Raw genomic sequence first — 280,952 nt, 5'->3', positions numbered from 1 at the left:
TTTACGGAGTAATTTTTTTTAACTCATGGTATTATTTCATACTACTATTTCTTTACAATTTTATTGCTGAATGGAGAAAATATACATGGAATATAATGTTCAACAACTCGTCGTAAGATGTGATTGTTTTGGTCGACATCAGTACTCACTACTCGCACGTAAAGCTCAGTCTTTAAGTTTGGATTTTTCAATATTGAATAACCTTTTTAATGATTATTCTTCCCTTTCTCGAAGGCAAAAATTAATAGGGTTTGACATACAATGAATATGGGACTATCTTTATACGAGGGGAGTGATCAATTGCTAACTTTCTAGTTGTTAACTATAACTAATTTAAGACCATAGGATTTTAGAAATTTAGTGGTCTAAAATTTGCCACGTGTAATTTTCATTTTTATTAATTAAATTGAAAAAGATAAAAAAAATTATCAAATTAGGGTTTTTGATTAAAATGTCAATATAGTGTTTTGAAAATATCAACACAATGCTTTGAGAATGTCAACACATTGCTTTAAGAATGACATACTACATGTATTATATTGACATATTTTACATACTATGTTGACATTTGTTGCTGAACGAAAAAATTGATTTTTTTTAAAAAAATTTCAAATATTGACATCGGAACATATGCAAGTGGGATCTCGTTAGAATCCTTATGAAATTATCTTTAATTTGATATATGTTGTGCGAAAAAATAATTTAAATCAAGAAAGTTATATGCGTTTTAAAGTTATGTGATATTTTTTAAAAGTTAGTTATAACTAATTTATTATAAATTGACGTTAATACCCTTATTAACGTTTCTTTTTTATCGTATTGACATTTCAGGCTCATGATTTAGGCATTTGATTTGAATATCTAAGGATTATTATTTAATTGTAGTTAGTAATTAAGTATTGAGTCTCCCCTATTATATATGTAATGTTTGTATAACTAATTTTTCTCCTATATTATAATATAATTAAATGTATATTTGGACTTTTGTAAAGTAATTTCGAAAGGGATATCTGCATGCAAATTCCTAAGCTTTCATAAAATTCAAATTTTGAATATTAATTTTGAAATTCGCTTATAAATTATTGAACTATTGATTTGGTCTGATTTTTCAACTAATCAAGATTTAGCCCGTTTAGTATAAATCATAATTCAATAAATAAAATTACTTAATTTATTACACGGTTGTTGGCCTGCCTAAAACGTGATGTTATTTTAATTGACATCTGATAGTGTCATATAAGTCATCAAACTATATTAGCATTGAAACATTGATTGGTTGTAAAATCAAAACTAATCAACAATTTAAATTAATTTATAGATGGATTTTAAAATTGGTATGTACAACCATAATTTGGCTAAAATTTAGAAGCTTGCAGGTAAATTATCCATTATAAAAAAATGCATGTTAGTATAACGAATTGAATCGTTATAGTATTTCATAAATAAAAGTGCAAATATGCAACTAAAATAATCTAAATATGTTTTATCTATCCAAGTTCAAAGCATAATATATATGAATCAGAATTTTGCTTTCAAATTATCTTTATTAATTGTATATAATTAATTAGGTGATCCATAGTTTAATTATATATCTATAAAATCATGTGTGCACGTTAAAATTATTTATTTAGTTTTTCAAATTTAGCAAAGTATCGAGAATTTAACTGGTGGAGTTTTTGGGTTGACTAGAACGCGTGGACGCTCAATTTCGACTTTTCGACGCTTCAAATTATAAACACATATATAAGTCATAATCACATAAAAAGAAATTTAAGTTACATACATCAATTTACGCCACTAAATAATCTTATGTGGTCCATAACGTGACCGACCCAATCTTCTATTCGTTTGGAGAAAAAAATTGCAGACTTGCATTCATATTATTAATTTTGTATACTGAGATGAGAACTAATAATTTGTACTCCATGTGAAGCAAGACACATAATTACTTTTATTAGTATAAAATAATCGTGTTGTAGCAAGTCAACGTTAATTTGACTAAGCTTGATCATAACAGAAGTAATAAATGTTGGAAAAAATGTGTAAAACATGGAGGATTTTGGAGGCTTCTTACATGGCCTAGACCTATGGCCTTTCAACTTGTGTAACCTCTAATTTCTTTATGTTGTATCTTGAATGTCAAGCTTTTCAAGTTCCATCATCTATCCTATAAATAGGTGGATTTGAGGGATATGAAATACACCAACAACAAACATTCTCTCTTCTCTCAATGTCTCTACATCATAGTGTGCATCTTAGGAGCATTGTCTAGCTCGATTCTCGGAACTCCATCAAGTTCGCCGGTGCCTAGCGGGTTTGAGGTGCTTCTACACGCTAGGAGGAAGTCATTTTATCTTTGGGGGCAATACGCCATTCCGTGAGCACTAGCCGGGGCGTAATTTGTCTTGCGGAAAGAGGGCTTTCCTCAACTAGACTTATAAATTGGTTTGCTTTATTTCCGTTGTAATTTTCATTCCTCTTTTGTTGCAAGTTTCCTTTCGATTGTAATAATTAGAGTACCGCCTGTACACGGCTTGGGAATTTCTTCCCACTATTTCTACCAATCGCATGACAAATTAGTGTACTCTTCTAAGACAGGATTATACCAATCGAAGTTGAAGGAAACATGAGCTCCAAAGCTGGAATGAAGAAACGAACAGTCGCAATGTTCATTGGCTACGAAATGATTAATTCCCTGAGATCAATCCTTTTGAGAATTGTGTTTATCGTTTGTCAGTTGACAAACAAGACCAATTTAGACTTGGTAGTGGTAATTAGGATGCATGGGTTTTTTTTAATATACCAATGCACATATGTTTCAATATAATTGTGTACTTATTGTTGGAGACAATATTATGCAAATTATTTGAACGTGTTGTTATAAACAACAAAGAACACGAGGTGGTCGCAATGGTCTCCGACGTGGACCATGGTAATAATCCAAATGAATGGTTTGTTGATACTGGTGCCACATGTCATGTGTGCTCCGAGAGAAGCGTTTTTTCTACTTACAAATCTGTTGGGAGTAGAAAAGTACGCATGGGAAACCAAGTCTCTTCTGAGGTGTGGTTGGTGTGGGTAATGTGTTCCTAAAATTAGGATCTGGAAAAGTTCTTACCCTTAAGGATGTACTGCATGTCCCAGACATCCGAAATAATTTGGTGTCGGGCTCACTTCTAGTAAATCATGGATTTTCACTAGAATTTGAGTGTGAAAAGGTTTTATTGACCAAGTATGGAAAGTTCTTAGGTGAAGGCTGCCTAGTGAATGGACTTTTTGAGCTGAATGTTACGATCATTCACCATGGAAAATGAATAAGCAATAAGGAAGATGGCGCGTCCTCTTATTTGCTTGAGAGCTCTGATTTATGGCATAATAGATTGGGACATGTAAATCTAAATGCTATAAAAAGATTAGTGAATCTTGATTTACTAAAAATTCACGAGTTTAACTCACAAAAGAAATGTGAAGTCTGTGTTGAAGCAAAAATGACCAAGCTACCGTTTCGCTCGGTAGAACGGAGCACAAAACCTCTAGAGTTAATCCATACAGACGTATGTGATTTAAAATTGTGCAAACTAGAGGTGGTAAAAAGTACTTCATTACATTTATAGATGATTGCACAAGGTATTGTTACCTTTACTTATTAAGAAGTAAAGATGAGGCAATTGAAGCGTTTAAAGACTTCAAAAATAAAGCCGAAAATCAACTTAATTGTCGAATTAAGTGTGTTCGAAGTAATAGAGGTGGTGAGTATGTAGCCTCGTTTGCAGAATTATGTCATGCAAGTGGTATAATTCACCAAACAACGACGCCATATTCTCCCCAGTCAAATGGAGTAGCTGAACGAAAAAATCGAACACTTAAAGAGATGATGAACGCTCTGTTGATTAATTTTGGTTTGTCCCAGAACATGTGGGGGTAGGCTGTGTTAACAGCGAATCATATCCTGAACAAAATTCCACAAAAAATAGGGATGTGACTCCTTATGAGTTGTGGAAAGGCAAGAAACCTTCGTATTCATACCTCAAAGTGTGGGGGTGCTTAGCGAAGGTAGAAGTGCCTCCTCCGAAACAAGTTGCAATAGGCCATAAAACAGTCGATTGCATCTTTATTGGCCATGCACTTACTAGTAGTGCATATCGTTTCCTAATCTATAGATCAGCTGTGTCTGGCGTGGCTGAGGAACAACAATTGAGTCAAGAAATGCTATATTCTTTGAGAATGTGTATCCTTGCAAGAAGCAGGAGGATCGTTCTAGTGAAAGAATGATGGATGAATCCACTAGTTCTAATCCTCCAAAAAGGACAAGTTCAAGTCCTGAGGATATAGAACCAAGACGTGGTAAAAGAGTTAAAATTGCTAAGACTTTTGGTCCAGGCTTCATAACTTTCATGTTGGATGGTGAACCAAAGTCATTGGTGGAAGCTTTGTCTGGCCCAGACGCAGCGTGGTGGCAAGAAGGTATCAATAGTGAAATTGAATCCATCATGAGAAATAACACTTGGGTGTTAGTAGACTTGCCTGGAGGCTGTAAGGCTTTAGGGTCCAAGTGGATTCTGAAAAGGAAATATAAGCCCGATGGTACTATGAAAAGTACAAAGCTCGCCTAGTTGTCCAAGGCTTTAAGCAGAAAGAAGGGTATGACTTTTTTGATACCTATTCACCTGTTACGAGAATCACTTCCATTCGGGGGCTTCTTGCGATTGCTGCTTTGCACAATCTTGAGATTCACCAAATGGATGTGAAAACTGCGTTTTTGAATGGTGATCTGGAAGAAGAAATATATATGGAACAACCCGAAGGGTTTGTTGTGCCTGGGCAAGAGCGTAAAGTATGCAAACTGGTAAAATCATTATATGGGTTGAAGCAAGCGCCGTTACAATGGCACTTGAAGTTTGACAATGTGATGTTGTCAAACGAGTTCACTATCAATGAGTGTGATAAGTGTGTTTACATTAAGAACACAGATAACGGTTTTGTTATTGGTTGTAGCACCCCGGAAAATTGTGACTTTTTATTTTTTTATTTTTATTTGATGGTTTTTTTTTATTAATGTGGATGTTGAATAAGAATTTCTTTTGTGGAAATTGAGTCTCTATGTGTTTGAGTTAATTATGTAAAATTAGTTGTTGTGGGTTATGTGAGTTAATATGATTAAGCTTCCAATGTGTGAATTAAATTAAGTGGGATCATGCATATATTTCTAGCCATATTATTTGGAATTTTCGGCCCTCCTATCCATTGGAAATAATACTTTCTTTCTTGGATTTAATTAATTGCTTTGGGATATTTATCTAAATTAAATCCAAACCAAATTATCCCTATGCTATTCTACATAATTGTTGCCCATATGCCTTTCAATTACTTGTGGGATTAATTTATTTGTTACCTATTTTGTGGGAGTCTTTTCCTACAAGAAATTACCAATTTAAATCATATTCCTATTTAATTGAGGATTTAAATATATATTTTTTAAAATACTCCCCTAGTACACGTCCCTTTTCCATATTTTCACTCCACAATTTGTTTTATTTTTTATTTTTGTTTATTTAAGTGGAGAATTAATCCTAGAATATAAAAAGGGAGAAACCCAAACCCTAGCCCCATTATTTCAACGCCTTTTTCTCTCCCTCTCCTCTCTCTCACACGTTTTTTCCTCTCTTCCTCTCCTTCTCCACCAATTCTTCACCAATCCTTTGTTCTTGCATCAATTTGGAATTGGAAATTCAAGATTCATCGAAGAATCGCATCAATTATCTTTCCTACCGATTGTTTTTGAACAAGAAAGGTATATTTGAATTCTCTTTCTCATCGTTTCCATTGAATCCTTGTTCTTGATTCCCTCATGCATATAGTGAGTGTAGGAATCATAGATCGCATAATTAATCGGTGAGAATTTGTGTTTTGTATGAGGAGATTTGTGAATATGCGATTTTGAATGAATATGTGTGAAGTTTGAATGATTCATTGGTGAATGATGTGTGATTATATGAGAACATGATTATGAGAACCTTTTTAAGCATGATTGTGTGTTATAAGCATGAAAAATTGTATTTGGATGATTGAGGAAGAAACCCTAATTTCGAATTTGTGAAGCATGAAAACTGTGGTGTTCAAACAGTAGATTCCGACGTGTGTTTGACCGACCAAACAATCTTATTTTGGCACGAATTTTAAATGAGTAAAATTTGAGATGTTTTCTGTGTTATGTATAAATTTTAGCCTCTTTTGACGAAAGATGAATTTTTAATGAATTTTTGAAGTTAACTGCGCAGTTCTGTCAGAATTTGTATTCTCGTCAAGTGAGTTTCGTTTTTGATTTTACCGACCTAAACATGTGATTTTGATGTGAAATTGTAACTGAATGATCTTTGATGTGTCTACCGTGTTGTGGTAAAATTTCAGCCCCATCGGAGGTCGGATGGATTTTTAATGATTTTTACAAAACGACTGCGCAGTTCTGCCAGATTTCTGTCATGTTAAAATAATACCTGTTGTCAAGTTTGAATGAATTACATGATGCATGCGTGATTAAGGAACGTATCTTATGGAGTGGTTATGTGTTATACGTTGAGGTATACTATGGGGTGTTTTCTTATGTTGGTGAACGTTTGGGATGTGCAATTTAAGAAAACGGTGAAAGGAACGATAGGACATGCATGATAAATTGTATTGATGGAAGGCTGATTGTGTTGTATTACGTGGTTATGATGTTGATAAGGGTTGTTGTGCGTACGTGGGTACGAAGAGCAAGGATTTCAATAAAGTTGTTAATCGGGTTTGTAAGCAATCGAGGTGGGCTTTCTTTAACTAAACTCTTTTATTTTTCCAAAGTATGATTGTGGAGCTATAAGGGTGGTTTAAAGTGTTATGTCATGCCGTGATTGTTTTGATGTTGAGATTGTTGTCTGATGCCTAGTTCGTTTGAGCTTGCTCCGTTAGGCTATAGGGCTATGTTGAGATTGTGCTTGATGCCTAGTTTGTGAGTTCGCTCCATTAGGCTATAGGGCTATGATAAACGAATTCGGGTCTGAGTAGGGCCGCAAACCCTATCAGGCTGTGTACACAGGTGGGATCGGGAGCCGTCCTTGCAAGTCGGCCGGTCTCGTGGGCGAATAGTGTGGCCACACTTTCGTCGCACTATGGTAAGAGGATGTGATTGTTTGATTGATTGATGAGAAAGTGAGGAGATTGTTTTGTCTGGCCAGACTATGAAAATGTTTTTGTGTTCTCGATGATATTTCTTAACTACATGTAAAATCGAGTTCAATGGTTTGGATGACATAACTGTTATAAAATATTTTCGGCATGAACCCATTGAGTACAACAAATACTCAGCCCTGCATATGTTTTCCCTATGTGCAGGTTGAGCGGGATGTTGCAGCGGATGTTGAGTGAGCTTTAGGAATTTCCGGATGCGTCGTGTCTTCATACATGGGCGTCACCCTATGACTCTCATCTGGTACTTATTTTTCCGCTGCCGTGTTTCGAATCGTTCTTGTTAAAGTCTTTCATTTCCTCCCCCCCCACGACGTTATGACATTATTTACCTTGAGACATTAATCTGTTGTTTAACTATTCGATAGACCAAAATATTTCTTTTTGAAGTTAATTGGGTTTTCATATTAAATGTCGTCCTTTATTGTTGTCTTTCATTGCTTTCCCCTTCTTCTTCCCTGCTCCTTAGTCCCTCCCCTCGTCACGTTTTCCCCGTCTTCACTATCCTTAGTAAGGGCGGTCGTGACATTTATGTAGATGATATGTTGATTATGGGCAGCAATAGTGCCATTATCAACGAAACCAAAAATATGTTGAAGAGAAATTTTGACATGAAAGATATGGGTTTAGCTGATGTGATTCTCGGAATCAAAATTAAAAGGAATCATGAGGGAATTGCTCTGACACAATCTCATTATATTGAGAAAGTGCTAAAGAAATTTCACTCGTTCGATTGTGAGCCAGCTAAGACTCCATTGGAACCAAACGTGCATTTGAGTAAGCACACGGGTGAGCCTGTAGCTCAAGAAGAATATGCAAGGATCATAGGGAGTTTGATGTTTATCACAAACTGCACCCGACCAGATCTTGCGTGTAAGCTGAGCCGATTTACGAACAACTCAAGCAAGGAACATTGGAAAGCTCTGCGTAGGGTTTTGAGATACTTGAAGTATACTCTTAACTTTGAGCTGCAGTACACAAGATATCCCCAAGTACTTGAAGGGTACTGTGATGCAAATTGGATCTCTGATTCAAAAGACTCATTTTCGACAAGTGGGTATGTGTTCACTGTGGGGGGTGGTGTTGTCTCGTGGAAATCAACGAAACAGACATGTATTGTTCGTTCCACCATGGAATCCGAGTTTATCGCATTGGATAAAGCAGGGGAAGAAGCCGAGTGGCTCAGAAATTTCCTAGAATGTATTCCATGTTAGAAGAAGCCAGTGCCGACAGTAGTGATATACTGTGATAGCCAAGCAGCTATAGGGAGAGCACATAGTGGCTTATACAACGGTAAGTCTCGACATATTCGTCGGCGACATAATACCGTCAGACAATTGATCACAAGTGGTGTTATCACAGTTGACTATGTAAGGTCAGTTGATAACTTAGCGGATCCGTTAACAAAAGGTTTAAACCGTGACCAAATGCATAAATTGCTAAAAGGAATGGGACTGAAAACCACATCTTAAAAAGATGATTATAGTGGTAACCCAACCATACGATTGGAGATCCCATGGGCTTGGTTCAATGGGAAAACGAAGCTATATGAATCTAGTTGTAACACTCGGAAGAATTTTAATCTTCGTCCATTCTTTAGAAAGCATTGAGTGTTGTAACCTGCATGTGGTAGGAGGCTAAGTTTTGACTTTTAATGATTCTTGGAAACCTTGAGGGGGTGGATATTGCAGGATACCTGGAAAAGAATCACCTATGTAAGTGAAGAAGTGTGGGCTGCTTCAACATGTGAATCACTTATGAGTCCAAAGTGGTGTTCCATGGCCAGTAAAGGACGCAAACGTGAGAACTGATGAGTTTGTAAATAATATTGTGTCAATATTATTGTCTCGGTATACACTAAGGAGGAATGGTTCAAGGCATCACGTCCACCAGGCTGCCGGTATGCCCGATAGTGTTGACTATGGAAAGTTCAAAGCCCCGAGTTACTATTCCAAATGCAATATTGTTTCTCGAGAATTGAGCAAAGAGTCTGCATGCATACATGTCTTATGTTGGTTTGAGCTGGCAGCGCTCTAACCAATGTGGGGGATTGTTGGAAAAAACGTGTAAAACATGGAGGATTTTGGAGGCTTCTCACATGGCCTTTCAACTTGTGTAACCTCTAATTTCTTTATGTTGTATCTTGATTGCCAAGCTTTTCAAGTTCCATCCTCTATCCTATAAATAGGTGGATTTGAGGGATATGAAATACACCAACAACAAACATTCTCTCTTCTCTCAAGGTCTCTACATCATAGTGTACATCTTAGGAGCATTGTCTAGCTCGATTCTCGGAACTCCATCAAGTTCGCCGGTGCCTAGCGGGTTTGAGGTGCTTCTACACGCTAGGAGGAAGTCGTTTTATCTTTGGGGGCAATACGCCGTTCCGTGAGCACTAGCCGGGGCGTAATTTGTCTTGCGGAAATAGGGCTTTCCTCGACTCGACTTATAAATTTGGTTTGCTTTATTTCCGTTGTAATTTTCATTCCTCTTTTGTTGCAAGTTTCCTTTCAATTGTAATAATTAGAGTACCGCCTATACACGGCTTGAGAATTTCTTCCCACTATTTCTAACAAGTCATAAATCAATTTGGATGCATATAGTAAGTACTACGTCAATGAAGTAAGATTGCAAAAGCTCAATTGGGTGGCTAGTTTACTTGATTTAGATTCATCCTTAGACTGAGTTATTAATAACTTACTATATTCACAATTTTGTGTGATTATTAATGCAGTTTATAGCATCATGTTCCAATTGAGCCAAAAATATGGACCATATAGTCATTTAATTTAATATAATTATAACATATAACAAAGTTTAAGAATGGAATTGAGTCAATTATTACAACATATTGTGAAGTTAACGTATGTACTAAATTATCAAGTGAAAATACAAAATCCAACATCATGGAAATGTATACATGCTTTTTGTGAGCTTCATTTGTAGCATGCACTATTCATGTTAAGTCCACATTAGCATTTTTTATTTTATAATGCTTTGATCCTATTACTTTCAGAAGTGATTATTAATGTTATAAAGTTTATCAATTTCATAAAATCAAAGTTCAGTTTTCTCTTTAGTTATTTCATTTATGTGATGATAGTAAAAATAAACCAATCGAGCTACAACTTATTGTAATTTGTAAAATTAGTAATGCCAATATTAAATTTTAAGGTATAAAATCTCTTCTTATATAAAGATGTACTCTAGTACATATTTACACTCGTATATGCACCAACTGCACATTTGCACTTTGATAATGTTAAGTTGTATTGATGTTGTACTCCGTAGTACTAAAAATCGAAACTCATTTATCTCTATTTTATTTACTTTCTCTTACTTTATTCTCTCCATCTAACATACTATTACTATAAAAAATCGCTATTTAGTGGCGGATAAATAGCGATTTTTCCGCCACTAAAGGAGCTAGTGGCGGAACGAAGCCACGGCAATATAATCGCCGCTAAAATATTAGTGGCGGACTAGCCACGGAAAATAGTCTGCCAAAGGAATTCCGCCACTAAAAATTTAAAATAGTGGCAGAATTTTAGTGGCGGAACTTGTTCAGCCACTGAAATTCCGCCACTACATATAATGCTATTTAGTGGCAGAATCCATCCGCCACTAAACTTTTGTACAGCTTTTGATTATATTTATTTTATTATTTATCCACTCTATTAAGATAATTTTTCAACAAATCAATGCATTTATAGTAAAAATAACAATAGATACACCAAAACACTCATATATTACTCAAAACATCAGCGTTTAATAATATTGATATTAGTGCAAATTCTAAAACTTACTTACTAACAAAATAGCCGAGCATGTAGCTTCTCAGTCTGCAAAATAGTGGTGGGATCGTTTTTGGTAAATTTATCATCTACAATCTTGTTCCTTCCTAGTCTCATGAACGTTGTCTCTTTCCTTTCCAAATCTTGGATCAAAATTATCTATTCATCTTTGAGCCACCTCCTGAAGCCCCACACATATACATTAGCATTAAAACTAGTGTTTGCCAACAGGTGAAGTACTTGAATGGAGATGAGATTTTGTTTGAGAGATTGAGCTCAGCTGGTTCAAGAAGAGCTGATGAAGTTACAGCAAGTTTGTTGGAATTAGGGTAGAGTGATAGGATTGGTTTTACTGGAACAACATCTTATTACTCCCTATTATTCAAGTTCCATAGGGGCTATGTCTACCACTTCTTTTGGCTCTGGTAGATGAAAACACAATTCCTAGTATAGGTTGTCATATCTGATCATATTGGTATATTTATTCCAAAGTGTAATTTATATTCTTGACCATTATAGAATGATGCATTGATTTGATTCGCTACTTTGTACTTCTTGCTTACTTCAATGAGAAAGAAATTAATAATGGCAGAACTTGAATCCCACTTCACCAATGAAGTCAACCACTCAACCCCAGAAAATATGTGCCAATTTTAGTTTTACTTGGGTTAATTTTAAAAAGCAAAACAAAAACAAATGCCCCACACACAAGATCTCAAAGACGTGGGGATATTAAGTTTGCTTTTACCCAAATATGAGGAATTTTTAAGACAAATTACCAAGAAAATACAGCTCTTGTCTTCTTATAAGCACATTATCAATATCAATATCTCCAATCTCACAGCATGTGAATGAATAATTTTATACACATTATATAAAGTCATATTAGCAAAACTAGAAAATGAAATCTTTTCGCTCTTGGAAAATGTTGCAGTATGATTTCAAGCCAAATGCAGAGAGAGAGAGAGACAGAGTTGTGATTAATAAGGCACTAATCAAAGTCAAGACAAGAACATGTATGGATGCACAACACATTTCCTTGAAAGTTTTTAAGGAAAAGTTAAAATTATAATCCACGCCACAGGAAAGCAAAATACGAACTCTTAAATGACTTTCACCTTTCCATAAAAATAGTAGTAACTGGAATAACAGGTCACCGCAATGTTGTGTACATAATGCATACCAGACTCAAAAATTTGGCATATAACCAGCCGATGAATGAAAGAATTTCAACGTTTTAGTCCCTTCATCCACCATAGACAAGACTCGATTAAACATGACTCAATCTTATGAGGACACTGAAAATATGGCCTTGCCAAAACAAACAAAAAAGAGCGCACATTTGCATGAGAAACAGTAGCAGTGGAGGAAAATGCTTAGCTACTATCCGAAAATGCTCGCCTTATCATCTCCTGGGCCCATATAGCTGTTGATTTCAGTTGTTCGTCATCTGTCTCGAGGCACTCGGATAACAGATTTGAGCAATACTTGGTATCTTTGAACAGCATTTTTATGTTCGAACCAAGTGCATCTGCTAGATCACCCTGAACTGCCACTGCTGCCTTAGTCACATTTGTATCCCTGAGCAGCAGAGTCACAGAAGAACACATCATAAGAATATACAGGATGGGAGAACAAGCAGACAATTAACAAAGAGTATGTAAACTGATCAAATACCTCTGTTCATCTTGTGCAACCAATTCAATGAACTGCAGGAGATGAGGGGCATGAGGGAGCATGAGTTCAGCTTTGGCATTTTTGAAACCTTGAAGAATTCCAGAATAAGCCTCAAAAATACTGCGCCTAAGCTGGTTGCCATAGTCTATCATCTCCTCATCGTCATAGTCCATCTGTGCACATATTTCTGATGCACTTTGCATCATAGGCAAAGCAAAATTGATATACTTCTCAAAGTGTTCACCAATTGCAAGAGCAATGTCACCAAAGCAGGAGAATATGGGAGGTTTAACCGATCGGTTGAGTTCAGCGCTAGACAAATCCTTGAGGAGGTGTGTCATGATCCCATCACAATATGGTAAGATCTTGTCATCCAAAGCACGACAAATGTCACCAACCACCCCAACTGAAATAGCACAAACCTGATGCTCCTCAAAATTTTGTAAACCCATCTCTAGGTACTTGTAGAATTCTTTCATATACACTTCAAAACGTGGTCCAGTGGCATAGGCAAGAGCACCAATAGCCAACATTGCTTCTTCATGCACAGTAGTACTACGACAAGCAAAAACACTTAGGAAAAGTACCATGATCTGGTCAGCTGCCTGCATAATTATAGGCTTAGTTTCCTCAGCACTGCTTAGTGTTTGAATAATAACCTGAAGAACGCCACAAAGAGAGGCTTGTAAATCTCCTTGCTGTTCTCTGTCATCAGATGACACAATCTGAAGACGTAAAGTTTGTTCCAACTTCGTCATGATAGCAGGGAGAAGTTTGACGATTATCTCAGATGTTTCTGAAAGGTTTGAACACCGAACAACCTCATTCAAGGTTTCATAAGCAGAAGATCTGAGTTTAGAGTCACTGCCGTCTGTTCGCTCAGCAGTGGCAATTAAACTGCTCAAGATATCTGGAAGGAAAGGTGTGAGCATTGAAGAGCTTGGCCCTGCATCCTCGTATCCCTGAGCAAGGAAATAGATAGCTCCACAAACCTTTTCTGAGACATGAGGAGCATCTTTTAAACTAGCCAATAAGACTGCCAAAATCTTCTGGAGGTTTGCTGGAGTAATGACAGAGAAACCAGTAGCTGGTGAATGTAGCAATTCAAAGATACGACCAAGGGTCCATGCCGTGGTATCTTTTACATGGCTATTCTCATCATTCATTGAATTGAGCAGAAAATCTAAACCAGCATTAACCATTGGAGATAGCTTCTCAATGCTTGGCCCTTCAAGGATTGAACCAAACGCATACGTAGCTGCCTCACGGGACCGCCAATCAGGCTTGGATATGTTGGCCTCTACGAAAGGCATCACCAGAGTAACAACAGCATCCCCAACAGTCTTAGCAACAAGACCAAGACATGTGCCACCAGCCATAGCTAGATTCCAAGTTCCATCTTCCTGATCTTGGTCCTCATCCTGCTTAAGAAGGGTCTCAAGCAGAAGAGGAACTAAAGTCTGAAGAGCCTTTTCAATAAAGCGTGAGTGCTCCACACTTGAATCCCCAATTTCAGGGACCTCATAGTCTTGAAGCTCCATTTCTTCATCACAAATAGAGCTCCAAAACTCTACTGCTTGAAGGGCAATGGCCTCCTCATCTCCTTTGACTGCATTAGATGTAAGCTCAAAGATCCTTTGCATGTAAGGTTCAAGCACCTCATAGTATGTAGACGCAATGGAAACAAGACACTCAAAAGCAGCCTGTCTGATCTCTGCCTCTTTAGCCAAGGCAGCATCACAGATAACCTTCATTATATAGTTCCTCTCCATTTCATTGTTAAAATTTGTGCGAGCAAATTCAAGGGCATTATACAAAGCTTTAGTGGCAGCCAGTCGAACTTCAGGGTTCGGCTCAGTTGTATTCATTCCTTGAACAACAGCTGTCAGAATAGCATTCACTTCATTTTGCACAAGATTTTCATCAGAAATAACCTCACATACATAACCAAGTGTTTCAAGAGTAGCTTGTCTCAAGGATGGGGATCCATCTTGTCTAGTCATGTTGGCAAGTAGTGAACCAACAAGTTCGGGCCACTCCTTTCGGGGTATTTCAATTGAAGCCACCTCAGCAACAACCTGCGCAGCAGTATGACTGGCCTCACGAAAAGTGGACCCGAGGGTGCTCAAGAGAGAGTTCTTTATTTGGGCTCTAAAAGAAATATCAATCTGAACCCATAGTTGCACAGGCTGTTCCTTTGTTGAAGAATCTTTAGCACCCAAGTCGTTCTTAAGGACAATACCAGCAAGTCTACGAGACTCGATAGGCTTTCCATCATTAGAGAGCTCAACGGACAATGACAAAAGATATTGTGGCAAGTTTTCCTCCCGAAACTTACAGAGTATAGCCTCTGCATCCTTCCGCACTTTGGCATCTGGTGATTGTGCAGCCAAGAGATACTGGGTAATATCAAATGACATTTTTCCTATAAAAGAAAAGTAATATGCTGGGTAAACATTCAATAATTTTTTGAATAAATGTGGGAATCAAAACCCTACAGTGTAGAACAAGAATTAGACATAAGTATGAACATTTTAAATGAACAGGTCATAAAAAACAAAGTTAAAAATCATTAAGATGATATAGGGGTAAAAAATGGCCATCACTACACAATAAGCATGTAATATTTCCAGACTCAACAGACCACCCCAGCAGCTCTATTTACCCAAAATCAAATTAATCAACGATTTTAACTATTTAACCACTAACATCATACACCAAAAATCAACAAACAACGATGTCTCATTAAATAATCAGAAAATACACTGTAGCTTTCTTAATTTTTGCTAACAATTCATATGTTCGACCACAGCTTAAAACCTTTCACTTTCACTTTCACTTCAAACAAACAGATCCTAAGCCTAGATTCCACTGGAAAACTTCTAAAGCATAAAACCACAATTTAAATCGAAAAAAATAACAAAATGCCAGAGGAACAAACTAAGAAGATACATTCGTCAGATCCTACAGCCTATTACCTAAGCGAAAAATAAACTCAACGGGAAACATAAATTAAAATAAAAGGAAACAAAGGAGAAGATAAATTACCTTAATTATAACTAGGAGATGAAGTGGCAGCAGCTAGGTTTTTCCCTTCTGAACTGAAATCCGCGGAGTTCAACTCTAAACTTCTTCCCTTATGCTTCCACAGTTGTATTGATGGAAACAATTATACAGATTAGAGTGAGTGAAACACCAAAAGTATGTAATTGAGTATGAGAGAGAAAGAAGAAGCTGATTTCGAATGGAATATATAAGCGGGAGCAAGGGTTAGGGGAATAGGAGTTGAATATAAGTGAGTTAACTGGCAGCAACTCGGAGCTGCCCGTGTTGCCCGCACGGCTCACATCCAAAACCCTAAAATCTTTTTTTTCCTTTCTATTTTTTTGGGACTCGGAGCTGCCCGTGTTGCTCGCAGAGTCGCACATATTTATTATTGTGTTAATAATTGAATCTATTTTTTAATATTTTTCTCCTAATTTATTATATATATGTAACAAAATTTACTGGTTGGGCCAATCTTTAATTATTAATTAATTGAATAAAGGCGGGCGTATATATTTGTTTACTGGCCCATTGGGCCCATTGAGTTTTATAGTTGAATTATGTGATCATCCATTTATTAGATAGAGTTGAGAAGATATTATTACAATTTTCTCGGTATAATAGTCATTAAATTATGAATTTGGTTTAAATTCGAGTCAGTTTCATTTGAAAATAAAATATTAAATTCTAAATTTTAATTTTTGTACATTGTCTCGTTCAGGTATAAAATGATATATTTGGTGATGCTCGTCAAAATGCGTTGTTTTGTACTATTATGATTGGACAATTGAAAAAATCAAATTTGTGATTTTATATTTTGTTTCCAAATTTTATGAGATTTGACTAAATTTTGATTAAACTTCATAATTTAATGAACTATTATCCATATTTTCTATGTGTATTTTATCAAGGTTATTGACTATCATCCTTGTTTTCTAGTATGTGTATTTTCTCTAATCTAATATCTCACATAACGAATTCACTGTGTATTGTTCATTTTTGTGTCATGGTGAGGCCTAGCTCGTAAATATGAGTAGAAGGCAAAGTTACAGTTAAAAAATAGATAAAATATTAGGAAACAAATGATCTCTTATGTCAATTTACAAAACATCTTAGTACCTCAGTGTATTGTACACACGAATTTATATACAACGAACATCTTTTATACAAAAACTGTTATCATAGCTAAAATAAACAAACAGAAGACAAAGGGGCAATCTGATTTGATCACGACCGTTTATGCTTCAAATTAGGACCAATTATAGTGTCACAAACCGGAGTTTTGATTTTGCAAGATTTTGGTTGCATTTTCCAGGGCAAGAAACTAGCTAAGCCACACCCCTTCAATCTCCCTATGCTAACGGCTCGAGAATCCGAGTACGGAAGTTTCTTGTCCATAACGGATTCCTCAGCTAGGGCTTGCGCGTCCGGCAAGAATCTCTCTATGATGAAATTCGGCGAACACCAATCGTCTCCTTCGGCCAACAGAATAGACGAGCTTCTCTCCTCTGTCGCTTTGCAGTACCCTTCCACGTCATCCACCGACTCCGCTAATGAAAATATGTCGATACCATCGTTGTTTTCTTCACTCCCGTCAAGATTGAGATCGAGATCATCAACCCTAACCGAGGGCCGCCACCGGGCGGGCGGTGGTTTCGGGGGCGGCGGCACGTCATCGCCGCTCGAGTTCCCCCGGTCCTTGGGCTCGCCCGGGATCCTTTCCCACGAGAAGGGCACCATGTTGGCCGGGTCAAGCCTCGAACCAGAGATAGCGGTGGAACCGGAGACGCGCCTGGTCAGTAGAGGCGGCACGTTCAAGTTCAGCTTCCCGTGCACGATCTCATTCTTGGCTTCCTTCATGAATGCACCAGAAACCAATTTGTGCACCAAATGCTTTAAAATGATGCTGTAAAAGCCATAAATACTTGGGCAGTTGGGGCTGCGGGTGTCTCGTGTGCTGCTAATTAAAGTTTTCACTTTAGATAGAAACAAGGGGAGAAACCACAGCCATCGACGCCGTTTTGTTGGTGCTGTTAGAATCCCACAATTCGTAAATGTACACAAATTTGACACAAGGCATGTAATATTATAAAATTCTATAAAGTAAACACTTTTTTTTTCTTTTTCTTTCAGCCAATTTCATTAACACAGAAACTTGGTAAGTAATAAAGTAGGAACAGTTCTGCTGAATCCTACAAAAAATGGATGAAAAGAAAACAGAAGAGGAAAAAGATGAAAACAACTTCTTTTTCTATTTCCTTCTCTTCTGTGTTTTTTTCTGCTTTTCAATATACAATTTGCTCCTATTTTTGGCAAGATTAAGTCATGACGATACAAGCATAATCACCCTACCGAAAAAAGGCTCAAAGGAGAGAGATCAAACAGATTCCCCAAGAGTTTAGAGTTGTGATATGGAAACTATATTGGCATAGTTACTGTCTTTCCATCGTACTCTTATTGCTCCTCAGCCCGTTTTTGTGCTTTCCGATACAGCTCAAGCGTGTCTGAATGGTTGGGGTCGAGACAGAGGGCTGCCTCACAGTCTCGGATAGTGGAGACATAATCGCCAATTGAGTCGAGGAATGCTGAACGGAGATGAAGCAGCTGAAGGTCGGGCTTAAAAGCTAGGGCTCTCGTGAGCTCATTTATGGCCTCAGCTTCCTTGTGGTCATCCATCAAAACTGGAGGCATATAATTAAAAGATCAATAATATAAGTCCCTATGAAATCATTATAGTCAAAAGTTCAGCACAGAGAATTTCTATACTATTTGGAGAGCCTCAATCAAGAAACTACATTCCAGTTTCAATCAAAAAAAGTTTTGCTTAATCATAATCCTCATATGAGTCCTACAAATATAGGATCCGGCATCAAGTAGTGAAAACGATGTAACGTTCAAATTAAACCACAGTACCACAGCTTCGGAAATTGTTTGAAAGAAGTGGCAAAACAAACACATTCTATTTAGAACAGTCAATTCTGTCAATCCAATCTATCTAATCATGGTTGTTCAAATTTTCATGATCATAATAACAACAACATAATATAAACAGGACTATAGCTTCCAATCAAAAACAGTTACTGCAGGAATAATAAGAGTTGATGGGAAGCTAAAACTCACCAGCAGCCCGATATCGATATGGATATGTCCTCAGAGGGTCCAGTCGGGTTGCCATGCTCAGGTCACTTTTGGCCATTTCACGGTCACAATATTCTGAGCGCTTCTCGTAAGCTGATGCATTATCTCTAGCCTTTTCAATCAACTTCGTCATCTCTTCATATGCAGTTTTCCGAAGACTTTTTAGATGATATACACGGGCCAGGCCCTGATGTGCTCTTGTATGCTTAATGGTCAGGGCATTCGTGTAGTTGTCAACTGCATGGTCTAGTTTATTCACGTCTACGTAGATACTTGCTAGATTGCTCAAGGCCTGCATAACAACATAGGTCAGAACTATTTGGGATGCAAATGGGAAATAACATCTAGTAGAAGAATTGACTCACCTGTCCTTTCCTAAGGCCATCAGAAGGGCACCTGAGAGCTTCCTCAAGAAGCTTGATAACATAGAACGAAGATGCATGATCTGTTGTTGTTTCAGAAAGAACATAGGCTTTCAGAAAAAAGGCTTCGAATGATCTCTGAAGTGAAATGGATTTTTCAGCTTTGGCTATAGCAGCTTCACGATAACCAGTATCATATAAAATCCAGCCCTCGTAGATAAGTCTTTCATGATCAGAGGCAGCATGGTTTCGAGCCATTCTCAGGCTTCTCATCGCAGCCTTGTGGCAATTTAATCTGCGGTAATGAAAATAGCTGAGACTCCTGGAAAAGCATTAAATCCCAAATACAGAACACTAAGAGAAGATAATATAATACAAACAGCAAATTTCACATTCCCCTGGACGGAAAATATATAAAAAACATAAGAACATAGTAGTATGATCATATACATTCTGCAAAATACGTGTCTATAGCTGGGGACATAGGTATTTGCCTACTTACCGAAGTAGGAGGAGAGACTGCCTAAACCGTAACAGGCTTTTCCCGGGATCAATAGCCAGCATATGGTGTACAACAGCTAGAGAGCCAATATCATCTACTGAGGACCACCTATCATAGAGTTGCATCCAGCAATCCGCTTGATCACGCTGTTCGACAAGATTACATAGAAGCTCTACCAACTGCTCCCCGGGCATCTGGCCATGAAACATCATATACTGAGGGTCTAAAGTTAGGAGTGCACGGACATCTGTTAGGGCTCCTTCATAGTCCCCCAGGGAAATCAAGAACCAAGCACGGAGCTCAAGGCAGTCGGGGGAAACCTTGAAACCAATTATCTTGTTGATTTCAGATATGGCAACACCAATTTTGTCCTCCTCCATCATGGAGACAGCTCTGTACTTGTACGGATAGGAAAGAGTTGGGTCCATTTCAGTAGCTGTATTCAAATCCATCATTTTTTCTCTACCACTGCTATATAGAGATCGTTCTTGATACATCCAGCCACAGGGATTGCAGTCAGAAAAGAGGGAGTTCGTCAACTTGAATGCCTTATACTTTTGCCCACGCTTGTCTTTTCCTCTTGCAACACCAATTAAGGAATACACATGACCAGCTTGAAAAGCTGCCTCGAACCATTTCTGAGCATCCTTATATTCTCTTCTTTCGAGCATCACACAACCCAACTGGTGGAATGCTAGCTGCTTCTGCCAGCTCTTGGTAGCACAATCTCCCATTCTCTCCAAAAGCATTACTGTTGCATTTGATTTCATGTTTTCTTCCATGGCTATTAGGCTCAAAAAATTGTAAAGCAAAAAGGACGCATGCCCAACTGCTGCTAGCCGTTGCAAAGCTTCTGGAGTACAGAAGTGTCTCAACACGTTTGGCTGCACTGAACATGAGGGCTCCCTCAGAATCACCTGCAAGCAAGCCGCCACCAGCAGGTGTGCAGTCTCCTCTAACCCATAATCAATGAGTTGAAGAGCCATTTCAATATCACCAACAAGAGATGCTAGAAATACATCACAAGCAGATTTTAGTTCATCACAGCAGAACCTATTCGCAAATGATAGGAGTTCAAGAACAACATGCGGATCAAAAGAATCCACACTCCTTATCCTACTGAAAACCTCAACAGCTCTGATTGCCTTGGCAGAGATCCCATTCTGAGCGAAATATATTCTCTCCTTCTTCGCCTCAACAAAGTTACCATACAACATTGATTTAAAAGGTCTAGAGAGCGAAGCAATCTTAAACCTATTGCATCTGACCTCATCCTCCCCAACGCAAAACCACATATCATAATCATCATCATCAACAACATCATCAACCTCACCACCATAGCTAAGTGAGGTGGAGCACTCCTCATCAGATTCCAGACCTCCCTCCTCTTCCCCGCTACGAAAACACAAACAATTATCATTTACAGACTCAGGGTTGTACCCTGATACCAAAGAACCCTTTGGGCACTCCATACTCCGACCACTACAATCCATTGCAGAAACCCCCAACAGCTCATCCTCCCGCCTCTCGTATCTCAACCAAGCCGAGAGTACAACCTTCGAATGCACATCCACAGCATGCTGCCTAGCAGAACGAAGACATCTCCTGAACAATTTCGGATCGGGCATACCCCTGAAGATCGCACATTGCTCCATATACATCTCTGATTTCTCTAACTCGGGGCAATTCTCAAGTCTCCTATACACATCAGCTAAAACCCCCACAAAATCAACAAATTTGAGAAACGGATCGATTCGGGGCTCGATCAGATCCGCCTTCGGAAGCCCATAGGCTGCAAGAGCCTCCGCTACAGTAGTAGAATTCCCATTGCTAGTCTGAGAAACATTCTGACAGCGCTGATGAGATCTCGACCTCACTGAATTAACCCTCAAGTGTTCTTGCAATTGCTGCAGGAAACCCTCTTTTCCGCCGCCGCCAGCCGCTCCACCGCCGGCCATCTGATTAAGGGAATAAACCTGGGCACTTTTGCACCCATCAATCATATTCAAACCACGCATTGCGTTGAATATGTGTTGCTGCATCTTCCCTCAATCAAATTACCATCCTATAAATTATTGAAAAATAAAAATGCAACGGGCTTCACCTATATTTTTTTTTTGCAAGAAAGGGAGATCAAATCATTACCTGCAAACACCACCGTTGACCGAGAAAGCCGAAAACTTTCCGAATCAAGCAACGTTGCCGCCAGGAATTCCTCTCTTTCCCGGCGAATAATTTAAGAATTAAAGCAATCAATAAGCCCCTTCCACAATCTTGGCTTCGGAAAATCTTAAAATTTGGTTGGGGTAGGAAGTGAGAGGTGGTGGCCGTTAATCCGCATGGCCACTCTCTCTCTCTCTCTCTATCTCTATCTCTCTCTCTGTTTCTCTCTAAATATAGATTATATAACTACAATCTTCCATACGCAGATCAACCGATTCATTTCTGTAATTGCCTTTAATTTTTTTATTTGGTATTTTCTGACATACAAAATGTGCCCAGATTTTTTTTAATCAAAAATGGGGGAAAAGGGAAAAAACTGCAATACCCGTTAGAAATGGATAGCCGCAGAAATTAATAAAAATAAAAGAAAATTATGGAAGTCGAGCTCTAGTTTTCAGCAATTCCACGGGGAAGAGACTGAATCCACGCGCTACAATATGCGCGTGCGCGTGCGCGTAGTCCGCTTCATGGATAATGTTGATTGGTTGTTGTGTGGGGTTTTGCATAGGGCTGAGAAAAAATACCGAAATGTCGAAATACCGACCTTATCGTATCGAAAAATATTAAAAATATCGAATTTTTGGTATACCGTGATTTTCGGTACAGTATGATACCTTGCTGAAATATTTCGGTAAGGTAAAGGTATGAATTTTTATATACAACGGCATACCGAAATTCGGTATATACCGTAATTTAAGGTATATACCGTAAAATATGAATATAATAATATATAAAGTATTTTATATATTTTTAAATTATAAAATTTATTGTGAAATATAATATAATATGAATAAAATATACTAGTATTTAATACCCCGTATATTATTTAAATTACTATAAAATATAAATAGTATTCTAAAAACTCAAATATTCAATTTTCATTGATATTGAAAGTAAGGTATACCGCAAAAGAATGGTATACCAAACTTTGGTACGGCATACCAAAAATGAGGTACGATATCGGTATGAAAATTCTTCTTACCGAAAATAAGGTATACCGAAAATTTTGATAAGATAAAAGTATGATTTTTTCGTATACCGAATTTACAGTAAGGTATACGGTATGGTGATTTCTGTAACGTATACCGTAGCTACACATCCCTAGTTTTGTACAAAAAAAAAAGCAACCTCAAATGATGAAATGGATAACTAAGTCGTCAATGGACTTCTTTTATTATTAGCATTATTAATTATATATCGACCTTTTGTAGTTGGGCCTAAGCCCACTGTGGTAAACTCCCAGTTCAGCAAAAGTAATCAAAACCAACAAAGAAATCGAAAATTTTAAAACAAATGTCAATTGGAATGATCATTCAAAGAACTTCAAAATTAATAGAATGAGTACTGATTCAATTAATTTCAAACTTCGTGTAAAATTGACATAAAAAATGAGATAATTACCATTTAAATTATAATTTTTCATTGATTTATGATCAATCCTATAATGTTTAAAATTGGAATGCACACCTTTTCAGTTTTTTAAGTTGTCCCAAAATAATTAAAATTAGAATTTGTATATAAATTGTAAAAAAAAATAGAATTTGTATTACAAAACGACAGACATACTTATTCTAAAATGATGCTATAGAATCTAGATCCGGATTAATAGGCAGACAGTGCACGTATTACTATGGACCCTTGATTGGATCACAGCTGACTAATTAATTCAGACAATGGTTGTTTATTTAAGTCATCCAACACAAATATTATAACGGTGCATGGATTCACTTTTCTTATTCATCAATCATCATTCACTCATTGTCGATTAACTTTTTGACGAAAAAAACTAAAATACTGTACAAAATCTACATACATATACTCTTATTAAATTTTTAATCCGACTGAACAGGTTTTATTTATTTAAACCAATTTTATTTATTAAGTTACCCCTATTATATTTTAAATTCTAAAAGAAAATTTAATCTTGATATATAAATATCTCATTAATCAAATATACATATCTAGTACTATAAATTACAACTTCTGTAGTATATATATATATATATATATATAAAGGGGTGCATTATAATGATAAGCTCAATTTCCGTAATAACTAATAACCCTATAACCAAATCTGGGCCACACATTTTTAAAATCACGCGGTTGATATTCAAACTTAGATTTACTTCATAAAAAAAAGCGCGGGGGTAAATATGTCATTTCGCTCATAATAAAATTTACGTATCCAAATTTTGCTCATTTAATTTCAGAATTTCACTCATTTTATCATTTTATCAGTCAGTCAAAAGTATCATTTTATCAACTCAGAGTATCATTCTATCCGGGAAAACTATCATTCTATGCAATAAACCTAACATATATCATTTTATCATTTTATCAGTCAGTCAAAAGTATCATTTTATCAACTCAGAGTATCATTCTATCCGGCAAAACTATCATTTTATCAGTTTTATATCACTTTGTCACGTTAAAGTATCATTTTATCAGCTTATATACAATTTCTTCAGCTAAACTATCATTTTTATAAAGTTACTGTCATTTTATCCGCTTAGATTATCATTTTATCAGGTAAAAGTATCATTTTATTAAACAAAAACGTCATTTTATACACCAAAAATACCTATCATTCTATCGGCTGAAAGTATCATTCTATCCGGAAAACTATCATTTTATCAGTTTTATGTCATTTTGTCACATTAAAGTATCATTTTATCAGCTTATATGCAATTTCTTCAGCTAAACTATCATTTTTATAAGGTTACTGTCATTTTATCCGCTTAGATTATCATTTTATCAGGTAAAAGTATCATTTTATTAAACAAAAATGTCATTTTATACACCAAAAATACCTATCATTCTATCGGCTGAAAGTATCATTCTATCCGGCAAAACTATCATTTTATGCAGTAAACCTAACATTTATAAGCTAAAAGTATCATTTTATCAACTCAGAGTATCATTCTATCCGGAAAAACTATCATTTTTATAAGGTTTCTGTAATTTTATCCGCTTAGATTATCATTTTATCAGGTAAAAGTATCATTTTATTAAACAAAAATGTCATTTTATACACCAAAAATACCTATCATTCTATCGGCTGAAAGTATCATTCTACCCGGCAAAACTATCATTCTATCGGCTGAAAGTATCAGTCTATCCGGCAAAACTATCATTTTATGCAGTAAACCTAACATTTATAAGCTAAAAGTATCATTTTATCAACTCAGAGTATCATTCTATCCGGCAAAACTATCATTCTATGCAATAAACCTATCATTTTATCATTTTATCAGTTAGTCTAAAGTATCATTTTATCAACTCAGAGTATCATTCTATCCGGTAAAACTATCATTCTATGCAATAAACCTATCATTTTATCATTTTATCATTTTAATATTTTATTAGTCAGTTAAAAGTATCATTTTATCAACTCAGAGTATCATTATATCCTGCAAAACTATCATTCTATGCAATAAACCTATCATTTTATCATTTTATCGTTTTACGTGATATTTGGCGAAATTCAGAAATTAAATGAGGGAAATGACAGTTTTACCCCCGCGCTTTTTTATGAAGTAAATCTAAGTTTGAATCTCAAAACTATCATTCTATGCAATAAACCTATCATTTTATCATTTTATCATTTTATGTGATATTTGGCAAAATTCAGAAATTAAATGAGCGAAATGACAGTTTTACCCCCCCGCGCGCTTTTTTTTTATGAAGTAAATCTAAGTTTGAATCTCAACCGCATGATTAGAAATATTTGTGGTCCAGATTTGGTTATAGGGTTATTACGATATTTAGGGGTTATCATATGATCACGACTCTATATATATATATATATATATATATATATATATATATATTTATATATATTGCATGATACTCTGAGTTGATAAAATGATACTTTTAGCTTATAAAAGTTAGGTTTACTGCATAAAATGATAGTTTTGTCGGATTGAATGATACTTTCAGCCGATAGAATGATAGTTTTGTCGGGTAGAATGACACTTTCACCCGATAGAATGATAGGTATTTTTGGTGTATAAAATGACATTTTTGTTTAATAAAATGATACTTTTACCTGATAAAATGATAATCTAAGCGGATAAAATGACAGTAACCTAATAAAAATGATAGTTTAGCTGAAGAAATTGCATATAAGATGATAAAATGATACTTTAACGTGACAAAATGACATAAAACTGATAAAATGATAGTTTTGCCAGATAGAATGATACTTTCAGCCGATAGAATGATAGTTTTGCCGGGTAGAATGATACTTTCAGCCGATAGAATGATATGTATTTTTGGTGTATAAAATGACATTTTTGTTTAATAAAATGATACTTTTACCTGATAAAATGATAATCTAAGCGGATAAAATGACAGTAACCTTATAAAAATGATACTCTGAGTTGATAAAACGATACGTTTACTGCTTTGTAGGTTTGTATATTATGTATTGTGCCGATTATATTAGGTTTATTGCATAGAATAATAGTTTTGCCGGATAGAATGATACTCCGAGTTGATAAAATGATACTTTTGACTGACTAATAAAATGATAAAATGATAGGCTTATTGCATAGAATGATAGTTTTGCCGGATAGAATGATACTCTGAGTTGATAAAATGATACTTTTGACTGACTGATAAAATTATAAAATGATAAAATGATAGGTTTATTGCATAGAATGATAGTTTTGCCGGATAGAATGATACTCTGAGTTGATAAAATGATACTTTTGACTGACTGATAAAATGAGCGAAATTCAGAAATTAAATGAGCGAAATTTGGATACGTAAATTTTATCATGAGCGAAATGACATATTTACCCCCGCGCTTTTTTTTATGAAGTAAATCTAAGTTTGAATCTAGACCACGTGATTTTAAAAATGTGTGGTCCAGATTTTTTATAGGGTTATTACGGAAATTGGGGTTATCATTATAATGCATCCATATATATATATATATATATATATATATATATATATATATATATATATATATGGGAGCGTTATTCTCCTTTTCACATCTTAGATCTTTTTTCCTTCTTAATATTACGCGTTAGATCTAAGGCATCAACGGATCAGATTGATTCTATAAAACTGGTTACGTGTTGCATTATAGAAGGTGGTTGTATGCATTACAGGGTTATTATTGACATTTGGCGGAAAAGTAACTGACACATTTTGGTATCTGCGAATAATGCACCACATGGTCACGAGTAATGCATATAATTGACTATATAATGCACAATATGTGAACTGCAATGCATACGAATAAGATGTACCATGTTATGATGTTTGGACACACGTTTCTTGTTTCCCCTAAGGGTTTATTAAGCTTAGGGGCTAGGGTATAGTACGTAGACACGTATGTAATCTTCACATGGTAACGAGTAATGGATATAATTGACTATATAATGCACAATTTGTGAACTGCAATGCATACGAACAAGATGTGCTGTGTTATGATGTTTGACACACGTTTCTTGTTTCCCCTAAGGGTTTAATAAGCTTAGGGGCTAGGGTATAGTACGTACGCATTAATAACAAATTATAAAACGATACGAATAATTCACCAAATTGTCACGAGTAATGGATGTTATTAACTATATAATGCACAATATGTGAACTGCAATGCATACGAATAAGATGTACCATGTTATGATGTTTGACACACGTTTCTTGTTTCCCCTAAGGGTTTAATAAGCTTAGGGGCTAGGGTATAGTACGTAGACAAGAAACAAGAAACGTGTGTACTATACCCTAGCCCCTAAGCTTATTAACCCTTAGGGGAAACAAGAAACGTGTGTCAAACATCATAACATGGTACATCTTATTCGTATGCATTGCAGTTCACATATTGTGCATTATATAGTTAATAACACCCATTACTCGTGACAATTTGGTGAATTATTCATATCGTTTTATAATTTGTTATTAATGCGTACGTACTATACCCTAGCCCCTAAGCTTATTAAACCCTTAGGGGAAACAAGAAACGTGTGTCAAACATCATAACACAGCACATCTTGTTCGTATGCATTGCAGTTCACATATTGTGCATTATATAGGCAATTATATGCATTACTCGTGACCATGTGGTGCATTATTCGTAGCGGTTTCCAGCCATTATTAGATTACTATTGTACCCTCATAATGCACAAAATAGGACAAATAATGCAACACGGGATTAATTACCCAATGTTGATCTTGACCGTCCATTTCTCTAATCTAATGGCTGATATTAAGAAGGAAAAAGGAGGAAATATAGGAAAAGGAAATGAATACATCCTATATATATATATATATATGAATCAAATCACAGATGTACTAAATTGTGAAATCTATATAATTATTGTGATTTAACAAATCAATAATTATAATCTTCTAACAAAATCTTGAAGCAATGGAATTACAAGGACATATCCTCTAATTAATAAAATATAAAAATCTTTAGTTATATAGTGTATCATGTATGTGCATTAAAATCTTCAATGGAATCAAACTAAATTTGCAGTCTAAATTAAGTTAAAGACAGTAGGAATTTGAGCAATGTCCACGACTAACATTATTTTAGTTTGTGGTTTAAGTTCCTAGATTAAGTTGAATTTATGGTTTAAGTTAATTTCTAGATTTTTATTTAGTTTCGCAAGAAAACATAATTTTCAGTTGAATATGTTAATGTAATTTCTTTATTTTATTATTATTTCAGTTTTCTATTATTAAGTTATAAGCAATACTATCTACGTCAATGAGAAATAGTCATGTTTTTCAATTTTGAGTTATCCACAAAAATTAATCTCTATCTATTTATAGTAGTACATTTTTCTCTCTAATGAGGTTAGATCAATTTTTTTTATCACTATTATTTTTACTAACAATATTTTAACCACTTTTTAATTTTATCTCTTTTATATTATTAATTTTATATTAAAATATTTGACTTCCACAACTAAAGACTATTTTTAATGGATAAAACATTTGACATCCACAACTAAAGACTATTTTTAGTGGAATGCTGTACTAGTAGTAGTACTACTACAATTTACTACTAGCATTAATTCACATTTGTACCATTTGTCCATCCGCATCCTAGATCCAACGCTCCAAATCTACTTGATGTTATATATATATAGAGAGAGACGGTTCAATAATGTCTTTTGATTATATTATTATATACTAGCACTTATGGCAAGCATAAATTTTTTAACCAAATTTGTTGTTAAAATACAGTATAAAAATTATTACAAATCTATAAGTGGAATCATTATCGAAACATCTTAAAATTTTCAGTTGGAATTTCAAACAAGTGTCCAACATAATTTCAATAGGGATCCAGTTTTTTTTAACTGATTTTCTTTCATTAACGGAGTGTATGTTGTAGGGATCAGACTCGTCTGGATTCACTAATTACCGAGACCTCTTAGTTCTTCTTACAAGAGAGTTCAGCCAAACTCTCAACCACGCGACTGATTTTAATCAAGATTTACAAGTTGGTTTACAAGTAATATATCCTAGCTATTACAACCCTTGGTTGAAGCCCTAGCTAGCTCCTTGATCAAGTTCAGCCTGCACACTTAATACACACGTCAGTAATAACAAGTAAGATCCTACTGGATCTAAGATATTACGCACAAGAAGAACAAGAAAACACGAGGAAACAGAATAGTATTAGAAACATGTGGAAAATATGGGAAACCTTTGATGTGGCCAAGACCTATGGCTTTTCATCTTAGGTAACCCCCAAATGCATAATGAGGTGCCTTAATGCCGAGACCTCTCGTGTGGTCACTCCTATCCTATAAATAGGTGTGAGTTTGAGAGATGAAGGACACACCACAACAAGCATTATCTCTTCTCTAGCTCTCTACATCCTAGTTTACATATAGGAGCATTGTCTAGCTCGATTCTCGGAACTCAATCAAGTTCGCCGGTGCCTAGCGGGTTTGAGGTGCTTCTACACGCTAGGAGGAAGTCGTTTTATCTTTGGGGGCAATACGTCATTCCGTGAGCACTAGCCGGGGCGTAATTTGTCTTGCGGAAAGAGGGTTTTCCTCGACTCGACTTATAAATTTGGTTTGCTTTATTTTCGTTGTAATTTTCATTCCTTTTTTTGTTGCAAGCTTTCTTTCGATTGTATTAGTTAGAGTACCGCCTGTACACGGCTTGGGAATTTCTTCCCTTTATTTCTAACAATCGCAAGACAAATTAGTGTACTCTTCTAAGACAGGGTTATATCAATCGAAGTTAGAGAAAACATGAACTTCAAAGCTGGAATGAAGAAACGAGCCGTTGCAATGTTCATGGGCTACGAAGTGGTTAATTCCTTGAGATCCATTCTCTCGAGAATTGTGTTTATCGTTTGTCATTTGATATGCAAGACCAATTTAGACTTGGTAGTTGTAATTGGGATGCATGGGTTTTTTAATATACCAATGCACATATGTTTCAATATAATTGTGTACTTATTGTTGGAGACAATATTGTGCAAATTATTTGAACGTGTTGTTATAAACAACAAAGATCACGAGGTGGTCGCAATGGTCTCCGACGTGGACCATGGTAATAATCCAAATGAATGGTTTGTTGATACTGGTGCCACATGTCATGTGTGCTCCAAGAGAAGTGTTTTTTCTACTTACAAATCTATTGAAGGTAGAAAAGTACGCATGGGAAACCAAGCCTCTTCTAAGGTGGTTGGTGTGGGTAATGTGTTCCTAAAATTAGGATCTGGAAAGGTTCTTACCCTCAAGGATGTGCTGCATGTCCCAGACATCCGAAATAATTTGGTGTCAGGCTCACTTCTAGTAAATCATGGATTTTCACTAGAATTTGAATTCGAAAAGGTTATATTGACCAAGAATGGAAAATTCATAGGTGAAGGTCACCTAGTGAATGGGCTTTTTGAGCTGAATGTTACGGTCATTCACCGTGGAAAAGGAATAAGCAATAAGGAAGATGACACATCCTCTTATTTGCTTGAAGGCTCTGACTTATGTCATAATAGATTGGGACATGTAAATCTAAATGCTATAAAAAGATTAGTAAATCTTAATTTACTTAAAGTAGATAAGTTTAACTCACAAGAAAGATGTGAAGTGTGTGTTGAAGCCAAAATGGCTAAACTGCCGTTCCATTCGGTAGAGCGAAGCACAAAACCTCTTGAATTGATCCATACAGACGTATGTGATTTGAAATTTGTGCAAACAAGAGGTGGTAAAAAGTACTTCATCACATTTATAGATGATTGCACAAGGTATTGTTACATTTACTTATTAAGAAGTAAAGATGAGGCAATTGAAGCGTTTAAAGACTTCAAAAATGAAGCTGAAAATCAACTTAATTGTCGAATTAAGTGTGTTCGAAGTGATAGAGGTGGTGAGTATGTAGCTCCGTTTGCAGAATTATGTCATGCAAGTGGTATAATTCACCAAACCACAGCTCCATATTCTCCTCAATCAAATGGTGTTGCTGAACGCAAAAATCAAACACTAAAAGAGATGATGAATGCCTTGTTGATTAATTCAGGATTACCCCAAAATATGTGGGGGGGCTGTGTTGACAGCGAATCATATCCTGAGCAAAATTCCACTAAAAAATAGGGATGTGACTCCTTATGAGTTGTGGAAAGGGAAGAAACATTCGTATTCATACCTCAAAGTGTGGGGTGTTTAGCGAAGGTAGAAGTGCCTCCTCCGAAACAAGTTGCAATAGGCCCTAAAACAGTCGATTGCATCTTTATTGGCCATGCACTTAATAGTAGTGCCTATCGTTTCCTAGTCCATAGATCAGTTGTGCCTGGCGTGGCTGAAGGAACAACGATTGAGTCAAGGAATGCTATATTCTTTGAGAATGTTTACCCTTGCAAGAGGCAAGAGGATAGTTCTAGTGAAAGAATGATGGATGAATCCACTAGTTCTAATCCTCCAAAAAGGACGAGGTCAAGTCCTGATGATGTTGAACCAAGACGTGGTAAAAAAATTAAAGTTGCTAAAACATTTGGTCCCGACTTCATAACTTTTATGTTGGATAACGAACCAAAGTCATTGGTGGAAGCTCTTTCTGGCTCAGATGCAGCGTGGTGGCAAGAAACTATCAACAGTGAAATTGAATCCATCATGAGAAATAATACTTGGGTGTTAGTAGACTTGCCTGAAGGATGTAAGGCTTTAGGGTGCAAGTGGATTCTGAAAAGGAAATATAAGCCCGATGGTACTATAGATAAGTACAAAGCTCGCCTAGTTGTCCAAGGCTTTAAGCAGAAAGAAGGGTATGACTTTTTTGATACCTATTCACCTGTTACGAGAATCACTTCCATTCGGGTGCTTCTTGCGATTGCTGCTTTGCACAATCTCGATATTCACCAAATGGATGTGAAAACTGCATTTCTGAATGGTGATCTGGAAGAAGAAATATATATGGAACAACCCGAAGGGTTTGTTGTGCCTGGGCAAGAGCGTAAAGTATGCAAACTGGTAAAGTCATTATATGGGTTGAAGCAAGCACCATTACAATGGCATTTAAAATTTGACAACGTGATGTTGGCAAATGGATTCACTATCAATGAGTGCGATAAGTGTGTTTACATTAAGAACACAAATAACGGTTTTGTTATTGTGTGTCTTTATGTAGATGATATGTTGATTACGGGCAGCAATAGTGCCATTATCAACGAAACTAAAAATATGTTGAAGAGAAATTTCGACATGAAAGATATGGGTTTAGCTGATGTGATTCTCGGAATCAAAATTAAAAGGAATCATGAGGGAATTGCTCTGACACAATCTCATTATATTGAGAAAGTGCTAAAGAAATTTCACTCATTCGATTGTGAGCCAGCTAAGACTCCATTGGAACCCAACGTGCATTTGAGTAAGCACACGGGTGAGCATATAGCTCAAGAAGAATATGCAAAGATCATAGGGAGTTTGATGTTTATCACAAACTGCACCCGACCAGATCTTGCGTGTACTGTGAATAAGCTGAGCCGATTTACGAGCAACCCAAGCAAGGAACATTGGAAAGCTCTGCGTAGGGTTTTGAGATACTTGAAGTATACTCTTAACTTTGAGCTGCAGTACACAAGATATCCCCAAGTACTTGAAGGGTACTGTGATGCAAATTGGATCTCTGATTCAAAAGACTCGTTCTCGACGAGTGGTTATGTGTTCGTTGTGGGGGGTGGTGCTGTTTCGTGGAAGTCGACGAAACAAACGTGTATAGCTCGATCCACCATGGAATCTGAGTTTATCGCATTGGATAAAGCAGGGGAAGAAGCCGAGTGGCTCAGAAATTTCCTAGAATGTATTCCATGTTGGAAGAAGCCAGTGCCGACAGTAGTGATATACTGTGATAGCCAAGCAGCTATAGGGAGAGCACATAGTGGCTTATACAACGGTAAGTCTCGACATATTCGTCGAAGACATAATACCGTCAGACAATTGATCACAAGTGGTGTTATCACAGTTGACTATGTAAGGTCAGTTGATAACTTAGCGGATCCGTTAACGAAAGGTTTAAACCGTGATCAATTGCATAAATTGCTAAAAGGAATGGGACTGAAAACCACATCTTAAAAGATGATTATAGTGGTAACCCAACCATACGATTGGAGATCCCATGGGCTTGGTTCAATGGGAAAACGAAGCTATATGAATTTAGTTGTAACACTCGGAAGATTTTTTATCTTCGCCCATTCTTTAGAAATCATTGAGTATTGTAACCTGCTTGTGGTAAGAGGCTAAGTTTTGACTTTTAATGATTCCTAGAAACCTCGAGGAGGTGGGTATTGCATGATACCTGGAAAAGAATCACCTATGTAAGTGAAGAAGTGTGGGCCGCTTCAACATGTGAATCACTTATGAATCCAAAGTGGTGTTCTATGGCCAGTAAAGGACACAAACGTGAGAACTGATGAGTTTGTAAATAATATTGTGTCAATATTATTGTCTCGGTATACACCAAGGAGGAATGGTTCAAGGCATCACGTCCACCAGGCCGTCGGTATGCCCGATAGTGTTGACTATGGAAAGTTCAAAGCCCCAAGCTACTATTCCAAATGCAATATTGTTTCTCGAGAATTGAGCATAGAGTCTGCATGCATGCATTTGTGTCTGGTGTTGGTTTGATCTTGCAGCGCTCTAACCAATGTGGGGGATTATTAGAAACATGTGGAAAATGTGGGAAACCTTTGATGTGACCAAGACCTATGGCCTTTCATCTTAGGTAACCCCCAAATGCATAATGAGGTACCTTAATGTCGAGACCTCTCGTGTGGTCACTCATATCCTATAAATAGGTGTGAGTTTGAGAGATGAAGGACACACCACAACAAGCATTCTCTCTTCTCTAGCTCTCTACATCCTAGTTCACATATATGAGCATTGTCTAGCTCGATTCTCGGAACTCAATCAAGTTCGCCGGTGCTTAGCGGGTTTGAGGTGCTTCTACACGCTAGGAGGAAGTCGTTTTATCTTTGGGGGCAATACGCCATTCCGTGAGCACTAGCCGGGGCGTAATTTGTCTTGCGGAAAGAGGGTTTTCCTCGACTAGACTTATAAATTTGGTTTGCTTTATTTCCGTTGTAATTTTCATTCCTCTTTTTTGTTGCAAGTTTTCTTTCGATTGTATTAGTTAGAGTACCGTCTGTACACGGCTTGGGAATTTCTTCCCTTTATTTCTAACAAATAGATCACAGAATATGGCTCAGCCACCCGCCGACAGTTCAGATCTATTCAACCAGAAACTAGATCCAAGGGAGCACCGTCGAATCCGACCAGAGATTCACCTATCATTGTCGATATCAACACCACACAACTCTTTCGCACCAGATCTAGAACCATATAACACAATCTCACACCTGGTCTCTCAAGCACTAAACCCTAGGTTTCACAAACACACCAGCAACCGAAGTAGTTACCTTCGCCAGCTACACCACCGGTCAATCACATAGAGAAACAGTGATAGACTCAAGAGAAACCACTGGAGAAGTTATAGGAGAAGAAGAGAGAAATGAGAGAGAAGAGAGAAGTCACTGAATCTAGTGAGTAAAGAGAGAGAAGTGTATAGAATGAATATACAAACCGTCATACTCCTCACACATAACAAACACAGCTGCCAATCCAACGGTGCAGGTTCAAGATCCAAGTGAAGGCACGACGTGGCAGCCATCAGACGGTGGAGAGCAAAGGTCGTCGGGCTAACAGGCTCAGCAACTTGGGCTTAGCCCAATAATTCGGCATTAGGCCATAATTAATTCATAGCCCAGATAAATGTCCACCAATAATATTCAACATAAGCAATCCGGAAAAAGGACTAAAAATAAACTAAAATAAAAACACGCACTTAAATCTTGATTATAGTTTTTGAAGTAAAAGAATCTCTCTTGGTATTGAAGGGATTCCATTTCATAAACTGTGCAACATTTGGATGGTCCAAAAAAACTGGGCTAGTTCGAGTAACAAAGAGACAAGAACATATAGATTTCAAAAGTTTAACTTTAAATGCATTTGGACTTCGATTTCTGAGCTTAATTTGCCCTTATCTAAATCAAAACAAAACATTTCTGAATAAATTTTGGAGTCTGTGAAAACTGCGAATTTGAAGGTATAATTTCCACATATATATTATTAAGAACAACCATGAGCCAGTGTCTTGTTAGGGGCACATGCTGCATGAGAGGGTTCGATTTTTGTTTTAGTATAAATTGAAAATATTTGATTTTATATGTCGCATGCACAATATACCTATAAAGTATAAACAATGAATTTTTATCCACCTAAATATTTTATGATATATCTCCACAAAAGTTTACGGTGTAACAGTCAAGAACGACTATTATAAACATGTAAATGGAAGAATTTTTTTTGACCTTTTTGGCAAGTGGGACATTGTGATCTGGATTCACATGAGTGCTAGTCACAATTATAAATTTATAATTGTCAAAACTTGATTAATATATGCAATATATGCATATATAATATTACTAAGCCAAATGATTTCCATTAAATTATGAGAGAGAGAATACTTCATCTCCCTCTTAGGGTTTCCTTCTATGTAGAAACATACACAAAAAAATTTCAACTCTAAGAGACCTACAACTTTTCACTCTTGAGGTTCTAGGGTTTGTTTAATGATCATCCCATTTTCCTTTGCAATTTCACTATGGAAGGAAGTGGTGTAACAGAATGTTCTAGAACAAGCCCTTCTTCTGAGGAACACGCCGACGAAGAGGAGGTGGAGACTCATGGAGAGACGGAGAAGAAGCCGCCGATGATTAGGCCTTACAACCGATCAAAGACTCCACGGCTGCGCTGGACTCCCGATCTTCATCGCCACTTTGTTCAAGCTGTTGAAAGACTTGGAGAACTAGAGAGTGAGATTCAGATTTTTTTTTCTTGCAAGAATTATAATTTTTTGAATATTTTTGTCTTTTTGGAAGAAATTAAAGCTTTTGATAAGGGGATTTGAGTTTTTTCAGACTTTATTTCTGCCTTATAAAATAATTAAATTAAAAAGGTTGTATTTGCAGGAGCCACACCAAAATTAGTACTTCAATTGATGAATATGAGAGGGCTAAATATTGCTCATGTCAAGAGCCATTTACAGGTTAGACAAAGATCAATATCAATCATATAATTATTTACTCTTTTATAAATTGGAGTTTTGTTTTCTGGTGGTTTCACAGATGTACAGAAGCAAGCAGATTGATGAGCACGATTATCAAGGTCGAGATATTAATAATTCCAACAATAAAAGAAATTAACTATAAATTTATAGGGTTTCAAATATGGTGATCAATTTTTATTTTTTTAAAGTATTATTTTCTCCATTACAGGGATGTCTGATAATGGCTTCTTTATAAGAGCAATGGAACACCAGAATATGTTCAATCTAAGACAGCTCCCACTTCTTCCTACCTTTCACCAAAGACATTCCCACTTTAGGTACTATTAATTGCTATATTGTTTCAAATCCAAATCTTTATAACTTGGATTGTTCATTTTGAACATCCTATGTATAAATCTATCTACTTTTTTGGGATGCAGCCAAAACCACAGGTCACCAATTAATCAAGATTTTCGCCCTAGGCGAAAAGAAGCCGATATGATGAAAAATGAATTTGGGTTATTGCATAAGCAAAACTATAGCAATTATGATGATCATGTTTATTTAATGGCATCTTCAAAAGGAGAGAGTGGTGGGATCAAAAGGAAGGCCTCAATGGTGGAGCTAGATTTGAGTCTATCCCTTGGCCAAGAATCAAGAATTGATGTGAAGAAAAATAGTGTTTCATCTGTGTTGATTTATAAGAAGATGAATGCAAGAGGAGAGAGTACTCTTGATCTGACTCTATGAATTGGATTTTGGCAATTCTAAGTGAGATTTTGAGGTACTTATTTCTATGTATTCACAATGTAATTTGTCATTGTCATGTATCACACTAAGATAAGGCAAATAAGAGTTTTTTGTGGCTTCATTAATTTGGATGGCCTTTGTTGTACTCTTCATTTTATGGGATGCTGAAAAGATATAGATATGTCGTTAGCTTAATCGTGTTATGATTCATTTCAATAGTATGTATGTCACATTTATTTACTGCGACACCGACAAAATGCGCTTGGTTAGCTAAATGTATATTTCTATATTTTGGAAAACATGCATACCCTACGTTCCTGCCCCTTGCTCTGCACCTTTTGTGTTTATATATTTTAGTATCATTCATTTCTTATACTTGGAGGATCTTTGGACATTCACTACCATTACGAAAAATGAGATTTACTGACAGATTTTTCGTTGGTAAACCCCAAAAAGCAGTCAGTAATTATGATAACAAACGGATCAACAGCGTTGGTAACATGTCGGTAAAATTTATAGACAGAAAATGTCCGTCGATAAATTTGACCGACAATGGCGTTCTCCAGAAACTCTATGTCCGGTGCATGGAAATTAATGACAGAATTTTCCGTCTTGGTAAACTTCATTTTTTTTTTGTAATTACCAAGGTTATCCACCGGCGGGCCCAGTGACTATTTCTGCGTTGATTTGTAGGCAACTCAATGGACGAGACAACTGACCTAAGGATTTAAAGTTGCTCCATACCCAAAGACAATGATCGATCATCTAACCATTTGGTTAAGGATGGACGACGTGTAACACCCCGACTTTTTCTACCCTTTTTATTTGTTCTCGTAGTGACATCGTTTGTGCATCTGAAAATTTTTCGCCTTTATTTATTTGTCGAGAGAAGTATTTCACTTTTTGGGCCATACAATTATTCTTTTACTATCAATTAGGAATTTAGGAACCCGCATGTTATGAGTCCAATTTTTTTTTTAATTCTTTCTTTTTTGAGGTCAAAATTATCACTCTTCAATTTCAAATCTACAGTAGTTATCTCAAATCTCTCCAACAAATCAAATCCAATCTTTATAGATACACACACCCATAGTGATATATATTCCACCGATTCTGTAAATTAAATCATTCTCTCAAAATCTCAAAGAAAATACTAATTTTCTCTAATTCTGAAATCTCCCACGTTTCGTTTCAAGGCATAGCTTCATGTTTCACATAACACATAACACAGTATGTTCAAATTCCAATCTTTAATGATGTAGAAGTTTTGTAACCCACGAAATCCTCGAGAAACTCTGAAATCAAATGGTTTAGTTGAAAAAATGTTTGAATTAAAGATTAGAGAGGGGTAGGGGAACGTTCCTGTTGTGTTGGAGTGCGACGGCTGGATAGACGGAGAGAATTAACGGTGGTGGTGCTGAGTTTTTGCCGGCAGTGAGCAAGAAGAGAGAGAGAGAAATTGGTGTTGCCGATTTGAGTTAGGGGAGTGAGGCGTGAGGAGAAGAGAGAGAGAATATGTTTTGGTCGAAATACAGAGAGAGATGGAATGATTCATTTTTTCTTGTAGTGCATCATGTAGCAAGTTAAATCCAATTGCATAAATTGATACTCACAGTTGCAAAAGATCCAATTCGTCCCTTTATTCCATATTTTTTTTCCCTTCTTCTACTTGGACGATATATAATGACCAAATTTGGTTCCATAATTTATAGAATGCTATCAGAAATCAGATAACATGAAGAAATATGATAACTTGATAAGCTAATTAGAAACAGAAGAAAAAAGAAAGAAAGAAAAAAGAAAGAAAGAAAAAAAAAGAGAGAAGGAAAAAAGAGTTAAACAGTAGTGGTATGTAACTTAACCTGCATAAGTTACTGACTTTTTAAGATGCGAGATGGATTTAATTGGTTAAAACAATAATAACTGAAATGTGAGTAGTATTTGCAGGGAGTCTGTTAGCTCTAAAATTTGAAGTTACATTAATTACTATGGCGTGCCATGTTAATGTTATAGTGATTTTCCGAAAAACCATAATAATTTTCGAAAATAATAGTAGTAATATTTACTTTTCTGTATTATTGAAAACTTCATTTTTCGTTAGGTAGATCCAATACATCCTTGTCGTTGTTTCTGTTTTTTTGTATAATATATTCCCATATACTAGTACAAATATAATACAAATGAGCAGACAGAGAGAGAAAGAGAGTATTGAAAGATGTTGACATCTATCTTGGTAAAATATCTACTTAGCATAAGGTAATTAATTCTAAATAAACCTGAATTTAATAACCACAATAGTCAATAAATCAAATAATCAATATAGAAATGATGCAATATCTTCTCTAGATTATCTTAATCTTACCCAAAATACAGCAATAAACGGGCACATGTGCAGTTATTTTTCCATTTCCTTTTCTTCTACTTCCAGCGTTAGTTAATTTGGATACTACTTCTCGAAACAGCAAAAACCACTCTAAATCAAAAATCAAAAATAAAAAATTCAAATAATCCCGGATACTATATAGGCTGTATGTAATTGTGGCTAATGCAGATTCTTTCAGTGGTAAAAACAACAGTTCTGAATACTGTACAAATTGTGAAATACTAAGGAATATTTAGCGACAAATTAACTAAATAAACATACGCTTCTCCGGCGGCGGCGCTTCTTGCTTGGGCGAGCAGAAACGACGGCGTATGCACTGAAAGAAGAGGGCGACGACGAGAAAGGCGGCCAAAAGCGTGATTAGCACAAGCATCGTAACTTTACCACCCGCAGCAAAGTCGCTCCTTTCCTTTGCCGACAACAACGGTATTTCCGGCGACAGCAACGGCGAAAAATTCATGCTACTAAATCAACGGCGCTTTGAGCAAGAGACCTCTCCCTCACTCTCCGTCGTATTTATTGGACATTTTTAACTATGCATATCAAGTTGCACCGCATCGGTACAATGCTGTTTGTCTGTATATATGTGTGTATAATTACATTAGACCATCTACAATAGCGCCCAGCCGACCGCCCAGCCGAGCGCCGGCGCTGGGCAGTTCGCTGGGCGGTCTATTGCAGTCGCCCAGCGGACGAATGGAGAGAGAAACACCGCAGTACTGGGCGGTTTCGTGACGCTGGGCGATCCGCTCGGCGCTATTGCAGCGCCCGAATCGCCCAACGCACAGCCTAGCGCGAAATTTAAATTTTTTTTTCCGAAACACTATATATACGCGCTTTGCTCGTCATTTTCATTCGCACCACTTGTTTTAACGAGTACTCTCTCTATCTTAATTTCTGTACAAGGAGTGAATTGACACTCCTTTTTATTATTGTATTTTTTTTAAATTAATGTATTTTTTAAATTATTGTACTTTTTTAAATTTTAATAGTATTATTAAATTTTTCCCGTATATGTGTCGTAAATTAAATTTCGTATATTGTGTGATTGTTAATTATTTCATTTTGTATATATTTGTTAATAGTGATGTGGATATTATGTGGCTAGGCTATGGCTGGGATAGCTGGGCTATTTGCTTGTTTTGATGATGTGGCATGAGGATTTTTAATGCTGATGATGTGGCAGTGGCTAGGCTATGACTGGGCTATTCCTATTGTGGATGGTCTTATTGGATTTAAAGGTCCACGAAACCTATTCATACACGTGACAATATGTTAGTATAATTAAATTTAATAGAAAATGATAAATATGTCATTTCTGTAATTTTCAGGAAAAATCTAAAAATTACATTATTCAAATTCTTTCATTATAAAATTTTCTTAATTATATTCGGTTATCTTAGTTTCGCTCATTTTATTGTTAGTATTACTACTATTTTCACTTTCGAATTCTCTCATTACATAATTATAGTTTTCTCATTATATTATTCAAATTTTCTTATCATAGAATCATAATTTTCTCATCACATTATTTGAATTCAATCGTTATAGAATCAAAATAGTTTTCTCATTATATTATTTGAAGATTTACGGCCAAAATTTTCAAACATACCATGCCCCCTAAATTTGCAGACTTTCCATTAAAATGCGTGTCCTCGTTTTATCACTTACCCTAATAATGAGAATTTTATGCATTTATAATAAATATGGAATGAAGATAGAAATAGAACCGTGTTTAGTCTAGAGTCTAGAGAGGGGTTGAGTCCCTTCCAAAGCTAAAAAAGTTATTAAAATTTGTGTAACATGTTTAAATTTTTATGTAAGTTGTAGTGCAAAAGCCCCTATAATTACAATAGAATATAAAAAAATATCGTGTATTGAGTGATAAATTAGGTGAAGATAAAAAGGAATATTGGCCCATAAATATTTTGTTTGTATTTGTGTTTCGCGTTATCAGAATTAGGGACGTAAAATATTGATATCTAGCGTGTTTGTCACACCAAAAATATTCTACATTAGTGAATATATACTTAGGAAAAATGGTTTAAATTTTAATACTATACTACTAATTTTTTATAGCATGTAACTGAAACATAATTATGTGGAGTACTTAATTCTAAGTTTATTTATTTATATTACAAACTTTTTCTAGATTCAGATTTAAATATTTTAGCTGAGCTAGGCGATTTATGGGCCAGCCTATTTATATTGGGCTAGATTACAGTGTTTGCGGTAAACTAATATATGAAGTCCATTTTCATTGTAATATCTAGCAATGATTTAAAATTGATTTCTTCATCTTCAAAATTTCCTTTCAATGTTTTTGATTCTTTATAAAATTGAGACGAATTGGTTTTAAATACAATAACTTGTTTCCAAATTTAATTTATATTTCATCCCGATTCCCGACTTGATATTTTGATTAAAAGTTATTAAACTCACACATTAATACTACTATACTATTATAAATAAATAGTTCAATCAAAGTGGCTTGTTTGACTGAAATAGATGGAATTAGAGAATTACTATTAACGACAAAAGAAGCTTCATAGTTGTGTTGATGGACTTAATTTAGACAAAGAAAGAATTATGGGTGACTATTTTGATAGTATAACAATAATATAATGGTGATTTATGTTTAGAGATAGGACTATACAATCCAATGTATAGAAACCGTCATAACTCATAGTACACTGGATTGTATAGAAAACGTCATAACTCATAGTACAATAGTAATTTTCGATTTCCTATATAAAATAATACCAAGATATAATCTAGGATTGTGTTGTGATATTAATTTAGTTATATGAGGTTAATTATGACTAATTATCCCATGATTATTCATTTATGATTGAATTATCTCATAAACTAAATACACTATATATTTAATCTCGGGATACAATCTTGCAAACCAAACACTCTCTATATTGTAGTGAAAATTTAGTAGAAGTGAAAATATTGTACACTATCTTACCAATATTTTCTTTATGATTAATTTTAATACTAATACTCTGCCGCAAATCACATCATCATATCAAAAATTCAATTTTTTTTCCGGTCCATATTTATATTACAGTACCTTCTAAAAAATATCATGTACTAATTTATAACTTCTGATTTGATACGACAAGCGATAGAGGTCGTATACTTCTAGATGACATGTAACATTTGAATGAAAAAAAATGAAAAGGTTATTACAACTAATATAAGCATTTACCTTTCTTCCTCGAACATTCCATATATTTTCGTCCGACATTCTTGCCCTTTTTATTTAATATCTAGTACACATTCTTGCCCTTATCACATTAGAGCATCCACAGGCTCCCTAAGGCACGTCCTATGTCGCGCCACATGAGCAGTTTTATCCCCATATCCTCCCACCTGCAATGGGCTATGATGCATCCTACACATTTTATTTTATTTTGAATATTTAAATAACAAAAAATTAGGAAAAAACTTCATTTCATATATAAAAATAAATACATTACAATACGAATTTAAAAAATACGCAAACTCAACGACGGCGATTACGGGCCCACACTTCTTCAATCATGTCGTTCATGAGTTGCGCATGGTCTTGTTGGTTGCGCATTGAGGCCCGTCTAGCTAGAACCTCGTCGAAGCCCGACGGCAATCCTCTAGCGGGGGGCTCAGTCGCCGTGCTGGACGAGCTAGATGCACCGTCATCATCGTTCCACTCGGTGATGCTCCCACCTTCTTGCTCGACTATCATGTTGTGCATGATAATGTACACATACATGACGTCGGCGATGATTTCCTTGAACTAGAGACGAGCCGGCCCTTTCACAATTGCCCACCGTGCTTGGAGCACACCAAATGCCCGCTCGACATCCTTCCGTCTGCTGACCCTTTCACAATTGCCTCCTGCTTTTGCGCAAATAAAACCCTCTGCTCACCCATTGGGTAGCTGACCGTCTTCAGAAAAACAGGGCACCGTGGGTATATGTCATCGGCCAAGTAGTACCCCATGTGGTATCGGCGCCTGTTGACAGTGAACTCGATGGCCGGGCCGTTGCCGTTGCATTGCTCGGCGAAGAGGGTGGAGGAGTTGAGGACGTTGATGTCGTTGTTCGACCTGGCTACGCCGAAGTACGCATGCCAGATCCAGAGCCGATGGTCAGCGACGGCTTCGAGGATCAAAGTCGGGTGGCTGCCCTTGTATCCACTAGTGAATTGGTCTCTCCACGCCTTCGGACAATTCTTCCACTCCCAGTGCATACAGTCGATGCTCCCTAGCATCCCAGGAAAGTTGTGCGCAGTCTCGTGCATCTTCATCAGGCCCAGGCAATCAGCGGTAGTCGGCTTGCGCAAATATGTGTCGCCGTAGGCCTCCACAACTCCCCTACAAAATCTCTTCAAGCACTCCCGGCCTGTTGTCTCCCCGACATGGAGGTACTCGTCGAAAATATCCGCCGTGGTGCCGTAGGTCAACTGACGGAGTGCAGCCGTGCACTTTTGCAACTGTTTAAGGCTGGATCTGCCGATGCCGTCTTCCCGATACGTGAAGTATTCATCACGTGACGACAACGTCCGGACAATGCTGAGAAATAGGTAACGCAGCATTCTAACCGCCGGCGGAAAACAATCGGTCCCCACCGTGGTTGATCGGCAAAATAGTCTTCAACCAGACGTTGGTGAGCTGCCGCGTGGTCGCGTCGGACAGACGTCCGACGTCGAATAGGCCTGCGGATCTGCTCCGCCTCCGCCTCCTCGCGCTGCAGTTCGAGTAAGCATTCCGCCATGGTCTCTTCAACGGCTGCATCTAAGGCTGCTGCCAAGGTCTCCGAGTGCGAACTACCCGACTCCGAGGAGCTAGAACTAGTAGTGTCATCGTCGTGGTTCATTTTGGTATGTGAGATAGGTAGAAATATGAGAGAGGAGCGAAACGAGAGAGGCGAGATGTTCGTATGAACAAGTGAATGAGAAACGAGGTTTAAATAGAAAAAAATAAAAAACGCGTGGCATCGTCCGCGACCATCGTCCGCCGATCCCACAATGGAGCGCCCGATGACGCGGACGATGGCCTATCGTCCTCGTCCATCGTCCGCCGAGCCCACAATGGGGACGATGGTGCGGACGATAGGCCATCGTCCGCGCTTCAACCGCGGACGATGCGTCGGGCGTGGGCGTAGGGCGCGGACGATAGCGGGCACCCACAATGGAGCGGATGATGGCTCTCGCGGACGATGACACGCATCGGGCGTGCCATTGTGGATCCTCTTATAGTACGAACAAAATTCTAAGAATAATTTTTCTAAGAGTACGAACAAAATTCTAAGAATATTTTTTTAAGTTCTAATTAATGGAGAGTAGTTGTTTTCATTTACGTACATAGCGCATTATCCATTGTTTTTTACATATATACTAGTAATATTTTTTTTGTCTTTGTCGATTACTAATAATATTAATTGGTCAAGACAATAAATCATGACTAGCAGCCTCAAATCATAAGATTCCACGCGAAGCTTTTTCCAGTATTTACCACATTACAAAAAGACTTTGACTCTTACTTCCATACCAAACTTTCTGTAGAGTTGGAATAATTTTCTTAATTACGACGGATTAAGAACTTCGTGGTGTTTTTTTTCGGTTTAGGATTCTCTTTCCCAAAATAAATTGGCCTTAAAAACAGAAAGTATCATCATAGAGTTTAACTGCAATTAATTACTACTCCTACTATCTAATTTCAGATTAAGAATTGATCAATTATAACAATAAAATATCAACTGATTAACAAAGGACCCCAAATGATTTTGAAGAGTTGATGACCACCACAGTAAACTAAGTCATAAATGATTTTAATATGTATTTTAAATTAAAAACAGTAACTATCACTATAAAAATCAACAATCAATTATTAGACGCTAATCAAGATTTGTCACCTCATATTCTAATGTTGAACTTGTAATATTTTTCAAACTCCACCATTTTTCGAACTTGTTAAAATTACGACCTTCTTTTCTTCTCTCCACACATTTCCCCCTCAATAAATAATCAAAAGCAATAGAGAGATCCGATCACACAAAAAAAAACAATCCGACACGACAATAACCATGAACGAAGCCTACCAGACGCACAACGCGGCCGTGCCGGGATGGCTGAACAAAGGCGACAACGCGTGGCAGATGACGGCCGCGACGCTGGTGGGCCTCCAGTCGATGCCGGGCCTCGTGGTCCTCTACGCCAGCATCGTGAAGAAGAAGTGGGCCGTCAACTCCGCCTTCATGGCCCTCTACGCCTTCGCCGCCGTCCTAATCTGCTGGGTCGTCGTCGCCTTCCGCCTCGCCTTCGGCAAAGAGCTCCTCCCCTTCTGGGGCAGAGGCGGCCCTGCCCTCGACCAACAGTAATTAATCCTCCCACATATCTCTTAGCTCACCACTAAAAAAACGCGCATTTTTTTCCCAATTCACACGCGCCTCAATTATTTCTCACATGTCAGGTTCCTAACCGGACGCGCCGCCGTGCGTGAGAGCGAGCACAACTACGCGGACGGAAGAGTGGAGACGCCGATGAACCAGCCCCTTTTCCCGATGGCGGCGCTGGTGTACTTCCAGTTCACGTTCGCGGCAATCACGACGATCTTGCTGGCCGGATCGGTGCTGGGGCGGATGAACATCAAGGCGTGGATGGCGTTTGTGCCACTCTGGCTCGTCTTCTGCTACACCGTCGGCGCCTACAGCCTATGGGGCGGCGGATTCCTCTTCCACTGGGGCGTCATCGACTACTCCGGCGGCTACGTCATCCACCTCGCCTCCGGCATCTCCGGCTTCACCGCTGCTTATTGGGTACTCCACAAATATCTTGATATACAAATTTATTTTATCTTAAAATTAGTTGATGATAAAAGGAGTGGACCCATGAGAATGAGACTTGTAGAAATTCAGTTTTTTTACATATATATTTAGTACTCCTATTTTGTTTTATTTTTCAATATAAAGGTAGGGCCGCGACTGAAGGCGGACCGGGAGAGGTACGTGCCGAATAACATACTGCTGATGATCGCCGGAGCAGGGCTGGTGTGGATGGGTTGGTCGGGGTTCAACGGCGGCGCTCCATACGCGGCTAATATAGTGTCGTCGGTGGCGATTTTGAATACGAATATATCGGCGGCAACGAGCCTCCTAGTTTGGACATCCCTTGATGTTTTCTATTTCGGGAAACCTTCTGTCATCGGAGCTGTGCAGGGAATGATCACCGGCCTCGCCTGCATTACACCTGGTGCAGGTAATTTTTCCCACCACTCATTTGCATTTTTACATTAATATCTTAACAATGTGTGGGGTTGGGATAATTAGACTTCAATTACATTGATATTAGGGGTTAATTGTTTGAAAAATCACGGAGATTGATTAAACTCGGCACTCTTTAAATTTCGAATAATAAATCACGAAATTTTGTATGCTAAGTTAGCACACATTAAATTTAAGCCTAAGAAAATAAAAATTAAAACAGAATAAATTAGGTCAAAATCACAATAAATCCTTTTTATGTAATTCGCGTAACATGAGATAGTTAAAATTATGATAATTGGTGTGTAACGTTGAAAAGTAAGAGGAATTTTGTAATGAACAGGAGTTGTGCAATCGTGGGCGGCTATTGTTTATGGAATGCTTTCTGGTAGCATACCATGGTTTTCGATGATGATACTCCACAAAAAGTCCACTTTGCTACAAAAGGTTCGATTTTTAAATGTTTATGTCACTCAACTTTCAAAGCTACTTGGCCTCTGAGAATATTACTTTAATTAAATACCATGTGATAATACAGGTGGATGACACACTAGCTGTGTTCTACACCCATGCGGTGGCCGGAATCCTCGGCGGCCTCCTGACGGGGCTGTTTGCGCACCCAACCCTCTGCGGCATGATTTTGCCGGTGAAGGGCACCAAGGGCGCCTTCTACGGCGGCGGAGCCTTATTCGGGAAGCAATTGGTGGCGGCACTGTTTATCATCGGGTGGAACTTCGTGGCGACTACAATGATTCTTCTATTGATCCGACTAGTGATTCCACTGCGGATGCCGGAGGAACATCTCATGATCGGAGATGATGCCGTGCATGGTGAGGAAGCCTATGCCCTGTGGGGCGATGGGGAGAAATATGACTCGGCAAAACACGGCTGGCACCACCAGGGTCATCCGGAGGAGATGGCCCAAGCCGGGCACTTTAGTGGAGCCAGGGGAGTTACTATAGAGTTATGAGTGATTTTCATTCATTTTTTCTCAGCCTCCTTGTAGATATGATTTGTTTTGTACACATTAGATTTGTGTGGTACATACATATCTTGATTGTATCTATACCCTCCAACTGCATACAAGTCATATTCATAGAAAGCAATTTTTATTGTTCTAAAGAGCATCGAGGAGCTAGATCAAGAATTTTGGTACAAGGATAAAACTGTGGGGTTAATTCAAGAATGTAGCTCAAATATCACTACACCAAATGATGAATGCACATGATGTAATTAAAATACAACCATGGTTAGCCGAAGTGTTCCCAGTTCTCTGTTACCCTGGTAGAAGATGGCATGGAGAAAGGATTAGAAGGTGGCGCATTGGGCTGGGCATGATAGGGAGCAGGGGCAGCCGCAGACGGGGCAGAAGAAGGGGGTAAATATGTCATTTGAGAAGGGTCATAATATTGGGAAGGATCATAATATTGGGAAGGGCCATAATGTTGTGAAGGGTCATAATGTTGGTAAGGGTGAGGGTGAGGGTGAGGGTGAGGGTAAGGGTAATGATAAGGTGTAGCATATGGCATGGTGGAAGGGGCTGAATATTGCATTGGAGAAGGGGCGGCGTAAGGATTGCCCGAAAAGTTGTGGGATGGAAAAGTAGAAGGGGTCAAATGTGGGCCGGTGGCAAAGTTAGGAGACGCCATGTTGGAAGGCGGAGGATATGGCTCTGGGTACATTGAAGGACTTGGCATAGGGGAAGGGGGAAATGGTTGCATGACGGGAAGGGCAGAAGATGGGGTTGGGGTAGGAGAAGTTGATGGCACAACGGATGGGGCCAGAGATGCTGAAGGGGTGGGGGAAGAGGAAGTTTCCACAACAGGTGGAGCTGAAGATGATGAAGAATCAAAGGCTGTCCACTCAGTGGACGCAGTCACATTTTCTTGAGTATGGTTAGAGGAATTCAAGTTTCTTGACTTCAAGGCATCTAGAGACTCTACAATTTTCTGGACCCGACGTACCTGAAGATTAACACGTTCAAGTCAACAAAAACCTAGGGCCAAGAAATGAAAAGTATAAATTTAGTGAAAGCTACACTCTTTCTTAGGACTGTAGGAGTAAATAGGGAAGAACAACAAGAAGCAATCATTGAGCTCATAAGGTTCCCTAATTTTTCAGCAGAGAGTGATGCTAGTTATAGTCATAATTAAATCGTCGAGAGAAGAGATATGCATGTGCAGAATAACACGAGCAGGAGGTTTGTGCATTTTCATCATTTAAAATGGCCAAGATTGAAGGTTGGGAGCAATTATAACCTAACTTACTTTTTCGAAGTAAAATCTAACAAAGAAAACTGACCTCGGCCTTCCTCTGAACTCTTCCTTCTCCTTCAGCATCGATACCATCCAGTTTAAGCAACTGCCTCATGAGCATCTCAGTCAAATACGTAATCTCCTTATCATCAACCTCCTTCCCCCTGTCGATAACAGCTTGCAACGCAGAAACCTAGATTCAGACGATGAAAAGCCACTTCATACGACGGACAGACCAGAGATAGCCAAGGATTAATAAAAAGAATAAAGCAGACGAGTGAAATAGTACAGAAGTAGATCAAATCAACCTGCTGCTCAAGATTGTTGATCTCTTTCCTGGCTTCGGCAACAGCTTCCTCCCCTTTTGAAGCTACCGGGGTCTCTTGAACTTCTTCGGAGACTGGCTGCCCAGATACAGATTCCACAAGCAACACTTCAGAGTTGTCCTTCAAACCAGCTTGTTGAAGACTCTCTCCATCTTGTTTTTCTATACCTCCAAAATATAATTTGCATGTCTCGGGATTCAAATCGAGGCTTTTAGAAATGACACTTTTGAGATAACCTGAATACGGCAAAAAAAAAAATCAACCAAAACAACCTACAGTATGTACATTTAATTTTTAGAAAAACTGTATAGTCATCTCCACAAAATCAGATGATTCAACATCCCACGCCATTTCTATTTCACGACATGCAGATACTAGCAAACATCGCAATATTTCTTCCTGTAAACATGACAAAACCAAGATCAGGGGAGGTTTCATCAAGTTCAATTTTTAGAACACATCACAATCAAATTCAACTCTTCAAAACACTTAAGATCCTCAACGACAAATGGTAAGCGCACAATCACATCCAATAGTGAGAAATGCACAGACAAGATATACTAAGACAGTAAGGCTCGTTTTTACTTTCATAGCATTGGTAAGCCTGGGCATACTTCCCACTTGATCCAACGTATATTTGTAAAATGAGACTATCCTCAAAATTATTAATCCAAAGTAATAAAATCTTTTAATCCTGGTATTAAAAAACGAAACGAACAGTATATGTGACATATAGTACATGATTTCACCAAACCTAAAAATATAGCAAAAAAACAGACTTTATTCAATCAAATAAATGAGTCACGCAATGCTGCAGCTTAGAACCATTTCCACCCAAATTTCCAATAGCTGAAAAATACACTGAACTCAACAAATTCAATAATTAAAATCAAGTAAATGAATATCCGCCACATATCTGAACGATCCAAACAAAACTTCTAAATAACACAACAAAGAAAATACTAACAGCTACACCTATAAAGCAATCAAAAACGGATTCACAAACAAAATTGAAACTAAATTGTTAGGCACAGCGTAAGAACTAAACAAATCCAATCGATCACAGAGTGTAAAATAAAAATTCAGTACCAAAATTGGAGTTTGACGGCACGGCAACTTCATATTGGTTGTGCCCATGAGAGACCTTTAAGCTGGTAACAGCGGACCCATGCCCTGGGATCAAACCGAGCCCGATTACTCCACTCCTCCTGGAGTTTTCCGGGCTTGGATTCAAACTCTTCATCGGCGAAATCAGCAGAGAATTTCGCGACAAAATAGTTCCCGACTTTCTCCACCGGTTGCAAAATCTTCTATTGTAGTCGTAGACAATAAGATCCCGACCAGCGCTCTCTCCCGTTACAATCACGCAATTTCCTACGGTTCTTGCGTAAAATCGCGGTGTCCCTCTTCGATTTTCATGAAATCGACATTCCTCCCGCTTTTCAACCCAAATTAAAAGGATATTTGGGCCTAATGCTGGGCCGGAGCCCAATGATAATTTGAAGTTTAAAATTTTTAATTGCTTGGGCTGGATGAAGTGGACTTACTAGATTTTCTACACTGAAAATTATAATCATAATTCGTGTATCATCAATACTTTATAATCATAATCTAAAGCCATAATATTTTTTAAGTACTCCATCATTTTTATTTTACCCCATATTAACCTTTATTTTTTCAGAACAAACCATTGTCACATTATATATACACTGTTTTTTTCAAAAAGTTGAGTAATGGCCTATCTCGATTTTCTCACTCTCACTTTAGCAAGCTCATCTCATACCATATCTCCCTGCAATGAGAGTTCATTCCTGAGTCTATCTCAGAGCTCATCTCCTTTTTCATATCAGCACTATTTTATGATCAATGTCTAAATAATTAAATTAAGTTAAAATACTAATTCTTCGATGTATTACAGTATTGGAAACATGAATATAATGAGAAGCAAATTTTAATAAAATTACAATAAAACATCATTGCAGGCGTCGGAATTAGAAGAGGAATTGAAAGACTTTTCTAGTGAGAGAAAAATGTGAGTAGAGAATGATGAGGGTGTGTCAAGTGAATAAGATTGTGAGGTATTTATAATAAAGGAAAAATTTAGTTAAAAAAAATTAAAAAATGAAATCGCCGCGGCGCCTTGCAATGGAAGCCGATGGGGTCAATGCAGAGCCGATCGCACATCGGGTGAGGCAATGGGTAGTGTCCATTGGCTCCCTCTCCACAATGGGAGCCGATGGGGTGCCGATTGCTCCATTGCTAATGCTCTAAGTATTTAAATATATCATTTAAATCAAAAAACAAAAAGCTAAATATTCATGCGGGATTTATGAGAAACTGAATAATCATAATCAAAATCAGGTCCATCAATGCCAACCAACTTCTCTCACCGTCAGGCAAAATGAAATGATTTATTTGAACGCAGATATCAAGAACTCTGTGAAACCACTGTTTGTTTGTCATAGTTTTATCTTCTTTTGATATGTGTTTAATTAAACTGTCTAATCATACAAATTCATTCAGATCATCATAATCGATCATCATCATGTTTTTCCAACTATCCGTCCAATCGCATGTTATAAATTTCGGATGTTAATAAGATAAAATTCAAAAAAAAGTTTTTGATATTAATTTTGCTGCCATATGGGAAATATACCATTTATTATAAAATAAATCGATTAATTTAGCTCCTTTGATATTTTTCATGCATATAAAGAATAAAGAAAGACCTAGTGTGTGAATTGATTTGATGGTAATTTTCGGAGTTAGGATTGGTGATTAGACAGTTAAATTAAAGCAGGTAAAGAAATTGCATAGAACAAGTTATACAATAATTAGGGTTTCACCAACTCACTCAACTACTCATTATGCTGCTTTTTCACTCCCACATCTTTTTCCCATTTTTAATTCTCAAATTATGTTGAATTCTTTTGTTTTCTTATCGTATATACTAGTATGACGTGACGTACTGTGTATATATATATTTACTGGAAAAATAGAATCACAAACACATAAAATAGAACAATCGCTCAAAATCAATAAACTGGAAATAAACTAATTATAGTAATGTGAGTAGCTATTATTTTTCGCATTCGATGAGATTCGAGTTAAGAGATGCATCCATTTTTTTTCATTGTATTGTTGTTATAGAGATTGATACACTCCAAAAATTGCTTTTCTGAAAGTAGGTTAGAAATTTATAATTCATGATGTATATACGATTTGACAGCCTAAGATGTCGAACTTTAAAAGGGATATATTAAAATAAGTAATGACTAAAATATTTCTACATTATTTGACAGCCTCCACTGTTTCTGATGTTGTTTGATGCTGCGAATTTATAAATTAATTAATTTCATTTGTGTAAGAGATCATATAACAAGTCGAGATTTTTTGCTATAAAGCTACTACAATATATAGGCATTCATTGACGTGGGGTCGAGATACTTTTATATATATAAAGCACGTATATATTCATATAAATCTGAGTTAATTTTAATTATTTAATTTTAGTCGAGTATGATATAAAAATCACATTCGAGTTTTCACATGTACATAGTTAGTAAATAAATTAAGAGCAAAGATAAATTTACAAAAATTGTATACACAAAATGCCCTTTAAATTTAAAAATGGATAATACTAATTTATTTTGATTAGATAGCATCATTAATTACATACTTTTGTGACTAATTTGACCTTATTTATAATTTTTTTCATTACTCGTTTATATTGCTGCACAAATACTATGTAATTGAATTTATACTCACCCTTATTAAAACATAAAATTTTAGATAGAATAATCATCCATAGTATTTTAATGGAACAACTTTATATTCCTTTTTTTAAACTATCACAATAATATGAACATAAAAAAATTGTTCTTTTTTTACAAAGTATAAATTAGGAAAACACTCTTTTGGTTAGAAATTCTCATGTATTATTTTTTAAATCATTGATATTTTATTGTTAATTTCTAATGATTAATAATTTGTTACTATATTTTTATAGTGCATCAAATAATACATAAAAGGTAGTTCGATGATGGAAGGTCGTCACACTCACGTCCACCTAGGCATGTGAAACATTCTTCAAGTGTAGTACTACTAGTTATATATTCAAAATATATAATTATGTCTTCATTCACGTACTTTCGATAATGATATTAAATGGCCATGTATTGACCATTCTTTGCATATTTCTCCATGTGCTATAATATACTGAAAATATATAAAATTACAAGCTTCAAATTATATTCCAAATCACAAAAATTAAAGTAGTTGAAAGAAATGAATTAAAATCCAATGTACGTGAGAGATCCAAATGAAAAATGATATAAATCTATTAGTTTTTAGAATAAAAGGATAAGTTGAATAAATTTCTGAAAAATAAGTTTATACTAAATTGTTTTATAGATAAAAAACGGTAATTCAGGTATAATGTACTAGCAAAATTAATCTACAAATAATTTATATTATAATTTATCACTATTATATTTTGTTTAATTTGATTTAATAAATTTAATTTAATTATTAGTATTTTCGCTCTTTTTATTTTGTTCTTTGTACTTCTTTCAACTTGTTTCAGATTTTTTTGTTAATACTAGAAAAAACATGATGTAAAATTTTTGTCTAAATATAATAAAAAAAATTTGTTAAAATTATATAAGCATTTTCTTTTTGAATTCTAATTGAAAGTATTATTTTTCATTCTTTAATCAACATAAGGGGTTATAATGTAAAATTAATGCTATGACTAAAATTGGTAAATTCCTTAATTGTTGCATATGATAGAAAATGACAAAAATACCCTAATTTTGTATATACAATTTTGTTAATTTATCACTACTCATAAATTAATTTAGAATCTAAGTGACTAATAGAGTTAATTTCTTCCATGACTATGCACAAATAATACTTAAATGGATTTATTTACATAAAATTATAGTATTTCGTTGAAGTGGGGACATTTCTACATTAATTACAATAGAGAGCAATCTGCGTCTGCAGATGCCGGGAGCTATAAATGCACACCATCCACAACGGGACTCGCCGGCGTCTCGCGTCTCGTCTCAGCGAGACGAGACCCCGGCGAGACGCGTTGCAGCCTCCATCTCGTCCCGTCTCGTCGCGCGTCTCGTCGCGCGACTCGTCTCGCCGAGCCAGGAGACGAGCTGGCTCGCCACGCGCCTCGGCGACGTGGCGCAGCCCGGCGTCGTGCGTGACGCCCACTCGCCGGCCCGCGAGTGGGCGTCGTCACGTGCTGACGCAATAAATATTTTTTTTAAAAAAAAAATCGAATTTAAATAAAAAAAAAATTTTTTGTAACGGTATTATTACCGTTTTTTTGTTTTTTTTTTATATTTTTTTTGTTTTTTATTAAATTTTTTACTCTATAAATACTCCTAAACCCATCCTCATTTACACACAACTACACATCTATTCTTCATATCATCTAAATTTTCTCTCAAATTTTCGCTGAAATTTTCATAACCCAACTCAAGATGTCCGGCGACGGCGAGGGCAACTATGGCGGCTCCGGCTCCGGCGGGTGGGATCTCAACTCATTCGGCGATTGGGAGAACATGATCAACACATTGGGCGGTGGAGGTTCGTCAACGCCGGGGACCCAGGGTTCGGCGACGCCGGGGGGGTACCAACCACCCAATTTTGACCTTGATGCATATGTTCGTCCCAACGTCCCGCGGTTTTCGCAGGGATTATCCCAGATCCGGGAGGATTTTCCAGTTGATCCCACGCCGGGAGTAGGCCGAGGCGGTGGAGGTGGCCGAGGCGGTGGAGGTGGCCGAGGCAGTGTACAACCCCAGACGGGCGAGGACGAGGAGGAAGAAGAGGAAGAGGATCTTGGCCGACATCCGTACAACAACCTCGAAACGATGGCGGTGTACAACGCCTGGATCACGGTCTCGTACGATCCCATCGTCGGGAATCAACAAACCCGGAAGTGTTTCTGGGAAAAGGTTGTCGAGGTCTACCACCAAATAAAGCCGAACCGCTCCCGCAAGCGCACAGTTAAAATGATCCGCTGTCACTTTGACCGAGTCGACCGACAGGTCAAAAAATTCTGCGGCATCTACTCGGCGGAAGAGGCGCGCTACCAAAGCGGCGCCACGGCCACCGACATTTTGACGTCCGCTTTGCGCGCCTACTACCAGGACGAGGGACATCAATTCAGATTTGTTGATGTTTGGCGCGCCGTCAAGGACGAGGAACGATGGGCCGGCGGTTTCCGCTCCAGCTCGGGCTCAAACTCGAAGCGCACGAAGCATACGGCGAGTGGCCAATACTCGTCTAGTGCTGGTGCGTCTGGTGGTGACACTGCTGAAGGCATCAGCCAACATGATGCTGAATCCCAGGAGTTTGCGGGTACGGTCGGCGATGCAGGAGGATCCGCGAGTACGCGCCGTCGGCCGCAAGGGACGAAGGCGGCGAAAGCGGCTAGAGCAAGGAAGGGCCGAGGCGAATCAAGCCAGCCGGCCTCAGGATCGGGCTCGCGAGGAGGCTCGGACACACTTATGGTGGCGTACATGACCGCCACAATGGCGGACACTTCCCGCTTCTCGCACTCCCAATACGCGGCCTGGTGGAACGGAATTGTGCATATGGCAGCACAACTTGGCCTTCCGACTCCCCCTCAACCTCGACCGCCTCCGGAGGATGATTAGCCCTTCCGATTAATTTTTTTTTATTTTGTGTGTTTTTTTATTTTGTGTGTTTTTTTATTTTGTGTGTTTTTTAATTTTGTTTTAATTTTAATAAAGTGTGTTTGTTTAAATTGAATTGGGTTTTAAAAAAATTATAAATTAAATTGAATGAATAGTAATTAAGAGACGGTATAGAGACGGTTAAGAGACGGAGCGTTGCAGCCTCCGTCTCTTAGTTAAGAGATGGAGGAAAAAAGGACAGTGGGGCCCTCAAATAGTGCTCAAATAGTAGTTAAGAGACGGTTTAAGAGACGGTATAGAGACAGCGTTGTGGATGGCCTAAAAAATCTAGATGAAACGACCAGAATTGTTTTTTGAAAAATGAAAAAGAAAATATTTGGTCAAACAATAATCAAGATGGAAAAATGTAAAAAATTAATAAGATTGTAATAAATCTTATTTTTTTTAAATTCTATTGATTCAGTAATTTAAAACTTGATGATTAAGTTGTAAATTCTATTGATTCAGTATTTTAAAACTTGATGATTAAGTTGATATGAGCGATTCATATGCACAATATTGTTATTTTTTTTGTATGAATCGAATTGGATCTTAGTTATTCGACTTTTATATAAGGAAAACAAATGTGTAATTAATGAAGACTACTATAATTAATGCTAGTCCATAAATGAGCACATTTGTTTTACGAGAGAGTCGTCGACTATGATGTAACGGTAACATGCATTGGACCCAAATTTCAACCTTATAAGTACAAAACACATGGGAGTGTTGGAAAATATAAAACTATATCTGTGTGTGTGTACATAAGATGCTAGTTTGTTTGTTAATTAGGTGATTCGTTATAGATTACATTTTCATAAATATTTTATGGTCCACTAAAAATTTGTGAATAACCAATTTGTGAGTTTATCAGATTGTGGTTAGGAGTGTGTCTTATACTTTAGCATTATATAGTGTGACAAGAACCGTGTTAAAAACAGAAAATACAGCGTTATAAATTTATATTTTCATTAACATTTAAGAGAAATATTTTCACATTGGCCTATTTATCTTTTACACTGTAATAACGAGTATTCTCTTTGTCTCAATCGAACACAAAATACAGCGTTATAAATTTATATTTTCATTAACATTTAAGAGAAATATTTTCACATTGGCCTATTTATCTTTTACACTGTAATAACGAGTATTCTCTTTGTCTCAATCGAAATGTTTCACTCCTTTTTGAGTGGTTTTATTTGAAGAGATCCATTTCATTTTAGAAAATAATAAGAACTTCTAGTCATGTCGTAGTTAGTTTTGTAGTAGTTCTCTTTATATTACTTCTTTTAAAAATATACACACACGAATGATGAGTCCATACTCTTTAGAGCATTCACAACCGTGCTCTTGCCAGCGAGCACGGTTGTGGGCCCGGAACCACTATTCCTACCTGCTCTCTGGCAAGAGCACAACACCCACAGTTGTGCTCTTCCGCAAGGACGAGCACAATTCAATTTAAAATTCAATTAAACAAAAACATTTCCATAATATTAATATTCATTAAAAAACCACAATAAATATTAAAAATTACTAATAAAATAAAAAAGACATAATTAAAATCATAAAAATTAAAAATTATATAATTAAACTCCTAAAAATTAAAAATTACATAATTAAAAGATAAAAATACCCCCGTGGACGACTACTCTCGTTGTGCTCGACTGTTCCCGGCGGCCGGTTTTCATTGTACCGGCGAGCGATGCGCCACCAAAAGTGATCACCGGATTGGTTCGTGCCAACCACCGGATCTTCGGAGATTTCCAAGTACGCCTTGAACAATTTATCCATCTCCGCCGGAGTGTACGGTGTGCGGACACCGCGAGTAGGAGGAGTCAGAGTTTGGGAGGGGGCGGTCGGCCTAGGCTCCGGTGTCCACCCGTATCGCCCTTCGGGGGCACCTTGGCCGTCGATTGGGTATGGCCGGTAGTCACCCGGAATGGCCGAACTTTGGGTTTGAGGAGGGGCCGAGTATTCCGTTTCCGGACTAGGAAACGGTGGTGAACCAAACCATTCGGGGTTCCAACCGGAGCCCGGGGGGTTATCTCCGTGGCCGGACATTGTTATGGTGTACTGGTGTAGGAGTGGAAGAAAGATTGATAATGGATATGAGAGAATGAAGATGAGAATGGATATGGGAGAATGAAGATGAGAATTGTGTAGTTTGGTGTGAATTTTTGGGTGTGAAAGTTGGGGTATTTATAGATGAAAATGTGTATTTTTGGGGGAAAAAATAAGAAAAAATAAGAAAAAAATAAAAAGTGGTAAAAATCGGTAATAAACGGATATATTTTTTTTTGGGAAGTGAAATTTTTTTTATCGTTTTTTTAATTACAAACTGATTTTTAATAAAAAAAAATCAAAGCCAACGGCTATGCCGTTGCCCAATCGCGTGCCGCCACGTCGCCTGCTCACTGGCACGGACGTGCTCTTCGCAGCGAGCAGCGCCGTGCCAGCGTCGCGAGCTCAGCGGCAGTGGAGCTTGTCCGTGCCAGCGGCATGGACGGACGAACGCCGTCCGTCCACCGCTGCGTATGCTCTTATGCTCTGATCGCATTTTCCTTATAGTGTGTATCCAAAAGGAGAGATATTTCGAATGAAACGAAGAGTGTTTTAGTATAATTTATTTATGTATAGTTAAATATTTGTCCATGTTAGGTTTAGTACACTGAAAAGCATGTTTCGAGTGAGTTCGCACGAATAGAATCGAGTTCGCACGAATAGAATCTTGCTTCTATACATAAAAACTCTACAATCCACTTTTAACCCGATTCAGTATCATTCGAGCAGTTTGCACGAATAGAATCAATATATTATTACATTGTGCTGCGCATGCTCTTATGCTCTGATCGCATTTTCCTTATAGTGTGTATCCAAAATGAGAGATATTTCGAATGAAACGAAGAGTGTTTTAGTATAATTTATTTATGTATAGTTAAATACTTGTCCATGTTAGGTTTAGTACACTGAAAAGCATGTTTCGAGTGAGTTCGCACGAATAGAATAGAGTTCGCACGAATAGAATCTTGCTTCTGTACATAAAAACTCTACAATCCACTTTTAACCCGATTCAGTATCATTCGAGCAGTTTGCACGAATAGAATCAATATATTATTACATTGTGTTTGCTTGTGCGTTTATAAGATGTTTATAAATATTTAAATGCATAAGAAGTAAACAAAGCCTAAGTCTTTTGCATAGTAGACTGGCCGTGGGCTGCGCCCAGTTTAAGGTACTACAGTCGGTTCTAAGCAATGCTTTGCAAAAGAAAAGAAGAATTTCACAACCTAGATAGGCTTTGGCTACCTATCGTGAAAGGTTGCAATGTTAGTCCGATTATTTCTAAGCCTTATTGAAATAAGATGACGTTAGTGTGGTATAACACTGAATGGATCTAACAGCAAGACGAGTCTTTATGCTATCTACTGAAAGACGAGGTCTTGATAGTTAATTTCTTAATCTACATACGTTAGCATTGAGCATACGACATTGAGTATCTACTACTTTGACTTACCAAAGGTGCGGGTTTTTCGTCACCCAACGATCCAAGTATATTGGGTGGTGGTGATCATTATCTAGCGGTGCTAGGATTGCTATTATGTTGAATCGTGCACGAGGTGAGTCTCGTTTGATAATGTCCTCAAGAGGAGCTTGAACAAGGTTTTATTATTCGGAAACTGGCTAGTTGTGGTTTTATTACTCTATGAATAATAAATAAGTGTTTCTTGCTAAATCTACTCTTGGAATTAATAAGATGTTAATTAATTAAGTCCATAGTAGACTTTAATTAATTAATGGGCATTTATATCTTAAGCGCGGGAAATAAATAATAAACAAAATGGAAATCCGAAATACTTATAATTTCGGATTTGGATGAGGAGTTCAATATTACTTCTGTAGTGGCTGCTCGTAATATTCCAATATAAGCTTGTATTAAATTGTGGGTTCAATTTATTAGTAAAAAGCTAATTGGGGGAGCTCATATCCAAAACCTTCCATAGATCCCTGACTGGGCCCAATATGAACTATTATAAATAGGAGAATAAAAGAGACAGAAAATAGAATTTTTTGATGAAGAAAATTTCGTCCCTCTCTCTACAGTGTAGGGGACAAAAATTTCTCTCAGCTCCTCCTCCGTGAGACAGTTCTGTCTTCTTTATTCGAGTCCTAGTGTTTCGATAAGATCAGCCCACCCTGATGTCGGAATACAGTTCGGGACACCAGTCAGAAGATCTGTGGTCTAATATTGAAGATCATCGTGGAGAAGGCGCGAGCAATCGACGATTCTTTGGAGAATCAAATCGGTAACTCTAAACCGTAGAATTCATGATTTAGGATTTATATTCTTTAACCATGAATTATTTGCGTTCTAGCATGCAATTCTGTGTTAACATGTGAATTGATTAATCTCATAATCTGTCAAATAGATCTTACGTCTGATTTATTTGTTTTGTACAAGTCTTCCGATGTGCAAGAGGCACCAAAACCCCAACAGTCCAAAGCCTACAAGTACTTGTTTTTGTTGGCAAAACCGAAACCAAGCTATTAAACTAATCCTTTGCTCAACTCTCTTTCCCATTATCCTTTGCTCAACTCTCTATATAAGTGGCGAAGCATCTTTGTTTCTACCTTTTACACACAAATACAGTACAAAAATTACTAAAAGGATATAACCACGATGCTTATAAGAAACCTAATATATAGTATGTTTAAATTAACAAATAAAACAACTTCTATTAAAATTAATTAAAGGCGGAAAATCACTTAAGTTGATAAACAGTTCCAATATATCGAAGGCTCCCAAAAGTTTGAAAAGGAAAGGCAAAAAAATCAATTTCAAAGCTCTTTAAAAGAAGCGATATTAGGGTTTCACTTTACTCTTTAGTCTTTAGCGAGAATGCAATTAATTATTTATTAAGTGAGAATGTAGAGCAAAGGCTCTTAATCACTCCAATGTTACTATTGGACTATTTCCTTAGAAAAGCAATTGAAATTTTATAATTAGAAGACTCAAAACGATCAAATCTATCATTTAAATCGAAATATTTTGTTGTTTTCGCAAATTATAATTAATTTGATATTTAACATTACCATGAAACCATAACTATAGTATATAGTTCATGCCCCCCGCCCTCTTTCGTCGTTACCATTTAATTTTGCTCAAAATTACATTCAAATTACGACAAATCAATCAAAAATTTATCTCTCAAAATGTACACACTAAAATTCAAAAAGAGGAGAGAGAGGGACAGCATGGATCATAGGGATCTAAAGACAAAGACGAAACAATATGTCGATCGTCAAATGTCCTACATTGAAAGCACACAAGGCCCCCCCTCTCTTTTCTCTTTGTGATCATTATAATTTCATTGGGATTTGATCCTTTCTTTTCTAATCACACACTGAAATAGTACACCAGCAATCCTCCTAATCTTTCCCTTTTGCTCAGCTACAATCTACTTGCAAATCAAAGAGTAGGCAAAGAGTGTACTTATAAATATAACTATAATCCAAATTGAAAAATAACATCATACATTTAATTTGACCATTCACTTGCATCAAGTACGTTTATGTCAAATAGCCACTCCCACACACACAACTTGACTTCAACAATGATTGCTAAAAAAACCACTTGAACTCGAGTACCACTCACTACTAAAAAGGTGTTCTTGTTTAAATTGTGGAGTATTCTAGTAGTATAACTCATAAGAAGTGAATTCTATAAATATCGAACCAATCTTCCAAAGCTAGTTAATCAATAAAATTGTCAGCCGCATCCCTTTTTTTAGCACAACAAGCTATATTAGAAATACTAGTAACTTTTTGTTTCCCTTTTAATTTTGTTTAGAATATTATTTGATGGTACTCCCATTTAGAACAAAATGTGGAGCACTCTTGGTATAAAAATATGCATATATAGAGCTTTGACTACTTTTACTGTCTTAGGCCCTAGATATAGGTGATCACACAAATCCGAGCCAGAGATCGGTTGCGTTTCAATGAAATGTGTCACTGTGCACATATATGAATACACAGTGCCACTTATTAATTGTAACAAAAAATACTACTACCATGTTTATTTTTTCCTTTAAGAAAACAAGATCAATTTTTATATAACGTTAAAAATATTATAATTACTAAAAATTATGCTTTGTTCTTTTGTTATTTGATCATCATCATTTTTAGTTAATTTAATCCTTTATGCATCCTAAACAAACGTTAATATATATCTATGTATTTATTCTGTTTGAAAATAAAAACTTTCTTATGGAGTAATAAATATTGCACTATTTCCGAATAAGTGAGGTATAAAAAGATATTGTTGTGTTATTACATCAACAACTAATGCAAACACTCCACATAAATTAATGAACTGTAAAGATATCAGAAAGCTCTGGTTTCATGAAATTGAAATATATTAACAATATTAAAAAATGACTTCAGAACAATGAAACACTTTTTATAAGTAGTTTGGAAACTCTATCTAGTTACTGAAAATATAATAAAACCCTAAACACAATAAACCGATGCTTTCCAACAACATTAACATTTTAGTGCATCAACAATAGTCGAGCACGTGAGGGTCATTCGGTAGATATATATACCCTAAAGTCTAAACCCTACTCTACGATATACTATATATATATATATATATATATGATGGCAATCACATTTTAAAATATTCACAACACCATATACAAATCTCTACTTTCCATGACCATCCATCAAACACTCTAGCAACACACATGGATCACTCCTCCTTTTCAAACCCTAGTTCGTGCAGCTCCTCTTCAGCGGCGAAGAATAAGAAGAGGAGGGCCGCCCCCGCCGTGAAGCTCTCAACCGACCCCCAGAGCGTGGCGGCGAGGCAGCGGCGGCACCGCATCAGCGACAGGTTCAAGATTCTGCAGAGCCTGGTCCCGGGCGGGTCGAGGATGGACACGGTGTCGATGCTTGAGCAAGCGATTCAGTATGTCAAGTTTCTCAAGAATCAGATTTGGCTGCACCAGGCCATGATCGATTTGGTTGATAACGCAGCTTCTGATCCCGTTGTTTCGACGCTTCAACCGAATCATTCCACGCTTAATTATGATGATCGGGCGTGCGAAGATTGCTACGCCGTGGATCGGATGCTGGCGGAGGGCGGGGAGTTGCCGGAATCTTGGTTTTCCGGTGAATATATTTGGGGTTCTGATGCCTCTATGCAGAACTGATTTCCTCTACGTCTCTCTAGATAGGTTAATTGGAAACAAAGAATTGCTGAATATGTGCTTTTTAGTTACTATATGCTAGCTATATGGATATGTGCTTAATTTTTGTAGTGTTTCCGATGTTTGTAAAAATTATGATGTGAAGGGAAATCAAATGATTATTATGATTATGATTACAGTTCATTTATTAGAAAGTATAGTTTTTACGGTTTGTAGAAACAATATATACTACTCCACTATATATACTAGCTTAAATATAGTCAGAATAAAAAGTAAAGAATATTGTTGAGCTTAATATAGTCAAAATCAGGTACTGCCATTGATCAAATTCCTTGAAGTAAATTTAATTTGAATGACCAATTATCTACAAAAAAAACAGTAGTTGAAAGCTATAATTAAGTTCTCGAATCATGATTTCCAGACACACACAGAATTTGAGATAATCAATAATCATATAAAGAAATTAGGACAAACTAGACCATGCATATTATATATTCACAACTCATGTATATAAGTAGATGGATCGAACCATGACCAGCTTTTCTTTAATCATTAAGCAGTGTCTCTTTTTCCACTTCAATTACGCTAGGCATCACATCGACAAAATGAATAAATTAAGTCTCTGTGAAGTGATTAGTGGGGTACATAACATCAGCAGGTGTGGAAATTAGTACAATTATTTCAAAAGTACATCAATTTTTTTTTGTAATGTAAGCTCTTATTATCTCCTTAATTAATTAATTAATGCTACTTTCAGCACTCTCGTCGGACCCCCCAAGAGCTTGTCAATCCCAATCCTGCACTAGGAAAATATGACTAACTAATTAAACAAATATGAACACACCAACATATAGTACGTATTAAAGTAAAAATATAGGACTTCTTGCTGAAAGGGGAGGATTAATTAAAATCGAATACACTAAATTATTAAACCTTTTAACATGCAATTAATGAGATGCAACCGTGCGAGAACTTAATTATCAAATCAAGTCAATTTTCTTTTCAATTGTTGAGCTGTATTATAATCCTGTTGATGTATTCTCCATAATGAACACGAATTTGACCAATGATTTATGTAAGGAATTGTTGATATCTAACTATTGTTTAAATTAAGTATATAGATATAACTTTATCATCATCGGGCCCTAGCTCAGTTGGTTAAAGCGTTGCTCTTATATGCCGAAGGTCGCCGGTTCGAGCTCCGCTGGGACCAATTTAAAATGTCTTCATATATAAATCTGTATTTTTTTCCTTAATTTAATTCATTGTATTATTATTATTGTTTGAATTTTAAACACAAATTCATACTCCTATATAAGAAGAAGGGTTAATCCTCGTATGAAAACAGTTCCATTAAATAATTGGCTTTGTTGTTATTTTAATTTGACCTATTACATTTGATATTTCAAATGATCATAATCCCACCACTTCATCTGATTAAGTGTTAATTATTATTTACATATAATAAAATATACTATTAGTAAGTAATTCAATTATTATCTCAAACTCAAAGGCTAAATTTACTTTTGAACATTAAATATCATCTGGTCCTAAGTTTTAAATATGACATATGAATGTCATCTTTTATGTTTTTGGATGCGTGGAAAAGAGAGAATATTTATTTGTGGGTAATGAGACTGTAACTTTACACGATGATGACTTTATTTGATGTATTATACTTACTAAACTATAAAACCTCTCCTTAAACTTGACATATATCAACAAAAAACTACATAAAATGCAAAAGTAGTATGCCAAGTAGTAAAGTAGGATATCTAACACCCAAATTTACACTCATCTTTACATAGATTTCCACCTCCACTTTACACACAACACACACTACTACACTAGTTGATCTTGATGCATGGCTTCCCAAAATTTCGAACCGATCCATTTCGATTTCAAAGACAACAAGATCAACGCCAAAAACCCACTCCTCGGCTCCCTCCTCCTCTTCTTCGTCTTCTTCATCACCTTCCTCTTCCTCTACTTCATCTACGCCTGCGCCCGCCGCCGCCACGACGCCGTCTCAACCGCGCTGCCGGAGGCGGGTCTCGACCCCGCCGCCATCAGCTCCCTCCCCGTCTCCTCCTTCGCCAAGAAGCCGAGCCACGGCGGCGCCGAGTGCGCCATTTGCCTGAGCATTTTCCAGGAGGGGGAGAGGGTGAAGGTCCTGCCGCTCTGCCGCCACGGCTTCCACTCGGACTGCGTCGACGAGTGGCTCAGGACTCGCTCGAGTTGCCCCCTCTGCAGAGGCTGCGTGCACCGGGTTGACTCGCTGAGTCGGGAGCTCGAGGCGGGGATGTGGGTGATGCCTTTGTCTTGAATTGATGTGGCTGTTTGCGCCAGCGCAGAATAGCACTATTCTTCTTTTCATTGTTAAAAGATGCATGTTCGTAGCAAATATAGCAATCAGGCTTTGATGAATTTTAATTTTGGTGAATTTTAAAATTTTGGGGTTGTATTAGTTTAGTCGCACGTAATTATCAATTATTGGAACTTTTGCATCAGAGTGGATTTTTAAGTGTGTGGTGTAAATCGATGTCGAACACGTATTCATATAAATTAATTGGTTTTGATATTTATCTAATCGATCGAATCATTCACTTCTAAAGTGTCTTCATTGATTTGAGAATTTAAAATTTTTAAAGATCTAATCAGGGGATTGTAATATGTTTTGTAATAAGTGGCGGGTGATTCGACTCAATATTACTTGTAAGCGCTACAAATGAGATATAAAACAGACATATGGCATTCAAAATTTTAAAACATTTTAAAATCTAATAAGGGTTTTGCAATAGGTTTAGTAACCACACATATAACAAAGCTGACACGAATCAAGTAACATTCAAGTTTATTATCGATCTATAAAAATTACTACTCCATTTTACTAGATTGGCTAAACTAGATATTACTAAAGTCAGAAGGTTGAAATTGAATACTTTTACTTTTAGTTTAATTACGTTGACAACTTGACAGTGATATTAATTAATCATCTTTTAGAAAACATTACTAATTTTAGTAGTATTTCTTTTTAGGCGACTCAAATTCTCGACTTCAAAATACTAGAAAACATTACTAAAATCATAAACTACTACATTCGTCTTTAAAAAATCGTTGCTATCTTGATTCTGTATAGATTTTAAAAAATGTAATAATAAGTAAGTTGAAAAAATTAATAAAATGTGGATTCTATTTTTATAGTAATTTTATAAATAATAAAATATAAGTGATAATGAGTTAGTAGAATATGAGTTTATTATCGAAAGGGATAAAAGTGAAAGGCGATAATTTTTTGAGACATATGAAAATGAAAACATGTGATAAATTTTTAATAAGATAAGGGAGTATACTTTTTTTGGTAATAATTTATATAATAGTAGTATATTTATTGAAATAATGTAATCTTTCACATTTGCGAATACGGAGTTGGAGTAGTTTCTTTTTTTGTTATGATGGGATGGTGGGTTGGCAAATGGACGTTAACAAGCCCAATTAAAAGAGCAATTTTAAGACCATCCACAACGCTGCTGTTATACCGTTCCTAAACTACTATTTGCGGACCTCACTGTACTTTTTTACTCCATTCCTTAACTAAGGAACGAAACCTGCAACCCTCCGTTCCTTAACCGTTCCTTAATTTACTATTCATTCAATTTCATTTTTTATTTTTATTTCCAACCCAATTCAATTAAAACAAACACACTTCATTAAAATTAAAATAACATTACAACTTAATATTCAAAAAAATAGAAAAAGACATAATTAAAATTCTAAAAAAATAAAAATGACATAATTTAAAAAAATAGAAAAAGACATAATTAAAATCTCACATCGAAAGTGGAACATAAAACATTCAAGGATGTCTCTATAAAAGAGAAACAACCAAGAATGAGTTTGTCCCACATCGAAAGTGGAACATAAAACATTCAAGGATGTCTCTATAAAATTGAAACAACCAAGAGTGAGTTTGTCCCACATCGAAAGTGGAATATAAAACATTCAAGGATGTCTCTATAAAAGAGAAACAACCAAGAATGAGTTTGTCCCACATTGAAAGTGGAATATAAAACATTTAAGGATGTCTTTATAAAAGAGAAACAACCAAGAATGAGTTTGTCTCACATCGAAAGTGGAACATAAAACATTCAAGGATGTCTCGATAAAAGAGAAACAACCAAGAACGAGTTTCATAAATTCGCAAGCCCATCAAATATATATGGGCTATTACGAATTTCTTGTATTCATTTATTTGTAAAAAATGTTTTTAAATATAAAATTCAATTTTTATAAATAAAAAATATTTTTTTTAAATTTTTTTTTAAAAATGAATTACTGCGTCAGCGGTGACGACGCCCACCCGCGGGCGCGAGTGGGCGTCATGCATGGCGCAGGGGTGCGCCATGGCGCGTGGCGAGACAGCCCGTCCCTTGTCTCGCAGGGACGGAGGACGAGATGGAAACGGTTCCGGGGCAGGAGGGTGTGCCGCAACGCGTCTCGCGGGCGTTCCGTGCCTCTGGCACGGAAAGCGGGACGGTTCCGCGACGCGAGGCACGGAACGCAGGACTGTTCCGCGCCGCGTCGCCGATGCTCTTATATGCCCAAAATTATATGTGGAATATAGTTTGGTAAAATGGTTCAAGCCCAAAAATAAATTGTGTTATCCATCTGTGGATCATCCCCTCCTTTATTTGGAGAGTAAAACGAAGTAGGAGTAGCAATTTTTAAAAGATGCATTAGAATATTCATTAATCACCCTACTACTAATTTAGATCAACACACGTATATTTTGACAAGTGCAAATGTGCAAGCCAAAGTACATGGAAAATATTTAGGGATAATTAAATTTTATAATATCGCTTTTAGCAAATCTTTATTGATAGCTTAGTTATAAATTTTTATATAATCTGAATTTTGAGAAATTGTGTAATCATAATAATCACATGCTTGCGATCATGCCAAATAGTTTATGGGATTGTTATTCTACAAAATTAAACATTAAATTATGATAAATAGCAATGAAATCAAATAGGTATTCAATACTTAAAAGGTTTCTAACTACATTTGCTAGCTTAGAGCATTTACAATTAAAATAATGATATACAAAGTTGCCCTTCCTCAATTTCCTCGACATGTTAGCATTTTATCTTTCATCCCCAATATCTGCAATAACACCTTAAATTTTGTCATATAAAGTCGCCCATCCACATTTTCCACGTTAACACTGCTTTCTTTTAATTTTTGTTTATCAAATAAAATAAAACGTCAAAATAAATAAATGAAAGACAAAACCAAAACATATTTAATTTCACAAAAAAAATCTACAACACAAAAAAATAGTAAAATAAAATGAAAAATAGTGTATTTATAGAATAAACTAGTAGAAAAATGGGATTATAGTACCCTATAGAATTGAAAAAGTGAATTTCTTTTAAAAAAAAGTCGGAAGGGATCGACAGAATTATAGCTTATGGGCATGCAATAGCGCCAATCGGTGCACCCTATCACTGGGGGTGTTGATGAAGGGCGATGAGATTGGTGGTTGGCTTGCAATAGTGGATGATAGAACCACCGATCAATCTGCGGTTTCATCGTCCAATATTTAGAGTGCTTTTATCATCATTGGATGTATAGGTTTAATCAGAATTGCACATGAACTTCTAGTGGTATTCCGAGTATTCAACAACATCGATTTGATGGCGACGAACCACCTACTATTGAAAATTCTCTTTAGTACTCTAGTTTCGTGGTGATTAGTCATCATTTCATATCTAATTTTCGCAAAGAACCATGGGTGTTGCATCATGAATTTGATTATAACATTAATTAAATAATTTCTTGAAGTTAAGGTTATAAAAAAAGTTTAAAATTATAGCTCTAAACTGATATTTTCTGAAATTTCAAATACAAATAATTTCAAAAATCAAGATACTAGGAAATTTGTTGCTCATATAATGTCCGAAAACAAAACTCGACCTCGTACGCTATCCAATCAGTTGTGCCTGCTGGATAATGCTCCAACGAGGTTCACTTCTCGACTTTGTTCAAATTTATGCTTATGTTGTGTTCTTGTTTATATGCTTTAAAATCTCCATATTTTCGTTTGTAAATTGGGCGACACTTACCTATTTGGAGTTGAGCACATAATATATTCGACGAAATTACTCTGTGATATCAAATAAAATGACAGAAGGTTTCTTTTCTTCAGAATGACAAAGTGAGTAACAATTGCTTCATAAACAAATTCTCCAAAAAATGCTGTATCATGAATCCATTTGCAGGAAAATGCACCTAACCGATCTATGTATGATGTATCTATACAGAATGAAGAACCAAGCCAAAAAAAAAGGAAAAAGAGAAGATTCAAAAGCTTGAGCGATATATGACTAGTATGCTAGATGATGATGATGATGATGTGGGCGTGGAAGAGATTCTGGGAGGCGACAAATGACATGTACAGTTGGGATTATGCATGACTATTTTGATCTGAGTGTCAAGTTTCGTGCAAAAAATGCAGAACCTTCCGCTTTGTATTATGCTTCCTGCGTCTTCATCATCTTCATCATCATCGTCTTCATCATCATCTGTTATCTCATGATCTTCATACTTTTTTATCACCTCAACCTTGTCATCATATCTGACGTAACTGAATCCATATCTCGGATAGAGCAGCTTCAAAAATTGATTCATTTGCTCTTCACATTTTTCCCTCCACTCCTTGGAGAATGCAAGAGGTGCAAGAATCAATGATACTCCGGCTCCATATCCCAAGCCGATAAATATGAATTGCCAGTTGAAATCTATGTTTTTCCATCTCGGTGTTGGCAATGCTTTAATAGATGAACAACTTTTGTTCGAAGGAAATCCGCACAGCCCAAAATTTCCTTCGAAGCTTTCCGCTGAAAAGGTTTGAAGTTGGCTACCTGTTGGGATCATTCCATACAAGTTATTGTAAGATAAGTTCAAGACCGAGAGAAAGTTCAGTCTCGAAAGCTCTTGTGGTATTTTCCCTGTCAGCTGATTGTCTGAAAGGTCCAGTGATCCAAGCTGTTTCAGATTTCCAATGGAGCTTGGAATTGCACCTGAGAATGAATTGTGTGATAAGTTGAGAACATAAAGTGAGCTGAGATCTCCAACTGTATGGGGTATGTCCCCGCTGAAATTATTGCAAGAGACATCGATAGAAGTGAAGACTGTCAAAATCTTGACAAGCTCCAGCTCTAGGCCTTTGACAGTAACTGTTACTGCATCCTGGTAGTAATAGTTACTCAGAAAATCAAAGCGTATGTGGTCTCCCCTCAACTCTGTGCCATTCTCTAGCATCATTCCTTTCCAACTTGCAATACACCCCGGAATTATTGCACCACTGAAGTTATTGTAAGCTATATCAATGATTTGAAGATTTGGCCAGCTCCCCTTGACCTCAAAACAACTGATGTTGCCATAAAATTTGTTGCTACGCAGAACAAGAACGTGCAAGCTGGAAGAATGTTTCAGATTGCATGGGAATGTATCGTCAATCTTGTTGCTTCCAACATTCAAGACTTCTAAAGATGCACAGTTAGCCATGGAGCGTGGGAGTTTTCCTCCAAGATTGTTTTGACTGAGGTCTAACGTTTTTAAAGCACAGCGGGAAGAAAACAAATCTGGTATCTCACCACTGATTTGATTTCCCCTCAGATTCAGCACTCCGAGAGTATAAATCTTTACTAGGCAATTTGGTATACTACCATTCAAGTTGTTATCAGACAAATCAAGAACTTGAAGGTAAGTTGCATTGCAAAGATATTCAGGAATTGTTCCACTAAGGATATTTTTTGCTAGAGAAAAGAAAAGTGTGAATGAAACAAAGTCACCTATGCTAACTGGATTGGCCTGCTGAAAGTTATTGCTCGAGTAGTCTACATAGATAGCTGATGCTGGCGGCACTGGGAATTCACCTCTGAGGCTGTTTGAGTGCAAGTCTATTACTCCAAGAAAAGGAGGGATTTTGACAGGCTTTTGGAGATCTATCAGGAAATTACTTGAAAGATTCAAATGAGCGAGAGATCCATTTCCAAGGGTCCAAATCCAACTAGGTACTTCTCCCTTGATACTATTCTTTGAGAGGTCCAGAAATATCAGCTTAGATTGATTTCTGAGATCAGGGAAGTTGTACAAGTTGCAAGAAGCTAGATTTAACCGGCTTAGCTGGGGATACTGGGATGAACTTGAATTGCTGCTGCTTGTATCAACAGACAAGTTGTTGTATCCAAGCTCCAGTCTTGTGAGGTTTGGAAACCTTTGAATCTTTTCCAGATTAAAGGTGCCATTGAAGAGGTTTGAAGAAAGTGATAGTACACTCAACCCCTCAAGTTTGAAGAAAGACTCTGGAATGGAACCTTTGAGCCGGTTCCAACTTAAATCTACTGTATCCAGATTAGAGGGATTCGGAATGGGAAATTCCTCAATCTTGCCATTAAATGTGTTGTTGGAAAGAATAAGTCCCTGAAGTGAAGGGAGACTAAACAAGGAAGGAGGGATGCTCCCATTCAATGAATTAGAACCTAAGTTGATGTATACAAGACTTGAGAGGCCTTCAAAATGGTTGGGAGAAAGTGAACCGGTTAGAGAATTGCGACTAAGGTCCAGGTAAGTCAATTTACTGGACATCCTAAAAGGTGGTATTGAACCAAGGAAAGTGTTGAAAGAGAAATCCATGTACACTAGCTCTGTTAGATTAGAGATGGTGGTCGGAATCAATCCGGTAAAGTTGCAACTAAAAAGGTCTATCCTTGACAACATTCTTAGATTGCCAATGGAGTCTGACAACTCACCTGACATATTAGTGTGGCTAAGCACCACAGTCCTTAAAGAACTGTTCAGTGGAAGCTTTGGAATGGTTCCACTGAGATTCTTATTGTTGGACAAATCAAGAATCCGTAGAGTGGGTACCTGAAAGACGGCGTCTGGAAAGATACCTTGCAGAAAGCAATTTCCCAGATTCAAGGCTGTCAAACTTGAAAATTTTGCCATGAACTCCGGCACCGTTGTCTGCAGATTGTTACCATCAAGACGTAGAACCGACAGAGAATGAAGCCCTGCGAGAGAAGCATCAAGAGTGCCTGATAGACCACAGCTGCGCAAGCTCAGCGTCGTTAAGTTGGGTAGAGAAGAAGACAATGCTTGGCACCAGTCACTTTTCTGAGCAGAAATGTTGACATTGTCAAGATAAAGTTCTCTCAGGCTAGGAAGATTCTGAACAAGCCTCCGCAGATTTGGATTCTCAAGTATTAGAGCTCCTCCAAACAAGGTGGACAGATCAAGAGTAAGCAGGCTTCTCAACTCTGCAAGTTCAATCGGAACCTGTCCTCCAAAACCAGCATTTGACAAATTAAGGTATGACAAATTGGTCAGATTTTGAAGCCCCTTTGGAATCTGCGCACGCTTGAACAAGTTGAAAGCCAGATTTAGGCTTTCAAGAGATTGAAGACTGAAAAGAGCAGTTGAGTTGTCGATCCCTCCAGAAATGGCCTCGTTCTCCAAGTTCAAGCTGGTCACATGTCCCGCGCCATCACAGCCTACTCCTTCCCATCTGCAGCAGTCATCACTTTGGTTCCATTTCACCAACTTGGTGGAATAAGTGGAATTATACTCAAGGGTGCTCCTCAGCAGCAGCAACGTCGATCTTTGATCGCCGTTGCATTGGCCGGAAACAAGAAGTGGAATCAAGATTTGGAACAGGGATAAGAAAAGAAGGCATGGAAGAAAGTGTGGAGTTCTAATCATTGGTTTGAGTTGCAAGAAGATCCCATAAACATGCCTAGTGATGGAGTTGTATGGATATAGTCCATCGGTTACACCTTTCGACGAAATCAAAGCAAATAACTTTCGGTTTTGGCGTGGCGACGACTTGTTTGAGAGAGAAGCAAAGGAGAAAAGGGTTGGCAGAAATGCATGAGGAAGGAATAGATTGAATGGTCAGAGATGGAGTTTCCTTTTTTTCAAGGTAAAAAATGGTTAACTACGTGTTTTGTGTTTGATGGTACATCTATTATTCAACGCATTTAATGTCGGCCCATCCATTTAGGTTATTGGTTTGGTCTGACTTTGGATCCTTCTTATTAAGTGAGGTTTTACCAAAACGAAGACTTAGCCATAGTCACTAGTGGAATACTTATTATTTACGAGGAATGCTATTTTATACCTTTGGGACTAGTTGTGTTCCTATTATTTGCTCATGACTAGACGCAATGTTTATTTTTATATTTTGTTCGATTGCACTTTCTATAAAAAAAACTTAGCCCTTGATAATTATGTCGCCCCCAATCCTAGACAAAGTTTATTTTAGGTTCTTTCATAGGGTTAATAGCAAAAAATTTCATCTAACTTTTGCCCAATTCAGATTTTTATCACGAACTTTAAATGTGATAGAAAATATACACATGTGAATTAAAGTTTGTGTTTTTATAAGTTCTTCCTACAAACTACGTCTTTTACGGAAACCGGCGGCCAGATGATGTGAACATTCCGGTGCGCCACATAGGATTAAATTTGGGCGAAAATGAATTTTATGGGAAATTTAATATGCAAGTTAAAAGTAAACGTAATTTTCTACTATACTTAAAGTTTCTGGTAAAAATTTAAATTGACCAAAGGTATATTTTTTGGAGCATATCTTATCGTGTAACGTATCTAAAGCCGTCTTGAGAGAACAAGTTTTTTTTTTGTTCGATAGTGCTAAGTGGGTTTGGCCCATTTTCTCTACTCTTCAATCCCATCGACCAAACTGTCCTTGGTTTTGTTAAAAAGATTAAAAGGAGACGAAAGTTCAACGTTTCCAATTGTGTTTTTTGAATTCATTTATTTGTCTTGTTGATTGATATGATATGTTTTTAGTTTAAAAAAAAGGTGAGGTTTGTAGTTGTCAAGCTTTTCATGGAGATACTAATTAAATCAAGAGAACACTTGTAGTGATTAATTAACTGATTAAAATGAATATGACAGCTTCGCGTTGTATTGGGTGGCTAATAACTTAATATGATTATAAAAATTTGATAAAATTACCTAACATAGAGGTTGACTTCATGTATAAGTATAATTTAATCATAGCTCGGTGCAATTATATGTGCAGTACTCACGTTTGGAAGCATAAGGAAACTTCATTTACTTTTAATTGAGACAAATTATTGTCTCCAATTATAACAAATTTAATTCACGATTCATGTGTAATATATGCATTTTTTATTGTATTTAATATCTCTTTGTTTTATTAGCTTCAGACTAAATATACATAGGCTGAAAGTTGAAACAACTTTAGGTTCATAGTATAATACATAAACATTAAAAATAGTTTGTGCTATGCAATTCTTGCACAATAAATTCTATGTCAATAGTCATTTGTGGTGGTGGGATTTGAATTTTTTAAATTTTTTAGTGGCAAATAAAATAGTGAATACAAATAGGAAATAATTTTATTTGAGTAGAAAGAAAGCGACGAGAGTGAATGATAACGAGTTGGTAGCACAACATTTTAGACTTTTAAGATTCTTTTTCTAGTAACAGTGAATTTATGCCCACCAATCTTTCCTACTTATCCTTTGCAAATTTCCCATAGTTTTGTGAATAATGAAGGTGCAAAAGTAGGAGTTGTTTGGTTGCTATAATTACTCGTGATTGTGATTGTGTCTAATTTTATTTATTGTTCGGATGCTTTTTTATGATGTATCTTAACCCATCTATAAATATTAAGATTATATTGTTTCTAACGATTATCCATTCAGCAAAAAAAAAGGCGATTCCGTCGCCTTGGCGGCCCCCACACTCCGGCTCGACATCATGTGAGGGGGTTCAATCAGGGTATGCAATAGCCCGTTAAGGGGGAGGCCCTAACCCACTGGCTGCCAGAAGCCCATCTCCCAAGGTCTCACACTTGTGCCTGAGAGATGGAAGCAACTACACGACAGCAGTGGGATTCGAACCCAGGCTCATTGCAGCAAGATCTGCCCCTCCGTTGCCAACTGCTCTACGCCCCTGCATGCCCATTCTACATTCATTCTTCTGATTAATTTAAGTAAGACATTGTCTTACCTTGGATTATCCTATATTGTAGGAGTATCTCACTATATACTATCCTGTCAACGAAATAGTATTAATGTTACTCTCTCCATTCTGCGGTAGTGGAGGCGTTTCTTTTCGACACGCGAAATGAAAAATGTAGAGAGACGAAGAGAGTAAAGTAAGTGATAAGAAATATGTTGATTTTTTTACGACTTTTAGTAAAGAAGGAAAATGACTCTACTACTATGAAACGTACCAAAATGGCAAGATGACTCTACTATTATTGAACGGAAGGGAGTACGACATTAAGAAATTTTAATAATGATAAAGAACCTTATTAGTTAAATAGTCAAATCACGGGGTATATAACGATTTCTCCTCTGTATCATATTCTCAGTTTTATTTTAGTACTATAGTTTCACACTAACATAGTACTACTACACGAGCAACAAATCCAAAAAAGTACTACATGGGCAATTTAACTATTTCCATTTGTACATAACAATTGTGGAATTAGATGAGAAGAAATGCCAGGGTAATTAAGTTAAACATAATAGTCTACTTGAGCATCCACAACGGTGCTCTTGGCAAGAGCACCGTCCGTGCCATCGGCAAGAGCACGTCTGTGTCCGCCGCTGTGCTCTTGCTTACGGCACGGCCCTGCTCTATGCATAGAGCACGTCCGTGCCAACGGCAAGAGCACGAGCAGCCGACGTGTCATGCTCTGGTTGGCCGTTGGTTTATCATTTTTATTATTTTTTAAAAAAAACCAAAAAAATCGGAAAAATTCAGATTTAATAAAAAAAATATTTTCCCACTTCCTAATAAAATATATCCATTTTTTCCACACTTTTAATTTATTTTTCATTATTTTTACCCTAAAATTCATACTTTCATCGATAAATACTTTAATTTCAAACTCAAAAAATGGCCCTATACCAAACAACTCTCTCAATCTCAATTTTTAGGATTTTAATTATGTTATTTTTAATTTTTAGGATTTTAATTATGTAATTTTTAATTTTTTAGTAATTTGTAATGGTATCGGATATTTTTAATGCATTTTAATATTGTGGAAATATTTTTAGTAATTGAAGTATTTAAATTGAATAATGGAATAGTGAGATCCTTGAGCATGCTCTTGCGAAAGGGTATGAATATTGGTGTTGTGCTCTTGGGGAAGAACGTAAAAAATTAATAAAAGTGGGTCTGGGCCCACATCCTGCTCTTGCCAATAATAAGAACATGGAGGTGGATGCTCTATAATTAACCAAAAGTAACAATAACAGAAATCAAAAGCGACTGCCAACGTAAATTCGGATTAGTGACAGACTGTTCTGTCACCAATTAGTGACTGGCGTCACTAATTCATGAAATTTCCACTCCCGTCACTAATTCCGTCATTAATTTGCATTTTTTTGTACTGAAAATTATGAATTTTATGAATAATTATTAAATTGAGTGAAAATGGTGTATTTATAGATCAATAATCCTATAAAAACATAGAATTCTGAAAAAAAAATTCATCACTTTTCTCTTTTACTCTCATATTTTAATTACCTATTTTCTATATATTTTTTATATTTTATCAGTTACATAGTATTAAAATCCGTGTTCCACAAACAAGACTATATTTTCGTGAACATGGTATATAAGTAATTATTGTGAATTTAATTTGAGTTGTATATGGATTTTTATTAAAATTTTAATAATATTTTTAAGTTGAAGAGCTATAGTGAAAAGCTACAAATAAAACAAACTTATAGTAAGCAAAACTATAGGATGCATATAGTACTATGAAATTGGGGTTCGGAATAAAAATTAGAGTATTCAATCTCAAATTCACCGCTCGGTATCACAAAACTGTTTTGATCCTTTCAATTTTATAATTTGAATTTATAGGTAAAAAAAATATTAAAATTCTAAAATGTTATAAAATTCAATACTTCACAAACACACATTGCACACACAATATACATAGAAAACATTGCACACAAAACAAATGGCACACAACATTATACATGCAATGCATACTACACAAGTCGCAACAAACATATACTCACAATCCACAATATACATACACAGCCTGCACACAAAATAAACACCACTTTCTTGTCTTCTTCCTGCTTGACAAAATGCCCAGCTGAAGTAATAAAACATTCTCACCATTATTTTTTATTTTTAATATCCGGAACCCAAATTTAACCGCTAAATTACTAGTATGAATACTGAATAAAATGCTCCTCACCATGTTTCAGTGAATCCATATCTAGGAAAGAAGCAGGATGAATCATTCCTTGTAAATCATCTCATTTTAATGTGAATGAATCCTCTCCGGTGATTATCTTCATATCTCTAAGTCATCAGTGTGTGTTCTTCATGCAGATTTCAATCTCTATCACTCACGTCTGCTTTCTTGAAAAAAACTTCCCCCTCTTATCTCTTGTTAGTGTTCGATTTGATTGTGTATCGCGATATCGATGGTTTGATTTCCGTACAGATCACTGCTACGGTGTGTTGGAGATCTTTCAAACATATTATTTTGTTTATGAGCACCGCAGGTTATTCTTCTTAACAACCAATAACATGTTAATTCATACTCACTAATCACAAATCCATTGCTATTACAAAACAAATGGTAAACATAGAGCATTCCTTTTAAAATGAACTATTTCATTGACTGCAATTTCTTATTTCGTCCCATCTATATAAGCAGCTGCAGCAACCTGAAACTGACACACCAGAGGTACTTAAATTGGCTATGGCGACAATCCCGCGACTATACCTGGCACAAGTTTGGATCCCTTGTAACAACCAATGTCTTAACATCTCCTCCAGCATATGCTGCATGAAGATGGTATCTTTCATACATTCAATTCGTGGGATGACATTTATGATGATATGCATGACTATCTTCAAGCTTGTGAGTTTCACAAGCTTCAAGTGGAGTTTCCATTCAGCTTTATGTGCTCTCACTATTTCTAAGAATCCATTGGCTCACTATGCCCAGATGTCCCATTGCATTACAGTTTCTCATCAAAGCAAAAGCAACCACTTGTACGTCATCCAATGTTTTCTTCGACCAAAGCATATACAAAATGATCATTCTCTACACTTGCTGTTAAGAATTCTGGAAATCAATCTCAAGAGTGTAAGTGCAATGTTTGTATATGGGAAACAGCTTCTAGAGGAATGTGCAAGGCGTGATGCAATAGAATGCGAGTCAATTGATAGTTTAAGCTTGATGATGTCTTACAAGCAAAACTTTTTAGAGTTAGACTCGACAACATACTTGAAGACAGTCGCCTCATGTTGCCTAAAACCTCCCTCTCCATGCAGGCAGCAAAACTGTGCTCGATTCACATGGACTTCCACCTAAGATTCTTAGCAAATGAACATGTCAATGTATGCTTTACTACAATTATAGATTCGTAATTCTGTCACAAATCATTCGAATTGTGCTATTTGGATCAGATTGTCAATTGCAGGGAAAAGGCTTAGACAGAAATCCGCAATTTCCTTTTCATAATCAAAGTCATTCCCAACTTCCATATGGAAAATGTTTGGGTCCCCGTTGGTGAATGTGTTGGTACATATAATACTAATAGGAGGTGCATGGAGCGGACATTCTCTACTGGTCGTTACTGGAATCTAAGGCTACAGATCCAGTTCAGCGGATTCATGTTGAAGCCAGAAAAGGGATGTTTGGGATGGTATTGGCATCTGTTCTAAGGTGGCCAAACAGCAAAAAACACAAGAAAAATCCATCCATTTTTGAAGAAGAAAGGGCGGCAGATTCAGTGTAAGACATGTTGTCATCAACCGACAACGTTCTTTCAATGGAGAATGTAAACACAAGAAGTGTAGAAAAGGTGATTGTAAAAGTGAAGTATGATGAGGATAGTATAAGATTTGAGTTGTCTCTGTCATTAGTAGGATTGGCAAAGATTACTGAAGAAGTGGCTTCGAGTCTAAATCTAGAGATGAAGATGGTGAGGAGATGTTATTAACCAGAGATGTTGATTTGCAACTTTGTCCAAAGACTCCAACGGCAACAGGCCAGCCACTCATCCGACTGTTGGTTCGATGACAAGATTATAAGCTCCACTTTTCACCTTCATTTCATTTCTAAACAAACGCCTTTGCAATTTCTTAAGTTTATGAACTGAATTGGGAGGCTCTGTATGGTTTGTATCTTTCTTTTTGTCTTGGATTTTGGTGTGAAAGGTTCTTTATTGTACTGCATAAGAGTTTGCAAAATTCAAATCGATTTAATTCCTGGAATTGTTATTACAATTACTTTGTGTGGACTCTTTTATTTTTTGTTTGAAATCACTTAAAGAAAAATAGTTAATGAGCAAATAGCAAAAAATGGTTTTCGCTACCAACTTCAAATATGGTGAATTATACGTGAACTTTCGGTATGTAACTAATTTATCACGATTAAGTATTATGACAAAATTAAATCATATGTGATGTGCATAATGACGATTATGAATGATGTGAGTGGGACTCATTTATCACTAACAATATTTTAATAACTTTTTCTCTCTACCTCTCTCTTACTTTATTAATTTTTCATTAAAACTCGTGTCGAACCCAAAATGCATATTCTTTGGGAACAGAGGGAGTAGTATTAAAATGGCAAGTCAAGACATCAAAATGACCTCGTTCAGACATTTCGACATGCCACTTATCCCCTAGTTAAGACATTTCAAGAAACAACGTCATTTTGGTCTAGTTAGACATTTCAACATGCCACATTATACAAAGACGACATCATTTTAGACCGTCGGCATCCCACCCTAGATTTAATTTGGTTGAAATTCGAACATATATAGTCGCAGCTTCCAACAATATCGTTCACTTTTTCAGATGATCTTATAACGCATCAGCCAGTGGATACACTACTTTAACAGACGAACGTTGTTTATTCGTTTTGGTGAACGTAATGGTCCGCCCAGCTTTCATTAAAATCATTTGACTGAAAGACCATCGCAGAGTTACTTATAATTCTTCAAAATAATTCAATTGTATTTGTAGATTAAAATCATTTTCTTCTATCCAAGCCTTCTGCACATAAAACTTTCCTAATCAAGCAGCCAATTTGCCTAACAAGTTCCATTATTATCCGATGGGCTTAACTAATTTCAGCACACTTCCTGTTACTTGAACATATCAGAAAAACTTTGAAACTCAGCACGTAACATATCAAATGCAAATTACTTGAACATACCAAATGAGACAAATAAAATATACAAGTGCTTAATAGTAGTATCTAAGAAATTGTGAATGGGGTCACAAACGGTCAATCTTTTGAAGCACAAAACCGACCATGGTGAACAAATTCAGCAATTGTTTGATATAATTCCTAGCACACACTGCTCATAGGCAACTAAAATTTGATCGAGATCATATGATGATTTCATCACCAACACCATTCGCACAAACTAAATTAGCTGCCAATGCAAAGCCTATGACCATGTAAATATAACCCGATTAAAAATAAATCAAAGCAAACTCTGATTTTAACGAAAATCGCAATTGATTAAATAGTAGATCCAAAAACATGGAGTACCTCAGAAGCATCATAACCCTAATACATAACAAAATTCGAGAAGCAAATGACATAAACGAAATTGAAACCCTAGAAACGACGCGCTGCGAATTCGGTAGGCTACTTAGATCTCTGCCTCATCTTTCGGCGCTTCCTCTTCAACCTCCTCATGCGCTTCTTCTTCCACTGTTAAACATAATTAAATCAGAGTCAAATTCTGTAACAAGAATATTATTGATAATGAATGGACAATCTGAAGCAAAATATTTACTTTAGCTCTCATGGTTGAAGGAGAAACTCTAGTTGAGGAATCGCCTCTTCGAACGCAAGGTTGAAATTGGATGTGGCAATAGAAATAAACCCTAGGGTTTGAGTTGAATATATAGCAGCCATGTCTGGTTTTAAATGGGCCTTACACTGGGTTTGGGCTTTATGGTTTTGTAAATGGCTACCCATGATATAATTCTTTTTAAACAATAATTATGCTGTAGGGATTTATCGAATTTTGAAATGAATATTATTCTTTCTAGTGTTTTTATTAAGCTATTATTTGTTCATTCAATCTAAGTGAAATTGTTTTATTCTAAAAAATCAAGGAAAAAAAAAGAAACAAACACGTATTTGTTCATTCAATCAATGGTACGGATTTTGTTCAAGGATATGATGTGCTCGATGAAGTGTTTTGCTTTCGGGAACGATGCATTATACGAGCTCAAAATAGCTCGGTAGAGTTGTTTAGCTCACTATGATGCATTATTACCGAGTACTGAGGTGCTCGTCGTTGTACCGAGCACTCTTGTACTTGGTAATCTCTCGAACCGCCAAAACAATCCGACTCAATATTACTTGGTGATTACTCAAAAGCTACTCGCTAATCGGAGAGAACTTGTGTTGCTCGACAAATTGTAGTACTCAGATATTATTTCATCATTATTTTTGTTGTGAATTATGTTTATACATATTTTGTACACACAAGAAAAAATTATAGTACTACAATAAAAAAACATTAATAACAGTTAGATATAAAGCTTTGTTTTTCTATTCTGCTGATTATGAAATGTTAGGGGTGGAATCTTCTGGTGCCTATAATTCCTTGCTTAACAATTAATTTGAACGTTTCTGAAGGAGTAGGAAAATCTCACGTTAACTAATAAATATCACATGTTGATTGAAAATTCAAATAGAGGAAGTTGTAGGTTTATTTCTTCATTACTACGCTCGTAAAGAGTAGGACAAGGTCAGGCCACCTTAAGAAAGGACTTCAAAATAGGGAAAGGCCTAAGAAACCTTCCCAATACCGGAGCGGATTACATACCCCACTTAATAAGTCTTCCACTTATTGATATTTCCAAGTCAATACAAATCATCCAAGTCTTTCTATTCAAAAATGTATATTGTGAACAACACTAATGCGGGTTATATACCCAAGCTGAGAGTAATATTTGGTTCGGCGATCAAAGCTCGACGTTGCTGCAGCTGAGGAGCACCCTTGAGTATAATTCCACTTATTCCACCAAGTTGATGAAATGGAACCTGATGGTTGGGCGAATTTTTGATGGTAGTAAATGCAGGTAATGAATATAGATCACGACACAAGGAATTACGTGGTTCGATTTACTGAGGTAAATCTACGTCCACGGGAAGAAAGGAGGGCAAGATTGTATTGCTTGATCTGGTTTACCAGCTTACAAATACAGACTTGCTATATGATATTTTTTGTCTAGCTTTTCTATCTGATCTAAGTTCTATTTATACATTGAACTAAGATCGTGGCTTGCATCACCACTAACTAGGTCGTGGCTTGCATCACCACTAACTAGGTAGTGGATGTCGTGGAGGTCATGAGATCCTGCATGGGTCCACTATCTCTTTGTTTGGTCCGCTATCCTGTATGAGATCCTGCATGAGTTGACACCACTAAATAGATCGTGTAGTGGAGGTCGTGGAGGTTCTGCATGAGTCCACTATCTCCCAGTTCGGTCGAATACTGAGACCGAACTTCTGAACTATGACCGAGCAGCTTTTGCCGATCTGAGAGTAGAGCTTGATTGGTCGGCTTTTACCGAGCTGTAGGCTGGGGCCGAACTCTTTGGTAATGCCGAACTGATTGGTCGGCTTTTACCGAGCTGTAGGCTGGGGCCGAACTCTTTGGTAATGCCGAACTGATACTCTTCCTTGGGCTTTGGGCTGATGGGTCGTCACTGCTATTGGGCTTGTTTAGTACGTACTCCATCACTACCCCCCCCGAAAAGCGAAGTGAATCACTTCGGCGAAGCGAGTCACTTCGGCATTCTGGATAAAGGTACGGGGGAGGCTGACGTCAGGGGACGTGCCTTGCGCGTGACTGCATTAAATGCGACAGTAAAATCCGGCCGTTGAATCCTGAAAAGGTGGGATTCGAAACGGTGCGATGATTTTGAAATCTTCTCCGAATCTGATAAATACGTCCTTTCTTCATCATTTGAACACTTTTGCTATTGCTTCTTCTGCCTTCTCTCTCTTTTGCGCAAAAATTTCCTTCCACTTTCAAGAATTTCTTCAGAATTTCTTCAGACTTTCAAAGAGTAAGAACCATGTCTTCTTCTTCTTCTTCTTCTGAGTCAGGTAGCGGTAGGAAAGGGGGTAAGGGGTCTTCTAGCCGGAAAGAATCCGGGGAGAAGACCGTAGAGTATTTTCACAGCATCTTGAGTAAGGATACTGTGATATCCTTACACGAAAAATATTTTTTTCCTGGGGGGAAGGTTGCGATTCCCGACGACCTTCATAGGGCTGACTCGCCGCCGGAGGGTTACGCCACCGTTTATGAAGCCGGCTTGGAATGCGGGCTTCGTTTCCCTCTTCCCCCTGCCTTTGTAGAGCTGCTAGATTTTTTTCAACTCCCTTTAGGTCAGGTGACTCCGAATTCTTGGAGGCACTTATCGGCCTTTGCTGCCGAACTGCGTAGGCTAGATAAGGATCTGTCTCTGAGGGCAATCCTTAATTTTTTCCAGTTTAAGAGGAAGGGATCTTGGTTTTACTTGATCCCTTTACAGCCTTTTAGGGCCTTCTGCAAAACCAAGTGGCCAAAGTGGCAGCATCGCTTCTTTTTTTATAATAGGACAGCGGCTCCGGGCTTTCCCTGGAGAGGGCCGAAGTCCGTGATTCCTCATCCTCGGTTAGAACCGTTGGACGAGCTCGAGGGCGAGCTCAATAAGATTCCTATGATTAGGAAGCAGTACCTGGAGTCTGAGCTCGTCAAGGGCGACTTCGTGTTCGACTCCTCGTCTTCGGACGAAGAGACTGAGGGTGAGGAATTCTTTTTTATGCATTACTGCCTTGACGACGAAAACTAACCTTGTTTTCTTGCTTTTTGGCAGTGAACTTGCTGAACAAGATTAGCCGCAAATCCTCCGAATCTAAGGAACCGGAGAGGCCGAAAACCACCAGCTCGGCGTCTGATGCCGAGAAGAATCCGAAGAGGCAAAAGACCTCTTCGGATCCAAAAAAGCCGGAGTCCACTTCGGCAAAGGGGAAGGGGAAGACCCAGAAGCCCCCAAGAGCGCCAGAGAAAGACGTGGTCTTGGCGCCTCCTTCGGAACATATCTGTGAGCCCTTTTTATGGCCCACGGACTTCGCCGAGGTGAATTCTCTTCTTGATTTTCTGGCCTTGCTTTTTTCCTGTATTTTTTGTGGCCCCTCGGTTGACTTTTTCCTTTTTCCATTTTCAGAGGAACGATATGCTCTCCAAGCTCGTCGCCGTTGAACTCTCCAAAGCGTCCAACGATTATGCTGAGATGCAGAGGAAGTTGGCGGCAGCTCGTCACCAGGCCGAACAGGCTAAGGCCGACTTTGAGAAGGCCAGAGCTGCTAGGATCTCGGCCCAGGATGAAGCCCAGTTTGCCAAAAACCAGCTCGTCATCCAGCGAGAGCAGACGAAACGGAGGGATGCTGCCGCCGTGGTTGCCCAAGGGGAGGTTCTCCGTGCTTTCGCGGAGAAACTCTTTCTGAGCAATCAATTTTCGGCCTTTGTCGGTGATCTGCTGAAACTGATGACCGATAATGCCGAGCAGGGGCCCGAAGTCGTTCTGCCGCTGTACGGCCGAGAGATAGCAGCTCGTCTCCAGAGTCTGCCGCTCCTTGAGGAACTTACTTCGTCCTCGGTCCTGCTTTCTGCTGACCGAGTTCGTAGTTGCCGAGCTGACCGGGACGAGAATATGGAGGCTATCTTTGCCTCCTTAGGGCCAGTTTCACCCGCTCCAATTTTCCACGGAGAGGGTGAGACCGAGCAGCCTGATCAGCAGACCGGAGACAGGCAGGCCGAGCAAGAGGTGCTGCTGATCGGTGATGGGGGCACCGAGCAGGCTGGGAGGAGCAGGGAGGCCGAGGCTGAAGCTGAGGCAGACAAGGAGAAGGAAGCTGAACCTCACCGAGGAGCCGGAGACGAAGCTGGCGGAGTATGATTTCGTCTCCCTTCTCTTAGTTTAGTTTCTTCCTTGTTGTAAAATGGCTTTGAAGCCCTCCTTGTGTAAAAATTTTTTTCTTATGAATGAAAAAATTCTTCTTTCTGCACTTGTGTCTTCGTATAGCTTTCGTACTCTCTTTTACTCCTGTTGTGGTTTACTACCTGCTCAGTAAACTGAAATGCCGAACTGACATAGCTGCTTTGTATTCTTAACTCTTAAGGAGCTGGAGGTACTTCACTGGAAGCGGCTGTACTCTTCCGCTTTAGACGAAGCTGAGAAAAAAGCCATAGCTGACCAGATGAAGAATGACGAACTCTTGGCTTGTTTAATGAAGCTGGAGGCCGACAATAAGGACTTAGAGTCCGTAAAGAAAGATCTGGAGGCCGAGCTGAACACTGCCGTCACTGAGAGGACTGCGTATGAGGATTTCATCTGCAGGCGCGGGGGAATGACCATCTCTGAAGTTCAGGAACGAGTTGACGAACTGTGGGAGGAATATCATGTACTCCGGAGGAACAATGCGCTGGAGAGCTCGGCTTGCCAACAAGTCGTGAAATCATTGCGGCGCTGGGCTTCTCGGTACGACATCATTCTTTCCCGGCGTCCCTCAATCGAGAGATTCCTTAGGCATTTCCCGCCAACAGATGGTCACACTCCAGCTCAAACCCCTGATTCACTTGCTCAAAATCCTACTCCAAGTCAGCAACGAACTCAGGAACAGCCGGAAACGTCAAGACGAGAACGGACTCAGGAGCAACCGGAAACGTCAAGACAAGGACGGACTGAAGTTCGTAGAGGAGCTGTGATTATGAGTGAGCAAGATCAACAAATGCTTCGTGAAGAGACTCTTCGCCGCCGAGGTGCTAGAGCTTCCCGGGCTCAGGGAAGAGGCGGTAGGTCGATTAGAGCATCTCGTCGACCTGCTTATTCTTCAGCTGCCGAGAACGCCCGAACTCGGCTTCACGAGGATTTTGTGAATAGATGGCTCAACTTTAGCAACCAGGGACAGTAGAATAGTCCTTTGTAATGGCGTAACGCCTTCTCGTAGGGCAGCAGAATTGTATGCCGAACAAGTTTTAATAAATGAAATCTTCATTTCGCTTCTATCACTGCGTATTTACAGCTCAGCGAAAAAAATTTCATCGTGCTCGTCCTCGGTCTTATGAAGTAAACTTCTTTGACCGGACTCGTCCTCGGTCTTATGAAGTAAGCTTCTTTGACCGGACTCGTCTTTGGTCTTATGAAGTAAACTTCTTTGACCGGACTTAGTCCTCGGTCTTATGAAATAAACTTCTTTGACCGGACTCGTCTTTGGTCTTATGAAGTAAACTTCTTTGACCGGACTCGTCTTTGGTCTTATAAAGTAAATTTCTTTGACCGGACTAAGCTTGTGTCCTAATTTGGCGAGTTTTATCGCTCGGATCGGACTTTCCCTTGTCCTAATTTGGGGATCGGACTTTCCCTTGTCCTAATTCGGCGAGTTTTATCGCGTGGATCGGACTTTCCCTTTGTTGCAGTTCGTTTCAGACGGACTGCTTGTTTCTTAAGCTGAATTGTGGTCTTGTATCCTCCTTAGAAGCTTGGACTCACAATCGTTGGCTTATATATGTTCTAAAAAAGGGGATCAGCCTTCGAAGAACAAGATACCTCAGTAACATTTGTAAGAGACGACACGCACATAGACGAACAAAACGCACATAGACAAACATGAAAAACAAGTAAAAAACAAAGAAAGCACATACCCCTAGGACCGAACTAGACACAAGACTGACGGACCGGACTGTCTCTTACAAATGGAACTTCTTGAGGTTGGAAATATACCATGTTCGGGGTGCTTGTTCTCCTGACATGTGAGTCAATTTATAAGACCCTTTGCCGAGGACTTCTGGCACCCGATATGGACCTTCCCATGTGGGTTCGAGTTTGCCCAGCTTTTCTGCTCGGCTTACTTCGTTGTTTCTCAAGACGAGATCTCCCACTTGAAATTGCAGCTTTTTCACCCTTTGGTTATAATACCGGGCTACTTGCTCCTTGTACTTGGCTGCTTTTATGCAGGCCAATTCTCTTCTTTCTTCGGCCAGATCTAGTTCGGCTCTCAGTCCGTCATCATTCATTTCTGAGGAGAAATTAAGAGTTCGGGGACTGGGTACGCCGATCTCAACCGGAATCACGGCGGGCGGGCGGCTTCTCAGGATTGAGACGTGGCCCCAATCGGTCTTGCACCGGAGTCCTTTGAATCCTTTCAAAAGGAGTTCGGCGAGGATGTCCCTGATCGCCAAAAGGAGTTCGGCGAGGATGTCCCTGATCGCTATGATCGGGCTTCCTCCCATCTCCTCGGGATGAGCTGTCTAAAGACCGTTTGCGACGGTCTGCCTCATCGGCACGGGAGAACTGGTCCGCAATGTCCCACATCTCTTGAGCTGTTTGCGGACTGCATTCCACGAGCTTTCTGTAGAGAGCTCCGGGCAGGATTCCATTTTGGAATGCCGAAATGACAAGTAGATCATTGACTTGTAGGCATTCCTTGTGGAACCTCGTCATAAAGTCGCTGATCTTTTCATCGCGACCTTGACGTGTAGAAAGCAGCTGAGCCGAAGTGATTCGGGCTTCCGCTTTCTGAAAGAACCTCCTGTGGAAAGCATCCATTAGATCTCGGTAAGATCTAATGCTGCCTTGGGGGAGGCTATCGAACCACCTTCTTGCGTTCCCGATAAGCAGCTCGGGAAACAGCTTGCACATATGGACCTCATTGAGACCCTGGTTCACCATGTTATACTGATAGCGTCCCAGGAAGTCATGAGGATTCACTAACCCGTTATAAGTCATCGACGGAGTTCGGTAGTTCTGTGGCAAGGGGGTTCGGGTGATATCGTCCGAGAACGGAGTCTTCAATGCTCCGTACATGGCGAACCCGACATCTCTTCGGTATGGAGGAGATGGAGTTCTCCTGTGATTCCGGTACCGAGGAGGAACAGGAACATGTCGGGGTTGAGGATTCTTCTTCCTGGAAGACACGGCACTACTGCGGTAGTGACTTTCATGTCTGGATAAGGAGGGAGAATCCACCGTTTTCGTCTCCGGCTTTTGGCCCTTTTGCAGGAAAATTAAGAACTCTTCCTGCTTCTCGGCCAAAAACAACTTGACAGCCTCGTTCAAATTGGGCTGCTGGGAAGACTCGATGCGATGAGTCTTTGAGCGGCTTGTTCCTTCTCCGTGAGAACTGGAAGTAGATTTCTCCCGAGGCTGTTTTCCAGACCTGCGGGCTGGACTAGCTTCCTCATGGTTATCACGAACGGTATTATGGGTGTTACGTGATCTGGTATGCATTTTTTTGGTGGAAGAGGATCAAAAACTCGCTTTATCACAAATTTGGTTCTCTGTTTCCCACAGACGGCGCCAGTGATGGTTGGGCGAATTTTTGATGGTAGTAAATGCAGGTAATGAATATAGATCACGACACAAGGAATTACGTGGTTCGATTTACTGAGGTAAATCTACGTCCACGGGAAGAAAGGAGGGCAAGATTGTATTGCTTGATCTGGTTTACCAGCTTACAAATACAGACTTGCTATATGATATTTTTTGTCTAGCTTTTCTATCTGATCTAAGTTCTATTTATACATTGAACTAAGATCGTGGCTTGCATCACCACTAACTAGGTCGTGGCTTGCATCACCACTAACTAGGTAGTGGATGTCGTGGAGGTCATGAGATCCTGCATGGGTCCACTATCTCTTTGTTTGGTCCGCTATCCTGTATGAGATCCTGCATGAGTTGACACCACTAAATAGATCGTGTAGTGGAGGTCGTGGAGGTTCTGCATGAGTCCACTATCTCCCAGTTCGGTCGAATACTGAGACCGAACTTCTGAACTATGACCGAGCAGCTTTTGCCGATCTGAGAGTAGAGCTTGATTGGTCGGCTTTTACCGAGCTGTAGGCTGGGGCCGAACTCTTTGGTAATGCCGAACTGATTGGTCGGCTTTTACCGAGCTGTAGGCTGGGGCCGAACTCTTTGGTAATGCCGAACTGATACTCTTCCTTGGGCTTTGGGCTGATGGGCCGTCACTGCTATTGGGCTTGTTTAGTACGTACTCCATCAGAACCAAAGTGATGACTGCTGCAGATGGGAAGGAGTAGGCTGTGATGGCGCGGGACATGTGACCAGCTTGAACTTGGAGAACGAGGCCATTTCTGGAGGGATCGACAACTCAACTGCTCTTTTCAGTCTTCAATCTCTTGAAAGCCTAAATCTGGCTTTCAACTTGTTCAAGCGTGCGCAGATTCCAAAGGGGCTTCAAAATCTGACCAATTTGTCATACCTTAATTTGTCAAATGCTGGTTTTGGCGGACAGGTTCTGATTGAATTTGCAGAGTTGAGAAGCCTGCTTGCTCTTGATCTGTCCAGTGTCCACCTTGTTTGGAGGAGCTCTAATACTTGAGAATCCAAATCTGCGGAGGCTTGTTCAGAATCTTCCAAGCCTGAGAGAACTTTATCTTGACAATGTCAACATTTCTGCTCAGAAAAGTGACTGGTGCCAAGCATTGTCTTCTTCTCTACCCAACTTAACGACGCTGAGCTTGCGCTGCTGTGGTCTATCAGGCCCTCTTGATGCTTCTCTCGCAGGGCTTCATTCTCTGTCGGTTCTACGTCTTGATGGTAACAATCTGCAGACAACGGTGCCGGAGTTCATGGCAAAATTTTCAAGTTTGACAGCCTTGAATCTGGGAAATTGCTTTCTGCAAGGTATCTTTCCAGACGCCGTCTTTCAGGTACCCACTCTACGGATTCTTGATTTGTCCAACAATAAGAATCTCAGTGGAACCATTCCAAAGCTTCCACTGAACAGTTCTTTAAGGACTGTGGTGCTTAGCCACACTAATATGTCAGGTGAGTTGTCAGACTCCATTGGCAATCTAAGAATGTTGTCAAGGATAGACCTTTTTAGTTGCAACTTTACCGGATTGATTCCGACCACCATCTCTAATCTAACAGAGCTAGTATACATGGATTTCTCTTTCAACACTTTCCTTGGTACAACACCTCCTTTTAGGATGTCCAGTAAATTGACTTACCTGGACCTTAGTCGCAATTCTCTAACCGGTTCACTTTCTCCCAACCATTTTGAAGGCCTCTCAAGTCTTGTATACATCAACTTAGGTTCTAATTCATTGAATGGGAGCATCCCTCCTTCCTTGTTTAGTCTCCCTTCACTTCAGGGACTTATTCTCTCCAACAACACATTTAATGGCAAGATTGAGGAATTTCCCATTCCGAATCCCTCTAATCTGGATACAGTAGATTTAAGTTGGAACCGGCTTAAAGGTTCTATTCCAGAGTCTTTCTTCAAACTTGAGGGGTTGAGTGTACTATCACTTTCTTCAAACCTCTTCAATGGCACCTTTAATCTGGAAAAGATTCAAAGGTTTCCAAACCTCACAAGACTGGAGCTTGGATACAACAACTTGTCTGTTGATACAAGCAGCAGCAATTCAAGTTCATCCCAGTATCCCCAGCTAAGCCGGTTAAATCTAGCTTCTTGCAACTTGTACAACTTCCCTGATTTCAGAAATCAATCTAAGCTGATATTTCTGGACCTCTCAACGAATAGTATCAAGGGAGAAGTACCTAGTTGGATTTGGACCCTTGGAAATGGATCTCTCGCTCATTTGAATCTTTCAAGTAATTTCCTGATAGATCTCCAAAAGCCTGTCAAAATCCCTCCTTTTCTTAGAGTAATAGACTTGCACTCAAACAGCCTCAGAGGTGAATTCCCAGTGCCGCCAGCATCAGCTATCTATGTAGACTACTCGAGCAATAACTTTCAGCAGGCCAATCCAGTTAGCATAGGTGACTTTGTTTCATTCACACTTTTCTTTTCTCTAGCAAAAAATATCCTTAGTGGAACAATTCCTGAATATCTTTGCAATGCAACTTACCTTCAAGTTCTTGATTTGTCTGATAACAACTTGAATGGTAGTATACCAAATTGCCTAGTAAAGATTTATACTCTCGGAGTGCTGAATCTGAGGGGAAATCAAATCAGTGGTGAGATACCAGATTTGTTTTCTTCCGTCTGTGCTTTAAAAACGTTAGACCTCAGTCAAAACAATCTTGGAGGAAAACTCCCACTCTCCATGGCTAACTGTGCATCTTTAGAAGTCTTGAATGTTGGAAGCAACAAGATTGACGATACATTCCCATGCAATCTGAAACATTCTTCCAGCTTGCACGTTCTTGTTCTGCGTAGCAACAAATTTTATGGCAACATCAGTTGTTTTGAGGTCAAGGGGAGCTGGCCAAATCTTCAAATCATTGATATAGCTTACAATAACTTCAGTGGTGCAATAAATCCGGGGTGTATTGCAAGTTGGAAAGGAATGATGCTAGAGAATGGCACAGAGTTGAGGGGAGATCACATACGCTTTGATTTTCTGAGTAACTATTACTACCAGGATGCAGTAACAGTTACTGTCAAAGGCCTAGAGCTGGAGCTTGTCAAGATTTTGACAATCTTTACATCTATTGACTTTTCCAGCAATAATTTCATTGGAGACATTCCCCATACAGTTGGAGATCTCAGCTCACTTCATCTGCTCAACTTATCACACAATTCATTCTCAAGTGAAATTCCAAGCTCCATTGGAAATCTGAAACAGCTTGAATCACTGGACCTTTCTGCCAACCAGCTCTCAGGAAGAATACCACAAGACCTTTCAAGTCTGAACTTCCTCTCTTTCTTGAATCTGTCCTACAACAACTTGTGCGGAATGATCCCAACAGGTAGACAATTTCAAACTTTTGAGGCGGAAATCTACGATGGGAATTCAGGACTCTGCGGATTTCCTTTGAATACGATCTGCGTCCCAGAGTCACCGGAGGCAACTTCACCTGCAAGCTTCAAAGAGAGAGAATACGATTGGCAATTGATAATGACCGGTTTGGGTTATGGAGTTGGATTGATATTAGTATTTGTTCCAGTTGCACTGTGCAAGAAATGGAGGGAATACTACAGCAAGCAACTCGATGTATTCCTATCACTCATATTTCCCACACTCGGATTCACTAAGTCAAGGTATTGTGCAACTTTTTCGTGATAAAATTGTTACAACTTCTCAGTTTACATTCCGTTTCCGATTTTACGTTGCAGTGCTGGAACACGAGGACAGAGACAGGACGTTGAATTATAAGATGCTAAGAAAGAGGCAGAGATCTAAATAGTCTCTCATGTACTCAGTGTGCATTTATAGCTTTAACATTTTCTTCTTCTTTGCTCTTACCATTGCCATGCATTATCTTTATTATTTGGGTCAATCTTATTTTCGTTTGTGGGTGGGTGCACACGGATCTTTCCGACCCGTATTTGACAGGTGTTCGGCCCATTTGACTGGTGTGTATCAGTCAGTGTATACTCCCTCCGTCCCTAAAGAGTATGCACTATTTCCTTTTTCGTCCGTTCCCAAAGAGTAAGAACATTCCTTAAAAAACTTTCTCTATCTCTCTCTTACTTTACCAATAATGCATTAAAACTCGTGCCGAACCCAAAGTTCATACTTAAGAAAGATACTAGAATAGTGAAGAAAGATACAAACAATGTCTTGACAGAGCAGAATATGTAAGCCAACTCAGTCAAGAAACTTAAGATATCACAAAGGCGTTTGATTAAAAATGAAATGGACGAGAAGAGTGGAGCTAGTTTTCTCATCGAACCAACAGTTGGATGAGTGCCTCACCTGTAGTTGTTCGAGTCTTTGGACAAAGCTGCAAATCAGCATCTCTGGTTAATAAGATCTCATCACCATCTTCATCCATGTATTTCAACTTGAAATTACCCATCTCCAGATTTAGACTCGTCGTCACTTCTTCAATAAGCTTTGCCAATCCTACTAATGATAGAGACAACTCAAATTCTGTGAAATCCTCGTTATACTTCACCTTTACAATCACCTTGTCTGCGCGCTACTTTTGTTTATTTGTGTCACGTTCTCCAATGGATGAACGTTGCCGGTTGATGGCAACATGTCTTGCTCTGAATCTACAGCACTTTCTTCTTCAAAAGGGATACATTTTTTTGTGTTCATTCCTGTTTGGCCACCTTCGAATGCCATGTTCCCTGCATGCACGCTTTAGTGTTGATCTTCCAACTGTAAGAACAAATAAATACTCATTCATGTCAGTAGATAACAAACATTTAGCTTTTGAGAAGATTGAACCATGGTTTATACTAACTACCAAGCTCTTTTGCAACATCTTTTAGCTTCTTCCCAAAATCTGAGGCAGCAGCTGTGCATTCTTCTCTGTATTGTTCTGATGAGCATTCTTCTGTGTGTTGTTCTTCTTCGGTGTGATAATACTCCTTTTGATTGTACTGCACACTTTTAAGTATGATTGGATACAAATAAGCAGGCTCTAATTCACAGGAATCAAGTTTGTATGCATCAGAAAACTCAATTAACTTCAACCACCAATTCCTCTCCTAGTTGCTTCCCACATGCCATCTTAAATGATTTTAATTCATGCTCTATTATTGGCAATAGAAGGCTCAAGAAGGACCCAACATATTTATATGTTGCGGGACCTTGGTAGAGAAAGAACTCCACAACATAAACAAGGTTACCAGTGTGTGAACTTTGCAAACAAAGAGCAAAACAAGCATCAAGTCGATCACTCATGTCTTAGTGTGACAAGGGTTGGTCAACTATGCTAAATTCACTTAAATTTTGACAAAAAAATGATTTGTTTTCGGATGCCAATACCATCCCAACAATCCCTTTTCTTTCTTGGACATGAATGCAGTGAACTGAATGTGTAGGCATAAAGTCCAAGTAATACTTTGTAGACAATGCCAGCTCCATGCAGCTTCTATTAATATTAGTACTATTAGGTGGTGTTCGGTTTGCAAGATAAAATAATACCAAGATACAATCTAGGATAGAGTTGTGAGAGTATTTTAGTCATATGGGGTTAGCTATGACTAATTATCTCATGATTATCCATCTAGGATTGAGTTGTGGGATTGAATCTCATGAACCAAACACACTACAAATTTAATCCCGGATACAATCTCGCAAACCGAACACCCCCTTAACACATTCTCCATTGGGAACCCAGAGATTCATCGTATGGACTTGGGGAAGGTTCTTATTGATTATGCTAAGGACATTGCGGATTTCTCTCAAAGTGCTTTCCCTGCAACTTACAATCTGATTCAAATAGCACAAATTAATTCGAATAAAGACATACACACATGTTGATGACAGAATTGGCAATCTAAAATTGTGTTAAAGCATACATTGGCAGGTTTAGTTGCTAAGAATCTCGGGTGGAAGTCTATGTGACTCGAGCACAGTTTTGTTGCCTGCATGAAAGTGGACATTGTTTTCACAACAATTGTATATAATAAAAAGTCAAAAATTGCAAGAGATAGTACCTCCATTAGATTTCTGATGATTGGAAGGTCAGAATAATAAAATCCTAGGAACTCCAGCACACCCACTAGCTTGTGATCTCCTAAGCCTTCATCATCAAATACGGGCAAAGCCATGTATCCACGATTACAACAAAGCATTGCAAAGTTTCTTATTGAAAATTCTTCTCTAGTGTAGTAGATGAGGTCAGGGCTGAATTCAGGGTGGTGTTCAAATCTGAATACACGTCCGGGGGGGGGGGGGGGTCCATGTTCGTCTTGTTTGGCTTGGTTGTCGACAAAATAGTAATGTACTAATGTGACGTACATTGTTTTCAAAATGAAGCTATACTTTTTGCAAGATAACCAACAGCATAAGGTTGATCAGAACTTTCTAGATAGCACCTACTCTTCATCATTTTGGGCGACCAAAATTGAACAATCCATTTATTGCATTTCCAGGATATGAATGTTATTTCCTTCATGAAACCTTCTATCTTCTCCTTGATCAACACCGAGTTACTTTTAACATGGTTTGCACATATGCTTTGTTTAGCTGGCAAGCTGAAAACCCATCCTTTGTCCATTCTAGCACAGGAAGGTTTTAGGCAACACGAGTCAACCGTCCTCAAGTATGTTGTCATGTTCAACTCCAATAAGTTTTGCTTGTAAGACTTCAGCTAACTGAGACTATCAATTGACTCACATTCTATTGCATCACGCCTTAGATATTCCTCTACAAGTTGTATCCCAGATACAAACATTACACTCTTGAGGTTGATCTCCAGTATCCTTGAGAGCAAGTGTACTGAATAATAATCTTTTATATAATTCGGTCGAAGAAAAAATTGGATGATGTACAAGTGGTTGCTTTTGCTTTGATGAGACACTGCAATGCAATGGGTCATCCTAGCTCTCTGGGCATAGTGGGCTAGTGGACTCTCATATATAGTGAGATCACATAAATTTGAATTGCAACTGTGAAGATCTATTTGAAGCTTGTGAAATTCACAAGCTTGAAGATAGTCATGCAAATTATTATCAATATAACCCCACGAGTTGAATATCTTACTTTGTAAATCTATGAAAGATACCATCTCCATACAAGATGAGTTGGTGGTGATGTGAAAACAATTCTTGTTACAAGGGATCCAAACCTGTGCCAAATATAGTCGCGGGATTGTCGCCACGGCCAATTCAAGTACCTCTGTTATTTCACTTTCAAGTTGTTGCTGTTTATATTGAGGGGAAGAAATAAGAAACTGTAGTCACAAATAATTCATACTAGAAAGGAATGCTATGTTTACCATTTCTTTTGTCAGGTCGGTAATAGCAATGGAATCGTGACTGGACCTCAACCCTGCCATCTGAATATAACGATATTAGAAGCAATATTGTAATAATGAATAATTTAATTTATCAAACAGGGGTATTTGATTTACAGATTGAGTCTGTTGATTAATAAATCAGGTAGAAGAATAACCTGTAGTGCTCCATCCAGCAGAGATAGTAAACGATACCAGACATGATAAAAAGAATATCCTTGAAAGAGCTCTAACACACCATAGTATTGATAGGTATGCGAATCAAATACAGGCAGTGCCATGTAAGCTTTGAAACCGCAGCGAGCAGCTTCATCCCGCATTGGAAACTCATTGGTGGAGTAGAGTCTCAGATCAGGTGTGGATTCGGGTAGCTTGTTCTGGTACACCCGTCCCACTCCTCCAAGCTGCAGCTCGTCATCAACAACATACTCATGATTGATAGAAATCCATGGGTTCCATGAACCTTGGAGGGTTTGAGGGAGGGTGTTGGCAATTGAAACTAAAAATATAACATATAACTGTCCCACATCGGTGTCAAGAGAAAACTGAAACTAGTATATAAGTCTCATGGGCCCCTCCTCCTATCACCCATTATTGGCATTTCGTACAGAGAGAGCAGCGGAAATATGCATTAATGGTGAAAACTTATTATGCGTGGGAATATGCATGCTAGAGGAGTAAAAATCAGATTTTTTAAGACTTCTGGGGGTTATTCTGCAATTCTCTAAATCTGGGGGTTCGCATTTGGGATTATGAATATGGGTAGGACTTAATTGCATGTTATCTATTTCTGGGGAACTCAATTGCAATAAATCAGAAAATCTAGGGTTTGGTCTAAGACCAAACCCGATACCTCCTGAAGCGGCGCCCCCATTCCATTTTTGTGCTCCCGTCCTCTCTACAAAGTTTCCGACCCGAACCCCGCCGTTTCCGCCGCCACCGCCATTGTCGCCGGCGTATTCTCGCTGGGTTCCTTGATTTGGGCCTTCTGTCGGTCCTTCTCTGGGCTGATTTTGCGGGTTCCCCTGTCTCAGCCTCATCTCACTAACTCCGAAGGCGGCGAGCTTCATCTGGGCTCGGGCTTTCTGCTTTCTCGTCCCACCACTCCGGGAATCCCACCCTGAGAAAGCACATATCCCTTGTGTGCTTGTTCTTCCCGCAATGAGAACACCAAAGTTTGGATTTGTCGATCCTTCCTCCGGCTTGGTGACTGGAACCGGTAGGTGGCGGTCTCGGTGGGCCTCGGTTGGTTGGACGGTCTTTCTGTGCTCCGAACCCACACCCGATTTCTCCCGATGATGCATCGGCGCTACCAACGCCGTGGTCTTCGGAGGCTTTGGAGGACGCCGGTGGCATGATTTTCAATCGAGCTGCCTCCTTCTGGACTCTCCCGTAGGCCTCTTCGACTGAGGGATAGGGCTCCTCTTTTAGGATGTCCTTGCGAATCGTGTCATATTCCGGATTGAGCCCGGTGAGGAATTTGAATAATCGGGTGGTGTTCGAGAATTCTCGGAATTGCTTGACCCCCTTGTCGCAGCAATCGACCGGCTGTTTTCGACATCGATCCACATTGATCCACAATCCGTGGATTCGTCGGTAGTAGGTCTCGAGATCTAGATTTCCTTGGCGGAGCGCAATAGCTTTGTCCTCCAGATCGTATATGAGATACGAGTCCTTCTTGCCTTCGAACGTCACGGCGAGATTGTCCCATATCGCCTTCGCTGTTTGGTGGTGAGCGAAGTCGGCTATTATGTCGGTTTCGACGTTGTCGATGATCCACGAGAACACGACAAGATCCGTTTCCTCCCACTCGGCATACCCGGGATCCTCCGGTCCTGGGGGCAGATCTCTGATATGAGAATATCCTCCTCGGCTTCCTATCGCGACTTTCATTAGTCGAGCCCACAAAGGATAGTTCTTTCCATTCAATTTGAATGCAACAGTAACATGTTTGCTTGTTTTCATCCGTGACGTCTTGACTTTGGGTTTGTTGTCTCCCTCTGAGTCTGAATCTGACATTTTTGTGTGTAGGGAATTGCTATGGATTGGTATTCCTTTTGGTTGGCTATGGATCGAATTCAGCCTTTCTGGCCGAGATTGGTATGTTTTTGGCTATGATGAAGCTTTTCTGAGCCAGATTTTACTCTGCTCTGATGCCATGAAGAAATAATAGGGAGAAGATTTTTGGTTTATTTACTGAATGATAATTACAACGTTTGATACAATATTTGTAGGCATAGAATATATTCCTATATGGTAATCCTTGATTATAGGGATCCCATCTACCTTAAGTAACAAATTACAATCAAATCATAGCAAATTATTCTCCCAATCTTCTGCCCAAATCTTCGGTATCTTCTAACAATGATTGCTACATAACTTCCTGTACGAACATGACCCCTTGCTGAGACTGTTAAAAAAAAAAGAGTGGTGTGAGGAAGAGAGGTAGTGATGGCTCCCCTCCACTTTCACCACTCCCCAACATTGTATCAGAGTGTGGAAGTGCATCCAACTTTGCGATGCAAAGTGTTTTAGCAGAGCTATGATTTTGTGTTGGTCTAATATTTCCTCATACAAAACCCATCCGCTTTCCAATTTCTCATGTGCCAAAGCTTCTTCGTCCAAATTCTGCTTGAAATCTGTTATTGAAGAATACGAATCCAAAGATTCCTCTCCTCCTCTTATGATTGACAACACACCTTCATGATCCATCACACACTGTATGATTGAGGAAAAGTGTTTTGCTGCAATTAACTTCTAGCCAAGGAAGGTGACTGGGGATTGCTAGTCTTTGCAACATCAATAAATAATGCAGACTATAAAGTGGAGTAATAAAATAACGGTATTGGTTTATTAAGATTCGAGCAATACTCATACATTATTTTCAACTTCGTGTCTCATTTGTATGTCTTATACTATTAAAGCGTCACATGTCAGTATTGACTACACCCCAATACAATTTGAATTTAGTGGAAGTTTTGGAATTTAATACTAAAGTTTCTATTATCAATTCTCCTCATTTATAAACTATTTTGTTTTCCACTATGATTTCGTGTGATAATGAAAGTTACATTTTAGTAATAAATTCTTTTTAATAATATATGTGTGCAAAAGTGAAGTCTACAAAGAATTGTTATTATAAGTAGTAAGTATGGAGTACAATATTTGAATCGTGATGAGCACTGATTATGGTTAAATGTCATACTTCTCTATCTTTAATAGGATGTATAATTATTGTTCACTAGTTACTTTCAGCTTTCACTATAAAGACAAGCAATTTACAACACTGAAAAATAAAATATCCATACTAGCTATGTCAATCCATCATAGATGAGCATAACCATCGATATCACGACACATGGTCGAATCAAACAACCAATTCAACACTACTAAGGGTGGAATTATTTTTCAAAAAGCACAAATCTCACCTGAAGTTCAATGTACCTATCAGTCTCAGCAGCATGTCTCTGCAACTCGCGGTAAAGAGCATCTTCGACCAGCCCCAGCAAAGCTGATTTCTCCTGATGATGTCCATCGGGGATTTCCAACGACAGCAGACTTGAGTGATAGAGATTGAAATCTGTATGAAGAACACACTGATGATTTAGAGATGTACACAAATACTACATAAGATAAAACCAAGCTCTCACTGAAGACATTAAAATCAGATGATTTGCAAGGAATGGTTACAAGCTCTTTTACTTCCTACTTCTTTCCTTTATTGAAACATGATGATGAGCATTTATTCATAATATTTAGCGGTTGCATTTTGGTACTGGATAGTATTAAAATTAATCATGAGAATGTTTCATTACTTCAGCTGGGCATTTTGTCGAGCAGGAAGAGGACAAGAGAGTTGTGTTCACGTCAAATACTGCATCATGACGCTAACATTTTAAATTGGTAGCTATTTTTTTCCCACCGATTGCAAACATTTGACTCGCGCATAATAAACTCTAAATTGGTTATTTTGCTGAAAATTCATTTGAATACAGCTACACTCAAAATACTGAATAATTAAACGGTCGACATCGTCATATTTTTGTTTCAAAATGTAGTTATTACAAGTAAAATGGTGTAGTTTTGAAATTAAAATCATGTTTTTCGTTTTGTTAATTGGGCTTGAACATAAAGCCCAAACCCATAAATATATATACTAGGCCATTATTTTGCTATAAATATAGCAAGTTAATATTCTTTCGCTATAAAAGTACTTACCATATTTAATGAAATTGAAATTTTGCTGTAATCGCATTTTATGAAATTAATTTAAAAATTATTGTAATTTAATATAACTTCTATGATAAAATTAAGTAACTAAAAGAAATTGTATTTCCTCTATCACATTAGAGTTGAGACAATTTTTTGGGCGCATAGATTAAGAAATAATAGTAATGAGTTAAGTGAGGTGAAAATAAAATAGAAAAAATAATAATAGAGGGATGAGAATAAATGAAAGAGCAAAACAAGGTAAAAACAAAGTAAAAAGAGATTAAGTGTTGGATTTTGAAAAAAAAAATGATTCACATGTAATGAGACGATTCAAAAAGTAATACTATGACTCAATATTAATGGGATGAAGAAAATATTTTGATTTAATTCAATATTTTTTAAAATATGAGTGCATTATATTGCTAACTATTTAAGTTGTTAACTCTGTTAACTCATCAATGCAATGTATTAAAAATGTCAACACATAATATCAATCCAGTATATTAAAGTTCAACAAAATTATGTGTTGACATTTTAATGTCACCGTGTTAACATTTTTAATACACTGCATTGATGAGTTAGCAGAGTTAGCAATTGATTAAATCCCTTTTAAAATATGTATATGCATACTACACTATTATGATTTAATTTTTTTTGAAAATATTTATATGCATACTACACTAATATTTATATGCATACTACACTATTATGATTTAATATTTATATGTATACTACAATATATGATTTTATATTATTTTTGTACATTGAGTTGTGTGTGCAAGTGTATGTATTGTATGTATGCAGTATTTGTTGTGTGAATGGTGTGTAGATGTGTAAGTTATAGTATTAAAATTATAGTCGGAATACAGCTATAATTGAGCTAAAGCAATACATTTCGATAGGGATGAATTAATCAAAGCTTAAATAGAATACAAAAATAAATGAACACTAAAGAATGTAAAGTTCGCGTACAAGATAATTCCTATTAAGTTTTACCACTTTCAGGGATTAAATTATAAATACCTACTTTTTTAATTAATTCAATTGATACAGTATTGTAATTTATTAATTTATTAATCATACTCTTTAACATTGTTGAACTGTAGCTGTACCTTGTTGAACACTTAACAAATACTAGTAATTCTTGTTCAGTCGATTACAAATCCTACAGAAGCATAATAGTAATCATTCATCTACATGCTAAACATCAACAATTATATGATCTTCTCATGGAATAGAATTGTTGAAAGTTCAAACTGTCGGACATTTCATTTCTCATTATGAAGTATTTTGCTCAAGTAAAATTGATTCCAATCACAAAATAAAAGTGACCATACAAAGTATTATTAGCAATTCTAGGGTCGAAATTTGCAGTAAGCCAATTTTCAGTCCAGAATTTCAAGCAATTGCAAAGGCGTTTGTCTAGAAATCAATTGAACGAAAAAAGTGGAGCTAATCTTGTCATCGAACCAACAGTCGGATGAGTCGCTCGCCTGTTGCTGTTCGAGTCTTTGGACAAAGTTGCAGATCAGCTTCTCTGGTTAATAAGATCTCATCACCATCTTCATCCATGTATTTCAACTTGATTTAGACTCGTCGCCAATCCTAGTAATGGTAGAGACAACTCAAATTTTATGAAATCTTCGTTATACTTCACCTTTACAATCACCTTGTCTGCACTTCCTGTGTTTATTTGTGTCACAATATCCAATGGATGAAGGTTGTCGGTTGATTGCAACATATCATGCTCTGAATTTGCAGCACTTTCTTCTTCAAAAATGGATGGATTATTCTTGTGTTCTTTTCTGTTTGGCCACCTTCGAATGCCATGTTCCCTGCATGTACGCTTTATTGTTGACCTTCCAACTACAAGAAAAAGTTAATTCTCATTCATGTCAGTACATAATATACATTTCATTTAAGACATAATTGAACCATAGTGTACACTCACCACAGAGCTCTTTTGCAACATCCTTTAGCTTCTTCCCAAAATGTGATTCGAGAACCTCAGCAGTAAGATTAAGGGAGTTTTTTCTCCTCTCTCTTTCTCATGTATTGGAATGTATAGCAGCAACAGTGCATTCTTCTGCGTGTTGTTCTCCTTTGGAATGATGGTACACCATTTGTTGTTCTTCTTCATTGCATTCATCTGCGTGTTGTTCTTCTTCTTTATGATGATACTCATTTTGCTGTTGTACTTCAATGTGATGGGACTCCTTTTGATTGTACTGCACACTTTTAAATATGACTGGATACCCAGATGGAGGCTCTGAATCAAGTTTGTTTGCATCAGAAAATTCAATAACTTCGACCACCAATTCCTCTCCTATTTGCTTCCCGCATGCCATCTTAAATGACCTTAATTGATGCTCTAGTATTGCCAATAGAAGAAGGCTCAAGAAGGATCCAACATACTTATATATTGTAGGACCTTGGTAGAGAAAGAGCTCCACAACATAAACAAGGTTACCAGTATGTGAACTTTGCAAACAAATTGCAAAACAAGAATCATGTCGATCGCTCATGTCATAGTGTGACAGAGGTTGGTCGACTATGCTAAATTCACTTAAATTTGAACAAAAACATGATTTGTCTTCCGATGCCAATACCATCCCAATAATCCCTTTTCGGGCTTGAACATGAATCCAGTAATACTTTGTAGACAATGCCAGCTCCATGCAACACCTGTTAGCATTAGTAGTACTAACACATTCTCCGGTAGGGATCCAAAATGGGGAATTTTTTAAATTAATTTAAGGGCATTGCGGATTTCTTTCAAAGCTTTTTTCCTGCAATTGACAATCTGTGGAAAATAGAACATAGTAATTTATTGATACAATTATGAATCTAAAATTGTGTCAAAAGCATACATTGACAGGTTCATTTGCTAAGAATCTTGGGTGGAAGTCTACGTGAGGTGAGCCCAGTGTTGCTGCCTGCAATGAAGTTGACACTGTTTTTTTACAACAATGTTTTATAGAGTGACAAGTCAAAAGTGGCAAGAGGTAGTACGTACCTTCAGTTGTTTTCCAAAGCTTCGAAGGCCAGGATAAGAAAATCCTAGGAAATCTAGAACACTCACTAGCTTCTGACTTCCTGTGTCTTCTTCATCATCAAATACAGGTAAAACCAAGTATCCACGATTACAACAAAGCATTGCAAAGTTTTTTTACTGAAAATTCTTCTATGGCATAGTACAAGAGGTCAGGGCTGATTTCAGGGTGTTCGAATATAAAGACACGTCCGGGGGGTCCGAGCTCATCTTGTTTGGCTTGGTCGTCCACAAAATAGTAATGTGTTGAACATTGTTTTCTAAAAGCAGTTATACCCTTTGCAAGACAACCAATAGCATAAGGTTGATATGAAGTTTCTAAATAGCACCTATTTTGCCCCAAAATTGGACTATCCATTTATTGTGTTTCCAATTTTTTGTTGCTATTTTCTTCATGAAACTTTCCATCTTCTCCTTGATCAATGATGAGTTACTTTTCACGTGTTTTTCACATACACTTTGTCTAGCTGGGAAGCGAAAAACCCATCCTTTGTCCGCACCCATGGAATAAGGTTTTAGGCAACACGAGTCAACCGTCTTCAAATATGTTGTCATGTCCAACTCCAAAACGTTTTGCTTGGAAGACATCATCATCAAGCTTAAACTATCAATTGAATCGCATTCTATTGCATCACGCCTTGCATATTCCTCTACAAGTTGTTTCCCAGATACAAACATCACACTTACACTCTTGAGATTTATCTCCAATATCCTCAAGAGCAAGTGTAGAGAATCATCATCTCGTGTATACTTTGGTCGAAGAAAAAATTGAATGACATAGCACAAGTTATTGCTATTGCTTTGATGAGCAAGTGCAATGCAATGGGACAACATAGCCCTCCGGACATAGTGTGCTAACGAATTTTCAGATATAGTTAGACCACATAAAGTTGAATGCCAACTAATAAGATCTATTTGAGGCTTGTGAAATTCACAAAATTGAAGATAGTGATGCGTACCATCATCAAAATCACGCCATGAATTGATGGCCCCCTCCACTTTCACTACTCCCCAAAACTGTATCTAATGATAACCAACTCGACGGCGATACGAAGTGTTTGAGAAGAGTTGTGATTTTGTGTTGGCCTAATGATTCCTCATACAAAACCCATCCCTTTTCTAATTCCACATATGCCAAAGCTGCTTCACCCAAATCCTGTTATTGAAGAATACGAGTCCAACCCATTTCCACCTCTTTGGACTGACGGCATACCTTCACGTTCTTCGTACTCTTCATCCATCAAACACTGAATAATAGAGAGTAGTAAGTGCTGCAATTAACTTCTATTGCTAAGGAAGCTGACTTTGGGGATTGTTAGTCTTTGCAACATCAATAATGCAGACTATAAAATTACAGAATACTTTGTCAACATAGTAGGACTAATATATATATATATATATGGGTACGTGCATCTTTTAAAGTAACATCATACCACCATTCCTAGCCAATTATTTATACATGTGAACGAATAATCAGTTGCCATGTGGCAATAAAAAAAAATATTCGAGGGTAAATTTCTCGGCCAGCAATATCCAAAACGCTAGCCAGCAATTTTTTCTCGACCAACAATATCGTTTATACTATTGCAGTGTATCGTTTATAATATTGCAGGATACGTGGTGTCACAGTGTCATTTAAGAGGTGTTGTCATTTTAACACAAACATATATATATTTTTTTATTTTCATTATTGTTTGCTCTATTTATTTCAACTTGCTGTTGTGTCTTCATGGGATAAATTAAAAAAATTGAAACTTCATGACTATTTACTCTAATAATTACTCCTACTATATAACAATACATAGCTACTCTCATTCCTATTAAACTCACAAGCTAAATTGCCAGCCTATCCCCCTGTACTTACAATAGTTGAGTACTCCTAATTAAATAAGCGCAAGCCAATTAAAGAGACTTAAAAAGGTCTAACAGCTACTTACTGCTATTTATACAAGTCTTTTTTGTGGAATACATTATGAATTCTCCTCATTTATATCCGTTTTATGTTTTCCCCCACATAATTATAATTTCAATAAGAAAATTAAAGTTAATTTTGGTAAGAATTCTTTTTATTCATGTCTCAGAAATGTAGAAAGACTTGTAGTATTATTATGGAGTAAATAGGATGGAGCAAGACATTTCAATCGTGATGAGCAATAATAGTTGTTCCTCTTTTTCAACCTTGCTAATTAATGGTACTCCATAATTATTTTCACTAAACAAAAATATTATCAGAGTTGGTCGAAGATTAAGATGGACTGAAACTTTGGTTTTCCAAAACGTTTGACAATGTCTATAATTTGAGCTATAACATGCTCGACTTATATCCCATTAAAAATGATATTTGTCATAAAAGTGAAAATGGAATAAAATTAAGAAGAAAAAAAATAGATGATACCAAGGAATGAGACATAAATGACAATTCTTAATTCAAACAAATTTCACAAATGAACATGTATAAAAATAGTTATAAGCGAAAATACAAAAAACATAAGAACGAATTGTGACTACCTCCTTCCACAATTAAATAGCAAAAGTTGGCTCAAGTTTTTAAGAATTACTGAATTTGGAAAAATGCAAGACACGGTTACTTTCAATCTCAGCGACGGCAATAAAAAAGAAGCACAATGTCAGAAATTTATTTGACAATATAATGCTTTGAGTTACTAGGTACTTACACAACGTAAAAATTTACTGTAGTATATTTCAACAATCTGTCAAATTTTTGGAAACATGTCAAATAAGAGAAGAAATGGAAGGAAAGCAGCCGTTTACCATCTACTTTATCCAGAACAATAGTTGGTATATATATAACCACAAAATCAAGAAGACTCAACCAATATTAACTAAAAGGCAGATAAAAATAAAACAAAATTGACACGAAGGGCATATTGCAAGATTACACTGTTCAAGTAAGCATGATGATTTCACTGATATCTTTTTTTATTTATTCAGACAAACTAATCAGCCACTTTAATTAAGGAAGCTAACGGAATCGAAATAGTGATTAAATCAAAGAGAAAAAAGGATTACCAAATAAAACAAAAACAACACTAATTAAAAAACGAAACCCTCAACTGATTAAAAAGTAGATCCAAAAAAACATGTAGTTTAGAAGAGTCATACTCCACTACATAACAAAATTCGAAAAAACAGATGGCGATGAAACCCTAGAAACGACGCGTCGGATGCCTCTACTTGGATCTCTGCCTCATCTTTCGGCGCTTCCTCTTCAATCTCCTCATACGCTTCTTCTTCCACTGTTAAACATAATTAAATCAGAGATAGATTTCCACATTCAATCTTATAGATAATGAATGAAATATCTGAAACACAAAACTTACCTTAGCTCTCATGGTTGAAGGAGAAACTCAAGTTGTAGAATCGCCTCTTTGAACGCGAGGAGGAAATTGGGTAGTGCAGTGGAAATAAACTCTAGGGTTTGTGTGTATATATAGCAGCCTGTCTGGATTTAAATGGGCCTTCCACTGTTTTTGGGTTGAGTCTACTAATTTAAAATTTTAAATCCCATTAACTTCGAAGATTTGCACCATAACTAATTTACAAAAAGACTAGTAAATGAAATTGGACAAATGGTCGGAAATATTATTAAGTTTGATTCAAATTTGGTATGTCCTACAAGTTTAAAAATTAGCAATAAAAGTTACTTTCTTTTTCTTAAAATAGAAATTTTGTCTTATTTTGGTTTATTTCTTAAAACTAGATTTTATTTTTTTTAGAAAACTTTTTCCTTTATGTGAGGTGGGATCTATTTTTCACTAATACAAAGATACACTTTTTCTTTCTATCTCTCTTACGTTATCTGTTTTTTACTATAAAAACTCATGTCATTTTAAAAATTCCTATTTTTAGAAACGAATGGAATATATTTTTAAAGACAATCTTAACATATTATCTGATAGAAATTCATGGGTTCCATCCTAAAACCAATTGGTTTTAGGATGGAACCCATGGATTTCTATCATGGTATCAGAGCGGGTCGCCGACTGTGGGTCAAATTTAACTGACCCAGCAGTATATCTGGGCCGAAACCGAAAAAATGACTGACCCAGCAGTATATCTGGACTTAAAAATTTGGGCCAAGTGGTCCAACTGATCGAAAAAAAATTGGGCCTGAAACTAAAAATATAACATATTTCTCTCAACCGAAAAAATGATAAAACAGGTTTCTGGGAAAGGTTTATTTCTCTCATTCACTTAATTAATCGATACACAATTTACATGCCCCTTTATAGGCTTGGAGATACATTCTTATGGTAAGTCTATTCCTCTAAACCTAATCTTCTATACAAGGTAAGAATCAAATTAAATCAATCACTAATTCCCCTACTTATTGTGATCGCAGGAAATCGGCAATTGATTCCTCGAGATCTTTTCTTCCAACACTCCCCCTCAAGTTAAGTAATGGGATCACCAATGCTTAACTTGTCCAATACACTTCGAAACGAGTGCGAACTCACAGCTTTTGTTAAGATATCCGCCAGTTGATCATCTGACTTGACATAGGGTAATTCTACCACCTTTGCATTGATTGTGTCTTTTATGAAGTGTCGATCCACCTCCACGTGCTTGGTTCGGTCATGTTGAACCGGATTCTCTGAGATACTAATAGCAGCTTTGTTATCACACAGCAATCGGCATGGTTGGGTAGACTTGAGATCCAGTTCAGTCATGAGTTTCCTAAGCCACAGTACTTCAGTTAATCCACTCTTTATGCCTCAAAATTCAGCCTCAGCACTCGATAAGGTTACCACCTTTTGCTTCTTACTCCTCCACGTCACCAAGTTACCTCCCACAAAGGTGAAGTATCCCGCGGTTGATTTCCTGTTGTTTGGATTTCCTGCCCAATCTGCATCTGTGTAACCATGTATCTCTAGATGTACGTGATTCTTGAACAGTACTTCATGTCCTGGTGTGCCCTTCAAGTATCGTACTATCCTCAATACTGTCTCCCAGTGTTCTTCTTGTGGTGCATGCATAAACTGACTCACAACTCCGACGGCATAGGCCAAGTCTGGCCTGGTGTGGGACAAATAGATGAGTTTCCCAACCAATCGTTGATACTTTCCTCGGTCAGCGAGTTTGGCTCCCTCCCGAATCTGTAGTCCATGATTTTGAATCATTGGAGTGTCAGCTGGTTTACAATCTATCATCCCAGTTTCAGCTAGGATATCTAGCACATATTTTCTCTGGTTGATAAAGATCCTCTGTTTTGATCTGAACACCTCTATTCCTAAGAAGTATTTCAAGCTGCCAAGATCCTTCATCTCAAACTCCTTGGATAGGTTCTTCTTCAGCTGGCTTATCTCTTTCTCATCATTACCCGTGATAATCATATCATCAACATAAATAATAAGGCATGTAATCTTACCTTCCCGCTTCTTTAGGAACAAGATGTGATCTAAGTTGCTTTGATGGTAATCATACTTCTTCATCACGTCAGTAAACCTTCCGAACCACGCCCTAGGAGACTGTTTGAGGCCGTATAACGTCTTTTTGAGCTTGCAGACGTCTCCATCCTAGAAGTCTCCGGAAAAACCTGGTGGGGGAACCATATAGACAGGTTTGGATAGTTCTCCATGTAAGAACGCATTAGTCACGTCAAACTGGTGTAGAGGCCATTCACGAGTAGCTGCTATCGAGAATAACACCCTTACGGTGTTGATCTTGGCAACTGGTGAAAAAGTTTATGCATAGTCGACACCGTAAGTCTGGGTATACCCTTTAGCCACCAGTCTTGCCTTATACCGGTCAATAGATCCATCTGGTCTTCTTTTGATCGTAAACACCCACCTGCACCCTACAGTAGACGCTCCTTTTGGCAGTTCACTGACTTCCCAAGTCTTGTTCTTTAGTAGTGCATTCATTTCCACCATCATCGCGTCTCTCCAATGTTTTACCTGCATTGCCTCCTCGGCTGTATAGGGAATCTCCTCTTCCTCCTAGAGAGCGGCTTCAAATGCTCTAGCCATCTTGGTCAGATTTCCTTTCACAAAGTTTGCCACCGCATACTAGCTTTTCTTTCCAATCTTTTCTGGTGAGTACCGTTTTGGTGGTATTCCACGAGTACTTCGTGGTGGGAGTATGTATCGGCCTGTGCTTTCATCCAGGGCTGAATCTTCTATTTATGCATCAGTAGGATCAGCGGTAGGAATATTTTCTTGAGGTGAGTCGGGAATTACCTCATTTGCCTCAGATATCGGTTGAAGAGAGACACTTAGAGGTGGTTGAGAGGACTCTGGTGTGGTTGAGATATGCTCGACGACAGTGCTAACCTCCTCTGTTGGGTCCTCATTAGAAAGATTTGACCCGGGCACACACCAGCTTAGGTAGTCTATCTTATTGTATGACTCACTCTCCCCCTGACTACTAAGATGGGTGTGGTAATAAAACTCTGTTTCCAAAAAATTACAATTCATTGTGGTAACTACCCGTTTTGTAGTTGGGTCAAAGCATCTATATCCCTTTTGGTTAATCCTGTACCCCACAAAGACGCATTTAGTAGCACAAGGTGATAGCTTGGTTCTTTCATGTTTTGGGACATGGACATAAACGGTACATCCAAATACTTTGGGTTGGAGGTTAAGGTGTTCGGGTATCTTGGCTAGTTTGGAGAGGGTATCGAGAGGGGTTTTTTTGTTCAGAATTTTTGTGGGAAGTCGGTTTATTAGGTAAATAGAGGTAGCTACAGCTTCGGGCCAGAAGTGGTTAGGAACTTTAGATTCAAGCATAAAGGCTCGAGTTATTTCGAGAATGGTTCGGTTTTTTCGTTCTGCTACCCCATTTTGTTCTGGGGTGTAAGGGCATGAGGTCTGATGGATTAGGCCTTTCTGGGTAAATAAGTCTGTCATTTTTTGGTTCACAAATTCTCTCCCATTGTCGGATCGAAGGGTTTTGATTGTGGTCTGGAATTGGGTTTGGATAAGGTTAAAGAAGAGAATGAATTTGTCAACTACTTCGGATTTGTGTTTCAGAAAGTATATCCATGTCATCCTAGTACAATCATCTACAAATATCACAAAATATCTAAAAACGTTCCCCCCAATAATCGGTGCAGGCCCCCAAACATCAGCATGGACAAAGGAAAAAATAGAATTCATACGAGTATTTGTAGATTTAAATGATTGTCTGTGGCTCTTGGCCAAAACACAAGTTTCACATGAAAAGTCTTTTGGAATAGAGAGTTTAGGAAAAACCAATCTAAAATAACCAGGGGAGGGGTGTCCCAGCCGTTGGTGCCAAAGCCAAATTTCTCGTTTTGTGGACCCGTAACGTACTGCCTTGTTGAGCTATCTCGTCCACATAGTATAGTCCTTGGCTCTCAGTGCCACGCCCAAGTATCTTCCTCGTCCGAATATCCTGCAAAATATAGAAGTCGGGGTGCATTAGCAAAGTGCAATTCAATTTCTTCTTTACATGGCTTATAGACATCAATCTCTGGGATAGAGTAGGAACATAAAGGCAATTTGACAATCTCAAGGTTGGGGATATTTCAATAGTGCCCGCCCCAGCCACAGTAATTAATTCCCCACTCGCAGTCTGTATATAGGTCTTAGTAATATTACTAAAACTAACAAAATCATCTTTATTGGGAGTCATGGTGTCGGTGGCTCCACAATCAAATATCCAACCCTTTCTGTCACCCTCATTCCCCCTTTTTACAGTAAATGCAGCGGAAATATGGTCCAAAGGCTCAAACTGATTTCTAAGTGTAATAGGACTAAACTGCTCAATTTTCAGACAATCTGGGGGTTTTTCACAATAATTCATAATCTGGGGATCATACTGTAATTTATCACAAGTGTAAAGGCCATCATGCAATTTTCGGGGGTTATGCGGGAATTTCGGAGGAACTGGGGGTTTATTTTGCAAATAAGAAAAGGAATTGGGTATGTTAGGAAAATTAGGGTTAGGGCATGCATTCCCTAACCCTTTACCTCCTTGTCTCGCGCCGTCTCCCCCATTCCGATTCCATGTTTTTCCGGCGAAATTGCCGGCGCCAATCACCCCGTTCCCGCCTCCGCTGGGGACCTCCGTCTCTTCCTTCTGTTTTCCTCGACCGATTATCGTGTCCTGATTTCCGGTCGTTGTTCTGGTCGCCTCGTTTCCGACTGATATGCCGGCTGCCATTTTGGCTTTCGCTACTTGCCGTTCCTCCCACCATTTGGGATATCCGTGCAATTGGAAGCACGTTTCTTGAGTATATTTTTGCATCCCACAGTGGGAGCACCAAAGCTTCGACTTATCCATCGGTTTGTTCCCCGGGCGGTGAGCGGTGGTGGTATGGCGCGGTGTTCCGCTCCGGTAGCCTTGTCGCTGCCCTTGCGCCGCTAATCCGTGTCCGATTCCCTGTGGGTCTCCTCCGCCTTGAGTGTTGGTTTTTGGGGATTCTGGTGGCCCCAATCGCCGTCGGGCCGCCTCCCTTTTAACCCACCCGTAGGCAGTTTCCAGTGGGGGAGGGGATACCTCCTTGAGGATGTCTCGCCGGACTCCCTCGTGTTCCTCATTAAGTCCCGCTAGAAATCGGAGCAAGCGCCTGGTATTGGAGTAGACTCGGAACTGATTGACTCCCTTCTCGCAACAATCGATCGGTTGTTTCTGACACCGGTCGATATTGGTCCACATCCCGTGGATCTTGCGGTAGTAAGTCTCCAGATCCATAGTACCTTGTTTAATTGTGTTTGCTTGATCTTCCAGGTCGTATATGAGGTAGAGATCGGCCTCGCTCTCGTATGTGGTGGCTAGGCTATCCCATATAGCCTTGGCCGATTGGTGGTGGGCGAAGTCTGCAATAATATCGTTTTCGATATTATCTACTATCCATGAGAAGACGATCAGATTCGTCTCCTCCCAATCGTCTTACTCTTTGCTTCCCGGAATTGGTGGAGCCGGTTTGCCGGTTATGTGGGAGTAGCCTCCTCTGCTCCCTATTGCAACCTTCATTAGCCTCAACCAAAGTGAGTAATTCCCTCCATTGAGTTTGAACGCAACAGTTGCGTTCTTACTCGCTCGTATTTTGCTACTTGCTGATTCTAGTTCTGTCGGTTTAATTGGTTTCTCTCCGTCTGACATATTAGGTATTGATTCGAATTTGGTTTGCTCACTGGTTTTTTTTGTTGATTGGCCGAGATTGGTATCAATGGACAGTGATGAATGAACAATCTGAGCCCTAATATAAATCTTGCTCTGAAGCCATGATAAAACAGGTTTCTGGGAAAGGTTTATTTCTCTCATTCACTGAATTAATCGATACACAATTTACATGCCCCTTTATAGGCTTGAGGATACATTCTTATGGTAAGTCTATTCCTCTAAACCTAATCTTCTATACAAGGTAAGAATCAAATTAAATCAATCACTAATTCCCCTACTTATTGTGATCGCAGGAAATCGGTAATTGATTCCTCGAGATCTTTTCTTCCAACATTATCGATTAGGCATACACGTGTTTAAAATTGATAGCATTGTTGAATTATTTGTCGAAGTGTGTTGAGAAAACTCTACAAGTGATCTTGGTCTTGTGTAATTTTTGGATGGCACCATGGATACAATTTCATCCAAATTAAACTTCATGAAAAATGAAACAAATATTTATCTAAAATATTTAAGATCAATTTTATACATACCCCACATTAAATTCAACACTCACCACTGATAGTTTAAAAATAGTTACTAACCTAACTTTTATATATACCTTACTGGGATGTTCGGTTTGCAAGATTGTATCTCGCGATTAAATATGTATTGTGTTTGGTTCATGAGAATCAATCTTATAATTCAATCCTAGATGGATAATCATGAGATAATTAGTCATAGCTAACTCCCATATAACTAAAATAATCTCATAACTTTATCTTAAATTATATTTTGGTATTATTTTATCTAGTAAACCAAATGCAACCTACGTACGTGATACGTGAACACTACCTGAGAGTATATTCTCGTTTAGTTAACATTCTCATTGTTTTTATTATAAATATAATTTGATTGACAATACAAATTATTATTGGCAACATTATTTGGGAATCATTTGGAGCTTAGGGTATGTTTGGTGGGCGACTATTAGCTGCTGAACAAATGGTACCCATTTGCAGAAGTTCTCTGCTGGTATCATCCTTGTGAACCATCACCTCAATGAAACACAAGCAATCTTTATTAGCTCCCATGGCACCGTCAATGACTTCAATCAGTTCTTCCTCGCATCCAACTTTAGTAGTCCAGCATTTGCCTCGGCCGTTGCATATTGCATCAACCAAACCTGTATAGTTCCAGTTCTTGATCACATTATACGGCCCTTCGTGAATTACTGCTTCAATGGTGTAGCCGCCGTTGTTTATCAAGAAGATTATGAGCATCGTTGACACCTCCTGCGCCGTCATCTATACATATAGCATCTCAATTTATTCCGTCTTCAAATCTCGTTAAGTTGAGGCTAATAGATAGTACTAGTATTTATTTAAATCGCAAACAAACAAATCCAATCTAAATTTCATGCCCTACTCACCTACATCCAGGTGGCAATTTCAGTTTCTGACAATTAAACCAAGAATCCCCTGTTTCAGCAACGACAGCCATCTCTCCACACAACATCTTCTGAATATGCTGAAACAGAACATTCACCCTCAACGCCTCATTCGCCTCGCTTCTCCGCGGATATCCATCCCCAACGTACATCCTAGAGTGATTCTCAAAGCCAGTTTCGTTACGCCTCACCACTCCCGCAAGAGCAGACAAGAAGTCCTTCATCTGGACACAGTCATATGTCGAGCCATCATCGCCTATGACCACGCGATCGGGCTCCACTAGTATTGTATTGACCTTCTTGAGATGCAGAGAGTGGGATAATGTGTTTGTGTCGTCGAAGATGGGTCCGACAAAGAGGTATGCGTCGGCACAGAACGGCGTGCTCGCTGCGCCCCAGTAGGTGCCTATGAAATGAGGGTGGTGCTCGGGGATTAGAGCATAAATAACCCCGTCCCCATTTCCGGCCCCAAGTCCCCTCCACGTCATCATTCATCTACAGTTGTGGCTCAGGCCCCAACTGCTGTAACCCTGCAGGCCGCAACTAGGGCCGCAACTAATAAATGACACTATTCACAACTCCAGTCTATTTAACTCGAAAACGCAATTCGTTGAACAATTGAAACCGGGAAAATGCATTGTTCATTCGAAATTAACATTACATTACTAGACGAAGCAAATTTAAAATACAAGAAACCCGGGCCACGACTACTACTTCTTCATTTGGGCGCGAAGGTAGGCGATCATCTCACGGTGCAACTCGAGCTCCTCGTCCGACATCTTCGATGTATCCCTCGCTGTCAACTCCGTCAGCTGGCTCATCCGCCATGTAATATTCATCTCCGACAAAGTGTCGGACATCTTATCCAGAGACGGATTGGTCGGTGTTGAACCAATCCATTTACACCGACACAAAGGGTATAATTGTTCGAGTTAATAGAGGATTGAAATGTAACGTAGGATTGAAATTGAATGCACATAAGATTTATGCACAACAAAGGCTCGTATTTATAGACATCGAATTAAAAAAAATTGATTTGCGGCCCTGCCCGTCACCGTGCAACGCTGGGCCGGGACTCGCGCCTTGCGGCCCGTCACCGTGCAACGCCGTCCCGGGCCGGGACGCGGGACGCTAGCCAGGCCGGGAACGCGGCCCCGGGAGCTGCCTGGGCCGTGACTCTCCTCCGTGCAACGCTCGGGACGGGCCGGGACTCGCGAGATGCTGCCCGGCCCCTTGCGTTACGCATGCTCTTAGGCCTTTGGCAGAAGGCACCACGGAGATGGGATAGCCGCAAGCGTCTGCCAGTTTTAGGAAGGCGTTGCTTGAGTTTGCGGCTCGCATTTTCGGACCTCCCACCATTACTGGTTTAGCTGCCTTGTTCAAGAATGAGACTGCGGCGTCGACTGCTGCTTCTAGACTCGTTTTGTTGCTCTCTCTTTTGTTGTAAAGTTATCGTATCAAAACAGGGGATGACAAATTTTTATGACATTTAAATATGTTTTTCATTTTGTTTAGAGATAAAATGTAAATTGTAAAATACACATTGTAAGATAAGGTATGATTTTTTTCTAAATAAAGCGTTGCTGAGACAATTACAAAAATGTCAAAGTCGTGATAACAGAAGTTAGTTTTGAATTTTTTTTTTAGATTTTTCAAAAATGAAATTAATGACATTAGTACACATTTGCACTACAGTTTCAAACTTACAAATACTAGAATTTGATTGGACCTTATTTTTTTCACAAAATATTTGCTTTTTTTATTTTATTGTTCTTTTTATATAAAAATGAGTATGTGTTTTTATATTGGCGAGTATAATTTATTATTATATTAAAGTCTGAAGTCCAAATTTGGTCCTTTTTTCGTTAAATTTAACTGTGAATTGTTTTTAGTGACTTAATTATGAATCTAATTAGTCAAATTAACCTAATTAATTTAATAGTATTAAAATTTATAAAATATTTTTACCTATAATAAAAATTAAATTAAATTAAATTAAACTAAAATTGATGAAATATTTTACAGATATTTTTTACCTATAATAAAATTTAGATTTGTGAAGGTTTTATAAATTTCAATTCAATTTTATTTTTATTACAAGTAAAAAATACATTTTATAAATTTAAATATTGAATTAGTTAGGTTCATCTAGTTAATTTGAGTAATTAGATTTGTAATTAAGACACTAAATACGCTTTGACAGTTAAATTTAACGATAAATATTAATTATGGACCAAAACATATTGTTTGGAACTAAAGGTGACGTATAATTAAATTAGAAATTTACTGCTGACCTCTCTTTAATCTCATGTTCTACAAAATAGATTAAAAAATGGGAAAGAAATACTTTGTGATCGATAATATTATAGTGAATTTAATTACTCCAATCAAATTAGTGGTTACATTTCTTTTGAATACATAAGGGGGTAGACAATGGCAGAGGATCAAGAGTGAATGACGGGTGTGAAATGTCGGACAAGTTGCAGCTGACACTTATATACACCGGTTTACTCTACTTGAGCGCGCTTGATATCGCCGTGTCTATCAACTCATGCGCATCCTCCAAACTATTCACCACAGCCTATTCAATCACTACCCAATTAGTAGTAGCAATTACTAGCAACCCTTCTCTCTCATGACTCAATATACACACAACATAAGACCCTATGCAATACCTGATAGCAGGTAACTGTTTGGAAGCAACGCAGCTCCTGGCTGAAATCCGGCAACCCGATCGTGTGATGCACAATCCGATTCGATCCGTAATCGTTCGAGCTCGGATCTCCCACGATGCATGATGGAGTACGTACTAAACAAGCCCAACAGCAGTAAAGCCCATCAGCCTAAAGCCCAAGAAAGAGTATCAGTTCGGCATGACTAAAGAGTATCAGTCCGGCATGACTAAAGAGTTCAGTTCGGCATAACCAAAGAGTTCGGCCCCAGCCTACAGCTCGGTAAAAGCCAACCAATCAAACTCTGCTCTCAGATCGGCATCAAGCTCTACTCTCAGATCGGCAAAAGCTGCTCGGCAATAATTCAGCAGTTCGGTCTCAGTATTCGACCGAACTAGGAGATAGTGGACTCATGCAGGATTTCCACCTCCACTACACCCACGATCTATTTAGTGGTGTCAAGCAGTCTTTAACTCATGCAGGATAGTGGACCCATGCAAGATCGCCACGATCTCCACGACATCCACTGCCTAGTAAATAGTGCTGCATGCCACGATCTTGGTTCATTGTATAAATAGAACCTAGATCAGATAGATAGGGTTAATTTCGGTTAAGTTCAAAAAGCTCTCGAGAGATAAAAGAAAATAGCTAGTCTGTATTGTAAGCTGTAGAAAACAGATCAAGCAATACAACTCTGCCCTCTTTTCTTCCCGTGGACGTAGATTTACCTCAGTAAATCGAACCACGTAAATTCTCTGTGTCGTGATCTGCATTTTCCTGCATTAATCAAACACCGTCAAAAATTCGCGGATTCATCACTGGCGCCGTCTGTGGGAAACAGAGAACCAAATTTGTGATAAAGCGAATTTTTGACCCTTTTTCCACCCCAAAAAAATGCATACCAGATCACATAACACCCATAATACCGTTCGTGATAACCGTGAGGAAGCTAGTCCAGCTCGCAGGTCTGAAAAACGGCCTCGGGAGACATCTACCTCCGGTTCTCACGAAGAAGGAACAAGCCACTCCAGGAGTCATCGCACCGAGTCTTCCCAGCAGCCCGATTTAAATGAAGCTGTCAAGCTGTTCTTGGCCGAGAAGCAGGAGGAGTTCTTAACCTTCCTGCAGAAGAGCCAACAGCCGGAGAAGACAACGACGGATTCTCCCTCCTCATCTAGACATGAAAGTCACTACCGCAGTAGTGACGTGTCTTCCAGGAGAAAGAATCCTCAACCCCGACATGTTCCTGTTCCTCCTCGGTACCGGAACCACAGGAGAACTCCATCTCCTCCGTACCGAAGAGATGTCGGGTTCGCCATGTACGGAGCATTAAGGACTCCGTTCTCGGACGATATCACCCGAACTCCTTTGCCGCGGAACTACCGGACACCGTCAATGACTTATGACGGGCTAGTGGATCCTCATGACTTCCTGGGACGCTATCAGTATAACATGGCGAACCAGGGTCTCAATGAGGTCCATATGTGCAAGCTGTTCCCCGAGCTGCTCATCGGGAACGCCAGAAGGTGGTTCGACAGCCTTCCTCAAGGCAGCATTAGATCTTACCGAGATCTAATGGATGCTTTCCACAGGAGGTTCTTTCAGAAAGCGGAAGCCCGGATCACTTCGGCTCAGCTGCTTTCCATTCGTCAAGGTCGCGACGAAAAAATCAGCGACTTTATGACAAGATTCCACAAGGAATGCCTGCAAGTAGACGATCTCAACGATCTGCTTGTCATCTCGGCATTCCAAAATGGAATCCTGCCCGGAGCTCTCTACAGGAAGCTCGTTGAGTGCGGTCCGCAGACAGCTCAGGAAATGTGGGACATTGTGGACCAGTACTCCCGGGCCGATGAGGCAGACCGTCGCAAACGGTCGTTAGACAGCTCATCGTCCCGAGGAGACAGAAGGAAGCCCGATCATAGCGATCAGGGGCATCCTCGCCGGACTCCATTTGAAAGAATTCAAAGGGCTCCGGTGCAAGACAGATTGGGACCCCGTCTCAATCCCGAGAAGCCGCCCGCTCAGTTCGTACCGCTGAACAAGTCAAGAGCGGAAATTTTCGAACTACATTCCGATATGTTCGAAAGACCAAAGCGGATGACGAAATCAGCCGCGCGGCGACCTCAGGATCAATATTGCTCCTTCCATCAAACCCACGGTCACGATACCGAGGAGTGCCGAAATTTGGCTGCAGGTATTGATGTTCTTGTGAAAACAGGAACGTTAAAAAAATACCAAAGCAAGCAGCCGAAAAAGAACAAAAGGCAGAGAGGTGCGAACTGCAATCCTCAGGATCCGAAAAGGCATGAGGATCCCGAAGACGACGACGAGCCGTAATATGATGGAGTAATCCAGACTATTGATGCTCTCCCTGCCGGGAAGACTAAGTCGTCCCTAAAAGCAGAACGCAGAGGTTCCAATCAAGAGGAGCCAACACATAAAAGGCTGAAGAAAGACGAAGTGATTACATTTTCAGATGCCGATCCCGTCCCAGCCATCTCTCCTCACCAAGACGCTATTGTCATTCAAGCCGGAGTGGCAAACAAACTGATCCACAGAGTATTTGTGGATACAGGAGCGTCAGTCAGCATTCTTTTTAAAGAATGTTTCGATAAAATGGAAGTGGATCCAGCTCGGCTCAGTCCGGCTCCACTTCCTCTGAAAAGTTTCGCCCAGGAGGACACCCGCCCAGAAGGTATTATCAGCCTTCCGATCACGGTGGGAAAAGCGCCTACAAGCTCCAATACGATGATCGAGTTCTTTGTGGTGAAAGCTCGGTCCCCGTACAACATCATCCTGGGGAGAGACTGGCTCAACACAGTTCGGGCCGTTTGCTCTACTTATCACCTCACCATCAAGATCCCCACTAAAGGTGGGATAGCGGTCATCCGAGGTGATCAAAAGAGAGCAAAGGAATGTCTGCAGATTGCGCTTAAAAGTGCCGAGCAATCAGTTCGGCACCATCAAGCATAGCAATCACAGCAACCGAAGTCAGAGGCAAGCGAGATGACCGAAGTCACTTCAGAGCCGAACTCAATGACCATTCAGTTATACGAAGATGATCCATCCAGAACGGTCAAGATCGGCTTCGCAGGAACGCCTCTACTCCGGGAAAAGACCATTCAGCTCCTCAAGGAGTACAAAGATGTCTTTGCATGGTCTCCGTTGGACATGACCGGAGTGCCCCCCGAGGTAATCACTCATCGGTTAAATATTGATCCTTCAATCCGGCCAGTAAAACAGAAGCAAAGACTCTTTGCGGCAGAAAGAAGCCAAGTCATCCATGACGAAGTCCGCCAATTACTAAAAGCGGATGTACTATTCGAGGTGAAATATCCTTCTTGGGTGGCCAATCCTGTGATGATCAAGAAAAAAGAAGGAGGATGGCGGATGTGCATAGATTTTACCGATCTAAACAAGCACTGTCCTAAAGATTGCTATCCCCTTCCGAATATAGATAAAAAAGTAGAAGCTTTGATCGGCTTCGAAATTTTCTGTTTTCTTGATTTATACAAAGGATATCACCAAGTATTGATGGATGAGAGTGACGCTCCGAAAACAGCTTTCATTACCGATTTCGGCATTTTCGCTTATAAAAAGATGCCATTCGGTTTAAAGAATGCCGGAGCCACTTATCAAAGGATGGTAGACAAGCTTTTTCGGCACCTGATTGGAAAGGAGGTCGAAGTGTATGTTGACGATATAGTCATCAAAAGCAAAAGCACTTCGGAGTACGAGCACAACCTCAAGTCCACTCTCAACATGCTCAAGAAAGCCAACCTCAAACTTAATCCCCAAAAGTGTACCTTTTTGGTAGATTCGGGAAAGTTTCTGGGTTGTTGGGTTTCAAAGGACGGACTCAAGGCAAACCCCTCAAAAGTTCAAGTCGTTCAGAACATGGCAATGCCGAAGTCCATACATGACGTGCAAAGGCTAACCGGATGTCTAGCCGCACTGAATCGATTCCTTTCCCAAGCAGCTGAAAAGCAACTGCCGTTCTTCAAAGTGTTGAAAAAGGCACCAAAGTTCGAGTGGGGAGCCGAGCAAAAAAAGGCCTTTGACGAGCTCAAAAGTTATCTAGCCGAGCTTCCTATTCTCTCTGCTCCAACCGAAGCCGAAGTAATTTTCTTATACTTAGCGGCATCCGATCAAACCATTAGCGCGGTGCTTGTACGAGAAGAAGGCCTAAAGCAGTTTCCCATCTACTTTACAAGCCGAGCATTAAGAGGTCCAGAAACAAGGTATCAACCTCTGGAGAAAATTGCTCTGGCGTTAGTAAATGCAGCAAGGAGACTGCGGCCATACTTCTATGCTCACAAGGTATGCGTCTTAACCGATCTGCCTCTTCGGCAAGTTTTGACCAAGCCAGAAGCATCAGGCAGAATCGCCAAATGGGCCATAGAGCTGGGAGAACACTCAATCGAGTACCTACCTCGAAAAGCCATCAAGGGACAAGCCTTGGCAGATTTTCTTGCAGAGGCTAAGTTCGATCAAGCAATCCCTGTCATTGCCGAACAGAAAAATTCTGCCAATGCCGAACTAGCACAGCCCTTGGAATCCGAAGAAGAGCCGCCGGACTGCTGGAACGGATTCGTAGATGGAGCTTCAAACAAGATGGGAAGTGGAGCTGGTATTTTACTTGTCGCTCCCGACGGACACGAGGTAACCTACTCACTTCGGTTCCTATTCCCCACTACTAATAATGAAGCCGAGTACGAAGCCCTCCTGGCCGGACTCCAGTTAGCGCAAAGTCTGCTCGTCAAATCTCTCAAAGTCCATTGTGATTCACAAGTCATAGTAAATCACATGTTGGGTACAAGTGAAGCTCGTGACGAGAGAATGAAGAAGTATTTGGACAAAGCGCAAAGCATCAGCCGAAGTTTCTCCTATTTTCGGATAATCCGCGTTCCCAGAGCGGAAAATAGCCGAGCAGATACCTTAAGTAAGTTGGCCTCAGATCCGAGCTCAAAGGCGGAAGAATTAATGCATCGAAGCATTGATGAAGCCGAGGTACATTCAGTATCCAGCTCGCCGAACTGGATGACGCCGATCTTGCAGTATCTGGATCAAGGACAATTGCCCGAGGATAAGAGAGAAGCTCGGAAGATCACGTGCCGAGCACTTCGGTACGAACTTCATGAAGGAGTCCTCTTTAGAAAGTCTTACCTCCAGCCGTTATTGCGGTGCGTAGGACCAGAAGAAACGGACTACATCCTCAGTGAAGTTCATGAAGGATCGTGCGGCAGCCACATCGGAGCTAGAGCTTTAGCTAAAAAAGTTCTAAGATGGGGATATTATTGGCCAACCTTGGTACGAGAAGCAGTGCAGCTCGTCAAGACATGCCCGAAGTGCCAAATCCATGCAAATATCCCAAGGATGCCGCAGACCGATCTATCCACTATGCAAAGCCCTTGGCCTTTTATGCAATGGGGTATAGACATAGTAGGACCACTACCACAAGCTCCTCGGCAAATGAAATTCCTTATCGTTGCCGTGGACTACTTCACGAAGTGGGTGGAAGCTGAACCATTAGCTACGATAACGAGCTCGAAGGCATTGGATTTCGTCTGGAAGAACATAGTGTGCCGATTTGGCATACCCCACATCCTCATCTCGGATAACGGGACTCAGTTCACCGACAAGACGTTCAAGAATTGGTGCCAAGAGCTGAATATTCAACAGCGGTTCACTTCGGTCTCTCATCCACAAGCAAACGGACAAACGGAGGTAACAAATCGTATCCTGGTGAAAGGGTTAAAAGCTCGGTTAGAACAAGCCAAAGGACAATGGGTAGAAAATCTCCCTCAAGTCCTATGGTCCTACCGAACTACACCCACAACCTCCAACGGTGAAACTCCGTACAGTCTTGTGTACGGCACTGAAGCCGTGATTCCGGTGGAGATCGGCATACCCAGTCCCCGAACTCTAAATTTCTCAGCAGAAATGAATGATGACGGACTGAGAGCCGAGCTAGATCTTGCTGAAGAAAGAAGAGAATTGGCATGCATAAAAGCAGCCAAGTACAAAGAGCAAGTAGCCCGGTATTACAACCAAAGGGTGAAGAAGCTGCAATTTCAAGTGGGAGATCTCGTTTTGAGAAACAACGAAGTAAGCCGAGCAGAAAAGCTGGGCAAGCTCGAACCCACATGGGAAGGTCCGTATCGGGTGTCAGAAGTCCTCGGCAAAGGGTCTTACAAATTGGCTCACATGTCAGGAGGACAGGTACCCCGAACATGGCACATTTCCAACCTCAAAAAGTTCCATTTGTAAGAGAGTCCGGTCAGTCAGTCTTGAGTCCTGTTCGGTCAATGTGCTTTATTTGGTTTGCTTGGTCTTTGTTTGTCTCTATGTGCTTTTTATTTGTCTATATGCGTTTTGTCTGTCTATGTGCGTGTCGTCTCTTACAAATGTTACTGAGGTATCTTGTTCTTCGAAGGCTGATCCCCTTCTTAGAACATATACAAGCCAACGATTGTGAAGTCAAAGCTTCTACAGAAGATACAAGACCACAATTCAGCTTAAACAAGCAGTTCGTCTGAAACGAGCTGCAACAAGCCAACGATTGTGAGTCAAAGCTTCTACAGAAGATACAAGACCACAATTCAGCTTAAACAAGCAGTTCGTCTGAAACGAGCTGCAACAAGCCAACGATTGTGAGTCAAAGCTTCTACAGAAGATACAAGACCACAATTCAGCTTAAACAAGCAGTTCGTCTGAAACGAGCTGCAACAAGCCAACGATTGTGAGTCAAAGCTTCTACAGAAGATACAAGACCACAATTCAGCTTAAACAAGCAGTTCGTCTGAAACGAGCTGCAACAAGCCAACGATTGTGAGTCAAAGCTTCTACAGAAGATACAAGACCACAATTCAGCATAAACAAGCAGTTCGTCTGAAACGAGCTGCAATAAGCCAACGATGGTGAAGTCCAAGCTTCTAAAGAGGATACAAGACCACAATTCGGCTTAAAAATCAAGCACTTCGTCTGAAACGAACTGCAACAAAAGTCCGATTCACGCGATAAAACTTGCCTGAATTAGGACAAGGGAAAGTCCGATCCACGCGATAAAACTCGCCGAATTAGGACAAGGGAAAGTCCGATCCCCAAATTAGGACAACGGAAAGTCCGATCCGAGCGATAAAACTCGCCAAATTAGGACACAAGCTTAGTCCGGTCAAAGATGTTTATTTCATCAGACCAAAGACGAGTCCGGTCAAAGATGTTTATTTCATCAGACCAAAGACGAGTCCGGTCAAAGATGTTTATTTCATCAGACCAAAGACGAGTCCGGTCAAAGAAGAGTTCACTTCATAAGACCAAGGACAAACATCGACTTACCCCGTACCTTTATCCAGAATGCCGAAGTAATTCACTTCGCTTTCCGGGGGGGGTAGTGATGGAGTACGTACTAAACAAGCCCAACAGCAGTAAAGCCCATCAGCCTAAAGCCCAAGAAAGAGTATCAGTTCGGCATGACTAAAGAGTATCAGTCCGGCATGACTAAAGAGTTCAGTTCGGCATAACCAAAGAGTTCGGCCCCAGCCTACAGCTCGGTAAAAGCCAACCAATCAAACTCTGCTCTCAGATCGGCATCAAGCTCTACTCTCAGATCGGCAAAAGCTGCTCGGCAATAATTCAGCAGTTCGGTCTCAGTATTCGACCGAACTAGGAGATAGTGGACTCATGCAGGATTTCCACCTCCACTACACCCACGATCTATTTAGTGGTGTCAAGCAGTCTTTAACTCATGCAGGATAGTGGACCCATGCAAGATCGCCACGATCTCCACGACATCCACTGCCTAGTAAATAGTGCTGCATGCCACGATCTTGGTTCATTGTATAAATAGAACCTAGATCAGATAGATAGGGTTAATTTCGGTTAAGTTCAAAAAGCTCTCGAGAGATAAAAGAAAATAGCTAGTCTGTATTGTAAGCTGTAGAAAACAGATCAAGCAATACAACTCTGCCCTCTTTTCTTCCCGTGGACGTAGATTTACCTCAGTAAATCGAACCACGTAAATTCTCTGTGTCGTGATCTGCATTTTCCTGCATTAATCAAACACCGTCAAAAATTCGCGGATTCATCAATGCATATCACCGGGAGATACCCGCTGTACGCGCCCGCGATCGCGTTCTGAATACTCAACCCTCCGACTGTGAACGTGACCGCGCACGCCGCGGGCCCGGGCGTATCCGTCGGCGGCGTAGCCCGCATTGAGCTCGTTGCAGCAGCCGATCAAGTTGAGCCCCGGCTCGGCTACGAGGTAATCGAGCAGCGCCATATTGTAATCTCCGGGGACTGAAAACACGTCGCTCACGCCGATCTGCACGAGCCGCCGCGCTAGGTGGTGGCCGAGAGTACTCGTCTCGGCTGGAAGGACGCCGTTGCATGAATTTGATGGGACCGTTTTTGTTTCCATTTCCGTATGTTTGGTATTTGCGCTTGATTGAGTATTTTATTTGAGAGCCAAAATTGGCAGAGTATATATTAGACACTACAGAAAATTACTATTCCATAATTTTGCCTAGTTATTAAGAGTGTCCACTATGGGACCGCCGCGCCTATAGCCCCGGCGGGGGCGGTCCCGTGGCGGTCTATAGTGCAGGTGACGTCCGCCCCCGGGGCGGTAGGCGGCGGACGGGCATTTGGCGAAACGAGGGAGAGGACGCGCCGGGCGTCCTTTCGCTGCGGCTATAGGCGCGCCGGCGGTCCTCGGTGGATTTTTTAATTTTTTAATTACCTCTATAAATACCACTCTTCACCACCCATTTTTCCATCATTTCACACAATTCCTTCATTCACTATCTACACTTTCACTCTCTAAAAATGCACGGTGGAGACGACGAATCACCCGGCTCGCAGGAATCGGGCTATGGCGGCAATCCTTCACAGCCGTCGGCCGGCTATCCTTCACAGCCATCAGGATATGGCGGCAATCCTTCTCAGCCGTCGGGATATGGCGGCTATTCTTTTCAGCCGTCGGGATATGGCGGCTATTCTTTTCAGCCGTCGGGATATGGCTGGGCTCCGTCCCAGCCGTGGAGTTGGAGTCAATCGCCCCCGCCGTGGGCATCGAGTCCAAACCTTCCTCCATCTTAGTCGTGGAGGTCTTCTCCAATGCCCCCATCTTATCAGCGGAATCTGAGTCGCTCCGCATTTGGAGATTACAGACCCAACCTCGACGCGCTTAACAAGTCGCGTCCGGAGTCCCCTTTCCAATCCAGCCAATCTCATTTCACCGAAGCAGGTCAAGACGCACGGAGCAATCTCTACACCAAAGCGGAGTCCATTGCCGTGGCGAGGGCGTGGGATGCCATCACATCGGGCCCCGTAGTGGGCACCGATCAGACCGAGGGGAGCTTTTGGAGGCGCGTCATGATGGCGTACGACGAGTTCAAACCCGACGGCGCCGAAAAGCGCGACCCAGAACAGATCCGCAAAAAGTGGGGTAGGATTCTGCTGGGTACCAAGCGGTTCGCGTGCATAAACCAAAACAACCTTCTCCACGCTGAGAGTGGCCGAAGCGAAACAGACGTGAGGGCCCTGTCGCTGGGCCAATACAACACGGAGGGCTGGCCGAAGTTCACAATGTGGGAGGAGTATTGAGTCCTCACGGATTGTCCGAAATTCAAGGCCATCTGCGCGCAAGAGGTCAATATAGCTCCTTGGCCGAAGCGTACAAGGCACAACCTTTTCGGGGGACTACTGCAGCGGAAGCGGCTCGCACGAGTTCGAGCAGTCCGATGAGCAAGTCGAAGAGCCATCCGCTACACACACTAGGCGAGGACGGCCCCCGGGACAACAGGCCTCTATCCGCAGCGCCAGAGGGGCTAGAAGGGCCTCCCGCCTATCGTCGGCCGCGTCTGGATCTCGCATCCCCCAGCCAGCCCCAATCCCACAGCACATGGTGCAAGGTCCCCACGAGGTCTTGAGGGATAACATAGATGTGCAGTTGATGCAACAACTGCAGGACGTATGCAGCAAATACGTAGCCACCGATGACCCGTACGTCAGGAACATCTACAAGAAGCTCATCACTCGGATTGAGCGTCGGCTAGGGTTGGCTGATGATGCTCCTGGGGAAACCGCGGCCGGCAGCAGCCAGGGAGAAGAAGAAGAAGAAGAAGAAGAAGAAGAAGAAGAAGAAGAAGAAGAAGAAGAAGAAGAAGAAGAAGAAGAAGAAGAAGAAGAAGCCGACTCCGACACCGAGTAGACGGTGGCCGAGTTTTTAGTTGTATTTTATTTTAAATATTCGTTGTATAATTTTACCCTTTTGCAATACAACGAATATTCGGCCCCAATTACCTCGTTTTCTAATTATTTACATTGCGATGATTTTAATTATACTTGATTGACGCTAAAAACATTTTAAAATGAAATTTGATTATAAAATTTGGGGGCTATTGGAAGTGTCCACCATAGTGGCGGAAACAAAATTTTGGGGCTATGGACAAAAAAACTGGGGCGAGGCTAGTGGACACTCTAAGGTCCACTAGGTGTGGCAAATAGTGTTCATGTACCTTGAAATAGCATCGACACTCGTACTCCCTCCGTCCCTGAAAGTTTTTTCTATTTTTCCATTTTCGTCCGTCCCACAAAATTTGTCCCATTTAACTTTTTACTATTTTTAGTAGTAAACCTCATATTCCACTAACTCATTCATATTCACATTTTACTAGTATAAAATTAATATATAAAAGTTGCAGCTGACGCTTATATACACCGGCTTACTCTCCTTGAGCGCGCTGTGTCTATCAACTCATGCGCATCCTCCAAATTATTCACCACAGCCTATTCAATCACTACCCAATTAGTAGTAGCAATTACTAGCAACCCTTCTCTCTCATGACTCAATATACACACAGCATAAGACCCTATGCAATACCTGATAGCAGGTAACTGTTTGGAAGCAACGCAGCTCCTGCCTGAAATCCGGCAACCCGATCGTGCGATGCACAATCCGATTCGATCCGTAATCGTTCGAGCTCTGACCTCCCACGATGCATATCACCGGGAGATACCCGCTGTACGCGCCCGCGATCGCGTTCTGAATACTCAACCCTCCGACTGTGAACGTGACCGCGCACGCCGCGGGCCCGGGCGTATCCGTCGGCGTCGTAGCCCGCATTGAGCTCGCTGCAGCAGCCGATCAAGTTGAGCCCCGGCTCGGCTACGAGGAAATCGAGCAGCGCCATATTGTAATCTACGGGGACTGAAAACACGTCGCTCACGCCGATCTGCACGAGCCGCCGCGCTAGGTGGTGGCCGAGAGTACTCGCCTCGGCTGGAACGACGCCGTTGCATGAATTTGATGGAACCGTTTTTGTTTCCATTTCCGTATGTTTGGTATTTGCGCTTGATTGAGTATTTTATTTGAGAGCCAATATTGGCAGAGTATATATTAGACACTACAGAAATTACTATTCCATAATTTTGCCTAGTTATTAAGGTCCACTAGGTGTGGCAAATAGAGTTCCTGTACCTTGAAATAGTATAGACACGTGACTCATACTCTCCCCGTCCCTCTGAAAGTTTGTTCTATTTTTCCATTTTCGTCCGTCCCACAAAATTTATCCCATTTAACTTTTTATCATTTTTAGTAGTGAACCTCATATTCCACTAACTCATTCATATTCACATTTTACTAGCAGGGCCGGCTCTGGGGGCAGGCAACCCAGGCCACGGCCAGGGGCCCAGGATGGACAGGGGCCCAAAATTTTTTTGCGCTATATAACACACACAATCACTCTGGACCTCATGACCGTCGCGGGAGAGGCCCTCCAGACCAACATCACCACCCTCGGGCCTCTCGTCCTCCCCATGTCCGAGCAGCTCCTCTTCCTGGCAACACTCATCGCGAAAAAGCTCCAAAAGATGAAGGTCAAGCCCTACGTGCCCGACTTCAAGCTCGCGTTCGAGCACTTTTGCATCCACACGGGCAGGCGGGGCGTGCTTGATGAGCTCGAGAAGAATCTGAATTTAAGCAAGTGGGACATGGAGCCTTCTAGAATGACGTTGTATAGGTTCGGGAACACGTCGAGCAGCTCGCTGTGGTACGTGTTGGGCCAGTATGGGGCCTTGACATCCAGCTTGGCCAAGGGCCCTTCAAAACACAGAGCCGGCGCTGTTTACTAGTATAAAACTAATATATAAAACTATAAAAGTAGAACTCACATTCTACTAACTTTATCAACTCAATTTTCATTATATTTCTTAAAACCCGTGTCGGATAAAAATGGGACAATATTTGGGGGACGGAGGGAGTATATAGTTTTAACTCGGGTCTCGTTCTTCACTAACAATGCTTCAAATATTTTTCAAAATTGGTATATTTTTAAAAGATGAGGGAAGTATTTGTTTCATAAAACACTAATTCTCTAAAAATATCGACACAGCGGAACATCGCCCCATCTTCCCAATGGAAGACTATAGTTCATTTCTTAATGGTGCACTTTTTTTCTTTTTAATATAGATGGGCTTCATGAATTGGCTTCTCACTAACTATAAGAAAAGTTATTTAAATTCATCCAAGTTATCTAAATTACTTTTAAAACAATAATTTTTTTAACTTACTGTTTCTCTTATCATTAATTTTGTTCCTTAATATTAATCTTTGTTTGTGTTTTGTAAGGTGATTTTTTTGCTTTTTTTCTCAACTAATTATATTTTTATTTTATTAGATTTTGAAGCTCTAAGTCGTTATAATTATTTGGCTTATCTCTGAACAAAATTTCTAGATACACTAACGAACCAGGCTATGATTTATTACTCATTTTTGTTTTTGAGATGTTAATATTGATTTCTCACTCGCATTGTTGCATTTTAAAATGATACGTATTGAAGTTGGTAGAAAAATATGTCTTCTAATTCGTTAAACAGAATAAAGGTGGGTACATCACCCAAAATATCATAATTTATACTCTCTCATCATCCCTTAGAAATATAAATTCTTTTCCTTTTATTTGTCTCCTAAAAAAAATTTTAAAAAATTATTTTTCTCTAATGAGATGTGACTAATTTTCCACTTACACAATTTTCTTTCTATCCATCTCTTATTTTATCAATTTTGAATTAAAAATCTGTGACGTTCAAAAATTCATATTTCTATAGACGAATGGAGTAGGAATATTACCTATTTCCGTAAAATTAGGTACTGGGTCGGATACGAGTAAACTCAATATCCAATATCCAATATCCATATTCTTATATTCACATCTGTATTTAAGGTTTAAGTAGTTTCTTAGAGACTTAAGTGGCCTAGCTAGGATATCTCGAAGTCAATAACCTAGATTTTAGAGTATGTGTCTAGGGAAACCACTATTTAAATTTATAACTAGAAAACACGAATTTAGTTCACTAAAAGAGATTTAGTTCACTACACGAATGAGTGAACCAAAACACCATTACAGTGAACTAAATCCTTCACGGAGTAATTACTTCACTATAATGGTGTTTGGGTTCACTCCTTGTTTTCAAATTCATATTGTGAACTATTTAAATGTATAACTAGAAAACACTAATTTAGTTCACTATAAGAGTGATTTAGTTCCTTACACGAATGAGTGAACCAAAACACCATTACAGTGAACTAAATCCTTCACGGAGTAAATACTTCACTATAATGGTGTTTGGGTTCACTCCTTGTTTTCAAATTCATACTGTGAACTAAAACGCTCATATACTTACAGGTAAAATTATCATTTTAGGCTGGGACGTTCCAAGCTAATTCTGTATTTTCTTTCTAAATTATTCTCTTTTTTTATTTTATTTTCTATTTTCCTCTCGTATGTTATTTATTATTCTATGTGAGTATAATTTAAGTATTTAACTTACTAAACATCACTTATTAAATTCTTGTGCCAAACTAAAAACTATTACTCTATCCATCCCACAATAATACTTTTGATTATTTTGGTCCACCCTATAATAAAAGTCCACTTGTTCTTTTATTATAAATTGAAGTAGACCTCACATTATTTTATTAACTTATGCAACTCACATTTTTTTATTATAAAACTAATACTCCAGTCTCCATGTATGAGATTCATATTTCACTAATTATTTCCATCATTTATTTTTTCCATTTCTTAAAATCCATTAGAGTCAAATGTGGACTTTGTTGTAGTAAGGAAGGAATACCTTTGTATCGATTATGCCATAGATTCATAACTATACGCAAAATCATAGAATTCATCCTTAGATGAGTTAGCTACCCTACCAAACATACGACAACTTTCATAAACATTTTAGATTTCAATCAATGCATCAATAATACTCAGCAATATTTGCCAGCAGCAAGAGAATTGATCCACTAAAGCACTAAAATATGAAAGCAAATAACCAAACTAAACATAAACATGTTTAAAGCTGAACAATGAAAAAAGAAAATAATTTGAAATGATATGCAGCATCCAACGAGTCTACTGAGGGTTTGGTGAGCGGCCATTAGCAGTAGAGACCCTCGATCCCCATTCTAGAAGTTCTTTGCTCGTATCATCCTTGTGAACAATCACCTCAATGAAACACAAGCAGTCTTGTTTCTCCCCTGTCGCCGCGTCAATCGCTTCGATAAGTTCATCCTCACATCGAACCTAGATAGATAGATATATAGATAGAATGTCAAAGAGCTAATTTGATCCACAAGAGCTCAATAGTACAGCATAACTTCAACCACAAACTCACCTTAGTAGTCCAGCACTTCCCTTCGTCGTTGCATATGGCATCAACCAAACCGGTGTAGTTCCAGTTCTTGATCACGTTGTAAGGCCCGTCGTGGATCTCCACTTCAATGGTGTACCCGCCGTTGTTTATCAAGAAGATTATGCTATTCTGCCCACACCGAAGCATCGTTGACACATCCTGCGCCGTCACCTGCAAATATTTTCACAAAAAATGGCCGGACATGTTAAAATGGGTTTTAATCTTAATAGTAGACGACGAAATATTGTTAGAGGAAAACGGGACTCAGCTATAATAGTCCTAATCTTGAAAATGGCAAATCAATATAAATCATTCAAATCTTGAAAAATACCTGAAAGCTACCATCGCCGATGCAGGCAATCACACGCTTCTCCGGCACAGCTTGAGCATAGCCAAGAGTTGCACCAACTGACCAACCAATTGATCCATATTGCATCTGGAACTCATATCTGAAAAACGAAATTCTCCATGTAAAACAACAGTATCTAATAACAACTTTTGCTAGTAGAAAAGAGAGAGGGGGGGAGAAGTACTCACCCACATCCTGCTGGTAGTTTGAGCTTCTGGCAGTTAAACCAAGAATCCCCTGTTTCAGCAATGACAGCCGTCTTCCCAGACAGTATCTTCTGAATATGCTGAAACAGAACATTAACCCTCAACGCCTCTTTAGGCTCACATTTCAGAGGATGTCCTTCACCAACATAAATCCTATAGTAGTTCTCATAAGCAGTTTTATTATGTGTGACACGTTTGGCAAGGGCCGTCAAGAAATCCTTCATCAGAATACACCCAAACGTAGGCCCATTACCGATGACCACGCGATCAGGCTGCACTATGATCGCCTTCTCCTTCTTGAGAAGCAGAGAGTAGCCTACTGAACTGTAATCGTTGAAGATGGGTCCAACAAAGATGTAAGCATCAGCTGATTCAACAATCTCCGCACAGAACGCTGTGCTCACTGCGCCCCAGTATGTACCGATGAAATGAGGGTGGTTCTCCGGCACTAGCCCTTTCGCTGATGGCATTGCTGCAACAGGATAGCCACAAGCATCCGCCAATTCCACAAAAGCATCGCAAGATTTCGCGAAACGCATTTTTGGACCTCCCACCAACACCGGTTTCACCGCCTTGTTTACGAACTCCACTGCCGCTTCTACAGCTGCTTCCAGACCCATTTTATTGCTCAACCATCAAAAACAGAGCAAAATTCACTCGATCATCATTCAAGTTCCAGCAACATTCGCAATTCCGCATTACAAATCATAATGTGCTAAATGATAACTGATAAGCCACAGATAAATCTAGCAAAATTAAACCAAATAAGAAGAAAGTATTCGAGCTTACTTAGGGGTATGTGAAAATGGTACTGGTTCACGGCTAAACGTTGGATGCGGAATCGCCGATAAATTGCAGCTGATGCTTATATACACCGGCTTACTCTCCTTGAGCGCGGTTGATATCGCCGTGTCTATCAACTCATGCGCATCCTCCAAATTATTCACCACAGCCTAAAATCAACACCAAATTGAGTAACTAAATTGACGAAATTGCAACTATAATGTCAAATTACTGCAGTATTTTGCATTCAGAGGATCAAATCAAGCGTAGATTTAATGCAATTTGGAAATAAATGAACCTGATAGCAGGTTACGGTTTGGAAGCAACGCATCTCCTGGCTAAAATCCGGCAACCCGATCGTGTGATGCAGGATCCGGTTCGTGCCGTAATCGTTCGAGTTCGGACCTCCGACCATGCAAATCACCGGGAGATTCTCGCTGTACGCGCCAGCGATCGCGTTGAGAATACTCAGCCCTCCGACGGTGAACGTCACCGCGCACGCGCCGACGCCGCGAGCCCGGGCGTATCCGTCGGCGGCGTACCCTGCATTGAGCTCGTTGCAGCAGCCGACCACGTTGAGCCCCGGCTCAGCAATGAGGTCGTCCAGAAGCGTCAGGTTGAAGTCTCCGGGGACGGAAAACACGTCGCTGACGCCGATCTGCACCAGCCGCCGCGCAATGTGGCGGCCGAGCGTCGCCTCCGCCGAGTTGAAAGCGACGGAGGAAGGCTTGATAGACGAGACGACGCCGTTGGAAGGGAGGCAGCCGACGTCGTTGGAGCTTGCCGAGTTGCATGAATTCAATGAAGCGATTTTCGTCTCCATTTGGATTTTTGCTGATTGATTGTTGAGACTTGAGAGTGAAAACGAAGTAAAAGAGGGGAACTGAGAGTTTGTTTGGAGAGAGAAAACGCAGATGTTTTTGAGTTGTGATTTGGTGTGAGAGAGGGAAAACTGAGTGGCCTATTTATAGGTGGCGAATTGGGAGCAAAATTGGAAGATGCTTAAACGGGGGGCGGTGTTAACAGTAAGAGAGAAGGTAAGGTGGTAAGCAAAAATAATTATTTTCATTTCAAAGAATAGAGAAAGTAATTTGTTTTCTCAATTTATCATTTAGTATCATTTCTTGTCCACAAAGTAATTACAAAATAAATTGCTTTACAATATATGACATCATAATTAATATTTATTTGAAAAAAATATCTTATCAACTTCAATAATCAATTTTTAACTAATAAAAATGAAAATAAAGTTTTAAAAAATACAGTATTTATGTATTCTCATTTGGATGCAAGAAACTCTCTATATTTTGTAGAGAAGTGTAATTAAAAAATGAAACGTTGAGAGGAAAAATGGTTTATTGAATCTCATTGTGGTATGCTCCAAAAAATATCTTAAATTCTTAATTACTTTGCTTGCTAGACAATTAAGCTCAATGCTATGTTCGTATATGGTCATGAAGAGTATTATGTTTATGTTAATTTTGTAATGAAAAATAATAAATGAGATCGGGTTTTAATGTAATGGAAGATATTGTATCATAATTATTATAGAATTTAATTAATTACTTTAGTGTGAAATTTAATAAGAAACTTGCAGCAAGGGTAAACCTCATGATTTGAATCGTAATGTAAAAGTTCAGACAAAATTAGACATACATATACGATAGATGTATGGAAATGGCAGTTTGTGCATTATAAATACTCAATCGTCACATGAATGGACATAACAAAAATCAGTAATATGTTTAATTAAATGAAATTAAACATAATACTAGTATTACTAATTAGTTTCACGTGGACTCTGATAATTGTGGAGTAATACAATATTTATATTTTTAAAAATATATTTAGTCGGTGATTAAACTATTACGTTGTTATCAACAAATCAACAATGATTAGGATATTATGTATTTTAATTGTACTGATTTAAAATATAACATGCTTTTGATTAAGAGGTTATGATATTTCCTTTATTTATATAGGTGTATATATTTATTGGTAGGTGATGCAAATATTTGAAAGTCGCTTAAGTAATTTAAATCAGCTATGATTGGGATTTGTTATTATACGGTTTGTCAGAAAAAAATAAATTTGATTAAAGATGTTTATATCAGCAATAAATGGGAGTATATTTGTATGACGTTCTTGTTCTAAAGATCTCTGTATGTAACTTATTACTGCTGAGAGCTTGTTTATAAGTTAAACTCATTGTTCAGTAGAGCTTCTTTATACTTCTCATGTGTCCAAATACATTTGCAAGGCAGACATTTTCTGAGGAGGAAAGGACATCGGTAATGATAAGAAGTTATGGACTAATAGCTGCAAAATGCATTAGTACAGTTTAGTAGATGAAATATGGATTATACCCTTTTTAGCTCTCTTCTTTGACTATTATTCTAGAACTCTAAATCATGTTGTCCCTGGCTTTATAAGGAAATGAATTGGTTTAGAAAAAGAATTTCCTGTATTTGAGGGGAAAAAACATACAATGAAGATCTTCAACAGTATCACTCCTATAAAAGCAAAGACAAGTTCACAGAAGAAAAACATTTGCTTCTCCCGAATTCATTTGAAAAGACAAATTCGTAGTATTCACAAAGATATCACGCAGAAATATGAGTTTAACAGACCACCATCCCCTGTAAACTAAATAAACTTGATAGCAGAGTTGGTCTTTTCTAGTTTCATGCTTTGATTTGATAAATAAACTCTTTTGTACTATTGATTATTTGTTGCTACTAATCATTAACTTTAATTATGTTGGCAGAATTGTGGAGTTTATCTATTGTGATTCTCATTTTGTTGGTCATTTTTTATTGGTTATTGATTTAATTATATAGCTAAAAACATGATTTTGTGTACAGGCATGATGAAAAGTGAAATGGTGTTGTATAATATTTATGTATTATTACCAACGGTCAACTGCCGTTGGTAATTCTCTGAACCATAATCATCAATTACCAACGGACAAGTGCAATTGGAAATTCCCTAAACCCTAACCAAGATTTACCCAGGGATTTGCAGTTGGGAATTTTTCTAACGACAAGTATCCCTTGGTAAAAAAAATTTTGCGACGTGCCTTTTACCATGGTGGTGTCCCTTGGTAATCCCTTAATATCACAGTTTTCCAACGGATAATTTGATTTTACCTACGGATTTTGCCGTTGGTAATTAGCGTGTTTTTTGTAGTTTACGTTTTTACCTAAATAAAAAGAGTCACCACGTAATTTTGTTAATGCATAATGCGGCTTTACTTTAATTGATACCATGAGACTGAGACTACGTTAAGAAATGGAGTATAAAATCAAACTGGCTCAAAATAAAATAATTCATTGATTAGAACTTTCCACCCTTATTTTTGCAGTATATCTAAATTATCATCCAAAAAAATTATATATTCCCACCATGTAAAATAAATAGTATAAAAAGGTTGTTACATTAGGATGAGATTTCTACTACACATTATGAGGTGTTGAACAAAGATAAAATCCACACTACAAATATAGCTTGCTTACTCAAAATCCCAAGTCAATTAGTTGTATGTTAACACACATATACAATGAAATAGTAATTTTGTATTTTTTTGGTTAATTTATCAACGTAGTCATTTTCATATCCTAAAAAAAACAAATAACCACAAAATTAACAATAGCTATTTTTTGGTATACAGTATATTTGCCTTAAATTCACAAATCTAAGACTAAATTCACGATCAAACAAATTATTGCCTAAAGAGAAATTTACAACTAAAAATATATTAATTTGGTTGTGAATTGAATCAATTGACAATTTAAAGCGCAATTCACAATTAACCTTATGTTTCGTTACGATTAAAATCTATTCTTGGTGGCGAATTAAGGGACGAATAATATTATTACTATTTCCATATTAGAGTTAATCTTAATCTTTACTTTGTAGAAATGATTTTTAGTCCAGTCTTTATATATTCACAAAATAAAATGGAGTTATTTCACCTAGAAAATCTGTGTTTTTCATTCCTCATTGTTTTATTTATAATATATTTTTCTTATGAAGCTAGAGTTAAATAAAATACATCATTCGTCCAACAAGAATATGCACTTTTTAAATTTAAAAATTCTTTTTTTTCTCTAATAAGGTGGGATCAATTCTCCACTAAAAAATAGTACTTTAATTACCCTTTCTTTCTACTTCTCTCTTACTTTATTAATTATGCATTAAAATTTGTGCTTAACCAAAAGTGCATATTTTATAGGACGGAGGAGGAGACAATCGTGTAATGAAATATAATTTCTAGCTTATATACTGCATTGAAATTGTTGGAAATGTAATCAAGTCATAAGAAGATTGGCATAATTATATATGGGATCCACCCAGGATTGGAATCCAATGCCTCTCCTCCCTTAATAATATTTTATCACAACATTTTTTCTATCGACTGACTATAAACTAGGAGTAGAGACCACTTCCGCATGTTACCCGATTCATATAATTAATCATCAAAATAAATTAATGACTCTGTAAAATGAGTAATTTAGTAATCTCAATTAATATGGTTGTAGAATAATTTTAGCATGCATGAATGTATAAAATGGAAATGAATTAGGATGGGTTATTATTGTTGGCGTAGGCAAAAAGAAAACGGTGAGCTGCTCACTTGGTTTGTAGGCTGCAGGCGTTGGGTGACACGTGTGTGAGATGGTTGCATTGCATGGTCTCACTATTCACCAATTGATATAAACTTGGGACATGGACCCTAATTCATACCTTCTGTCTACTCCAACTGAATCTCTTGACTATCATGCTCTAGTCCATTCTTACAAACCTCCAAACTCCAAATATAATCAGCATATTTTTCCATTTTATTTTACCCCCAATTCCCATAAAAATAGGGACTTTAAATGCGGCACAAGTTTTAATACGAAATTTGATAAAGTATGAGAGATATAGAAAGAATAATTAATTGAAGGTTTGTTAGTAGAGGATAAGACTCATCTTATCCGAGATTAAAGAAAAATAACTTTTCAAAAATAGAAAGAAGCTAATTTTGTGGATGAACCAAAGTGAAAGAAGACGATTTTTATGGGATGCGGGGAGTAATGAACTAACTCCAAGTGAATCTTATGACCATCTAGTCTTGCCATGGCCACCCCTTGCTACCGGATGGCATTCGTGACTGCGTTTGTGAGTAGAAGAAACATGGAGATAAATGGAGCTGTGGGGAAAATCAGCCCATCTCGCGTGTTATTCAATTATTAGGGTTTAGTATTATATCTATAGCACCGTGTGAATTTCAAGTAATCATGCGAATTTGAAATCATTCTGACACAAAACGTTTTCTGTCCAATTCAGCGTCTAATGTAGGAACTGCATTACATAATTCAAAACCTAATTATATCAGTATAAATTAATAGTACATAGTACATCTACACACTAAAATCTACTAAGATCTACGAAATAAAACAATTATTGTCTTTTTCAACTATTTTTATTGACATCATATTTATCATTGCGTTATTTTGAGAATGCAATTATGCAAATATTATAAAGATATTATAATTAAGATTAAAATTTTAATAATATAATTATTAATTTATTTTTTAAAGATCGGCTTACTTTAGTTTCTAGTTTCGTCCCTAAATATTTGTGTAATCTTTAACTGCGCACATCATAAATGTTTATTTATCTTCATTCCAAAAGAATATGCACTTTGAGTTCACCACGGATTTTAATATAAAATTGATAAAGTAATAGAGAGGTAGAGAGAAAATGTAATTAAAGTATTGTTAGTGTATAGTGAGTCTCACTTCACATAGAAAAGAGTTTTCAAAATGCGAATAGAAAAAATTATTTAATTGTGGCATTTTGTATTTTGCGTGAAGAAAATTCAGTGGGTCGTCGGATTGATATTAGAAATTGGTAAAGAACAATATCTAATAGAGCCAACGACTCCGTGCATTATTAGAAGAGGATTTCTTTTCTAAATAAATAACACACGTGATACAAAACAAATTTTAATGATGAATTATTGCCACAAAAGTAAACTAAACCACGGGAATCGTAGTCCATTTAATTTTGAAGATATTCATAACCACCACATTACCTAATTTACATATGACCTGAACATGTTCCACAGCAACCACAACATATGGATTTGCAATCATGCCTCATGCCAAATGTGGGATACTTAAATTTATGTGTTTTCATGTGCCTCTCACATGTTATTCCATAGTAGTGCTAGAAATTTTATATATGAAGCACGCCAAATACGAGCCTAATTATTTAATAAGTATTTTGTTTTTATATTAATAGGTCAACTTAAATCAGTTAACTACTAGTAAAGTAGTAATAAACAAAATTTCATGTGGAGAAAAATAAGTGATTATCAAATTATATAAGATCATTACAATCAAAATGATTTTGACGTATTGGAAATTGAATTTTTATAGTCAAACATCTCAAATACATATAGCCGAAAGAAGAGAACAATCAAGTACGTCGTACTTTATAAGACATTTTTTCCAAGTAATAACGCCAAACTTTCAATGTAGGAGGAGTAATGAACTGATCATTTTTACATAAGAAAATAGCATACAAAAACTCATTGATTTGTAATTTTAATCTTCATAGTTAATAGTAAGACACTTTTTCCATCTAATAAGCCGAGAGTTTCAATGTCAAAAGGAATAATGTGAAACTATTATTGATAATTTTAAGAAACAAACAAGCGTAAAAAATCATTGATATGTAATTCTAATCTTCATTTGAGACCTATGAATAATGTTTTTTATACCAAAAACAAGAAAATGAATACAGTAAAAAAGGTCGAGAAGCTGTGTGCAAATAAAGTCACATTTCAAAGCATCTCAAGTAGATTTTTCACATTCATGACTAAAAGAGGCCAAAATTTCGTTCCATGGCTAAGATAGATAAATGAAAACAAGACCTTTCTCCTCTTTCTTCTCATGGAGCTGAGTGTCATTGTTACTGCATCCAATGGCTCAGCAACAACTCTATCTTGGGATGTATCATATGTCTTGAAAGCTTAGGCAGCTGCACCATTGGTTGTCTCATCCATAGGCACAGCAGCATCAGTTGTTTCTTCAGTTTTATCTCCTTTCTTGCCTGCAAAATATAACACTTTAACAAATTAACATACATAAAATAAATAATGGAGAAGATTCAGTCAAGATTTTGAAATCAATCTTAACCTTTCTTCTTCTTGCCACCACCCTTCTTCTTTGTCTTGGTCCCCAATGCAAGCCAGGCTTTGATATCAGGATCATCCACTGTTTTAGTGGGCTGCAGCTCCTGCAGTGGATGAGACGTGACCCGATCGGACCCATTTGGCATTAGCAAAACCGTGAACTTGATGTGAGCAACCAGATCACCTGTAAAAAGTAGAAGAAAATAAGCTTTGATAGAAGCTAGTACACCACATATGGCATTATAAAAGGATCCAATCAATCCATACCAGGCTTCTCATGAAGTACGGGATATGGCTGTAAGAGGTCATGATTCGTACATTCTACTAGACCCAAACGAGCACGCTTCTCATCCAAAGCCCTGTCACAGAATCATCCTACACTTTAGAACTGAAAGTAGCATGCAAGTACAACATAAGCTAAAGATCACATACCTAGCAGAAAATGGCATGATGGGGAACTTCTGACTAATCTCACCAAAGATGAACCGAGAAGCTTTCATTTTTAGGTGATAATTTTTGTCAACTGCTCTCTTATATATCGTTGTCTCCCTCTCGTCCAACAATCTTGGCTGCAAAATTAATACAATATCCCACGTCTCATCTCAAGGTGATGAATAGAATGATTTGAGGACAAGGTGAAGAATAGAATGATTTGAGGACAAGGTGAAGAAAATGGAAAGCATCCAAGGAAAAATAATTACCTTGCCTTCACCAGTACTTGTTACAATGTCAATGGCATACACCTCATTCTCCTCGAATTCTGCATCATCAACTCTTGTATCAAGGCCTGGGACATTTAAAACTACCTTGTTCGCATCAATAACATATTGCTTCATTTGATGACTCAAAACTCCTTCAACAATCTTGCAGTCATAAGCAGCAGCAACTTTCTGAATGGCATCCGATACATCTTTGTTCTACCAGCAATGAGAAAACGTAAATTCGTTAGAAACCATATAATGTAGGCAAATAAAAAAAAGTCAAATAGTCAAACCACATTGTCAACAACAAATTGAATTAGAAGCCATATAATTTAAGAAAATACATACTGAACTATCAAAACTTTAGACAAAAGCACTCAGTCACAAAATGTATCTATAATTGTTAATTATTTTGGCTACATAACATTACAAGACTGCATAAATATCAATCTCAACAAATTATATGTAGCGTACATAAATATTGGCAACAGGGAAAAGAGGAAATCAATATAAAATTGATCACATGGCAAAGTTGCCATTACCATACCCAACTAAATAATTATCTGAAGTCATTTAGAACCATTTCCAACTAAGACTAAGAAGCAGAAATTAAACAGTAATAAATAATTTTTTTAATTATTATAAGTATGATATTATAGGCATTCACAACTTGATTTTTGAAATTTGGCTGAACAAGATTTCAAGACTAACAAGAAGCATGTCAATCTCAATTAATGATATGCAGCCTAACACAATATTGGAAACAGGGAAAAGAGTAAATCAATATCAAAACTGATCACCTGGCAAAGTTGCCCTTTCGATCCATTTTAGTATTGGAAAAGAAACATAGGTAAAAGTAGCAGTTATACTATGACTACAGAGAACATCATAGCAAAGGCCCTTCCCCAATGCTCAGGTGAAGCTGGAACCTTCAAGATATGAAAAGGCTTTTAAAAGAAAGCACGACATCCTATCAGTGTAACTATGACTACAGAGAACTTCATTGGACGAAAAATCCATCACTCAAGAATATTATCATCATGTAGTAAGTCATGCTTTCGATCTAGAATACTAATTCAAAATTATTGAATTTAATCCAACTCAATAGATTGGCATTATATTTAATACCACAAGATTATGTAGTTAAAACCCAGTAATTAAAAGTCCATTGGCTCAACATAGAGGGTTAGCACCTTATACACAGTACCATCAATAATAATGATGTTAAGCCTATATCACTATAGGCAACAGGGAAAAAGAGGAGATTCACAAGATCTCAATCACCTCGGCAAAGTTGCCCCATTCATAAAAATATTAATGCTTAATTACACCTTTAACAGAAGTCCAATATTGGCTCACCATAGAGGGTTAGCACCTTATACACAATATCATCCAATATATTGATGTTAAGCCTGTATCACTATAGGCAACAGGGAAAAAGAGGAGATTCACAAGATCTCAATCACCTCGGCAAAGTTGCCCCATTCATAAAAATATTAATGCTTAATTACACCTTTAACAGAAGTCCAATATTGGCTCACCATAGAGGGTTAGCACCTTATACACAGTACCATCCAATATATTGATGTTAAGCCTGTATCACTATAGGCAACAGGGAAAAAGAGGAGATTCACAAGGTCTCAATCACCTCGGCAAAGTTGCGCCACTCATAATAATATTAATACTTAATTACACCTTTAACAGAAGTCCAATATTGGCTCACCATAGAGGGTTAGCACATTATACACAGTACCATCCATAATATTGATGTTAAGCCAATATCACTATAGGCAACAGGGAAAAAGAGGAGATTCACAAGGTCTCAATCACCTCGGCAAAGTTGCCCCACTCATAAAGTAATACTTATTTTCACCTTTAACAGAAGTGTAAGGTTAAGTTCTGAACTCTACAAAAAACTTGTACAAATTATACACAGTATATAAGAATGAAATCAAAAAATGACACCTATCAGAGTAACTATGACAATATAGCATCATATGGATATAAACCCATAGCTCATTCAGAGTATTCATCATGTAGGCAGGCACATCAATATACATATAAGGTGAAGATCTGAAACAAATATAATCTCAAAAATACATATACATATTATACATATACTGTATCTGTATGAAAATAAAAATTGACACCTATCAGAGTAACTATGACAATATAGCCTCATCTGGATATAAATCCATGGCTCATTCAGAGTGTTCATCATATAGGCGCACAAACAAACATATAGCTCACTCAGAGTATACATCATTTAGACACATCAATAAACGTATAAGGTGAGGATCTGAAACAGGTATAGTCTTAAAAATACATATACAAATTATATGTGTAATGTATCTGGATGAAAATAAACAATGGCACCTATCAGAGTAACTATGACAATATAGCATCATCTGGATATAAAACCATAGCTCATTCAGAGTGTTCATCATATAGGCGCACCAATAAACATACAAGTTAAAGATCAAAATACACTAGTGTCGAGAGTAAATATTCAAATTATACTAGTGTCGAGATGCCTCTCTTGAGGAATGAGGATATAGCGTAATGAACCAAATTACAGAACGATTAGTCAATGATCAAATCTCTAATAGAGTTCATAACATCTCAAATGTTGATATAGCATAGAATAGCAAAGATCAAACACAAAAGTGCATGCATTTACGGGCAAAGAAAAACACTATGAGGGACTGGATAAACAAAATGGGTGTTCAATAAAGCAAAAATAAAAGCTAAAAGTACCTTTTTCCCTGGCCTCATAAGCCTCAGCGCAACTTCTGCAGCAGTATTAGCAGCAGCAATTACATCAGCTGCCCTGCCGGTAACAGGTCCCTCCTGAAGTACATGGGTGTGCGCAACTACAGCGATAAAGCCATCAATGTGACATCCCATATCGCTGCAAATAAACAATCATATCAATACACAATCAGCATTTGTAGTCTCCAAATATACCAACAAGCTAAATAAATATGCATACAGATACTTACATTTTTAAGATATCTCCTCCTTCCAAAACAGACTCATTGCTGGCCAACGGCGAGAAATGGCAAACTGTATTGTTCACTGATATGCAGGTTGGGAACCCGATGCCCTTTTCAATCTTCCTTTTCACATTTTTGTAGATGTTGGCAGTTTGTCTATCATAATAAACAAGAGTGAAAACTCAGGTCGTTTAACCACACATATCATCAAACTATCAATTTCAATATCTGAAATTTTCTCAAATATACAACATAAGGCAAACGAGACTACTCACTCTCTGATGAAAGTATCTCCTTTCTCACAAAGGTCAACAATCTTAGCCTTCGGTTTGCATTCAGACAACACTAATTGCAGGGCCTCTGCATATAACAACAAACTTTTCAGTGACGCAAATTATCAACAAATTCTAAATAAAAATCATCAGCACCTAACTTTACACACATGATGACACAAATACACAACAAAACATACTGAACCACGTAAGTGCATAAATATACAAGCAAACATAATGAACCGTGTATGTGCAATACGAAATGAAGATGAAAACCTACTGTTAACAATTTCAGCGGCGGATTTGTATTTGGTGACGACTTCAGGAGAGGTGAGATCCAGCTCCTTCTCCTCCCGCTCCTCATCAGACATCGTTTAAACCTAGAGAAATACACAATAGAAATAAATACATAAATCAATAAACTATTCTTAAGCTGAGAAGACGGTTAACAAGTTGCGAAAAAAGAAAGTAATCGAATTACGCGCAAAACATACGAATGAAGATTGATGTGCAGAAGTTGGGGGAGAAATGAATATAACTAGGGTTTATGGGTGAGGGAAGGATGGTTGAAGGAAAGAGCTCTTGAGGTCGGCTGTGTTGCAAATTTGTAATAGTAGTGTGCTTTATATAATGTGGTTTCTGTCTGCGAATTGATTAGGGTAGGGTTTTGGAGTGTTGCCCCGGCCCCACCACCCCCAAAATAAGAAACTGTACTGTCTGTATTCCTAAATTTTCTTAATTCACAAAAATGTCACCACAAATATGCATATGTTTTAGCAGTATTAATTCATACGTGAAAATTGAAATGATGAAAATATGGTCTACTTTTGTATCTTGAATTTTTATTGCTCCGTATTATAGTGGAGTTCGTATTTATAATCACGATAATTTATAGCTATTATTTATACTCCCTGTTAGAAATTTGGGTAGTTTGTGTATGTGAGCTGAAGTAAAAAACGAGAGAGACAAGAATTGCGAAGAAAGAATCTTTATTGCATCGAAGAAAGAATTGAAACTGAGCTACAGCGAAAGGAATGAAAAACTAACTCTTTAACTAACTCAACTACTATTTAAGCTAAAGATCTAACGGCTAGTTAAATCGGACGGTTGGGACTTAATCTCCAAATTAACTCTGCATCGGACGGCTGCTGAACACTTGAAGCTTGAGATTAGCTTCAACGATCTCATTCTTCCTTTCTCAAGTTTGATCTTCATGCTAGAGTGTTAGTGTAGCTGAGTTATCATCTCCACAAATCTCCACCTTGATCACTCAACTCACTAATGCTCCATTCTGCACAAATGAACAAGCTTCATGCATAACTCTAACTTGCTCTTAAGCAGTGGCTTAGTTAGCATATCAGCCGGATTCTCAGCCGTGTCCACCTTGAACACCTTCACTTCACCCTCTTCAATCTTCTCTCGGATGAAGTGTAAACGCACATCAATGTGCTTACTCCTTTCATGGTACACTTGATGTTTAGCCAATTGGATTGCACTTGTGTTGTCACAACCAATAGCTACTGCTTCTTGAGTTACTCTAAAATCATTCAGTACCCCCCCCCCAAAGCCAAAAGCTCTCCTTTACTGCAGCAGCTAGAGCCATAAATTGGGCATCAGTTGTTGACAATGCAACAACTGCTTGGAGACTGCTCTTCCAACTTATTGCAGAACCATAAAGAGTGAAGATGTAGCCTGATTGAGATCTTCGAGTATCTAGGTTACCTGCATAGTCTGAATCTGACCAGCCCACCAAAGCCTCTTCTGTTGACTCTTTTTCACCATCAAACAGAATCCCAATATTGCTAGCCCCTTTCAAGTACCTCATTAACCACCTCAAAGCTGACCAATGCTCCTTCCCATGATTTGACATGTATCTGGAAGTTGCAGATACAGCTTGAGCTATGTCAGGCCGGGTGCTAATCATAGCATACATTGCACTCCCAATCATACTCGCATATGGGATCCTCTGCATCTCAGCCACTTTTTCATTAGACTTTGGCTTCTGCTCCATTGAGAGCTTGTAATGTTGGCCCATAGGAACTGACACTTCTTTCACATTATCTAGTCCAAACTTTCTGAGTACTCTCAAGACATAATCAGACTGAGTTAACCATATCTTCTTCCCCTTTATATCTCTGATAATGGTCATCCCCAGAATTCTTTTAGCTGATCCCAAGTCCTTCATTTCAAAGGCTGACTTCAGATCATCCTTGACTTTCTGAATCTCTTGTTTACATGCCCCAGCTAACAGCATGTCATTAACATAAAGTAGTAGGTAAGCCACCACAACTCCACCTTCATGTTTAATGTAAACACATTTATCAAATTTGGAGCTCACAAAACCAGTTCTGAGCATGTGTTCATCAAACTTCCTATGCCATTGTCTGGAGGCCTGTTTTAAACCATATATGCTCTTTTTCAATAGGCAAACCTTTCCTTTATTCTCTGGTCTGATAAAGCCCTCAGGTTGCTGCATATAAATTATCTCTCTGAGATCTCCATGCAAGAAGGCCGTTTTCACATCGAGCTGTTCTAATTCCCAGTCCCTTCTTGCCACAACAGCCAGCAATATCCTTATTGAAGCATATTTCACCACAAGACTGAAGACCTCATCAAAATCAATACACTGCTCTTGTGTGAACCCCCTAGCCACCAGCCTAGCTTTAAACCTTATCCCGTCCTCTGGAGCAGCTTCAATTTTCTTTTTAAAGATCCATTTACATCTAACAATCCTCCTTCCATCCGGTATTTCCACCAACACCCAAGTGCCATTTTTTAACAAGGATTCTATTTCATCAATCATTGCTTGCATCCACCTCTCCCATTCTTTGCTCTGCATAGCTTCATAATAAGTACATGGTTCTGAGTATTCAACTTATTCTGCTGCCAATAGAGCATAGAAAAGACACTCTGAATCTTAATATTTAGCTGGCAACTTGGTGGATCTCCTTGATCTATCTCTGGCAAGTTTCCAATCCATCAGATTCTCTGGTTCAGGTTGATGTTGGTGAGACATCTGATCATTTAGATTTTGATCACTAGCTTCATCAGGCTGGAATTCAGGCTCCACCTCAGTTACAGAAGTGGGCTTCACCTCAATTGCAGAAGCGGACTTTAGGCCATGGGGATGAACTGCGGCATTATCTGCAGGCTTCTTAAATAGTAGTTCTTCTTCCCATAAAACCACATCCTTACTCACAACAATCTTTGCACTACCAAGATCCACACACCAAAGCCTGTAACCTTTAACCCCTGGCTGATATCCCAACATGACACATCTAAGAGCTCTAGGCTCCAATTTTCTTTGCTTCACATGAGCAAAGGCCTTACATCCAAAAGTTCTTAGCTCAGAATAACTACCATAGTTAAACCACCTTAAATCTGGTGTATCACCATTAATGGAAGATGATGGGCATTTGTTCATGAGTTTAACTATTGTGGATGCTGCTTCTGCCCAGAATCTCTTTTCCATCCCCGCAGCCAGAAGCATGCATCTCACTCTCTCCAATATGGTTTTGTTGGCTCTCTCTGCCACCCCATATTGTTGGGGATTCATTGGCACGGTTCTGTGTCTTTTGATGCCTTTCAACCTGCAATACTCATCAAATTCCTTGGACAAGTATTCCAGCCCATTATCAGTTCTAAAACACTTCAAACACACTCCCTTTTCTGCCTTAACCTCAGCACACCAATCTTTAAATCTCATGAAAGCCTCATACTTCTCCTTTAATATGTACAACCATATCTTTCTAGAATAGTCATCAATTATGCTCATATAGTATTTGCCTCCCCCAATGGATTTTTCTTGTGCAGACCCCCACAAGTCACTGTGTGCATAGTCTAAAGGCTTAGAAGAAGTGTGATTACCTTTTGGATAATGTAGCTTCTTGGCCTTGCCCAGGATACATTCCTCACATGGAGTTGATGCTTCATCATTGTCACTGCAGTGTGAGATTCATTTCTTAATTAGCTCCCTCACACTGCCGGTTGATGGATGTCCAAGTCTGGTGTGCCACTAGCTGAGAGTGCTAGATATAATGAGATGAAGTTCTGCACATCCCTTGCTGCAAATAAGTGCATTCAGGTAGTACAGACTCCCCTTTTCTCTCTGCCTTCATAATCAGTTTCCCAACCTTGCGCACTTCCATTTTTCCATCTTCACAAGAAAAAGAGCACCCCCTTCTCTCCAGAAATCCTAATGAGATCAGATTCCTTTTTACATCTGGAATGTATCTGACTCCACTTAGGACTATTACTGCTCCTTTTTCCCCCATCAACTTGACTGATTCAACACCCTTCACAGCACACACTTGATTGTTACCAAGAATAACTGATCCAGTGGCGCCCTCAATGTCATCAAACCATTCAAGATTGGGGCATATGTGGAAGCTACAGCCAGAGTCCATGATCCAGGTCCCAGAGACATCACCATCTAGAACATTCAGCACCTCATTAACTTCTTCATTCCCCACTTCCTCTGTCGAGTTGACACATTTCCCCTCGCTTTCTAACTTCCTTTTCCAGGCAAAACAATCCTTCTTCAAATGGCCAGGTTTCTTGCACCAATGACAAGATCGTGTCTCATTCTGCCTAGATGAAACATTCTTGAAGGGTTCCTGAGGCTTCTTGAACAATTTCTTGCCTTTAAATTTCTTGACGTTGAGGCTTTCTGCACTTGAATCAGCAGCCTTCATCTCACCCTTCTGAAGTTCTTTGGCCCTTAATGCAGTTTGAACCTCCAAAAGGGTGATGGTCCTATCACCACCATATAGAAAAACATCACGAAACTGATCAAATGTTGGCGGCATGGCATTTAGCAGTAGAATGGCCTTGTCTTCATCTCCAATTGAGACATCAATATTCTCAAGATCATCCACCGCCTTATTGAAATCTTCCAACTGCTCCAAGACTCCTCTTCCTTCCAAGAATTTATAAGAGTAGAGATGCCTCTTCATGAATAGCCTGTTTGCGAGGGACTTCGTCAAGTAGAGATCCTCAAGCTTTATCAAGATGTCAGCTGCAGTCTTCTCCTTCGCAACCTCGCGAAGCACCTTATCACCGAGGCTAAGCACAATCGCACTATGCGCCTTAGCCTCTATCTCAGCTTTCTTGGCGGTTGCCTTCTCATCCAAGACCTCCTTACCCTTTCCATCCTTCTCCTCGACCACAAGCGCCGATGCCAACCCTTGCTGGATCAGCATCGCCTTCATTTTCATTCTCCAGAGGGAAAAATCATTCTTGCCCGTGAATTTCTCCGCCTCAAACCTTGAAGCCATGACTCCTCGCAGATTCGCTTCCCTTCTTGAATTCAAAACCAACTCAAGAACTTCCACTACGTCTCCTTCCCACAGACGACGCCAATTGTTAGAAATTTGGGTAGTTTGTGTATGTGAGCTGAAGTAAAAAAAAGAGAGAGAGAAGAATTGCGAAGAAAGAAACTTTATTGCGTCGAACAAAGAATTGAAACTGAGCTACAACGAAAGGAATGAAAAACTAACTCTTTACCTAACTCAACTACTATTTAAGCTAAAGATCTAACGACTAGTTAAATCGAACGGTTGGGACTTAATCTCCAAATTAACTCTGCATCGGACGGCTGCTGAACACTTGAAGCTTGAGATTAGCTTCAACGATCTCATTCTTCCTTTCTCAAGTTTGATCATCATGCTGGAGTGTTAGTGTAGCTAAGTTATCATCTCCACTCTCCGTATTTGAAGTTTTGAATATCATGCTCTATATTAATGAAGAAATAAATAGAATTTTTTTCAAAACCTTTTTTTCTAAAGAATTAATCACTTTATCACTATCTCAGCTGCATATGCACGCATAAATGTACTCTTGTGTGTGCTAGTCATAATATTCATCTATTAAAAAGAGTTAAACTTTTATAATTTGGACATCTCACAGCATTTATTTATAATTACGATGATGTAACTTTTTAAATTAAATATCTGAAGCTCGATCACAAATGTGTACTCTTGTAGTCTTGTGTGCACTCATGCACACTACGTTACCTAATTTTTACTTTTTATAATAATAATACTCTTTGTGTTATTTAAAATTATAGTGCATTTTATTTTATATTTGAAATGTACCATACATTTCTAAAGATGGGAGCATTAATTTCTTTATTTTATTTTTTCTAATACATAGAAATATATTGCACGAAATTGAGTAGCGTTTTTTTTAAAGAATCAATAATGGTTCTTATTCACTCTGTAGGACTCAAACTCTTTAATTTATTGGCTAGAGAGAAAATGTTATAAGCTGTAATTCATCATCATAAAATTGGGTGGTGTTTGATGTGAAATGCATTGCTCCAATTCCAAACTAATTCAGCCCAACTTAAATTAACCCAATCCAACCGGGTTAAATGGGCTTTGGGCCTATAGTTAAAATTGGGGATTAAGGTGCTCGATTTGGATATAAGGAGTATAAATTAGACCCAAAACTTTTTTCTGAGTATATAAAAAGCCTAATAAAAAATAAATTATTTACATCGACTTGGAAGAAAATATTAAAAATATAATATAAGCAAGCATGTAGTAGTAACTAGTGTGCGAGTGCAACCCATACAAATTCAACGGGTAATCGCTTTGTTTTGTGATTATATTATTTTAATAAATTTAATTTAATTGATAGTGTATTTTTAACTATATGAATCTCATAGACGTTCACCAATTAAATGTTTATTTTTTTGTTGGGAAAATTGACATACGTTTTTAAAGGAAGTTGATGTTGATGAGAGTTTCAAACGTCAATATCTAGTTGGAATAATATTTCAATGAACTAATGCAACTAAATGTATCATCTACTTACATTGCAAACCAACCAATAAGAAAGCAAAATATAGTCAGCAGCGCCGCGAAGCCGGACTGCCAGAGCAAATGCGGAAACATAACAGTCCCATATCCCTTCGGCATCGGCTTGAAGTCCGGCTGCTCAATAAGCCCCTGGTTCGCCCTCAACTGCAACTCCTCCTTCGACCCCCCAAAGCCATTCATCTCCGACAGCAACATCGAGATCGTCGACATGTCCAACAACGACCTCCGCGTCAAGAACTGGCTGGCCTCCGCCTGCTTCGACCGCTTTGGATCAGCCTCAGAGCGGCGTCCCCCTACACCTTCTCCGACAAGAACAGGTGATACTAACAAATGCAGAAAATAAAAGATAGGACTACAAAAAAACTTTACACTGCATTCTACTACTATTGACTTGAATTTCAACTTCATTACTACATTCTAAGTCTTTATACAGAGTTATATTATATTCCACGTTACCAAGGAAAGTAAATACTTGCACGGGTAGCTCAGCAAGCCTTCAAAGAGGTAATTGAATAGTAAGGTCTTAGGTTCGAATCTCGTGTTCTTGAGGAACAAACTGAAATTTACCGTGCTTGATGATCCCTCATTACTGTGAGGGGGTTTGAGAATATGGAATTAAATAGGTGACATTTCAGTTTTTTTGGGACTAAATTGGATGGTCTTTCAGAATATGGAACCGGGGCAGTGGCATGCAAATTTTTATTTTAGGGGAATATTGCATTTTTCTCTTATTTCCTCTCTTTTTTCTTATTATTATTCCCACAAAATACAAGAATTAATTGATCAAACTATATATCGAACAAAAGACTAATACGAGAGTTCGGAGGAGTCCGTAACATTATCGATTTGTTACTTCAGTATTCCTACTTTCTTTTGAAAATTTGCTTTAGTGTGTAGAGTAATTTAAACAGATCTTGTTACTTGTTATCTATATATAGTGAACAATTTGTTTCCAGATTATGATTCAATATTTATTTATTTGTGCTCAATATGTTAGTCTCTTGGCAAATTTCCTTCTTTTTGTTTTTTTGCTAAATCATGTAATTCTTATTCCGATTTAAAGTTTTAGTTTCTGACTTTCTGATGCCTGATAATATAAGTCACTGGGCACTAGTTTTCCTAGCAAATTCATATTATGGATCTATCAACATCGTTGACATTAAACATTATATAAAAAGGAAACCGTTGATATAATATTGGAATATCAAACAATATCTACTTGACTAATTTAATAAATTACAGTCAATTTTGGTATAAAGAAAACATAAATACTTAATTAACGTGATACACTTGTAGAGAATAGTCCATATTCATATCAGATAAATTTTGGTTAATATACTAGTCAAATTGGCCTCATTGGCCTCATTTGCTTTAAGAAAATTTCATCTGACTTTTTAAAAAACAAATTATTAATATAGTTAATTTATATTTTCAGTCTATACCAAATTTAAGTGAAAATTGAAAATTAACAGGTGATTATTAACCATGCAAAAAGGAAAAAAAAGTAATCATGCATCTGTGGCACCAAAGTCAGGCATGAGAGGCCGAGTAAGCAACTGCGTGTCGGCAAGGGCCACCCTCTCTCACATGCTTCCGCCACGTCTGCACCTGATGTCCACGTGGCCGCTTCTCCTAAACTTCCATCTTCATTTCGCAGGGTCGGCACTATATATGATTCTCAATCGCCGCCGCCTTTGCTTGCTTATTACTACAAATTAATAACATCTGTTTGAGAGAGAGAGATGGCTTCGGAGCAAGAGCGACAGGAACTCGACGCCAGGGCCAGACAAGGCGAGACGGTGATCCCCGGCGGCACCGGCGGCAAGAGCCTCGAGGCCCAGGAGCACCTCGCCCAAGGTTCATGAAATTCTGTGTATAATATTTCTATTTTGAATCTTATTGACTGTCCATAATTTAATTAAATGTCGTAATTTAAATATTTTTATGTTTATAAAAGTGGAGTACTCTTATTAAGCAAGGATAGTAGTATCTATCTACGATTGAATTAATTGAACAAAGAATGTTACTTATAGAGTAAATGCAAAAAAATGATTGTTGTTGAACATTTACGAAAGGGAGAAGCCGGGGTGGGCAGACTCGTCGCGAGCAGCTAGGGACGGAAGGGTACCAGGAAATGGGGAGCCGAGGTGGGCAGACGCGGAAGGAGCAGCTGGGCAGAGAAGGCTATCAGGAGATGGGGAGGAAGGGCGGCCTCACCACCGTTGACAAATCCGGCGGTGAGCGTGCTGCCGAGGAAGGAATCGGCATTGATGAGTCCAAGTTCAGGACTTCATCCGCATAAATATGTTGTCAATGCTATTACATAACATACTCCTATGATGCATGCATATATGTTGCTGTGTATTTGATTTTATAGTTTAGACTTTGTTTGTTGCGTTTCTACAAGCAGCTGTACTGCTTTGTCTATAGATTACTACATTATATTATATTATATGGTGATCTCTATATATGTGAATAAAAGGTTTTTCCTTTAGCTTATTTCTTCCAAGTTCCTTGCTTCTCGATTGTTTATCAAAATATCATCATATTTGAGGTTGGAGTAATTTATGACAAACAATTAATTTCTTAGATTAAATTAGTATTTGTTTGACGAAGTAGCTAAAGTGCTACTATTAGTTTTAAATCTAAAATTAATAGAAGAGAAGAGTCATGTTATTCGCATGTGAATAATTAACACCCAAATAAAAAGCAGTGGCGCTGAATTTTCAAAAATACCTCCTGCCACGTCATACGGACTTCCCACTGCACTGCCACGTCATACGGACTTCCCACTGCACAGTGGCGGATATCCCCAAGGACAAAACACCTCCTGCCACGTCATAAGGACTTCCCACTGCACTGCCACGTCATAAGGACTTCCCACTGCACAATGGCGGATATCTCCAAGGACAAAACACCTCCTGCCATGTCATACGGACTTCTTACTGCACTGCCACGTCATAAGGACTTCCCACTGCACAGTGGCGGATATCCCCAAAGACTTTTCGAAGGACTCCCTACAATTAAATGCAATAAATGAGAATTCCGTGCGGACGTCCGTGAGAGTCAACGCAGTGGCGGGCGCACGTCCGTCGCGGCACCCGTTGCCGCGGGACTTCCTACAATTAAATGCAATAAATGAGAATTCCGTGCGGACGTCCGTGAGAGTCAACGCAGTGGCGGACGTCTGTGAGAGTCAACGCAGTGGCGGGCGCACGACGGACGTCCGCACGCCCGTCGCGACGGACGTCCTCGTAACGCCGCGAAACTACGGTGTCCTCGGCAGAATTCCGTATTCGTGCATGCCATGCACAATGGGGAATTCCGCGCGGCGGACGTTCGCTGGGACGGGTGCCATTTCTGATGCTCTTAGTTAAAGTTGGAACAGTTTTTGTGGAAGAACCAAAAAGAAGAATGGAAATGAGCACAAAAGGTAAGAAAAACATAGATTATTAGTTGTTATACACACAGATTATTAGTTGTTATACTAACTTTATCAATCAAAACAGAAAATAGAGAAATATATAGTTATTTGCTGACGGATGGAAGTATACACTTCCAAATGAATCACAAGAATAAAAAAGAATAGATTTCTATTTGTGAACTGATTTTATTCCCAAACAAAAACATGTGTGCAGAGTATAGGCCCAGACTGGCGGCCCAAGGGAATAAACGGGTGGGCTGATTTTTGTGATAAACCACTATAAACCAGTTTAGTTCCAAATAATTAGAAAAAAAACTCATAATTTCAATAAATAACACAATAAATTAGTAAAATAAACCAAAAATATTAGACAGAAAATAAAACACAACCATAATATTAACTGATTTCATGTTCGATTTCAGCATTGCCATGCTTTCAAATGATTTGATTTATAGAATATTTAATGATCTTATAATTTACACTTCTAGCAACTGAGCAAGTAAGAGCGATTCTTTCGAATGGAATTGGATACTAGTTCCCAAAATATCTTATAAAAACAATAGATTCCTAAAACCTACAAATAGTATGCGAATATTGCCCATTAAAAGTTTGGCAAGCACGACTAATTAAATCATATTCAAAAGTATACTTTTTTCTTAGTGGATTCAAAGGCACAACTTAAATCTTTGTCTTATACTCCATATGTAATTAATCCAAGTTTGTGAACAATTTATGTGAATACTACGTACATTCGTATCGTGGTGATGGTGGTGCTGTGAAGGCAAAGGAATGGAGCCTAACATATAAAAATGAGAAAATAAAATACTCCATAAGCTCTAATAATGTTGTGACATAATAGAGCAATTGTGTAATCGAGACAAACAGAAACGTAAAGAGACACAAAATTTATGTGGTTCATCAATGTTGTGTTGGCTACATCCACGGGCAAGAAATGGAGAACAGATTAGTTTCATATTACATAGTTAATTATATGCCCTACTTCTATATAAAAAGGCACACAGATGACGAGCTAGCGGCAAACTATATAAAGCATACTAACAAATAATGTGATATAAACATAAGGAATGAAAATAATTATATAAAGGTATGAACACAATAAGAATTGATACCAAAATATATAAATCTGTGCATGTTCGTATGTTGATAAAAATTATCATCCCTAATTATGGTTAGACTAAATATAAACTAGCAACTCAAACCTAAAAATGCGATATTATTATGCAAGCCTCACATCAAAGCATAACACATGTCACATTTTGTTTTTGTTTGGGTATGAGTCATGTATTATATATATGTCACTTGTTTCCTTTGGAATCTTTTAAATTCGACAACTCTTTATGCAATGTCATCTTTGATTTTAGAAAAAAAAATCAGAATATTCAACGGATATATTAAATGTTTTTTCTAATATGTACACATATTACTATCGTTAAACGTTAAATAGTAACTACTCATCTCTCCTTTTTACTTTTTTTCTCATTAGAGCACAAGGACGGACGCAGAAATAAACATTAGTAAGGGCTATATTTTCAAAATATAGTTTAAAAATGTTTTTCTAAGTAATTTATGTGATTAATGAGGGCTTTAATATAAATATAGGTATAAAATAGGAATAAATTATAAAAATTTATTAAAAAAATGTCAAAAAAAAATAATTCATTAAGGGCTAAAGCCCCACCCTTTGTCTATGTGGGTCCGCCCATGTTAGAGCATATCCAAGAGAAAAGATAAATGGAGAAGTAAAAGATATTCACCTTTTTTTCATAAAATTTTATGTTTCAGTGAAAAGGATATTTAAAATTTATTATATCTTTTTTTCTTTTTAAAAAGGTATTTTTATCTCTTCTTGATACAAAATTTTTATTTATCTTTTTAATTTACCTTATTTCCTTGTAGTCCATTACTTTATAAAAAGATATAATTATGTTTTGAAGATGTATCTTTAATTTTTGAAATGATAAATAAAAATATACTTTCTCAACTTACCTCAACCCTTGAAGATACTTGTAATATTTTCTCATCACTAATAAAGATAATTTAAGCAATTAATTATTTTATTATATAAAGCTGGGAGAGATACTTGTAATATTTTCTCATCACTAATTAAGATAATTTAAGCAATTAATTATCTTATTATATAAAGCAACGCATACAAGTGGTATATATTGCTATTTTATAATGATTCACTTTAATAGAACACCAATGAAAGAACCTACGCAGTCGAAATTCACGTGAAAAAACAGTAAAGGCACATTTGTCTTGACCTACTTTAACCATAATCCATCACCCTGGAAGCATGAAAGAATAATTTACTATAGAAAATAATTGATGTGAAAAGATAAGTGGATAAATTGGGACCATAATTTTTGTTGTCTTCTTTGCCTTTTTTCAAACTCAATCCTTTATCGGAATATATAAATGCAATTATAAAGATAATCAGAATAACAGCTATGTTTATAGTTTTCAATCATAATCAAATAATTAAGTGGGAAACACCTCACGCTTTCACTATTTTTATATACCGAGTGAAAGTGATAGAGGGATTTATTAAAATACACGAAAGATACAAACATCATAGTAAAAATTCGTATTAATAATCAATACGTCTTAAACATGAAAATTATCAATATTTGTGAAATTATTATATCTAAAAGTTACATAAAATCTCCTGTCACTTTACGCTCAAATAAAACGTCGATTCTTATTTAAAGTAACAAGTACTCCATTATAGATAAAAAAAAAATATTTAAATAAGGTTGCATATTGAGGGAGAGCACACATTAGTGCCACACAAACTGTTAAATTTAAAAAAGTTCAAACACCAAAACGTAAAAATCATAACTTTAACTAAAACCTAATCAATTTATCAATGTTTGTAATGTAAACTACAAGAAACTCCACAAAATATTTTAATCAACAATTTTGGTCTAAAAAGTGGAACACTTGTGTTTGCATAGCATGCCATAAATGCGGCATTTATTTATTTTTTGTGGTTCCAAATAATTGAAGAATGGGATAAAACAATTCAACTTTGCCCCCACGATTAGATAGGGACTGAAATGGGGCATCCCATGATTAGACTCCTTATCATCAATATACCACACTATAACTATGTAACACGTGTCATTTTCATATCTAAATTTTATTTTAATGGTTTTATGATTATCCCATGGATCATCTTATAATAATTTAATTTGGGGGTATACAATTAACTTGGACATTGACTACAAAATTACTAATTACTAGTATGATTTTTTATTGTTGAAAGTCCCCTAGTCATCGAGTCAAAATCAGCATAGTAGTATTTCATTTTATGTATATTGACTCCTATCACGATTAAACAGTCGCATACATATATTTTGTGTACGTAATTTATTCTTTATATACGCATTGTTCTTATTGTTTTCCCCACTAGACATTTTCCTATAGAAATGGTATGAATAATTACTCAATAAAAAAGAAAGGCTAAAAATTCCAATTATAGCAAGATGTACCCAGATAATTGAAGTGAAGCACCACCAGCCAAAGCAGGTTTGGGCGTTTGGCACTATTGGTGAAATTTGCCTCTATATTATAGTACTCACAGCTGTATAGCTTTTGTCTTCTTGGGTAGTTATGATATTTTTGGATTAAGATATTTTTTGCAATTTTTTGCAATTAAATTATTGAGTATCTGAGATGATGGGAATGGGATTTGGATCCCCTACGGTGCACAGCACTGTGCACCTCACACCCCAATAAAAAAAATAATTTTTTTTTATTATTAAAAAATTCTTTTGTGAGGTGCACAGCAGTGCTGTGCACCGTAGGGGATCCAAATCCATGGGAATGAGAAGTCTTGACGGCATCCGTCCGAACAAATACCAAGATACCAAAATATGTTTTTTCTCAATTTTTCAGTTGGATTTGAACTTACAACACAAAAGTTTTTCAACATCGAAAAATACTATTACTCTCTCCGTCCCTGAAATTTTATCATATTTTTCCATTTCCGTTAGTCTTACAAAATTTGTCACATTTCATTTTTTTTTATACTATTTTTAGCAATTGACCACACATTCCACTAACTTATTCTTACTCACATTTTATTATAAAACTAATACTTTAAAAGTAGAACCCATATCCTACTAACTTTTTCAATCCACTTTCCGTTACATTTTTTAAAACTCGTGCCCGATCAAACTGTGATAAAATTTGAGAGACGGAGGGAGTACAAATTCATCATCACGAATCAATAAAAAATTAAATCACATGACTAACAATTAAGCAAAGGGGTCTTATTTTAAAAGGTCGTAAATAGCCACAACACACAAAAATGATATTGTTGTTGTTTTGCTAATCTTCAATATCTGCAAGTTAAAAAACACTAAAGTATTGATCATAAACTATTCCTTTTAACTAACCACGAAAATTAGTAAAAGATAATCCAGAAAGCCTTTTTATGTACTCTAAATATTAACAAAGTTATCAAAGGCAAATTACTGATGGTGTAAAAATGAATCCACCTTAATTCTACTTTTCATAAATCAGGGGATAATTAAATCGCTAAAATAACATATTACACTTTGTTCATTAATTTAAATCGAGGACGAGTTAAAATCGTTAAAATTGAAATTCCCCCAATACATAATATTCCAACCTATGTTGGGTATCACACTTTAGGTAAATGACATTGCATAACTTATTAAATTATCAAATACAGTAAACGGAACTCTCATCCAAATTAATTATATAACAAATTAATACAAAACAACAAGGCAACAATTACCCAAAGTCCCAAACACTACAAATACAAAAGTAAATCGCTGAAAATGTCAATCTGTTCCATAACTTAAAATAGAGTATATAAAAACAGTAGTACTATAAAATTTAGATTCATTCATAATTAGTTAACAGACACAAAAATTTAGTCATATAAATGTCATTTTCTCTTACCTATGTAAAATTATGTAAAAAACCTTTTGCAATGAAAAGATATAGATTAAATATTGATGACTCGATGTCATTTGTTCATGAATAAATAATTACATAGTTCAACTTATCGATGGAATGCTCCCATGTAAATTTTCAACTAACATACTACTCCAATTTTATAAATATATATGTATAATATAACAATTTACGCAATTAAGTTCAATATATTGTACGCCAGATTGTAATACATCAACATTATATTACATACAGGCAATAAATTTCCTTTTAAATTAGGCAGAAATTTAGCCAATATAAAATTAATATATTTGAGCTTATTCACAAATATTTTATAATATATCTGTTGGCGTACACTATCTATTGAACTTAATAGCGTAGATTGTTATATTATACATATAACTTCATAATAAAATTTTATGGTAGGTAGGAGTACTAATTATAAAATAATTGGGAATAATTTCAACTTTTCAGCCCAATTGAAAAAGGAAATTTGATCAACTCGTAATAAAAGGTGACAAATGTAAAATACCTCTCTCTCTCTCTCTCTCTCTCTCCCTCCTTGCCTATAAATACTGCCACCTCTACCCTATACGCACTTCTCTCCTAACGAAAATAATTCCCCAACTATTTTCAGTTCGTAGGGTTTCTTCGATTCTCTCTCTGTTACACACACTGATTCTGTGTACACACAGTCAAATCCCTACGCTATACAGAGTCGTATTCTCCTTACCGAAACGGAGGAATGGACTCTTATTCGCTGCATCTCGCAATGGCGGCACTCTTCGGCGCCTCCTTCGTCGCCGTATCCGCCTACTATATGCACAGGAAAACCCTAAACCAACTGCTGGAGTTCGCCAAGTCGATAGAGAGGGAGAGAGACAACTTCGCGGCGGAGGACGGTGCCGCCGACGACGCCGCGGACCAGCTCAAGCACTACCCCTCGCGGAGGCGCAGGAAGGCCAACGGCGGCTACAACCGCCGCTCCTCTACGTCGTTGCCGGACGTGACGACGTTTTCCGGCGGCGCTGGTGAGGGGGATGAGAAGAGGAACGGTCCCGTGTGTGTGGACTCGATTCCGGCGGGGTTGCCGAGACTTCACACGCTTCCTGAAGGTATGCCAATGTAGGACTTGTTTGTGTTTAATTTGATCATCCTTCGAGAATGTAATCTGGACTCTGCGATATGCAAAAGGAGGTGGTGAAAGTTAATGAGACTGAATTGATTTAATCAATTTATAGCTAGTGGATTGATGTGTGAAAGAGTACTGGCGTGCAGTTGTGTCAGTGTCGTTGGTTAATTGATGGCATCGTTGCCTGTACGGTTGCAATTCAATTGTTGTCTTCTGGTTTAGAGGATGAGTTTCCCCTCCCTGCATCCATTTCATGTCAACTGCATCTGACACTCAATAGTGTTATTATCTATAGATTGAGTTTGATAATACTTCTTATTCCTTCACTTTGTAACAGGTAAAAGAGGAAACATAATATTATCTGAGTTTTGATAGGCTGTTGTGTTGTGTGTATCACTCACGATTCTGATGCTTCCTAGATAATACTTAGTAACTGAGAAAAGTTACCAAATTCAAATTTGTGGACATCGGACAAACAATAACCATGTTTTTTAGAAGCATCGGTGTTTTGTTTTCTTGTTACTAAGCTTTTTCAGCTATATTAAGCAAAGTGGACAGCTTTCTAAATTTTTTTATTTAATGAAATAGGCACAGGATATACTTGCCCTATTCACTATCCATGTCAAGTAATATGGATATGAATTACAACGCTAACATCTTTTATCTACTGAATGTTATCCTCCCAAAGATTATTTATTTGATCCTCACGTGTTTTTGTGAATACCTATTTCTTTTCTTTAAGGAAACCTGCTAATTTCAGTGTAACTTTTTGAGCAGGTCATCTTATTCGGCCTACTACTCCTAAATCACCCGTAGCTAGCGCAAGTGCATTTGAAAGTGTAGAAGGCTCAGATGATGAAGATTTAACTGATGCTTCTAAGCTAGATGCTACATATATTCTTACTAATGGAGATGCGGTGAGTAGAATGACATATAAAATACTTACTTAGGTTCATTTCCTATCTATCCCTCATTCTCTTACTTGCATAATATACACAAACATGTACATATGTCATCAGTGTTCAAAACGACGTTGCAGTTTTTCCTTCTCTTGAGGAAAACATTCTAAATTTAGTCGCTTGTGCGGTTTATAGATTATACCTAATTGTGATTTTTTTTTTCAGAATCTACCTAGTGTTAATGGGGAACAAATGCCTGTGGCACCAAGTATGATTCGCTCACACAGTGTATCTGGTGACTTACATGGCGTCCAACCTGATCCTGTAGCTGCTGATATCCTAAGGAAAGAGCCAGAACATGCGACTTTTGTGCGATTGAGAATCTCCCCCACTGGTATTATTCTCATTACCTATGTCTGATGCAGGACATATCTGAATTTGGTTCAGTCTTGAAACCGTTCTGTGCGAGTTGGTTTGTCCTCCTTTGTTCTGATATCCTTTTACCTATGTTCCCATTATTGCTGTCAGAAATACCATCTGTTGACGAAATGGAGGTTTACCGAGCAATACAAGATTGCCTTGAATTGCGGAAAAGTTATATTTTTAGAGAAGTTGTTGCTCCATGGGAAAAAGAAGTTATATCTGATCCTAGTACTCCAAAACCAATAAAGAATCCATTTAATTATACTCTACAAGGGAAATCTGATGTAAGTCTCATCAGTAATTGTTATCTTCAACTTCTGTACATGGCCTTTCTATCCAAAATTGTTATCTCATTTTTATTATGAAACATTAGAATGTGCTGTTTGCTATCAGTTTTTTAATAATTTTATTTCGAAACCCTTGCAGCACTATTTTCAGATGGAAGATGGAGTAGTTCATGTCTATGCCAATAAAGATTGTAAGATATTTCCCCTTAAATTGGGTACTTCTTGATTTGCACTGTTTTCTTTCTAACTGTACTTCATTTTCTTTTTTCCCAGCAAAAGAGAAACTTTTTCCAGTAGCTGATGCTACAACTTTTTTCACTGACCTGCACCACATCCTTAAGGTCATCGCAGCTGGGAATATTCGAACTCTATGCCACCACCGGCTAGTTCTTCTAGAACAGGTTGGTACCCCCTCTATTCTAAGTACTGCATTTGCGCATTTGTTTATTTTCAAATAATTAGTGACTGGGTACGTGCTGGTGTTTGTTTGGCTCCAGAAATTCAACCTTCATCTGATGCTTAATGCGGACAGGGAGTTTTTAGCTCAAAAAAGTGCGCCACATCGAGATTTTTATAACGTTAGGAAAGTTGACACCCACGTTCATCACTCAGCTTGCATGAATCAGAAACATCTTTTAAGGTTCATAAAATCAAAGTTGAGAAAGGAACCAGATGAGGTATAGCTTTCTTTTATTTGTTTGATGTTTACACTTGACATTTCTGTTCTTGCACAATTAACAAGAATGCTTCCTTCGAATTTATTCAGATGGGGGACTACAAATCGTTGATCCACACATAAATTCTGATGTAATTGACTTTTTTTTTCTGCTGATTGTCAGGTTGTTATTTTTCGAGATGGAACATATCTGACCTTGAAAGAGGTGTTTGAGAGTTTGGATTTGACTGGGTAAAGTTAATAGCTTATGAGGGCTGTTGTACTTCTGTAAAAAACAATGAAATATTGGGAATACTGTCCTTTTGCACTGCCTGATTATTTAGATTGTATACTTGCAATTCCACCATACTTCCCATAATAAGTCCAGTGCTTAAAATATTATGCTCATTCTGTGATATTTGGTTAAAAAATAACAGGTATGATCTGAATGTTGACCTGCTGGATGTTCATGCTGACAAAAGCACTTTCCACCGTTTTGACAAATTTAATTTGAAGTATAATCCCTGTGGTCAGAGTAGATTGAGAGAGATCTTTTTGAAGCAGGACAATCTTATTCAGGGTATGCTCTATATATCATCATTTATGTGACAGATTTTAGCAGTATTTTAATACAAAGATTTATTAGATCGCCCCTTGGTTATCTCTATTCTAATGTTTGCTTATTTACTTAATCTGATGGCATTTTCTCTGTTGATTGATGCTTAGTTTAACTTCGTCATGTTTCCAACAGGCCGTTTCCTTGCTGAATTGACTATGCAAGTTTTTTCAGACCTGTCTGCAAGTAAATATCAGGTGAGTACCTACTTGCTAGCATTTCAGATACAATTTGTATTCTAATATCTTCAGATTTGGTTTATTGAGTTGTTCTCTTGTTTTTGTGCAGATGGCTGAATACCGAATATCAATTTATGGCAGAAAGATGAGTGAGTGGGACCAGCTTGCAAGTTGGATAGTTAATAACGACTTGTACAGTGAGAATGTTGTGTGGCTGATTCAGGTAAAAGAAAATGATATTTCATCCACTATGATATAAATATGTAAATATGATCTGGTTTTTAGAGGCAACATGCCTATGTGATAATTGTACTTTCTTGAATGAGTGGGCACTTCATTTTCCCTTTTTCTTTCTGTTTTTTTCCACATGTAATGGTGTAACATTGAGCACACTCCTTTGGCTTGAATTTTAATATTATTATTATAATAGAACAGTAATGAATTTTCTCTTGCTACTTTAATACAAACAACTCCACCTAATATCCCTTGCCATTCCAAGAAAGTGGCCATCTTGGGATGCTAGGAATATTTCTGGAGAGTAATGGCTTGTAGGTTTAGAAGCCCGTCTCTCTTGCTTAAGAAATACTCACTTTTTGCGCTGTAAACACTATTTGGTATATGTAGTGCTGATTTTTCAAGTATGTTGAATGCAACATAACATTAACATCCTGTGAACCTTGTATCTTAGCTGTTTTATTTAATTAGATTGGTATATTTTTGCTAGAACATGCACGTGCTACATTTTTCCCTATTGAACTCCAAACTTGTTTTATGTTAATAAAATGTGGTTTATTTGTATATCTGAAATCTAAATGATCTTAATATGTAATTCTTTCATCTAGCTTCCAAGGCTCTACAATGTGTACAAGGAGATGGGGATTGTAACCTCATTCCAGAACATCCTTGATAACATCTTCCTGCCTTTATTTGAGGTCACTGTCGATCCAGACTCACACCCGCAGTTGCATGTTTTCTTAAAGCAGGTTTGTCTCCGTAATATATGCTCATTCAATCTTTTGATCGGCATAGGAGTCCAAATTTTGTTAATTTTGGAGGCATATCATAGTTTAAACTCAACCTCCAATCACAAATATCTAATGTTCAAATTTAGTGAATCCTTTTGTTTCTGAATATCTCTCTTTGGTCTTGATAGGTTGTTGGGCTGGATCTTGTGGATGATGAGAGCAAGCCTGAAAGGCGGCCTACTAAACACATGCCCACACCATCTCAGTGGACCAATATCTTTAATCCTGCATTTTCCTACTATGCATACTATTGTTATGCTAACCTGTACACTCTGAACAAGGTATGCATCCTCTTGTTTCATTCATAAAAAAGATGAAATCTCTCTTTGTGAATTGAGGTCAAATGTTATCTAATTGACATCTAGATGTCATAGTTGTTTCTTTTCTTTGTCGGTTTGTCCTTTTGGGAACTGCATCAAATTGGGAATAGAGATATTGGTCATTAGTTAACTTCCATATAACCATGAATGTGTTAAACTTGATAGTACTAGATTAATTTCAGTTATACTTCAATTAACTATCTAGTGTTCACTTAAAGTGGAATAAACTGCAGTTTGGTTTTTGCTATAAGTATAAACCCGGAACATCAATACTTTATGATCCTTTTTCATGAGTAGACCTGAGCGGAACTGTGAATATGAACTGAACAAGTTTGCAAGTGTATCCTGTATATCTCACAAACATTATTCATCTTCTAATTTTCAGCTTCGTGAATCGAAAGGCATGACGACCATCAAGTTCCGACCCCACTCTGGAGAGGTCAGCACTTATCTGGACACAAAATTCTATTCACTGGCCTCAGTAATGTTTACATTTCTGATTTTTCTTTTTTCTGGACATGATTAGGCTGGTGACATAGACCATCTTGCAGCAACATTTCTCACAGCTCATAATATTGCACACGGAATCAATCTTAGAAAGTCACCTGTTCTTCAGTATTTATATTATCTATCCCAGGCAAGTCTCTAAAAAATGAAATTAGATTTTGTCTGGTGAATACTTCAGTCTCCAATAAATGAAATGGGTTTTGAATTCAGATTGGTCTAGCTATGTCTCCATTGAGCAACAACTCTTTATTCTTGGATTACCACCGCAATCCTTTTCCTATGTTTTTCTTGAGAGGCCTCAATGTATCTCTCTCGACTGATGATCCGTTACAAATTCACTTGACAAAAGAGCCGCTGGTGGAAGAATACAGTATAGCTGCTTCAGTGAGTTTGCATGATTTGTTTGTTCACCAATTGAAACTCATAGAGTTTCCTTACTCATTGTTTGACCATTGTTACAGGTGTGGAAATTAAGTTCATGTGATTTATGTGAGATTGCTCGTAATTCAGTGTATCAATCTGGTTTCTCTCATGCCTTAAAGGTACTCACCATTTCTATCACCCTGTTATGAATGTTATCCATCTGCATGTTCAAACCACCAATGCTTCTGCATCCATGAAAGTTCATTGCATAATTGTACAAGTCAGTTGATCGTTTGAATGTAGGGTAGTTCTGATTTAGGCATATTCATCATCATGAAGTTCATCTTGGGGAACTAATTTTGTTCTTGTATTCTGTGCTTTTGTATAAAGACACATAAACTATCTTCTCTCCATTTCACTCTTCACTGCTTTCTAACAAGTTTCACTGCATCTTCTACGCTCGGATAATTCTTCTGTAGTCTCACTGGATTGGCAAGGAATACTTCAAGCGAGGACCAGATGGCAACGACATTCACAGGACTAATGTACCTCATATAAGGCTCGAGTTTCGTGAAATGGTATGTGCCCAAGTTAGATCCATTGAATTCACCACTTTCTAGTCAAGCATTTCAAATCATGAATTTTCACGAGCTGATTTTTATGTTGATGTAGATATGGAAAGAGGAAATGCAACAGGTTTATCTTGGGAAGGCAAACTTCCCCAAATATGTCTATCCGTGACATGCTTGGCTTGAGCAACGAACGCTCCGAGCATCGACAATTACTTGACCCTTAGGTAATTATATACATATTTACAACTTCACTTAGCAAAGAACGCCAACAGCATACAATGTTGACTTATTTAACTAGTAGAGACAGCCTATAACCTCTTTACAGAAAAAAAACATTTATTTCTTGTTGATTGCATATATTACTAGCCTACGTCTCAAGTCTGATAGGGGGTCGTGATTTTGCAAGATCGTGGGCAAGATGTCGATATCTGAGAAGTGGATACCATGGCATTGAAGAATAGAGCACCTGAAATCCAATCACACGATTCAGATGAGAATCACAGCTGAAGATAACCTTCGTTTCAGTGGCATGCATACTTGGTGTAATATATAGAGTTTTATGGTGTGTATTACTAATCAGCTGGAGATTCTTACAAAGAAGCTAATGCTTATGTAAGACTGTTATTACATGTGATACCTTATAACTTGCCTAATAAAATGAGGGGAAGAACGTTGGGTTACTATTTATTAGCTATATTTATCAAAGTAACGCACTTCGATGTTCCTTTTTTGTGTCGACTAGTTTGAGTTTTTGGAAGAGTGTTGAGAATGTTATTAAAATAACTTTAACATCATGTTAAATGAGCCATTCAAAACAGGGTGAGTTAGTCTATAGTCAAAAACAGGGTGAGTTAGTATATAGTTTATTTTAGCTGATTCTTGATGGAATGAGAAGCTGACTTATGGAAAAAGATTCGAGTACAATGAGAGGCTTACCGAAACAAATTTTACATTTATCAATATCCAATTGAAGTAACAACTCATTCTTCAGATAGACGTTGCCATCCATTATAATACTACTATCCAATTTATTCCTCAAAAATTGTCAGACTATCTATCACAGGATGTCTCTAGGTACTACTTTTGTGGCTGAGAGTTGCGACCATGCTTCTATGCTTTAACTTTCTTGTGTTGCTTTATCTCCTGAATAACTCCATCAGCAAGTGAAGCGTCGTCAAAGTTCTTCCCAAAAAACTTCACAAATTCCATATTTGGATCCATCAGATACCTGTAATAAAATAGTTAGTTATTAGGGAAATGAATACATCAATCTTGGCCTCACTAAAAGTAGGGAGTGTACTTACATGACTATAGAGTGGTCAACTAGATAGTCTGATCCTTCTTCTTCAGTCTTCATATAGTACACTCGATAAGCACGTGCAGTCTTCTTGACCTCTTCCGGTGAACCGGTGAGGCCAATCAACTTTGGGTGGAATTCTGCACAGTGAAATCCGGTTGCAGTTGCAGTTGCAGTTTTTGTTCAGGAAGAAACTAAAGTATCAACTTATGTTAAAATTTACCTTTGACATACTCCCGTACTTGTTCAACAGTATCTCTTTCCGGATCAACTGATATAAACACTGGCACTACTTCCAATCCAGATTTTGCCTCTGCGAATATTTCAAGTGTTAACATAATGCCGCTCTCATCTTGATTTTGGATCCCACCAGAAAAATATTGATTTGCTTACTCATTTTATCAATTGCTGAAGCCAACTTTATTAGCTCATCTGGGCATATATCAGGACAATGAGTGAATCCAAAATAAAACAAGTTCCACTTTCCCAAAAAATCCTTCTCAGTGACTGCTTTGCCGTTATGGTCAATGAGGTTAAATGGGCCTCCGATAGCTGCTTTCCCTACTGAAGGTCCCTGTTTTACTGCAGTCGAAGCCTTATTTAAGCCTGCAAACCATCACAAATCAGACATCACAAATAAATAGAAGAAAACCATATCTCAAATCAAACTCCACAAATAAGAAAATAAAATTGAAAAAGAGAATAGAGGAAAACAAATAGCGCACAGATACGTGATAATACGTATCTGTTGCTAATTAGCAGTAGATGATTGATGTCCGCTGCCAATATTCAATCTACATGTGAGATAGTAAAGAGTTTTGTAACAGTAAACGATATCAAATGAATGATCACCCCTAATTTATATCCATATATTATTACCACAAGGGCCTAACTATGCAGATATAACCTAACATCTCTGAGCCTACAAAAACTAAGTCTTGATAGTAATATATTCACTCGGAAATCACTCCGCAACTCACCATAGATATCTAACCTTCAATATGTCGCTTCTTTTCCCTGTCGTAGTAGTACACCAATCCCACTCCAGTACAGAAAAGCAAAAAGAAACTCATCCATGAAACAGGCTGCCCAAAAAAATTCACATCCTTTTTATCAATACCACACTCGTACCAATTAAGCGAAAGAAAGACGACATGCAACAAGTTGGGAAAACAAAACAAAAGAGCCTTCAGAAATTATACTCCAAAACTAATAATACATGCAAAATTTGCAATTTAGCTCGAATAATCCAGAGAATGAATCCAGACAGGAAATAACAAACAAAAGAAATAAAATAAACGAACGATATGACTGAGGCATACCCCTCCTCGGATAGACTTCCCTTGCTGCTGAGTGTTTTCCGATCCACCTGAACTCTGCCCTCCATCATTCTTATTTTCGGAACCGCCCTGAGCCGAGGCACCAGGCTGCACCGCAGCATTGACATTCGATCCCGGCGATTGAGAAACTCCTGGATTGGGCGTGTTCGTGCACAAAAATCGACTGTTCGCGGAAAAAGCACGCAGTAGTTCGTACGGACTGGTGGAAGGAGGCGTATTCTGCAGAGATTTTTCAGGAAGAGAGTGAAATCTGGAGGAGAGAGATCGAGAATTGAAGGAGTAGCAGATTTGACGGAGGCTCGAATTTCGCAGAAATGCTGAAGCCATTGCAAACTGTGATGGGATTTGGGGATCAATAAAAACCCTATGGCCGGGGTTTAGAGCATCTCCAGTGGGCGGACATCCCACTCGGACATCCACTAGGACATCCCAAAAACACCTCCTGCCACGTCACTAGGACATCCCACCCCACTGCCACATCACTAGGACATCCCATGCATATCCGCCCTTCCCATCGCCCTTCCCACTAGGACATCCCGCAATAAAAAAAATCATAAATTCACAAATAAAACAATTTACGTTTACGGAAATAAAATTTGACCGAGAATACGAACGGGAAAAATTAACAACTTTATCGGAAAAAACATACATGATTCGAAAAAAAAATTACACACTAATAAAAAAAAATTAATACATTATCACGTCAACCCCTCCGAGAGAAACTTGTTATTAACGCAAGTGGTGCGAATGAAATAAAATTCAACGAGCCGTATATATAGAGTTTCAAAACAAAAAAAATAATAATAAAAACGGGACGTCCGACCGGACGTCCGAGTTGAAGCCACAGTGGCGGACGTCCGCCCGCCCGTCGCCGGGACGTCCGAGGACACCCGACGTCCTCACGGGACGTCCGTATCCGACCTCCGACCTCCCAACGGCGGACGTCCCGTCGCCCTTCCCGGTGTCCGACCGGACGTCCTACCGGAGGGGCGCCATAGGAGATGCTCTTATGTATGGTTATATGAACACTGTTTAATTATTATAACAGGGATTATTAGTATTAAAGGAAAATGATTTTTTTTACATTATAGCATTGCCGTAAGGGGTCTAATAAGTAATTTACCTTTTATTTAAAATTAAATTTATATTTTATATATGTACCTTATTACCCTTTTATATAATCATGATTTGAAGAATTGCAGTATATAGGGAGTATTAATTACTCAACGTCTTAACTCTTAAACAAGGATGACTTTTATTATGGAAAATTATATGGGAAAGATATGGAAGGTTAGAGAGGCGTCCCACATTTGACCCACACATTTATGATTTATCACTATATTTCCGTAATCCACATAAATTTTTTTTTGTTATGTGCTTCAAAAATAGTAAAAGAATGAAAAGTAAAAGAAAAGGTTTAATATTAATTTATTTTTAAAATGAAAAAAGAATAAAACCATACAATTTAAAACACTAAAAGTTCTAATGCTTTAATAAATTTATAGAAATATACTTTATTTGTCCCTAAAAAATAGACAACATTTGAAACGACACGGATTTGTTCGACAAGATTGTACCTCATGAGATATAAAAATTTCAAACATAATAATCCAATATTTGTTCTTTTAGTTCATAAATAAATAAACAAACCACCAAATAATGATAAATGCTAGTACTCCATATTGGATTGCAGAGGTAAAGGTTACATACTCATCGCCAACACAAATAGGCTACACCGTCAAAAGTGCCAATCGATTATTATCCACTACTATTAAATATTCAACAACAAGATTCATCATCAACCTTCATCTTCTTATTTAGATGAAGAAATGAACAATCACCACTCACCTACAATTTCCTCACCAAGACCTAAAGCACTATACAACAACTCCCACACCGTTTCAGCAGATCGATCTTCAACCATCACTGGTCCTTGGGCTGCAAGCAAGTAAAGTTTCGTTGTTTAAACAAATCATACATAAATGAGTTGCAAAATTCAATATCAATCGTTTTTTATGACCCACCCCAAAGTTCTTAGATGCATCCTTCACTTGCTCAGCCAACTCTTTCTTCTTCTGAGCAGCTGCATGGAGCACAAACGGTTTAATATGGAGCGATTATGATAACCAAAAAGCAACACAGAACGTAAAACAAAAGAATACCAATCTCAGATATTTCATTCATCTTCCTTGATGTTCTCACTGCAAATCTCTGGAAACTCAGGCTGGACAACATGATATATACATACATTAAAAGACAATGCACTCGTGACAATACATCTTCTACATTATAATTATGTTATACATAGCACAACTCCTATTGAAAGAACAATGCAATTATAAAAGTGGCATGCACATGGAGAGAATAGAGATAAACAACCATCAAATGGAAACAGTAAATTGCCATTCCCATCCAAATGTTTCTCAAAATCTCATAAACCGAGCTAGCTAGCCTCAGAAGATCCTCTTGTTATAGAAACTGCTACAGTTGTTACTAGCCAACAGAAGTCATCAGGATCTCATATTTTCATCTTTTTTAAAATTACAAAATATGCACATTGCTTCTATAAAAGTGGTCAAGTATTTGGATGCCAACAAACAGATAGTCCTCAAACAGGAAACATCACAATTGCCCTTTTGGTTTTATAGATTTGGAAAGAGAGAAAAGATAAAGAAAATTAAAGAAAGAAAGAAAGAAAGAAAGAAAGAAAAAACTAAAAAACACAGCAGTAACTACTGCTATCATGTCAGAAATCATCAGGAGCCTAAGAAAGTCATACTAAGCTTCTATTGTTATCTTAGTGAAAAAACGATACTAGCCCACTACAACAAGACCAACAAGAATCATGGTGATTATGTTCTGAGTTGATCACACAATCTACCAAATGGGGGTAGTTACAAATAACCTAAATAAAATCAATTGTTCCGGTTAAAAGTATAGCATAAAAAAAGGTTAGATAGCCAGATATAAGACTTCACGGCTCATGTGCTGATTCTGCTGAAAAGTGAAAAGTAGCAAAATTAACAGAATCTAACAACGTTCAGTCTTCAATAGACGTTCAGACAGATCAAATTTGCTACTAAAATATAGTCACAAGCCTATGGAAGTCATCAGAGGCTCCTATTTTCATTTTTAAAAACATAAAACAATCTCACTTCAACCAAACCATCAACAATCAAGCCTTATTACTTCTTTCTTCACCATATCTTCGTCACCAGCAATAAAAATAACAATAAATATGCAATAAGCTGAAAGAATCAACCAGGAAAATATTTTATGCAAACCTTGATCAATGACATTGACAACATTTTAACATCTCAGTCGTAACAAAATGAATAGAACCTAACAAAAGAATCTGACAATTTTCAATCGACAGAATTAGCCTCAGACCGATAAATTTTGATTAAAAAAATCGCGATCATATTTGCAATCGTAACAAACCTATCGCAATCGCAAAATTCGTTTACCTAATTCGATAACAGCGTGATACTCATCATCTTTCGACAACAAATCTAATATATCTAACGGAGATATTGAATCAAATTCATAATGAAAAGAAAATTACTTGTTGGCAAGTCCATTTACAATGAGCTCGTTAGCGACATAAGAAAGCACTCTGTGAATGAAATTTCCGCCCCCAGCCATTCTTCAAATCACAGAAAAAAAAAAGGTTCCGATTAATTGTAGTGAAATATGGAAATATTGATTTTGTGGTCGGAACCAGATATCAACTACCTGAAAGAGATCCAAGAATCGAAACCCTAATTATAGATGTATAAGAATTAAGAATAAGCTAATTTGTTTCGTGTTTCCTCTATAATATGCTAGGCTTGTCGTGTTCATATCTAACCCTCTCACTATAATAGTAAATAATTTGTTTGATGGGCCGGGCTTCCTTGAAATTATTTGCTGGGCCCGTTTTTTTTGGGTCGATAAATTGAAATTACAAAATTACTTTTCCTTAATAATTTAGTCTAAAATAACTAAAATCAGAACAAAATAGACATTTTAACTTTTTATTTAGTACTAATATAGACATTAATCCTTTTTCACCAATGCCCAAACCAGATTTTTCTCATTATTACTCTATAAAACCTTTCCATTAATAAAACTTCAGGAAGTAGGACTGTATTTTTTTAATAATCTAAAATATTGCATCTATGATTTATCCCAAAATAAATTATTTTTAAAACATACCAAACAAATTAATCAGTTAATTTTTTTAAGAAAATAAACCTTTTTAATTTGTCCTCTTCCAACTTATTCTGTTTTTAACTTGGAAGATGTTACTACTACTCCATTTGTTTTGAGATTAATATAAAAGAGACTTTAAAAAATAAAAGAATTTTAGTGTAAAAGAAAATGTGTTGATGAGATGAATTTGTGTATTACACATACTACTTGTCACAACACTAAGTAAATCATGTATATCATTCAACCTGATGCCTGAATAACTCATTGGAAATTTTACAATTAAATTTGCGACGAAACACTCGTCTCTCTACACGTAGAGCAAATGCGCGTAGAGAATCCGATTCCAGGTGTCGGGGACTCCCGGTAAACACCAATGTATGCAATCCGCGTGGTGCAATGGATCCTTCTTCTCTTCATCGGTCAACAATCTTCCCCCCGATTCAGTGTAGATTGAGGAGTGAGCATCGATTCTGTACTCCGACAGCTGAGTGACGTTCAGCATCGTGACCGGAGTCTTCATCTTTCCGACGACGTCGACGACGGCGCTCATGATCCGCCGATCGGAGCCGGTTCCCCAGTGCCATTTGTTTCTTATCGGCTTCGTCTCGTTGAAGCATTTGATGCCTTTCTCGTTGCCCCAGTCTACGCTCCTGATGTTCGATGAAATGCGGAGGTGAGGTAACAAATATCCTCTTTCATAATGGAGTAATAGTTAAATTAATTGAAAAATATGTAGAACTAATATATTTGGTGGAATAAAACCTAGTTGATGATTATAAAATAAAATAAAATTAAATAATCGTGCAAAATTAAATTATGGAGTACAGAATAAAAAAATACTGAAAGTGTGACAGCAAACCTATTATACTGGATTAAAGTGGCTAAAATTTGATATCTACACTTTTAGCTGTGTTAAATGATGTTATTGCGTTAATCTTTAGGTTTCTGAGGCTTTTTTATTACCCTTACTTTGATTTTGATGTGTGTAAAAATGGGATCTTTTTTGCTTCACTGAAACACAAGATCAAATCCTGACGTGAATAAGATAGTTTTGGTGAATAAACATAAAATTGGGGTGTTTTTTGGTCAAAAAAGACTCTAGAGCCTAAATATGCTTCTGCCAAAAAAGGAAAGAGGGATGACGCTTTCTAGATTTTAAGGTTAAAGTCTTCCGTTCGGTGTGATCTTGGTGAAGATGTGTTAACAGATGAAGTTGTAATTGTGGAATAATGATGAGATTGATTGTAAGCCATTAACCTTCATCTATTTGTACTTTTTTTCCCCTTTTTTCCATAAATGTTAGTGTTTTCTATATAAGTTGGTAAACGTCATGTTTATGCATTTGAGTCGATCATTTCATAATTATCTACTCCATTCTCCATATAAGTATTTACAATAATAACCCAGTTGAGAAGAAATGGTTTTAATTGGCATCTTTTATTTGCTTTTTTTTTTCTTTTTCTATCATAATTCGCCAGTATGAATAAATGGAAAGACTGACCTTTGATGGGTAGGAGACATTGTGGTGAAAAACACCTTTGTTTTATTGGGATTAATATTTGAATCCACCCAATTTGCCCATGTCTTGAGTCCTAATGTGTAGGAAACAGAGGCATCAAGTTCCTGAAATCCTTCTTCACCATTTGCAAATGAACCCCACCTGCATTAAGCTGCAGATGTAAGAATACCAGCTGTTTCAACGCACATAACTTAGTAATAAAGTTGAGAGGTTTTTACAGTGACTTAATCTTCAGACCACTCATCCACCAAACATATGTGTTGAATACCAGGATATCTACATTTGTCCAGTGCTCTGCATGCTTTGCTACTGAATCGACTCTCAGAATCCTCTTCTTTGGGTCTGCTATTATGTGAAGATCCGAGTTTGATTCCACGAGAAACGGAGCCCAGTAGAACTCGATGCTTGTGTTGTATTGCTACACAATCAAGAAACATGAAACTGTGATTTCTTGATAGTTCACACAATCTCAATTTGTGACCAAAGTTTGTTGCTGTTTATATGCACCTTGGCTTTGAACACATTATGCATACGCCCTCGTTTCATTGATTTCTCCCCTTGTGGTATCACAGATTCAACTAGGCAGACGAGGGACTGCCACTGCCCTCTCTGTAGTGAGTCCCCAACGAACATGATCCTCTTCCCTTGCAGCTTCAGCAGTGCAGTTTTCGGATCAAACCTGCACGAGCAAACGAGGTTAGTCAAGAAACACAAACACTAGCACAACCCTACTCATTTGAAGCCTCTTTAGGCGCGATTTTCTGATCAAAGCTCAGTTTCACGGCTTGTGTAATCTGGCATTCCTGACCTAGGCAATATGCAGTCATCAGGCCTCCATTCCCATTTCTGGTAATCAAGATCGCGCTTCCCATTCTTGACACAGGAGACCTGCCTGTCCAGATACGGGCATGATGTGTCCGTATACAGAGGCTTATTAGTACGGTTGAACACCCATTTCCCTTGATTGAGAGAGCATTCTTTCGGATCAAACTCAAACCGGTCATCTGTTGCACGTCTCAATGCTGCATCAACTTTTCTTTTCTCTATCATAGATGAAAAAAGAAAGGATCAAGATCATCATAAACTCCATGACTGAGACGACGTGAGACTAATTACCTGTGGCAGCTTTGTTGGCAGCATACCTCTTGGCACAGGGCTTGAGCTTAAACATGGAGGTGGGAGAGAAGAAGGTGATGCTCTCCGTGTAGAGCAGCACGAGGAAGGCCGACACGCAGATTGTGATGGCAAGAATCGACAGAGGCAGCTTTCCTCTTGGGGGCTTTGGCATCCCCATTGGAGGAAAGCCAGATAAGGGAAACTGGAGGTTGATGAGAAAAATGGAGGAGGTAAGTACTAATGAATGCAGAATTATTATTACAAACCTTGAGCAAAACAATGTCTGGTGGAGTTTATATCATGGGGTTTTGAGTAGGAGTGAAGCCAAAGTAATGTTTGATTTTGCCATGCTTTCTCTTCTTTATTGCAACTTAATTGGCATAACGAGCTCCCCTCATCCTCCCCTTTCCCATCTCTAATGAGTTGTGTGGTGCGGAGATGACCGATCATTGACTTTGGGTACGTAGCAACTTTAAATTGTCCTACCATTGCATACAAATCAGTAAGGGGACTAGTTACTGGATCTTCAGTAGATGCTTTGGTGTTAGACACACAAAAAAAAAATTGCTCGAAAGAGTATATCGGAATAATTGTATCATATTGATATGGTCATTAAGTTGAACCTCATGTGAATAGGGTTGCCCATCTTTGAATCACATGAATATTCTACTATCGAAATGTCACTCTATCCCATTTTCTGTGAGAGGAATCATTAGGTATGAAAGGTTAATTTATTAAAATAAAGTCAACGTCGCTCCTCTTTTGCTCTTACATTTTTTTTATATGATTACTCGAAATAGATTGATCATTCTAGTTAAATCAAGCAGTCCCAAGATTAGCAAAAAATAGTTGCTTCATTTAGTCGTAGCCATATTATATTACCTATATACTAGTAGGAGTATTTAACAAGCTTATACTCATAAATTATGTGGAGTTTAATATATGTGATACACCTAAAATTTATACGGTAAAGCACGTCCTTTTTATCATAATTTTGAATAATTTTCATAAACAAACGATCCATACCATAAGAAATAAAATCCAATCATTTTATTAAAAATTGATAAACTATCCTTATAAATTAAAATAAGAAAGGGTGATAATAATATAGATATATATCAAGGGGTTATATGAATATACACTTTTTCCAAGATTGATACTAGAAAAGATCAATGAATTATATAGAGCTTCATACGTATATAAATATTCAAGGTACTTCGGAAATTTATATTTCTAACAATTTGTCTGAGCTAATAAATTAACAATATCTACTCGTAAATTTAACTCTATGTCATTTTATAAAATATTTCAAACTTATGGTACCTAAAAATGTAACTATTCATTAACCTATGAATGATTTAGTTTGCAATAATCAAAGATGTAATTATGTATCATGAATGGACATCCCAACTTCTACAGTGAATTTTTGCTGTTGGATTTGATTAGTGGAAATAAGCTCAAAAGTCACTTGTCATCATGTGGAATAAGACTGCAGTGTGTTTGAAGCTTAATTAACTTAGGCATTATGGGGCACAAGTTTGTTACCAAAATTATTAATAAATTTAATATTGTTGGTGCTTTTTCAAAAAAAATCGACTTCTAAACGAAATATAATTTCCTATAACAGAAGCAACATCGAAAATGGTCCACAGATTTAGGGCATTAACCACGTTTGGAAATATGAAAACTCTCATATTTCAAAATTTTAAAAACATAATCTTCTTCACATTTTATTTTTATTTGAAACTTTTCTGAAACTTCTTATTGAAAATGAACTACGAAGTCGTAGGTATATACTTACATTACAAATTGAGAATACAATGCTGCATTATTAGATTGAAAGTATAAATTTTCAAGTAAATTCAGTGCTTGAGCTTATTATTTGAAAAGATAATTCAAAATCCATTCAACAAATTTATAGTAAGATATACACACCAACTTTAATTATTTTGTGTTGGGCTGTGAACAAATATGGCCCATTTGAATGCAACCCATGTAAAGCAAAGTGGTGCCAATACCCGAAGCCCGATACCCATACCACCCAGAATCCTGATCCCTTTGTTCCAACCCGCACCCTTTGATTTATCGCATGAGTGATAGCTCATTTAGTTATTTCATTTACTTTCTTCTTTTATACACTCTTTTTGGTGGAACAATTACTCTTTGTGCCTTCTTCATCATTGGTCTATTTTATCACTATCAGACTACATGTGAAGCTTTTTATGGTGAAATCGATTTGAATTTAACTTGGACCTCGGCCTTTGTTTGAGAAGATTTGAAGGGTTTGAGAGTCTCGAGTGCGATAAACGAGGTTTTAAGTAGCGTGGCGCTTGTTTTGTGTGAACTTGATTGGTTGTTGGTCACAGTGGCAGACGCAGCAATGAACATAATTAGCGACTAAATATTTAAAGTTATACTACTTAAAAATAAATTTTTAGGTACTTTAGATTATTAAAAGGAGCTTTTATATAATTATATGTATAAAAATGAATAAATTTTAAAAGTTTATAATAGGAAGAAGTTTAAAAAATCAATTTATTAAGGGCTAAAGCCCTCCCCGATACATGTAGATCCGCCAATGGTTGGTCATGTGATGAGATTAGAGTTTCTGATGTGTTCACGAGAAGACTTTGGTTTATTATGTTTTTATATTAAGATCCTTAATAAAAGTTGGTGGTTTTAATAGAGGAGTATATGATTATATTGTGTTAAGAGTCTTAAAATATGTACTCGTTTTGTGTAGTAACTTTTAAATCTATTGTATCTTTTGTACTTTTGAAATCTTACATTTATTGTGTGTAATTGATCACCTAAGCAGGGGCGTAGCTAGCCTATGTCTAGATGGGGCAATTGCCCCTCCTCACCCCACTCATCCTTCTATATTTTAGTACAAATTTTCAAATATATATCAACTTCTTCACTAAATGCCCCTTTATTAAAATTCATAAAATTACACTGGATATAATTTTGCCCCATATAGCATGATTTTCTGGCTACGCCCCTGCACCTAAGGCTAACATATAAAAAAGGCCTTAGACATAATCCTACTTATCATACTTGACTCTCTTTTTTTATCTCCAATGAATTGATCTATCTGGTTTCAAAATTTACTCATATTTCTTTAAGAAAGTACTAGTATTATATGCGTAATATTGAAATGGAGTATCATGGAGTACTACTACTAAGTGCTAGATCATTAAACAAAATTATAAATTTGAGTAGAGTTGTCAACTGGGCCGGGCTGGCCCAGCCCAGCTCGGCCCAGGCCAGGCTCGTCAGAGAAATGGAACGGGCTTGGGCTGGGCTTGTTGAGTGTAACGAGCTCCATTTACGCCTATTTGTAAACCCAGGACCGACTCTGCACCAGGCTCGCTAGCAGCCCAGCCCCAGCCCCAGCCCAAGCCCGGCTCAGGCCCAGCTCAGCCCAGCTTCAACCCACTCACTTAATTAAATATGGTTAGGTTTAGGATTTAATTAAAACTAATATATTAAATGGCAATGCACCATTAATAAATTGCTAGTTTCTAAGTAATAAAAGTGGCGTGCCAGCCGCTTAATTAAAAAGAGATTGGTGATTGGTAAATAAAATAGGCGTTCCAAATCCAACCTCCATTCTCAATTTTCATTCCATGGGTCTTCTTCTCTCTCTTTTCTTTAATATTATACCTCTCTCTACACCAGTAACAATTCAGGAATAATTATATCTCAATCGATCCTTCTTCCCAAAATTCTCATTTAATCAGTTATGGAGGGGAGAGGAGTTAACTTTCACTATTTTCGATTCTCCAAGTCCAAGTTTTCAACGGTATAATCTTAATTGTTCTTCTCTAATTCTCCTATAAATACATGTAATTGTATTCTCCATTCCATCTTCATCCCTACTCCAATTCTCTTACTCTTATTCTCTGCATCCTCAATCATTGTTGTCGAGAATCATCCATCTTCATCCAACTGTTCATCTGGTGGATTTGGTGTTGTCGAGAATCATCCAATCAAAGTATCATTTGTCTGATTTAGTATTGCTAAACTGCCAATAATCACATGGTTTGTTTTAATTTTTGATTTATATAATTGTTCTAGTTTAATATTTGTTACTGTTGATTTTTTATATAGCTAATTTTGCTCCAGTTGTGATTTATTTGTTTAATTTTGTTATAGCTTCATTGCCTGTTTATTTCTTGGCTATTTTATATCTTAAAAATGAAAAGATTTATGGGAATGTATCCTAGTTCATCTTCTAGAACACCACAAAATGAGTATGTTCCTCTTTTTTCAGAATCTGCATCACAGCCACAACATGTAAACTTATAGGAGGACCAAACCACTTTTGTTGAAACCCAAACTTCTATTGGAGTTAAAAAAACCACCAGTTAGATCTAAGACTAGTAAAGTGTGGAATTATTTTACCTTGAATGATGAAAAAGCAGCTTGTAAGCTCTGTAAGGTCAAATTTGCTTTTAAAGTTAATTATGGCATTGGTACTTTAACTAGACATTTGAATAATCATCACAATAATTGTGAAGATAATGACTTGTTAGATGATAGTAGACAACAAAATTTAGATATTTCATCTAGTGGTACTGTTATAAATTGTGCATATAAACAAGATGAAGTGAGAATTGAACTTGCTAAACTTGTTATAGGAGCTGAACTTCCTTTTAATTTAGTGGAAACTCAATATTTTGCAAATTTTATGAAAAAAATGCAACCTCGTTTTAAAAGTGTTTCACGAAACACTTTTTTACAAAGATGGTTACAAAATATATGAATTTGAAATTATTGCTTTGAAAACATTGTTTTCTAAAATTTCTTTAACTACCGACTTATGGCTTGGTAGAAAAGGTTTGCATTATTTATGTGTTACAACCCATTGGATAAATGAAAATTTCATGTTGGAAAAAAGAATAATTGATTTTTTATTGCTTGAGCATCCACATGATGGTATATCTATATATCAAGCTGTTATGTCTTGTTTGAATTATTGGGAAATAAGTGATAAAATTATGTCTATTACATTAGACAATGCAACAAATAATGGCAAAGCTATAGAGTATTTTATTGAATTTTTGAAGCCAAATTTTGATGCAAATTTTTTTCACATTCGTTGTGTTTGTCATGTCCTATGTGTATGTGATGGACTGCAAAGTATTAGACCTCATATTGATCTTATACGAGATTTTTTACTATTCATTACATCATCTTCGGTTAGGTTGCAAAAGTATAGGAGGATGGTTAAAAGTGTGAAAATGAAATTTAAAATTCCGTATATTGATGTAAAAACGAGGTGGTCTTCAACTTATAGAATGTTAATGGAAGCTAAACCCTATTCTTCAATAATAATAATACGCTATATGAAAGAAAAAAATTCTAGCATTAGTGCTATTAGTGAGAAGAATTGGGAGATTGTTAACATATTAATACCTCTTTTACAAACGTTTAGTGATATGACTAATGTTATGTCCGATAGTTGTTATCCTACTTCCAATATTATGTTGCGTGAATTGGTTAACATTGTTAAAATTTTTGATGAGCATAGATATATGGAAAATGTGAAAGACATTATTGGAAAGATGGAGATTAAATGGAAAAAGTATTATCAAAATGTTCCTTTTTGTGCTATTTTTTCTTATATTTTTTATCCAAGATGCAAAAAAGGATGGTTGTGAGGTTTATCTTGAAGAATATTACTCGTGTTTTTGTATTGAAAATCCTATAACAAATGATCAATTGGGGGATTGTTTGAATTTGTTAGTTGGTTCATATACCTCTTGTTTTAAAAATACATTGACAACTGCTATTCCATCTTCTTCCAACAAAAACAGCAGTGATTGTTCATCTAGTTGTGCACTTCTAGGTAAAATAAAAAAGAGGAAAAGTGATTCTGGTACTAGATCAACAAATGAGCTTAAACATTATTTAAGCTTAGATTTAGTGGAAAATTCTGAGGATTTTGATATTCTACATTGGTGGAAAATGGAACAAAAAAATTATCCTATTTTATCTATGATTGCACGTGATCTACTAACATGTCAATGTCTAGTGTAGCATCCGAAAGTGCTTTTAGTGCAGGTGCAAGAACAGTGACAGATAGAATAACTCGATTGATGCCAAAATCTATCAAATTTTGAATGCTTTTGAAGAATTGGATGGATGAAGAATTTCGATTGAACAAGTTGAAGAGGCTCGAAAGATATAGAATGTCAGAAATGAAAGAAGAAGGTCAAGAAGATGAAGATGGCGAACCAGATTCGGTAATTAATGCACCAGAAGATCAAGAGCCGGATATCGAGAGATTTTATTTTCCAATAACGGATTATTACTATTCAAGTACTAATGATCCAACTTTACTTTTGATTGGAAAAATTATCCGGATTAACTCTTCGAACCTGTAATATTTTTTGTAATTTTCAATTGAAGTATTTACATTTAAGAAATTTTTTGTTTATGTTGAGTATTATTACATTGTCAAAGCCCGACCCAGTTCAGCCCCGCCCAGCTCGGCCCACTGACCAAGTGGGTCTGGGCTGGGTTGAGATATATGAAAATAAGCCCGGCCCGGCACAGCTCGTTTCAAACCCTGGTCCTGGGCCGAGCTGGGCCAGTTGACAACTCTAAATTTGAGCTCATAAAAACACATTTCTCCCACAATCCGCTACGCACATCTAACGGTGAAATCTCCTACGCAGGACCCATAATCAACGGTCGACGAACTCTTATCATTAAACGCGGACCCTCATCTCTAGCCGTCCAAAAACAATCTAATCCAACGGTACATAATTCCCCAACAACCAAATATATTCAATCCCCACTCCTCCCTCTAAAAATCATTCCACATTTCAAAACAAATTCATCCCCAATTTTCACAGCCGGAGCTCCAGCCAAAGATGTCGGGAAGAGGAAAAGGCGGAAAAGGATTGGGGAAGGGCGGCGCTAAGCGCCACCGCAAGGTGCTGAGGGACAACATCCAGGGTATCACCAAGCCGGCGATCCGCCGTCTGGCGCGTCGTGGCGGCGTCAAGCGTATCAGCGGCCTCATCTACGAGGAGACCCGCGGCGTGCTCAAGATCTTCCTCGAGAACGTCATCCGTGACGCTGTGACCTACACCGAGCACGCTCGCCGGAAAACCGTGACGGCGATGGACGTCGTATACGCCCTCAAGAGGCAGGGCCGCACTCTCTACGGATTTGGCGGCTGAGCTGCTAGGGTTGGCAATTGCGTCAGATGTTAATTAGGGTTTATTTTACTGAGTTTAAATCCAGTGTTGCTAGACTATTCTCTAGATTGTTGTATGCTCTTTTGCTTGGATTTTAGTGGAAACTTGGAATATATATTTCGTTTGTGTGGCCATTTCGATTACAATTCAACTTTTAATTGCCAAATTGCTACTACTTTGCAAATTCTCAGTTTTGCAAACACTTTCTTGTCACAAATAATCTCGTAATGTTCACAAAGCGAAATTACGCACAAAAATTGCTTCGACCTTTTATTTCCATCAAGTTATTGGAAATTTTTGTAATGCCCACCACTGAAATTTCGCCCAAAATAATTTTTTTTAAGTTTTACCGTTAATGTAGCAAATTCTTAAGTTTTAATTATTTTACCACTATGAAGAGAATTATTTGCAGTGGAGTGAAAAAAATACAATTTGTGCTGCCGCATACTTTGCCATTGTTGGATTTTAAATTGAATTTGGTTTTGGATTTTTTTATTTAGTGCTGCTGATTTCATGAGTCTAGTTTGTTTGGTTGAGTAGCAAAATTAGTTATATTGAGTAGTTGTAACTAATAATAAAATACTATCAGAATTTTTTTCGTCCTCGTGTACTGTTGGATTCAAATTTGAACAAGTACTAGAAAAATTTATCGCAACCTCTATCATAAATTCGTAGTATTATAAGTTGATACGGTTTTTTATGGATGCAAAATATAAGATAATTGTGTTTAGTGAATTAAATGAAAATATAGTAAAATAGATTAATGAAGAGAATAAAGTATTGCTTTTAAATTTTTAATCCATAAGCCCAGCTTAGGCCCATTGGCTTAATTCATACTTTTGGGCCGATGGGATTTGTTATAGTTTTGGAAGTAGAAAATGTTATTTTGAATTATTGAGTGGTTAAACTGTAAATATATAAAGTTTCACTTGAAAAGGGAAATTAGAAATCGAACGCAGTAACCTCATTTTTGGGATTTCAATTCGCACTCTTCGCCGCCGCAGGTTCATCTCTGCTCTCCTTCTATCTCCTTTTTTGGATTTCATTTCGCACTCTTTTGCCGCCGCAGGTTCATCCCTTCTCTCTCTATTTATGTTCGATCTGCTGCCAGACACAATTGAACAATCTTTCAGCAGGGGATACCCCGCCCTAGTTCATTTATTCAGTGTGTTAATCTCTTTGCAAAAATGAGGTTTTAGCTTTTAGTATTCTTTCTTGGTTCTATGATTTTGATGTTCATATGTTTTTATTTTGATTGTGATGAATTGAGCTGTCAAGGCTAGCTTTGCATGATTTCCAGTTATCAATAGTCCATAGAGACTGAAAGTAGAGTGATGATAGTCATGGAATCTAAATAGAAAAAAGTTAGAATGTTTACCACTGATTATGCAAGTGATTGATTTTCCATTAGTTGTTATTTTGGAGCTTTCCGTTCCAGTTATGAGCTTCTATTAGTTTGTCTAATTTGGTTAACATTTTATGCAAAAATGAGGCGAACACTAATTTATTTTCCTTTTAGCATTTAGTTTTCGTTTTTGATTTTGCGAGTATGATGTTTATAAGTATTTATTTTGATTCTGATAAATTTGGTTGCCAAGGCTAGCTTTGCATGATTTCCAGTTATCAATAGTCAATAGACACTGAAAGTAGATATCTGATATTCGTGGAAGCTAAACGGGAATAAGGGGAAGTAATATCATTGACGATGTAAATCATGGATTTTCCTTCAGTTGTTATGTGGGAGCTCTCTCTGTTCCCAGTTTCGAGCTGCTAATTTGGTCAGTTTATAGTTTTGTCCTCTTAGATAGTCTCTGTAAATGGTTATTGAGGTAAATAAAGTTGATGCTGATGTTTTATGAAAGCCTGTTTCAGATATGGTATTTGGGATTTTGATTTCTGGATGGCTGAATTTCAATTCACCAAGTGTATCTGTCAATTGTGATTAGGGTTTTATGCTTAACGAAGGAAATTAATTTGTTTGCTGTTTTATATGAAATGATACATAGTTATAAGTCTGTTAATATGTGCAGAGGATAGTGATCAAAGGGTTGAAGAAGTATGGCTAAACATCATCCTGACTTGATCATGTGTCGTAAGCAACCGGGCATTGCCATTGGAAGGCTGTGTGAGAAAGATGATGGCAAGTGTGTGATATGCGACTCCTATGTTCGCCCTTGCACCCTTGTGAGGATATGTGATGAGTGCAACTATGGGTCTTTCCAAGGCCGGTGCGTTATCTGTGGTGGGGTGGGGATCTCTGATGCCTACTACTGCAAGGAATGCACTCAGCTGGAGAAGGACAGGGATGGGTGCCCCAAGATAGTGAATCTGGGTAGTGCTAAAACGGATCTATTCTATGAGCGCAAGAAGTATGGCTTCAAAAAGAGGTGATGATGATGATCATCATCATGACTGATGACTGCTGATAGTAGTTTCTGAGTTCCTTAGTTATTGTGAACTCATTTATGTCTGAATCATTCTAAATGTCAGTGAATTTCTGCTGGGGGATGGCATTTTGATAATGCTAACTTGCACCCATGCAATTACTACTGATAATCTATCTACTTGCTTTTGTGGTTGAAAAATGTACTGTATGAAATTTGAAGTGATAAACTAGTATTTCACGATTTCCTCTTCATTACTCCCTCTCGTTCTTTGGATCCTCAGTTTACTCTTGTTAAGATACTCTTTCCGTGGGCAGATGCATGAGTTTGTCTTGTTGCTTAGGCAATGAGCTGAGCTGCTTTGCTTGGGACCTCTCGATTGAGTCTCAAATCTCAGACGAACCTTGTAAGCTTGGCATACCCATCATCTAACTAAGAAAACAGGTAAATTCTTGTTTTAGTTTTTCTATTTAGATTGATTTTTGTGGTGCAAATGACATTTTTTGAAATTTGTATTTTACGTTGTTGAATGAAGTGGCCTCCTCATATATCCTTGTTTTTAACATAGCTATCTTATTCTCCAACTCATCAGATTTCTTACTAGTACATTGTTGGTGTTTTATTTAAGCACACAATTTTCTTATTATGTATAAAAGGTGTTAAATATGAACTTTTGGAATTCAAACCAAAACACACTCCATGAGCATCTACAAAAATCTAGAAGCAAAAAAAGTAATGAAATTTGAAAATTAGAGGACAAAAATATGGATTGATCGGCTCAAGCTCAACCTGATCTCAATTGGACTCGTGCTATATTTGTGACACAGACTCTATAAAGTTGGGTTATTTGAATTGAAATTTTAGTGCTAGAGATATTCCATCACATTTTTTTTGGTGTATTAATGCCAGTCCTTGAATAATATCCCTAAAACTGATATCAATACATACTCCATCTGCGACCTGTCTAAAATTATTGGATCATATTTCGTTTCGGGATATTTTAAACAAAATGAGTCATTTTCATCTCTTTTATTTTATTTTTCTTAATTTCTTTTTCTTTTCAATTACTACTACTATTTATTTTGTATTTTCTTTTCTTTTCTTTTCACTTATCTATTTTATTCCCTTCTTCACTTAATTCAGTAAATACTACTGGTACTTTTTCAAATTGTTTTGTAAAAAAGAAACCAATCGATTAAATTAAAAGATTATTCCCTTTCTCACCTCACTTTTTAGAATATTACACTTTTAGTAAGATAATGTTTCTCATAATAATATACTAGAGTATCACTTTGAGTATTTTTTAGTATTTTATAGTATATCACTCTTCACAAATGAAGAAAGCTGAGTTTATTTGAAAAAAGTTTATTTACAAAAATATTGAGAATAATTTGTCTCTCACTATTACAAAAGCATCAGAGCCGTTTCCGTACACCGCAAATTACAGAGTGAAAAAAACCCCTTTCCCTTTTCACACACACAAATCTTGCCATTTCTGTGTGAAAAGTACACGCATTATCGCTGCGAAGCTCTACTTCACTCCCAGTGACGCTAGGGTTTCACTCCCCAGCCATGTGAGAGCCTTGCTACGGTGGCTTTGAGTTAGGGTTTTCGCTTAATTTTAAGGTTGCCGCTCTCCAATCCCGATTTAGATGGGGAATTGCTGCAGATCTCCGGCAGCCGTCGCCAGAGAAGACGTCAAATCTTCCAACTTCTCCGGCCACGATCACGGCCGGAAGGATAAATCGTCGGGAAATGTGAAAAAAGCAATCACAGTTCTGACAGATGTGAAGAAGGATAACATTGACGATAAGTATCTAATCGACAGGGAGCTCGGCCGCGGCGAGTTCGGAGTCACTTATCTCTGCATTGATCGGGAGACGAGGGAGCTGCTGGCCTGCAAGTCGATATCGAAGCGGAAGCTACGGACGGCGGTGGATATCGAGGATGTGCGGCGGGAGGTGGCGATAATGAAGCATCTCCCGAGGAACTCGAGCATTGTCAGCTTCAAGGAGGCCTGCGAGGACGAGAATGCGGTGCATTTGGTGATGGAGCTCTGCGAGGGCGGGGAGCTGTTCGACAGGATCGTGGCGCGTGGACATTACACGGAGCGGGCCGCGGCTGCGGTGATGCGGACGATTGTAGAGGTCGTGCAGCTCTGCCACAAGCACGGCGTGATCCATCGGGATTTGAAGCCCGAGAATTTCCTGTTCGCGAATAAGAAGGAAAATTCGCCGCTTAAAGCTATCGATTTTGGCTTGTCGATCTTCTTCAAGCCTGGTAACTAGACATTTTATTTGTGTGATTCGCTCACTTGTTTGATTAATTGCAATCTATTTGCATCAATTTTGGTGTTTGACTACATTAATTCTATGGACAAAATATAAAATAATGCCCCAAAAATTGAGCCCCGTTGGAGAGGTTGACTTGATATATGATGTTATACAAATCCGCATTTATAATAAATTAAATAGCTTCAGTTCCTTTGAGGTTAAACAACTGTTTGATCAAAGGCGTTAATATTGGTTATATAGTTTTCATCCTAGCGTCAAATACATTTTCATGTTCACCAAAACACATTGCTGACACCACATAAATTCATTTTGTCATAATGAGCAACAATGAAGATTACTCTGTAATAACACCTCCTGAAATCTCTCTTTTTTGCTATTGGTAGTTGTTTTATTGTCTGTAGCAGGGAGGCAATTGTGAGGCTTTTTTCTTGCGCTCTTTAATTCATGATGCCTGAACCTGGATGCTCTGAATTACACTCATTATAGATATATTTAATGGTTATCATGCAGAGGTTTTGATTCTTTTTATTTATGGTCTCTAGGTGAAAGGTTTTCTGAAATTGTGGGGAGCCCTTACTATATGGCTCCAGAGGTTCTAAAGCGAAGCTACGGCCCAGAGATAGATATATGGAGTGCTGGCGTGATTCTCTATATATTGTTGTGTGGAGTTCCTCCTTTCTGGGCTGGTAATCTGGCTTTTTAAGATATTGTTGGTTTGGTTTAATGAAGTACATCAAGAGTATGAAATACTTATGAGTAACTTATGCAACTTTTTTTGCACAGAATCTGAACAAGGCGTTGCCCAGGCCATCATACGTGGGAAAATAGACTTTGAGCGCGAACCATGGCCAAGTATTTCAGATAGCGCCAAGAGCCTTGTAAGACTGATGCTAGAACCTGATCCGAAGATTCGGCTGACTGCAAAGCAAGTTCTTGGTAAGTTACATAGATCCTTGAAAAATGACTTGTTGAATGCACTCAATAACAATTTTTTTAAATCCTCAAATCACTTTTCTATATACTTCTATGTTTATATTTTACTATTATTTTTGGTGATCATGTCATTGACTAATAAATTCCATATATGCATATTAATTTGGCATCCCTGTCACATCTTTTGGGTGGAAATGATTTTGGTGTGCAAGTTGGAAGTTGTACATAAGTACATGTTAAATGGCTGAAACTTGCACTAACTGAATAGTTCTTAATTTGTTTAATTTTCTCATAAAACATGAGTATAATAAAATTATGCGTGGAACTTATGCACGTTTTTTAGGCAACGGCATATATGCTGTTATTCTGCAGTGTATGTGAAAAACTTTCTCTGTGTAACATATGCAAAACGTCGTTTGTTCCCCTTCTCTTAATATTTGGAATTTGCAGAACACACTTGGCTTCAGAATGCAAAGAAGGCTCCAAATGTTCCCCTTGGGGATGTAGTCAAGTCACGACTGAAGCAATTTTCATTGATGAATAGATTCAAGAGGAAGGCTCTTAGGGTTTGTTGATGCTTATGTGTTTAGTCACTGTATATTCACTACTTATAGCTTGCTGAGTATATGCCCTTGTCTTTGCTCAGGTGATTGCTGATTTCTTGTCTAATGAAGAAGTAGAAGGTATCAGAGAGATATTTGCTAAGATAGATACAGATAATGATGGTAAAGTTTCAATTGAAGAACTGAAGGCTGGGTTATTGAAATTCAATGGGCAAATGGATGCATCTGAAGTGCAGATGCTCATTGAAGCTGTAAGTTAACTACATACAATAAGCCCATAGAAAAAGCTTAGGCAATTTTTCACAGCAATTAGTTTGACCCGTTTGCTCTATTAGCCAAACTTGGTATAGTAATAATGCAGTCTATCTATGAGCTTCTTTTGTTTTGGTTTTCGTTTGGTAACTTTAATATTGGTGGGAGGTTGAAAGCCTTTCATGCTTGGGATTGCAATCTTGTTGTTTAGCATTCCTAAATAAACTGTTCTAAATATGCCTGCTGTGGCATATGCTGATTTCTTTATTGCCAATAGGTGGATACAAATGGTAAAGGAACCTTGGACTATGGTGAATTCCTTGCAATTTCACTCCATCTGCAGAAAATGGCCAATGATGAACATCTCCACAAGGCTTTCTCATACTTTGACAAAGATGGGAATGGTTACATTGAGCATGATGAGCTTCGAGATGCCTTGATGGAAGACGGTGTTGATGACTGTACAGATGTGGCAAATGATATTTTCCAGGAGGTTGACACAGACAAGGTGAAATTGGAATACAAGTTCTCTGGTATTGGTATGATGCGCTATCTAGTCTTTTGCTCATTGTATTTCGTCTTAAATGCAGGATGGGCGTATCAGCTATGATGAATTCGTTGCCATGATGAAAACTGGGACAGACTGGAGAAAGGCTTCTCGACATTACTCAAGAGGAAGATTCAATAGTTTGAGCATAAAGTTGATGAAGGATGGTTCTATAAACTTGGGTGAGTAAATATGCATTGGTTGTCAGTTTCTTTTCCACAAGTCCATCGATCTTGTCTTCGTTATCATTACTTTTGAGGCCTGCTTTGTATTAATTGGGGTTTTTATTGGTTGCTGGGCATCATGGTTGAGGCAAATTCATCTTATTAAGCCCTCCTTGGCTTGACCAAAACCAGCCCAGCTCCGCCAAAGCCCCATCCGACCATTTGTGTGTTCATTTTCTCTCCTCTATCAGCGCTCAGGTATTCTTGTGGACAATGTAGTAAATATTTGGTTGGAGAGTTGTCTTTTAATGCATATCAAGTTTGTGCATATGAATTTTCTTACTGTGTTTCTTCTACATTGGAACATGTATGTTTTCATGATTGGTATTCAATGTGAAAACAACCTTGGTTTGCTCTCCAATTTTTTAACTTTTGATCCCTATTTGATGTGTGTGTGTGTGTGTGTGTGTGTGTGTGTGTGTGAGAGAGAGAGAGAGAGAGAGAGAGAGGATATCTACCATCAAGTACATCTCTCAAACGATGGCAATTCTAGCCATTATTCATTACATCATTATACGCTGACCATCAATTTCAGTCCCCACCAACACATAAACCTTATTTTACTGCACAAACAAGACACCCTTCTATTATTTCTCACCGATTCAGATGGCTGTACATGCCTGGCGACGGCGAGAAGGTGTCGCTGCCCCATGGCATGAAGCCCATCTCTTGCTCTGCATACAGATTCTTGCTGATCCCATCAAGAGGGAACATATTCAAGTTTTGTGAATCAAGATTGAACGATATTGGCATTTGTGGAACAACATTTTCCTGAACAATCTTGATCCTCTTTGGAGGCCGGAGCTCTTCTTTATATGATATCTCACTAATGCCTTCCAAGTCCGAGTCGAATTCCTTGTCATTCGACTGCTCCGATTCATCACTGAGAGACGGCAGTGAGAGAATCGGAGAGTATGACTTGGTGGTTCCCGGCTGCCGGTTCTTGTACTCCTCCATGATTTTGTCTAGAAATCTTCCCTGTGCTTCGATTTTCATCTTCAAGCTTTTCTGGACCTGCAAGCACGCATGCGTTTGTTTTAACCAAACCTTCTCTCTCGATAGTGAATTGCAGCATAGTTGGTAAGACGTTTTCCCTTTAATCAATAGGTCGGAGGTTCAATTCATCATATTAATTCTCAAAAAGGAAAAAAACTACACTCTTTATCTCTCACCTCAAGCTGATCGCTCAGTCTTCTCTGGGCATCCATTTGAATCTGCAATGCCTCGTTTAGTTGTGCACCCCTGCATTATTTAGTGATGGTCTGAAAAAGAAATCATGGGAAACTCTATATATTGGGATAACATATGTCAAATTAAATTTGTATTGCTATTTTTAGGTGACTCGTTTACGTGATGAACTCAAATTTAAGTTATGGGTATTAATATTATTATGACTTTAAAGTTTGTTGAGTGACCAAGTTGAAAATATAGTAACCTATTATAAGTATCGTTTTGTTTCCAAGCAAAGTTACAACTCTCTAAGTTGCGGAAGGAAACTGATTGTTTTGAAGGCCAAACCAACTTTCACACAAAGTTAATTGGAGATTTAGATACGTTTTCGCATTTAAAATTATCATGTTGTATAGCTCGGATTATCATAGTAGAGAGGAGCTTACTGTTATAATTAGGAAAATTGAGCATTACTAGATTTAGCATGAAAACAAACCGGATAGACTCACGAGATAGCACTGAAGTTGGGCAGCATCTCCGATACGCTTCGTCTATCAAGCTTCCCTTCTGCATGTTACAAGAGATCATGTTCGGGCATACACAAAAATAAATCATCGATGGAAGGTCGAGTTATAATTTCCGAGTTTGATATTTTGATTAGCTACTATCCGCTATTCAATTTGATAACATGGTGTAGTTTATTTACTCGTGTAGTCTTCTTCTCGAGTAAATACTGACATCCTGTATTTCTGAAAAGACAAACAAAACCAATTTTAGAAAGTGACTAATTCATCCACCCTAATTAAATATCTGAATTGTGATTAATAAATCCTACTCCACTATTTAGGGATTAATGAAGCGCAATTAGAGTGGATGCACCATACATCCGGATGCACACGAGTAGAGAGAGAGAGAGAGAGAGAGAGAGAGAAACCTGTAAGTGACTCTTGACATGAAAGATAGTCAGCCCAGGAATATCCATAGCCTTGAGAATACCTTTAGGAGTTGCCCCTAACAAAACGAAGCAACCCCAGAAAATAATTAACCAAACACACATACATAGCTTTGAATGATTATTAAAGTAATGAATTAATGATCAACCAACCAACCCTCACTTACTGTCTGGACCTCCAATCTGATTGACTGCCTTCTCGAACAAGTCGTGCAGATCTTTCGTCCACTTGAGCCTCTCCTTGGACAAGTTGTTCGACCGGTGGGAGCCCATGTTGCTGCTGTGGCCGGGCGACCTTGCAACACTGCTAGGCAATGGTGTTTGAGCAAGTAATAGTCAGTTAAAAAGGGGTGCTAAAATAGAAAAACATTGCTACAGGCGATCTCAACTAAGACAAACATGATGTGGATGCGTAATAAGATGCCTAAAAATGGCTGCAATCCAATTAAAAGATAAAAAAGAGTTGCAAACTCAACATCACAAGCTCCCTTGTTTGTGTCACCTTGGTGAAGAAACCTAAAAATAGTACAACAACCAGCTAATGAAAGACAACTAGAAAACAAAGATTTACTGTTACAAAATAATTTACTATACATACCAAAACAAGGAGTTTGGATTTAGTAGCTAAACATCTAAGAATTTCAGTGTTATATATTGGTTTTTAGAGTAAGATATTCATGAGCTGCCCAGTGACAGAAAGAAAGACCATATAAAAGTTCAGATATGAAATCATGAAAATATTTTTAATTAATAATACATCAGAAACATCAAAACATATGATATTGTAGCATTAAAATAAAAGACATCAACTCCTACATAAAACATGACATTGCGATGGACGACCACCTAGTAGACAACGAGATGGACTTTACCCCATTCAGAATAAAATGTCGAAACACATATTGCTAAACTACTTTGTCAGGGACTGAGTGAAAACTATGAATCTTCAGTTTGATCCTGACAGCTACTGCCTAGTGCGCTTCATGCAGGACGGGCATTTGTATTGCTTGATGTTCTCCGCTTTAGCAGGCGTTATCTTCACGCATTTCCCATGGTACCATCGCTCACAGATGTCACAACCAATCCAGAACTCATCTGCACTGTAGTTTCCGCCACAGCTTCCACACAATGTTTCAGTATGTTCATCTTCCTCTTCTTCGAAACTTTCATCAGCCAGCTTAGGGTTGCTTTTGACTTGGCCATCACTGGATCTCTGCATAATTGACAAGATATCTAAGCCACAGTTTCTCTTTATACCAAAATTTTGAGCACTGTACTAATCCAACATCTGTTTGTGGAGACAGTGAAGAAAATTGAAAGGAAAAGTGCATTCGTACCATGTAAAAAAAATTGAAACTGAAATTCATGGATAACTAACAATCATTTTAAATTCAAGGTTCTCATACCTTTGTGCCAACACGAGGTTTGCTTCCACTATCTGAATTGGGTTTATCTTTTACAGGCTTTCTTTCTGTCACCACTTCAAAAGCTGTCGGTAATTCATTGATCAAGCTGAAGAGGCGCTTCCTGCAAGTTGAGATACCATATGATGTTCAATCAGAAAAGTCCCCCTCATTAAATATTGTTTATGAGCTCTGTAAATTATACGAAGCTAATCTATGCAACCCAAATGTGGGTTTGAAGAATAATGGTGTGATTCATACCTCTCATTACGATTAAGCCTAGCTCCAAGGTAAAAAGCGACAGAGAGCAACCAACAATCACTGTGCACAGCAATTAAAGAAAGCCAATCTCTTCGGTTCATCCCATCCCTAGCAAAGTTGATACCAAGGGCAGGTTCAGGGAGCTCCGGTGGAACCTCCTCAGCTGGGAGAGTTACTTCCCAAGTTTCATCCGAGTGTCCATATAGACACAAATTTTCCTTCTCTAATAAGTAAAATTGAGAAACCAAACATGATCAACGAGAGAAACAAAAAAAATATTCAAGAAGTTGATTAGCATAAGGCGGACAAAGAACTGGCATGGCAATTTCACACCACAAGTAAGTTGCTTTCTTCAATGGTTCTTTGTCACCAAGAAGGCGATACATTGTCACAATTATTTTGTATAAGTAGCATATGGCAGCAACAAGAAGCTAATTAATCAACAAGAAACTGATTTCTCTTCGACTAAAAGGCTACAAAATCACAATTAGCCGAAACAAAAAACTCTAAATCACGCTGAAATCCTGCAACAACAGTCAAAACATAGCAACAGCGGCAACAAAATACCTAATTAACTGCCTTTTTGAAAGGAAAAAACATAATCAAAGCAGAGAAATCAACTAGTTGCTATCGACGTCAGCCCTAATTACACAGTATAAGAGCAAGTTAGACCTTCAATCAAGCAAAAACCTATATTGATAAAAAAAAACAGCAATATAATAAAATTCCTCAAAATGCCTACATTGCATCAATCAATTTACAACACCAGAACCAAGTCAAAACACCCAGCTTCAATTCAACCAAAACTCAAACTTAAAAATGAAGTAAGAACAGATTACCTGGATCGCACAGCCCGTAAAATTCATCCACATCTGAAAAGGTAAAAAGAGCCCAAAAGGTATCACACACGTTCGTTTACAGTAGAATGGAAAGAATTGTTCGAAAAAAGGTCTTTTGTGCAAAACCTAATTGCAAAGTAGAGTAGTACCGCTAGTTAAAGCACGAACGATTCCGGCGCGACGAGCACTGTAATCTTTGAAGATCTCCTCTACAGTTCGAGGACTTGAGGAAACTGATGCCATTTGTGCGCCCAAAAAACTACGAGATCTGAACTCTAATGAGCAAAACAATCACAATTTAAAATTTACATGAAGAAATTGAAAGAATTGGAAGAAATTGAGGAGAGGGAGAGAAGAGCTTTGAGTATGCATGAAATTCTTCAATTAGTATAGAGATGTAGACGAAATTCTAAAAGGGCTAGACTTTAACACGACGTCGTTGCTGGCTGCTATTGATGGATACTTATTCCCTCTTTATTCAATCTCTTTTATTTCCACATATTTTTGGACTACTGCTTATTCAGTCTCTTTTATTCCAAAAGCCAGGTTTTCTTTTTTTTTTTTAACTTAATTGAATCTCTTTTACTCCAAAATCCCTATTTTTTGGACTACGAAATTCTTTATAATTGATGTGATTTTCGTGACATGAATACTTTAACGACACTAAAAAGTCGACTTCTCGTAATATAAAAAAAAAGTCAGTTAAGATTTAGGGATTCTTCCATGTGTAGCAACTTTTGTTATTTCACATAGTCATTTACCTAAATTATCAAATTGAATTGGATCTCCTTGTTTATGACAAAATTTCACATGTAATGTTAGTTTGTGAATGAGATATTCTTGATTGAAATAGTATTCCACTAGTAAACACTGAAATTGATCAAGATTCATATTATATGTCATATTTATGGTCTATTTACAATTACAAATACCGATATAATGATGCCATGAAACTTCGATCAGAACTTTGTATAGTCTTATAGTGAGATAACAGAGTACAAATTTATACTATGAAATTATAAAATCATATCTACATTTTGTTGTACCTAGGTGATTTAACTCTTAGTAAAGAATGATATGAGGAAGAGTGATACATTTGTGGACTCATCGGACATGTAAATTACAATAAGATTTCATCAAAATTACAAATTAAGTTAAAATTGAAACATAGTAATTTATTAGTTCTATTTCTATCTTTGGTTAATGAGAGATAGAGATCTATACTTAGGAACTATTGATTAATTGACTTTTACGTGTCAAGTAAGTCTTTGTGTGGCATAAGCAAATTAACTAACTATTGCCAGAGTTCAATTCATCGCTACCAATAGGAGTTGGGAAATGCATAAATTGCATTACACGCAACATGCACTTATATATGAAATAAATATGATCATTCCCATAGTTTTATCCATAGCCAATAGTTCTATTTTTTTATTTATTTTTTTTTTCCATTTTGTGGGCGTCTATCAAAACTACTATAACCACATTTTATCCATCACCTACTCTATTAATTTTGCGTTAAAATAGTTCAAGCATTCTAATTTGTAACAATTGACATGAAATAAACTATGATTGGTCGGATCTAAGTACCAATAGTCTATTCATCATTCATGAAACAAATATTGTTAAAGACAAAGAAATTGTTTTTCATCAACTACAACCAAACTTAATTACTTTTCAACTACTGCCAATATTATAAACATAAATGCTTGGTACTAGAAAAAATGTTAAAAACACAATCACAATTTTAGTTGAATCCATATAAAAGTTTAGATATGAAATCATGAAAATATTTTTAATTAATGATACATCAGAAACATCAAAACCATATGATATTGTAGCATTAAAATAAAAGACATCAAATCCTATTTAAAACATATGACAATGCGATAGACGACCACCTAGTAGACAACGAGATGGACTTAATCCCGTCAGAATAAAATGTCGAAACACATATTGCTAAACTACTTTGTCAGGGACTGAGTGAAAACTATGAATCTTCAGTTTGATCCTGACAGCTACTGCCTAGTGCGCTTCATGCAGGACGGGCATTTGTATTGCTTGATGTTCTCCGCTTTAGCAGGCGTTATCTTCACGCATTTCCCATGGTACCATCGCTCACAGATGTCACAACCAATCCAGAACTCATCTGCACTGTAGTTTCCGCCACAGCTTCCACACAATGTTTCAGTATGTTCGTCTTCCTCTTCTTCGAAACTTTCATCAGCCAGCTTAGGGTTGCTTTTGACTTGGCCATCACTGGATCTCTGCATAATTGACAAGATATCTAAAGCCACAGTTGCTCTTTATGCTCAAATTTTGAGTATTGTACTAATCCAACATTCGTGTGTGGAGACAGAAGAAATTTGAAAGGAAAAGTGCATTAGTACATGTAAGGAAACTTGAAACAAAAATTCATGGACATACTAACAATCATTTCAAATTCAAGGATCTCGTACCTTTGTGCCAACACGAGGTTTGCTTCCACTATCTGAATTGGGTTTATCTTTTACAGGCTTTCTTTCTGTTACCACTTCAAAAGATGTCGGCAATTCATTGATCAAGCTGAAGAGGCGCTTCCTGCAAGTTGAGATACCATATGATGTTCAATCAGAAAAGTTTCCACATAAAATATTGTTTATCAGCTCTGTAAATTATACGAAGCTAATCTATGCAACCCAAATGTGGTTTTGAAGAATAATGGCGTGATTCATACCTCTCATTACGATTAAGCCTAGCACCAAGGTAAAAAGCGACAGAGAGCAACCAACAATCACTGTGCACAGCAATTAAAGAAAGCCAATCTCTTCGGTTCATCCCATCCCTAGCAAAGTTGATACCAAGGGCAGGTTCAGGGAGCTCCGGTGGAACCTCCTCAGCTGGGAGAGTTACTTCCCAAGTTTCATCCGAGTGTCCATATAGACACAAATTTTCCTTCTCTAATAAGTAAAATTGAGAAACCAAACATGATCAACGAGAGAAACAAAAAAAATATTCAAGAAGTTGATTAGCATAAGGCGGACAAAGAACTGGCATGGCAATTTCACACCGCAGGTAAATTGCTTTCTTCAAAGGTTCTTTGTCAACAAGAAGGTGATACATTGTCACAGTTGTTTTGTACAAGTAGCATATGACAGCAACAAGAAGCTAATTAATCAACCAGGTCTCCAAATAAGACATCAAGAAACTGATTACTCTTCGACTAAAAGGCTACAAAATCACAATCAGCCGAAACAAAAAAATCTCTGAATCAAGCTGAAATCCTGCAACAACCGTCAAAGCATAGCAACAGCAACAACAAAATACCTAATTAACTGCCTTTTTGAAAGGAAAAAACATAATCAAAGCAGAGAAATCAACTAGTTGCTATCGACGTCAGCCCTAATTACACAATATAGGAGCAAATTAGACCTTCAATCAAGCAAAAACCTATATTGATAAAAAAAACAACAATATAATAAAATTCCTCAAAATGCCTTTATTTCATCAATCAAATTACAACACCAGAACCAAGTCAAAACACCCAGCTTCAATTCAACCAAAACTCAAACTTATAAATGAAGTCAGAACAGATTACCTGGATCGCACAGCCCGTAAAATTCATCCACATCTGAAAAGGTAAGAAGAGCCCAAAAGGTATCACACTCGTTCGTTTACAGTAGAATGCAAAGAATTGTTCGAAAAAATCGGTCTTTTGTGCAAAACCTAATTGCAAAGTAGAGTAGTACCGCTAGTTAAAGCACGAACGATTCCGGCGCGACGAGCACTGTAATCTTTGAAGATCTCCTCAACAGTTCGAGGACTCGAGGAAACTGATGCCATTTATGCGCCCAAAAAACTATGAGATCTAAACTTTATTGAGCAAAACAATCACAATTTACAATTTACATGAAGAAATTGAAGCAATTGGAAGAAATTGAGGAGTGGGAGAGAAGAGCTTTGAGTATGCATGTTCTTCAATCAGAAAACAGATGGAGACGAAATTCTAAAAGGGCTAGACTTTAACACGACGTCGTTGCTGCTGATGTAGGTGAATCCTTTAATCCCTCTTTCCATTTCTTTTTGTTTTTTTCTTTATTCAATCTCTTTATCCAAAATCCTATTTTTATGGACTATTGAGTTTTTTTTTCTCTTTTTTCCTTATTCAGTCTCTATTATTCCAAAATTCCTATTTTCTAGTATTATTTTCATCCAAAAAAAATAGTTTAATTTATGGACGACATGAGTTTGAATAAGAAATTAGTAAACTAAGAGAGAAAAGGAGAAAAAAGTAGGTAAAGTAAGAGCGAGAAATTGTGGCAAAATGAGATTATTTTTTGTGGACAGAGGGGGTATTTTTTTTTAACTTTATTGAATCTCTTTTATTCCAAAATTCCAATTTTTGTGGACTACTTCTCATAATAAAAAAAACAAATCAATTAGTAATATTTAGGGATTCTTCTATGCGTTGGTACTTGTGTTGTTTAACATGGTCATTTATCTAGACTTACTAAACAGAATTAGATCTATTTGCTTATGATAAAATTTCACATGTAACTTTAGCTTGTGAATGAGATAATCTTGATTGAAATAGTATTCAATTGTTGGTCTAGTGAGACCGTTTAATTTTTAACATTGAAATTGATCAAGATTTGAATTATTATTCATATTTAATAGTCTATTTATAATTACAAATATAAGTATAATGATGACTATGAAATTTGGATCCGAATTTTGAATGATCTTAATTATAGTGAGATAACATCGTACATTATACAATCTTAACCACATTTTGTTGTACATAGGTGATTTAACTCATACTACTCCCTCCGTTTTCTCATAGCTATAGCTTTTTTTAAACATTCGTTTAAGGAAAATCTTAATAAATAGGTAAAGTGTTGAAACTTAAAAATAGGTAAATGTGTAGCCAGTGACAGAACCAGAAAATTCGGGGCTAACTTTTTAAAAAAAATTATAATAGTAAATATTTAATTTTACACGTAATGTATGTACAATTTTTATTATACACCATACGATAGCTAGTTTCGACGAATCGCCATGTCTATCACTGAAGAATATTCTCATTCAAATTATTTTTGAATCATTCATTAGTGTTTTGAGAAAATATCGATGCATAACTGTAACTAAAAACAATGAGATTCCTTAAATAGTATATATTCCTATACTAATAAATTTATTAACTGCACAATACAAATAATTTTGTAAGTAGTACAGGTATAATGTATGGTCTCAAATTGCTAGTTTGCTAAGAAAGTAGTACTAAAATAATTTTATAATTAATTTCATTATTATGTTTTCTTAATGTAATACGAGAAAAGACTTACTCCAGTGGTCCAATTTAAATGTATTCTAATTCTATCAACTATCCAGTGGTCCAATTTAAATGAAAAGGCATTGAGGGAACAAAAAAAAAGCATTTGTGCTAATTGCTTCAAGGACTTCACTAATTTATTATATCAAACAATCTAAAAGTAAAAGAGAGCCCAAAAATCAAATAAGGGGAACCTAAACAAGTGTTTCCAAAAGAACTCATCCTTCAAATTTTCAAGGCATGATAAGACAGCACGAAAAGAAGAAAGGCAAGCTTAAAAGAGTATGATGGACAGCTCCACCTGGCAGCATTCATGAGGATGTCAATAGCCGCTTGATGCCTGTTTTCTGCTCAGGAGTAAGCCGGCTTGGGAATTTGATGTTGAATTTGATCCGTAAGTTTCCCTTTCTGCCAGGCTCTTTTGGGATCGGCATCCCTTCTCCTTTCACAACCTCCTCATAGGTTGGACTAACGATGCTGTTGATAGGTATGGTTAGATTCCTGCCATCGAGGGTAGTCACTTGGGCGGTATGGCCGGTCAAAGCTTCAACTAGGGAGATCTTCTGGGTAACTACAAGATCATTCCCATCCCTTTTGAACACACTATGGGGCTTTTCATCGATAATGAATACCAAGTCGGATGGTATGACACCTCGTTGTTCATTTCCTTTTTCTGGAAATGTTATTTTAGTTCCCTTCTTCCACCCGGGCTTGATTTCGATTGCAAGAATTTCCTCCATAGCAGAGGGTTTCCTGCCAAAAGGGAGTAGAAAACATGGAGTCATAAGTAGTGTTTCAAGTTGGGTAATCAAGAAAGCATAAATTATAAGACACACATTAACTAATCATCGAATGAAAGAGATGGATAGCTCAATCTTAGAATCGAGGGTATTTACTACAAGGGATCCCAAATTTGAGAGGTAGATACTTGAAAAAGGACACTCTATTATAACAAAGTCGGCAATGATAAACCATAATGCTCATGTCCCTTTTATACATATTAATCATGTTCAAGCTGTTCTCGTGCAATGATGCATCAATATTTATGTTGATGTTCATAGTAGTTACTTTAGATGCACTAATTGTAAGAAGAGTCTAAATTAAGTAGTTTTCAGCTACATCGAGAATTTCCATCCTACTGACAAAGAGAAGAAAAAAGGGGATAATGCTCATAAGTTCAAAACTGAACATGCAGACAGTTGCCTTTACTTAATCACAACGAAAATAGAGGCAAGCAATATTATGCAGACCATATTCAGTAACTAACCAGATTTCCCCTTAGTCTTTCTCTAGGCCAGACACACACATAGAGTTCCAAAAAGGATCTAGTAACTAACCAGATTTTGCAAAGTTATTATGTACTTAATAAGAGTATAAATGCACTCTTGCTGTTAAAATAACATATAGTGGACTTATCTTTCAATTTATAATATAGGCACATAGATTCCAATTCAAGAATTGATGTTGTTGTCACAAGGCACATGAAGACAGATGATGAACCATAAAAGCTTTGGATGCCACCGGCTAATATAAAGCTGGAACTTCTGAGTGTTGAATAACAAGCAAAAAGGGCGTAACTTAGGTGGGAAGTGTTTTAATTATAGGTTCAGTAAATGCTATTATGCTAGTGTATCCTTTGATATATGCATGGATTCATGATCACGTACGTCACCCTGGTCATTTAGTTATATATTGGTGCAGATCCTCCACCTAAGAGGAATAAGGCTAAAAGAAGTCATAAATTAGGCGATGATGGACTAACATGCTAGGGCATTGCCGCACAAGCTTGACACTTGTAAAAGTGTGAAAAGTAGCATCTTGAACTTAAGTGAGACTGACCACTTACAGGGTACAATTCACCAATCAAGTCCATTGTATCTCAAAAACCAAAATATTAAAATTTGTTGCTGATGTCAATTTTCAGTGAACAATTCATTATGAAGTTAATAAAGTATGAAGGTTTCATTGCCATTCGGTATTATCGGAATTGGGGTGATCCATCTAAAGAAACAGAAAAGTTACTCAAACATAGAGATTTCAATTCACACGAGCATTGCATGAAAAGATAGGTCACCGGTAGACTAAGATCGACACGTGCCAGGAGATGTTACCAACATCATGCACCTAAAATCACACGCGTATCAATGATTCCCGGTAACAGATAATCTATCTAAAGAAACAGAAAAGTTACCCATCAGAGAGATTCTATTCTGATGACAAACATACGACAAGCTAGGTCATCACGAACAAATCCACACGTGTTGAGAATTGAGATACGCCAAATTAGCATCTTACACCAAAACCGCACCTGTTGATAGGCTTCAACAGTAGTATTATCTTGCACAAAGTCAAGATCAATAACTAACAAGACACAACTCAACCAATCAAAAAACACTCAAACACATTTCCAAATTAGCAACTAATACAATTATGTACTTAATTCCAATAAAAAACAACCTAATAAATGAAACCAAAGATGGAATCTTTACCCACTGGAGTCAATCACATCCCGTGAAATCTTCATCTTTTTAGTAGTCCCCTTGTACAGATCCTCCAAACCACAGGGCAGCATCCGCTCAATTGCGGGCGCCTTCCTGGGCATTCCATGTCCACCAGAGCCGCCTTCCCCACCAGAAGACGCATTCCTAAGCGACGTATATACATCATCCCCAAACATCGACCTTGAAAACGCAGAGCCACCTGCCCTAGAACCCCCTCCTATATCCCCCATTCCCCCAAAGGGGCTGGTGAAGCCGAAAAACTCAGAGAATATATCATCAGCATTACGCGGATTGAACCGGAACGAGGCCCCACTGCCACCGCCGTCCCTCATGCCAGAAAATCCGCCGGCATCAGGCGGAGGCATCTGCCCCTTCAAACCCTCCTCGCCGTACTGATCATATACCGCTCTCTTCTGCGGATCACTCAACACCTGCATTAATTAAACAGTTACAGAACAGAACAGACAATCAGAATCTCCACAATCAATTCATCATCCTATTTCGCTGACCTAAAATAAAAAGGAGAGGAGCAATTACGTCGTAGGCCTCTGAGATTGTCTTGAATTTGGCTTCGGCGTCTTTCTTATTGTTAGGGTTTTTGTCGGGATGCCATTTCATGGCGAGCTTGCGGTAGGCTTTTTTGAGGTCGTCTTCTTTGGCGGAGCGGTCCACCTGAAGTATCTTGTAGTAGTCCACCCCCATGCTTTCTCTCTTCCGCCTCCACTTTCACTATATCTCTCTCCTTCCTCAATTCCCTTCTCTGTTTCAGTGATCTAGATTTTAGGTTACTTGTTAGTTACTACTACTCTCAAATCAATAAAACAACCTCTCTTTTAATAAATTAAGTTTCCATTAATTTATTTTTGTGGGCCTTCATTTTTATTTTTTTGTGTAAGTTTTGGGCATAACTTGTGTAGTTCTTTTTAATATTGATAGAAAATTTCTTTTTATTGTTATATTAGTACTTATTGTGTGCCAAGTTAATCCATACGACAAGTTAAATTGGAAAATAATAAAATTACTAGTAAATAAATAAACTGGGTAAAAGTATAAAGTTGATATCCGAATAAAGAAGGGGAGAGATTAACATAACAAAATTTAAAATGATTATTTTTAGCAAAAAAAAAAGAAAAAGACTTATTTAATTTTGATGTCTTAAAAAGAATATAACTTGAAACATAGACAGTGGAGTATATTATAATTATAAAATGTATTTGGCTGATGGAAATTCCATAACTCAAAATGAGTAAGAAGTAGATTGATAATAAGCTCACACTCTGTGAGCTATCAAAGCTTATACTTATTGAACACACTTTAATACTCCTTGTCTCCATAGCAATCATGTGTGGAACATAAATTCTGAAACACATCAATAACCTTACAAACTTATACTACTACTTGTCTCCATTACTTACAATCAATCATGTGTGGAAGCACAGCTCTGAATCACTGCCTCAAAATCCATTTCCATGAACAATGAACACCAAAAATCACTTTAATTTAAACGAACTCGAACTTCATAAGTAACCTCACGGACTTATACTGGTCTCCTTTGCGATCGTGTAGGGGCACGGCTCGAATCCCGGTCTTCAGCTCCCAAACGGGAAGGCATGTTTGGCCTGCAAAATCATCTTTATCAGGTATGTCAAATTCATGCACCTCAATTCTCAACAACGCCAACTCCGGAACCGTCAACGGGAACCCGAAATCTTCGTTCCAAACTGGCGTCCAATTATCTTCAATTATCCTTGTCTTTTTCATACTTGAATCACATGGGACTCCAGCAATTCCAATCTGCATTTCAAAATATAGCGCTATTATCTTTCACATGATCAATATTTTCTTGATACGATACGACCCAACCCGAGTTACCTTGACATAGAAGTCAGGAGGCGAAAAGAAATCAAAATGCGTGCGATGAAAATCGATGTTCCATCCTTCTCCCAGGTACACTTTCACCTGTTACAAAGTTCAAAATTAGTGAACTGTTAAATTTTTTCCCACTTTGACATGAACGAAGGCCATTTACTTACCTTGAGCGTTTTCTTCACAGGGAGACGCTTATTCGGGTCGAACACTTCCCCACTAGGTCCGTTGTTGAGAAGGAAATCGGGCTTTGTGACGTAGCCACACCCTCCATTTGCTCTAAACATCCCTTGCATCAACCAAAGCGACCTCCCGTGACCCTTAGAAACGCGACAAAGGAAAATAGTTAGTTAGGAATCTGAACTAACGGACTCGGGTTTCGCTTTCTTTAAGTTTCTAACCTGCATATTGAATGCAACCATCTGGACTCCATGCATCCATCCTATCAAGGGATTGTAGTTTGATGAGTCCAGCCTCATTGCCTTTGGATACACTCTCATCAAATTCCTCTGATTGAATCTTTAACAACAAATCAAACAGCACAATTCACAACCACAGTTGCATCAGATAATTAACTAATTAATGACAAAACCACTCTGTTTAACTAGTGCTACAACATTGAGATTACAAGACACACACAAAAAGAAGCATGTTTCACTAGCAACATTAGAAAAGGCAAAACACACACACACACACACAAAAGAAAAGAGTTGCATAAGCCTTAGAACTCACCTAACTATCTCAGTTCCATGAGTTAGGACAGCGTTCTCGAGCTTCTCTTCGTTCAAGCTAACGCGATGAGCCTTCTGAGAGCCGACTCTGAGCCAAGCCTTGATGCCTCCCTTCATCTTCTCTGCCCTGATTGCAATCAAGCTCTTATACTCAGGAGGCGCGCTCTGCTGCACAGCCTGCCCCGGATCCTCCTTCTCGTCCTCGCACTCGCCATCATCCTCTCTCTTTAGCTTCACTGCCAAGTCCGAGATCTCTTTCCCCCACCCCACCTCCTCGGACGACTTATACACCCTCACACTGCCATCCTCCCCTTCCTTCGCCTCTAGATACTCCTTTGGTGGCTTGGTCGATATCACAACACGCCCCTTCAACGACTGAGGCGAGGGGAAGTCTTGAAAAGTATCTGATGAGGAACACACTAGCACATCTTGGAATGTCTCATGCACCATCTGAAACACAACATGTTGTTAATTATGAGGCCTTTTTTAGATCAAAAGAGGTGCAACTGCAAACCACACGGGAGAGGCGAAAGAGATGTACTTTTGCTACTACGGCCTGAAGTTCTTGATTGAGGTGGTCTTCTAGTGTGATGATCACAGGGTAGTCTGAGGCAGCAAAGGCGTGCTCCCGGATTGCCTTCAAGCATTTGATGAGCTTCACCGGGCTTGTGAGGGTCCCTCCGTGCATTATATGGATGTCGTCTTTGGTGGAATTTGGCCACATGTCCAGCTCAATCACGCGAACGCCTCGTTTGAGGGCTTCAATGATTGGCTCTTCGCTCGAATCGCTGCTGATTTGATTCCCAGTTAAGTAGGAGTTGTGGCCAGTGTAGATGAAGTAATGTGATAAAGGGCAGTTCATATCTTGATGTACCTAACAAAATCACCATATTTAGGCATAGGATTTTGATGAAATTTTTGACAGAAACTTAGGCAAAAACAAAAGCCATGATCTTGCAAGAGCTAAAACATATACTACATCTTAATTTTTCAGAAACAACTTAAAAAATCTTGCAGAAACATAGTACAAAACAAGATAAGATCTTGCAAAAAATGGGGAAACATCAGCCAACAGCAACTTAAAAATCTGTTTGACTAAACTTTCAATCTCATCTAACTTTGGCTAAATAGTTGGCCTACATTCGGTCGAATTCAAGTCTCTTAGCAAAATCAGATCAAATCAACATTTTAAAAGTTCCGCCTTAAAAGTAAGCTAAATAAAATATGATCTTGCATAAATGAGCTAAAAAGCTCAAGAATCTTGCCGAAACATGTTGTGTGTGTGTGTGTGTGTGTGTTTTGTCCTTAACAGATGAAACAGACTACCTTAGGAGGAAGAGGGAGAGGAGCATTGATCCCACTAAGCAGAAACCGAAAGAACTCTTTGAGGTTAAGACTTCTACGCTGGGAAACGCTGTGGTGTTTGTTTTCACTAAGGAAAGACACCATTAAAGCTTGAGCTTCTTCCTTAGTGAGCTTCTCTCCTTGAACTTCCAGCAAGAATCTGTGGAGATGGTCCACACTCATCGATCCATTATCTGAATAGCTCGTGAAAAGCTGTGTTACATCGCTGGGAACTTCGGCCTCTTTGATCCGAAATCGCCTCTTGAAACATAAACACACTCTGTATGTTTGCTTAGACATATCTTTTTCTCTCTTTTCTTGCAACTTTTGCTCATAAAAGAGATGCTTTATGGGAGTAGTTTATATAGCTTAGATAAGGCTTGTTACTTATTATTACAGCTTGTTTACACTACCGACGTGTTGTGATCCTATGAATCTATGATTATTTTAAACATTAATTTTGATCAAGTCAAAATTTATGATTATGATTAAATGATCTCAGTAGCATAAATAAAAGGGCAGTTTACTACTTGATTCAACCAATGGAAAAACACAATCTTTATCAAAGTTGACTTTTGCAAACGGAATATTGGGATAATTTGTGGAGCTCCCAGGTGTTCGATTTGAAGATCATGGTACGTAACTAATAGAATATGTGTTTGTGAACTGTGATTATTATTGGAAAATTTTAATAATGTTTTTTAATGAATATTGAAGTCAAATGCATGGCAAGAACTAAGATGCTACATCTCCTTGTAGTTGTATGTCTTTGCTTTTGATAGGAAATAAAATCAGACTATTTATATGGCTAAATGCCACATTAATTATAATTTACAATCAATTTAACCAATTTAATTAATTGTCGATATTTTTCGTTTCTTTGATTGATTTTCCATGATTTCTCTCTATAGTCTTTGCATTTATTATTGGAAGATTTCAATAATTTTTATACGGATAGTGAAGTCAAATGGCAAATGCTGCGTCTCCTTGTATATCTCGGGTTGATTTCTTCTTAATTTATTTCTTCATATCAACATTTTCATTCAAATTGAGTGTCAGACATTTTGTTACTTAATTTCCAACAATTTTATATTTGAGTAAGAATCTTTGATCCAACATTTTTACTTACGGTACACAATGAAATAATACTCCCCCTGTCACATGAGAAAATATTCAGTGGTCTAGACACACCATGTGGCATGATGACGTGGTATGCCCCACTAATTATAAGTTGACAAGTGGAAATAATTGAAGTATAGAAATTAGAATAAGGTATCTAGTTCTTATAAATAGAATAACATTTGAAATTTAAAAACTTTACAAATTACAACAATATAAACTATTAAGACATATATAAAGTACATATATTTTTTTTATAATGGTAAAACAAAATTATATAAATATTTTCAATTTCATGTCTATAGTACTAATACGATTAACTATGATTTACTTAGTTTATTATTGTATTTTTATTTGTAATATTTTCATAAATAAATATAAAATGAAAAAATACTACTAAATTTCGGTTAATCTATTGGGATTATTTGAGATACATACAATATTTATAAATTTTTTTATTTAGTGTAATAGTAAAATAAATTATATAAACAGTTTTAATTTCGTGCTTAGAGCATCTCCAGTGGGCGGATGTCCCACTCGGACATCCACTAGGACATCCCAAAAACACCTCCTGCCACGTCACTAGGACATCCCACCCCATTGCCACATCACTAGGACATCCCCTGCATAATCCGCCCTTCCCATCGCCCTTCCCACTAGGACATCCCGCAATAAAAAAAATCACAATAATTTAATTTTAATATAAACAAAAAGTACGGGAAAGCAAAATACGGGAAAAATTACGGGAAACCAAAAAACGGGCAAAAGTACATAGTCATAAAACATAAAAAAAAGAGAATTTAGAAAAAAAGTAAAATACATAGTCATGAAAAAAAGAAAAATACATAGTCCAACATCCCCGGCTCACTCCGCGCTGTCCTCGTCGCTCGTGCCGCCTCCGCTACCATTCCACCCATCCTCCCACACATTCCACCCATCCCCGACATTCCCGGAACCGTTGACGCACTTCCTCTAGCGTTTCCCTCCAAATCGATGGGAAACGCCGGAGTCTGCGACTCACTCGTGGCCGGGGAGTTCCTATCGTTCTCCATTAGGTAGAAATGAAATTTGTAGTAAAAGAAGAGAGAAACTTGTTAACACAAGTGGTGCAAATGAAATGAAGTTCAACGAGCAGTATATATAGAATTTAAAAAAAATAAATAAATAATTATCGGACGTCCGACCGGGACGTCCGACCCTCGCCACAGTGGCGGACGTTCGCCCGCCCGTCGCCGGGACGTCCGAGGACACCCGACGTCCTCACTGGACGTCCGTATCCGACCTTCGACTCCCCAACGGCGGACGTCCCGGTAGCCCTTCCGCGTGTCCGACCGGACGTCCTACCGGAAGGCCGTCACTAGAGATGCTCTTATAGTACTAACATGATTAATTATAATTTACTTTATCATTATATTTTAAATTTTTTTCATGTATAAATACCAAATGAAAAATAGTTAATTTATGTTAACGTATTGTGATTTTGAGATACATATTATACATATAATATATAATACGTTCATATATATATATATATACTCCATAATTTTTTTTTAAAAAAGAGAGAGAATAGTTTAATCAAATTTTAAATAAATTACCTAGAATGATGTGAATAGATAATGAAAAAAGATGAAATATAATATTATATATGTGTATTAATAGTTTACATTGTAATTTGTAAAGTTTTTAAATTTCAAATGTTATTCAATTTATAAAAACTAGATACATAGTGTAATTCCTATACTTCAATTACTTCCATTTGTCAACTTCTAATTAGTGGGGCATACCACGTCATCATGCCACGTGGTGTGTCTAGACCACTAAACATTTTCTCTCGTCCCATAAAAAGAGTCACATTTTACCATTTCGGTTCGTATCATAATAAAAGTCACATTTCACTTTTATCATAAATGGTAAGTAGGTTCGCATTCGGTTAACTCATTTCATAACATGTTATTATAAAACCAATATAAAAAAGTGAGTTACATATATTCCACTAATTTTTTCAACTTACTATTCATTATAGAGTACTTCTTAAAACCCGTGCCACACACCAAATGGAACTAGTGGATAAACACTTCATTTTTTTCAAAAAAATTGCATATTAGTACTTTTTAATATTCCCCATGCTAATTATGAATAAAATAAGTAACTTTGTATGCACTTTTTTAATCAGCCAAGTACACTTATCTGAGATCTGATTAGAGTAATACATATGAAGGCCAACTATTTGGAATTATGTTTGTTGTAAGAGCATCTCCAATGCCGGCGTCAAAATTGCGACGCCGATTTTTCGCCGACGCCGGTTCTGACGCCGAACCATTGGAACCGGCGTCGGCGAAATCGGCGTCAAAATCGGCGTCGCCATGCCGATTCGCTCGATGACGCCGGTTCCGACGCCGATCCTCACGACGCCATTGTGGGTCCCGGATCGGCGTCAAACCGGCGTCAGATTTTATTTTTTATTTTTTTTTTCTTTTGAAAACACTATATATACGCGCTTTGAACGTCATTTTCATTCGCACCACTTGTTTTAACGAGTACTCTCTCTCTACCTTACTTTCTGTACAAGATCAATTTAAGAAATGAGTAATGCCGGTGGTAGTGGTGGGGATGCGGATGAGTACGAGCATATGCTGAACGAAGAGCTAGATTTAGTTGAAGAGTTGTGGGCGCTGAGGATTGCAAGACGTTAGTTTTTATGTAAATTTATGTAATTTTTTTAAATGTAATTTTTTTAAATGTATTTTTTTAAATTATTGTACTTTTTGAAATTTTAATAGTATTATTCAATTTAAATGAATTTGTCTCGTAAATTAAATTCCGTATGTTGATACGATTGTAAATTAAATTATATAATTGTTATTAGTGATGTGGATATGTAGTGTGAAGGCTATGTGAGGGCTATTTGATGTCCAGTTGATGTGGATATGTAGTGTGAAGGCTATGTGAGGGCAGTGTGAAGGCTATGTGAGGGCTATGTGAAGTCCAGGCTTACTAGAGATGCTCTAGTTAGTGGGTTTTAGTAACTCATGAGTCACGTTGCATTAATTAGTCAAAAGTAACAAATCATTTATTTCTAGTGGTTTCGTTGCTTTATTTCATAAAGATGACAAGGTGCATGTCTAATCACAAGATATACTATATAGTCATACTATACCCCATCCAAGAAAATCGAAATTTATTTTTGTCTATTTTAATATAGACTAAAAATTAATTACATTGTTCGAGAACATTTTATAAAACAAGGCACTACTTGGAAAAATGAAAATCGTAGAAGTAATAATTGTGAAAATGAAAACAACCTTTCAATCAGATTAAGAGAAAAGAAGCCATTGTTGGACCTTCAAAACTTGTTTAGTCAAAATTTTCTCTTGCACTCACATTTAACGGTTAGATTTTTCTTCATCATAAAAAACAAATATAGAAAATAAAGGCGTTATTTGGTGGTAATATTATTATATGATTAATTTCATGGGCCATGACCAACATGAACGATTTTGTTTTATTTCGCGTGACAGAAAATAAATAGGCCAAATAAAATTAAATGCGAATAGATTGAATAAAATTGGTTAAGAGTCCCCTACCAATTAAAAGGAGTTGTTGCAATTCATTAGCTGTCATGTCAGCTTATGTACAAATGAATGTTATGTCACATTTTCTTTGTGTAGTATTCATGGGGTATAATTTGTGACAAAATTAAATTAATTAGACTCGTGGAGAACAATTAAATTCGGAAGTAATTAGGGTTTATTGTTAAGATTTTTACTAAACTCGTGTTAAGAGTTTAGTCATTGAATAGGTAGCTGGGTTTCAATTTTGATTTTATATCATAAACTGAATTTTTTATTTATTTAATGTGATCTAATATTGGTGATGTTATAAACGATTCGAGTGAAAAGTAAACATATTACACCCACTTTATTCTAAAGGAGCACAAACTTTCTTCGAACTAGTCCCTTTTCTAAGTGGCATTTGCTTTCTAGTATTCCTCCAAAACTTGAAAATGATATATACCACATACAATTATTCAACAACAAAAAATCATTTTATTAAAATGTATATAAATGCACTATATACACTAGTATATCATTGGCGATATATGTATAAAGTTTGATTTGATAGGAGTATATGGAATAACAGAAAGTAAAAAGATTAATGTTTTTAGTTTGGATTATTGGGCATCTCCAGTGGCTTTAGCCCAACAATAGTCCAACCACAAACTCCTCCTGCCACATCATCAGCACTAAAAATCCTCCTGCCACATCATCAGGACAAGCAAATAGCCCAGCAATAGTCTAGCCACATCACCCCTAATTATATAAAACAAATAATTGACAATCACACAAAATACGGAATTAAATGTACGACACAGATACGAGAAAATTCAATAATATTATTTAAATTTAAAAAAAGTACAATAAAAAATACATTAATTTTTTAAAAAATTACATTAAAAAAATACATTAATTTAAAAAGAAATTTAAATTTGTAGAAATCATGGTATTAAATATGCCCGGTCAGTGGATTTTGACCAAATAATAAATGTGACGAGACATTTAATTTTGTGAAATTAAATGACATAGCGTCGATCTACATTTTACGTAGATAAATGTAGTATATTCACTTTCTCAAATCCGATTTCCGGTGAGTGAGAAATAGTGGATTAAAGTTTGGAGTTGGAGCTTAGGGAATAATTAACTAGTGTTAATTATCCCACATTGGAGGATTAACACATCTTTTAATGTGTATAAATTAAGTGACTTTATGTTACTTAATAATTATAGTGGACCAAGATGGGTAAAAGAGCCCACACGCGCGCGCACGCGCGCGCCGCCGCCGCCGCCCGCCCGAGCCCGTGCTCGCGGTTGCGGGCCGCGGGCCCTATCCCGATCCCGATCCCGATCTCGATCTTGGACTTGGATCTTGGCAATTGGCAATTGGTCTTTGGGTGGTCTTTGGGCTTGAGGCTTGGCCCAAACTATTCTTTTTGGACCACCGCCGAGTCAGCAATCCAAGTGGCTTGACACGTCGTCAAGCGAGGCACAGTCACGGCTGCCACGTGAGAAATCCACACGCTCCACACACGGATGGCACACTCCTGCCACACGCTCGTAACCGTCGGCGGTTACAAATCTGCCATGATGAGCCTTCATGGCTGTTGACCCAAAGCAGTGGACTGAGTCTATAAATAGGCTAGCCACTCCATGCATTAAAAAAAAAAAGATCATTCACAAGCATTACAGCATAAGCTCTCTCCCTCTCTGCATTGTCTTTCTGTCGAAGCTCTGCCCTCTCCTACATCCAGTTCGCCGGAGCTCTACTGATTGCGGTGCTGCATCAATAGAGACGTAGCCGTTTTACCTTTGGGGACGACACGCCAAACCGAAGAGCACTACCGGGGCGTATCTCGTCTTGCGGGAAGAGGCCTCCTCGACTCGGCTCAAACATTATTCACGGTTACTGTTTCGTTTTTACATTTGTAATCTCATTCTAGTTCAGTTTCCTCTTTTGTATTCCTTCTTTTGGGTTGTATTACGCCCGGCTTTTATCTCTTGTAATCCCCAGAAACCAACAAAATTCGCTCGCCGAACGCTTGTCGGTCCTGAGCCTGCAATGGCGGCGAGCGCTAGCCGATTTTTTGCCGAAATGGCGCTCGCCGGTTCCAATGGTTCGGCGAGCGGATCGGCGAGCGCCGGAAATCGGCTAGCCGGCCCGCTCGCCGCCATTGGAGATGCTCAACCACAAGTTTTGAGAGTAACACTCTTTAATGCGAACGAGATCAAATGGTCACATTTTCAGAATTTATTATTATAAAAATTGATTATTATAGTTGATAAATTAAAATTTCATTTTTTCAAATATCTATTCAGTATGATATTTATATTAGTTTTTTTATTCATAAGAATAATTATTATAATAGTTAATTTTAAGTGGAACACAATAAATAAATTGTTGGATTTCATCAAACTTTAATGAGACATTGCTTTTAGCTAAAATTATAACTTCATGGTGTAACACTGTACTATTAATTTATATTCATTCAACTCAAAGCAATATGGTGTCCCTTCGGGGACATCCGATAAAATTGGAACGATACAGAGAAGATTAGCATGGCCCCTGCGCAAGGATGACACGCATAAATCGAGAAATGGTCCAAATTTTATATATAAAAAAAAAACTCAAAGCAATATGGTATTTTCTAGAAAATCGATGTCGTTTAAATTGGAAGGACGACCTTGCCACGATGTCGTTTAAATTGGTCGGATGACCTTGCCACGATGTCGTTTTAATTGGTCGAACGATTTAAATTCAATTAAATTTAAAAATTAAGGATATTACTCCCTCCGTCCCTGAAAATTTGTCCCAAATTACCATTTCAGTCCGTCCCTGAAAATTTGTCCCAAATTACCATTTCAGTCCGTCCCTGAAAATATGTCCCACTTCAAACTTACTAAAAATGGACATATCTATTTACTCCTTCACATTATTGTTATTTGCATTTTGGCCCTCCCTCCCTCACAATCGGGTGAATGCATTTTGCATTCCACCCTTTCCTCTCCCTCATTACTCTACCCCTCCCTTCTCTGTACACAATCACCCCCACTGCCTCCTTCATCAATGTACAACCACCCCCACCTCCTCCTTCATCAATTCACAACCACCCCACCGCCTCCTTCTTCAATGCTTCACAACCACCCTCCATCGCCTCCATCATTTAAATCTTCGACATCCCCTAATCGAAAACCCTAATTTTCGATTCAACTTCCCCTCCGTCCAAATGTCTCACGAAAACCCTAATTATGGTGATGGGGCTGGAGATCCCGACTCCTGGGCTGGTTTGTCGGCCGACGAGCTGGACGACCTCGTCGTCCCAGACACGCCAGAGCATCTGTGGCCTTCATACCCCCCCATTGTCGCCCCCTATCGCTCCTACTCCTATACCGACACCGTTGTTCCCGAAACGGAATCGGAGAACCTCCCCCCACCCAACCCCTGCTACGGTCGACCCCCCCAAGCCTCCCCCTACCCCGGTCCACCTCCCCCAGCCACCCCATACTACGGTCCACCCCCCCAGCCACCCCCTACTACGGTCCACCCCCTACTACGGTCCATCACCCCCATCCAACTCTGACAAATTACCTCAAGTTTCCCCCATCGTGTATTCGGCCGTTGAGAGAGAAATGTTTGCGATCTTGCTTCCTAGGTTTTTGGATCTAATCTAAGTATGTTGTCCCTCAAATTCCTATATTTCGGCCCATGATTTGTGTTTGGATGATGTGGGTATGGCCGATGGGTTGGAGACTGGGGTTGGGATGGATTTAGGGTTTGGAGGCTGGGTGTTTAGAGGGGTTTGGATACTGGGTTACACATGGGTTTGGAGGCTGGATGTTGGGGGTGTTGATGGGTTCGGAGGCTGGGGTTCAGATGGGTTTGGAGGCTGGATGTTGGGGGTGTTGATGGGTTTGGAGGATGTGGGTATGGAGGCTGGGCATTGTCTTTATATTGGAGGCTGTGGGGTTGGATGCTATGGTTAATGTTTGCACTAGAGGCTGTGGGGTTGGATGCTGCTGTAGTGATTGTGATGAATGGTTTTGCTGCTTGTATTGGGCATACTGAAACTTTGGGCATGGTTTTGCTGCTTGTGTGGCTGTTTTTTGTGTCTGATGTGTTATGATGATGTATGATTTGCTGATGCTTAAAATGTCCCTGTGATGATTTTTTTGTGTTACTTATCTGAGTTGTTCTTATTAATAAGCCACCCCAGTACTATGGTTAGGAGGCTTATTTGTCCATGATTTACACATGTTATCTGAGGGATTAAGCTTAAAAAACCATACAAATTCATGATAACCACACCTGCACATTACAAGCCACCCATGTACATGGTTAGGAGGCTGATGAGTGTTATAGGGACCCTTTGAAGCCACCCCTATACAGGTTAGGAGGCTGCCCTATGATGAAAGATTTCTGAGGGATTAGGATTTTAGAAGCCACCCCTAAATTGGTTTGGAGGCTTTACAAAATGCCAAAAACAGTTGAATAGCATAAGCCACACCTAAATCTGAGGCTTACTCAACCAACTGACAAAAAGTGTGATACCTACATGATTAACTAGAAGCCCACAACTTCTGTCACACCTGAGATGTCATAATTTGTACTCACATCATGCTCCGGCTGTTGTAGATATGCCAAAGCAGCCTTAACAACTCCTTCTTCAACTTCTAATGCTTGTGGCAGTGACCCCATCCTTGTTAACCTCTCTTTATTCATGTGTGGAGTCTTGTATCCATTGCATCCTTGCACCTTAAGAATCTCAGTTAGACATGCTTGAAGAGTGAGGAAAACATTATTGAGTGTGTATGGGCTAAGTTCATCAAAGGAACTATGCACATTCCTCAACAACTCATCAACTCCCTTAGCCACCTTATCATCCTGTAGAGACTGGATTGCTCTAAAATATCCCAAATCCAACACATTGCAATCTGGGGATTGTGGTGGTTGGCACCTGATGTGAAAGTTGAACCCATCTGTGGAGGCAACAGCCTGAAACTCAGCATCATTGTGGTTTATATGAGGCTTGGCATTGTCTTGTTGAATGAAAATCTCCTTGCTCATATTGTCTGGCCATTTTGCCTTGATTGCTGGTATGATCTACACATGTGATGATCTGTTAATATGTGATTGTATATTTAAGCAAGTTCAGAAAGTGTACCTTATGAAGTAGGCATGCTCTCATCACTTCCTTGTTAACTGAGTGAATTGGTTTTGTCTCCATAGTGCCTGGTGGTCTGTTCTTGGACTTCCTCTTTGCTGGCTCCATAGTTGTGAATGGAAATATTCCTATTTTTCCATCAAAAATAACTTCTCCATTTTCTGCAAACTGTGGCCTACACACAGCACACATGAACATAACCTTTGTGATGAACCTCTTTGACTTACATGCTCTGTATGGCTCTGTTTCACCTGGCAGCAGGTAGTACCTTTCTGAAGTCTTAGTCATGTAAAACCATTTTTCATCTATGTGCACCACATTGTGCATTGGGTGATATTTTAGCATTCCATTGGCTATGAGTGGTTGAATATGGCTTAGACTCCATCTCATTCTGGCAACTTTGTTTGAAGCAGTAAGTATAGGCTTTATGGCATTTGTGTGAGGCCTTAGTTGGTGTTCTTTCACAAACCTAGCAACTGTGCTCTTGCTTACTTCAAGTTTATAAGCAATCTTACGGATATTAGATCTCTCAAGTACTGACAGTTCTCTTACCTTTGCAACATCAAGCTGGAATTTGTCTTTGTGCTCATATCCCTTAATTCTGCCTCTTATGTTGACAGGTGCTCCACACTGAATTTGGAGTTTTGCTTCTGCCCAAATTCTCTGGGTTGTCTTCCTGCTAACACCAAACTGTGTTGCTGCCTTTTGAATAGCTCCATGTGGTACTTCTCCTGCCTTACTCCATTGCAGCAGTGTCTGTGCTAGCAGATTTTTTTTGCTGGTTGGTATTATGCGTGAGGCTATTCTAGCAGGCACCTCCTCCATAGCCCAGTGATGAAATTTTTCTGAGGGCACTAGTTCTAAAAATCTGAAGTTGTAGTTGTAGTAGTCTTCTTATAGCTATGTTTAGCTTGAATTTCCCTCCATTTTTGTGTGTTGTTAATTGTGTTCCCTCCATTAGTTTGAATGTTTTCCCTCTTTGGAGTAGGTAGTTGAGGTATATATGGCCTCTCAACATGTATGGAATAGGGTGCTAGCCCTATCATTTTGTAATGCAGAGACATGGTTGTATGTATGTGATCCATATTTGTGTGTTTTTGATGAATTGTCACTGCAATGGACACATTTGCAAAGTGATATCCCCAATAATTTTTCATGCGTTGTTAATCAATCATAGATTTGTTAACCACATTAAGTACATTCATTAATTAATCACAACAGTAATTACTCACACTAATTAGTTAACCACGTTAATTACTCCATTTAATCGCTACATTAATTACTCACAAATGTAAGTAATCACAACTGTAATTAATCACATTACTTCAGTCACCACATTATTTTCGAAATACACCTTTTACTTACAGAATTTTTTAATCACTTTACATGTGTAATGTGATTGTTAATTAATCAGATTAATTATTTTACCAAATTCATGTTGAATTAATTATTTAAACACCTAAATTATTTAATCACTTTATTTATTTAATCACACCTCATTTCAACAACAATATAAAAAAGCATCCATGGGACCCACACTCCACTACACTCCTTCATTTAATACAAAGTCAACACAACTCCTTAAAACCCGTGCCCGATCAACTTGGGACCAATTTTCGTGGACGGAGGGAGTATGTACTAGCTATATACAATTTGTGTACATTTATCATTATTCTTCTAGAAAATCGATGTCACAAAAACTATATACTACAACTTATGTACATTTATCTTTATTCTTCTAGAAAATCGATGTCACAAAAACTATATACTACAACTTATGTACATTTATCTTTATTCTTCTAGAAAATCGATGTCACAAAAACTAACATAAAAACCCTACAAATACAGAGAAGCTGCAAAATCTCCAAACGACATAGGAACATCTACGTGCTTTGTCTGAAAATTTCAATGGTTGGTTGGGGAGTTAGTGTCATGCCTATTTAGACAACTTTAATATCATTGGCCCATTTCCAGACATTTCACCGAGCAATAGATAAGATTTTTGAGCAACAATTAGTCATCGATGGGAAATCTATTAGGCATTATTTAAACGTTTGTAAGCCGAGCCTCGAAATGCTTTTTCTACCATTCCGGCGACAATACACGGCTGAGAGCGAGGGACGAGAAGCATGCTGTCGAAACCGGGTGTGCGCTGCTACAAAAAGTCTTTTCACCCACTAAGCTACTATTAATTCAAAACATATACTTTTTTATATAAAGCTAAAAAAATCGAAAAAACACCTCATGGTATTTTCCTTTCATGACGAACTGCTCTTTGTTTGGGCGAGCTCCCCCTCCCTCGCCCAAACTATCTAGTTCACAACAGGATGGATCCTTTTTATTTGAAGGCGTTGCTCATACTTAAAAAAAAGCAAACTTTTATCCATGTTATCTTTTCAGTTAAATTAAACTATTTTATCTAATTGACATGTTCATAACAAATTCTTCGTACCTATCGTATCGTATCGTATCGTATCGTATCGTATCGTATCGTATCGTATCGTATCGTATCGTATGATATCATATCATATCATATCATATCATATCATATCATATCATAAAATTCATGTATAAGTAACAATAAAAATAATTTGTAATACATGCCAGTTACATTGCACCCTTCAGCACCTACATTACATCACTTCTTTTGACATTGTATTAATTAAATATACAATATAAAATATTTATTAACATGTAGAGCTTGGTTAGCCCAAAAATATCCTGCTATTTTCGGTCGAAATTATGGGCTAGTTTTTCTAACCTCTATTTATTGAGCCCAACAAAAAGCCCATATCCATTACAGTCTTTGAGACCTCTAATTTTACCAGCCCATGGGTTTTAATTGGACCGATTTTTGCAGGCTTTATTTAACATATATCCCCATTTTTTAAATCAGAAAAGGAAAAACAGCCGATTTACAGCACAGATGATATATTATGGAATTTAAAAACTGCGGAGGGACAATTCGGTAAATTAAGTAGCACGCGTGAACCTCCTCCTGCCCCAACCCATCTCTCTCTCTCTCATCGAACCGCACCGGAACTCACCTTCTCTCTCTAACACTCTCTCCACCAGATCTGCAACAACGTCCGATTAATCAGTCTCAAATCCGAGAGCGCTGTTCACATTGGTAGGAATCGCAAGCGCCGCCGCCGTCTGCAGCCCCTCCGGGAAGAATGGGGGATTTCAATTTAGCCTTAGTGATCGTGGCGATAGTCGTCTGCGTGATCGTTTTCCTGGTCAATGTCTACCTACTCGTTAATTACCAGCATCCCGATGATAAGAACCAGGCCTACTTCCCGAAATTCGTCGTCGTCTTCGGGCTTACCATCGCGGCAATCTCGATTCTGATGCTACCGGCCGACGTGGCTAACCGGCAGGCGTGCCGGCACGCGATTTACAACGGCGCTTGTAATTTGACGCTGCCGATGAAGGATTTGTGGCTCGCTATCTACATCGTGGATGCAGTTCTGGTCTTCTTTGTTATCCCGTTCGCCATGTTTTACTACGAGGGAGACCAGGATAAGTGAGGCTTATTTCATTTTGTTTTAACCTTTTTTTTTTGAACGGTGCTTGACTTGATTGTTGTTTTTTTGGTTTCAGGACTGTGTGGAAGAGGATGAGAAGTGCACTGATATGGGTCGTTGTGACTGCTATTGTTTGTGCGCTGGTTCTTGCAATTATGTATGGTGAGTGCTCATTTGAACACCTTTTGCTTTTTTTTTTTCTTTTTTTTTCTGTTGATATGCTATGATTTTCTGGGTTTGATGTAGTGTGGAATTTGCTAACCCGTGCTGGGTAAAATATGAAAAAGTGGGCGTTTGAATTGCCTAATTCACTTACTCCTAGATGAGAAGTCTAAATTATTTATTAGATGTGGTGATGTCAAGCATCTTATGTGGCAAGAGTCATTGATTGTAGTTTCCTTCTGCTACTGGAAAAAGTATATGAATCTATGTACACGATGGGCTGTATAGTGCATATTTATATATGGGAATGGGATCAGGGAATTCAAACTCTTTTACCAAAAAAGCTTCTTTCTTCTCATTTCTAACTGGGGGAAACCCAAAAACCCCCCTTTACATTATTTTTGTATCTTTGCTTCAGGACTTGTGGGTAAGGTGGACTTCACTGTTAGACACCTCTCCTCAACTACTACGTCCTTCCCATCGACATGGGATTTCTCCAACAATCAACAATGTGTTGGCACTGGAGCAAGACAGGTCAAGAAGCAATAATGTGTTCAAATTTCTCATTGGTTTATCTTTTTTAGCCATATTAAGTCCACTTACATTGTTGTTTCATTTTTCAGTGCTCTGCATATTCTGCCAGTGCTTCGTCTGAGACAACTTGGACCATGCGGACTACCTTTCCAGAATATGTTGTTGCACTTACTACAATTGTTGGATCAGTGCTTTTCACTGTACGTGCTTCTCTAATCGATACCTCCACGAGAAAACAAATGTTTCATTATTTCTTACCTATCCTTTTCTGCTATGTAGTGTAATATGAGATCTTATTGCTCGTATCTGCTTCGCATTTCATTTTTTAAGAACTTCGGCACTCTTATTTGAGTAGTTATTGTGATTGAGTTGAACTGGTTAATCCAGATAAGGATTGTTACATTGTTAGATATGTTTCAATTGGGTTTGTATATTGGAAAAAATAGTGCTGTCTTATTATGTCAATACCTTGTGCTCAAGATTTGTTCTGTGCTATTTTCATCAGATTTTTGGTGGTGTTGGCATTGCTTGCCTGCCACTGGGGCTCATATTTTCATTTGTCAGGCGACCAAAGGCTGTTATCACGCGCTCACAGTATATCAAGGTTTTTCTTCTTTAATTGTATTGTCACTTTTCTCCCTTTTTGGCGTTATGGGATGACATTTACGTCTCAGATAATTGGATTCCATTAAGTACGGTTTACAGGAGCTTGATTTGACATGTTACAGGAAGCAACTGAACTGGCAAAAAAAGCTAGAGAACTTAAAAAAACAGCTGATGCTCTTCACCAGGAAGAAAGGAGTGGAGGCAAGGGAAGAAAGTGGCGCAAAAATGTGAAAGCTGTTGAAAAGGTAATCTTCATATGATCCTATTGAATTTGTTTTTAGAAATTAGCATTAGTCATTAGTGCATCATTTGGTGGGCCTGTTTGTTATAAAAAATCATTGCAAATTATTATTGTACTTTCAGGAGCTACTTCTTTTGGAAGAAGATGTGAAGGCGTTGGAAGAGATGTATCCTCAAGGCGAAAAGGTAATGCATACTGAAAATTTTGTTACAAATCCGTGTCTGATATTCCAGTGCTAGCTTCTAATCCTTCTATTTGTTTCATGACTAGGCTTAAGAATAAAAATATTGAAATGATAATGGTGAATACTGATAATTCTGTTGCTAAATTTATGCAGGCTGAAGCTATGTGGGCAATGACTGTTCTCGGCTACCTTGCCAAACTGGTGCTTGGAGTTCTAGGGTATGTTTAAATCACAATGCACAATTAGAATTCCTAATATAGTTTTTTTACTACCGGTAGATGGTAATCTCCAGAAGTGTGTATCTGTGAGAAATAAAGATGTTAATGAGACAGTCCAAAGAGTTGCTGTTCGTGTTCCATCTTTTGTTTCTGCATGCTATATTAAGCAAGCACAGTGTTCGGGTTCCTTTTGTCCTCCCAAGTGCTTTTTTCTCCGCTGTGTGACCATTAAACATGGTCCTATGTTTTGAACAGGTTAGTTGTTTCAGTGGCTTGGATTGTTCATATTGTAATATACTTGCTGATTAATCCTCCAGTATCAGCATTTCTTAATGAGATATTCATCAAGCTGGATAGTGTTTGGGGTAAGTTTCATACTTTTAAATTGGTTTTGACCTTGTTCAGATAAGGCGTGTATTTGATATGGTTGTCTTGTACTTGAAGGACTTCTGGGCACCGTCGCTTTTGCATTTTTCTGCTTCTACCTTCTGCTTGCCGTGATAGCTGGTGCAATGATGCTTGGTCTGAAATTAGTTTTTATTACAATCCACCCAATGAAGTAAGTTTATCTGTTTGTTTCATTTCTTTTCTCCCTTACTTCTATTCAAGATTTGTCTTGATTCCTATTTTTTTTCTTATTCTTGTTCTTGGCATTGCATGATGTTGCCTGACACTAGACTGTCTTTGCAGATGGGGAGCTACTCTTATGAACTCATTCCTTTTTAATGTGGCCCTCATTCTTCTTTCTTCAATCAGGTAATCAGCGTGGTGGTGCTCCTATTTTATATGTTAAACTTGAAACACACATTGTTGAATTATAGTCTCTCCTTTTTATTTAGAGGCATCTTAATGATGTACTATATGTAATGAGAATTCTTGCATACACGACTTTCTTAGTTTGCCTATTGGGTAGCTGATGTTACTTAATATACTAGTATATCATGTTTAGAGAATCGTTGCTGGACTGTGAGAAGTTTATCTATGCGACTCATTGCCATTAGTGGATCTCCAATATAAAATTCCTTTTGAACTGAGATTATTTTTGTTAATATTATGCAGTGTGATTCAGTTCTGTGCTACTGCTTTTGGGTATTATGCTCAAGCTACTGCAGCTCAAGAAATATTTGGTCACACATTGCAATCACTTCGTGGAATCAAATACTTGTACAAGTGAGCAACATTTCACTCTTATTTAAAAATCATTGTGCATGAGTAGCAGGGTTCCTAAAATTATTTTTGATGTTACAGGTACAACGTGTTTCAAATCGCTTTCATCGTCTTAGCAGGGCTGACATTTGTATATTATGCTGCATTTGTACGTTCTCTGCCTTATTTATTTCCTCATTTGAAAACACTCATAACTTAAATCTGCCGAACCGCTATGGTTTTCCAGGGATGGAGAAGAAAAAGGACCACTGGCCGGCTCCAACTCTCCTCGTAAACATGTTGCTTTGACTTCAGCTGAACTGAAGCTGCTCGATTTCGTGGTCCATGTACAAAAGTGATGTCAATTCTTGATGCACGTGGTCTTATGGAGAAGGGCAACATCACATCACTGCCAATTTCGTCCAGACTGCTGGTTTCTGCTTTGACTTGTTTTCTGCCTAGTGTTGTACATGTTCTATTTCTTTCATTTCTTTTTGCTTATATTTATCACATATCCGAGAGAACTTGACCTTGTTGTAATTCGTAGTCTTTGCTGAGCACAAGAAACAGCTGTTTGTAGCACTTGCTTGCTGTGCCTTGTTATATCACCATCCCTTGTTTTCATCTCCATTTGTTTATTAAATTTCATCTACTTCTGTTTGCTGCAATTTGATGACAGACATGCTGTATGCCATCCCATCATACTACATTCCTAAACCATAAAATTACTCTCTTTTTTGCTCGGACGTTACCATTAGCACTTTCGCCTACGAATTCTATAAATTATTTTTATTTTTTATTTTATTTGATGTAACATGATCTTGATCATAATATTTAAGATGACATTTCTATTTTGTATTGAAAACGGTTCGGTGAACTTAAATGAAAATATAATTTGAAATGTAGGACTCATTTTTTTTGTTATGTGCATTAGATTACATCGATAATATATCTTCAGCATAATACTCATTAACTCGACTGAAAAAACATTTCGGGCCAAGATAATAGCCCATGTCATTTCTATCGGGCCAGTGAATTTTAAATGTAAATATTCAAAATTCATACCATGTATTTTTGAGCCCAATCGGAGAATTACAACGTAGCCGAATCGATGGACATCGCCCTCTTCTCGCCTTCTTCCCTTTTCGCCGGCTCCGACGACAGTTCCTCCGGTAACATTTATTATTTCCTCAAGTACCCTTATACTTTTAACTAATCATATTTGAATCCCAGCTCAAAAATTTCTTCTTTAATTCTTTTTTCTTGCAGAAGAGGAAAGAAGTGAAAGCCATGAGAATTTCGTAGAGCGTAAACACCAATTTCCTGGAATGGTCTCTTTCAATGTTTCTCTATTTCTCTTTTCTACACGACCCATTTCAAAAAATTGAATCTTTTTTTAAACTAACTCTCGTTTTATGTTTAGGATTTAATGTGAAATTAGCTAATAAGAGATTTTCTTTATTTAATTTTACTGGTGTGATATTCAGAATTTTGAGTGAGAAAATAGTAGCGTGAAATTACGAAGAAGAAATATTCAGGGAGCTTGAGATATTCTTGTGGAAGAGCCAAGAATAATTAGTGTTTGCACGTTCACTTGAATTGCAATGATCTCAGCATAATCTTTTGCTGGATTATGTAACATTTTTAATTTTGGAGGACAGATTTGTTTGATTATAATTACTTATTAGCTGTATGGTAGGAATGATCCTAGAACTTATTTTAGTTGCATCGGTTTGTGTGCAGGAATTGCTTGTTCGGGAGTTTTCGTTCCATCAATTGAATGCTAATCTACTGTGGCCTGGCACATTTGCATTTGCTGAATGGTTGGTCGAGCACAAGCAGTGGTTAGAGGGTAGGAGAGTGCTTGAGCTGGGGAGGTAATGTGCAAATGTTGTACGATGATATGTATTGCTTTTGTTTGGGGTTTGAAGTTGCATTGTTCCCGTTGTTGTTGTTTGGAGAGTATGGATTGATATTTGAAGATGGCATATATATTCTTGTTTTATTTTCTATAATACGCTTTCTTGTTGAAGTTAAACTCGAGTTTGGATCATATCCTTCGTACTTAGCTTGTGGTAGGATGGATTTCTTTAACCTGTCACACATGAGCTTGAACCAGTGAGTAATGAGCTCTGTGTGTGTTATTTTCTGAGATTGGATGTTTAGTTTGTTGTTATTTGAGATTAGATTGATCGTGTAAAGATTATCTTTTCCATCACTATAATATCTTTCTTCTTGTTGTTTGGTCACATCTTTTGCTTAGCATGTGCTTGAATAGTTTCTTTAGACTTTTTATTTGAATGCCTGAATAAGCATATAGATTATTGGAGGAAGATGTTTGCACACATGTTTTTTTCTAAGTCGTGTTTTGTTGTGTTGGAGAACGTTTTTCATGTTTCTGGTTCATTTGCAGTGGAACCGGAGCTTTGGCCATTTTCTTGAGAAAATCTTTTAAACTCGACATCACAACATCCGACTATGATGATGTTGAGATTGAGGAGAATATAGCTTATAATTGCCGGGTGAATGGAGTTACTCCAGTTGTTCCACACATAAGACGTAAGTTCTTTTGCCATTGGTGAAAGTTAAAACTATAAAATTGTAGTCTTTATTATATGTTGGCTAATTATAGCTGACAAGAGTTATATTTTTGCCAGATTCATGGGGAGATGTCTTTCCGAATCCGAATCCAGATTGGGACCTAATTATTGCAAGTGATATTTTATTGTGTAAGTTCTACACTTCCTTCCGGTCTTTTCAGATCAGAATTATACATCTTAACGAAGAATAGTGAGTCGTGACTTTGAAGTAAAGAGAAGAATGTCGAATTTAAGTACGTCCCCCACCCCCACACTAAATAGGAATTAGGAAAGAAGTATAACAAATAAACCTTATGTCTAAAATTATTAAGCAAACACTCACGTTGTGTTTGAAATGGTTTGTTCATGAGACTAAAATCGAATACCAATTCTCTTGTTGGTATACAGAATACATTGAGTGCTAAACCAAAATCTTGATTCGTATTTTCAATGTTATAAACTGTGAGAAGCTTATATGTTGAAATTGTAAGTTTTCCACATTTATGCTCACTCAAAGGTGGAGTGTTCGTTCACTTCTTCCCGAGAGTTGCCAATGTGTTCCTTAACATTCCCTGCTTGCTCTCGTCTTTTGCAGATGTTAAGCAATACCCTAACCTTATAAAGTCCTTGTCGTTTCTCCTCAACTCTTACAAATCAAAATCTAGCGAGGCTGTTTCTTGGAGGAATGGTCCGAATGGTATTGATTCTCTTTCTCTAGTCTACTTTTGTCTGTCGTAACAGACAATGAAATCATGCTGTCTTTCCCCTCTGCCACATGCTTCAGATTCGTGCCCTCTTACCCGGCCAGCGTTCTTGATGAGTTGGAGGCGCAGGATTGGGAAAGAGGAAGAGTCACTCTTCTTTACTGGCTGCAAAGAAGCTGGACTAGAAGTCGAGCATCTTGGCTGTCGTGTTTACTGCATCAAGCTAAGCAGTAACACTTCTCAATCCAGCTGAATATCTTGGCACCATAGCCAAATCCTGGGATCGAACAGACTGATCTCGACTGGCTAGTTTGCTCGATGCAAACGAGGCGTGAAACGAACCTATGCTGTCGTGGAGACTACAAGCACACTTCTCCATGTTACAGATGGCATTTGCTTTTGCTAACTTAAGTTCCTTTGTAGGAGTATTTTTTTGTTGAGATTTAATTGAGAGTAGAAACTTGTGTTTGATGTGACGAAATTATAACAATCGTTAAACATATCACACTTTACTCCTCTTTGTGTTAACTAATTGTTATGTTTACAATGTTTTACTACTATCATTTTGTTTTCTTGAATTTAATTTACATTCCCATTTTATTTTAACCACAATAATCTATACTATGTCGACAGCCGAAAAAAGTCACTATCAAATCTCGAATAGGTGTAATTATGGGGTACGAAACCGTACTATAATTAATAACCATCCAACATTATGTAAGTCAAAATACCTTATCGCTATGAAAGCATTTCTTATTACAATTGTTTTATACAATTATTAAATATTTTAATTTTATTTTTCATCCTTAGTTGTCATTATATAAATCTGTGATGTTTTTCTTTTTTTGTTGTCTATTTGAAATAAATTAAAGAATTCTAATATCAACGATGGCATTGACTCATAAGTGTTAGAAGATCACACGAAGATCACACGAGATCACAGTAAAATCAAGGGAATTATATGGGAGAATATTGTGCCATAAATATAGCATATTAATTATTATAATTTAGGTTTACCTTATTTATGGAATATCTTAGCTTATATAATATTGTAGTCTCTATGTTCATAATGTAATGAATAAGAATATTTTTCCCTATCAAGCTTTAACAATTAGTATTATGATAGAATTATAGTTTTTTTCTAAAGTTACTTTATTCGCTTTTTTTTACTTTGAATTAGTATGAATTTTAAGAAATACTCCATCTATCCCCAAAAAAGCAGAGTAGTACATTTTCATAGTCTACTTTACAATATTTTTTTTGAAATTAAAACAAAAATTTAAATCAACTTACATAAATTTAACATATACTTCTATTTATAAATTATACTCCTTCTATCCCACAAAAATATGCACCATTTCTTTTTTAGTCCGTCCCACAAGAATATGTACTTTTTAATTTTGAAAACTATTTTCTCTCTAATGAGGTGAGACCCGTTCTCCACTAACAATACTTTAATAACTTTTTCTCTCTACCTCTCTCTCTTACTTTACCAATTTTGCTTAAAATCCGTGATAAATCCAAAGTGCATATTCTTTTGAGACTGGGGGAGTATTTATATTCGAATTCTTTATGTTATTTTTTTAATAAAAAGAAAATTAGACATAGAAATGAATTAGCCGTTTGATTAAAACACCAACATGGAAAATATTTATACCACTAATTCTCAAATTTAGCTAATTAAATAATAATACGATTTAGAAAATTACTCCCTCCGTCTACCAATAAGAGTCATAGTACTATTTCTTTTGAATACAAAATTTAAGAAATGTTAAAAAAAGTGGGTAGAAAAATGTTAATGAAATATGAGTCTATTAATTTTAAATGATATTTGAGTGGAATGTGATGCCTCTTACCACTCATAATAGTAATGAATCGGAACTCTTAATTGTGGATGGACCAAAATGAAAAAAATTAGACTCACATTTACGGACAAAAGGAGTATAATAATAACTTGATTTGTTAATAAAATGTCACTAAAATCAAAATTGTTGATGGCCCCAAGATCATCCACCACTCACCACATATCTTCCCTTGCCCGCACCCCTCCCTCAAATAGTAACAAAATGATATACTATAAATTGTTGATAATATTTTGTATTGGCCAAGTTTTAATTCGTTTCAAAACTTTGAAAGAATAATCGGAAAAACTATGAAGGTTAATATTTGTGTGTCCGTACAGTTCGATGCTTATGTTTTGGAGTTATCTTATAGCAAGTTGAATTTTCACCAAAATATTTGTGTGCGCCACTCTATCAGTTCACTTGTGGTAGATAGTGAACTAGTGGATGGGGATATTTCATATTTATATAAATCAACTTTTTATGTGGCATTTCACTTCTTTACAGTAAATTAGGAGCCTCTCATTAGTATTTTTTTGTTTGGAATTTAGGAGCCTCTCATTATTATTATATTTTTATTATTACTATAATTATTTTGTTAGGTTTTTTCAGGTACAAAATCTTTTTTAATGAATTATGTATTTTTTTCATATCATCCTCACACACGGCATATGAGTAATCAAATGGAGTGTATCTATAAAATAGGAAATCATAGCTTCATTAGAAACACATAAGTACACATCACCAACCCAATAAACCAAAAATTATTTAGTTAAGAAAAGAACAAATATTCTATTATAAAAATTAGAATATCATGCTACATACATTCATTATAATACATAAATTACTAATTGTAGTTCGAATTAATAATTGAAATATACCATGGCAAAAATGCATTATAGTATGATTGCCCCCCTCCGAAATTTCGAGGAAATCACAACGTTTTTGTTCATATATAGTCTCTATCATGTTGATTCGAATTTCTAGATTTTAACTGCAAGTATCAAATCTCGGACAAAGGTATAAGGTCCAGACAATCTAAATATAGATGTATTTTGCAAATAATGAAGAGATCATTGTTGAATTGAATAGAAAGTAGGAAGCTTCGCAGAAATAACGTTATTTTGGCTCACACTGATGATTTTGATTTATACCTAGATAAGCCCATGTTCTTACGGCTTGATATGTACAAATCGATGATATAGCTTCACAAGTTGATATGATGGAACAAGTTTTGATTCTATGTAATATATGGTGATGTTTGATTAATTGGATTCATAGGAGTTTACAAGTTGTACAAAGCTAGAATTTTGACAATATGGAGTTCAAGAACAAATTTTTGGCTCCTCTACCATGTTATCAATTGTGGGGCATTAGCATCGACGTTATTGGAAGCACTTAAGGCATCAACAGTTGGGGATTGCAAGAGAGAAATAGAGTGAAGCGAGAATGACAATTGCAAAGACGTTAAGGGTATTAATTATAAGATGAAGAGAGAAATAGAAACTTAGAGGTTCGAACCAGTTCTAATACACGAGTAGCAAATCATTGTAAATTAAAGAATCACGACAGATGCAAATAAATTACTAGGAGTACTGAATTTATTAATGATAGTAAAATTATCAAAATACTCCTATAATTTTTGAAACTTGGTAAAGATATTGACTCTTAATTTGAAAAAATAACGGCTCTATTCTAATAGATGCTAGAGTTATCCCAAGTCAATATAGATTTATTTGATCCATATTATTAGCCTACACGTGCAAAGCCTTTTAAGGGGGTAGAATAACTTAATTCTAATACGATTCTAAGTTAATGGGAAGTAGATAACTTATTGAATCGTAACCCTCAAATTTAGATGCATGCTTCCTCCGCCCTACATTATTTGAGTCATTTTTTGGACACAAGATTTAAACAAGTGATAGTACTTAATATATAGTTAAGTGGGGAATGAATAAAACAGTAGAGAAAAGAGAGAGTAAAATATAAGAAAGAAGATAATAAGACAAGTTAAATGTATTTTTTTCATACATAAGGTGAGACCGTCTAAAATGAAATAGTACAACTCAAGTAACTTGAGATGGAGGTAAAAAATAAGTAGTAGTTGATGTTTTTGATAGACGGTAGGTGATTAGGTCGATGGCAACTTGGCTTTTTGTCATAATTGATTATTATTCTGTGATGATCAAGATTTGACTAGCTAACATCAATCAATGGTATCCATTAGTATTTTTGTTATTGTTAAGGGCATCCGTCCGATGCATCGGGCGGACTATCGTCCGCCACTGTAGCCATGCGGACGATGGCACATCCATCATCCGCGCCCTATGCTTCGTCCGCGGACGATAGGGCTTCGACCACGCATCGTCTGCGGTATCGTCCGCCCTACTGCGGGTCACGCGGACGATACCGTGGATGATGCAACGCGTTTTTTTTTAATTCTTCAAAATTTATTATATATATACACCCCAACTTCACTCTTCCATTCACTCCACTCTTCCATACACTAAAAATGAATCCCGATGATTACCCAAGTCCGAATAGTCCGATGTTCAGTGGTGGTGCACGGTGGCCGGGTACAGACCCTGATGAATACCGATCCTTTGACTCCAACACCCAGTACAATCCCGATTTCAGTACGGATTCATACGGACTGTCAGACATGGAGCCGTCTCCCACCCGCGCCCACGCCCCACCCCGTCACGCCGCCGCCGCCGCCTCGGGCTCCGCCACCAAGAAGAAGAGGAACAGGCAAAGGGCCCAGAAGTTGCCGCCTCCGGAGAATAATGAAGAGTTCGCCCCAGGGAGGACGAACTACAACCCGGATGAAACCATCGTCTTTGTTAGGTGTTGGATTGATATTTCGGAGGACCTGGTGTTTGCCAACAGCCAAAAGCAAATCGCGTACTGGGAGCGCATCGCTGATCGCTACAACGAGGCCTAGCCGGCGGCCGCCTACAAGCGCCATAGGGAGCAGCTCCGCAAGCACTGGGATCAAGTGAAGAAGCAGGTCAATTTGTTCTCGGCGGAGTACAAGAAGTGCTTGAGGGAGCAGGGCATCGGCGAGAGTTTGACTGATGTGCGCGATAAAGCCCTTGCGTCGTACATTTCATTGTACGGCGATTTCAAGCATTACAACTCCTGGCTCCTCTTGAAGGATAAGCAGAAGTTCCAAGGAGGGATTATGCCCCTATCGGCTGCGGTGAAGAGGACGAAGAACACCGCCGCCGGTGATTATACGAGCAACGACAGCGGCGCACCTCCGATGGACCTCAACCAGCCGATGTACGAGAATGAGAGTTCCGGCACACCAATGTCCTCCCGGCGTCCCATTGGCGTCAAGGCTGCCAAGAACAAGGGTAAGGCGAAGACGACATCCTTACAGGCCGCGACCCCTGACCCGACCCCGACTTCGGCTGCGGGACATGCCTATGCGGAGTTGGTGGCGGCCGCTAACCGGAGGACGTTGTTGGACACGCACCACGCCCTCATGCAGTGCGAGGACCCAGGCAAAGCCGAATACCTCAAGTGGATGATCGATGATCTGCGCCGCAAGCTGGGAATAAATGATTAGTAATGTAGGATTTAGTGAACTTGTTTTTTATTTCTAACTCTTGTAATTTTTTTTTGTAATTAGTAATATAGGATTTGCCTTTAATCGTAGTGTTTTTTTTTATAATTTTGCATGCCATATTTGAAAATATAAAAAATTAATTAATAAAATATTAGTGAAAACTATATGGCGGACTTTAGAACGTCCCAATGCAGGTGGAAGGGTAGGAGGATAGAATGCTGATGTGGCGGGGCATAGGGCGTCCTATTGTGGATGCTCTAACCAGATATATACATGTAACAAATTCACATGTTTAAAGAGCTCACATTCATAGCTGAAAATAGGACAGTTTGGTTGTAATATCATATGGCCATGTTTGTATTTGTTGTACAATATTCTTCAAAACATCCCACGAGAGAAGAAACTTCCACGAATTTTCCGATCGACAATTTAGATGCGTGCGTGTGTGTATTTATAATTTATATATATGAAATGGTTCACGTGAAAATACGTACATTATAGATTAATGCAGTGAATCTTAGGGTTACCACATTTAGAATCAAGGTTTTTGAACAAGATGAAGTAAAAACCTTCTCTTCCGTGGATTAAAAAGTTTTGGTGCAATTCACGTCGACGATTCCTAGAAAACGGATGTGTGCTTAGGGTGCGTCTGTTTTTTCTTTATCTAATTTTTAAGGTGCTTTTCAGGTTATTTAAAAACAACGAGTATTACTTAATTTTATAGACCATTCATATTAGACAATTTCCAATTAAATTAGTATTACTTATAATTTTATAGGTAAGCTACATAGATAACAATTATATGCAAATCTACTCCTTATTGCATAGCCGCAAAACTAGACCAAATTAGAGTTTTTAGATCTAGTTTTTCATGGATGAGCGCGCAAATGTATAAATTATTTCCGCCTTCATCACGAGCCTATTTTACTTCAGTCCAGGACATAACATATTAGGAGGATTTAATTTCATTCCAAAATATATATTACTTCATTCCAATAAGCTTTTACTTCATTCCAGTATGCGGTTTCGCCGTCCCGTACCGTTCTTTATCTATGCAATGTATGCTCCGCCCCGACGACGCTGACAATAAAATGGAATGATGGCCTAATTGAATGGTGTAATAAGCACAAGGAATGATGTAATAAACCATTTTAACAAAGTATATGTAGAAGCATTTGAAGTCCTACTGGAATGAAGTAAAAACTTTTTTCAATGAAGTAATAATGTTTTTGAAGAAAGTAATAAACCTATTGGAATGAATTGTATTTTTAAAAGTGAATAAAGTAAAAAAACCAGTTCAATGAATTCGAATGAAGCACGTGTTGAATCATTTCAAAACCTTCTGGAAGTAAGTAAAAACATATTGTAGTTTCAAGGTATTACATACCAGAATGAAGTAATAAACCTATTATAATGAAGTAAAATAAGCTTGTAATAAAAACCAAAATAATTTTCACATCAGCGCATCTCACCAAAAAACTAGATCTAATGACCCTAATTTGGTTTGTAGTTCGGTGTTTAAAATTAGTTCGACATTGGTCGCATACAAACATACATGGGCTTAAGCCCTCAATGAATTCTTTTTTAACACTATTTTCTTTTATAAATTTTTGAAATATATCTAAATTTAGTGTACATTATCGTGTGAAAGCCCTTACAAATAATTTAAAACACCCAAAAATATACTTTGAATCAGAATTTATACATTTTAGCCTCTATCGAAAAAATTTTCTGCGTCCGCCCCTCAAACATATTACTACTTGATAACAAATCACACCTTAATATTGTTGATTCAAACATAATCTTACTATTGTTTATTTATCCTACTAACTCACGGAAATATCAAATTAACGTATTAATACGCACCCAATCTACAATTCGTATCCTAAAATGGCTGTAAATCTTTCGCTAATATGCATTATGCAATATAAAAAATTTATCTATTGTTGTGTTACTTTCCTAAATGGTTATAAATCCATAGATGATGACGATATTCAAACACATCATCTTGAACGCCGCTCCACGGCATTAAAAAAAACCACAAGAACATTACTAAAATTTTATTCACATGCAAAAAATAAGTCTAGCTGTCACTCCTTATAGCTTTCCTGAAGTTTATTTATGTCAAAAAATACCAAGCACTTGCCTATTTGGTTAGTGCTCACTTGCTTCACTAAGTACTCTCCATATTCGGCGATTTTTGTAATGATAGGTATACTTTATAATTAGGATTGACAAATGATGCGGTCACGCCAACATAATAACGACCCAACCCGCAAAGATCAAACCAAAATAAGAATCCGACCTGCTATATAAACTCGAACACGACTTGCACATGGCATGATGCTATTTATTCTAACACGACCTGTTAACGACACAAACTCGATAACACATGATAGCAATACGAAATGAACGACTCAAATGTGTTGTAGAGAAGATATGACTCGATGTTATTGTCCGGCCATAAAGACCAGGAATGGAGGCACCGCACCATATGAAAGTTAGATAAGTTAAAGTATTGTACTAATTAAGTATTATTATGTCGGATTATCTAACCTGATCTGAATCCAAGTGTTATTGCATTTATGTCTTTATTGGATCGACTCAATAAGAATATGAACATGATACAATTAGACACTAATTCATTAATTTTGTGCATGTTTATGTCGTGTCAAGACAGACTAGCATATACCTAATAGATACCAAAGATAACGACTATGGGCTCCTCCTGTGAGCTAAAAAACATTTTTCCATCGATGTATGTCTTTATATATACCCACACAAATTAAGCGCAAAACACACCAACTGAAATTCAAAAAGAACAAGACCCCTCCCACTTCTTCCTTTCCAAACCCTCAAATTTAGACACACAACACATACACAGTGTGAGTGAGTGATGGCTTCATCAAAACAAGATTTAGGCAAAATGGCGGCACCGGACCAATGGCTGCTCGAACATGGTAACATCAAGCTTCTGAGCAGAGAGAGGCGCGGTCGAAGCGCCCACAATATGTCTTCTTCCTCCCTTCGGAAGAAATCGAACCGCACCCTCGTTTCCAAGATTCGGGTCGGGTGCCTTCGCAAGTTCTTGGCTAATCTTCAAGAAGTCTTGCTCGGAACCAAGCTCGCCATTTTGTTCCTCGCCATTCCTTTTGCCATCGTTGCTGAGTATCGCAATTTCGGGAGGGTCAGTACTTTTATCTTTCTTTTTTTGTTCGTCCCACTTCAGTTAAGTTTTAAGAAAAAAAAATCAACATATTTAATCTCTTTTACTCCACTTTATATCACGAAAAATTGGGAGTATTAATAATTTTGTATGTTTTTTGAATTATTAATCAGCCATGGATATTTGCTTTGAGCTTGCTGGGACTCACTCCACTAGCAGAAAGGATCAGTTTTCTCACTGAGTAAGAACAAATTATCTGTCTCTCTCTCTCTCTCTATATTATATATGTTATAAAATTATAAATTAATGGTCACGAGATGGAACTTAATTTTCTCCATTTTGTAATATATGCAGGCAGATCGCTTTCTTCACGGGACCAACTGGTAATTAATTTTCCTCTATTATTTCATGTACTATATTATTGTATGTATTTTAGGTATAATACAATACTACTGCTAATATCGAGACTTCTGCCTAACTGATTCTAGAGCCACGTTACAATGTACCCTCTGAATTAGGAAATATATTCCTTTACTTATTTTTAAATTATTTAAGCAATACTTTAAATATTATGAAATCTCTGATTTTTTTTTAATTTGTTTTAGTGTACGTGTCACCTAGTTGGTTTACTCATGCAGGTCTCTACAAAGAGCCAAGATTTACATGATAATATTAATTAAAAATGAGCACAGCAAAATTGCAATTATTAACATATATTCCTTCACAATGTCATAATGCGAACCGGATATACTGAATTACTTATGTTTTTTAGTGAATTGTTTTGAATATAAAAACATATCCTTCTTAATCATTTTATTTCACCATAAATATTGTTGTAAATGTCATTCTCTCCTTTTGTAAACAATGTAATGTTAATTTCTTTATTAATATTAATTTTTAATGGATATTTCTCAGTTGGAGGGCTGCTAAACGCAACATGTGGAAATGCAACAGAATTGATCATAGCAATTCTTGCACTTGCCCAAAACAAAGTTGATGTTGTCAAATACTCTTTATTGGGCTCCATTCTCTCCAACCTTCTTCTAGTTCTTGGCACCTCTCTTCTTTGTGGAGGCATCGTTAACATCAACAAAGAGCAAAAATTCGACAGAGTAAGTTCACTTAACATAACCAAAAATTAAAAATCAGAAAAAAAGTGAATTCTATTTATTTATTTATTTCCCAATTTGGGATAATACTCATATTTACACATAATATTATTGCAGAAACAAGCGGATGTGAACTCGTTGCTTTTGTTGTTGGGATTGTTGTGCCATCTTCTGCCTTTGATGTTCACCTATGTCGGAAAAACACCTGAGATTACAGCAGTTGGAACGCTTCAACTGTCACGAGCTAGCTGCTTCATCATGCTCGTTGCATACATCGTTTACCTCGTCTTTCAGTTGTGGACTCACCGAGAATTATTCGAGGCAGATGAGGTTCGTTTTCACTTGAATGGAGAATCATCACTGACTAATTTTTGAAAAAAATGAATAGTCACTTATACGTATAGTGATATAGGCATATTTAATTAATTAGTAGTACTAGTATTTTAGAACAATTAATTAGGGTTACTCTTAGATGTCTATTACGGTCTTTGTAATGTCGTGTATTAAAATTTTTACTTTTACAATGTTAGGAGGGTGAAGACGGTGACGTGGTAGGAGATGATGAGACTCCGGCCATCGGATTCTGGAGCGCGTTCATTTGGCTGGTTCTGATGACCGGAGTTGTGGCTCTACTTTCAGAATATGTTGTTGCTACAATTGAAGTAAGTTAAATTATATTAAAGAAATTGTAAATTAAGTTTTTAATTAATTGTTAGTAAAATTAATTGTTAAACATATTTGTTGGATTATTTTCAGGGTGCATCAGAGTCTTGGGGTTTGTCAGTGAGCTTTATTAGTGTGATTCTACTACCAATAGTTGGAAATGCAGCAGAACATGCTGGAGCAATTATCTTTGCATTCAAGAACAAATTGGTAAATTAGTAATTAATTAACCATATTTGTTTATTTAGTTTGAATTATGCATTACATGAGTAGTCTGATCATGTATTTTTATTCAATTCAGGACATAACTCTAGGTGTTGCTCTAGGATCAGCCACACAGATTGCCATGTTTGTGGTAAGATCACAGAATAATTTCAAATTAATTTATAGTGATGATTTTTCACTTGATTATTCCATAACTATTTTTTTTTTAAATATATAGGTTCCATTAAGTGTGATTGTGTCATGGATCATTGGCATCAACATGGATCTTAATTTTAACCTCCTTGAGACAGGCTCCCTAGCACTCTCAATTATATTAACGGCTATAACTTTGCAGGTAAATTAATTATATTAATTTAAATTTACATTTTAGTAGTATATGTTTAGTTTACTCATAATTACTCTAAAATTATTGAAATTTGCAGGATGGATCATCTCATTACATGAAGGGGCTAGTTCTTCTTCTAAGCTACTTCATCATTTCAGCATGCTTCTTCGTATACAAATCTCCACTTAGTAAGAACAAAATTCTAATCATTAGTTTTTAAATTTTCATTAAATTTACAATAAATTAATTGTTTATAAATTTTTCTTTTTTGGTAGATGGGGCTGGCTCTAATAACCTCGTCACCTCTCCGGAACAAGGAATAACGAGACTTTGAATTTGAGGTATATATATAAATATATTTATATGAATTAAACAAATGCAATATTAATTAATCATATGTTTTGTATTAATTGTGTACGCACATATGTATATAAATAGGTCTGCAGCTGCACTGATTGAATTCATATACTCATTCCATTGAAATTGGCTTCAAGTTTCATTCAAAAAACAAAAAAAAGGTGCGCTCAAAATCGAGTCGAGTGGAGTCAAGTCGAGTCGAATATTCACAGACCGATGATTCATGCTCAGAGATGTACGATCTGCAATGCTATATCTAATGGCGGAGCATTCAGTCCAGTTCTTTGTTTTCCTTTTTGATAATTGTTTTATGATTGTGTTATTTACCATCTCGAGTTGTTTGTTTCACATTTTAAATGATAATTGGACTTCCAATTACCAGCTGTGATATATTGCAATAATAAATCCATGTTTGTTTACGGTCGGGTCATGTATTTTTTACTTTTTATGTATAGAAATGAAATGATGAATGTTATCGTGTTACAGTTTTGTTTATACCACTTTTATTCTTTTTATAAAATATAGCGTTTTATATAAGTATAATTGTTCACGTTCCACCTATTACACCCTTTACATTTTATTTCACTATATATCAAAATCCTATCCATCTACTAAGGTCAGAACTCAGAAATTATTAAAAATGAATTTATACTATTGTATACACCATAATGTAAATTATAAATTGGATTTTTTTAACATATATAATGTCACAAACGAAAACGACCTTTTATTTATTTTAGATACGTTTTGAATCATATGATCATTTTCCAAACTTTAATTTCATCTATTTCTTTGAATACCGACTTTTCATGAGTTAGTTAGTTAGTGATGAACAAAAAATAAATTGAATCGGAGAATTTTAATTTCACAAATGTTCATAAATTGTAGAAACTGAGTTTTCATAACAAATACTAGCAGTAACAAATGTTATTAATATACTCATGAGTAACAGATAATTAGTTAATTACCATAATAAATTACTTTAATTTGGAAATTAATTAGCTTGAAAATATTTTATTTATAAAATTAAAGCTAATGGAATATAGGAGTATTATTTTGTCTCTCCTCTCTAAACACGTACAAACAGAAAACACAAGACACGAACCGTTCCCAATTTGGTGTGAGAGTATTCGCGCTTTTTCTGTTGCTTTATTTTTCCCTCAAATTCTCGTTAATTTCTACCGCAGAGGTGAGAATTGAGATCCTCATCGATTTTTTTCTCTTCATCTACGCTCATTCATTTAACTTACGTAAATTTTTTTATTGTTTTTGTTATATTTGATGTTTTCTGTTATTGTGAAGTTTCGGGTGACAGAGGAATTAGGGCGTCTTTGGATATTGATTGGTGATTTGGTAAATGGGGAGGGTGTTCGCGATTGATTTGGATGGAAGCATGTATATTTGCAAGCACTGCAAAACGCATCTCGCGTTGCTTGAAGATATTGTATCTAAGGTTTGTTATTTTATTTATTTCATGTTCAGATTCTCACTCTGTTTGAGCTTATTAGTGTGTGTGAATTTCAGCAAATTCATTGTGGATAGTGAATATTTTCATTTTGTTTTGGCGTAAGTTAGTAGATCGAGAATTTTTTTCCTGATTGTTTGAATTATAGAACCAGTTTTGTATGGTGTTGCACTGCTTGATGGTAATAGAGTTGTAAGCTTAATCTATAAAATTGTTCATAACTTTTGACAATTTTTAAAAAAAAAATTTTGTTGAGTTGTGCTTGTGATGGAGAAAGAGGGCTCTCTCAAGTTTGAATTGCATTTGTTGTTTTGAGTAGGTTGAGTTTGTCATATATAGTCAAGTGTTCATCACATTGGAACATATCATACGTTAAGTTTTGGTATAGAGAGATGGGAGAAATTTTGTAGTAAGTAGATTTTGTCTGTAATGTTTGCTATATTCATGCGCGAGATGATGCTTTTGTTGCGTGATTGAAATCGTTGGTGCACATCTCTTTTCTGAATGTGGAAGTTTTTTCCTTTTGTGCTGCTGCGCGAGATGATGCTTGTGTTGATTTTTCATTAATTTGCATCCAAGTCAAGTGTTCATTATTGTTGTCCAACTTTTCATCACCAAAAGGCAAGAACTCAAATATTCTCCAGCTTGAAGCATTTCTGGAAATTGTTATCACTCACAAGCATAATTCTTATCACTCACAAACATAATGTGAAGCTCCCTTCCACCGATATTTTACATGTCAAGAGATTTCGCTTTGATTTGTAAGGCCTTGAACTTCCCATTTCCTTTTTTTCCTTCTATATATGGCACATATTGGACTACATTTAAGTGATTGTTGATGGCTTGCTTGTTTGTTTACATGTTTTTGTTGGTGAAAGCATGGATTGCTTGCATGATGCTGACCAATTGCTAAACTTGTTTTCAGTCTTTCCACTGCAGGCATGGGAAGGCTTATCTCTTTAATAAAGTGTAAGCGCTCATATTTTTAAGTGAATGATTTGTTATTCGTGTGCTAAACTTGTTATTGCTCCTTTCTTATGTCAAGCACTGAGAAAATATAACAGTAGTTATAATATTCACTTGTGCAGCCTTTCTTGGTAGTGCATTTTTGACATAAGTCTAATGAAATGGTACTTGATGTAGTGTGAATGTTAGTGTCGGGGAGCAAGAAGACCGGATGATGATGACTGGAATGCACACTGTTGTCGACATATTCTGTGTGGGTTGTGGATCAATTGTGGGATGGAAATATGTGAGAATCTTGGCTACTTGATCTCTCTCCCTCTCTCTCATTGTATTTCATCTCCAAAAACTGAAACTGTGCTTGCCTACTTTCTGTGTTTGTACCAGGAAGCTGCTCATGAGGAGAGCCAAGAATACAAAGTTGGGAAATACATTCTGGAGAGGTATACACATTTTGTCAAATCAATCTCTTAGATTTGCTATAAATTGAAAGGTGGTTCTTACTCTGAACTGCAAACTGGTTGAAGATGGTGCATTATTTGGCAATCAACTCTGTTTTCTCATATCTGAGATTGGCCAGGTTTAAGGTTAAGGGTCCAAATGGAAGCAACTATTCAATCACTCAAGACTCACCGTCGATGGTTGGGAGCGACTCACAGACGGTTGGAAGCGACACCGATGACATGTGATTAGTATGTGGAGTTGTCTGATCCTAGAACTATTTATCAACTGTACATCCTCAACCATAAATTTCCTTGTTTCTGCCAATTTTTATCTACATGTTATGTTCCACAGGTGAACATAGTTCATTTGGGAGAATGGGTAGTTACTCTGAATATCATTGTTGAATTCTAACATATTCTACATGAATTGATAGGTCATTTGGGGAAATGATACCCATGCCCTACTATTTTTTTTCATCTTTAATTATTATATTTGGAATTTCGTTTTTTCTTTACCAGTTGTGTGATACCTCTGACAATAATTCAAATAAAAGTCGACAATAATCGAAGGTGTATCATGTCAATTTAGTGACGTGGAGAAATATACCTACGCTATTTGTGCTTACAGTTAATCTTCATATAATAGTATACATCATGAATATTAAAATTTTAACAGATGAGTGTAATTATTTGTTAGAAAGAAATAATACTAATCTAAAGAAGCTCTAGATTCAGTGTTCATCAATTGACGTTTTTTTTTCAAATATTCAAAAGAATTATTAAATTTTGGTTTATCCCACAATTTTAAATAATGACGGAAAATTCATGAAATTTGGTTTGCTCGCAGTCGCGCAATCATTTTGGTAAAAATGTATTTGATTTGATTGCTAGAAAAATCAGTATATTGATGTTAATGCTGACATGTTGAATATCTCATATATTCATAAATAAAACTGTGTTTAAAAAAATAATAATATATTATATGTAGACTATCAATTTTTTCATAGTATGAAAATTGTATTAAATAAAACTTAATGAGGAGTATGAGACAGATGGAAATTTAATTAAAATTCACCATTTTTCTGCCCAATCTCGAAACAGTATAAAAATTAAGTCACATCATATCTCAAAACGATAGTTGACTAGTAAAGTGCAAATGTTTGAATTGTATTGGAAATGTAAATGGGCCCACTTATTTTAAACCACTCGAATCTCGATCCCCACAAATATGGGCCCAAACAAATAATTCAATTAGGTGGGCCTAAGCAATACTTCACAATTTTCATGGTTCTATAGAATTCGAACAACCCAAAATGAACTTTTAAACTAATTTTAAATTCATTACATTTTCTATAGTATTATATCTTTTAAAATTAATTCTTTTCTCTTTATCTAAGCTATCCTAGTCAAAGATACAGCATGTGCTTAGAATTAGGAGGTATGCCTCCTTTTTAGGATAATTGAAGAAAGGGGATAGTTTCAGTTTAGTCCCAATTAAATAATGAAATTTGGGATTGCCCCTTCCACTAATTAATAGAAGTGGGGTTTTCACTTTTTATTGATCAATAAGTATAATTTTAAAAACCGTATTATAGTGTATTCGAATTCAAGATATTTAGCTTCAAATATTAATCACTCTAGGTTTCTGTCATTAGGCCAAATGAATTTTTTCTTTATTTTCATAATTATGGAGTGAGTATTCAGAATTTTTATCGAAATTTTATATACAAAATGTTTCGAAATTAGAATTTTGGGAAAATACAAACAAAATCGATCTAAAATATCCAAAATTTGACAAAGCTTTTCATAATTAAATCCAGACTGAAATTGGAAATATCCAAAAAATGAAGAAAATGAAATATAAAAAAACTATTGTTTAGTTAGGTTATAAATATTTAAATGAATATAATTTAAATAAAAATTTTAATTTAAATAAAATTATGCAGTTTTAAATTCCTAACCAATCTGTAATGAACTAAAAATCTAAACTCTGACGAAAAATTATAATCTGATTCATCATAAAATTCAATCAAAATCTAAGGAGTAGTACTTACTAAGTATTCAGTTTGATTACTTCCCAAATTTTATATAAAAGAAGAAGAAGAAGAAGAAACACAAAATTGGGTATGCTTCAAATATTAAAAAGTAGGTCAGCTTCAAATCTATATAACATTTCGATGTATGCAGTCGACATTAAAATAAATGTGAAATAGACGTATTTCTCTTTCTATCCATGACTTAATGTTTGAAGTTGCAAAAATATGGAAGTGAATTCTATAATTATAATATTAGTATGATTTATGAAAACGAGATCATTCTTTTCTTGTAAATTGAGTTACACTTGGATTCGGATATCTACCAATTCTTTCACTAAATTGCATTAAAGCTTAAATTTACAGTCAGCTAAAGTCTTTCTTTTCTTTTTCATCTCTTAAAGAGATAGGTTAGGCAAAAATAAATTTTACTTTCAAACCATTTATAATTTACATAGTACAAATTAATACTCCATCCGTCCATCAAGAATATGCAATATTTCCTTTTTAGTTTATCCCACAAGAATATGCACTTTCTAATTTTGGAAAAAAATTTCTCTCTAATGAGGTGAGACTCATTCTCCACTAACAATACTTTATTTACTTTTTCTCTCTACCTCTTTCTTACTTCACCAATTTTACATTAAAACTCGTACCTACCCCAAACTGCATATTCTTTGGGGACGAAGGGAGTAACATTCAAGACAATTTAACAAATTATAGGACATCGTATCTATAAGATTCAAGAGAATTTAACCATTTATTAGTCAGAAGTATGAAGAAAAAAAATTCAAATTCAAGTGTATATATTTCTAATTTTAGAAATATAAAATGATCGATTTTAGCGGTCATTTATTATCATTCATTGTTCTTTCAAGACATGACTAATATACTTCAATTAGCTTTTCAGGAAAGAAACCAAATTTTAAAATTGATTAAATTTGTTAAATAATTGACTACTAAATCAATAACTTTGTATGCACCGACTCATATAGCAAATACAAAATATATTTTAGATTTTATTTTACTGTAAACATTATATTTGTGGATAGAAGATATGCAAGTGTTTATTTTTAAAAATTGAGTGTTTGGAGAATTCATTGTTAGCTCTGCAGATATTAAATGCTGGAAACTGAAATAAAGAATGAGTAAATGCATCATGCTTCTGCATTCACAACTTTGCAGGTACAAAACTATTAATAATTTAATGCAATTCATTCTCGAATAAGATTTGAGCCTTGCAATAATAACTGCTGTTACTGTAATAAAAATTCATATTACCATCAAAGATTTATTATATTAATATCTGATGTTAAAAGAATAACTTTTAGAAGTAAGCTATTTCTATTTCAAATTGAATTAATATATCCATTTAACAAAATTCAACATATTTAATCTCTTTTATTTTATTTTAATAAACCTATTTTTTGGGCAATCATTTTATGAACAATCAAAAACTGAGAAAGTAAAAAGTCGTCCACTGCTAAAATTCGGTGGTTTTGTGTTTCTCGTTTCCCAAAATGGCCTCTTTGCAACACAGTTCAAATTCTAACTGATCCGTTTCAAGTTTGAACTGTGTTTTCTTTCAAGAAATAGAAAAAAGAAAGAAATAAAAAACAGAGCGTCCCTCGTTGAGGGAATCAAACAAAAGATCACTGCAAAATTTGATGAGCTTGCTTCCCCACATTTCTCGACCCCCACCTTATATGTCACAAACAATATAAATCAAAGAAGCAGAATCAAGATTCTTGTGTTAAAATACTATCTTCTTTTCCTTCACTCACACTCTTTCTATTTCTCTCTCTCTCTCTCTGCAAACTTGCCATTCAGTTTTGTAGCTCTGTTTTGACTAACAATGGCAGTAAGTGTTCCTCTTCTTTGATCCAGTCTTGCCTTTTTCTTCTTCAATAAATACAAAACCTCTCTCTTTTCTAGTTTTGAGTTTCGGCGTTTGGTTATTTGAAAGTGGGAAGTCACTTTTTTTAGTGGCGAATGCGATAAAGACGGAATCTGCTGTGATTTTTTGTGGCTTCTAATCGGTTACTACATTTTTTTTCTGTCTTTAACTAATTTTTGGTCCCTTGTACAACACTCCCTGTTTCTTGCAAGAAATAGCTGAAATTCTTTTGTTTGGTTTTCAGCTTGAATGTGCCTTTTTATTTTATTCTTTTACCTGCTTTTTGTTTGTGTTTGGTTTGGATTTTGTGTTGCAAGATTCTTCATTCTTTTGTTTATGCATAGTGGTTTTCTGGATTTTGCTTCATTTAAGCTTTGTTTGGTTGTACCTTTTGGCCTGCTCATTACAGTGTTGTCTAGTGCACAGTTTTTGCCTCTTGGTTGTTTCCATCTGTATGTGACTCTGAATCCCTGTTGGCAAAATTTTAGCTTCAACAATAATGAAATTTTAATGAAAATTTGTCATGTAGGAGTACTATGGAATTTTGATGATGCAATTTCTATGTAAAAAAACAGGCATCCGTACAATTTAGGCCTCAGAACAGGGATCTTGGGATGGTAATGAGGGAAGTTGATGAAGATCTTGCTATATTTCTCGGGATCCAAAGTGTCGAAATGGAGAAGAAAAATGACCATCTTCTAGTTGAGGAATCCCTTCAGTTTGATGATGACTTCAAGTGTATGTTTTTTGTTGATTTTTCTATGTTTCAATGCTGATTTGTATAGCAACTTTGGGTTTGTTTTTGTTTACGAATTCGACTAATTTGCAGGTGCAGAGACTTGTTTGGTTGGGGCTGGTGATGATTTCCTCAGTTTGGAGATGGAAATGAGGGATCATGATTGGTAATTTTGTAGTTTTATAATGCAAAATGGTTCATCTTTTTTCTTGAAATTCTTGATTTGAAAGGAGATGTAGTTTCTTTTTCTAGTATGCTGTTGGTGAATTGATTCAACAATAATTTCTAGTGATCTTTTCTTGTTCTTCAATCTTGTTAAGAGTAAATTGTTTCAAAAATTAATCTTGAACAATTTATGCTAATCATGTAACAGTACTAGTTTTGCTCATGTGTGATGATAGCCAGCCTTCATTGTCTTAGCTGCTAACACGAGCCTTTCGCCTAATCAGGCTTCTCAAGCAACCAGACACGTCGTTAAATCCTTCACAGGATGCAGACGCGCAGATTTGTGTAGCGAGCCAGACTAAAGGCTTGAATGGTGAAGTCGAAATTCCTTTGAAATCTGAGGTAACTAAAAACACTACAGCATTGTGTTGCATTGTCTGATGATTATGATTTTTAGGAGATATTAGTTTTAAGGCTCTGAATTTCGTGTAATCCTATGTGTCCTGCAGCTGGATGTGACAATAACTGCCTCTGCAAGTGAGAGTTCATCAACATTATCTAGTGTAGAGTGTTGCACTGTTGTGAGCAGGACTTTGTCTTCGTCATCAGTTCGCAGGGCTGCAACGCCTACTGGTCGAGCTTCTGAAAAATCGAAGCCCTCTCGCTCTTCCACATCAAGAGCTGCACTGCTGCCTTCTTCCAAACCTAATGCTGCTCAAGCAAGATCCTCAACTCCAGTTCGACCAACTCCACGTTCGTCTACACCTGCCTCCAGACCTTCCCTACCCGTTGTTTCAAAGTCTTCAACGAGGTCTACCACACCTACACGCAAACCAGCCACTCCAACAACCGTATCTGCCTCAGATAAATCTTCATCAGGGAAGAAAATTAGCTCCACAGTACTGAAAAGTTCGTTGCCTGCTCGTGGAGTTTCTCCTGTGGGGAGATCTAGGCCGTCAAGACCTTCTGATCTTCTCTCTTCATCTCATGACGCTGATGAGAAACCGAAGGTGTCATCAATGCCTAAAAGGCCTGCTTCTGCTGCTAGAGGACGGCTGAGCTCCAACACATCTTCTTCCTCAAACGAGAAGCCAAGGCAGAAGTCATGTTCTCCTGCCAGAGCTCGCGCTCCTGCCAGCTCTGCTCCTAGAACCGGGAGCAGCAGGGTGATGTCAAGAAGCCGAGGATACAGCAATGGCGGGGATGATGTTAACCCTGTAGTGATGGGGGCGAAGATGGTGGACAGAGTCGTGAACATGAGGAAACTGGCTCCACCTAAGCAAGACGAGTATGTCTCTCAAGAGAATCCAAGGAAACCATCACAGGAAAACTCGGGTTTTGGCAGATCACTCTCAAAGAAGTCGCTGGAGATGGCCATGAGGCACATGGTATGCATATTTTACGCGTTTTTTCACTTATACCAACGCGCATCTGTGCCAAAAATGTTCTGCAACACTTACACATGAAAATTCAGCATGATAACGCTATGGTATGCATATTTTACGTGGTTCTTTCACTTGCACCAACGCAATTCTTAGAATATAACCACTAGATCCATATTTTATGCATTTCTTTCACTTACACCAACGCGATTCTTCTTGGCTAGAGAAATGTGTTACAGCAATTTTACACGAAAATCTAGCATGTTTAGGCATATGGTATGCATATTTTACGTGTTTCGTTGACTTGCACCAACACAATTCATAGCATTATATGATGAGATAAAGCACATTGTATGCATATTTTACGCGTTTCATTTACTTACACCAATGCGTATTTTAGCTAGAGAAATGTGAAATTGCATTTTAACATGAGATAAAAGCACAATGTGTGTTTCTTTCTCTTGCACCAGCCTGTATCTTGGATAAAGGAATGTGATATAGCACTTGTAGATGAAAATTTGAGCATGATTAGGCATTTGGTATTGCATATTTTTCGTGTTTCTTTCACTTGCACCATTGCACATCTTGGCATGTAACTTGTGCATACTTTTTCGCGTTTCATTCACTCCTACTAGCTCGTAATTATCGTTGTAACAAACTTGGTGTGTACAGGACATCAGGCGAAGCGTCCCAAACAATTCACAAGCATAGGCAGCTGGTTCTGCCTGAGCTGGCTGTGCTAAGATCAGCACACTGCTGCTCCACAATAATCTCCTCAGATGCCGTGTCGGACTCGAACAGTTGGTAGTCGAGCAGCTGCAGAAGCTCTTATTTTCTCAATGGGAGGAGATGGATGAGTGATTTTTTTGAAGCAATTGGGAGGGAAGGGAAGGAAAATAGGGTACTGAAAATATTGCATTTGGACATGCTATTTTTTATGATGATCCATTTGCAATACCTAGTGATGTGTTTTTTTATAGTACACGTATTTTTATGATTATACTGTGTGTTAGAAGAATTTGAAGGATTCTTGATCATCTTGCTCAATAGTATAAATACAACTAGTTTCTGATAGCAAATTAATGTAGTTAAGAAAAAATGGAGCTATAGCTCCTTCAATATATCAATATTTCTCTCCTCAATTAGAGAACACAAATATTAAATACGATTTCAATTTATGGATTGGATCGAATTTCTCTTCTTTAATATTCGGATTTTCAGTTCCGACTGAATTGGTTTTTTACTTTTTTAGATATGCAGGCACGTCCCTTATGTGAACACCATCTGTGAGTCCCATAGAGTTTAATACACATTTAGCATTATTTGTTTTGTTTTATATGTTTAGTTTAAGAGAATTCTAATATATTATAAATTGTTATTTAATTTTACAATTTCCATAAAAATCAAAGTTCATTATTTTAGTTAAATTTTTTTATAAAATAAACAAATCAAATAATTTTATAAAAAATACTTCTTCCGTCCCGCAAGAGTATGCACTATTTCTTGTTTATTCCATTCTACAAGAGTATATATTTTCTAACTTTGGAAACTCTTTTCTAGTATGATCTATTATTCACTAACAATACATTAGTTACTTTTTTTTTATCTTAACCCTTTTCTTACTTTCCTATATGTGGATTACAACACGTGTATAATCAACTGTGCATACTCTTATGGGACGAGGGATTATAAAATAAAAAATTGTGAATAACAAATCAAACTTTAATTTTTAAAATTATAAGAGATTACAAACAAATCAAACTTTAATTTTTTATGTATAGAATGATGGTCATATATCATTTCTCATTATATATAATATTATTTAAATTATACAAACAAATCAAACTTTAATATTATTTATACATGCATATTTAAAAAATCTCGAATATTTTAATTTTTGGGATTTTTTGTTTCAGATTTAATAGTATGGATTTGGATATTTGATATATACTCTCTAGAAATTTTGAATTTTGAAATCGTTTTGGATTAATTCAAAATTTCGATATGAAATCCGTCTACACACCCTCCTTCATTACTTCATAAGAATAACCAAGTGTCAAATTTAATGCGTATTGAAAATTTATAGAGATGATATTATAGATTATTTGGATCCACAAATAGCGCAAGTCTCGATAATTTGACTCATATAAATCCATACCAAGTAATCTCTACATTGGTATTCACCTTTTTTTTTTAATTCGATACAAAAATATACTGTAATAAATTGGAAATGAAAGGAATCTAAACGACGGTTGCCGCACGCTGCGCTTCTTGATTTGCTAATAATCATTAATTTTCATTAAACATATTCATTCTCCCAATCAACTTCTAATTTCTAATGTTTATTTTGTAATAATCACGAAATCATAGTGTTTCTTTGCTCTTAGTATATATTTTTCCCTTTTTCTTTTCCACCGTTCCGATTTCTTGCATTTAAATTCAATTACTATATGTATTTTTTGATCAACTAATAATTGGAGTATAATATAAGTTTTTAGAAATTGATGTTAATTAGAATCATTAAACATGGCCTACTAAAAGAAAAGGAGAAAAGGTAGACAGCAGTTTGATAAATAACATATCACATATCCAAACCCCATAAAACAAAGACAGAAGTGGTAACTCTTTTTTTGAAGTTTATTCATAATACAATACAATACAACACAAGTGAGCTAGCTACACAGCCTTAACTATGCTGCGTGAATCCAAGATTAGCAAGAAATTTATGAAGAGCTCTTCTTCCCCATTGCACATCGTTGTCCAATATCTCCTTTTCTCTGTTGAGGCGCGTATCTGTGTAGAAAATAATGAGACGACGCCACAAAGTTCTAAGTGCTCATTTCTGCAGATTTAGTATTGTCTAGTTATTACCTCTGGCTGCAGAAGCAGAAGCCTCAGTGTCCTCAACAACGCTGTCTTTTCCCGGGTTTAGCTCAGCTAAATCCTCAATTCCATCAGATTCAGTAGCAGCATCTTCAAAAGTTTTGCTTTTTTTTTTTGTTAGAATCAGTTGAATCCTCAATTTCATCAGACAGATTTGTTGTGCTTCTATCAGTGCTGCTCGCCTCCATCTCTGCCTCTGCCTCTGCCTCTGCCTCTGCCTCTTGTGCTTCTGGCAATGTAGCTAAGCCCGGTATTAGGACAGGAACCTCGTCATCTATGACTACCCTCGTCTCATTTTTCAAACTGGACGAATCACTTCCACTCATCGCCACATTACCATGATCCCCCAACGCCGTTGTCTCCTCCTCTTCCTTACCAGCTACACTCATTAGGCCATCACTCGCACTTGAATTTTTTCCCTCGGTGATATTTTCAGCAACCAAGAGCATGACAGGCTCATCCGAATGATCACTCATATGCTCATCGCCATCAAGTTCTTCCCTCATCACATCATCCCCTTCTTCTCCCACAACTCCTTGGCTGAAATCGTCAGAAATAAACAAACTCGGAACATAACCATTGACTCCCTCCTCCTCTGCTTTCTCATCAATCAAGGAAGACTGATTTAAATCATCCACAACCACAGGTTCCTCTTCAACCACAATCTGGGAATCGGGGCTGTCCCAATCCTCAGACACAGATATCGTCTTGCCAGTATCCCATGTTTCAAGAAGTCTATCCGGACCAGGCTGCCACATCACAGCTCCAGCCATATCCTCAAGCACAAACTTATAACTGATCACTTTTCCACAAGGTACATCCTGCTTGTCAGCAAAGAATCAGTATCACATTTTCATCACACGAAACGACTATTGCAAATAGCCTTACCACTTGTGTAGTCCACACATGCCCTTCAGACCAGTTCAAGGGCACCCCTTCAGAAGGGTCCCATAGTCCGAGATTCGGATCATCCCCAACTATGAGAAATTGCTGCCCGAACGCACATTGCTTGTGCAGTTTGAACCTCACACGAACCGTCTTAGGCTGGTCTGAGACATTTAGGCATTGATTAGGTGGCAAATTAATGTACTAAAAGCTACAATCTGGTGAAATTTTTTACCAGAGCTTACTGTCTGGATGGCTTCACTTGAATCACTTCCCATATTTATCTGCAGGGATTGAGATCAGAAAGTCAGTATTATACCCTTCTTGCTATTTTCATTAGTTTTTAAGACAATTAATTAGTTGAACTTCACCAGTTTTTGTCTCAACTAGTTATACTAGCTAGTTAACACCTAAATGAACTGATCTCAAATCCCAAAACTCAGAAAACAGGAAAACAGCATAACACTCTACAAAATCAAGAATCCTAGTTAACTTCAAACCAAAACATGAATCAGTTCAGACAAACTGGGGGGAAAGGAGGGTTTATTTTTATTACAATAAAAAAATATTTAGGATCACCTGAGAAGAAGAGGCTGAAGAGATGGAGGCATCACAGTTTGCCCTGAACAAGATAACCCCATCAACGACACGCTTTTGATGTACATGAAAACCAAATTCATGTTTGCTTAGTGCCACTCTCTGCTTGTTCACGGAGAGCTTGAAATACGAGCCTCCCAAGGCCTTCATCTCTCTCTCTCGCTCTCTCTCTCTCTCTCTCTCTCTCTCTCTCTCTCTCACTCTCAATAAACAGTGAGTGAGGAGTTAATCGAGTGATCTGCAATCCTTGATTCTCTTTGCTGTGCTGACTGAATCTAAATGAGAAATGAATCTAACGGTTAGAATCTTCTTCTCAAATCTCAACCACTTCGAAGATAGAGTGGGGCAGCTGGCTTTAAATGAACAGTTTCTTTTCTTAGGATAATTGTAAATTAGATTTCAATATTCGGACATTATCCATATTATACTCAATGTAATCTTTTTATTTCATATTTATAATAATTGAAATCAAATTAAATTTCACCAATTCACCACCCCAACTCTGTGCTAAGACCAAGTAATCTCAATTTTGAGATAAAATGTTTACCTATAATTTTATGAGTAGGCATTTATGTTTCAGGTTGGTGGATAAACGGAATAGAAATTGTGGTATTAGACAAAATGAAGAAGCTCTTTTCTATTTATAGTTGCGGTGGGCTTTTGATCCAAAGTTTATACCAACCGGGGCTGGTGAGGCCTGTGATCACACTGAAGGACCTCCGAAAAATGAAGAAAGTACTACCTCCGTCCTTCAAATATTGTCTCACTTTGACCCGACATGGGTTTTAAGAAATGTAATGGAAAGTGAGTTGAAAAAGTTAGTGGAATATTGGTCATACTTTTATATATTAATTTTATAATAAAATGTGAGTAGGAATGAGTTAGTGGGATATGAGGTCCATTACCAAAAATGGTAAAAAATGAAATGGGACAAACTTTGGGGGGACGGACGAAAATAGAAAAATGGGACAAACTTTCAGGGACGGAGGTAGTAATATCTAAAATGGCATCGCATATGTTCTGGTTCTGTCGTTCCCTCAATCTTAGAATCGTAGGTATTCAAGAGATTATTTGAATAGTAGTTAGTATGTGATAGATTTGTAATTAAAAAATAAACATGTAAACAAACGCAAATTGATACTACTATAATGTGGAATAATAAAGCATACACATGAAATTTTTAGTACCCACATTGCATATTTCAAGTCTTTTTTCTTAAAGACACCTATATAATATACTGAAAATAAAATACTAGTAGTAAAAAAGGCCCATCAAAACGAAGAAACCAGACTTTTTGGCAAATTTATAAATCGATTATTTTAGAGGGACCATCTACGATTTAGTCAACTTCTTCATCGTGATACACGACTAACTTTATGTAAACTATAATATTCAAGATATTTATTCCATTGTGGAGCTACATTCAACTCGATCGATTTTTGTGATATCCTCGTTCATTATGTGGCTAACTCAGTTCTCATGAATTCAATGGAAATAACACATACGATACGAGACATATATCTGTAATTTTCCCCTGTAAAGTTGTAATATCACAATCTCTTTTGTAATTACAGTCTCCTCAAATTTAATTATCACCAAAAAAAATTTACTGCCTAAATTTGAGAATGTTAAAAACGACAAAATATTCTGATTAGTTTTCAGAACTAAACTACTTAACACATTAATGAATTTTAACTAAACGACTTAACTTAACACATTAATTAATTGTTAGTAGTATTTAATTTCATCACATAGATATCTCCATTTTGTTTGTTACTGTATAAATGAGTACTATATATAATATAATCCTCATCTGCCGCCTACAAATACTAACTACAACAAAAAAAATTACAAAACTCTTCTTCTAAAATATATCAAATTAAAACCTTTTTTACTCAATTTCTTCAAAAACAATTTTTTTCAGCCATTTACCCCATTTCTCCGCAGCCACATTTCTACTGATCATCACCGTCTTCATCTCTCCGACACAATTGTATCAAACTTTTCATTAAATTCAGATGTTTTCAAGCACAAAAATACACAAAAATTTTTTTATGATGATCATGCTGACGTGGACGAAATCACTGATTTCTTCACCAAAAATAGTTTTAGGGTTCATCTCTTCATGACATGGATCTCTCCTGCCGATTTTTTTGGAGAGAGAGTTGTTTGGATTGGAGAGTTAGTTCAAATCAAACACTAGAACCTGCTTGGTCATTCTGTCCAACTCCTTGGCCTCATTGAAGCTCTTAAGCCGTTCATCGAATTAGGGTTTCGTGTTCTAGCAATCTCTCCCGACTTTCCTCCCTATTTTAGCAGCACTTCAGCTGAAATCTGGTTCAACCAGACCAAGAATGGAAGCAAGAATGCAGGAGAAATCCCTCTACCTCAAAACCTATCCAATTTGATTAGGCTTGCTGCTTTACTTCTACAAATATGGAGGTGTCTATTTGGACATCATCTTGAAGGATTTGTCGAGATTGGGGAAATCGGTTTGAGCTCAAAGCGTTGATGCGAATGGGAAATGGACGAGGTTGAATAATGCAGTGCTTGTTTTTTATAAGAATCATGAGCTTGTTTATAAGTTTATGGAGGAATTTGCTTCTACTTTTGATGGGAATGTGTGGGGACATAATGGTCCATATTTAGTTACTAGGGTGGTGAGTAGGGTTGTAGGATTTGGGTGTTTCAATTTTATGATTTTGCCCCCAGTCGCGTTTTACCCGGTGGATTGGACCCGATTCCGTAAATATTTTGCTCGGCCAGATCGTGATGATCTAGCCATGCAAAAAATGTAAGCTTCTCGTCTTGGTTGGGCCTCTTATGGGTGCATTTGTGGAATAGAGAGTGTTAGGCTTAAGATCGAGGAAGGAAGCATTATGAGTAGGTTGGTTTCTAATTATTGTGTGTTGTGTAATAGTCCTATTTCGAGATTGTAACACAATGATTCTTATAGGTTTTGTTGTAGATGAAGACGGGCGTAAAAATTTATTTTGGTAAAGGCTATATATTTTCAATTTCGAGGTTTATTGCGTGCTTATCGAAAATAGCACAATGTTGACTTGAATCTTGTAATGCTTACTCTTTAAGTCAAAAATTTCCAACTGTTTGTAATAAAATTTCTGTCAATTAACGCCACCAAATAAGTTCAAAATTAAGAGTCTTGTTTTTGGCTTCTTGTTGTGTGTATTATCAATGTGAATTGAGGCAAAGATTCTTTAGCCTGTCACTATTCTTCTCTTCTCAAATGATAATCAAAACACTTAAAATTCTCACAACTCATAAAGTATTACATTTGCACTACCAAAAAAATTTTCTCCTAATCAAAACCCTCAACTTCACTATCAACCTCAACTTAAATCCAAACCTCCCACATCTCCAAAGACCAATTCTTGGCTATCTCTTATAAGACTTAGCTCTATAAAGTTTTCTTCTCCCCAACTTCTTCATTTTCTTTCCATGTTGAACATCTCCATTGCTAAAGCTTCCTTGCAAAGGAAGGTTCCATTCATCATCTCCAAATCTCGATCTAAAATCAGCCCACGGATCGTCATGAGCTTCATCATCATCGTCATCACCCCACAGAAGAATAGGCCTAACGAGAGGCGAACCACTATTAATCATTGAAGTATTTCTCCAAACTAGTGTGCTCCATGTCGAACAATCTTTTCAATGGCGTGCTTCCTTCTTTCATTAGGTCTAACAAGCGATTTCCTTTAGATGAAGAAGTCGAAAATGAAGAGGAAGAAGAGGATGATGACGACGAGGAAGAGAAGTAGATCGATTTTTGGTAGTCAATGATCTGCCTTATTCTGATTTTTTCAGCTTCCTTTTGTTGAATTGAAGGTGGATCTTGATCTATGTCTTCTGTTATTTCAGATGCCATTTTTTGGAATTGAGATTTGAAGAATGTGAAGGAATTTTGGAATGCCGACGCCACAAGAAATTAATATTGGAAAAGCCGGCAATGGAAGTAGTTGTTTTAGATGATGACAATTGACAACTTCTTAATTTGATTATGATAATATTGTAGTATATATAATTTTGATGGTATTAAGATATTAACGTCGATAATGATTTCTTAAAAAATTTAAATTTCTCATCACGCGTGGAAAATTTCATGATTAAAAGTCTTACCGTTTTAAAATGTTTCAATAATCATCCAATGTTTTGATTTGCAAGGGTTTATGGCGCGACTTAAATGAATTTTTTATATCTTAATGAATTACTTATATCCATCATCGAACTAAATAAAAATTTTCCGCTAAATTTGATTCGTTCATAAACATGTGGAAAAACAAGAACTATATATGATGTGGAATGGTGTAAAAAGCCAACAAATATCCTCGGGGAAGTCATGTCCAAAATTTATATTCATGGTATAAATTGAAAAGAGGTATAATAATCTTTTAAATAAGACGATAGACGAATTAGGTATGTCTGCAACTTCATTTCCAATGATTAACAATTAAGTTAAGAAAACACTAGTATTTTTTCCTGAAAATTAGAATCAGATTTTGATTATATACAAATCTACATTAGATAAACAATAAATGGGATGGAAAAAGGGAAGCTGATATTCCATAAAAAGCACGTTTACACACTACTACAAAAAGCTGTGAGCCTCAGACCCTTCAATCTTCATCATCACCTACATTCGCCTCTCCATCGCTCATCTGCATATCAGCTGTCTGATCAGGCTCTGGCTCTGGCTCTGGCTCGGGCTCTTGCCGCCTCTGCAATGGCTCATCGTCTTCATCTGATTCTGATAACGCCCTTCTTCGTCGATTTATGCTTGAAGGTGCAGCCTGGAGCTCTCACGTGTCAGAAAAAAACACAGGGAAAAGAAAACCTAGGACGAGAGAGAGAAAAGAGAGTTACTTCTTCATCGTCTACATCAGAATCTTCTAGCCCAGCTGCTGCAAGAAGATCTTGGGGAGCATCTTCTCTGTCATCGGCATCATTTGTCTGATTATATTGCTCTCTGTAGCTGCCATTGTTGTCATCATAATCCATCTCTTCCTGATCATATGTCTCAGCCTCTGCTTCCTCAGATTCATAGCGTGATTTCTTATCCTTCCTCCTCCGCTTTCCACCTTTCCTCCTCCTTTGCCCTCCCTCCTCATCTTCAGTCGGTTTCTCTTTCCGTTTTGAGGAAGAACTCTTCCATTGTTCCTTTAGGAAAGAAAAATATAAAACCTTTTAGCCAACAGAAATTTTTTTAAGACGGATATTTCTTAGATGAGAAAAATGACTATTGGAGGTGTCAAGAAGTCCCTAAATATGATTTTTAAAAGAAATGCTTACAGAAATCTCGGTGCACGTGATTTATTGGTAATAATATGTGATAAAATAGAATAAAGAATTGGAGCAAAAATCGGTTACCTTGATCCGCTGCAAGTGCTTCTCTTGTTGCATGACTTGCTTAAACTCATCCTCTTGCTTTCTTTTCTCCAACTGCGATTACAAGTTCGCAAAATTTGAGTAAAATTAACAGAAAAGCAAAACTTCTTAAAAACATTAATATCTGAGACGATCACCTGAACTTTTCTCTGTTCTTCTGCCTTTCTGCGGGATTCGTCAGCCAACTCCATCTGACGCATGACCTCCAATCTCTGCATGGTCTGCATTTCTTCACGCTCAGCAAGCTCACAATGGACGTTTGCAGCTTCAAGCAAATGTTTGCAGTATGCAACATGAGTCTCAATCTTCTTCTCGTCAAAACCATGGGAGTGGAGGTTTGAAGCTGCAGACAGCAAGCTGAATACGCGAACAGCGTTCTTGAGCTCTGCTACAGTAGCCCGAATCTAGTGCAATGGAGGAACAGATCCATGTGTGTGACAGAATAAAAACTGAATTACAAACCAGAAGAGTTGAAAAATCTATGTTATGATATTCTATTTAAATGTAAGGTGGGGCATCAGACACATCCATGGCATGTTATAAACTTCTTGGTTTTGGGTAAAACAAGCAGTTACATGTGAAAAAAAAAAGATCAGGTAGAAGATTAACCTCATCCACGGTCCTTTTTGTCTTTTGAAGTGTGGACGTTGAGAACTTCTGTAGAGTAACTCCAACATCAAACCTCAATGTATAATTTGAAGGAGCCATGTGGATTGCTCTTAGTAATGTCTTTTTACACTCTTGCCATTGTTCTGCTTCATAATGTGTGCGTGCTAAGTAGAGAAGCACTTGACTGTCAGTGTTATAGAAGAACTTGCGGAGACAGTTTTGATACTGCACGGATGAGCATATAAGCATGATTCATTAGAGGGTAAACATTATCTCATGAAATATTAAGTGGAAATTTTCATGAGTTCTACCATTTTCACAGCCAATGCAAAGTTGCCTTGCGCAAAGTGAACATGAGCCACATTGATCCACACATCTGGCATCTGAACATTAAAAACTCCACTTGCAGCTTCTTGAACCTGCCAAAAAGAGAAAATGAAAGGAGACACTTGGGCATATCAGTCATAAATATTTAAAGAAAATGCTGCTGACCTGTGTGAAAAGATCCTTAGCAATATCAAATTGCCCTTTTTCAGCAAAAACCATACCAGCACCATTTGCTGCGTACAGGTTAGCAGATTGCAGCAGAAGAACCTGCAAGGATTGTGAATGTAAATGAACTGGACAACAATACATGGCTTCAGTTCATTGAAAAAAGGCTAGAGTCTACCATGAGCATGTGGGATTTCAAACAGAAATTTCAAGACCAAACTCTCGAAAATGGAAAGAAGAAGAAAATAAATAAAGTTGCTTCCAAACAAAGCCTTTAGCCAACTTACCTTTGTGTATAGTTCCTTCGCCTTCTCATAATGTGTAGCTTCCAACTTGGGAGCTCTTTTCTCATTTCGATTTGCTGCGAAGTAATTCCAATTTCCCTGTAATATACAGAGGCAAGAGTGCAAGTTGCTTTTCCGCTAGTTAATACTGAGACATAAAAGTAAATATTACAGGGAAAGAGATAGCACAAAAGACAAGGCTATCTTAGTGTGTTATGTACCAGACAAACTGCAGCATAAGAATCTTTCGCATCAGTTGAGTCCTTTGCAGTCCGGAATGTTTCTTTTGCCTTTACCCAATCATCATTCTTTAGTTCCAAATCTCCAAGCATTAGTAAAGCATCTGGGCACTTCTCATCCACCTTTAGTGCATCCCCAATCTATGAAAAAGAGCCTTGTTGAGTGAATGAAAAAAATAGCCAATAAATGCAAGCATATATAAGAATACTAAGAATGGTTTCCAGAGAATAACAACCAGTTCGAGGCTGACTTGAACACTGTTTCGAGCTTTTGCAATGGCAGCAAGCCTCAAATAAGCATCTGTGTACTCTGGATACTGAAATAATTGAAATACTTAAGACAAAGATTACCAAAGATAACTTGCACACAAAAAATTAGGACATAGTACAAAATGAGGAGTGTGATTAGTCCAAAAGAGAATCACCCATATTCAAAATTCCTTGGACTATTTATCAAATATCTTCAGCTTCTAAGCAAATTATTATCAGTTAAAGTCCACAAGGAAGAACTAGTGTCTGCTTCGTATATGATATACCGTTAGTGCATCAAAATTATAGACATTAATGTGTTCTGATATCCAATTATCCATCATCAGTGCAGTGACCAGAAATTGTTGATTGATACCTTATACATTATCATACGGTAAAAAGTGCTGGCTGATTCAGTGTTATGCAGCTGCTCCAGCACCCGAGCCAGATTAAATAATACTGAAACTTTATCCCATGGAAGTTCAACAGATAAGCCTTGTTCCTCAAGCCGTTGAAATAATGTCAAGTCTTTGTATTGACGGATAACTGAGCTGGCATCAACAGGATACCGTACGCTGTTAATTAAATTAGCTTGGGCTCTACGATTAGGGCTCAGTTGCTCATTATGACTTCGGGCTTCACCATTTGTCTGTGCCTTGTTCAAAATAGATTCTCCTTCAGCATCAAAAAAGTTGCACCATATGCCCTCTCCAAGTGCTTCCTTAAATGCCTCAGCTGCAAGCTGGAAAAGAAAATGGATTTTATTCCAACATAAACGGCTGGATACATCCCAGTGATTCCCATCACTGCCCAAGTGTATCGAACTGGAGTATCGAAGAAGAGGGTACTAACCTCAAATTCTCCCCTTTCGAAATGGAGTACGCCAATATTGTTAAGCAGCTCTAAAGGTACTTCCTCATTCCCTCGTTTCAGCAGATTACGAGCCTGTAAAAAGTTGCAGACTTCAGTAACCTAAGTTCTAAGGTTCAATCTAGTAAGCTAAGTTCTAAGGTTCAATCTAGTAATAGCATCACTGGTCAATGATTTAGGTTTACTGATATCCGTTACCTAGTAGTATAAATCTTTTCAAAACATTATGTAGCACAGTTAGATAAATATCAAATAAATCTAAAGCAATAAAGAAGATATCACTATGTGCACAAAAAGGGAACACTATTGAGCCATTCACATAAGACAACAGTGAATGTACAGTAAGCCAACAGCGGTGCACTGGGAAGGCACTTACGGTTTTAAAGGTGTCTAAGGCAGCATTGGCATCTGTTGAAATTAATAGGTCACCAAGATCCAGAAATGCCTGAAATCATGTAACAATATATGGTTAAGAAGATATTCTCACACAATTTTTTGTAATCAGTTCGAAACTCCAGAACACTCATACTTCGTACTAGTGTTGATTAACATCATTACATTACTCAAATTCCACTCTGATAATTAAACACTTTCAAGTCCCAACTGAAGTCTTGCTGACCGAGCTCTGGGCAAGATTAGTACAGCATCAATGAAAAGTACTTAATTTAAGGGAATTAAAGAGGCAGTTGCATCACTTCAAAAACATATTTATGTAGGAAAATGACAATATTCTCCATGCGGTATAGAAACAGCGGATAGAAAGGAAAAAAACATAGATAGGCATGATCACCTGAGGATCACGTGGATCAATTTTTGTGGCTTTCCTGTATAGTTCTTGGGCTTTCTCAGGCTGCTCAAGCTGAACATAAATGTGTCCAAGAGCCTACCCCAATAGAAAAAAATTAGTAGTTCTTTTTTAACAAATGCTGAAGTCATTATAAAATCCAAATACTTACTTTTAATGTATCACAATTCTCTGGTAGAACCTCCAAGACCTTTTCAAAATTTGTCAAAGAACTTCTTAGATCTCCTAACTTGAGTTGCACTTGCCCCAAACCTATTTCAAGAGAGCACAAAGATCAACTACAGTTGTGGAAAAATAAGTAAAAACCTAAAAAGATAATTGTATCTCAGAAAGCCAAGCAGCTATAAAACAGGGATGTTTCAGGTTAATGTGGGTCTTGCAGTCTAATTAATGCTTGGATGTAGCTTACCTAAAATGTCATACGAGAGTGTACCTAAAAGGATACGGCTACAATAAGAAAATAAACCTCCCCCATTATGCGAAAACTTGTGAAGCTGTCTTACTGATATACTCCCTATGTCCACCAATACAAGGGGAGTTTTGACCCGGCACGGGTTTTAAGAAATGTAGTAGAAAGTTGGTTGAAAAGGTTAGTGGAAGGTGGTACCTATCCTACTTTTATATATTAGTTTTATAATAAAATGTGAGAGAGATGAAGTTATGGAATGTGGGGTCCATTACCATAAATAGTAAAAAGCAAATGAGAAGTTTATTAGTGGACAGAGGAAGTAATAACTACATCATTCCAGCATAAAATTACACATGTATGCTTTCAAATATTTTGTCTACAATTTAGGTAAAAGATTTATGCCCTCTTAACGAACAGAATGAAATCACTAAGTATCTTGTTTACAATCTCTTTTTCTTAACAACAGTAATCAGGGGGAATTAATAAATTCCTATAACAAAAAACAGGTTAATCGGCATTTAATGACAGATTTTCCACTGACATACGGCAAAGTAACCAACATACCATAGTAAGGTAATACAAAATCATGGGCACTATTGCTCTCCTTAACAGAGGCCATATAATACATTCCTGCCTTTTCATAATCACCCTGAAAACAAACAAATGTAAATAAATATGATCAGAACAAAATGAGGATAAAAAAGGAACATTGATAACCAGATATACTTAAACAGGTTGATGTGGTTCACCAATTGCAGTACGAGAAATCAAAAGTTTAGAGAGATGATACTTTGTCGGTACTAGACCAAAACTAAGTGTTCAATGAAGCACGGATGACACAGAGAAAAGCATGAATTAAGGAGCCAACCTTGCTGTGGTAAGAGCGAGCCAGATTGTAGTAAGAATGTGCCTTTGTTGGGCCGTGCATAGTTACAGCAAGCGCAGTTTCAGTCAACTGCTCAACAAGGAAATGTTGACCAGTGAAAAAGAAATGATTAGCAAGATAATTTAGTGACATGGCACAGTAGGGATAGATCTCAAAGGCTTGCTGCATCTTTTCCATCCCATGCCTTATATCAAAAGCTGCAGACATCCAAGAAGAGAGGCGAAGTAAGGTCTCCAAAGTACACCAAAAAAACAAAACTCAGGAGATCATTAAGTGTCAGATGGAGGACCATCAGATATTCAGGATATACACAAGCAGTCCATATTTCAGGAAATAGAAATGACAGTTTCCACTATTTAAGAAATACATAGGATAGTTTCAATTAGACCTATCGCATTAATTGTGAGGAGATGTTTACGCTATGACCAAAATTAGATTTTGTACTTGTCACTAGTGGCTAATCATGACACCTATCAGAAAAATGCATGTCGCAATAGAAACTTGCAGGATGAAAGTGCATATGGATGCAAATCCAGGATACTGAAGAAGGCTTTGTCAGGATTGCTACATCACCTGAGCCTGTTTCTACATGGTAAGTAATTACAATTTGAGTGTTTATCATTCCTTGGAAATCGAAAGAAGCCCCAATGTTTCTACTCTATACAGCTAGTCTACCATGAATATCAAGATTTTACAACAGTAATGATCTGGTAAATATCAAAATTATCAAAATATATGAAAATTCTGGACATCCTAGACTGGACACAACTTGCAGATCCAGAAGACTAACCTTCATTAGTTTGCAAATCTGAAATTCCAAGTGCAACAAGTGCTTCAACATTATCCGGGTCTAACTGCAATTTGAGAGATTGCAACCATAGTCAACACTATGTCAAAAAAAAATATGCTGTTCTAGGTATGAACAGTTTAGTTGATTCTCTCATGATTGATGACCACTTGCCTGTAAAACACGATGAAATACTTGCTTTGCCTTCTCAAAACGACCCAATTTATAATGGCAAAGAGCTATCCCGACTCTTACAGAGGGGGCCCATGGATAGACTTGTAATGCTCTCTAACAAATAAACATGTAAATTAGGTGTCAGAAATTAGATATCATATTGCTAGAAGTAGAGAGGAAAAAACTGAACCTTGTATAACTCAAGTGCTTCAGAATATCGACCTCGGTTAAAGTGAACACAAGCCTGAAAAATGTAGAAATTATTGTGTTATGAAAATGTGACTGCCATAAAAATCCAATGAGCATCGTAACATAGCATATGCATGCACATCAATACTGAGTGTGAAGATGATGAATATGACTGCCATAGATCAAAATGAATAACTAATCCTAAGATTACATTTAAGACATGGTTGCATGAATTCAAAAGAAGGTAGGATTGGGGGGAGACCACCTCATTAGTTTTGATTTTTGACTTTAGGGTAAGGAAAAGGCACCCACGTTCAGAAGGCGACAGAGGAGACGTCAGGGGATTATTTTATGCAATCAGGCATATCAAAACATAGGATCAACTAATAGAGTGTGTATGAATTATGGTGATAAAATATAATCCCCCAAAGCCAGTAATGACGTGCAATCTACAGAACAATCGATCATGAGATAGACCTAAAAAATGTACCAAGTACCTGTCCAAGAAGAGCTGGAACATTATCACGATCCCCGTCTAATACAATTTTGAATGCATTGAATGCCTGTTCACCATCTCCCTTGGCCAGTAAAAGCTGACCTACAAAGAGTTTAAACACCCAGGTATAAAGACAAATCCAATAACCACTTGGACAAAAGGAGGGTGCATTGGCAGCATTGCCAAAGAAAACAGCACTGTATTTAATATTTATCACTAAAAAAACTAACAAACTACTTCATCTGCATATTTGTAATTGTCTTCAACATACGGACATAATTCCCACGAAGGTCAAAAAAATATTTTCCTACCCTAAATAGGTATCTTGAACAATCATTCTTGATATACCTTCCCGTTATTTAATACATTAAGCGGTGATGAATTTTGATTTTTGTTAGGTAGTAAGTATTAAAGTGGATATGTAGACACAAAAAAGCTCCATGCAAGAGAAAACAAACAAACGCCAACAGAAAAAAAACAGTTAATTCATATTACACTTGTCGAGTCAGGAAAAGCTCGAAGTAGCACCAAATAACCTGTATAAACATAAAGGTTTACCTTTGCCAATCCAGGTTGAAGGTTCATGCATGTCAATCCTTGACGCCTTGTTATAATACTTTGTGGCCTGAATAAAATAATCTTCCTTTTCCCTATATTTTGTCTCGATTTTCCCAAGGTAGCTGTAATAAGCCCCCAAGGCATTCAGAATTGCAATTCTCTCATACCTTACATCTGCGTAATATTCATCGATTTCTGCCAACCATTGAGATTTGGCCATTAGTGGAATTACTCCAGGACAAATAATGTTGATCAAAATACAATATAGTAGTTGTTTGTTCATAAAAAATGAATATCAAAGTTTGAGTATAAATAGAATTACCAGGACTGGATCCTTCCTCCAATATTTGTTTAAATTGATCCACCTTTCCTTGTTTGAAGTACTCCCTCTGCACCCAGACGATCCAATGCATGATATTAGAATTCTAAACCATCTCATGATCAACAATAACAACAAAATAAGCATTTATCTGAATAATTCGGTACATGGATCATATCTCTAAGAATTTTAAGAATGCCATTTTTTATAGTTTGCTCTTCTAAAGTGTTTCAGTTTCAGGCTATCATCCTCTTCATGTTCTAATTGCTATTCTAGACACTAGCTCATCAGAAGGTTTCTTATGCACATTCCGGACAAACTGATAAGTGAGAATTCCTGAGTTTCTCATCTACATGGGCAGCCATTCTGTCTATTACAGTGCGTCTCTACATCACTAAATCCTCCTATCCTAATTTATAACTATAGCTTATCTGAAAAAAAAAATCCTTTAGATTTCAGGGGGGCTTTACAAGCACGAGTTGCATGGATAGCACATTCAATATAATCAGTTTGAGTCCTAGTTGATTCCTCCAGCATTTAATTTAGGCCCATCAATTTCACATTTATCCCAGTGCTACTTCTTCTAGGTTACTAAAATGACACTAAAAAATTTCAGGACTCTAGTTGAGGCAGAACCTCTTCAGTTCCTCTCTCCAAGCTACAAACATGACATATGGCAGCTCAGCTACTAAAACAATATTATCGACATTGAGCATGTATTCAGACATGGCTTTTTGTATGTGTATATTGATTTCGTCGATTATTATAGCAAGGAGGCATATTCTACAAGTTGGCCCCTGATTAACATTGGCAAAGTCAATTCATACCAAATTTCTTTGGCAACTTCTATAGCTCGAAACTGCAAATTTCAGATATATGATCCTCACTTATGCAATAATCCAGCTCTATATACCCAAACTTCAATTACATACTCAAGACACATCAGGAGAGAGCCAACAGCTAGCATCACGAGTTCACACTAAATTCAAAAAATACCGCGATTATGAGCCACAGATCGAGCGGCGCTTGCTCGGCCTTCAGAATGTCGAGGATGTCGGTGGCGTCGCGTGGCAGCTGATCAAGAGCCACCCTCACCTCTTCCTCCGAATTCTGCACTGGTATATAAACGCAAGCCATAACTTCTGGAATCAAATTTCTCAAGCTTCTCTCACAGCTGGTCCGGAAACGGCTAATTCCCCAAAGAGAACGTCTCTATTGGCCGGAATTGGGACCAGAAGACGGTGGCGCGGCTAGCCCTAGTTGAATTTTGGGGGCGTTGTAGTTGTAAATCCGACGACGGATTTCCGGTGACTGTCAATTTATACGAAAGGCCGCAAAAGCGGATTCGGATCCAATTATATACCCGGTTTCCTTATGTAACCAGTTTGCTTATATAACCCGTCTCGTGTCAGTGAATTCGGCCCATTTATATAGTGCTTCAACAAGGCCCATTAATAACCTCCCATTTTGTATATGCAAATAGCAAATTGTATGTCAAAAATTTAACCAAAATATGTCATTAATGTTTAATTAATTTTTTTAGTTTTTTATATATTAGTATAGGATATGATCGGTTGATAATTTTTTCAAATTGATAACTGACAATTATGTCAGCAACCTACATTATAGATGTCAATACAAAGATATTTTTATATATCAACTAAATGTAATCGGCATGCTTATATTTTTTGTTGACATCTATATATATTAATATTTAATATATTTTGAGCTATTGTATGAGTGTATGTGTGGTGTGCAATATTAAATGTCCAATCTGTGTAGTCACTAGGTGGATGTGTGCAAGGTGTATTTTGGCTATAAAATTCAATTTAACACAATGAATTTCATGGTTATAAATGGAACATAACTGTTGAACCTCACAAGTCACAACCATTTTGAGCTTTATTTTATCACTATTATTTTGATATAAATAAAATATGCATTATACTATTGTATTATACTCTATTTATATATTTTTTTTATCTCATTCGGATTTGACATTTTTGGTATATTTAGATGCACGGTGGATCCAACTGAATTAACTCTTATTCGATTTAATTAAAATAGATGCACCACACATTTATATGGGTTTTTTCAATCTCTATCTAATCTTTTCTGCACTTGGAGAGTCATGCATCGGACTAACATATATATATCGAATTGAAATTTTAGAAAATATATTAATTCCATGTAACTCTATAGTGTATTATTGATATTTTTATCTAAAATTATACTACTATATAGATTCGGACAGTCATTTTCAATGCATTTCTAGCAATAGATGTCGGCGACGCCTAAAACGTACCAAAAAGTTATGTGTCGCAATGACTTGAAATCGCACGGTGCTTGCAAAACAAGGTCAGAAATTATAATCATTGCAACATCGTCACGATGATGGACAATGAATTTTGGCCATCTGACATCGTTTAATAGAAAAACGACAATTTAGGAGTAGTATTTTTAAAAGTTTATTTTTAGTTACCTAGTTTTCATTTTATTTCTTTTGAGTTTATAGAATAGAATTCTATAAACATTTACAAATAACAGATGTTTTTAGATGTTTCTGTTTTGACTGCAATTTTTTTTTTACAATAATTTAGTTTGGCTTCAAAGAATAAAGTTTATTTGATAACCACGATCCTAGTATAGTTCATTTATTCTTATATGGAGTATGTTCCTTTTTTTTTCGTCGATGGGCATTTTTGCATCAATTTCGTTATTTGAAAATAGTGACTTTTCTGGTTTAATCATTTGATTCATTTTAAACTCATAACTTCAGTATTGAGCAATATGAGCATATTATTCGCTCATTAATTGCTAGAATTAAATTTGAGGATATTCTCTCTCTCCTCTCCTCTCCTCTCCTCTCCTCTCCTCTCCTCTCCTCAGTTATCTAGTACACAAGGAATGAAATAGGTTCATGCATGTGTGTCTCTCTCTCTCTCTCTCACTCTCTCACACACACACACACACACACACACACACATACACACACACACACACTTACTTTAATTCAGTGTATACATACACCCAAAGACGCATTATAGAGATAGAGAGAGATCGCACGTGACAAGTTAAGACACAAACGTGCAGGCACGTGAGTATGTTGGGCCACGGCCCACCTCCCTTATCCAAGAAAATCTTAACACAGAAACTACTCCATTGGGGTAAAAAATCTAAAAATTTAATTTCGAGATCAAGCCCACATATATTAAATCCCAGGAAAAGTGGCGACATATAAGGGAAATAAAATTTTATATAGACTTTACTTAATTTAATGTAATCAGCCTATGCTTTCACAAGCAACCATCACCATTCAAACACTACAAACTCAACTAGAATTTTTATGAAAATATAAAAAAATTAACCAAAAGAAAAGAACACACAATCACTAGTAGTCTATAGAAGCGATAAGGCATATTGCAATCACCCCTTTGTATGTTACAAAATATCGGGGAGAGGGTCCATTTGTTTCAGTCAATGGTGGATCTGCGGCGGCGCTTGGTGGCCGTGTGGCAGCACTGGCGGCTTGCACTGATAGCACTTGGCGAAGAGGCCAAATGTGTCCACTTGTCTGACAAAATTGGTCACACTTGCCCATCCACCAAACCCGAAACCAACAACCAGTATCCACAATACTATGAAGGTATTGATAGCGTACATGGCCGCCCAGCTTGGCATGAAGGGCGGTGGCTTCTCGGCCGCATTCTGCATCGTCAAATGTACATATTTCAAGAATCTTTTGATCAAGCGTAAAAGATTTGAAATTTTTTGACATAACGTCTCTAATTAGATCAGATCTTGTCAATCAGTGTGGCTTACATTTTGCCATAAATGGGTCTTGCATACTAATCAAACATATAGTGAGCCAAAAAATTGAAATATGAATTTGACTAATCTGAAATTTACAGACGAGAAATACAGTAAATATGGATTTTAGGTGTGACAAAAATTGGGCCAATTTTGATTTAAAAGCGAGGCCAGACATAACACATCTAGACTGTAGCATATAACTAAATAGAAAATGACTTGCCACCTATATATCCTATGGTATTAGCAAATTTCCGAATCTTTGCAATTAATGCCACTGCTTATATTTATTGTCTCTCTAGTTAGGCCTCTTAGCCACTACTCTTCCCTTTATACGAGGTCTCGATATTTTGTATATTTAATTATTTTTTATGCCTATTAAATTTGTAACTATAATATTGTAAATATAGCACTTAATGATCTCGATGACACAAGATATCAGGTGAATCGTAAGTATGTACCTGACGAGCCGAGGCTTTTCGATAAGTGAGCATATGAGCAACGGAAGGTATGATGTAGACGGTGAAGCTCACGAGAAGGGCTCCCACGGCAGAGTTGATCGGACCAAAGAATGGGAAGATGATGGCCAAGAACCAAATTGGGATCACGACCGGCAGTCTAGCAAGTGCCCTAAGGCATATGCTCTTAGTGTCGTGCATTCCGATCACCTTCTCCCACACAAAGTAGAGTGGTGTGCACGCAAATCCAAATGTGATGAACTGAGAATTTGAGAAAATAGTTAGCACTCGATCAACGAGATATAAGCGATCATAAAACCATTAAAATAGACAAGATCTGCACCTGGTGGATGAGCATAAGGATGACAGCGGCATCACGCCACCCATTTTTCGGAAGAAGGGAGAAAGCGTTGGAGTGATTCAAAAGCTCGTCGCCAAACGCCCAATACACGGCGGAGGACGATGGCAGGGTCAGGGTGAAAACATATAATGTGGCGTACAAGTAGATGTATTTAAACTTTTGAGGTTTCCACATTGCGTGCATAATTTCACTGTCATTCGAAAACGATAATTATACTTCCAAATTATAGACAAAATACACTAAATCTTATATTTCACTAAACCGAATATCACACTATAAAGATGCAAGAATCCAATTACTATAGAATAATTTTGGCGCAATACTAATTTTGTAATGCAAAAGTGTTATAAATAAAAGGAAGGGCAAATTTGACATTCTAAATCCACCACTAAAATCCCTAAAATGCCCTTACTTCTTTCACATGTAATAAAACTACCATACATTCACACAAAAATTTTCATTAAGAACGAAACCAATAGGAAAATTAAATACTTTTATAATTGACCCTCATTCTACATTCACAATATTTTAATTACTTTTTTTTATCAATCTTTTACTTTATCAATCATTCAGTTGTGTATTAAAACTTGGGTTGTTTTCAAATTTTTAACCCATGCCATTTTCAAGTTTTTATTTCTAAATCCACCACTTAAAAAGCCCTCATTTCCTCCACATGTAGTAAAACTACCAAACATTCACACAAATGTCTGAAAAATGAGATAAAAAATCAAATTCAGTTACTGACCACAATGCTAATGTGTTTCTCTCTTTTCTTTTATAAAAAAAAAGTAGTAAATGAATAATTATGTCAGTTTTTTAAGAATCCACAGGCAGCCGGCAAAAGCTGCTTAATAGAAGCCAGAAGAAGAGAAGCCAACAAACACACACTCAAACAAGCAATAAGTATATACACATTTATAGAGAGGATAGAGAAAAAAAAGCTTACACAGTCACAGCATGGCCACCAAATGTATACAGTATATTAGTGGCACCGGTGAAGTAAAGCACAAGTTTCTTAGCACCAGAGTGGTGCACATCCTCAGCCTATTCAAAAATCCAGCATTACTACAATTTACAATAACAAAAATAGAAATTTCATGCACACATGGTGTTTCTACCACTAAAACGAGACGGGGTTTAGAGCCCCATTTCGTTTTTTTTTTCGTTTTACCTGGCCATGAACCAAGGCTGCAATAGTCATGTACCAAGCAGTGTAAGTAGTCATCCCAAGTCCTAGAAACGACCAAATTCGGTAGTTGTGGAAAGATGGGATGAAAACTGTAGTAGCACAGCATGCTCCAAATATGTATGTCCAAGTCCTCTTGTCCAAATGATCATTAACATAGTATATGTTGCTGTGTCAAAAAAATTCAACAACAAATGTGTCAAGATTCCATCTTTTTGTCAAAAAAATCAAATGGGGTCTCTCTAAATCCGATTAATTTTGAATTTAGAATTGTTAGTTGTTACAACACCTAATAAATGTGTGATACTTATTCATTACCAAGATTACATCTGTATTTCAAGAAAATTAAAAGAGTATCTTTTATTACACGGGATACAGCTTATTTTGGAGTAGAGGATAAATTACAAAATCTAACAAAATGTATGTATTTTTTTCACAATCAAGATTCAATATCTAATTCAAGAAAATAAAAGGGGTTTGTCTAAATATATATACAGCTCAATTTCGGAATAGAGGATAGATCTGGCGTCGTGTACTAATAAGTTACAGCTGTAAATAACTAACAAAATCTGTGCAATTTATTTTAATAATCAAGATTGGATTTTTATTTCAAGAAAATAAAAGGGGGCGTATCAAAATCCATCCATTTAATTGAAATGGGAGATGAGTCGAATTTGTGGGAGAGAGAATCACCTGGCGCAGCCGATGAGTTGGATGACAGAGCCAAAGAGGAGGAAAGTGCAGTTAAAGGCTAATCCCACGGCTTTCCAGTATGGACCGAGTAATCCATCCAGCACTTCAAACCACTGTTCGAAAAAGTTAAAATTTTAAAAAAATAATAATACTAGAAAGAATGGATAGTTTAAAATTGTACTATTTTAGTGAATATAATTAGAGACCTGTATGACATGATTCTTGAAGCTTACACCTTCTTTCTCCTTTCTGCTGCGATACTCAATGTACAAAACACTGATTAAATAAGCAGTCCAGCTCCCAACCAACCCATAAAATATTTGAAATATTATTCCAGACAGCATCCCAAGTTGGGAGAAGGAATAGGGAAGCGTCAGCAACACTTGAGCAACCTTTGCAGTCAAAATTAAACAATTCAATACTAAGTATTTTTATAAAATACTCCATGTGTAAAAAGAAGAAAAACTTACTTGGTTGGAGGAGCAGCTGAACCAGGCGTCCCAGGCGGAGCCGCCGTGCCAGAGGGCGTTTTTCACGCTGAAAATGGCCTGATCCTCCGCCGCCTCCTTGCCGTCATTCTCAGCATCGTTGAAGGTCGACACAATGGCTTCCTCTCCTTGCTTCTCCGACAACATTGTGTTTTTTCCCCTTTTCAGACAGATCTGATGAATGAACAAAACAGACAAGGAATAATCAGAAAACGAAAGCCCAGAAAGAAACTCACAGATCCAAAACAGAAATAATAAAGAGGAGGAGAAGGACAAGACCTTATTTGATTTATGTATTTGAAATTTCCTCAATCTCAAAAAATGGATGATGATGATGATGATGGCTTGTTTTTATGCAGCAGCGAAGGTTGAGGGGTTGTTCATATCAAGAATTTGAGGTGTTTATTAAATGAGAAAAATTATTGCGCTGAGGCTAAGCTATGATTTTTCTGCAGAAGCCACAAATATCAAAGTGCGCTTCTTCAAGAATTTCTGGTGAAGGCGGCGAGAATTACCTCAAAAGGAGTGAAAGAAATCTAGCTAGCAGAAGCGAGAGAAAAAGAGTGAGAGAGAGAGAGAGAGAGAGAGAGAGAGAGCGAGCAGAGTGAGGAGCAAAAAAGAGGGCTTTCTGCTACTATTAAAAGAGCACATATTTATAAGTAATAAAACAACTAGGCTTGGACTCTGTGTCACTCGCTCTCAATTAACAACGAATTCCTTTTCACTCTCCGTTCCGTTGCTATTGAACATCACACTTTAATCCAATACGGATTTTAAAAAAAATACTCCTTTTACTTTTTTTTGACGTGAGATTTTAATTGTATTATTTTTTAAGTTAAATAAAAATAATAAAATAAAAGAAAAAGGAAAAATTAGAGAAAATAATATTTTTATTTTAAGAAAAATGTTTTATTTAGAGTTTGACATCCCAAAAGAAAAATGTACCACTTAGAATAAGATGAAGAGAGTATGAACGTGGATCCACTTTTACTACTTTATATACTAGTGATAAAATGTGAGAAAAATTAGTTAGTAAAATATGAGATCTATTACTAAGAATAGTATTATGACAGACAAGTATTGACTAATAAGACCAAAAATGAAATTAATGACAAGTAATTGCTGACATAGAGAATATTTAGTAAGCTCATCTATATGGATAAACTATGAAAATTTGAATTTAATGTATAATTAATAAATTATGTATAAAAAATAATTAAAGTATTTATTAGCAAGGATGAGGCTCAATTCATCGAGGAGAATATTTTTTGAAGAACTGCACTACTGGAAACGCAGTCCCATTTGCGATTGCTCTTGTACTAAAAGGAACATATAAATAAAAATTTAAAAATATTATTTTATTTCTTTAAATCATAATTTTATAAAATAAATTTTTGTAACTTTTGATTTCAAAACTTGATAAATGATAGTACTACATTATTAAATAAAAATGTGAATAAAATAAATAGTCCCCTTTATGTCCATTTATCAAAAATGAAAAAATATAAATTTATATTTTTCATTGTTACACACTATTTTGCTGGTAGTTTTGGCCTTTAAATTATAGTGGTAGAAAGAATAAAGACAAAATAAATAAATGACATAATTATTGGGTATTGATAGAAAGAATGAGAGGAAAAAAATAAATAAATAGTCAATCTTTACTTGAATATTTATTATTTGAGTTATTAATTTATTATTTTTTTCGCGTCTCACTGTAGATGATACGGAGTTACTATGGCCATGTTTGGTTGATGGAAAAGTAAAGTTGGCAAGGAAAATGATTCATGAGAAAATGAATCCCGGGAATATGATTCCTAATAACTTTATTTTCCTATGTTTGGAAAATATCAAGATTTTAAATTTTATACATTTAAACACAAAACTAAATATATTCTCCTACTTATATAAAAAACAATAATATAAATTTTTTAATAAATTATTAATTACAAATGATAATAATTATATTATTATTATATTTATTATTTATTTAAATATAGATTATCCATCATAATATATAATAATATAATTATAATTATAGTTACATGGAGTATTATAATCATAAGTGAGTATAATCATAAATATGATAATTATAATTATGATTATATTATTTACAGATATTATAATTAAATAAAATTTATAATTTGAAACTTCACTACGACTTCATTCATTGATTATTAATTTATAAATAATAATTATTATTTACTATTATATACATTATATTATATAATTATATTTTAATTATTTATTAAATTATTAATTATTGTTACGATAATAAAAAATATAAATATTATACTAATATAGTAATAATTATGATAATTTTAATTATAATTATTTATTATACCGAAATTAAGTATGATCTATAATTTTAAATTACTTTTAGTAGATTGTAATTAATAATAATAATAATAATAAACTAGTACTCCCTCCATTCCATAGTAATAGAAACATTTCATTTTGAGCATTCGTTTTGGAAAAATGATAATAAATGGTTAAAGTAGAAAATAGTAAAGTAAGATAGAGAATAAGGTAGATAATACTCTTCTCTACACAATTCTCTATCTTATTTTACTCTTTCTCTACTTTAACCATTTATTATCATTTTTTCAAAACGAGTGCTCAAAATGGAATGCCTCTATTACTGTGGAACGGATGGAGTATAATATATTGCATTAAATATGTAAGAATCCTAAAACTTGGAAAAAGAATACCCAATAAAGGTTAGGATTCAGAATCCTGGAAAGTTTTACTAATTTTTCTTATTCTCGGGATTCTGATTACTTTCCCAATTTGATTAAAAACCAAAACAAACACATGAATTTAAAATTTAATAAATTAGATTACTTTTCCAGACAAAATCCTGACAACCAAACATGGTCTATATTTTCCCGAAGTCAACTTTATTTTGTTTAAAGTAAATGTATAGATAATCTTTACTTCAATATTCTATTATTTGAGTTATTGATTTATTGTTTTTGTGTCTCACTGTAATTGATACGGAGTACATTTTTTTCGAAGTCAAATTTGTTTAATTTTGTTTGTAAGTTAAATGAATATATGGAGAAAAAATAGGTGTAATAGTGTTTCTTACTGAGAGATAAATTCCCAAAAAAAAATCTGAGACAAAAATGGATATTGTTTTACAAATGTTTTTATACTAAACTTTTATGTGACGCTCGTTTGGTGAGTATTAATAAGGTTGGTGGATACGAAGCTATTCGGCTATAATTTGGTAGAAAATGTCGAAATACTATGTCACGATTCACCAACTTTATACTAGTACTAAGAGATATAGAGCTATGATTGAATCTATTTGACGTTGTCAACATTTTTATAATTATAGCCTAATTTACAATTATGAAAATATAACTTTGAATCAAGTTTCATGTACATAAAATTGGATGGGTGAAATATTGTTAGATATCATAAAAATTCTCAGTAAAAAAGATCACATAAATTTATGAATATTGTCCACATAAATGCATCAAGAAAAATATTATACTCTATCTTAAAAGATCAAACATGAAATGTAAATGCGACGGATTCGACTTTAAAAAATAATGTAAGGCTTCGTATTTTGAGGAAGGGTGATTGGAATTCTGCTTGGAATTCTTCTTCTTCACTGTATTAATGATTCGATTCTCTGTCTTCATTTTTTATTGAGATTGAGTAATAGAATCAAGAGATTTTGGGTTATTTCACTTAATCAATGGGGCTCACCTATTTCAAATAGGTCAATCACAAATTTAATCTACTACTCCGTATTTTTCATTTGTATCATAATCTTAGGTTTAGAGAACTTATATGTAATGGGACGGACTAAAATTATTACTTGGATAAAACAATCACTCAAACGACATTGTATTGTTTACTTTTATTGCGGTACACAATAATATACTCCCTATGTCCCATTAAAATTAAAAAGTTTCATTTTTGGATTGTCCCATAAAAAATAAACATTTCTTAAAATAGAAACAACTCTATCTCTACTTTCTTATCTCTCTTACTTTACTCTCTGTCCATTAACTCACAAAACAACACTATATAAAATCACATGTCAATTTCCAAATATTTTATTTAATGGAACGAAGGGATTACTTGTTTAGCGCACTATATACTTATAAATCTATGAAACTAGTTCTGAAAACTTTTTACTATATATATTATCTAAATTCATTTTAAAATCATCTAGTCATACGTTTGAAAGGTAGTCATTGGGTGGTGTTTGATGTTGACTCTTATTAAATTATTATTTAATGCACCATAAAATATAAATATTAATTTTATTAAATAATTTATACTCTTCGAAAACTAGAAACTAAAATATTACTAGTATTTATATATTTCTATAATTAATATTCCTATGATTTTCTAATTTTTACACTGCTCAGACACTCGAGGGATTATTGGTATTATGTATTAATTGTTTTGTAATAGTATAATATCATAATATACGATAAAAAAAAATTTATACTCCGTATGCTCTTAAAGATATTGACCGCCAATGTATTTTGAGTGATGCTAAATGGCCATAATGTAGCTGGCCATAAAAATAAAAAAAATAGTAAAAAATTATACATTGAATGCTAGTTTACTTGAAATCAGTTCATCTTAAAAGTATCAATTTGTCTGAGACTAATATACCTTTGTGCACAAATAACAAACTAACTCATTAAATAGTATTTTGAAAAAATTGAACTTTGAATACTCCATGTAAATCCTTTTCGTTTCTTTGATCTTCTTCTATTTTCTTTTTTCTTTTTTACTTTTATTTATTATTTTATATGTTATTATTTTAATTGCTTAGTATGTATAATTACTTTACAAATCAGAATATAATACGTTTCAAGTATTAAAAACACCACAATGTAAAATCAAAGAAAAACATAAAAATAAAAATAAATGGCACTAAAGAGAAAAAAAATACATGTAAAAGATGAAAAACATAATGTTTAATTGATTTTCCAAAACTTATGAGAAAAAGGGTAATTAAGTAAAATTATCTTAGCACTAACTATTAATATTAATTTATTGCATTGACTTTTATAATTATTTACAAAAATGTCATTGTGTGGCTGGCCACATTATGGCGGCATAGCATTACTCTTTTTAAAAATAAATGTACTAGATTCAATTAATTGACATTTACATTAACCAAAACATAAGGTATGTAATACTTTGTCATTGTGCATGACAGCCAACACACTCAACATAATCAAATGAGAAGTGCACAAAATCTATTATAGTGTCACACTTATTGTATCCATTAAACCACAAGCACCATCATTCAAATTAAAATGTCAAACCTACATTTTTTTTGCTCCCCAAAAAATATTTATCCCCCCAAAAGTTACACATTCAAAAGTGAAGATGAGATATATGTAAAAAACAATGAATGGTCAAAGTTTTAATAGTTTCACCTCATGAAGGAACAAACATGCCTTCACAATCATTTAATTTGTCAAATGATTATGTGACTTACTTGAGTTTGTCTCAAATGTCGGGAGGCAATTCTATCAATTGGGAAAATAAAGAAAAGCATTTTGTGTCGATTATTGCAATCCTCGTCATTTTTGCTACTCAATTTTTCTTGCAGTTGGAAAAAGACTCATCTCTTCTTTTTCATTTTTGCCAGCTAGAAAGAATCTTGTTGATGTTGCACCAATTCGAGCTATAGATGAGGTTTTGTGTTTCGATTTCGTGTTATATGTTCGTAAGAGCATGTGTTTAGTGAATTATATGTTTTTTATTCGATATATCTTATTATATTTATATACACCTAACAAAAAAAATCGTAGTATAACTTACATTTGCATGTGAATAACCTAAAAAAATTAATTTTATATTGATTTAGGCTGTAATATCCTAAAATAGGTTTAGACAGAATTCACTATTTTAATAACAAAGTAGTCCATGTAAATTTGTTTGTAACCACTCCGGGATTATGATAAAAACTGAATTACATCTTATTATAGAATGCAAAAACTGTCATTTTTAGGTAACACGGAGATCATTTTAGTTCGGTTTTGGTTCATTTTATAAAATCGAATTAGGAAAATACGAAGTTCATTTGTAGATATTTATTGGCCATCCTTCTAAAATGAACTAAAAAGATCAAAAAGTTAGCTTCATATAGTGTATTTTAGTTATATGTTCTACCACACTAAGATTTAAGATTGAGTACTACATATATTACAACCCAATAACCTCAATTTACTACTCCAACCCAATAACCTCAATTTACTACTCCAATAATAGCTTGTCGACAGTCGATTCAACATCCAAGAGATAAAAATGAATTCGAATAAATATTACTGCTATGTACCTAATATTCAAATTAATCATTGTCATTATTCTTAGAAATAGGTCGCCCACTTCCTCAAAAGACCTTAAAGACCTTAAAGTAAAACATGATTTTCACTAAGTCGATATGTAATATGATTTAAAGATATTTTTTAACACGCTCTCGCACATATAGGCCAAATGCACATTGGACTTCCCTACATAAGATAGACTAGACAAGAGACAAGAGATAATAGATAAGCAATATTTACCAACACCTAGCTTGTTTTGATACCATATATATATATATATATATATATATATATATATATATATATAGGAATGTATTCATTTCCTTTTTGTATCTTTTGTTCTTTGTTCTTTTTAATCTCATGCCCACGATTTTGTCATCCGACAGTTAGATTTGTGCCACGTGTCATTTAATAATGCAGATTTTCAGTTAAATAATGCACACCGACTAATAATGTACCATTATAGTGTAATAATGCAGATTTTCAGTTGAATAATGCACACCGACTAATAATGCACCATTATACTGTAATAATGCAGATCATCTGGACCGTTGATGAATGAGATCTAACGGCTCATATTAACAAGAATAAAGGATCTAAGGGATGAATAAGAGAATAACGCTCCCCTACATATATATATATATATAGGGTTTTGATCATGCAAAACCATTTAATACAAAAATGCAGAACCAAGCATACAAAAGTCATTTTTAGGTCATTGTAAGCTTATTTTTACGTCATTATAGTAAGGATGACATGAAATGATCTTAACATGACCTCAAACCCAAAGTTTATAATATGACCTAAAACTGCTTTACAATGACCCTCCGTATTTTTGTTTAATTATTGACCATTGGATTGCCAAATCTCATGGTCAGGATTTGGTCTGGATTTTGTATTGAGATCAAGTTTTGTATTGATCATTTTCCTATATATATATATATATATATATGTGTGTGTGAAATATGTTATTTACCTTCTTAAAAGGCCCAATCAGGAAGGATTAGTTTTATCAACACATAAATAAATGAATGAGACATGATCATTATCGAATCGATGTGAGACAAGATTTAAAGAGTTTTTTTTAACAATTATCAGTTATACTCCATCTGTCCCGTAAAAATATGGGTAATGGATATGACACGGGAATTAAGACAAAATTGGTAAAGTAAGAGATAGGAGAAGAGAATGGTATGGTAAAGTAAGAGATAAGAAGAGAATGATAGTTAAAGTAGTGTTAGTGGATAGTGTGACATAAATTATTAAATTGATATAACATTCCAAAAATGGAATGCACATATTTTTATGGGACGGAGGGAGTATATAATATTGACTTAATCGTCGATAATTCCTAAATTGACTATTTTATTATCTGACTAGTAGTAAAATTTTGTCTCTGTATTTGGGTGTTGATTTTCACAAGATAAAGTATAGGTATAATTACGAAAAATGTAAAACTAATATTCCAGAATTAATAACGTTATGTACAATTGAAAATCGCAGATTCGCGAGAAAAGAATTGAAACAATTTCGAAAATGTCACTTTAGTTGGTTTTACCAAACAATGTGTTTCCCACTCTACACACGCAAATCTGTTTTAGTTTGTTAGAACATGCAAATATTGGTGTGTAAAGGTGTTTTACATTGATACGTTGTTACTTTTATCAAATGACATTTAGTAAGGATAATTATTATAGTGACTAAATTTTATTGGATGCTTTATATGGTGCCATGTAAAATGTGGATAAAGGATTTTGGGATAAGGGTGAAAAACTAAGTATTTTGTTCAGACATCACTTAACAATAAAATTTAACAAACGTGACATGTATTCTGATACGAGTATTATCATTATTAATTAGTTTAGATATATTAGGGATTTACATATCTTTTCGTATATTTGTTTCTTGTTCCCTAAGCTAGTATTCTAGTATTATAAATAGGGATAGGATGTTATCATTTTAATCAATAAATCAATGAATATATTATTTTCCACAAACTTGTCTTGAGTAACAAGAATATCATATTTCGTTTCCAAATTGTTGTTCATCGGAGAACGTCCGAAAATCAGCAATTCGTGAGCTTTCCTTCGAGCACGTCGAATGTTCGATCACCTTATCTCTCCGAGAAGTTAGCCATCCGGCCTCGTTACGGAGGACGTCCGTAACAACTGGTGCTTTCATCCCGTACTCATCCTCCATATCAAAAAAAAAAAACAGCCGCAGCACCACCATCACAGCCACGCCTAATCCTCCACCTTCTTCATCCATAACCCATATTTCACCAACCAAAAAAAAAAAAAAACCACCGAACCCTCCATTTTTTTCCCTTATTAGTTATGGCTACTTACCACCAATATCAGCCCCCTCCTTCTAGCGCCAGCGGCGACGATCAGCCGCGATATCCGCGACGCAATTTCCAGGCGGCCGCCGAGGCGCCGCACGATGTGGCAGGAACAACCGCGATTTTCTCCACCGGGTTGGAGAAGATCTTGGCGCGATTTGACAGAATGGAACTCAGGCTGGAGAAGTTGGAAGCGCCGCGCGTTCCCGAACCTGATCCCCCCTATTTCTCGGACGAACTTGATGACGAAGGGTATCACTCCCCGCGCGACGCTTGGGCGGTAGACGACGATGTCCACCGGCCTTTCATCCACGGACGACGAGACCGTGGTGGGGATATCCGTCGTCGACGAGGCGCTGCCCGCGCATTACATTGGCGCGACGACCGTCTTACGCAGCAGAACGTTCATCGGGCGCCGTACCGCGATCGCCCCGAGCCTCGCCACCGCACGTGCTGGGACAGGCCGCGGGATCGATACCTGGGGATGGAAGAGTCCGAACAACAACACTATGTAGACTTCTATTCTGGATCGAGGTGTCGCCGGACTTGCTGGGATCTGCCCTCCCGTACATCCAGTTGTCGTGTGGGAGAGATTCGCGCTCCTCCGCTGCCGGAACCACCGCCACAGCCGGTACCAGAACCAGAATTGTTTTATGGCCCGACGCATCGTGGAACATCGGACACTCCCGAGTCAAAACACACGACGCGCCCCTCTTTCGGCCCCCGAGGCTTTCTTCACGCTGATTCAGACGTGTCGTCACGATTTCCACCTAGCGCGTATACTGGCCAGCAGCGAGAGCATCCCCAAACCTGGAACCGGCACCTGCACCCCACATTCCCAAGCCCCCGTACCCCCGCACATCCACAGCTCGTTCTCGACTTGAAGCCACCGCTGCAGCACGTGCTCGACCAACAACCGCAGCCAAGTCACCGCCGCGCAGCAGCGCCACCGGCCCCTGCGGCTGCACCGTCCCCGCCGCTGCACATGGATCAGCAACTATCGCCATCCTGCGGCCATCCTACGACTCACCTCGGTCAAGCTGAGGCCTGCCTCGAATTGTCCACTACTGTGAAGCAGCCCCTGCTCCAACGCCCGCCCTCCTGCCTGCGTTCCCCGAGCCTCCACTCCGCTACGAAGCTTGAATACTTGGGAATTGAGGGTGATGCAAAAGTGTTGAATCAAGTTGACTTGCGGCTCAATGAGAAGAAATTAGTAGATGATGAAGTACGAGCTATAGAGGTGGATAAAATTGATGACGATGATGGTCTTCATGATTCAAGTAAAAGGAATGAGGAAGAGGCATCGTTAGACGTTGTAGAGGAGGACGATTCCGTAGAGGAAGTGCCGAAGGTCATCGCCTCATTCCCTGTTGTTCAAGTGCAATCCAAATCTATTGTTGAGAATTGTTGGGGCAAGAAAGGAGATAGTGCTTACACCGGTTTGTGCATAATTGTTGGTGTCTATGTGGATTTGAGTATCAGTGATGTTACAAGTATGAATTATCGATCAACATCGCTCGATACCGATGCAAGGTTGATCCCTCCGCGCAATGACATGTTGGATTCGAACATTCTTGGAGGCGTGGACAAGCTTGTCGTTGTGGCGTGGAATTTTGCCGACCACATTGGGTCTCCTTTGTTGACTTTTGACAAAGGTGATGAATGGAGACATTCAGCTGCTCGATATGTGTTTGATCCAGGGGGAGACGTCTAGCTAAAGCTTTTGCTTTCAACTCTCGTCCTTGGTTCGTGGTTCTCACCTTGAGGACAAGG

General features: G+C 37.2%; 34 protein-coding genes, 4 long non-coding RNA genes, 1 other non-coding gene and 2 pseudogenes across 49 annotated transcripts; 18 read left to right on the top strand and 23 right to left on the bottom strand.

Annotated features, from left to right (window-relative positions):
• Positions 1–12,109: 12,109 nt before the first annotated feature.
• Positions 12,110–16,082, bottom strand: LOC121785287 (importin subunit beta-1-like). 2 transcript variants are annotated; one of them, XM_042183683.1, is made up of 4 exons: positions 15,741–16,082; positions 14,276–15,117; positions 12,693–14,227; positions 12,110–12,596 (listed from the first exon to the last, which is right to left on the bottom strand). In XM_042183683.1, the coding sequence occupies exons 2-4, from the start codon at positions 15,110–15,112 to the stop codon at positions 12,392–12,394; spliced, it is 2,577 nt and encodes an 858-aa protein (XP_042039617.1). In that variant the 5' UTR covers positions 15,113–15,117; positions 15,741–16,082; the 3' UTR covers positions 12,110–12,391. The 2 variants fall into 2 exon arrangements, with proteins under 2 accessions (XP_042039617.1, XP_042039610.1); XM_042183676.1 differs by having other exon boundaries at positions 12,693–15,117.
• Positions 16,083–16,964: 882 nt separating this feature from the next.
• Positions 16,965–17,597, bottom strand: LOC121762448. The gene has a single exon (XM_042158332.1). It carries the CDS (start codon positions 17,595–17,597, stop codon positions 16,965–16,967), a length of 633 nt encoding a protein of 210 aa, XP_042014266.1.
• Positions 17,598–17,970: 373 nt separating this feature from the next.
• On the bottom strand, positions 17,971–22,293 carry LOC121785279 (ethylene-overproduction protein 1-like). Its single transcript, XM_042183667.1, has 4 exons — positions 19,740–22,293; positions 19,241–19,532; positions 18,858–19,167; positions 17,971–18,418 (listed from the first exon to the last, which is right to left on the bottom strand). The coding sequence occupies exons 1-4, from the start codon at positions 21,779–21,781 to the stop codon at positions 18,192–18,194; spliced, it is 2,871 nt and encodes a 956-aa protein (XP_042039601.1). The 5' UTR covers positions 21,782–22,293; the 3' UTR covers positions 17,971–18,191.
• Positions 22,294–35,963: 13,670 nt separating this feature from the next.
• LOC121771885 (transcription repressor KAN1-like) lies at positions 35,964–37,443 on the top strand. The gene is made up of 5 exons (XM_042168783.1): positions 35,964–36,312; positions 36,469–36,545; positions 36,625–36,664; positions 36,775–36,883; positions 36,986–37,443. The coding sequence occupies exons 1-5, from the start codon at positions 36,102–36,104 to the stop codon at positions 37,293–37,295; spliced, it is 747 nt and encodes a 248-aa protein (XP_042024717.1). The 5' UTR covers positions 35,964–36,101; the 3' UTR covers positions 37,296–37,443.
• An 8,092-nt stretch (positions 37,444–45,535) lies between these two features.
• Positions 45,536–48,050, top strand: LOC121785260 (ammonium transporter 2-like). Its single transcript, XM_042183652.1, has 5 exons — positions 45,536–46,042; positions 46,139–46,484; positions 46,638–46,923; positions 47,272–47,375; positions 47,467–48,050. The coding sequence occupies exons 1-5, from the start codon at positions 45,753–45,755 to the stop codon at positions 47,896–47,898; spliced, it is 1,458 nt and encodes a 485-aa protein (XP_042039586.1). The 5' UTR covers positions 45,536–45,752; the 3' UTR covers positions 47,899–48,050.
• Positions 48,021–50,914, bottom strand: LOC121785271 (class E vacuolar protein-sorting machinery protein HSE1-like). The gene is made up of 4 exons (XM_042183662.1): positions 50,599–50,914; positions 49,492–49,745; positions 49,230–49,376; positions 48,021–48,892 (listed from the first exon to the last, which is right to left on the bottom strand). Exons 1-4 carry the CDS (start codon positions 50,750–50,752, stop codon positions 48,179–48,181), a joined length of 1,269 nt encoding a protein of 422 aa, XP_042039596.1. The 5' UTR covers positions 50,753–50,914; the 3' UTR covers positions 48,021–48,178.
• Positions 50,915–62,934: 12,020 nt separating this feature from the next.
• LOC121771916 (transcription factor bHLH140-like) lies at positions 62,935–63,620 on the top strand. Its single transcript, XM_042168814.1, has one exon. The coding sequence runs from the start codon at positions 62,978–62,980 to the stop codon at positions 63,443–63,445; it is 468 nt and encodes a 155-aa protein (XP_042024748.1). The 5' UTR covers positions 62,935–62,977; the 3' UTR covers positions 63,446–63,620.
• A 1,563-nt stretch (positions 63,621–65,183) lies between these two features.
• On the top strand, positions 65,184–66,003 carry LOC121771803 (RING-H2 finger protein ATL66-like). Its single transcript, XM_042168691.1, has one exon. The coding sequence runs from the start codon at positions 65,307–65,309 to the stop codon at positions 65,766–65,768; it is 462 nt and encodes a 153-aa protein (XP_042024625.1). The 5' UTR covers positions 65,184–65,306; the 3' UTR covers positions 65,769–66,003.
• A 3,657-nt stretch (positions 66,004–69,660) lies between these two features.
• Positions 69,661–73,642, bottom strand: LOC121785251 (receptor like protein 27-like). The gene has a single exon (XM_042183640.1). It carries the CDS (start codon positions 73,208–73,210, stop codon positions 69,806–69,808), a length of 3,405 nt encoding a protein of 1,134 aa, XP_042039574.1. The 5' UTR covers positions 73,211–73,642; the 3' UTR covers positions 69,661–69,805.
• A 7,365-nt stretch (positions 73,643–81,007) lies between these two features.
• On the bottom strand, positions 81,008–81,399 carry LOC121770914. The gene is made up of 2 exons (XR_006043882.1): positions 81,310–81,399; positions 81,008–81,224 (listed from the first exon to the last, which is right to left on the bottom strand). It is a non-coding gene; the product is annotated as an uncharacterized LOC121770914 (long non-coding RNA).
• An 8,193-nt stretch (positions 81,400–89,592) lies between these two features.
• On the top strand, positions 89,593–92,809 carry LOC121762404 (receptor-like protein 33). The gene is made up of 4 exons (XM_042158285.1): positions 89,593–89,615; positions 89,726–89,820; positions 89,864–92,555; positions 92,631–92,809. Exons 1-4 carry the CDS (start codon positions 89,593–89,595, stop codon positions 92,668–92,670), a joined length of 2,850 nt encoding a protein of 949 aa, XP_042014219.1. The 3' UTR covers positions 92,671–92,809.
• Positions 92,810–98,378: 5,569 nt separating this feature from the next.
• On the bottom strand, positions 98,379–99,788 carry LOC121778688. The gene is made up of 2 exons (XR_006045706.1): positions 99,640–99,788; positions 98,379–98,929 (listed from the first exon to the last, which is right to left on the bottom strand). It is a non-coding gene; the product is annotated as an uncharacterized LOC121778688 (long non-coding RNA).
• Positions 99,789–101,751: 1,963 nt separating this feature from the next.
• LOC121760045 lies at positions 101,752–105,050 on the bottom strand. Its single transcript, XR_006041815.1, has 3 exons — positions 103,440–105,050; positions 102,375–103,359; positions 101,752–102,289 (listed from the first exon to the last, which is right to left on the bottom strand). It is a non-coding gene; the product is annotated as an uncharacterized LOC121760045 (long non-coding RNA).
• Positions 105,051–106,529: 1,479 nt separating this feature from the next.
• On the bottom strand, positions 106,530–106,917 carry LOC121770417. Its single transcript, XR_006043757.1, has 2 exons — positions 106,817–106,917; positions 106,530–106,732 (listed from the first exon to the last, which is right to left on the bottom strand). It is a non-coding gene; the product is annotated as an uncharacterized LOC121770417 (long non-coding RNA).
• Positions 106,918–113,530: 6,613 nt separating this feature from the next.
• Positions 113,531–125,112, bottom strand: LOC121762250 (annotated as a pseudogene).
• Positions 125,113–128,450: 3,338 nt separating this feature from the next.
• LOC121762145 (3-ketoacyl-CoA synthase 11-like) lies at positions 128,451–128,828 on the top strand. Its single transcript, XM_042157947.1, has one exon. The coding sequence runs from the start codon at positions 128,451–128,453 to the stop codon at positions 128,826–128,828; it is 378 nt and encodes a 125-aa protein (XP_042013881.1).
• A 2,190-nt stretch (positions 128,829–131,018) lies between these two features.
• LOC121770148 (pyruvate decarboxylase 1) lies at positions 131,019–133,554 on the bottom strand. The gene is made up of 6 exons (XM_042166943.1): positions 133,030–133,554; positions 132,738–132,901; positions 131,931–132,581; positions 131,725–131,842; positions 131,376–131,564; positions 131,019–131,284 (listed from the first exon to the last, which is right to left on the bottom strand). Exons 1-6 carry the CDS (start codon positions 133,552–133,554, stop codon positions 131,114–131,116), a joined length of 1,818 nt encoding a protein of 605 aa, XP_042022877.1. The 3' UTR covers positions 131,019–131,113.
• A 5,896-nt stretch (positions 133,555–139,450) lies between these two features.
• LOC121785239 (ERBB-3 BINDING PROTEIN 1-like) lies at positions 139,451–144,519 on the bottom strand. Of its 2 annotated transcripts, none has more exons than XM_042183625.1 (10): positions 144,381–144,519; positions 144,167–144,266; positions 143,890–143,974; positions 143,621–143,770; positions 143,376–143,529; positions 140,619–140,834; positions 140,350–140,486; positions 140,185–140,276; positions 139,922–140,101; positions 139,451–139,835 (listed from the first exon to the last, which is right to left on the bottom strand). In XM_042183625.1, the coding sequence occupies exons 2-10, from the start codon at positions 144,255–144,257 to the stop codon at positions 139,756–139,758; spliced, it is 1,185 nt and encodes a 394-aa protein (XP_042039559.1). In that variant the 5' UTR covers positions 144,258–144,266; positions 144,381–144,519; the 3' UTR covers positions 139,451–139,755. The 2 variants fall into 2 exon arrangements, with proteins under 2 accessions (XP_042039559.1, XP_042039565.1); XM_042183631.1 differs by having other exon boundaries at positions 144,368–144,505.
• A 7,933-nt stretch (positions 144,520–152,452) lies between these two features.
• On the top strand, positions 152,453–153,012 carry LOC121761997 (protein SLE1-like). Its single transcript, XM_042157721.1, has 2 exons — positions 152,453–152,567; positions 152,786–153,012. Exons 1-2 carry the CDS (start codon positions 152,453–152,455, stop codon positions 153,010–153,012), a joined length of 342 nt encoding a protein of 113 aa, XP_042013655.1.
• Positions 153,013–159,682: 6,670 nt separating this feature from the next.
• Positions 159,683–166,745, top strand: LOC121785226 (AMP deaminase-like). Of its 2 annotated transcripts, none has more exons than XM_042183612.1 (20): positions 159,683–160,199; positions 160,994–161,133; positions 161,341–161,509; positions 161,644–161,822; positions 161,965–162,016; positions 162,099–162,226; positions 162,323–162,502; positions 162,665–162,732; positions 162,918–163,060; positions 163,232–163,293; positions 163,385–163,498; positions 164,118–164,258; positions 164,429–164,581; positions 165,006–165,059; positions 165,147–165,257; positions 165,338–165,511; positions 165,589–165,669; positions 165,970–166,068; positions 166,163–166,286; positions 166,469–166,745. In XM_042183612.1, exons 1-19 carry the CDS (start codon positions 159,830–159,832, stop codon positions 166,229–166,231), a joined length of 2,487 nt encoding a protein of 828 aa, XP_042039546.1. In that variant the 5' UTR covers positions 159,683–159,829; the 3' UTR covers positions 166,232–166,286; positions 166,469–166,745. The 2 variants fall into 2 exon arrangements, with proteins under 2 accessions (XP_042039546.1, XP_042039551.1); XM_042183617.1 differs by having other exon boundaries at positions 166,429–166,745.
• Positions 166,746–166,994: 249 nt separating this feature from the next.
• LOC121763475 (protein SCO1 homolog 1, mitochondrial-like) lies at positions 166,995–169,056 on the bottom strand. Its single transcript, XM_042159499.1, has 6 exons — positions 168,682–169,056; positions 168,354–168,444; positions 167,753–167,965; positions 167,583–167,672; positions 167,367–167,499; positions 166,995–167,290 (listed from the first exon to the last, which is right to left on the bottom strand). Exons 1-6 carry the CDS (start codon positions 169,024–169,026, stop codon positions 167,173–167,175), a joined length of 990 nt encoding a protein of 329 aa, XP_042015433.1. The 5' UTR covers positions 169,027–169,056; the 3' UTR covers positions 166,995–167,172.
• Positions 169,057–173,044: 3,988 nt separating this feature from the next.
• On the bottom strand, positions 173,045–176,076 carry LOC121760035 (protein trichome birefringence-like 3). The gene is made up of 6 exons (XM_042155642.1): positions 175,529–176,076; positions 175,221–175,455; positions 174,920–175,091; positions 174,631–174,830; positions 174,395–174,553; positions 173,045–173,543 (listed from the first exon to the last, which is right to left on the bottom strand). The coding sequence occupies exons 1-6, from the start codon at positions 175,704–175,706 to the stop codon at positions 173,201–173,203; spliced, it is 1,287 nt and encodes a 428-aa protein (XP_042011576.1). The 5' UTR covers positions 175,707–176,076; the 3' UTR covers positions 173,045–173,200.
• A 6,284-nt stretch (positions 176,077–182,360) lies between these two features.
• Positions 182,361–182,876, top strand: LOC121769257 (histone H4). Its single transcript, XM_042166010.1, has one exon. The coding sequence runs from the start codon at positions 182,413–182,415 to the stop codon at positions 182,722–182,724; it is 312 nt and encodes a 103-aa protein (XP_042021944.1). The 5' UTR covers positions 182,361–182,412; the 3' UTR covers positions 182,725–182,876.
• Positions 182,877–183,662: 786 nt separating this feature from the next.
• On the top strand, positions 183,663–185,380 carry LOC121760021 (PHD finger-like domain-containing protein 5A). 2 transcript variants are annotated; one of them, XM_042155623.1, is made up of 2 exons: positions 183,663–183,746; positions 184,773–185,380. In XM_042155623.1, the coding sequence occupies exon 2, from the start codon at positions 184,801–184,803 to the stop codon at positions 185,131–185,133; it is 333 nt and encodes a 110-aa protein (XP_042011557.1). In that variant the 5' UTR covers positions 183,663–183,746; positions 184,773–184,800; the 3' UTR covers positions 185,134–185,380. The 2 variants fall into 2 exon arrangements, with proteins under 2 accessions (XP_042011557.1, XP_042011563.1); XM_042155629.1 differs by having other exon boundaries at positions 183,700–183,811.
• Positions 185,381–186,548: 1,168 nt separating this feature from the next.
• LOC121785176 (calcium-dependent protein kinase 13) lies at positions 186,549–190,207 on the top strand. Its single transcript, XM_042183558.1, has 7 exons — positions 186,549–187,406; positions 187,963–188,106; positions 188,204–188,356; positions 188,804–188,919; positions 189,000–189,167; positions 189,446–189,676; positions 189,759–190,207. Exons 1-7 carry the CDS (start codon positions 186,779–186,781, stop codon positions 189,903–189,905), a joined length of 1,587 nt encoding a protein of 528 aa, XP_042039492.1. The 5' UTR covers positions 186,549–186,778; the 3' UTR covers positions 189,906–190,207.
• A 185-nt stretch (positions 190,208–190,392) lies between these two features.
• Positions 190,393–192,662, bottom strand: LOC121785197 (myb family transcription factor PHL7-like). Of its 2 annotated transcripts, none has more exons than XM_042183587.1 (6): positions 192,229–192,662; positions 192,044–192,120; positions 191,816–191,858; positions 191,606–191,676; positions 191,112–191,181; positions 190,393–190,953 (listed from the first exon to the last, which is right to left on the bottom strand). In XM_042183587.1, the coding sequence occupies exons 2-6, from the start codon at positions 192,061–192,063 to the stop codon at positions 190,534–190,536; spliced, it is 624 nt and encodes a 207-aa protein (XP_042039521.1). In that variant the 5' UTR covers positions 192,064–192,120; positions 192,229–192,662; the 3' UTR covers positions 190,393–190,533. The 2 variants fall into 2 exon arrangements, with proteins under 2 accessions (XP_042039521.1, XP_042039514.1); XM_042183580.1 differs by having other exon boundaries at positions 191,619–191,676.
• A 123-nt stretch (positions 192,663–192,785) lies between these two features.
• Positions 192,786–195,001, bottom strand: LOC121785218 (PHD finger protein ALFIN-LIKE 2-like). Its single transcript, XM_042183603.1, has 5 exons — positions 194,714–195,001; positions 194,565–194,597; positions 193,726–193,948; positions 193,468–193,588; positions 192,786–193,274 (listed from the first exon to the last, which is right to left on the bottom strand). Exons 1-5 carry the CDS (start codon positions 194,805–194,807, stop codon positions 193,026–193,028), a joined length of 720 nt encoding a protein of 239 aa, XP_042039537.1. The 5' UTR covers positions 194,808–195,001; the 3' UTR covers positions 192,786–193,025.
• A 1,337-nt stretch (positions 195,002–196,338) lies between these two features.
• LOC121785210 (PHD finger protein ALFIN-LIKE 2-like) lies at positions 196,339–198,572 on the bottom strand. Its single transcript, XM_042183596.1, has 5 exons — positions 198,293–198,572; positions 198,142–198,174; positions 197,281–197,503; positions 197,024–197,144; positions 196,339–196,831 (listed from the first exon to the last, which is right to left on the bottom strand). The coding sequence occupies exons 1-5, from the start codon at positions 198,384–198,386 to the stop codon at positions 196,583–196,585; spliced, it is 720 nt and encodes a 239-aa protein (XP_042039530.1). The 5' UTR covers positions 198,387–198,572; the 3' UTR covers positions 196,339–196,582.
• A 1,408-nt stretch (positions 198,573–199,980) lies between these two features.
• Positions 199,981–203,165, bottom strand: LOC121785186 (dnaJ homolog subfamily B member 13-like). Its single transcript, XM_042183568.1, has 3 exons — positions 202,914–203,165; positions 202,365–202,807; positions 199,981–200,628 (listed from the first exon to the last, which is right to left on the bottom strand). The coding sequence occupies exons 1-3, from the start codon at positions 203,076–203,078 to the stop codon at positions 200,187–200,189; spliced, it is 1,050 nt and encodes a 349-aa protein (XP_042039502.1). The 5' UTR covers positions 203,079–203,165; the 3' UTR covers positions 199,981–200,186.
• Positions 203,166–203,604: 439 nt separating this feature from the next.
• Positions 203,605–206,672, bottom strand: LOC121760010 (phosphoinositide phospholipase C 2-like). The gene is made up of 7 exons (XM_042155613.1): positions 206,300–206,672; positions 205,515–205,847; positions 204,975–205,423; positions 204,644–204,761; positions 204,410–204,562; positions 204,249–204,335; positions 203,605–204,170 (listed from the first exon to the last, which is right to left on the bottom strand). Exons 1-7 carry the CDS (start codon positions 206,615–206,617, stop codon positions 203,877–203,879), a joined length of 1,752 nt encoding a protein of 583 aa, XP_042011547.1. The 5' UTR covers positions 206,618–206,672; the 3' UTR covers positions 203,605–203,876.
• A 6,824-nt stretch (positions 206,673–213,496) lies between these two features.
• LOC121793172 lies at positions 213,497–213,599 on the top strand. The gene has a single exon (XR_006049013.1). It is a non-coding gene; the product is annotated as a U6 spliceosomal RNA (small nuclear RNA).
• A 1,949-nt stretch (positions 213,600–215,548) lies between these two features.
• Positions 215,549–216,974, bottom strand: LOC121761851. The gene is made up of 2 exons (XM_042157539.1): positions 216,150–216,974; positions 215,549–216,088 (listed from the first exon to the last, which is right to left on the bottom strand). The coding sequence occupies exons 1-2, from the start codon at positions 216,972–216,974 to the stop codon at positions 215,549–215,551; spliced, it is 1,365 nt and encodes a 454-aa protein (XP_042013473.1).
• A 2,133-nt stretch (positions 216,975–219,107) lies between these two features.
• Positions 219,108–223,391, top strand: LOC121785158 (LIMR family protein At5g01460). The gene is made up of 14 exons (XM_042183536.1): positions 219,108–219,675; positions 219,753–219,838; positions 220,257–220,372; positions 220,462–220,572; positions 220,878–220,976; positions 221,101–221,223; positions 221,342–221,404; positions 221,557–221,621; positions 221,877–221,986; positions 222,066–222,180; positions 222,312–222,377; positions 222,681–222,791; positions 222,870–222,936; positions 223,015–223,391. The coding sequence occupies exons 1-14, from the start codon at positions 219,326–219,328 to the stop codon at positions 223,060–223,062; spliced, it is 1,530 nt and encodes a 509-aa protein (XP_042039470.1). The 5' UTR covers positions 219,108–219,325; the 3' UTR covers positions 223,063–223,391.
• A 253-nt stretch (positions 223,392–223,644) lies between these two features.
• On the top strand, positions 223,645–226,578 carry LOC121785168 (protein N-terminal and lysine N-methyltransferase EFM7-like). The gene is made up of 7 exons (XM_042183548.1): positions 223,645–223,939; positions 224,037–224,098; positions 224,511–224,644; positions 225,181–225,326; positions 225,425–225,496; positions 225,942–226,043; positions 226,131–226,578. Exons 1-7 carry the CDS (start codon positions 223,879–223,881, stop codon positions 226,301–226,303), a joined length of 750 nt encoding a protein of 249 aa, XP_042039482.1. The 5' UTR covers positions 223,645–223,878; the 3' UTR covers positions 226,304–226,578.
• Positions 226,579–234,260: 7,682 nt separating this feature from the next.
• On the top strand, positions 234,261–237,793 carry LOC121785149 (vacuolar cation/proton exchanger 3-like). Its single transcript, XM_042183525.1, has 12 exons — positions 234,261–234,652; positions 234,805–234,872; positions 234,986–235,014; positions 235,547–235,743; positions 235,858–236,070; positions 236,271–236,402; positions 236,497–236,613; positions 236,705–236,758; positions 236,846–236,962; positions 237,051–237,141; positions 237,229–237,294; positions 237,392–237,793. Exons 1-11 carry the CDS (start codon positions 234,362–234,364, stop codon positions 237,285–237,287), a joined length of 1,368 nt encoding a protein of 455 aa, XP_042039459.1. The 5' UTR covers positions 234,261–234,361; the 3' UTR covers positions 237,288–237,294; positions 237,392–237,793.
• A 572-nt stretch (positions 237,794–238,365) lies between these two features.
• LOC121785134 (protein yippee-like) lies at positions 238,366–240,696 on the top strand. Of its 2 annotated transcripts, XM_042183507.1 has the most exons (6): positions 238,366–238,499; positions 238,613–238,763; positions 239,701–239,744; positions 239,919–240,027; positions 240,126–240,181; positions 240,319–240,696. In XM_042183507.1, the coding sequence occupies exons 2-6, from the start codon at positions 238,668–238,670 to the stop codon at positions 240,425–240,427; spliced, it is 414 nt and encodes a 137-aa protein (XP_042039441.1). In that variant the 5' UTR covers positions 238,366–238,499; positions 238,613–238,667; the 3' UTR covers positions 240,428–240,696. The 2 variants fall into 2 exon arrangements, with proteins under 2 accessions (XP_042039441.1, XP_042039449.1); XM_042183515.1 differs by lacking the exon at positions 238,366–238,499 and having other exon boundaries at positions 238,507–238,763; positions 239,715–239,744.
• A 3,017-nt stretch (positions 240,697–243,713) lies between these two features.
• On the top strand, positions 243,714–247,541 carry LOC121785115 (endochitinase A-like). Of its 3 annotated transcripts, none has more exons than XM_042183480.1 (6): positions 243,714–244,075; positions 244,687–244,849; positions 244,941–245,013; positions 245,297–245,414; positions 245,522–246,400; positions 247,067–247,541. In XM_042183480.1, exons 1-6 carry the CDS (start codon positions 244,070–244,072, stop codon positions 247,103–247,105), a joined length of 1,278 nt encoding a protein of 425 aa, XP_042039414.1. In that variant the 5' UTR covers positions 243,714–244,069; the 3' UTR covers positions 247,106–247,541. The 3 variants fall into 3 exon arrangements, with proteins under 3 accessions (XP_042039414.1, XP_042039422.1, XP_042039430.1); XM_042183488.1 differs by having other exon boundaries at positions 244,641–244,849; XM_042183496.1 differs by lacking the exon at positions 243,714–244,075 and adding an exon at positions 244,090–244,563.
• Positions 247,542–248,993: 1,452 nt separating this feature from the next.
• LOC121762571 lies at positions 248,994–251,029 on the bottom strand. Of its 3 annotated transcripts, none has more exons than XR_006042253.1 (5): positions 250,742–251,029; positions 250,398–250,446; positions 250,166–250,326; positions 249,266–250,098; positions 248,994–249,187 (listed from the first exon to the last, which is right to left on the bottom strand). XR_006042253.1 is itself a non-coding variant. In XM_042158497.1 (5 exons), exons 2-5 carry the CDS (start codon positions 250,907–250,909, stop codon positions 249,370–249,372), a joined length of 1,107 nt encoding a protein of 368 aa, XP_042014431.1. In that variant the 5' UTR covers positions 250,910–250,920; positions 250,957–250,988; the 3' UTR covers positions 248,994–249,369. The 3 variants fall into 3 exon arrangements, 2 of the variants coding, with proteins under 2 accessions (XP_042014431.1, XP_042014423.1); XM_042158497.1 differs by having other exon boundaries at positions 248,994–250,098; positions 250,742–250,920; positions 250,957–250,988; XM_042158489.1 differs by having other exon boundaries at positions 248,994–250,098.
• Positions 251,030–252,884: 1,855 nt separating this feature from the next.
• On the top strand, positions 252,885–253,557 carry LOC121761758 (annotated as a pseudogene).
• A 1,632-nt stretch (positions 253,558–255,189) lies between these two features.
• LOC121785105 (protein CTR9 homolog) lies at positions 255,190–264,847 on the bottom strand. The gene is made up of 24 exons (XM_042183469.1): positions 264,525–264,847; positions 263,532–263,598; positions 263,210–263,404; positions 262,653–262,753; positions 262,157–262,210; positions 261,967–262,080; positions 261,796–261,859; positions 260,988–261,202; positions 260,684–260,768; positions 259,862–259,962; positions 259,696–259,788; positions 259,282–259,350; positions 258,888–258,980; positions 258,412–258,777; positions 258,023–258,103; positions 257,769–257,927; positions 257,551–257,646; positions 257,264–257,365; positions 257,083–257,190; positions 256,772–256,996; positions 256,300–256,566; positions 256,145–256,216; positions 255,641–255,934; positions 255,190–255,567 (listed from the first exon to the last, which is right to left on the bottom strand). Exons 1-24 carry the CDS (start codon positions 264,663–264,665, stop codon positions 255,394–255,396), a joined length of 3,336 nt encoding a protein of 1,111 aa, XP_042039403.1. The 5' UTR covers positions 264,666–264,847; the 3' UTR covers positions 255,190–255,393.
• A 1,919-nt stretch (positions 264,848–266,766) lies between these two features.
• On the bottom strand, positions 266,767–271,156 carry LOC121785098 (auxin transporter-like protein 2). Its single transcript, XM_042183455.1, has 9 exons — positions 270,804–271,156; positions 270,507–270,698; positions 270,243–270,428; positions 270,037–270,149; positions 269,329–269,512; positions 269,104–269,201; positions 268,140–268,347; positions 267,800–268,057; positions 266,767–267,236 (listed from the first exon to the last, which is right to left on the bottom strand). The coding sequence occupies exons 2-9, from the start codon at positions 270,669–270,671 to the stop codon at positions 267,006–267,008; spliced, it is 1,443 nt and encodes a 480-aa protein (XP_042039389.1). The 5' UTR covers positions 270,672–270,698; positions 270,804–271,156; the 3' UTR covers positions 266,767–267,005.
• Positions 271,157–280,952: the final 9,796 nt, after the last annotated feature.

The sequence above is a fragment of the Salvia splendens genome, chromosome 2 (assembly GCF_004379255.2).
Source record: "Salvia splendens isolate huo1 chromosome 2, SspV2, whole genome shotgun sequence".
NCBI classification, from domain to species: domain Eukaryota; kingdom Viridiplantae; phylum Streptophyta; class Magnoliopsida; order Lamiales; family Lamiaceae; genus Salvia; species Salvia splendens.
Note: the sequence above shows the minus strand (reverse complement) of the source record. Positions and strands in the feature narration are given on the sequence as shown.

Coding starts and splice junctions, on each gene's coding strand:
- LOC121760010 (XM_042155613.1), bottom strand. CDS start 206,617: ATGTCTAAGCAAACATACAGAGTGTGTTTATGTTTCAAGAGGCGATTT. Junction 204,762..204,974: donor CATGGAACTGAGATAGTTAG/GTGAGTTCTAAG, acceptor TTGTTGTTAAAG/ATTCAATCAGAGGAATTTGA. Junction 204,171..204,248: donor CTCCTGACTTCTATGTCAAG/GTAACTCGGGTT, acceptor TTTGAAATGCAG/ATTGGAATTGCTGGAGTCCC.
- LOC121785271 (XM_042183662.1), bottom strand. CDS start 50,752: ATGAAGAGTTTGAATCCAAGCCCGGAAAACTCCAGGAGGAGTGGAGTA. Junction 49,377..49,491: donor TCAACAATCTTGAGCAGCAG/GTTGATTTGATC, acceptor GTCTGAATCTAG/GTTTCTGCGTTGCAAGCTGT. Junction 48,893..49,229: donor GAGTTCAGAGGAAGGCCGAG/GTCAGTTTTCTT, acceptor GTTAATCTTCAG/GTACGTCGGGTCCAGAAAAT.
- LOC121761851 (XM_042157539.1), bottom strand. CDS start 216,974: ATGGAGGAGGTGCCTGCTAGAATAGCCTCACGCATAATACCAACCAGC. Junction 216,089..216,149: donor GAGCATGCCTACTTCATAAG/GTACACTTTCTG, acceptor TCACATGTGTAG/ATCATACCAGCAATCAAGGC.
- LOC121785149 (XM_042183525.1), top strand. CDS start 234,362: ATGGCTTCATCAAAACAAGATTTAGGCAAAATGGCGGCACCGGACCAA. Junction 235,744..235,857: donor AAGAGCAAAAATTCGACAGA/GTAAGTTCACTT, acceptor ATATTATTGCAG/AAACAAGCGGATGTGAACTC. Junction 236,759..236,845: donor CACAGATTGCCATGTTTGTG/GTAAGATCACAG, acceptor TTAAATATATAG/GTTCCATTAAGTGTGATTGT.
- LOC121769257 (XM_042166010.1), top strand. CDS start 182,413: ATGTCGGGAAGAGGAAAAGGCGGAAAAGGATTGGGGAAGGGCGGCGCT.
- LOC121763475 (XM_042159499.1), bottom strand. CDS start 169,026: ATGGCTTCAGCATTTCTGCGAAATTCGAGCCTCCGTCAAATCTGCTAC. Junction 168,445..168,681: donor GGAAGTCTATCCGAGGAGGG/GTATGCCTCAGT, acceptor TTTTTTGGGCAG/CCTGTTTCATGGATGAGTTT. Junction 167,673..167,752: donor TTCAGCAATTGATAAAATGA/GTAAGCAAATCA, acceptor AAATATTCGCAG/AGGCAAAATCTGGATTGGAA.
- LOC121785197 (XM_042183580.1), bottom strand. CDS start 192,334: ATGGGCTCCCACCGGTCGAACAACTTGTCCAAGGAGAGGCTCAAGTGG. Junction 191,677..191,815: donor TCGAGAAGAAGACTACACGA/GTAAATAAACTA, acceptor TGTAACATGCAG/AAGGGAAGCTTGATAGACGA. Junction 190,954..191,111: donor GACTGAGCGATCAGCTTGAG/GTGAGAGATAAA, acceptor GCGTGCTTGCAG/GTCCAGAAAAGCTTGAAGAT.
- LOC121760021 (XM_042155623.1), top strand. CDS start 184,801: ATGGCTAAACATCATCCTGACTTGATCATGTGTCGTAAGCAACCGGGC.
- LOC121760035 (XM_042155642.1), bottom strand. CDS start 175,706: ATGGGGATGCCAAAGCCCCCAAGAGGAAAGCTGCCTCTGTCGATTCTT. Junction 175,456..175,528: donor TGCCAACAAAGCTGCCACAG/GTAATTAGTCTC, acceptor CATCTATGATAG/AGAAAAGAAAAGTTGATGCA. Junction 174,554..174,630: donor GGTCTGAAGATTAAGTCACT/GTAAAAACCTCT, acceptor AGCTTAATGCAG/GTGGGGTTCATTTGCAAATG.
- LOC121771916 (XM_042168814.1), top strand. CDS start 62,978: ATGGATCACTCCTCCTTTTCAAACCCTAGTTCGTGCAGCTCCTCTTCA.
- LOC121762448 (XM_042158332.1), bottom strand. CDS start 17,597: ATGAAGGAAGCCAAGAATGAGATCGTGCACGGGAAGCTGAACTTGAAC.
- LOC121785168 (XM_042183548.1), top strand. CDS start 223,879: ATGGACATCGCCCTCTTCTCGCCTTCTTCCCTTTTCGCCGGCTCCGAC. Junction 224,099..224,510: donor AACACCAATTTCCTGGAATG/GTCTCTTTCAAT, acceptor GTTTGTGTGCAG/GAATTGCTTGTTCGGGAGTT. Junction 225,497..225,941: donor TGCAAGTGATATTTTATTGT/GTAAGTTCTACA, acceptor CGTCTTTTGCAG/ATGTTAAGCAATACCCTAAC.
- LOC121785115 (XM_042183480.1), top strand. Junction 245,014..245,296: donor GAAATGAGGGATCATGATTG/GTAATTTTGTAG, acceptor TCGCCTAATCAG/GCTTCTCAAGCAACCAGACA. Junction 245,415..245,521: donor AAATTCCTTTGAAATCTGAG/GTAACTAAAAAC, acceptor TGTGTCCTGCAG/CTGGATGTGACAATAACTGC.
- LOC121762404 (XM_042158285.1), top strand. CDS start 89,593: ATGACTGCTGCAGATGGGAAGGA. Junction 89,616..89,725: donor ACTGCTGCAGATGGGAAGGA/GTAGGCTGTGAT, acceptor ATCTCTTGAAAG/CCTAAATCTGGCTTTCAACT. Junction 89,821..89,863: donor CCTTAATTTGTCAAATGCTG/GTTTTGGCGGAC, acceptor AGAGTTGAGAAG/CCTGCTTGCTCTTGATCTGT.
- LOC121785098 (XM_042183455.1), bottom strand. CDS start 270,671: ATGTTGTCGGAGAAGCAAGGAGAGGAAGCCATTGTGTCGACCTTCAAC. Junction 270,429..270,506: donor TCAGCTGCTCCTCCAACCAA/GTAAGTTTTTCT, acceptor TTGACTGCAAAG/GTTGCTCAAGTGTTGCTGAC. Junction 270,150..270,242: donor TCAAGAATCATGTCATACAG/GTCTCTAATTAT, acceptor TTTTTCGAACAG/TGGTTTGAAGTGCTGGATGG.
- LOC121785158 (XM_042183536.1), top strand. CDS start 219,326: ATGGGGGATTTCAATTTAGCCTTAGTGATCGTGGCGATAGTCGTCTGC. Junction 219,676..219,752: donor TACGAGGGAGACCAGGATAA/GTGAGGCTTATT, acceptor TTTTGGTTTCAG/GACTGTGTGGAAGAGGATGA. Junction 221,224..221,341: donor ATGTGAAAGCTGTTGAAAAG/GTAATCTTCATA, acceptor TTGTACTTTCAG/GAGCTACTTCTTTTGGAAGA.
- LOC121785239 (XM_042183625.1), bottom strand. CDS start 144,257: ATGTCTGATGAGGAGCGGGAGGAGAAGGAGCTGGATCTCACCTCTCCT. Junction 143,975..144,166: donor CGCCGCTGAAATTGTTAACA/GTAGGTTTTCAT, acceptor TGTTATATGCAG/AGGCCCTGCAATTAGTGTTG. Junction 139,836..139,921: donor TGGTGGCAAGAAGAAGAAAG/GTTAAGATTGAT, acceptor TATATTTTGCAG/GCAAGAAAGGAGATAAAACT.
- LOC121785251 (XM_042183640.1), bottom strand. CDS start 73,210: ATGATTAGAACTCCACACTTTCTTCCATGCCTTCTTTTCTTATCCCTG.
- LOC121771803 (XM_042168691.1), top strand. CDS start 65,307: ATGGCTTCCCAAAATTTCGAACCGATCCATTTCGATTTCAAAGACAAC.
- LOC121785218 (XM_042183603.1), bottom strand. CDS start 194,807: ATGGCATCAGTTTCCTCAAGTCCTCGAACTGTAGAGGAGATCTTCAAA. Junction 193,949..194,564: donor TTACGGGCTGTGCGATCCAG/GTAATCTGTTCT, acceptor TTTACTTATTAG/AGAAGGAAAATTTGTGTCTA. Junction 193,275..193,467: donor AACCTCGTGTTGGCACAAAG/GTATGAGAACCT, acceptor TCAATTATGCAG/AGATCCAGTGATGGCCAAGT.
- LOC121785176 (XM_042183558.1), top strand. CDS start 186,779: ATGGGGAATTGCTGCAGATCTCCGGCAGCCGTCGCCAGAGAAGACGTC. Junction 188,107..188,203: donor AGTTCCTCCTTTCTGGGCTG/GTAATCTGGCTT, acceptor TTTTTTGCACAG/AATCTGAACAAGGCGTTGCC. Junction 189,677..189,758: donor AGGAGGTTGACACAGACAAG/GTGAAATTGGAA, acceptor TCTTAAATGCAG/GATGGGCGTATCAGCTATGA.
- LOC121762145 (XM_042157947.1), top strand. CDS start 128,451: ATGACCGTCGCGGGAGAGGCCCTCCAGACCAACATCACCACCCTCGGG.
- LOC121785260 (XM_042183652.1), top strand. CDS start 45,753: ATGAACGAAGCCTACCAGACGCACAACGCGGCCGTGCCGGGATGGCTG. Junction 46,043..46,138: donor GGCCCTGCCCTCGACCAACA/GTAATTAATCCT, acceptor CTCACATGTCAG/GTTCCTAACCGGACGCGCCG. Junction 46,924..47,271: donor CTGCATTACACCTGGTGCAG/GTAATTTTTCCC, acceptor TGTAATGAACAG/GAGTTGTGCAATCGTGGGCG.
- LOC121785279 (XM_042183667.1), bottom strand. CDS start 21,781: ATGCAGCAACACATATTCAACGCAATGCGTGGTTTGAATATGATTGAT. Junction 19,533..19,739: donor CAGTCTCTCCTCCTACTTCG/GTAAGTAGGCAA, acceptor TCATTACCGCAG/ATTAAATTGCCACAAGGCTG. Junction 19,168..19,240: donor ATGGCCTTAGGAAAGGACAG/GTGAGTCAATTC, acceptor GTTGTTATGCAG/GCCTTGAGCAATCTAGCAAG.
- LOC121785210 (XM_042183596.1), bottom strand. CDS start 198,386: ATGGCATCAGTTTCCTCGAGTCCTCGAACTGTTGAGGAGATCTTCAAA. Junction 197,504..198,141: donor TTACGGGCTGTGCGATCCAG/GTAATCTGTTCT, acceptor TTTACTTATTAG/AGAAGGAAAATTTGTGTCTA. Junction 197,145..197,280: donor AGGCTTAATCGTAATGAGAG/GTATGAATCACG, acceptor CTCAACTTGCAG/GAAGCGCCTCTTCAGCTTGA.
- LOC121785105 (XM_042183469.1), bottom strand. CDS start 264,665: ATGGCTTGCGTTTATATACCAGTGCAGAATTCGGAGGAAGAGGTGAGG. Junction 258,981..259,281: donor CCTTAGACACCTTTAAAACC/GTAAGTGCCTTC, acceptor AACTTTTTACAG/GCTCGTAATCTGCTGAAACG. Junction 257,366..257,550: donor CGAAGGAACTATACACAAAG/GTAAGTTGGCTA, acceptor CAATCCTTGCAG/GTTCTTCTGCTGCAATCTGC.
- LOC121761997 (XM_042157721.1), top strand. CDS start 152,453: ATGGCTTCGGAGCAAGAGCGACAGGAACTCGACGCCAGGGCCAGACAA. Junction 152,568..152,785: donor CCAGGAGCACCTCGCCCAAG/GTTCATGAAATT, acceptor CATTTACGAAAG/GGAGAAGCCGGGGTGGGCAG.
- LOC121785226 (XM_042183612.1), top strand. CDS start 159,830: ATGGACTCTTATTCGCTGCATCTCGCAATGGCGGCACTCTTCGGCGCC. Junction 162,733..162,917: donor GAGAGTTTGGATTTGACTGG/GTAAAGTTAATA, acceptor AAAAAATAACAG/GTATGATCTGAATGTTGACC. Junction 163,499..164,117: donor ATGTTGTGTGGCTGATTCAG/GTAAAAGAAAAT, acceptor TCTTTCATCTAG/CTTCCAAGGCTCTACAATGT.
- LOC121785134 (XM_042183507.1), top strand. CDS start 238,668: ATGGGGAGGGTGTTCGCGATTGATTTGGATGGAAGCATGTATATTTGC. Junction 238,764..239,700: donor TTGAAGATATTGTATCTAAG/GTTTGTTATTTT, acceptor ACTTGTTTTCAG/TCTTTCCACTGCAGGCATGG. Junction 240,028..240,125: donor CAATTGTGGGATGGAAATAT/GTGAGAATCTTG, acceptor TGTTTGTACCAG/GAAGCTGCTCATGAGGAGAG.
- LOC121770148 (XM_042166943.1), bottom strand. CDS start 133,554: ATGGAGACGAAAATCGCTTCATTGAATTCATGCAACTCGGCAAGCTCC. Junction 132,582..132,737: donor CCATTTTCACATACCCCTAA/GTAAGCTCGAAT, acceptor CTGTTTTTGATG/GTTGAGCAATAAAATGGGTC. Junction 131,843..131,930: donor AAACTACCAGCAGGATGTGG/GTGAGTACTTCT, acceptor TTCGTTTTTCAG/ATATGAGTTCCAGATGCAAT.
- LOC121785186 (XM_042183568.1), bottom strand. CDS start 203,078: ATGGGGGTGGACTACTACAAGATACTTCAGGTGGACCGCTCCGCCAAA. Junction 202,808..202,913: donor CAATCTCAGAGGCCTACGAC/GTAATTGCTCCT, acceptor TAATTAATGCAG/GTGTTGAGTGATCCGCAGAA. Junction 200,629..202,364: donor GATGTGATTGACTCCAGTGG/GTAAAGATTCCA, acceptor CCCTTTTGGCAG/GAAACCCTCTGCTATGGAGG.
- LOC121785287 (XM_042183676.1), bottom strand. CDS start 15,112: ATGTCATTTGATATTACCCAGTATCTCTTGGCTGCACAATCACCAGAT. Junction 12,597..12,692: donor GTTGCACAAGATGAACAGAG/GTATTTGATCAG, acceptor TCTGCTGCTCAG/GGATACAAATGTGACTAAGG.
- LOC121762571 (XM_042158489.1), bottom strand. CDS start 250,909: ATGAAGGCCTTGGGAGGCTCGTATTTCAAGCTCTCCGTGAACAAGCAG. Junction 250,327..250,397: donor CATCCAGACAGTAAGCTCTG/GTAAAAAATTTC, acceptor TAAATGTCTCAG/ACCAGCCTAAGACGGTTCGT. Junction 250,099..250,165: donor ATGTGTGGACTACACAAGTG/GTAAGGCTATTT, acceptor GCTGACAAGCAG/GATGTACCTTGTGGAAAAGT.
- LOC121771885 (XM_042168783.1), top strand. CDS start 36,102: ATGGAAGGAAGTGGTGTAACAGAATGTTCTAGAACAAGCCCTTCTTCT. Junction 36,665..36,774: donor TGATGAGCACGATTATCAAG/GTCGAGATATTA, acceptor TCTCCATTACAG/GGATGTCTGATAATGGCTTC. Junction 36,884..36,985: donor CAAAGACATTCCCACTTTAG/GTACTATTAATT, acceptor TTTGGGATGCAG/CCAAAACCACAGGTCACCAA.